Here is a 288,358-nt window from a genome sequence, read left to right as displayed (position 1 = left end):
GCTATACAATATTGAAAACGCAATCCAAATTCATCCCATAGTTTTTGTGTGATGCCAGAATGAACAGACAGACAGACAGACAAACAAATATTCCGTAAAACATATATTTTGTCTCCATAGCTCATACACAATCCCAAAGAGTACAATTCTCCAAATAAATTCTGTGTACAGTCACAACCATTACAACTTTATTATAAATATAGATCTATTAATACTTACCCACCACTGTTTCTTCCTGCTATAGTGCCATCCTCCAGCTGGTTCAGTCTGGAGCTTTTTATTGGAAAATAGGGGTAACCCCATGACATTTTTCCTCCAATACCAGCCCAGGCTGATATGTCCAGGGCTGGTTAAGGATTTGGGGGGGTGACCTCATGCATTTTTTCATTAACTTTAACTACTAAGCTGCTCCTAGCCTGGCAGCTTTCACAGATGTCTGAGCCACCAGCTTCTAACAGCAGCTGTGTTATTTTATTATGACTGTTGACAGTTTTGCCTTTGACATTTTGAACCTGTCGACATTTGGCGTCTACCTTTTAACTTGTCTATATTTCAATTGTTGACATTTTGGACCCTGTCAACATTCAAACTGTCTATATAATGAATGTCTTATTTATACCCATGTATAAATTGTTTACTTGTCTACATATTGATTGTAGACGTATAGCTCATGTCGAAATTTTACATAACATTATTTTCACATCAATGGTGACATTAACAATGCTAACTTTTTTAGATTTTTACAAAGTAAACAAGCACTACTTAATACAGGCACATCTCTCATGGGAAACCAATCCCATTTCCAGTAATTTTACTGAAGACAATTACATCAGCTGGGAAACAGAAACATCCAATTTTTTAATTTAGCAAATGACTCTCTTATGAAATTTCAGGCACTAATTGTTTGTCTTTATTTTTAGTGCAGATAACAAACATATATAGTAATGTAGTTATATGTACAATCATAGGCACATTTTGCGATTCAGGATGGCTATGTAGCTGACAGGTAAGTTATGTATTTATGGTCACCAGCTTATTCATAAGTTAGCTGGTCCATTATTGCACTGTACTGTGTGTGTCATACATGTATTCATGTATTGATATGGTGCAAACTGTAACCATACTAACTACCCGATCAGATGATTGATCAGTATGTGACTAAACACTAGTAGTTTAATTACAGAATATTCTTTTTACATGCTACAGACTGTTACATATTCACCAAGTTACATATTTCATTGATATCATTGGCAAAAAATTAATTTTGATGGACACATTAAAATATATTATCATAATATCTATGATAAAGGCAGTGACGTGTACAGACTTGCAGATCTTTCTCATTCACACTCAGTGAGTAATTTATTACCTTGACAGAAAATAGTTGTCTAGGTTTGAAGGCTTACAATGTACAATCCAAAATCTTGGTTGAGATATTCTGTCTATTCATGAAAATAAAGAGGGATTTTTTACCCTAAAAGTTGAAAATTAAAAGTGGCCAATGACAGGAGCATGGCTCAGGGTATTTTTAACCCACTACTAATGACACTCATTTTAAGCTAAATGTAAGTTACAGAACATATACAGTATATGTTGATTTCATGTAATTGTTATTGCAGTGAAGCAAATAACACAAGTCAGTCAACTGAGATTCAAAACTAATGCTTATAATTTCTTTCAGGGAAATACAAGTGTAAATGTGATGGTAAATAGTGAACTCCTCTACTAACCTGAAAATTATTTTATTCACTTCTCAAATTATTTTTGGATCATTAGCCAACCTTCTCATCTGGCTTGTAAATATTTATTCAGTGGCTAAAAACAGGGCTTTAAAGCCAGTAAACATGATTGTTTCCAACATTGCTTTTGCCAATATGTTGACCTTGTTATCGAGAGAACTCCCACGTGTAATGATGATGTTTGAGGTTTCAGATATTTTGAATAAATATATTTGTACGGCAATTATTTATATCTACAGAGTAACACGAGCTCATTCCATCACTACAACCTGCACTCTGACTGCTTATCAGCTAGTGACAATATCCCCATTAACACCCTTATGGATCAATCTGAAGGCAACAATTCCTTGTATTAAACATATCATTGCAATGTGTTGGCTTATTCAAATGGTGATATATTTTCCAATCTTCCTACATCCTAAACACACCAATGCTACAATGTCCTTTGTAGCATTTAACATTGGTTTTTGCCAGACTCTACCAAAAAGTAAAATGAGTACAACAAACTATTTACTTATCTCAAGCATATGTGATTTCCTTGTTGTTATCATAATGGTTTTTATTAGTGGCTATATATTATTGATACTAAAAAAACATAGCGAGAAAATGAAATACTTTCGCTACTCAAGTATACGAATTGTAGCAGAAGCTAGGGCAGCCAAGTCAGTTATCGAACTTGTGGTCCTCTATGTGTTGTTCTATGTAGGTGATATTTCATGTATGATTTATGGTGTGTCATCTAATGATTTTTCTCTTGATTTAATTGATACCCGAATTTTCATTTCTTCATGTTATGCTTCATTAAGTCCAATCATAATGGTGCGCTATAACAAGAATAATTTTCTACAGTTATTCCATGTTTTTCTGAAATGGTCACAATCTGGAGAGGTGGCAAAACAGAGCTGTGTCATAAACTGAATGATGTAAATATTATATACAGTATATTTCTATTAAAAGTAGGGTAGAATATTTGAATACTTTACTCTTAATTGGTGCAAAAATATTTGGTCATACATTTATTATGTGAATATATAATTTAAAGTACAGAGACTACATGTAGTTGCAGGACTGTCATAAAAAAAACTAAAATTTCTAAGTAAATGTAATGCTAAAAGTTTTACTTATGAATTAACTTAAAAAATGTCCAAGCACTAAGTTTTACTACAATTCCATTATATATGAGTGTTCTCCTAGACACTTAGGGGTAAATTTAAGAAAGGTAATTTTTGTTTTTTTATTAATTTTTTCTGTGTTTTCAATCCACCAATTTACTAATGTAAATTCCAAACCGACAAAAAACCCACTTTAGAACATTGAACCAACTATCGATTGTTTTACATAGGCAAGTATACAAACCTCAGATTTAATAAGCATTGCATTGCAAAACCTACCGAAACAGACCAAATAATAGACCTGCATGTGGCAGATGAGTTTATGTGAAGCATTGCATGGATCACTATTATCTGTGCAGGCTTTGTTTGATTAATATGTTTAAAAAGGGTTACAAAGTGTATCAAAATGGTGTGGGGTCCCCCAAAATCAATAACCAACCCTGGGCCTCTGAGCCTAGCATGAAATAGCTGACGCTACTGCAGGGTTCCCCCTGCTATAACAGCAATCAGCCCCAAGCTGCTCAGCCCAGATAATAGTTAAATGAAAAAGTTAAATAAGAATAATAATAATCAGCAAATTTCCTACAAAATTTCTGGCAGTTTCCAAAAATAAAGAGATTTTGGTAGAAAGTGCATAATTTTATCAACCAAATCTTTAATTATAGGTTAACATTTTCATGAAAAAATATCCTAAAGATAACCTGTATTGGTGCTTATCACTATCGTTATAGCAGCTGTAAATGAAGGGCTTGAACCTTCTTATAAAAAAGGAAAAAACATAAGAAAACTGTTACAGCGCTATCAATAAAAAGTCAACAATATTGTAATTTAATAAATATAAAATTAAAACATATGTAAATAAATCATACACATATAATTAAATATATTCCACTTATAAAATTAGCAGCAAAAGTCGTAATGATCATTGGATGAGGGTGGATTCCAAGGATGTAGCCCCAAAAGTCAATGATTGCAATTGATTCCATTTCACCTTAAAAAAGTGGCATTCATTGACTTTTTTAAAAAATGTTTCCTAACAAGAAAGGACATTATAATCTGCAGTTCAATATTTGGGGCTACATCCTTGGAAACCACCCTCATCTAATGATCATTTACTACTTTTGCTGCTAATTTTATAAGTGGAATATATGGTATATGTGAATGATTTATTTACATATGTTTTTATTTTATATTTATTAAATTACAATATTATTAACTCTTTCAAGCCGCATGAATACTTTTTATTGATAGCGCTTTAACAGTTTTCTTATAACATTTTCATGGAAAATATTCCTTCACGCTGATTTTACTTCCTGGCCTCCGACATAGATTTCCTCTAATATGCTACCCTTTCTGGCAGTGATGATCACTCTAGCTAGGAAAATCATTTTACAAAAGTGGATTTCCAAGGAAGCTCCCTAATTGGAAATGCTTAAATTAGAATTACTCAATACTGCATACTTTACTATGATAGATGTACAGCGTTTATGACATTGAAAAAAGTGTAAATCAATTCTATAGCAAATGGGGTATGCACCTACTGTAGATTATCTGCATGATAAAAATCTGATCAGATTACGAAGTATTTGACAATACTACGCTGTCTCTGTTCAGAAATATTACTTAGTTACATCTCATTGCTACTGGATGCATCTACTGTTTAGATTTATGTCACACGTAATAACATGTCACTCATAATGTTGATACCCTTTATCCCCCTTTTCCTTTACCCATTCTTACCCCTACCCTATCCTTCCTCACAAATTTTCTTTTCTTATTTTCTATTTTTTCTACTTTGTCTCCATATATTTGAATTTATTTTTTCTAATTACTGATATCAAAAGCTAAAATAAAAAATAATTATTAAGAGATATTTGGACAATATGGTTCACAAATAATGTATAAATGTATACAGGTTGAGTCTCCCATATCCAAAATGCTTGGGACCAGGGGTATTTTGTATAACGGAATATTCTGTGTTTTGGAATATTTGCATACCATAATTAAATATCTTGGGAATGGGACCCAAATATACACACAGAATGCATTTATGTGTTTTATACACCTTATACACACAGCCTGCATGTAATTTAATACAATATTTTCAATAATTTTGTGGCTCAAGCAAAGTTTGTGTGCAGAAATGAAATTCATTTATGTTTCATATATACCTTATACACACAGCCTGCAGGTAATTTAATACAATATTTTCAATAATTTTGTGGCTCAAGCAAAGTTTGTGTGCAGAAATGAAATTAATTTATGTTTCATATATACCTTATACACACAGCCTGCAGGTAATTTTATACAATATTTTTGATAATTTGTGCCTTAGACAAAGTTTGTGTACATTGAACCATCAAAAATCAAAGGTTTCATTTTCTCAGTCATGCCAAAATTATTCCGTATACCGGAATATTCCATATTTCGTAATATTTGGATATGGGAGACACAACCTGTACTAGAATAACTGCAATATGCTACTACAATACACATTTCTTGCATGTAGATTTCTACAGAATTTATACTAGAGGCTATGGGCCTGATTCATTACCGTACACAATTGCGAATACAATAGCGATTACGCACGCATTTCAACTGTGATAGTATGCTAATCCATTGCGATCGCAATGCCCTTGCAGTATAACATAAGGACACCCACTTTACTTACCACACATCCATAATCTCTAGCAAGACTGCAAAATCATCTGTACAACTGAGTACCATCGCAGCCTCAGGCACAGTTGCACTTTCCCTGACCTTACTCATAAATTGCTAACTTCCACGCGTTCTATCAGGCCTCAGGCTGCGTAGGCCATCGCAGTGGATAATTTATGCATGCCCCTGCAACGGCGTTGAAACGCACTGGCACGCCTGAGTTCACCAGACCAACCCCCGTCACCACCCACAAATGGCACTTCCTTTCAATAATTCTGCGCTGGGTCTGCGTAGTCATTGTGATCAGGCCCTGAATCAGTCATTGAATCAGGCCCTATGTGCACATACTTTCTGATAAGTATTGTATCTCTATGTAAACAAAATGTATTTTATTCTGTCTGCATATTCTTGCATTCAATACAAAAATACCCACCCAAAAGCATAACTAGCCCCAGACCTCTGAGCCCAGTCTGGTACTGGAAAAAAATGTAAGTAACCAGTACCAGGCTGGGGGGTTTACTATATAGCAGGGAGACCGACAACATAGATTCCCCTTGCCATAATGTAAAACCAGCCACAAACTGGTCAGCTAAGGGCTGGAAATCCTGGAAGTCAAGAACCCCAAAAACAAAATGGGTTTTCCCCCCTCGAGGATCAACCAGCACTGGCCAGTGGGTGTAGGGGTAATGTGTAAAAAATAGAAAATAATATTGTTCTTTACAGTGAGACTACAGGTCCCAGCAAGCCAGCCCCATTCAGGGCCCGCTAGCACCAGTAGTGTCCCACTGTAAAGAACAACATTATTTTCTATTTTTTACACATTGTCCCCGCACCCACCAGCCAGGTTCTTTACTGTGAGACTACAGGTCCCAGCAAACCTGCCCCATTCAGGGCCCGCTGGCACCAGTAGTGTCCCACTGTAAAGAACAAAATTATTTTCTATTTTTTACACATTGCCTCCGCATCCACCAGCCAGGGTTGTAGGGAATAGCCCTGGGTGCTTGTTGATGCTTGGGATAGGGGACTCAGTTTTATTTTTGTGGTCCCAGTACCCCCCAGATCCATTATACAGGTGCCAGGACTGTCTCCTCAGGCTCTGAGTCCAAACTGCAGCACAAACAGCACCCCTATGTGTAGATGATAGGAGCTGCCTCTGTTCATGTTTAAATTTTGAACCCCTGAGGGTTTTCCCAGTTCTATGCTGATCCAATTTTTGATATGTTTGCACTTATCACATTCCAACATCAATAAATTACCCATTTTTATTAGTACCTTATTTTTGGACAGTAATTTCAAAAAATCTGATTAGACTTTTTGCTACTTCTAACATGTCAAATAAAATGCAACCACAATGATCAAAAAAGTGTTTTCTCATTAAAAATTAAAAGTTAACCGGAAGCAAATTTTACTTTTTTTAAAATATATTAAGGGGCATAATTATTAAATATTCTGATACCTCTCCTGTAAAACCTTGCAACATGTAGCCCATATGCTGCAATGGCTAATGGTGTGTGGTGTACAGTGCTCCATACAGTAGCCACATAGAGCCCTGCTAGTCGCGCTATGCTGTGGCGTATGAAGTCTCATAGTACTGTGCATGCCCAGTGGAGCCAGTCGGGAGTGACAGTGTATCAGCACTAGGCTGATGCACTGTGTGCTGTACACAACAGGTGTAGCTTTTGACATGGCTGGCGTGTGTGGGCTAAAGGTTGGGTGAACGCCTTGTAGAGTGGGCATCTCGGGTTTGAAACAACCTGGTAAGGGACTTTTTTTTCTTTCTAAATCTTCACTACAGGACTTGGTGGTGTGTGAGTTCTGTCATTTATACAGGTATCTCTGTTGACCAAAAAGACACACTCCCAGCATTGTATAAAGACCGAGCAATTGAAGTTTAGTATTCTTATCAAAGCCTCCTAAACTCAATACATTGTCCACAACTTCATACAACCTGGCATTTCTGTGCTACTTTATGCCACTGTAATGCTAATACACAACAGGTGTAGCTTTCGACATGACTGGTGTGTGTGGGTTAGAGGTTTGGATGAGCGCCTTGTAGAGTGGGTGCCCTGGGTTTGAAACCTTGTAATTTTCGCTACAGGATTAAAAATAAATCACTTGGTGGTGTGTGAGTTCTGTCATTTATACAAATACATATAGGTATCTATCTGTGTTCACAAAAGACACACACACAGCATTGCATAAATACCGAGCAATGCTACTCTATGCCACCCAGCTGTATTTTACATGAAACCGCCATGCACTAGACATTGTATTGCACACATTACAGGGATGTCCTGCGTCATGCCGCCGTGATGCTTACCTATTCCTGACAATATGGCGGCTCGCTATAGGCCTTATAGCAGGGGCGAGCTGCAGATTATGGTCCGTTGGCGGGACAGGTTGCTTGGCAACAATCGGGAGAAACGGCGAGTATATATGAATGCCCGCTGTGACATCCTATACAAATATGGGTGGCAACGGATGCTCCACTCCCTGCAAAGGAAGTGGAGTGATCTAGTTAGAAGGGGTCCCCGGCAGCTGCAGTGTCTCAGGGCCCAAGTGCAGCGTAGTATGTACTGTACAGTATGCACATTACTCTCATTATATACAGTAGCCAATCAGTATCTGTATTTAAAAGTAAAAATTAAAAAAAGTATTTGACTTTTCTTTTAAAAACGGCATGCCCCCCTTCCAGTACCGAGCTTTGGGGACCCAGTCCTGCTTGTGCTAAATTCAGAGCCAGTCCCGGTTACCAAAATACAGGGGTCAAAAAAACATAGGGTTCCCCTGTATTTACCAGAACAGCACTGACGTTTTTCTACTGGGAGCTGGGGGGGGGGGAGTGCAACAGCCAGGGGAGCCCTTTCAACATGTCCCCCAGCTGAAGCATTACACATAACTGCTAGTCAGCCCAGGCCAGGGATCCATGGGGAGCTGAGGACCCCCCAATAAAGGGGTCCCTCTCTCTAAGACACCACAGGCCTAGGCTGATAGCCCGTGATACTCCTGGAGCAGTTGGTGCTGCGTTGATTATGTATAGTGTGGTGAATTTTAAAGAGTTAAAAATATTGTCTTGCTGTGGAACTACAGGTCCCAGCAAGCCTCCTCCTCATGCTGGTACTTCAAGAATTACAGGCACCAGCATGTGGGACATTAAGGGCCCGCTAGTACCTGTAGTTACACAGCAAAAGAAATATTCAAATAAGCACAAGACACACACACTGTAGAAAGCAAAAGTTTTGTAGAATATACAGTACATGCGCACACACATGTACACACACTATCTCCCGTACTGTACTCACCTATGTATTCCTGAAGCCATCACGTCCTCTTCTCCATGTAGAATCCATAGGGTACCTATAAAAAAAAACATACTCACCTCCTCCTACTGAATGCGTAGATTATGACATACCTCTCACATGCACTGTAGCAGTACATGTCCACTTTAACACTGTGCTCATACTGTACTGTACAGTAGGTGGTGCTTCCACAATCTCCCTGAAATGCTTTTTCCCACCTTAATGTACAGTAGTGTTCATTCTGACACTCTTGGCCTAGTCAGTTCCTGTATGTGGACATGACTGTATTGTTTTTCTGAAAGGCAAAATTGTACACGAGATGTTTCGCTACAGCTACTGTACTGTATTTTTAAAATAATAAGTACACTATGCCCTACTCAATGATTAGGTGCAGGGTACTACATTAGAATGAAAACTACAGTGTAATGGCTCTACTAGTGTGTCTTGTGTCTAAGGACATTACAGTAATGTGTGGCATACTGTACTGTAATGTGTATAAATGCACTGCTAATGCGTGGCATAATGTCTATAAGGGCACTATAAGGTTACTGTAAATTACTGTACAGTACATTAGTGTTTTTTTTGTTAACAGGAATTCAGCAAAGAGAGGACCGACAGGTGCAGGTCCATTTGAGAAGGCGCCACACCCACCTAGCGTGTAAGTTCTGTACAGTCTTTCAGTATACTGTCTTTGTTTCTGGTGTTATGTGGTGTTCTGGCAAAGATTTGTACTGTACAGTAGGGGTTTATTTGTTTCCGAACTGTTTAGAGGGAAACTGACAGTGTTATTTTTCTACAGTGCAGACACCACCATCACCACCACCATCATCACCACCACCACCACAGGAGAAGGAGGAAGTTGATAGTTATAATGATTACAACAGTTATGGACACACTAGTGTACTGCTACTGCCTTATTAATCTTTTCGTATAATATTTTTTTTTCTTATATGCGCAGATGTCCTGGTCATTGACCTGGAGGAGGAGAAGGAGGAGGAGGAGGAAGTTGATAGTGGTAATGATTACAACAGTTATGGACACACCAGTGTACTGCTACTGCCTTTTTTATTTTTTTTGTATAATATTTTTTTTCTTATACACACAGATGCCCTGGTCATTGACCTCGAAGAGGAGGAGGAGCCTGTCAGTCCTCAAGGAGACAGTATTCTTGTACAGTACAATACTTCTCTTCATTTTAATAATGCCCCCCACCCTCCCTAGTTTTATCCATTCGGGGCCAATCTGATATTTTTTTTTAAATGCGAAAAGATACTGTACAGAATCCAGAACAACCAAGCATCTAACAGTACTTTCCTTTCTCATTGCTTTGTTGCCTTTCTTCCCTGCCTTTTAACTCACTTGAAGTCATCTTGTTGTACTCTACAAATATGGCCACATTGCTTCCAAGTACTGCCCAGTAACTACAGTTACAGTACTGTTCCACTTGCACAAGCCACAATTTATTTTTTGTACTGTATTACTGTGCCTTTCACTCGTGCATATACTATGTATAGTCTTTCAGTAGACTGTGTTTGTTTTTGGTGTTATGGAGGGTCTGGTCAAGAATTGTACAGTATTTATTTCCAAATTGTTTTGAGGGAAACTGATGGTACAGGGTTATTTTTCCACAGTCCAGACACCACCATCACCACCACCACCATCACCACAAAATTACAAGGTTTTCTTTTCACAGTTCCAGAAACGCAAGAGGAGGAGGAGGATCCCAAGGCCCATGAGACCACAGCCGGCCCCAGCCACCTCTCTAGGCCCCTTGCTCACGATATCGGCTCATACACACATCGTCTAGTGTCCATGAGCCATACTGTACAGTAAGTGGATACTGTGAATAAAGTGTAACAATAACTGTAGTAATACTAGTATTGTCCTCTATCTATTGGTAAAATACAGTCTATTCTGATTTTTTTTTCCCACAGTAACACCAACGCAAGGGGTCCATCCCCCATCCCCCCCCCGGCCCAAGATGCCGCAGCCGGCCCCAGCCGCCTCTCTAGGCTTTGTAGGTAGTGTACACTACATTGTCTTCTATCTCTCTTTTTTTCCTTTTCACAGTGTCTCTCTCCGTCCTGTACTCCAAAGACCCATCTCCAACCTCTTCTCCTTACACACTAATTCTTTCTGTTCTTGTGTTTTTTTTTCCAGCACTGTACTGTACAGTACTAATACCTGTAGTAATACTACTGTTGTAATAGTAATAGTACTGTTGTGCAGTACTGTAGGGGTCTTTTTTTTCAGAATCAAACTGACTGTGCAAATTTTTTTTTCACAGTTACTCAGTCACCCGAGTTCCGGGACCCCCTTTAGATAAGAAAGAAGTGACAGTTAAGCTGGCTAAACATTGTACTTTGGTGGGTCTGTACCAGCTACAATATACTCTATATCTCTGAACAACATTGTTCACAGACATACTGCATTGCGTCAGCTGTACAGCACAGTGAATGTCTGATGTACAGTACTGCACAGATTCTGCAGAAACACTTCATTCTGGGTGGTCTGCTATAATTTTGCAGTCCACCCATACTGTACACTTGCTGCATACGAGTTGTGAAATCTATGGGCCTGATACAATTACAGTATGTAGTGCTCCCCAGTAATGGTCCCCCTATGCAGTACATCCAGTACTGAGCCCCCTGTAGTTGCCCCCAGTAGTGAGGCCCCTTGTAGTTGCCCCCAGTAGTGAGGCCCCTTGTAGTTGCCCCCAGTAGTGAGGCCCCTGTAGTTGCTCCCAGTAGTGAGGCCCCTGTAGTTACCTCCAGTAGTAGGCCCCTGTAGTTGCCCCCAGTAGTAGGCCCCTGTAGTTACCCCCAGTAGTGAGCCCCTGTAGTTACCCCCAGTAGTGAGGCCCCTGTAGTTACCCCCAGTAGTGAGGCCCCTGTAGTTGCCCCCAGTAGTAGGCCCCTGTTGTTGCCCCCAGTATTGAGCCCCTGTAGTTACCCCCAGTAGTGAGCCCCTGTAGTTACCCCCAGTAGTGAGCCCCTGTAGTTACCCCCAGTAGTGAGGCCCCTGTAGTTACCCCCAGTAGTAGGCCCCTGTTGTTGCCCCCTGTAGTTACCACCAGTAGTGAGCCCCTGTAGTTACCCCCAGTAGTGGGGCCCCTGTAGTTACCCCCAGTAGTAGGCCCCTGTAGTTACCCCCAGTAGTGAGCCCCTGTAGTTGCCCCCAGTAGTAGGCCCTTGTAGTTGCCCCCGGTAGTGAGCCCCTGTAGTTGCCCCCGGTAGTGAGCCCCTGTAGTTGCCCCCGGTAGTAGGCCCCTGTAGTTGCCCCCAGTAGTGATGGCCCCCACCGCGCGCGCGCACACACACAAAAAAAAACAACAAACACTTACCTTATCCCCGCTCCAGTGCTGCTGCCGTCCATCCGTGGCGTCCGCTCCTCGGCACTATGGGAGTGACGTCATTACGTCACTCCCATAGTGCACTGCGGGACCCGGAAGACGGAGTGAGCTCCGTCCTCTGGCTACCGCCAGGAGGAGAGGAGCCGGGCGCCCGCTGGTAACACACTCAGCGGGCGCCCGGCAAATGGAGGGTGCAGGGGTGCGACAGCACCCCTTGCACCCTCCGTAGTTACGCCAATGGAGGTGGAGCGCCGATCAGCGGCGCTCCTTCTCCATGCAGCTCCCGGGGGAAAGGTAAGTGCAGTAGAGGGGTTTGAGGAGGGTCGGAGGGAAGGGCAGCGGACAGAGGCCTGGCACCGTAGGTGCAGGGGGAAGGCCGGGTCCCGGGTTGGTCCGGGCCCCATAGCAGCCGCACCCCCTGCACCCACGGTAGTTACGCCACTGGTAAGGAGGGTTACTGTGGGTTTAGGCACCTCCAGGGGCAGGTTAGGGTTAGACAATAGAGGGGGAGGTTAGGGTTAGGCACCACTAACGGAGGGTTAGGGGGGGAGAGGGGTAGGGATAGGGTACTTACCTTCTCCATTCTGGCTGTCAGCATCGGAATACTTCATACCCATTCCGTGTGTGCATGTATGTTTTAATAAACTTTAACTTTCTATGGTGTGTGTGTCTTGTGTTTATTTTTATATTTCTTTTGCTGTGGATCTACAGATACCAGTGGGCCCGTAATGCCCTGCATGCTGGTACTTGTGGTTCTCCAAGTACCAGCATGTGAGGGAAACTTGCTGGGACCTGTAGTTCCACATAAGACAATATTTTTAACTGTTAAAAAAATAATTTATAAAAAAAATACAAAACACTCTGCAAGTCACACACCCAAACCTCTAGCCCACACATGCCAGCAATACTGAGAGCTGCACCTGTCATGTATGTGATGTGACGAATTACATCAGACAATGGCCCTCATTCAGACCCACTCACAGGCACTATGCACTCGCAAGCGGGCCGATGGTGAGGGCCTGTGCATGCGCAGCGCTCGCAGTGTGCGTGTGCAAGCCCCGGAGTATGGGTCAATTTCACTTGGTCTAGGGCTCGCTACAAAAGGAGCGGCTGTCGATGTTGATCGACAGCTCACTCCATTTTGTAGGCGGGGTGGAGGGGGCTGGACAAATGTAGGCATTCCTGAAGGAACGCCTGCCACTTGTAGGCAGCACTACTGACATCACCAGTAATGTCAGTAGGGTGCTTCCTGCTCTGTTAGAGCAGGAAGCTACCTGAGGCTTGCGGTAGATGAGACCCTACCGCAAGGGTCTCATCGCAAGCCCCGATGGTCTCGACCATCGTGACCATCACCTGGTCACTCGCTAAAGCTGTGGGTGGTAACCCACAGCTTAGCAAGCGGCCAGGAGGCCACCTTTCTAAACAAAAGCGGCCGCCCTCATTCAGAGCGAGCGCTCACTTTTTGCGAGCGGCTCTGAATGAGGGCCAATGTGTACAATGGTAGCATTGAGTAGATGCAAATGATGGTGGGGATGGTGGGGATCCATAATATTAGCTCAGTGAAGTGGAATAGTAATGCATCATGGTGGAGGGAGGTGGTGAAGGGACTTGGGTGGCCATATACACAGAGAGATGACTCTGTAATATGTACAATACAATGTCTAATGCATGGTGGTTTAGCATACAATGTTGCTGGGTGACACAAAGTAGCATAGAAATGCCAGGTGGTGAGAAGCTGTGGACAATGTGTTGAGTTCAGTAGGGCTGGATAAGAATACTGAGCTTCAATTGCTCGGTCTTTATGCAATGCTGGGAGTGCGTCTTTTTGGTCAACAGAGATACCTGTATAAATGACAGAACTCACACACCACCAAGTGATATCTTTTTAATCCTGTAGTGAAGATTTTAAAAACAATGGGGGTCATTCAGACCCACTCGCAAGCGGCAGTACGCTCGCAAGTGGGTCGATGTTCCCCACTGCGCATGCGCACGATGGAGGGAGCTCCATCGTGCGCATGCGCGAGACCCGTACTGCGACAGCCAAGCTGTCGCTCCGGGTCTCGCACCAAAGGGGGCGTGCCGTCGATGGTGAGTGACAGCACGTCCCCTTTGGTGGGCGTGCCGGGGGCGTGCCTGCCAGACGGAGGCGTTCCCATGGGAACGCCTACCGTCTGAAGCCGGCCCCACTGACATCACTAGTGATGTCAGTGGGAGTGATTTTGGCTCTGATAGAGCCAAAATCACTCCAGGACTTGTGGCTGGGAAACCCTACCGCAGGGTTTCCGTCGCAAGTCCGATGGTCGCGATGGTCAAGACCATTGCGACCATCTTTTTGGATGCTCGTATATGCTGTGGGTGGTCACCCACAGCTATACGAGCGTCCAGGGGGACGCTACATTTTAATGGAGGAGGGCCCTGATTCAGAGCGAGCACTCTGGTCAGAGTGTCCGGCTCTGAATCAGGCCCAATGTCCCTTACCAGGTCTCAAACCCGGGATGCCCACTCTGCAAGGCGCTCACCCAAACCACTAGCCCACGTACGTCAGCCGTGTTGAAATCCACACCTGTTGTTTACAGCACACAGTGCATCAGCCTACCGCTGATGCACTGTGTGTCACTCCCAACCAGCTCCACTGGGCATGCGCAGTACTATGAGACTCCATAAACCACAGCATAGCGCGACTAGCAGGGTGCTATGTGGTGTACTGTACCACTTTCTTGAGCACACAGTGCATCAGCAGTACAGTGGCATAAAGTAGCATAGAAATGCCAGGTGTGGGAAGCTGTGCACAATGTATTGAGTTCAGTAGGGTTGGATAAGAATACTAAACTTCACTTGCTTGGTCTTTATGCAATGCTGGGAGTGCAACTTTTTGGTCAACACAGATACCAGTATAAATGACAGAACTCACACACCACCAAGTGATTTATTTTTAACACTGTAGTGAAGATTAAAAATAAATAAATAAAATGTCCCTTACCAGGTCTCAAACCCAGGACGCCCACTGTGCAACATGCTCACCCAAACCTGTAGCCCACACACACCAGCCATAACAAGAGCTGCACCTGTCATGTACAGTATGCGGAGGTTTTCACAACAAAATCTTCAATTGAAAATTATGTATTATTTTGTGCGCTCGTTTTTTCTTATTTTCGTGGTCTTGGTTTACATGCTTATTATTTGTAGAAAAAATATGGCAGGGAGTCCACTGGGTATCCAGAAGATTTGTGGTCCTCCAGCATCCCACCCACTTTCTAGTGAAGTGGGCAGGATAGAGAGAATAATACCGGAAATCTCACATCCTTTGGGAGGGGCTGGGCCAATATGACATTATTCTATGATAATTGCATCAACTGGTGCAGCCTCCTCTTAATAGATGAGCTATCCACTGCATTTGGATGTGAGACGTGGGGCCTAATGGTGCAAATAGTCCAGCGCCGCCCCCATCATCTGCCACCTGGGATTCTCCCAGAGAGGAGATTATTGAAGTCGGTAAGTATGACTATACTCCCTTTATTATATGGCACAAGATGGGGTCTAGCGTCTAGCAGTGGTATCATGAGGGGTGCGGGCATCACCCGGGTGTCACCCGAGTGCTGCAATGTGACATTCTCCTGCAGCACCTGGCTCCTGTAATAGAATAGGAGCCGACAGTGTAGACAGCCCAGTCTCTGGGGACAGCACAGCCTCTGGAGTGATGTTATCGGGATCCCCCACGAGGCCATGTCCTTTTATTTAGGTCACACCCCTTTTTGATTGGGCATGCCTCCGATGTGCAGAGGGTGTCCAGAGTGCGCACCGGGTGTCACCAGAGCCTGTGATGCCTCTGCCTTTAGATCCATCACAATATAGGGAAAATATTATTTTCTGTTTTCTGTTTTAGTTATTGTCTGGTGATCACACACCTACATTCACAAAGGCAAGCATAAGTTTATTTCCAAACCTCTAAATTTGTGATGTTGCAGTGTAAAATTTTATAAACCAGAGGGGTCAGGCATTGTGTGTGCTTGTATTGTTGAGCAATCAAGCATGCAATCAGCTTGCATGAAGGGAAACAAAGTTTAAGGTGAGTGGAAAGAAAATGTAACATTTTGGAGGGAAAATAAAATAATCCTTCTGATCAGGTGGAGAAACGTTTGAGGTGGTGTGGTTTGGCGAGTGGTTTCATAACAGTTTACACAGGATGTAGTCAGGATGCCGGCCATCGGAATCCCGACAGGGGAAGCCCGACCTGTGACTAAAGATAGGAGTCGAAATCCTGGCGCCTCTATCTTTAGCCCCATGACGAAATCCCATTGGATAGCATCCCGAACGAAGGTAAGCCGGGTTTCTTAGCTCGTAGCCGCGGGAGGGGAAGAGGGGGAGGTTAGGTTTAGGGACCCCTGAGGGAGATTAGGGTTAGGCACACCCCCATGGAGGGTTAGGCACCGCACCCGGGTTAGGTTTAGGGTGCGGAAAGCCCGCAGGGTTAGAGTTAGGTACAATCGGGAAGAATTAGGGTTTGGCACCACCCCGGGAGTTCTAAGGTTCGGCACCACTAAGGGAGGGTTAGAGGAAGGAGAGGGGAGGGTTAGGGTACTTACCTGCCCCAGTTGGGATTTCCATCCTTCGGTCTATCAGCGTCAGTATTTCATCCTGCAGCTATTTAGTCGCCAGCATTACATACCGATTCCATTTACACAGCCTTACTGTATATATTACAATACATATGTGTTATGGAAGATATTTCCATTATTTAATTTGGATGGACTTACTGTATCTTATTCAAGGTATGTATGCTACAATAGACTAAATGTATTCATTCTTGCTGCAAGTCATGTTAGAATCGCAATCTGCAGATTGTGTCATTGAATGAATTGGTGATGTCATGTGGAATTACTTCACTACATTTTATCAATGGGTTTACTATGAATCACTGTGAATATGGATACACTATATTCATGCAATACCATACCATCTAGTGTGTTTTATATTTATATGCTGCTTCTTAGTAGTATTAAACAAACACTGGACATCACACCAGTGTATTATCAATTTGTTAACATGTATAAATCATATTGGTGCAGTATGCCTATTAATGGCACGGCACATCACCACAATTGTCCTTTGTTATTGAATGTAGCCTATAATTTGAAAGACTTTAAGCGTAGTTTGCAAACTGTGAGAATTATTAAAGGCCAAATTATTAAAGGCCAAATCCACACGGTTTGATACAGCATGTCATTTTTTTCAAATGGCAGATATACAAACTGTATGATTTATTAATCTGCTCTAAATAATAAATTGTGTACCCATTGATATAAGTAATAATTATCCTGTTTGCAGAGCAATGCAGATGCCCAATTTCTTGAAATGAGATAACGGGTTAGAGAGGACTTGTTTTGAGGTTTTTTACTCAGCTCAGGAGATGTTATCCTCGGTCTCGTCCCATATTCTAGTAGGACCCATTGTGCGCCATCATGTTATACATCATTGAAGAAATGAATTTTCTAGTGCAATCAATGTAAAGCAGCATACACACTACATGATGTGTGTATGCGCCGATATCGTCATAGGCAGGCCAGGCGAGGGTGCCGGCATCAGCAAGTGTATACACACTTGCCAATGCTGAAAAGCGATGGACGACGGCGTGGGGGGAAGCGGGGCCATGCTGCATTCAGCAGCATGGCATCACTCACGATATCCCCAGATTGGGCTACTTGTACAGCCAACTGGGGATATCGTAAACGACCAGCGGGAGCGCACATTGCTGGTCGTTTTTTGCATACACATTGACCGATATCGTGAATGATTGAACGATAACGATATAGTTATTATTCAATCGTTCCAAATATCGGCAAGTGTGTACGCGGCTTAAGATAATAGAAAACACCACATATACAGAAACATCATTTGTATTAGATGCAGTGCCCATGTCCTCTCGCTCTGATATCTTTTTTAAACCAAACAAAGGCTAAAGTAAGTATTTTATGAAAAATATTCAGAAGTTTGTTTAATTGAAAGCATAAATCCCACCATTTACATGCCGTCAGTTTCATCAAAACCACCCTGAGCAGTGGGTGTTGAGGTACCTATAGTGAAATGCAAATAAAAATTATCATATAAATGGTCCCAGCAATCCTAGACGATATAATATGGGTATGAATATGCTGCTACCTAACTATGGCTGTCATAATATACTAGCACTTGAAGAACTACAAGTACTGCAGGGACTAGTAAATACAAATCTTAAAAGTCTTTAGTTGAAATAAGCACAGATGCCCTTCAGAAACTATTTCAACTGAAGGTAAAAATAATTTAGGGCTCGTCCGGGATTTGAACCCGGGACCTCTCGCACCCTAAGCGAGAATCATACCCCTAGACCAACGAGCCAGCTGTTTGCAGATGTTTGCAGATGTAATTCTAAATGTCACATAAGCAGTAGAACAGCTGTGGTGTTGGGTTACATTTGCAACACAGTCGTTACTCTATAGAGAAATGTGTAAAGGAAGGAATGCTAGAATTTACTGATGGCTAGGGAAATCTACAAACATAACCAATGAAAAAAATATATTTACAATTTCTATATATTTAATTTACAACACTACTTATGTATGCCCTGGAGATTAAGATTTTAATTTAAAACACAAAGATCAAATCAACTATTGAGACTAAACCAAGTGTAGAACTAAATCAAAAACACTACAATGTGCAATATACAATCTGAGGTGATTTGTAGCAATTCAACACAATATACTAATAGTGCTTTAATAAAGCAACTTTAGATATGGTTTTCAAACTTATTCCTTATTCAAACTTATGTTCCAGCTAAAACATTGTACTTCACAGCTGCTTACCTGCATTAAAGCACTATCAGCTGCTAAACAACCATTCTCAGACATTTATATCTGGTTTCCTAACAATACATATCCCCAGCTCATGGATGTCTATATGCAGTTTGAGTACACAGGGCATATGCTCCACATGACACTATCATCTACAGTGATCTGCAGTCTTCTTCATGATGTCAGGATGTCACACAAAAATCATCATGGAAGCACTAGGTACTGTAAGATGGGTACAGGGCACATCCTTTTCAGGCAGCCGTGAAGTGGAAAAGTTAGGTTGGTTGCCTCTCCAGGGTGCAACAGCCATGCCGCCCCCTTGACCTTGATCCCTGGCTGGTGGCACTGATTGCAAACCCCTCACTACAGCCCCACATTTACCTATAATCACATATTCTGGAGTTTGAGGAGTTTGAAACATGGAGACACTTCTGTTCCTTTAACAGTGTAAATAGGACAATTATTTAGGCCTCCCAAGGATCTACCCACCCAAGAACCACTCTTCCATATAGACGACTAAATTCATAATATTCCCTGCCTTGCTGTACACTTCTATATAGAAATAGTGTGGACTGTAGATACACAATAGAAATTGGAGTTCTGTTTGCACTAGAGATGAGCAGTTAGAATTCAGAGAAACCTGACAGAGACAAATTTGGGGTTTCTGAGTAGATCCGATTCCAAATCGGTTCTGAAAATGAGATAAATTTCATTTTCCTGGAAATTTTGGATCTCGCATGTTTTGCATTGCATATAGGTCCTCCATCATAATTTCAGGTGCCATTACTCAAAAGAGAGTATATGGAGAGGGTTATGAGCTGTAGCTGAGCTGCAATAGTCACTATTAGAGTTGTAGGTGGTGGTTGGAGTGGGTGGAAATGATGGAAAAAAAAGCTAGCATCTTTAATCTGTGTGTCTCAGACACTAGAAACCAATCTGCAATACAGATTGCTGTGTATGTTATGTTTATCAAACACTAGCAACTGCAATTTGCAAAATAGTCTCCTACTGTATGTTTTTTTAACTTGAAGTGAGTGGCACTGACTTCAATTAATAGAAAATAGTGGTTGCTCATATCAACTTAATGGTATTTCACAGGTGCTTGTAAGGAGAGGGGTTTACTCTGGAAAAAAAGGAAAAAAAATATTTCCCACCAGCTCACTGCAGAAAAAAACAGCAGAAAAACTTGAATACTACATGATAATAGAAATTCAGAGGTATTTGTTGCAAACATTTGCAAATATATGGTAAAGCGCTGGGCCAGCGTCAAGGCTCCTCTATAACGGTGACCCTAATGCTACATGATAATAGCACCCACTCTGGGTCATATAATTGCATACTGTTGTGCTACATGATAACAGCATATACATAAATATATATATATAAGAGTCAACTCACCTAGGAGGTACCCCAGAAACCTCCAAACAGCACTACAGGAACCTGCATACCCTTCCAATGCTGGTCTCACCCATGCCTCTCAGAACAGCAATACAAAACAGTGGCTGCTCATATCCACTTAATGATATTTTACAGGTGCTTGTAAGGGCAGGGATTTACTGTGAACTACAAGGGAATAAAAGAAAAAAGTTTCCCTGCAGCTCACTGCAAAAAAACTGCAAAAAAACTTGAATACTACATGATAAAATTAATTCAGAGGTATGTGTTGCATACATTTGGAAATATATGGTTGTACCATAGCACAGCAGTATGCAATTATATGACCAAGAGTGGGTGCTATTATCATGTAGCGTTAGGGACGCCGGTATAGAGGAGCCTTGATGCTGGCCAGGTGCTTAACCATATGTTTGCAAAAAATACCTCTGAATTTCTATTATCATGTAGTATCCAAGTTTTTCTGCTGGTTTTTTGCAGTGAGCTGCTGGGAAACTTTTTTCTTTTTTTTTCCTTGTAGTTAAATTACTTTTTCACAAGGGTATCTATCTACATGTAACCCCCCTTTACCCTCTAAAGGGACACCAGGTTACTAACTCCTATGTAATCTCTTTTTCCCACCCTTAAACTCATTGTTAAGTGGTGTACCTCCTATTACTATTAAATCAGTGCCTCCACCCAAGTATTGGTAGTAGACTGGGCCTACTTGGGAAAACCCATATGAGGATAAACTCACACTTAAACTATATCACTGCATGTTTATAATTTTACTTAAGCTCACAACTGACGCTCGCAAATAATAACATCTTGTATAGACATTATGCAATCACATAATCGAATTACAATATGAGTAGTAAAATTTAACTGGACAGAGTAACACTCAATCCTTGTATATAAATGAATAACTTAGATGTATATAGTGGTAATACAAGTCATATTTTACTGTAACACCTGTGGTCATAAAGTAGTTGATACATTGCAAGTCCTTAACTTGTTTAATACGGGGTAAGTACTTTACACCACTGTAAGTTTGTAGTCCCTTTGACACTTGTCGATAATATGCCGTTCCTAACTTTTAGTTTATAAAAGTTCTGTTGTCAGAATATCCTTTGACGGTAACTTTTCCTGTATGCTGCTGTCTATATCCACTGAAGGATAAATAAAGTTGATACCTCTGTTGCAAATGTTTCTAAGAGAATAGCATTTAGTTATAATCCACCTCCTGAGTTTTGAAATATTTCCTGAGTTGGTAGTTTGCCTTATACCTTCAAATGTATTATTATCCATATATATATACAGTATATGCATTTCTCCCTCCCCAGCTATTTGTTAAGGCTAGTATTTTAGGGAAGTCTATCCAGCTCAATGGCTGGTAGTACAAATGTCAGCCATCATTACTCAGGGCCGGATTACTAATGGGGCGGGTGGAGCTACAGCTCCAGGCCCACCTTGAAAATAGGCCCACAGGATCCATTGCAGTGCAGGCAGTTTTGAAAGGGAATTTAAAAAAAAAAATCCCTGTCACCGCTGTCTGCACTGCAGTGGAGGGAAGCCCCAGGCCCCGGCCAGTCACCCCCTCTCTACCCCCGGCCAGTCACCCCCTCTCTACCCACCTCACATCGGCAATCCGAAGCTCCGTCATTCGAGGCTCCACCCCCAGACTGTCTGAAGCCCCGCCCCTGTGTTATCCGAGTATCCTCTCCTTACAGGGTCTCCTTGCAGTGTTAAGCTCCGCCCCCATACCGGCCGAAGCTCCGCCCCCATACCGGCCGAAGCTCCGCCCCCAATTCGTGCTAGGGGTCCCATCTGCATCTGCAGTTATGTCCCCTTTCATCTGAAGCACGGTCCATTCATCCCCACCCACCTCCATTGATTGAGCTGACTGCTGGCATAGAAATTATGAGATGTCAGCCCTGCACAGGAGGGAGGGAGCTGTCACCAGCCATTAGGAGCAAGCAACCCACAGGTAGGTATACTGGCTGGCACCTATGTATGTGTGTATATATAATTATGTGTATATATAATTATATATATATATATATATATATATAATTATTTTTTTTTTCCCATTGTCTGGCACTACCAACAATAAAGAACCTAGGCCCTGATTCAGAGCCGGACGCTCTGACCAGAGCGCTCGCTCTGAATCAAGGCCCTCCTCCATTAAAATGGAGCGTCCTCCTGGACGCTCGTATAGCTGTGGGTCACCGCCCACAGCATATACGAGTGTTCAAAAAGATGGTCGCGATGGTCTTGACCATCGCGACCATCGGACTTGCGACGGAAACCCTGCTGTAGGGTTTCCCAGCCACAAGCCCTGGAGTGATTTTGGCTCTATCAGAGCCAAAATCACTCCCACTGACATCACTAGTGATGTCAGTGGGGCCGGCTTCAGACTGTAGGCGTTCCCATGGGAACGCCTCTGTCTGGCAGGCATGCCCACCAAAGGGGGCGTGCTGTCAGTCACCATCGACAGCACGCCCCCTTTGGTGCGAGACCCGGAGCGACAGCTTGGCTGTCGCAGTCCGGGTCTTGCGCATGCGCACGACGGAGCTCCCTCCGTCATGCGCATGCGCAGTGGGGAACATCGACCCACTTGCGAGCGTACTGACGCTTGCGAGTGGGTCTGAATGACCCCCCTAGTCCTCACAGTCAGAAAAATCTACATAGCAGAGTTGGGGCACTCTAATGCCGGGTGCACACTAGACGATATTTTGCCCGATCCGGCGGATCGGGCCAACATATCGTCCGCATCAACCAGCGTGTACCAGCTATGTCGTTGATGACGTGCGCTCCCGTGCGTTGTCAGCGACATTGCTTGTCGGAACTGCATGCAGGTCCGACAGGCTATATTGTTAGCGGGGCCCATGCTGTCGAATGCTCCTGGCATCGTCTAGTATGTACCAGCCTTTAGGTTAAATAAACATTTTCTGAGACTGAATGCATTATCAACATTTCAGTCATTGAGTCACACTGATACTGCATCCAGTCTCAGAAAATGTTTAAGCTAAAGGCCCCCATAAACGGTGCAATATGCACCTTGCGATGCGATGGGGGATCCGACGTCCGACATATTGGATGGTCCCCACACACGCTGTGATCGGGTTGCTGACCGCCCCATATGCCGGCACCCCCCTCCCCCACCTGCATAGCGCTGTGTGGGATCGTACATCGCATCTCCAGATCAATTGAACTTGCAGTAAGATCTGGGGGTGCGATGTACGACCCCACGAGAGCGCGCTCTGGCCGATATCATACCCACACATGGTACGATATAGCAGCGATATCAAACCAATCATTCGGGTCGGCTGCTATATCGCACCGTGTATGGGCACCTTAAGAGTGCCACACCTCTGCTCTGTATAGAGAGAGAAAGAGAGATAATGTGTATATATAGAGTAATTATATGCCTCTCTCTCTCTCTCTCTGTATATATATATATATATATATATATATATTATATATTCGGTTAGTATGCAGAGCCACGGTATGTGGCAGAACACAGTGCGTCACTCCAGGATTTGGTACAAAGTAATATTTCTGTTTCAATGTTTCAAGGCCCCTGCGGCCCCTTCGTCAGGATAACAAAAGTGTGAGCACCCATGTCATTGTCACAATTGAGAAGTATTGAGTGCTGGTCCGAGTGGTTTGTGTGTGTGTTTATATAGATACATATATTTATATATATATTCTCTCGGGGCCGTAACTAGGGTAGTACAACACAGGGTACAGGGCACTGCAGGGCAGGGGGCGCTGTTTGGGCCTGTCAATTTTCCTGTTTATTATAATTCTTACTTTTAGCCTCCTCTTCTTTTACCCCCAGCATCTGCTGGCCTCCCCTATCTCTTCCCTGGCCTTTCCCCATGAGGCCATGGCCCTTTTTCAGGGGCATTATCTTACGTCCCTATTTGAAAAATTAGGGGGTGTGGGCGGCACTGCTCCTTTTGGCACAGGGCTCCAAAATGTCTAGTTACGGCTCTGATATATATATATATATATATATATATAATATATATATGTGTGTTTGTATGTGTATCTATGTCGGCCTCCTGCCTTGGCTCTGCTTTACTACAGCACAGCCGCAGGCTCAGTGTGTCTGTGTTGACACACTAGCTGCGGTGCACACAGTATAAAGGGCGGCAGTAGTGACGGATGGAGGCGTTAGGCAGCTGTGGGGCTGTGCTGTATTATAGACCTCTATCTGCCAAAAACTTGTTATCTGGTTTATCCCATATTTCAGGGGCCATAGTCTGTGGCTGTGGTGTCCTCTGTATTTTGTGGTGGCCTTTGGAGTTCTCTGTATTATATGGCACTCACTGCAATGGTTTTTTTTGTAAAGTGTATGGTGGTCACTTATGCTTAGTGTAGTATATCTATCATGATGCCCTGTATTGGAACAAGTATGTATGACCGCCGGACGTGAGCCCGGCGGTTCAAATCCCGACACCGGCAGCCCGATGGGTGAAGATCCCAACAGTGCAGGTAAGTATACTATCTCTACCCCTCTCCCTCCCCTAACCCTCCCTTAGGGGTGCCTAACCCTAACCTCCCTCCCAGTGCCTAAACCTAGCCCCCCTCCCTGCACCCTAACCCTCACTTGGGGGTGTCTAACCCTAACCTTCCCCCAGTGCCTAAACCTGACCCTCCCTTCCCCTGGCCCCTAGCCTTCCCCGGGGGGGGGTGCCTAGCCCTAAGTTCCCCCGGGAGTCCCTAAACCTAACCCCCCCATCCCCGGCTACGTGTATACTTACCCCCGGCAGAGAACGATCGGTCCAGCGTCCTCTCGGCGTTCCGGCATTGGGACTAACATAGGCGTTGGTAATTTGATGCCCTATGTTAAATCCCTTACCGGGATTACAGTGTTAGGGTTGAGACATCCCCCTGTATTATATGGCACTTACTGCGGTGCTCTCTGTATAATATGACGTCACTGTAATGATCTCTGTATTATCTGTTGGTCACTGAGACGCTCTCTGTTTCATATGGCACTCATTGCAATGTTCTCTGTATTATATGGCACTCACTGCAATGTTCTCTGTATTATATGGAACTCACTGCAATGTTCTCTGTATTATATGGCACTCACTGCAATGTTCTCTGTATTATATGGCACTCACTGCAATGTTCTCTGTATTATATGGCACTCACTGCAATGTTCACTGTATTATATGGCACTCACTGCAATGCTCTTTATGTTATATTGTGGTCACTGCTATGTTCTTTGTAGTGGTCACTTGAATGCTTGGTGTATTATGGCAGGCACCGATGCTCTGTATTGTATGGCAGTCACGATCTTATATGTCAGTCACTGCAATGCTCTATGTATTATATGGCAGTCACGACAATGTTTTCTACATATTATGTTGGTCACTGCAATGCTTTCTATATTATATGGCAGTCACTGTGATGTTCTCTGCATTATATGGAGGTCACTGTGATGTTCTCTGTACTCTATGAGAGTCACTGTCGTGTCCTCTGCATTATATGGAGGTCAATGTGATGTCCTCTGTACTATATGGCAGTCTCTGCAATGTTCTCTGTATTATATGTCAGTAACTGAGATGTTCTCAGTATTATCTGTGACCACTGCGATGCTCTCTATATTATATGGCAGTCACTGCACTGTTATTTGCATTATCTATCTAACTATATATATATATATATATATATATATATATATATATATATATTCTCTGTATATTTACACACACCGATGTAGAGGAATCCTTTTGGATAGCTAATAAAATAGATCATGTAACTACTACTGCAGATAAGGATGTAATTGATTTAAGTTTCTTGCCAGAGTGGGGATGCACCAAATCGTCCTCTGTGAAAGTTAACCCTTACTGTCCTGGTCCAGTATTGCCATTGTTTTTTTTTTATTAAAAGGCAACACCTAAGAAGGCAGTTCACTAATTATTTTACTACAGTGGTTACGAATGTGGGATGAAAACGTACATAAATATGGTAATTTGCAGTGAACAATTTTAAGAATTTTTTGTTCTTTTCTTATTAATCTAAATCAGGGCTTGACAAATTTTTCTAAAATCTAGGAGCCAGGATGAAAGTGTAGGAGCCAGACCACAGTCCCCTCAAAAAAAATTACAGGAGTGAGGAGCACAGCTCTGTGTGCTATGCAATTGTTATACACACTATACTAGTCCACAAAATGGTCACAGTTGAATGGATGCAGTAAAATGGAGGCCCCCTCATTGCTCTGCACAGCTCCCCTGCTCCACCCCCCCCCCACCCTCCAGTAATAACACACCACATTTCACATAAAATAATGGTGCCAGAAAGTACAACAAAACCCCCTTCCCATCGTGGTCACACCGTAGACCCTACTACCGGAGAGCTCTATGCAGCCGGAGATAGGAGACAGTAGACAGCCGGGACGTACAGGAAGATCAGCATAGACTGGGACAGACCGCAGGGATCAGAGCAGGCCAAGATGGAGAGGAGTCATCAGCGCAGGCCGGGACGGACAGAGGCACAGCAGTCACCGCAGGCGACACTCAGCACATGCACTCCTGTGCATGATATGAACACCGCAATACTATAGGCACGAATCTCCGCCAGAGTTGATGAGGATCTGCTTTCTCCCTCACTGCAAAATCTAGTAGCCAGGCAGCAAAATCTGGTAGCCATGGCGACATGGCCCCCGGGATTTGTCGAGCCCTGATCTAAACTATTCTAGGGGGTTAAGAAAAAGCATACCATACAGTTTTCACCATTTTACAAAAAAACCTCCATCAATTTATTTAGGAGCTCCACTATAAAGTGGTTCAAGACAGTTGCCAATGCTGGTCATACCTGCAGCGGCACACAATAGGCCCTTCATGAAGTTCAGCTCCAGGCCCATGCAGACCTTAATCTGGCACTGTCATTACTAGTGTTATTTCTCACACCTGCACTCCTGTGCTACTAATGTACAGTAGCTATGTATGTGCAGAGCCTGGAGTCTACTCTCTGATCAGCATTAGTATTCATACCACCACCTTTATGGAACTGATTTCTCTACCGGGGCTCTGCTGCCATCACTATCCCAGCTGCCGATTAAAGAGCATATGGTGAGGCTTCAATACACTAACAGCGTAACCCCAGCCTTGTCCGACAGTAGCCTGCCTCCTTCCTATAGCTGCCACCTCTCATGTCTGGTTCCACACCTCCGCTGGCCGCTACTGCTGCTATTCTGCCTCTGCCTCAATTTTATGACCATACGTGCCGACCTTCTGGAATGCAGCCACTCAGCTGCAGTAATGGGCCATGTCTCCGGCCCCTCACAGCCTCTGCTCACCGCCGATCCCACCGTGCAGCTCCCCTATTGGGACCACTGCTGCTGCTCCATCCCCATGACCTCTGCCTCTGACCCGGCTCCTGGGACCAACACTACCGGTCACTCCACTAAAGTGCCGCACGGTGAGCTGCTTACTGGGATGCCGCTGTCAACCTGCTTCCCCAGTTCCAGCTGGGCTCACTCTCCAAATCCACCCCCCTGTGCCCAGGAGCCTATCTACCACTCAGCTGCCACCTGGGACACAGGGGGGTGAGAACTCCAGCCCTCTCAGTCTGCTAGCAGCTCCTCCTCTCTGTCTCTGTCACTGCCCTTCTTTTTCTGACAGGAACCAAACCACACCCATCTAAATCACTCCGCCCTTTTTCTAGTGTGTGTGTATCCCATACAATGAGACACATCCCCACCAAAGAAAGAAGTACCATATAAATTTACATGTAACTACATGAATTAGATATACTGTACCTGTATACATAAATTATAGAAGGGCCATGTACATGAATACAATAAATACATCTATATACTTATACTTTACCTCACAAATTGTACATTTATAAATATTACAATCATTTATGAGTACAGTACTTATTTTAACCCTTAACCAGGGTTACATACACACTACTGCAGTATATATTATGTATGAGGGCAGTGACAGTACTGTGATGACAAGATTAGCTGACCAAAAAATACTGTGCTGTGTATGAGTGAGCTGTAGCCCAAAAAAGACATATTTTTCTGGTTTAAAAAAAATCTCAAGTCTTTTCCAATTCAAAAGGGTAGATTGCATGTTTTTTGAGAGGCAGTGTATATTACTGTACTTACTGGGTGTTGTGTCCCCAATAAAAGTTGAAAAAATATATATATTTTCTGTTTTAAAAAATTCTTGTCTTTTATAGTTTAGTTTAAATATGTCAAGGTAAATTGTGTGTTTGCACCCCAAAATAATTAAAGTTTACATTTTTTCTACTGTTAAAAAAAACTTTTTACAAATTTTTTTAATAAAAAGTGCAGATTCACATTAAAAAACAATCAAGAGCCTATTTTTTTTTCTTGGGACCACACAAAGTAGCAATTTTGTTTGCAGCAGCTTGTGCGACAAAGAAACATACACACATTGATGCCTGTAGTCATCTTTCCCACAACCACTGCATCTACCTACTACAACTCTTTCTGCCCTTGTTTCTAGCATCTTGATGGCATCCTAAAGGACTCTTTATGGTATTTATTAAGGTTTTTTAGTTACACAGTCCATAGTCCCACACACTCTCCCTCCACTCTACTGTGTGAAATGGTGCCTGATCACAAGGAAGGGACTTTTATATGCGATCCAAAACATGCAAGATCCAATTCTGGGTAGATGGCATTTTGCCTCATTTTAGGACCTAAACTTGGGGGGGGAAGACCCAAGCCAGGATTCAGATACACTCATAACCCCTACGTTTGGGTGTGTTCGGTTTTCACAAAAATCAACCACTAGAGAGTTACAATTAGGTGGTAAATATTGAAGATTTTTTCAGACCAATACTATATTAAAAGGAATATTTATTATTTTACATTTTACATAAATATTTTTTTTAGCTGGCTCTATCTGTTAGATACTGAGGAGGGAGAGAGGGTGGAGTGGGGATAGGGGCAGGACAGAGAATGGAGGTGGGACAGAGGATGAGGTGGTGTTGGATGGATACTGGAATAGGCATCCAAAGTAAAAGTAATTCAATTTCAAGTTGGATACCAAAGTTGGGTGAGTCAAATATTAATAGTTAATTCAGAAGAAGAGGTCGGCACTTCAAACATATTATTTGTATAAACACAATAATTCATTAGCAATACTATCAATGTTTCAGACTCTTGGCTTGAGAAAAGACCTCATGGGACCCTAAGTAAGATACTGGTTTGGGGCACCCACCCTGAGCCATTCATACAATGAATTCCCTTTCTAGACAAACTGCAGCTGAATGAAAATCTTAAAAATAATCCCCCTCTCACTACAGAAACAAATTACAAAGCAAAGTAATCCATAAAGTAATAAACATATAGGGTTCTATTTAATGATAAGCGGTGATAGGTAAAATTTTCAGTCAGCAGTGCCTGCAATTCCGTCAGCACATCATGGCAAACCTATCCTATGTGAAAGCGCCCTGTTGCACCCAATTACACTCAGCCAGTCACAAGTGGAGATAAAACTGAGACATATAAGACTCTGATAGGATACACACCACCTCCTGTCTATTTTTGTGATCACAATACAATATTAAAAGCATTTTTTGTGACTACCATACAATCTTGAGAGCATTTTCATGACCACCACACACTGCAGAGAGCATTTTTGTGAGCAGCGTTCACTACAGAGGGCATTTTTGTGACCGCCATACACTACAGAGGGTAGTTTTGTGACTGACATACACTGCAAAGAGGATTTTTGTGACCACTATACAATATAGAGAGCATTTTTTTAATGCCATACAATAGTGAAAGCATTTTTGTGACCACCATACAATACTGAGAGCATTTTTGTGACTGCCATATAATACTGAGAGTATTTTTTGTGACTGCCATACAACGCTGAGAGCCTTATTTTTACCACCATTGACTGCAGAGACCATTTTTGTGACCACCATACACTGCAGAGACCATTCTTGTGACTGCCATACAATAGATTGCATTTTTGCAACTACCATTAACTACTAGAGTTGCTTGCATTTGTCCCACCCCCCAGCTAAAAGTTGTAAGCACTTCCTACATTGTGCCTTTGACTGGTAGAACATGCTGAGACTTAAAGTCCAGCAGATAAAGACACCTACCTTTGGTATTTGGCTGTTAGGAAATGCTGGGACTTGCAGCATAAGTACCAAATTCATCTAGCATGCTCTACTATAAAGAAGCATGAGGTTGATACATTTTCCACAAGTTTAGCTTGCACCAATTAGCTAAATAGCTGTATAACACTATAATAGATGACTGCAGCTTCACTCACCTTGCTTGCTGGGTCACCTCTGGCTGCAGGGCAATGGTGAAGTACAGGTTGAAGCTGAGTCCCTCATTCTCTGCTTCTCTGGGTTTGGGACCTGCACAATGGACACCACCACACTGACACCCACTGCAACTTCGCCATCTGCCTATCTTCCAATTGTCAGCTCATGAGAAGGTCAGGTGATGCCACCACAGTCACCCTGGTGGACAATTTACCTCAGCATCCACAGAGTCTAGTTAACATTGCTTAACAAAAAGCAAAGTTCTAGCTATTTCACCTGACATCTCACCCTCATCTCATACCTGCTGCTGAGATCTCTGATTGGCCACTCGCTGATAGGCAGCGCTGCAGTGACAGAGCTTCAGGTGAGTGAAAACGGGTCCAAGGCTGGGTTGTGGTGTATTCAAATGCATCTGGGGCATCTCTGAGCCATCCCAGCAGGAACTTCCACCAGCTGCAGGCAGGCACAGAGCAACCTAGGACCAGCGGCTTTTTGATAACCTGGGTATGGGTAGGGGGCCTTCTCAGAGAGGGGATCCCATGTGTATTTGCCCATAGTGTCTTTCCCCTTAATCCAGCTCTGCTAATGTCTGTTTAGACTGTGCAGTGGTAACAGGCCTAGTGCTCAAGTTACCAGTGGTCATGGGCCTAGTGCCAAATATTATAATGTGACACAAGTCTAGTGGACAAAATCAACCAACCCTAATGGCTTTGTGCCCAAAATCAATCAATAACATAGGCCTAATCTCAAAAACTAACTGCAGCCTAGTGCCTAGTGACCAATGACAAATCTCCTGGTGGCCTAGTGGCTACTTACACGGTACCTCACTGATGCTTTGCTTTTCTGTTGAATCTTGGTGGGCATAGAGGAGAACCGAGAGGGAGCTATGTTGTTTTGGGTGCCCTTATGCTGGTCCTTGCTCACAGGATTCAGCATCGTACAGCCTGAATCATCAACTTGACTCTCGTCGGGCCTTCATCCAATTGCTTCATTCCTGTCTTCACTCCTGGCATCTCCATATGATGAGCAAAGGTGCAAAGGTATCCTCTTTTATGCAAAGTCCTCTAACTACACCAGGACTTCTGGCTTCTCCAGTTACCACATATCTTTTAGTCTTTTTCCAGTGATAGTGCCTCTGTCTGATGCTTCTCCTTTTATTCATGAGCTCTTGCAGGCTCCTTCTCTACTGATCAACTACTTTGCTTCCACTTATGCTGGATAAAATAAGCCAGAGTGCGGGGATGGAGCCATGACACAATGAGCTGTGATTGGCTCTGTGTGGTGCCAGATTCAAAGAGCTGCCTGCTGATTGGCTTAGCTTGAATCTTTATTTTATTCCTCATGAGGCTGGTCTTTCAGCCATCAAGAAGACACTAAAACTTGATGCAGTGATCTCTGAGAAATAACAAAATCTTCTATTAGATGCGATAACATTTATTTTGACCCATAATCATTTGCTGTTTGTCTCCACCCATTTTTACAGGTGTATGGGATAGCCATGGGCAATAGTTTTGCCCCAAATGATGCTAATCTTTATATGGGGTCCTTTGAAGATCAATACATACGGAATGGAGTTTTAAATCACAATGATATGAATTTAAAATTCATTCCACAATTTAGTCATGATCTGGTTAATTTTTTAAATATAACCCTCTCTGTGGAAAATGACAGAATTATCTTGTCTTCTTATGTTAAACCAATAGACTGTTGTCCGATCTACACTTTAATAGTGGACATTATCACCCATAACAACATGCTCAAAAGTCACATGGGGTGAATTAGACACAATTATACAAAAGATGAGGATTTTGTAATTCATGTACGAAAAATGTTGAGAAATTTTATAGAAAGGTGCTATCCTGAGAAGTTGGTAGATGAAGCTAAAGAACATGCTACCTTAGTGCATAAAAATAGTTAAGATAAATTAGAACTATCCTTAATAGATTCGGCTAACTCAACACTTGATATTTTAAATCATATTATTAAAGACCTTATTCTTAGAGAGGTAGAAAAAAGAGAGAAATTCCTTTGAAATTTATATCCCAATGTAATAATTGCTCAAAACGTGTGAGATCTATTATTAACTAAAAATTATAAAATATTAGCGATTGACCCGATCCTTTCAAAAGTGATTTACGAAACCCCACGAATAATGTTTAAAAATAATCATAATTTATTAAGTTTTTGGCCCCAAATGTGTTTGAAAATAGTAAGAGAACACTGAATGAAACTAAGAGCAAAACATGGCTACCAAATAAACCTATAGGACGTTTCCAGTGTAATCACTCTAGGTGTTTGTCATGTGATTAAAAACAAAACAAACTTAGTATGTGCGAGTAATGGGGTAGATGTGTTTGACATTAAGTTTATTAACTGTCAATCGAGTTTTGTTGTATATGTATTGAGTTGTACTTGCCATAAAATATATGTAGATCACACAAAGAGAGGTTTAAAATAAAGAATTAGGGAACATCAACTTAATATCCTTAAGGGTCCGGAGACAAATAGTGTTTCTAGGCACTTTAAGGAATGGTTGTGACCCTCAGAGACTAACGGTGATGGGTGTTGAAATCATCAGACACACCACTAGGGATGGGGATAGATTTTTCAAATTATGGAGAGCTGAGTCTAAATGGATTTTTAGATTACAGAGATTAGATTACCAGAGTGTCTGAATGAGACTTTAGAATTTACTGATTAGGTTGGTGCAGACAGGGTCTGCTGTCTCTGTCTCCATATGTACTGTCCGGTCAATGAGGAGACACTGCACCCCCCCTGCTCACCTATAGAACTTTCTTGTCTCATATTCAATATGATGGTTCTTATTGGCTCTTGCTCCTACCTCTTCTCTTTCTTTCTTATATATGTCTGTGTATATGGGTGTATGGGTATATTTATGACACCATTATGGTGTTTTTGTGGGTGTGTATACATACACATATGTGTAAGCATGTGTGCATATATAAAATTATTGTTGATTCTGAAATGCCCACTTTCTCTGTCTGAAGTAAAATTTATAATATTATTAATGGATATTTTTAGCGATCTAGGGGTGGTAAAAATCTATATAAATAAATTAGCAATATATTGTAATAGGTTTATTACCCCATGGTTGTAACTGTCCTTCATTTTTGCCTCCTTCCTCTAATTTTTTTTATATATATATTTAATTAGTATTATTGTTATAATAATTGTAGGCAAATAATAAAATAACATGATAAAAACATTTTTAATAGTTATTAAAACCAACATTTTTCAAGTTAATAAAGGTGATTTTTGAAAGTTGTATGTTTTTTGTAAATGTATTTGTACAGTGGTATATGTTGTATACATATGGTCATAATGAGCTCCATAGACATCAGTTAAGCTGCTATCCTGACTTGCAAAGTGAATAAAGTGTAAAGAGATATACTCGGTTGTGATTCAAGAATTAGGCTGTGGATGTTGTGCTATAAAAGGCTTCTATGGTGCAGAAGAAAAACAAACCAGCTTGAAAAAGGCCACAGCAGTCGCTGTTCTCCAATTAAGCATATTACTGGAGGGCACTTGCTGACTGAATTCCTAAGGCTGACCGGGACCTCAGTTAACGTGCCCTCCCTATACATCAATCCCAACTGAGGAGAGACGGGATAGATGTGTGGTCACCGGCCTCTACTGACTAATACGACACCTGGCAAACACTTATCATAAGGAACACAGGGTTCCTAATTAGCGACCGCTGCATGTGGAGCCTGTGACCAACTGTCCTACGTCTCCCATGGAGCCAGTGTTTGGGCAGGGAGAGAGTGTCTCTACCTGGACGTGACCTGTGGACTTAAGCTGGCCACACATCTAAAGATAATCTGTCCAACCAGCCAACTAGTTGATTGGTTGGAATGAAAATCTGGTAACCTACGGGGGTAAATGATGATCAGCAATTTGCTCCTAAATGCCAGAAAACAGATGAAAATGGTCGTCAGACAAGTTTGTTAAATGTTTAATCTAAACAATTTGTCCAAACAGTTTCTGTCCATTTTCCGGCGTTTGGGAGCAAATTGCTGATTGTCATTTCATACCTTACCAGATTTTCATTCCATCCAATCAACTAGTTGGCTGGTTGGACAGATAATCTTTAGATGTGTGGCCAGCTTTAGCCTATAAAGGAAACACAAAGGAGTGTCCGGGACCACGGATAATTACAAGCGAGGTAACCACTTTTTAAACTACATATTAAATTGTATTTCAGCCTGTTACATTGGACTACTTACACTAATAACATTTATACTGGCTGGAATGTAGGGCTGGAAAACTGCTACAGCAATTGATGATATTTATTTACTGCCCTCCTTTACTAGCAATGTTCTTCAGTTACGGGACTCTGAAAAGAAAGTAATACCTTACTCAAACCAATAGGCATTTTTATCTCTGTATATATAAATGTTATATTATTATTTTTATTGTATCTGAATTGTTAATTATTGACTTTCTTTCTGAATAGTTATTAAACTGGGATATAAGTGTAATACAACAATGTTACTGAATTTGATTTGTTATTATATGACGTTGCATCCAATTGAGGGCTGTTGCACTACAAATACTTTTCAATGGTTGAATCTATAGGAAGTTAGGGCATATAATGTGCTAAGTCTATACCTACATGAGTATGTTTTATTAAATACTCAATTTTAATACAATTTATTTTTATCACACCAGTCCAGTGTTTTATTTAGTTTAGCTTGAATCTTTGCAGATCCAAGCTCAACACGGACAAACAATATCTGTAACTCACAGGTGCCTTTAGCAATGGGTTCCAGGGTTTTCATGAACCGGTAAGAGTCCTGGGTGGAGCTCCTCAGTGACAGGCATTTCCTGGTCCAATGCTGGGCACTGTTCATCAGCACCAGTGCTGCAATCCTGCATCAATCTTGCTGTTACACCTCTGTAGATGTTTTTGTCTCTATGGGCTCTATTTACTACAATCCGCATTTAGAATGCACATTGTAGTGTGATATTTCCGAATGAATTCGCATTGCAAATTCAGGCAATATCACAGGGATTTATTAAAAACCCCTTGCAGGGACAGAGCTTGCGATAAAGCTCTGTCCTTGCATATGCCCTCTGCAGCCTTATCACTGTATTTTTCCGCTACACCCCCCCCACGATCATGACCTTCCCCCCGTGCAACCCCCCCTTACTTTCCCTTAACTTCAGTAATCACTTCTCCGGTGATGTTATCCCTCCGGTGCTCCGGTCTCCTGGTCTCCCTTCCTGCACTGTGAACCGGTCAGCTGTTCTATGCAGCAGCTGACCAGGCTCACAGTGCAGGAGCTTGCAAACTAGCTGACCGGAGCCCCGGAGGCCATCAATGGAGCACTGATCACCGGTCCTGTACTCAGGTAAGTTTTTTTTTTTACTTTTTTTGTTTTTGCAGTGAACAGCTTGTGCTCTGTTTAGACCATACAGCTAATCACTGGAGCTTGACTCCCAGCTCTGCTCTGCCTGTTAGAGCAGAGCAGGAGTCTGGGAACCGGGGAAGAACCTGGATAACGCCATCTCCAGGTGGCATTATTATCACAGGGCTTTCCCCGGTATTTTTTCACATTTTATTTTTAGTAAATCTCATCAGATCGCATTTCCCATTACAATTATGGGAAATGCGACCTGCTTACTAAAAATAGGAATTTTACGAATTCTACTCCAATTGCCCTTTAGTAAATTTAGGTGAAACTGAAATAATGTGAAAAGGGTATAAAAACACCCCTTTTCACTTTATTTTAGTAAAAATAATGTTAAATGTTAATAAATAGAGCCTTATGCACACTGAGAAGACATCACTTTAGAGATGGATGCTTTTGCACAACAGCTGCGTCTTTGGATGCAGCTGCTGTGCAAAAATATGCTAATGTCTGCAGTAGGGGTGTGCACCGGCCACTTTTCGTGTTTTGTGTTTTGGTTTTGGATCTGGATCTTTCTTCGTGTTTTGGATCTGGATTGGTTTTGCCAAAACCACCCTTCCGTGTTTTGGGTTCTGGGTTTTGTATCTGTATTTTTTTTTAAAAAAGCATAAAAACAGGTAAAATTACAGAATTTGTGTGTTTTTCTGCTCCTATGCTATTATTAACTTCAATAACCTTAATTTCCACTCATTTCCAGTCTATTCTGAACACCTCACACCTCACAATAGTGTTTTTATGTCCAAAAGGTTGCACCGAGGTAGCTGGATGACTATGCTAAGAGATACGAGTGGGCGGCACAAACACGTGGTCCATCTAGGCGTGATACTGCAGTGGCAGACAGGATAGCAGTTTGAAAAACTAGGCCCCAAACAGTAGATAATTCAAAGAAAAAAAAGAGGTGCAAGATGGAATTGTCCTTGGGCCCTCCCACCCACCCTTATGTTGTATAAACAGGACATGCACACTTTAACAAACCAAATATTTCAGCGCCAGGGTCTGCCACACGACTGTGGCTGAAATGATTGGTTCGTTTGGGCCCCCACAAAACAAGCTGGCAATTAATCTGTCCCTGCACAAACTGGCTCTACGGAGGCAAGATGTCATCCTCATCCTCCTCATCCACCGATTCCTCACCCTCTTCAGTGTTGTGTACATCCTCATCCTCACAGAGTATTAATTCTTCCCCGCTGGAATCCACAACCACAGGTCCCTCTGTACGTTCTGGAGGCTGGTCTCCCTGGAAGAGTTGATAATTCATTTTATGAACATCATCTTCTCCACATTTTGTGGAGGCAACCTCCTACGCCTTTCGCTGACAAGGTTCCCGGCTGCACTAAACACTCTTTCGGAGTACACACTGGAGGAGGGGGCAACTCAGGTAAAATAGAGCCAGTTTGTACAGGGACCTCCAAATTGCTTCTTTTTTCTGCCAGTACAGGTACAGACTGTCTGACATGCCTACTTGGATGCTGTCACCGATGTAATCCTTTAACAGACAGACGCATGCTTGTCACTGCTGCTTTGAGGATGCAGGTGCGGCTACAGCCCACACAATTCACAAAGACAGAAAAAAAAGAAGAATTTTTTATTTTTTGTGGAGCGCACTTTGAGGGTTACACCACCCTTTAACAGACAGACGCACGCTTGTCGCTGCTGCTTTGAGGATGCAGGTGCGGCTACTGCGCATACATTTCACACACAAACAGACAAAAAGAAGATTATTTTATTTTGTTGGAGCGCACTTTGGGGGTAACACCACCCTTTAACAGACAGATGCATGCTTGTCGCTGCTGCTTTGAGGATGCAGGTGCGGCTACAGCGCACACAATTCACAAAGACAGGAAAAAAAAGAAGAATTTTTTATTTTTTGTGGAGCGCACTTTGAGGGTTACACTACCCTTTAACAGACAGACGCATGCTTGTCGCTGCTGCTTTATGGATGCAGGTGCGGCTACAGCCCACACATTTCACAAAGACAGGGAAAAAAAAGAAGAATTTTTTTATTGTTTGTGTAGCGCACTTTGAGGGTTATACCACCCTTTAACAGACAGACGCACGCTTGTCGCTGCTGCTTTGAGGATGCAGGTGGAATCTAGACGGGATTTGGAACCGGGGACACACTACCTCCATCAATTGTCTAAATCCCACTGCACTAATGGCGGATACCGGACGCACGTCTAACACCAACATAGCAGTCAAGGCCTCAGTTATACGTTTTGCTTCAGGATGACTGCTGTCGTACTTCATCCTCCTCGCTAGGGACTGTTGGAGGGTCAATTGTTTAGTAAAAGTAGTGGTGTTCCTACTTCCTCTCTGGGATGATGAACAACTCACAGCAGCAGCAACAGCACTAGGAGGAAGTGGTTCTTGATCTTTCCCTATTTTATTTTTATCGAAGAAAGTTTGGTCCTCCATTTATGTTATATTGATATATACGTGCGGCTAAGGTGCACACAAACGCAGAAAATATTTTTTTATTTTTGCTGGAGAGTAGTGCACTTTGTGGGTTACACCACCCTTTAAGAAATGAGCCAGCCGGCCCTTTACTTATGGGACACAGGCGCACACTTGGCGCTGCTCCTTTGTTGATGCACGTGCAGCCACAGTGCACACAATTCACAAACACAGGAAAAAAAAAATTATTTTGTTTGCAGTGCCCTTTGGGGGTTACAGCACCCTTTAGCGGTCAATCCAGCCGGCCCTTTATTTATGGGACACAGGCGCACGCTTGGCACTACTTTGTTGATGCACATGAAGCTACTGCGCACACAATTCAAAAACACAGAAAATATTTTTTTATTTTGTTTGGAGTGTACTTTGGGGGTTACAGCACCCTTTAACGGTCAAGCCAGCCGGCCCTTTATTTATGGGACACAGCCGCACGCTTGGCACTACTTTGTTGATGCACGTGCGGCTACTGCGCACACAATTCACAAACACAGAAAATATTTTTTTATTTTGTTTGGAGTGTACTTTGGGGGTTACAGCACCCTTTAATGGTCAAGCCAGCCGGCCCTTTACTTATGACACAGGCGCACGCTTGGCACTACTTTGTTGATGCACGTGCGGCTACTGCGCACACAATTCACAAACACAGAAAATATTTTTTTTTTTTTGCACTTGGGGGGAGCACCCCTGATGGACAGAGCACCCCCTGGACAACAATACAGCACCCCCTTAGGACTGGGACTCTGCACAGGACTTTGGAGTGGACACAGCCCCTATGGAGAACTGACTGCACAACACAGTCCAGCCAGCCCCTATGGACTTTGGAGGAGTGGACACAGCCCCTATGGACAACAGCAGCACAGCACAACACAGCCAGCCCCTATGGACTTTGGAGGAGTGGACACAGCCCCTATGGACAACAGCAGCACAGCACAACACAGCCAGCCCCTATGGACTTTGGAGGAGTGGACACAGCCCTTATGGACAACAGCAGCACAGCACAGCACAGCACAACACTACACTGCACTACACTACACTACACTACACAGCCCAGCCAGCCCTAACTCCCACCCTCCCTCTTCACTGTCCACAGCCGAGTGAGAAAATGGCGCCGACACGGGTACCTTATATAGGATCAAAAACCTGCGAGACCCGGAAGGCGGGATGATGATGTTTTGCCTCGATTTCAGATCCGAGTCAGGCGGGAAAAGTCGAGCCTGACTCGGATCTGCCTCGGATCGGGGGGGCTCGGGGGGGTTTGGATTTCAGAAATCCGAACCCGCTCACCCCTAGTGCAGGGTAATACGTGCAGTATTATAATTAGTGTGTAAAGAGACGCTGAAGCTACTTTCACTGCGTACGGGATCGCAGACGCAGGCTGTCACACGCCCTGGAAACGGTCACGTTGCGTCTGCGTTCTTTGATGCCACTCTCCGTTACCTCTCTCAAACGCTCTCTGACTGTCAATCACACTGCGAGTAATTTGTCGCTGCGAGTGACTAAGATAATGTACCTTGATGCATGTGGAGTGCGACTTAGACGCATGCCTGATTACTGATAATCACCCAACTGTGTAAACATCGGAATAGTGTAGAATTCTAAGGCCCTGAGAAAGAGGATAATGCTTATATTTTAGAGCATAGCTGCCTGCATTAGATGATGGATGATAGTAATAATGTTTATATAATCTAAGGGCCTGATTCCTAAGGTTCACATCCAATCATTCATAAATCATTTGAAAATCGTTAAGAAAAATGTCTAAAACGACCAGCGATGTGAACGATAACGTTAGGTTTAGCATGTTAGCAGATGACTGATGTGCTCACTGCTCGCTCACTGTAGGCACATCACAGACTGACAAACGACTACACGATTACAATGTCGTAATCGTGCAGTCATTTTCATGTCTTTAAGTGGATGGGCACCATGAGCCGTACTAAATTCTGAATCCATTCAGATTGAGCGATTTTTTATATTTCTGTCACTTCTCACTTGCAGCCAGATGGTGTTACTAGGTGGCGATGGGGTGGTAACTGGGCGTTTACAGGGGTTTATGTGTGAAAGGGGTATAAGAATCAGGTCCACAGTAAGAATGAATATATGTGAGTATATTTACTATAGTGCAAGTTTTTAGAAGTGGAGATGTTGCCCATAACAACCAATCAGATTCTAGCTATTATCTTCCAGGTGGTGCTAGATAAATGTTAAGTAGAATCTCATTGGTTGCTATGGGCAACAACAACATCTCCACTTCTAAAAAATCCACACTTTAGTAAATATACCCCATATTGTGTTAAATATAGCGCTGTATTCATATTTGTGAGACTTTATATTGCATTCAAAGCCAAAGAACTTGCCAGAATTGAGCGCAGGCCTTCTGTGCAAATATAGATAGGTACCGTATAGAAAATGTTTACACACTATTAATTGCAACAAACTAAATTACCGTTATTACATTTAAGACCCTAGTGTATTATACAATGTTGTTTAATGTTTTATAATGGTGTTCCAATAGAAGTTGGTGCTAATAAAATAAAAATATGCAAAGCTACGGCAGCCTATTACATAAAGCCCAGGCAAGATTGTGTATACAATACAGGCAAACATGCCGTCTGCCTATGCAGCGATGTTCAGGAGTGCTGCATACAAATTGTGTTATGCTCATTGTAGTATTTTCCTTTTATGCTTCTTTTTATTTGTTTTTTTTGTTTTTTTTTTGCTTTTTACTGCTCAGTCTTTGGCGGGGATGGAATAAGGGATGTGAGCATATGGAGTGCACAATGACTAATTTAGGATGCATTTATTTACACTGCCTAATGCATTGTCACATCTAAATGCAGCCCTGCACACAGGAGTTAAAACCTCAGTCCTCCAATTACAATGTTCCCACTGGCTGATATGGACAGTGGGAGCAAATTTAGCTCTTGTGCCTAAAGTGCCCTTTTTTTTTTTTTTTTTTCCATTTGCTCGTCCAGCATCAGAAGCTGAGTACTGCAGGCGGCCTCCTCGTCTCTGATAATAGTACAAGTGCACTGGCAGGACTGTGCTATGAAGTTAGGGGTGTGTCGGCTCCCAAGCTGGAGGGATGATAAACTCAATGGGGCTATCTATTTTTAACCTCCTGTTCTTTCCTTCTGCTGGTGTAATCAGGGCTGGCTGAGCTTTCTCTTCAATGATTTCAAATATCCCTGGTCACACTTTTACAGGCGATGAGTGCAGACTAGGAAAACTCCTTGAAACTCATATACACATTTAATACATTTTTTGTATACTTGATCTCTGGGACATCATGTCTGATGAAAGAATATCTGCTGGACACCGATCAACCACCACAGTGAGTTCTGTCGCTGTCCAGGCTGGAGATTCCAGAATCGTAACTGCTATTCTCAAGGTAAGACGGGCGCAATTGTCACTTCCTCCCATGGGAATCAGCTCTGTGGGTGCTAGAGAACTCCCCAATATTTGTGCTGCTCACAGCCATATCTATGTATAGCATCTCTGAGTCATATGGTGGGTGTAATGTGAGCACCCCCATTCATTTCAAAAACTTGTGTTGGGATCATATATATATATATATATTAGGGGTGTGCACCGGCCACTTTTCGTGTTTTGTGTTCTGGGTTTTGGATCTGTATTTTTTTGAAAAAAAGCATAAAAACGGCTAAAATCACAGAATTTGTAGGTTTTTCTGCTCCTATGCTATTATTAACCTCAATAACCTTAATTTCCACTAATTTCCAGTCTATTCTGAACACCTCACACCTCACAATAGTGTTTTTATGTCCAAAAGGTTGCACCGAGGTAGCTGGATGACTATGCTAAGCGACACGAGTGGGAGGCACAAACACGTGACCCATCTAGGCGTGATATTGCAGTGGCAGACAGGATGGCAGTTTGAAAAACTAGGCCCCAAACTGTACATAATGCAAAGAAAAAAAAGAGGTGCAAGATGGAATTGTCCTTGGGCCCTCCCACCCACCTTTATGTTGTATAAACAGGACATGCACACTTTAACAAACCAATCATTTCAGCGCCAGGGTCTGCCACACAACTGTGGCTGAAATGATTGGTTCGTTTGGGCCCCCACAAAACAAGCTGGCAATTAATGTGTCCCTGCACAAACTGGCTCTACGGAGGCAAGATGTCATCCTCATCCTCCTCATCCACCGATTCCTCACCCTCTTAAGTGTGTACATCCTCATCCTCACAAAGTATTAACTCGTCCCCACGTGAATCCACCACCACAAGTCCCTCTGTACGTTCTGGAGGCTGGTCTCCCTGGAAGAGCTGATAATTCATTTTGATGAACATCATCTTCTCCACATTCTGTGGAAGCAACCTCCTACGCCTTTCGCTGACAAGGTTCCCGGCTGCACTAAACACTCTTTCGGAGTACACACTGGAGGGGGGGCAACTCAGGTAAAATAGAGCCAGTTTGTACAGGGGCCTCCAAATTGCCTCTTTTTCCTGCCAGTACAGGTATGGACTGTCTGACATGCCTACTTGGATGCTGTCACCGATGTAATCCTCCACCATTCTGTCAATGGTGACAGTATCATATGCAGTGACAGTAGACATGTCAGAAATTGTTGCCAGGTCCTTCAGTCCGGACCAGATGTCCAAACTTGGTCCTGCCTGCCCTGCATCACTGCCAGCGGGTTGTTTAGGATACCTAAGTTTTTTCCTGGCAGCCCCAGTTGCGGGAGAAAATGAAGGAGCTGTTGACGTGTCACGTTCCGCTTCAGCTGACAGTGTGTTCACCAGCAGGTCTTTGCACCTCTGCAGGCTTGTGTCGGCCGGAAAGAGAGACACCACATAGGCTTTAAACCTAGGATCGAGAACGGTGGCCAAAATGTAGTGGTCTGATTTCAACAGAATGACCACCCTGGAATCCTGGCAAAGCGAATGAAGGGCTTCATCCACAAGTCCCACATGTAGAGCGGAATCGCTCCGTCTTAGCTCCTCCTTCACTTTCTCCAGCTGCTTCTGCAAAAGCCTGATGAGGGGAATGACCTGACTCAAGCTGGCAGTGTCTGAACTGACTTCACGTGTGGCAAGTTCGAAGGGCTGGAGAACCTTGCACAACACGGAAATCATTCTCCACTGCGCTTGAGTCAGGTGCACTGCATACCCACTCCTTTGCCTATGTCATAGGTGGGTGTATAGGCTTGAATGGCCTTTTGCTGCTCCTCCATCCTCTGAAGCATATAGAGGGTTGAGTTCCACCGCGTCACAACCTCTTGCTTCAGGTGATGGCAGGGCAGGTTCAAGAGTGTTTGCTGGAGCTCCAGTCTTCGGCACGCAGTCGCTGAATGGCGAAAGTGGCCTGAAATTTTTCGGGCCACCCAAAACGTCTCCTGCACGCCCCTGTCGCTTTTCAGAAAATTCTGCACCACCAAGTTTATTGTGTGAGCAAAACATGGGACGTGCTGGAATTTGCCCAGATGTAATGCCCGCACAATATTGGTGGCGTTGTCAGATATCACAAATCCCCAGGAGAGTCTAAGTGGGGTAAGCCACTGGGCGATGATTTCCCTCAGTTTCTCTAAGAGGTTGTCGGCGGTGTGCCTCTTACTGAAACCGGTGATACACAGCGTAGCCTGCCTTGGAATGAGCTGGCGTTTCTGAGATGCTGCGACTGGTGACGCTGCTGCTGTTGCTGCGTAAGGTGATACATCTACCCATTGGTCTGTCACAGTCATATAGTCCTTAGTCTGCCCTGTTCCACTTGTCCACATGTCCGTGGTTAAGTGGACATTGGGTACAACGGCATTTTTCAGGATACTGAGGACACTTTTTCTGACGTTTCTGTACAGTCTCGGTATCGCCTGCCTAGTGAAGTGGAATCTAGACGGGATTTGGAACCGGGGACACACTACCTCCAGCAATTGTCTAAATCCCACTGCACTAATGGCGGATACCGGACGCACGTCTAACACCAACATAGCAGTCAAGGCCTCAGTTATACGTTTTGCTTCAGGATGACTGCTGTCGTACTTCATCCTCCTCGCTAAGGACTGTTGGAGGGTCAATTGTTTAGTAAAAGTAGTGGTGTTCCTACTTCCTCTCTGGGATGATGAACGACTCCCAGCAGCAGCAAAAGCGGCAGCAGGAGGCGTAGCAATGCAGGATCCGGAGGAGGAATCCGGGATAGGAGAGTCAGTCATGCCTGTGACATGGCCTGCAGGACTACTTCCGATCCTGACTAAGGAGGAAATTGACGAGGAGGGAGTTGACGGTGTGGTTTGTAGGCGCTTGGATACAACAGGACAACGGGATTTAGGTGTCCCTGGACTGCTTACGGTCTTAGCCAAAGTTTCTGAACTTGACAGTAACTTATTATGAACGCGCTGCAGGTGCCGTATAAGGGAGGATGTTCCTAGGTGGTTAACGTCCCTACCCCTACTTATTCCACCTTTACATAAGGTACATATGGCAAGACAGTTGTTGTCCGGATTTGGATAGAAATATTGCCAGACCAAAGAGGTGGAATGTTTGGTCTTCTGCCCAGGCATGACCGTGAAGGGCTTTATCATCCCACGGACAACAACTGTCTCCCCCGGAGCCTGATTTAAACAAACCACATCACCATCAGAATCCTCCTCGCCAACTTCCTCCTCAGCGCCAGCTACACCAGTATCCTCATCCTGTTGTACTTCAACAGTGACATCTTCAATTTGCATATCAGCAAGTGGACTGTGGGTGCTCCTTTCAGCAGTTGCAGGGGGCGTGCAAATGGTGGAAAGAGCCACCTCTTCCCGTCCAGTGCTGGGAAGGTCAGGCATCGCAACCACCACCACACTTGGACTCTCCTTGGGGATTTGTGATATCTTCTTAGAAAGCACAGTTCTTCGCTGTGCTTTTGCCAGCTTAACTCTTTTGATTTTTTTAGTGGGAGGAGGGCTTCCATCGTCATGTGAAGCTGAACCACTAGTCATGAACATACTAGGGATCGACCTTAGCCGTTCCTTGCCACTCCGTGTCGTAAATGGCATATTGGCAAATTTACGTTTCTCTTCAGCTGATTTAAATGTTTTTTTCAAGGTCATTTTCCTGAACTTTGTCATTTGGGATTGTATGTGCCCTCTATTATGACATTGGGCATCGGCCTTGGCAGACGACGTTGATGGCATGTTATCGTCTATGTCATGACTAGTGGCAGCAGCTTCAGCACTAGGAGGAAGTGGTTCTTGATCTTTCTCTATTTTATTTTTATCGGAGAAAGTTTGGTCCTCCATTTATGTTATATCGATTTGATATATACGTGCGGCTAAACACAGAAAATATTTCTTTATTTTTGCTGGAGAGTAGTGCACTTTGTGGGTTACACCAGCCTTTAAGAAATGAGCCAGCCGGCTCTTTACTTATGGGACACAGGCGCACGCTTGGCGCTGCTCCTTTGTTGATGCACGTGCGGCTACTGCGCACACAATTCACAAACACAGAAAATAATTTTTTTTTTGGTTTGGGCTGGAGTGTACTTTGGGGGTTACAGCACCCTTTAATGGTCAAGCCAGCCGGCCCTTTACTTATGACACAGGCGCACGCTTGGCACTACTTTGTTGATGCATGTGCGGCTACTGCGCACACAATTCACAAACACAGAAAATATTTTTTTTTTTGGTTTGGACTGGAGTGTACTTTGGGGGTTACAGCACCCTTTAACGGTCAAGCCAGCCGGCCCTTTACTTATGACACAGGCGCACGCTTGGCACTACTTTGTTGATGCACGTGCGGCTACTGCGCACACAATTCACAAACACAGAAAATATATATTTTTTTGGTTTGGACTGGAGTGTACTTTGGGGGTTACAGCACCCTTTAATGGTCAAGCCAGCCGGCCCTTTACTTATGACACAGGCGCACGCTTGGCACTACTTTGTTGATGCACGTGCAGCTACTGCGCACACAATTCACAAACACAGAAAATAATTTTTTTTTTGGTTTGCACTGGAGTGTACTTTGGGGGTTACAGCACCCTTTAATGGTCAAGCCAGCCGGCCCTTTACTTATGACACAGGCGCACGCTTGGCACTACTTTGTTGATGCACGTGCGGCTACTGCGCACACAATTCACAAACACACAAAAAATATTATTTTTTTAGCTCTTGGGGGGAGCACCCCTGATGGACAGTTCATCCCCTGGACAACACTACAGCACCCCTTTAGGACTGGGACACTGCACAGGACTTTGGAGTGGACACAGCCCCTATGGAGAACTGACTGCACAACACAGTCCAGCCAGCCCCTATGGACTTTGAAGTAGTGGACACAGCCCCTATTAACAACAACAGCACAGCACAACACAGCCAGCCCCTATGGACTTTGAAGTAGTGGACAACAGCAGCACAGCGCAGCACAGCACAGCACAACACTACTCTGCACTACACTACACTACACTACACAGCCCAGCCAGCCCTAACTCCCACCCTCCCTCTTCACTGTCCACAGCCGAGTGAGAAAATGGCGCCGACGCGGGTACCTTATATAGGTTCCAAAACCCGCGAGACTCGGAAGGCGGGATGATGACGTTTTGCCTCGATTTCAGATCCGAGTCAGGCGGGAAAAGTCGAGCCTGACTCGGATCTGCCTCGGATCGAGGGGGGGTTAGGATTTCAGAAATCAGAACCCACTCACCCCTAGTCTGCAGGAGTGTCTGAAGGAAAAACACGCAGGGTCGGATCAACATCACTACCATCGGTCGCAATGTTTGCAGCATTGGCCATCTGTGTAAGCTTACATTTGCTAAGAATGGCTTCCTCCTGCTCGCTTGTGAGTCCATTAACATGCAGAAAGACACAGACCCTTTCCTCGGCACTCCCAGAAAACTGGGCTGACACCTGCTTTATAGAAACACCGGTTGCGCCGGCCTGTTCCCACTCCCAAATGCCCACCGCATGTCAATCATGCTGTGACTTGTGGGCACTGCGTGTGATCTCGCAGAACTCGTTCTACACATGTGCAGTCCACCCACCATTGGGTTTGCGTACAGCTCTGAATCAGGCATCAGGCGCTAAGCTCACATCTTGGAAAGCACTGAGTTGGAGCAGTCAGGTACAATTCTGCAAAACAAATTGCAGAACTGCAACTGTACACTTTAGCTCCACATTTTAATAAAGCAATAAAAGAGGGCTTGTCCGGGATTTGAACCCGGGACCTCTCGCACCCTAAGCGAGAATCATACCCCTAGACCAACAAGCCAGCTGTTAACAGATGTTTTCAAATGCAATGTTAAACACATCAGTAGAGAAGCTGACGTGTTCGGTTACATTTCCAACACAGTGTGTACACTGCAATATATCAATGAAGGAATGCAAGAAGCTACTGATGCCTAGGGAGAATTACAGACACATAAGAACCAATGACAACATACACATAATGTATATTATTTGCTGATTTTATTCAAAACTCTGAAAATCACTGAACTGATAGTATTGGAATGAGCATGATTGCCCAGTGTAGAGCTTCATTTTATTCTAAGCTACATTTCAGAAGTGCTACAAAAATGTCTATAAATATTACTATTTGCAGTATTTAACTCATGATTATTTCCTGCTGATTGAAACATAATAGAGCAATAGTTAATGAGGAAAGAGATCAGATAGGGAAATTATGCAGTGCACAGTGTGCAACATACAGTCTGTGGTGTATTCCATCTTTTCTAGGCCATTTTTGTGATATCCAGTGCTCGTGTTAAACTTTGCTCGTATTAAAGTTTAACAATCATTTTAAAAAAGTCATCAAAAATGTTGACTTTTTATTATTTAAGTGAAGTACATCTTTTAACAAATTCATTTAACTATTTTCGTAAACAAAAATGTAATAAAAAAAGTGCCCCACCTCCCAGTACTGTCTGGATTAAGCTGCGCCTCCAAGTGATATCAGCTGGTGCAGTGATTTGCACTACCCACATCTCTGCAAGGTGACTTGACCACATGATTTGCGCTATAGCGTTGCATCCACCGCTGCAATCATGATGTCTTTATAGACTCAGTTCTTCCACATCAGAGGAAAGACATATCAGAACAAACTATCGAGTGCATGGGAGCCATTTTAGGATTCACTATTTTTTTTTTATTTGTTAGTTATTACAAATAGTACTTTCTTCATCGTTATTTTGCATTGAATTTATAAACAGAAATGTTATTGCTTTAGAACAGGCTTATCTCCATTATAATATTTATTCTAATCCAAGGTTAGTGAATGTTTCTATAAAGAATATATATAATTTTTTCTTGTTCTCATGAAAAGTGCTGTATTCTTACTGTATTTCTCATTATTTTGCTGTCACAGTCTATGGGCCTCATTCAGACCCACTCGCAAGCGGCTGTCCGCTCGCAAGTGGGTCGATGGTGTGCACTGCGCATGCGCACGACGGAGGGAGCTCCTTCGTGCGCATGCGCGAGACGCGACGAGCGAAGGACTTTCCTTCGCTCGTTGTGTCTGATCAAAGGGGGCGTGCTGTCGATGTTGATTGACAGCACGCCCCCTTTGGTGGGCGTGCCGGGGGCGTGCCAGCCAGACGGAGGCGTTCCCAAGGGAACGCCTACCGTCAGAAGCCGGCCCCACTGACATCACTAGTGATGTCAGTGGGAGTGATTTTGGCTCTGATAGAGCCAAAATCACTCCTGGCCTTGCGGTTGAGAAACTCAACCGCAGGCTTCTGTTCGCACTGGCGATGGTCACGATGGTCAAGACCATCGCGACCATCATCCAGCACGCTCGTATAGGCTGTGGGTGGTGACCCACAGCTATACGAGCGTCCAGGAGGACGCTCCATATTTATGGAGGTGGGCTATGATTCAGAGCGAGCGCTCTGGTCAGAGCGTTCGGCTCTGAATCAGGGCCTATGTCTGTAGCAGCCATTTTAAATCACAGCTTTCTAAAAACTCTTAATTCCTTTATTTCTATATTTATCCAATACCTATTATTTTATTAACACATTCCTAACCATAATTACATTACTGTAATTATAATTATTATTATTAATCACGCAAACATATCTCAGTAAAACATTTTAGATTTAACAACAATCTTTTAAAGCACAGTATTTTAGATATGTTATCAAGTATTAAACTAATAAAAGGACTAGAAAGAAACTATTATATTGCACTGACAATTTTATTAGAAAATAAATACTACTGGTAAATTTATAAATCTTATATATACAGGTTGATTCTCCCATAACCACATATTCCAAAATATGGAATATTTTTAGCATGTCTCAGATAGGAAACCTTAGCTTTTTGATGGTTCATTGTACACAAACTTTGTTAGAGCCACAAAATTATTAAAAATATTGTATAAAATTAACTTCAGGCGCTGTGTATATAAAGCATAAATGCATTCTGTATATAGATTTGGGTCCCATTCCCAGGATATTTCATTATGTTATGCAATTATTCCAAAATACAGGAATATTACGATATCCAAAATACCCCTGGTCCCAAGCATTTTGGATATGGGAGACTCAACCTGTATATACAAGGTCAATTAATACTTAAAGTTTATTTGTTTCACTTGTATAACTAAGCAAGGAATATTTATGCTTTATCACTAGACCCGCTCGCTAGATGCGTTCACTTGCTAGATGCATATGCAAATTCGGCAAGGCAGACAATCGCACAGCAAGGCATTAGCACGCCCACTATGTCTTGGTGTGCGATCCCTCTGTGTATGTAGAGGCCCACCAGCCAGTCTAAAGACGCCCACTTGCATCATCTCCAGGAAGTGTATGCAACCATCGGTACCATCAGATACATACGCAGCGCTTATGGTTGACCAAGCCCTACCGCAAGCACTGTGAGCACTTCAGTGTAAAATTCAACCAAGTGACATGTACAATAACGCTGCCTCTTAATTATGCACGCCTCTGAAATGGCATTAAGACGCTCAGGCATGCCTGCGTTCGCACCACCACTCCTCCGTTTCCATCAACCAACTCCTGTCACCACCCACAAATGGTTTCTCCTGTCACTCATTCTGCCGGGCTGTCTATGGGTGGCGAGCGTACGCTTCCCAATCGCTTGCACTGGTTCGAACGCATGCGCACAATGCAAACATCAGCAGCCTGTATGTGAACGCTTCTTAGCGAGCGGGTCTGAATCAGGCCCACTGTGTGATAATCCCCAACCACACCAAGCCTATACTGTGCCAAAGAGAAAGAGTGTTTATAGATCAGCCTTAATAGCATTGATCAACTGTACCCCTTACATGTATTCAAGTCATCCCGACCCATTCCTCCCAGAGATGGTCCAGTAGGTCACTCCAAGGCATACCTCTTGTCCCTAACCATCTAATATCCTAGTACCTAGTAGCTGGGGAGTCCTCTCCACTAAACTAGAGCTATATGAATGTTCCACAAATCATACACAACAGAACTTCCTGGGAACACCTGGGACAAAAGTTTCCATAGTCAGTAAATTCAACAGACAGACCAAATCTAGCCAAGGCATGGGGAAGCTTTTGGGTGACCCAGGTGAAGGTGAAAATGACAAAACCTTTGGGAGAGCAAAATTTGGAAAGGATTTAATTCCCCTTAAAGCAAGAGCTTGACTTTTCCAAAGACCCGCAGGAAACATGCTTAACCTTCGAACGTATCCCTCCTATTATACAGCTTATAAGCAGAAGATTACCAATTATAGTATCTAATCTTTTAATGCAGTCACTGGAGGAATGCCACTGCTACAAGGAAAGAAGCCACCCCATAATCTGCAACTGACAAGCCCAACCTAATTAAACATTTCTGAAAAACCCTACAAAATTAAAACTTGTACACAGGATGTGCAAGCCACTGAACCCTCCACTCAGCCTCAATTTACCGAATTGTTGAGCTAAAACTACTGGGTATATAACGCCATCAGAATATGCAGGGACCAAGACCCAACGATCCTTAGCCAACTGATCTGTTTTTGATTTATCAATATGACATAAAACAAAATGCTTTTGAAGTACCACATTTGAACAAAGCAAACCAGTAGAAACTGAAGGTTTATTAACTCCAACTAACTCTCCTACCCTAACAGTCCCAAAAAATGTCAGTGAGAATGCAAACCTCATCCAACATCACAGTGGGAGCCACTATGATAAGATCCTTTAGCAGACAAGATTCAGATTTGGAAATAGAGTAAGATAGAGCAAGTAACTGTGTACCTGGACAAACCATGTTGCAATGCAAGAGATACAAATACATACATAGGGCCTGATTCAGCAGAGTACGCTACTGCGATCACAGCTGCTGTTTCTCACGGAATGCAGCTACAAAAATATGCTAATGCCTGCCAAAGTTCAGCCGGCATAAAGACTCCCTCTGCTGCTTTCTCATATCCATCCAATGTCGCTCTTCTGCGTAAAAATCGGTACCATTGTCGCACATCGGCCTGTAACGCAGCATTTACAACAACTCTGACCAGCCGCAAACACTGCAAGTCTCAAAGCATGTAGAGAGCTCTCATGCTGTATATGCAATCGCAGTGGCTGATTTATGCATGCCTATGAATTGGCGTACGGACAGACACGACTGCGTTTTTCCGACCACCCCCACATCACCACTCCAAAATGCGGTCAGCCTGTCACTCACTTTGGAATGGAGTCCTCAGTGGTTTCGAAATCTCAATGCGATCGCTGCACACATGCAGTGCTACTTATACGCATGCGCAATGGGAAACAATCTGCTTCCGTAATCGCAATTGTGTCTGTTGCTGAATCAGGCCCATTGTTTTTACAAGTGGGGTAAATACTGCCTGCTTTTGCATGTAGCCCACAAATGCTGGACAGCTTTATTGTTACACTCTAATTTAGATTTGAGTTTGGACATTGCCTCCCAAATCTAAATCGCTTTGCAGTTGCACATGTTATATCTGCCCCACCTGCAGTGCAGAATGGTTTTACTAAGATTCCCAATTACTTGCTTTTTTTTTTACTCTATTCCCAAATCTGAATGAGGCGCTAAGATCAATGGGTTTCCGTGCTTCCCTCGCACCAGCCTGCTCCTTATTTCACCCTTTTAACACTATTAACACAGACGGTGTAATGGTTAGCATTACTGCCTCACAGCACTAAGGTCATGGCTTCAATTCCCTCCACGGCCCTACCTGTGTGGAGTTTGTATATTCTCCCTGTGTTTGCGTGGGTTTCCTCCGGGTACTCTGGTTTCCTCCCACTGTCCAAAAATATATACTGGTAGGTTAATTGGCTCCCAACCCAAAATTAACCCTAGTGTGCATGTGATATGGAACATAGAGTGTAAGCTCCACTGGGGCAGGGTCTGATGTGAATGGCCAAATATTCTCTGTAAAGCGCTGCGGAATATGTGTGCGCTATACAAATAACTGGTAATAATAATAATATTAAATGTAGGAATGAGATGGTAGAATCAAACAAACCATGCAGATTGGAAAAATAAGAGATACTGACCCAAGCAACCAACATGGCTGCTTTAGAACAGCCATGCTCATGCCAATCTAGCATAGAGTCTTAAACCATCTTACCTTCCGAGCTACCAGACATGAGGAAACCCTGCAGTCACTCCAAACTGCTTCATAAGTATTCAACATACCTGAAATAAATGCCTTCATTGTGATCCCTGCTATGGTGGCCTGATAATCTGCTAGACAGAGTCAGGACATGATCAACCATTCAAGTTGGCAGATGGTGCTAGCAACCTGAACCTACTGTAGCCCATTGAAAACATGATTAAGTGTCCACAATATCTTTCTCAATAACAGGAATCTGAAGAAACGAAGACAAGAGCTGAACCCATTATTTGTTTATTAAGCAAGCATTGGCACATTTTGATGCTTAGTGCACATTTGAGATCCACACTAGACCCACATGCATCCTTTAGGTGGCAGAGGTCCAGCATCCTATGTGACAACTTGGTTAAGAGCCACTTTGAACACCAAGGAAGGATCTAAGATCAAAGGAACCTACCAATGCGACAGTTGCATAGCCTATACTTACATGACCAAGAGGGATAAAATTATGGATAGATTTGGGAATGTGGTCCAAATCTGTCACTTTTTAAACTGCAACACCATGGGGGTCATTTACTGTTTGGAGTGTAAGTGTGGGTTCAGATATGTTGGAATGACTTCACAAACACTCTAATAAAGGACACTCAAACATGCCGGCAATATTAGGAACGTAGCCATGAAGTAGAATGAAGAAGACCACGTCTGTTGTCAGACATTTCCTAGATGCATACAACAGCTCAGCAAAATACCTAAATGTTTTCGGTCTAGAACATGTGAAACTGGGAATAAGAGGTGGTGACCTGACCAATATTACAAAGAGAAAACCAGTGGATCTTCAAATTAAATACTGTTACTCCACATGGCTTGAATGATATGATCAATTTATGGCTCTTTTCTATGAATCCCTCTTCAACGTATCTCTAATACTTCCCTTCCATACTGTGATTGTTCAATAGGTGGGACTGGATATTGTTCCACATCTTTGAACTACAGGAAAAGCCACTATTTTTCAACTTTCTGGAATAATGACTGCACACTTCCTATTTTTATCAGCTATGTATAGGTTTATGATCAACCATTATGCAACATTTTCTAAGTAGCAACCCCCTGGGTACCAGCCAATCATGACTAGAATTTATCATGATTTATATACAAATAATTATAGAAAGGTTCAATACACCAGTGAACCTATAGAGTGGTTCCTGGATCTCACTTAATTACGTGTACTACTAGTACGGACACCTTAGATGACATTGCAGAACACACTGGATTATGTCACATACACATATATCCTTATTTTTCACAGGGCATTACTATGGCCTTCACCCCAACCCCGCTTTTTTTCCCACCAAATAGCACTATATAGCTTATATGAGTTTAACATCTTATTGGGGTTTTTTCTGGGGCTGTAATTTAAGTACGATATATTACCTTTTGGCCGGGTTGGGTACGGGATTGATTTATGCTAACTCTGCATACTTCCTGTGTTGTATACCCGATTAATAATTTCCAATCTTTATTTTTCACCTTTTAGAGCCTTATAATTGGCTCCAGGTCCATATATGTTTTGTTATTATTTTTTATTTCTGTTAACATAATTTTTTTACATGGGGGATTATGCACCTTTTTTAGGGTTTCCTTTTTAGAAACCAAGGACAGCACTATGGATTTCCATATAGATTTGTTTATGCCCCCATTATACACAGTATATATGCACTGATGTCATGATAGTCTCCCCACAGCAGGGGTTTATGGGCCTGATTCAGCAAGGAACGCACGGATGCAGATGCACGCAATCGGTCGATGTTTTTGCTCTACGCATGTGTATGCATTGCAGTGCACGAACTAGCTATTGCAAAGGGAATTGCGTTGGCAGAGGGTACGCAGACCCAGAGCACAGTGATTGAACGGAAGTGCCATTTGTGGGTAGTGATGGGGGTGTTCGGGCACACGCAGGCATGCCTGTGCATTTGGACGGCGTTTCAGGGGCGTGCATAATTAAGCTCTTGTGGCGACGGATGCAGCCTGAGGTGTAGTTGCACGTAGGAAGTCTCGCTATGTCTGTGGAAGGCTCAGGTCAACCACTCCAATGGGTCCGATGGTTCTCTTTGTTACCGATGTTTACGCTGTCTTGCTACTGTAGGTATAGAGGACGCAAGTAAAGGAAAAGTGGGTGATATTATGTAGTGCTGGGCGTCTGCTTATTCTGCTGCGAAAGGCATGCATATGCATTCATTAGCATATTCTCACAGCGGCCGGGTGCATGCATCTGCATCCATGCGTTCCTTGCTAAATCAGGCCCAATGTGCTCATTAAGGCTCTCCCTTCACAGAACTGCAAGAACACTAGGGATGTCCGTGGACAAACATGCCCACTGACTTATTATTGGACCCAGGGATTGATTGACACTCTGGACACATGTTTCCTGGAGTGTCATAGTATTTTGGCCAGGTGACTTGCACTAAGCAATTTGATTGGATGGACCCAGGGATATACTCTGCTGGGCTCCATCTTTGCAAGAAAGCCTCACCTACAAAACGATTGTTTCCCCCATCCCCCGTAGGCACCGAGGGACGGGGAAAACTATTGTTTCGCAGGTGAGTGGTGTCTCCACTATAGCAGGAACACTAGGATAAGCTGCGGTCCTCCTGTGATGACTATCACACTGTTGCCAGCATACACTCTCTCTCCCTGCGCTACGTTGTAACCGGGGGAGTGCAAGTGACATGTGTGACATTTCAGGCCTTCCCCTCTTTACTTTGGGTTGGAACTCTGGCCAGGACCGCTCACCAGTAGTTCACTGTGGGTCACCACACACTACCAGCAGTAGCATCACAGCCGGTCCTATTCCCCTGCCCCTGCACTGTCCCTTCCTCAGGCTCTCTCATTGTGGGTATTAGCAGCCTGCAATTATATCAGAATGCATCCCACACCAGGTGAGGGTGAGAGATCAGCTCACACACTATTCACTGCTAACATATGGTGTGTAGCAGCAACCTACACCCCTATAATACTGGGGAGACCCTGCTATTTATTGTCTATCTACTGGGCCACGCACCACTCATTGATATGAAGAATTTGCCAGTTATATGCTAACTACAATTATACTCTAGGGTTAGACTTTTTTGGTCATATATACTTGTGTGTGACAAAACAGGCAGTGCTGTGCCATATATGTTATATTTCTCCTGCACCCCAACCCAGGTCAATATTGCATGTACAGTACTTGCCTTTATACAGTATATTGGTAATAGAACTTGGGTGCACTTCATATGTGCTAAAAAAATTTTGTGGGATACTTTCTCTAAATTCTGTGTGTATTCTTGATGTCCCCACTGCCAATGTCATTCAATTGTTATAATAATTAACACACATGCATATGCACTTTGCAGAGATTTTAACACAATGATATCTCTCTAGTAATCACCTTTTGCATACACATGTGTTGCTCTTTTTCTAATTCTGTGTGGATTCTTGATGTACCCACTTTGTATGCATACGTGTTCATTTGTTTAAAATTTTGTGTGGATTCTTTATGTACCAATGGGCAATAACATTTAATTGATACAAGAATTACTGAAAATACCAAAACATTTGTGCTCATTGGGGGATAGTGTTTGTCTCACAAATTAACCACCAATACATGTGTAATATACCAGGGCCAAAACTAGGATTTTTGTCACCCGGGGCAAGACATCATTTGGCGACCCCCCTGGTAATTCCCCCATAGTAATGTCCCCTTCAGCAGTGCACCTTTAGTAATGCCCCTGAGGTAATGCCCCTATAGTAGTACCCATATAGTAATGCCCCTGTAGTGCCCCTATAGTATTGCCCCTGTAGTGCCCTTATAGTAATGTCCTTGTAGTGCCCTTATAGTACTGCCCCTGTAATGCCCTTATAGTAATGCCCCTGTAATGCCCTTATAGTAATGCCCCTGTAGTGCCCTTATAGTAATGCCCCTGTAGTGCCGGTTTTTACACACACACAAAAAGAAAAAAAAAACAATACTTACTTTAAACCCCGCTCCTGCGTCCAATGCCGTCCGGTCCGCCCGGCTGCTCCTCGGAACTATGGGAGAGTTGTCATGACGTCTCTCCCATAGTGCCCGGGCTGTGGGTAGAGCGGGAAGCTGAAGTTCAGGAGAGAACTCCAGCCTCCGGCTACAGCGGCGCTGCAGGGAAGGAGCCGGGCGCCCGCTGGTAATAACATCTCAGCGGGCGTCGAGCTTGGAGCATCCCTGCGACACCGGGCTGGAGGAGACTGGCGCTGGGTGCAGTGGTGCACCCGGTGCACGTGCACCTCCAGCGGCCCTGAATATACAGCTGCAGTGACATGTAAATGGGTGGTTAGATGAAAGCTTTGGGACCGCAACTTCACATTGTAAATTATCCTATGCACTAAACCTATGCCCACAGATATTCTTTTGGAACATTAGCCCACATAGGCAAATAGGGATACTTTGATTTACTCCCAATTTAGTCATATATTTTACATGAGATGGGTGATTTACTTTTTACATTTTTGTCTGAGTTGTGCTCTGCATCAACTTTATTTTGGGATTTGTCTCCTACTTACATTGAATAATTGTTTGGTGTTGTCTCAATCACAAAAGCACGGCGAAAATATATCCAAAGATTTCATATGATTGCTTTGGATCTGAGACAATTACATCTCAGATGTCTCTAACAGACTGCTGATACCCACTCTCTATGTCAGGGGTGGGGAACCTTTTTTCTGCCGAGGGCCATTTGGATGTTTATAAAATAATTTGCCGGCCATACAAAATTATCAACGTGCCTGCTATATAGAGCCCAGCCCCACAGGAGAATTAAAATACTCACCCAGGCCAGTATTGCACGCAGAGCCGGCCCTAGGCATTATAAGCAAATGCCTAGGGGCAACTGGAATCCCAGGGGCATCCGATGGCTCTGCTGCATCATACCCGCACTGCCCGCTCTCCGCTCCCCCCCCCCCCCCGCACCGGAACCATTGCTCCCTGACCGATGAGAATACTTGTGAGTGTACATGACTTGAGCAGCCTGCTAGTGCTGGGGCTGACTGTAGGGGGAGCTGCAGCAAAAGCACGCAGCCCCTCCAAGGTAGTCTTCTTATCATTCTGCATGCTGCTGATCCTGAGGGCTTGCTGCCGGTGCCGGATTACGCCTGTCAGAAAGCGAGTTCTGCTCCTTCCCCAGCGCTCTGGAGCCTCACTGCAAGTGAGTACCAGTGTGTAGTGCCAGCGGGGGTGGAAGGTGCCTGCGGGGGCGGGAGATGACTTTTGCATCTGTTGTATTTATTTGGCTCAGGCTGGCTGTGTTTGAAAGAGGTGTATGTGTGTGTCTGTGTAGGCTTTGTCAGGGTGTGTGCATCTGAGTCAGCGTGGGTGCGTCTGTGTCAGCTTGGGTGCGTCTGTGTCAGCGTGGGAGCATATCTGTCAGCGTGTGTTCGTCTGTGTCAGCGTGTGCTCATCTGTGTCAGTGTGGGTGCATCTGTGTCAGCGTGGGTGCATCTGTCTCAGTGTGGGTGCATCTGTCTCAGCATGGGAGCATATCTGTCAGCGTATGTTCATCTGTGTCAGCGTGGGTGCATATGTGTCAGCGTGGGTGCATCTGTGTCAGTGTGGATGTATATGTGTCAGCGTGGGTGCGCCTGTGTCAGCGTGGGTGCGCCTGTGTCAATGTGTGTGCGTATATGTCAGCGTGGGTGCATATGTGTCAGCGTGGGTGCATCTGTGTCAGTGTGGATGTATATGTGTCAGCGTGGGTGCGCCTGTGTCAGCGTGGGTGCGCCTGTGTCAGCGTGGGTGCGCCTGTGTCAGCGTGGGTGTTTACAGTATGTGTCAATGTGTGTGCATATATGTCAGCGTCGGTGCATATGTGTCAGCGTGGGTGCATCTGTATTCAGTGTGGATTTATATGTGTCAGCGTGGGTGCGCCTGTGTCAGCGTGAGTGTATATGTGTCAATGTGTGTGCGTATATGTCAGCGTGGGTGCATATGTGTCAGCATGGGTGCATCTGTGTCAGTGTGGATGTATATGTGTCAGCGTGGGTGCGCCTGTGTCAGCGTGGGTGTATATGTGTCAATGTGTGTGCGTCTGTCTCAGCGTGGGTGTATATGTGTCAGCGTGGGAGCGTATATGTCAGCTTGGGTGCATCTGTGTCAGCGTGGGTGCGTCTGTCTCGGAGTGAGTGCATCTGTGTCAGTGTGTGTGCGTATATGTCAGCGTGGGTGTATCTGTGTCAGCGTGTGTATCTCTGTCAGTGTGTGTATGTGTCTATGTGCATGTCTGTGCCCATCAAATACACAGGGTATTGTATAGATCCCCTTCAGTATTTGTACCTGGGAGTGAAGTGCAGTGACGGTGGAAGTACAGTACCATGCCTATACAGTCCACAAATAGAAGAAATTTGTTTGCTCGCCACAGGTTTTTATTCCCCCTCTGTGGCCACGTGGATATTAGGGAATGATGTTGGACAGCAATTGATGACGTCAGGGTACAAGTACCGAGAGATGACGTGCGGGGGGGGGGGGGGGCAGATGATGGCGTGACTGAGAGACGATGCAGGAGGGGGAAGCGATGGTGTTCTAACAGACGACTCAGGGGGCGATGGTGTGGCTGAGAGACACAGGGGGCAGGAAGTTACACAAGGGGCACACATCTGGGTGAACCGCTGTTGTATGATGATGACCTTATTAATATTCCTACACACACAGGCATCTTCTGGACGATGTGACCTACATGAATAGTGAATACCGACTGAAGACGCCATCTTCTGAGGGAAGATACATTTCCACATTGTGAGAAACCACCATATAGGTAAGGTGCATATGTAAAGGAATTAGGGGTGTGCACCGGCCACTTTTCGTGTTTTGTGTTTTGGTTTTGGATCTGGATCTTTCTTCGTGTTTTGGATCTGGATTGGTTTTGCCAAAACCACCCTTCCGTGTTTTGGGTTCTGGGTTTTGTGTTTTGGATCTGTATTTTTTTGAAAAAAAGCATAAAAACAGCTAAAATCACAGAATTTGTAGATTTTTCTGCTCCTATGCTATTATTAACCTCAATAACCTTAATTTCCACTCATTTCCAGTCTATTCTGAACACCTCACACCCCACAATAGTGTTTTTATGTCCAAAAGGTTGCACCGAGGTAGCTGGATGACTATGCTAAGCGACACGAGTGGGCGGCACAAACACGTGACCCATCTAGGCGTGATACTGCAGTGGCAGACAGGATGGCAGTTTGAAAAACTAGGCCCCAAACTGTACATAATGCAAAGAAAAAAAAGAGGTGCAAGATGGAATTGTCCTTCGGCCCTCCCACCCACCCTTATGTTGTATAAACAGGACATGCACACTTTAACAAACCAATAATTTCAGCGCCAGGGTCTGCCACACAACTGTGGCTGAAATGATTGGTTCGTTTTGGCCCCCACAAAACAAGCTGGCAATTAATGTGTCCTTGCCCAAACTGGCTCTACGGAGGCAAGATGTCATCCTCATCCTCCTCATCCACCGATTCCTCACCCTCTTCAGTGTGTACATCCTCATCCTCACAAAGTATTAACTCATCCCCACTTGAATCCACCACCACAGGTCCCTCTGTACGTTCTGGAGGCTGGTCTCCCTGGAAGAGCTGATAATTCATTTTGATGAACATCATCTTCTCCACATTCTGTGGAAGCAACCTCCTACGCCTTTCGCTGACAAGGTTCCCGGCTGCACTAAACACTCTTTCGGAGTACACACTGGAGGGGGGGCAACTCAGGTAAAATAGAGCCAGTTTGTACAGGGGCCTCCAAATTGCCTCTTTTTCCTGCCAGTACAGGTATGGACTGTCTGACATGCCTACTTGGATGCTGTCACCGATGTAATCCTCCACCATTCTGTCAATGGTGACAGTATCATATGCAGTGACAGTAGACATGTCAGAAATTGTTGCCAGGTCCTTCAGTCCGGACCAGATGTCCAAACTTGGTCCTGCCTGCCCTGCATCACCGCCAGCGGGTTGCTTAGGATACCTACGTTTTTTCCTGGCAGCCCCAGTTGCGGGAGAAAATGAAGAAGGAGCTGTTGACGTGTCACGTTCCGCTTCAGCTGACAGTGTGTTCACCAGCAGGTCTTTGCACCTCTGCAGGCTTGTGTTGGCCGGAAAGAGAGACACCACATAGGCTTTAAACCTAGGATCGAGCACGGTGGCCAAAATGTAGTGGTCTGATTTCAACATATTGACCACCCTGGAATCCTGGCAAAGTGAATGAAGGGCTTCATCCACAAGTCCCACATGCCGAGCGGAATCGCTCCGTCTTAGCTCCTCCTTCACTTTCTCCAGCTGCTTCTGCAAAAGCCTGATGAGGGGAATGACCTGACTCAAGCTGGCAGTGTCTGAACTGACTTCACGTGTGGCAAGTTCGAAGGGCTGGAGAACCTTGCACAACACGGAAATCATTCTACACTGCGCTTGAGTCAGGTGCATACCCCCTCCTTTGCCTATGTCATAGGTGGATGTATAGGTTTGAATGGCCTTTTGCTGCTCCTTCATCCTCTGAAGCATATAGAGGGTTGAGTTCCACCGCGTCACAACCTCTTGCTTCAGGTGATGGCGGGGCAGGTTCAAGAGTGTTTGCTGGTGCTCCAGTCTTTGGCACGCAGTCGATGAATGGCGAAAGTGGCCTGAAATTTTTCGGGCCACCCAAAGCGTCTCCTGCACGCCCCTGTCGCTTTTCAGAAAATTCTGCACCACCAAGTTTATTGTGTGAGCAAAACATGGGACGTGCTGGAATTTGCCCAGATGTAATGCCCGCACAATATTGGTGGCGTTGTCAGATATCACAAATCCCCAGGAGAGTCTAAGTGGGGTAAGCCACTGGGCGATGATTTCCCTCAGTTTCTCTCAGAGGTTGTCGCCGGTTTGCCTCTTACTGAAACCGGTGATACACAGCGTAGCCTGCCTTGGAACGAGCTGGCGTTTCTGAGATGCTGCGACTGGTGACGCTGCTGCTGTTGCTGCGTAAGGTGATACATCTACCCAGTGGGCTGTCACAGTCATATAGTCCTTAGTCTGCCCTGTTCCACTTGTCCACATGTCCGTGGTTAAGTGGACATTGGGTACAACAGCATTTTTCAGGACACTGAGGACACTTTTTCTGACGTTTCTGTACAGTCTCGGTATCGCCTGCCTAGTGAAGTGGAATCTAGACGGGATTTGGAACCGGGGACACACTACCTCCAGCAATTGTCTAAATCCCACTGCACTAATGGCGGATACCGGACGCACGTCTAACACCAACATAGCAGTCAAGGCCTCAGTTATACGTTTTGCTTCAGGATGACTGCTGTCGTACTTCATCCTTCTCGCTAAGGACTGTTGGAGGGTCAATTGTTTAGTAAAAGTAGTGGTGTTCCTACTTCCTCTCTGGGATGATGACTCCCAGCAGCAGCAACAGCAGCAGCGGCAGCAGGAGGCGTAGCAATGCAGGATCCTCCGGAGGAATCCCGGATAGGAGAGTCAGTCATGCCAGTGACATGGCCTGCAGGACTACTTCCGATCCTGACTAAGGAGGAAATTGACGAGGAGGGAGTTGATGGTGTGGTTTGCAGGCGCTTGGATACAACAGGACAACGGGATTTAGGTGTCCCTGGACTGCTTACGGTCTTAGCCAAAGTTTCTGAACTTGACAGTAACTTACTATGAACGCGCTGCAGGTGCCGTATAAGGGAGGATGTTCCTAGGTGGTTAACGTCCCTACCCCTACTTATTCCACCTTTACATAAGGTACATATGGCAAGACAGTTGTTGTCCGGATTTGGATAGAAATATTGCCAGTCCAAAGAGGTGGAATGTTTGGTCTCTTGCCCAGGCATGACCGTGATGGGCTTTTTCATCCCACGGACAACAACTGTCTCCCCCGGAGCCTGATTTAAACAAACCACATCACCATCAGAATCCTCCTCGCCAACTTCCTCCTCAGCGCCAGCTACACCAGTATCCTCATCCTGTTGTACTTCAACAGTGACATCTTCAATGTGCATATCAGCAAGTGGACTGTGGGTGCTCCTTTCAGCACTTGCAGGGGGCGTGCAAATGGTGGAAAGAGCCACCTCTTCCCGTCCAGTGCTGGGAAGGTCAGGCATCGCAACCACCACCACACTTGGACTCTCCTTGGGGATTTGTGATATCTTCTTAGAAAGCACAGTTCTTCGCTGTGCTTTTGCCAGCTTAACTCTTTTGATTTTTTTAGTGGGAGGAGGGCTTCCATCATCATGTGAAGCTGAACCACTAGTCATGAACATACTAGGGATCGACCTTAGCCGTTCCTTGCCACTCCGTGTCGTAAATGGCATATTGGCAAGTTTACGTTTCTCTTCAGCTGATTTAAATGTCTTTTTCAAGGTCATTTTCCTGAACTTTGTCATTTGGGATTGTATGTGCCCTCTATTATGACATTGGGCATCGGCCTTGGCAGACGACGTTGATGGCATATTATCGTCTATGTCATGACTAGTGGCAGCAGCTTCAGCACTAGGAGGAAGTGGTTCTTGATTATTTTATCTCTTATTATCTCTATTTTATTTTTATCGGAGAAAGTTTGGTCCTCCATTTATGTTATATCGATTTGATATATACGTGCGGCTAAACACAGAAAATATTTTTTTATTTTTGCTGGAGAGTAGTGCACTTTGTGGGTTACACCAGCCTTTAAGAAATGAGCCAGCCGGCTCTTTACTTATGGGACACAGGCGCACGCTTGGCGCTGCTCCTTTGTTGATGCACGTGCGGCTACTGCGCACACAATTCACAAACACAGAAAATAATTTTTTTTTTGGTTTGGACTGGAGTGTACTTTGGGGGTTACAGCACCCTTTAACGGTCAAGCCAGCCGGCCCTTTACTTATGACACAGGCGCACGCTTGGCACTACTTTGTTGATGCATGTGCGGCTACTGCGCACACAATTCACAAACACAGAAAATATATTTTTTTTTGGTTTGGACTGGAGTGTACTTTGGGGGTTACAGCACCCTTTAACGGTCAAGCCAGCCGGCCCTTTACTTATGACACAGGCGCACGCTTGGCACTACTTTGTTGATGCACGTGCGGCTACTGCGCACACAATTCACAAACACAGAAAATATTTTTTTTTTTGGTTTGGACTGGAGTGTACTTTGGGGGTTACAGCACCCTTTAACGGTCAAGCCAGCCGGCCCTTTACTTATGACACAGGCGCACGCTTGGCACTACTTTGTTGATGCATGTGCGGCTACTGCGCACACAATTCAAAAACACAGAAAATATTTTTTTTTTTGGTTTGGACTGGAGTGTACTTTGGGGGTTACAGCACCCTTAAATGGTCAAGCCAGCCGGCCCTTTACTTATGACACAGGCGCACGCTTGGCACTACTTTGTTGATGCACGTGCGGCTACTGCGCACACAATTCACAAACACAGCAAATATATAATTTTTTTAGCACTTGGGGGGAGCACCCCTGATGGACAGAGCACCCCCTGGACAACACTACAGCACCCCTTTAGGACTGGGACACTGCACAGGACTTTGGAGTGGACACAGCCCCTATGGAGAACTGACTGCACAACACAGTCCAGCCAGCCCCTATGGACTTTGAAGTAGTGGACACAGCCCCTATTAACAACAGCAGCACTGCACAACACAGCCAGCCCCTATGGACTTTGAAGTAGTGGACAACAGCAGCACTACACTACACTACACTACACTACACTACACAGCCCAGCCAGCCCTAACTCCCACCCTCCCTCTTCACTGTCCACAGCCGAGTGAGAAAATGGCGCCGACGCGGGTACCTTATATAGGTTCCAAAACCCGCGAGACTCGGAAGGCGGGATGATGACATTTTGCCTCGATTTCAGATCCGAGTCAGGCGGGAAAAGTCGAGCCTGACTCGGATCGGACTCGGATCGGGGGGGCTCGGGGGGGTTCGGATTTCAGAAATCCGAACCCGCTCACCCCTAAAAGGAATGTTCACAGAGTGACGAGAAATGGGTGGCATGTCATGTTTGCACGCCCCATTTCAAGTGACCACGCCCCTTCTGTTATTTGACCGTGCCCATTCTTTTGACGTGCGCCTTTGGCGCGCAAATATTTTTGTCTTGTCTATGTGTGTGTGTTTGTGTGGTGGGGGGGCTGGGGAGGGCACCGTTCTTTTTCTTGCCCTGTGCTCCGAAGACCCTAGCTACGCCACTGCTAGGGGAGGAATTACTACTGTATATGAGCACTACTACAGGGGCTTTACTATGGGTGTACTGCTATAGGAGCATAGGAGATCCGAGTAAATCTGAGTAAATCCGAGCCTGCACATCCCTAATTACTATTATATATGGGCACTACTACAGGGGCATTACTATGTACGTATATATGTGCATATATTATATATATATATATATGTATATAGTGTGTGTGTGTGTGTATATATATATATATATATATATATATATATATATAAAATGTATGTATATGTAGGGGGCACCAGTCAAAACTTTGCCTAGGGCCCCAAATTGGCTAGGGCCGGCTCTGATTGCATGACTCCAGTTAAGTCTCCTCTCCTCCAAAATAGCTACAGCAGCCAGACGGCAATGGGTGCTCCAGCAGGCACAGACACCCACTGTCTCACACAGTCATCAGTCACTAGGTGTGGGGGTGCAGCACCAAAGCTCCCTGGGAGTGCATCAGCAGGGCTCACTCCCTCCTTCTTCCATCCTTCTAATATTCAGCAGCACTGTATTATTATTAATTGTAGACAGTCTGAGGGCTGCCTGACTCTGGGCCTGATTCAGAGCCGCTCGTAAGTGGCCGCTCGTTCGCTCCGAGCGATGTTCACACAACTGCGCATGCGTATGGGTTGTAATACGCATGCGCGAACCAGTCATTGCGGTCGGAAATTGTGTGCTCGCAAAATAGCGAATGCCTGCTAATTTGAGTAACAGAATGAGACGTTTGTGTGTGGTAACAGGGGAAGGTGTTTGAAAACGGGGAGTGGAGATCCGAACGCAGGCGTGACAAACGGTCAAAACGGGCGTTTTAAGGGTGTGCATAATTAACAAAGCAGCATCATCGACCACGTCACTTGGTTGTCTTTTAGCCTGAACTGTTCGCATGATTGCGGTTGGAAAATCCTACCACAAGCACTGCGAGCAGTTCATACGCCTTTCGATGTACTCGATCAATCTAATAAATAGCGGAGATGACGTAGGATGCGAGCGGCCAGGGGGCGTTTTTTACAACATAGCGAGCGCATGTTTCGTGCGCTCGTTCAGACTTAGAGGCGTCAACAGACCGCAAAGAGCGAGCGCTCTATTTAAATATCCGGCCCCTTTTTCTGAACGAGCGAGCGCAAATAGCGTCTGGCTCTGAATCAGTCCCTCTGTGTCCCACTGCTCTGCGCTGCACCTCTCCATCCTCCTCCACTTAAGATGTCTGTGGGCGGCCTGAAGGAGGACAGGCGGAATGGGGCTGGACGTTGCTGCGTGACTTCTGATGTCACACTGCGGTGCCACGCACAGCCGGGCAGCGTCTGAGTCGAGTGCTCAGGGCTCAGAAAAAACAGAGAGAGGGAAGAGAGCCACAGCTGGCCGGGCCTGATAAAATGGTCTTGCGGGCCGTAACCCCATCCCTGCTCTATGTGGATAAGTAGCGGGATCAATGTCTGCCATTCATTATTTAATAAATTTTTAATCTTTCTATTGCTGGATTCGTATTTTTGAATCTTAACTTCTTGCTACAGCATTCTACTATGGATGTGTGTTAAAAGCTAAGTTTTAGTTTCATTTGGGTCGGGTGAGTGCAGTGGCGCCACGAGGGGGGTGTGGGTCGCACCCGGGTGTCACCTGCCAAGGGGCGACACCAAAGTGCTGACACCTCCTTAGTGACAGAAGCTGGGTGCTGCACTGTAGCATTACGTGCAGCACTCGGCTCCAGACACAGAGACTCAGCACTGCACGCAGACTGTTCCCCGGGGGCAGTCCACATCTTCGGTACCCCCAGAGTGACTAAAACAGGGGTTCAGGCTGCGAGGTCATGCCCACTACATGTGAGGCCACACCCCCTACATGCAAGGTCACGCCCCCTACACACGAGACCACATCCCATTTTGCCGGCGTGTGGCTTAGGTTGTCACCACGGGGAGGGTCGCCACTGAGTGAGTGCTCCAACTAAGAAAGTACTTTTCTCTTTTATTTCTACATACTATTTTCCTCTCATGGGTGCACCTCCAATATTGAATTGTCTTACCTGTATAGGATGCTAATTTTTATACATCTTGTATTAGACCTATCCCCTCCGACATTAACCCTTCCTGTGCCTTGGGCAATTCCATCCCTCCCCTTGGGACACAAGTAAGATAAGAGACGTAAGGAAGGCAAAAGCTGCATCAAGGTTAGACCTGACCGAATGCTAGTACATGTGTAGTGGTTTAACTTACCCACAACTGGCCAGCATGGCACTCCAATGCAGATATAATAATGCTGCGGTGCCCTCCAAGGGTGATGACACCCAAAGACAGAAATGCAGTAATGGCGGCACTCAGCAGGCTGGATATTAGTGAATTTAAAAGTCCTTTATTCCAACACCGTTTCGAGGTTAATCCCCGTCTTCAGGGACAGACAATACAAATGTGATGATAAAACCAAACATATACTGTATATATAGCATAGATCACATTACAAGAAAGCACAACCATTAGACTCACCTGGACAACGCTGTCCAACAGCAGAACAGCTCCACGCGCCGAGGACACCTCAGCGCGTTCGCGATTACGTCACCGGATGGCGCCGTCCAGGGAGACGACCAATGAAAGGCCTAAGTGGGTTGCTATGACAACACAGCAACAACTGTGGAATAACAAGAAAACAATTAAAATAAAGGCATGGAAAATATAACATGCCTGTAGAAAACAAACTATGAGACAAACAACATAAACACATATTGAAAGTGTAACTTGATCGCATCCATCATGTAAGGAAAATTTAAGATACCCAGAAGATTACTGAAGGCAGTTCCTAACAGGAATACCTATCAAAAAAAAAAAAAATTATATATTTATATATATATATATATATATATATATATATATATATATATATATAGTGCCGGCTAAGATATATCACAAAATGCTTTGTAGTCCTAAAGACTCATCAAGGCCCCTGGGTGTCAGAGTGTTCAAAGTATGAATCCAGGCCAGTGCTGAACGAATGGCACTACGGTGCAGTGCCATGCGTTCACGGAATTGCCTCTGTGTTTTCCCAACGTAAGACAAGAGTTTTACATAAAACATCACATAAAAATCATATAATAAAATTAATTTAAGTAACATATACTGTATGTCTATGAGTGTGAAACAATGGCTGTGAAGCCTCATGGTCACCTTCAACATGGTAATCATATACACATTGTATTGATGAATATTAACATATTGCAACACCAAAAAGACAGTGTAACATGCAGTATATTTATGATTGTCACACAGTATAAAGGTTGCAGCAATAATGTCAGAGAAGGGAGACAACCAATGCACTGGGTTGAGGTGATGTTCTGTTCTGTTCTGGACTGAATAGGAAATGATTAGTGTCAGAGGCGTAAGTTCATAAGAAGTGGCTGGAGGCAAAATAGTGGCTGGTGCCCATGCCCCTTACCTACATGCACGCACGCATGCATGCATTCATTCATCTCAACACCCTAGCAGCACCCAGAAACTCCCCTCACTCACCAATGACTCCCCTCCTCCCTCATTCACCAACCCCAGCAGTACCCAATTACCCTCCCTCAATCACCACCAACACACAGCCCTCCTCATCCACTACCAACACCCCTGCAGTGACCATCATCATACACTACTAATACCTCTGCTGCACCCAGACAACCCTTATTCACTAGCAACACCATACACCCCCTTAATTTACTATGAACACCCCAGAAGCACTCAGATATCCCACTCATACACTACCAACACCTAGACACCCCCTTCCTACACTACCAACACCCCTGCAGTGACTATCATCATACACTACTAATACCTCTGCTGCACCCAGACAATCCTTATTCACTAGCAACACCATACACCCCCTTAATTTACTATGAACACCCCAGAAGCACTCAGATATCCCACTCATACACTACCAACACCCAGACACCCCCTTCCTACACTACCAACACCCAAACACTCCCTTCCTAGACTACCAACAGCCAGACACCTCCTCCTACACTCCCAGCACCCAGAAGTTAGAACACCCACCCTCCCATACTACCTACAGAAAGACACCCCACTCATACACTAGCACCACTCAGACACCCCCCTCCTATACTAGCAACACCAAGACACTCCCCTCCTACAATACCAACAGCCAGACATCCCCCTCCCTCACTCCCAGCACACCCACCCTCCTATATTACCTACACACAGACACCCCACTCATACACTACGAAGTACTAACACTCAGACACCCCCTCCAACACTACCAACACACCTGCCCCATTTACCCCTGCAGTTTGTTCGCCTGGTCAGTGTGTGTAAGAACACTTGGGCAGACTACATGTCACTGATTGGCCGCGGCGCAGGCATGACCACTTATGTGTTGATTTCTTTATAAGTGCAGTGAGGTTGTGACGCTGCCCAGTGTGACCTGCCATGTGTGTGCCGTTTGCAGCTCTTTTCTCCTGCGGCTCTGCGTGTTTATGCCTTCTCCGGTCAGCGGGATGGGCGCCCGCCGTTGGGGTAACCAGGTTTCTCTCTCCCTCTCCAAGGTGACCTCTGCAAGCCGCCCCTCTGGTCCCGGTGCCCATAGGCAGCTACCTAAAGCTGCCTAATGGAAGCGCTAGCCCTGGATACATCTCACCAGCCGCTGAGTGTATAGTTCTACTGCGTAGTGGTGCAGGATCCTGGAACAGCGTTATAGTGGATATTGCAGGTCTCTGTTTGGAGCTAAGTGGGAGACATCCATCTACCACTGTGTCACTCTAAACACAGTGGCTAGGTAGCACTGCGCATGCACAGTACTAATCTTGGCAGCCATCATGGAACAGGATATTGAAGCCTCATAATGGAGTCTGTGCAATAGCACAATCCCTTATCAAAAGCTCATACCCAGCTCTGTCTCCAAGTGAAATGGTCTCTGTGCAATAATGAAGAGACTCTTACTGCTGGAATTCTGGGGGGTCATTCAGACCCGCTCGCGAGCGCAGGACGCTCGCAAGCGGGTCGATGGTGCCCCACTGCGCATGCGCACGATGGAGGGAGCTCCGTCGTGCGCGTGCGCGAGACCCGGATAGCGACAGGCTCTCCATCGCTCCAGGTCTCGCACCAAAGGGGGCGTGCTGTCGATGTTGATTGACAGCACGCCCCCTTTGGTGGGCGTGCTGGGGGCGTGGCTGCCAGACGGAGGCGTTCCCATGGGAACGCCTACCGTCTGAAGCCGGCCCCAGTGACATTACTAGTGATGTCAGTGGGAGTGATTTTTGCTCTGATAGAGCCAAAATCACTACAGGGCTTGCGGCAGCGAGACTCTACCGCAGGGTCTCCGTCGCTAGCCCGATGGTCGCGATGGTCTTGACCATCGCGACCATCATCATGGACACTCGCATAAGCTGTGGGTGGTCACCCACAGCTATGCGAGCGTCCGGGAGGACGCTTCATTTTCATGGAGGAGGGCCCTGATTCAGAGCGAGCGCTCTGGTCAGAGCGTTCGGCTCTGAATCAGGCCCTCTGTTTCCTCTGTTATCTGCTTGCTATGTATGAGGGCATCTGACAATTGGGCTAAACAACTCATTACTCCTGCTGGGGACTATCATGATACTATGGAATGAAATATGAATTTGTTTTTACACTATTTGTTCTGCGCTTCAAAAGATTTTTAATAGGCAAAAATAACCCTCATTTTTATTTTCAGTTTTTTTCCTGGGGGGACATATAAGTTTGTTTAGAAAATATAACTGACACTCTACAATCTTTAAGAGCTCCATTGGTTTATTGCTAATTAACCATCTAAAACACACCTTATCTTAACTTAACACTAAACGTAAACTAAGAAATAAAGACACGGACACAATAACAGCTTAGCTAAAAGGTCACACCTTTTATTAATTAATTAACTAACCTAAATGAGGTGGCCATGAGACGCTGCAATCTCAGATCTAGGGGTCTATTTACTAAGCAGTGTTACGAGACAGAGTGAAAAGTGATAAGTAAGTGATAAGGTGCCAGCCAATCAGCTCCCAACTGCCATCTCACAGGCTGTGTTTGCAAAATGACAGTTGGGCTGGCACCTTATCACTTACTTATCACTTTTCACTCTGTCTCCTAACACTGCTTAGTAAATAGACCCCCTAGCCTTCTAGATGTGAAACACTCAGAAGATGACTGAAATGTCCCTCCTATAGACGCACTTTTGGTGCAAAAGGACTCGCTTACCTCATGAGCACAGTCCGAACACTTATGCACAAGAAGCGCCCAGGTCCCCACTCACTGAGTAGGATAAACTTGATATGTAAAGAGAGGGCCCAATGCTTTCTTGCGCCACATTAAGCCACTGAGATGCAGTATTCTCCTGCCAAAGCCAGTTACCAAAGGAAAACTGTCCTGCCACCCATGAAAGGAAAGAAAACTAGTCCAAAAAAGACAAAAAATCCTTAATAAACAGCCCTAAATCCAGAGTATTAAGATTCACCCCATCAGGACGAAAAAAAATCTAGTGAGGTCTAGCCCTAGTTAGTTATGCCTGACTACCAAGCCTCCAAACAAAAAAACGTACTTGGCCAAAGCCACGTTAACCTTGCCCTATCCAAAGCTTTATGATTATGGACACCTCCTCACACCAAACGGGGATCTATTTCTGACCAAACAATGTGCACACTCGGCCACATCAACCTGACCTCTTTCAAAATCACATGCAGTCGCACAATCAGCTTCAAGTCTTTCATATGACCAATGTCATTGCCACCAACATGTAACACCAACCAAGCAGGCGACCCCCACTGAGCTGCAGATGAAACCAACAACTTTTTCAATGACTCATACCGTAGGCCACGCACACCTATCCAGTGTGCCTACCGTCCGCTTAGTAACAAACTGGCATGCCTTGCCAACCCAAGCTTCTGGGCCAGAAAAATTTAGGAATGTCCCACCAGCCACCCTTGCCCGTCTTCTGCCTCTGACCATCAGCACCACACCAAAACCAAACCACAGTAACATTTCAACATGTGAAATAGACATAGCAACTAACTAGCAGGGATGCAAAAGGGGAAAACAAGTAATCCAAGTGAAGGGAAAAACCAAAAAATCCACAAAGTGGGCCAGATCTCGGTACACGGGCGAAAAATTAGAAAATTCCTTCACACCCCCACTTACGGTAGGGTCATGCAAACCTTTTATCTTGCAAAAAAAAGAGATTCCCACCAGTGCTGTGACCATAGAAGGCTTAGAGTGGCCTTGGTGATAATGGGCCTGATTCAGGTTGGTTCGCAAGGCTGCGTTTGCATTCAGCCAGCCGATGTTTGCATTCTGCGCATGTGTATAAGATGCAGTGCGCAAACCATCCACAGCGATCGGGAAGCGATTGCATTGAGCACGCAGAGTCTTCACACAGTGATTGACAGGAAGTGACCGTTTGAGGGTGGTGACTGAGGGTGGTCAGAGAAACGTAGGTGTGTCTGGGTATTTAAACGCCATTACAGGACGTCCATAATTAAGCCCCTGCGATAGCATACGCTAGCAGAAGTCTCGATGGCGACAGGAAGTTTAGCAGTTTCTGCGGTAGGGTCAGATCAACCACAACTGTGTGGATGGTTCCGATGTTACTCGATGTTACCGGTGGGCAGGCTTTATACATTGATGGGCATCTTGGTATAGTGCTGCAGTTGCCACGCAATTGCATTCATTAGCATATTTTCGCAACGAGCGGGGTGCGTGCGGACGCACCCTTGTGAACCAACCTGAATCAGGCCCAATGTCCCCAAACAAATGACAACAACATATCCATGGAAGACTTGCCCCTCTAAGAGCCCTGCATGCAGAAAGCCTGCCATGCCACTGAAAAAGTCTTCAGAGTTGCTGGAGCCAGCGACTGCCACGCTAGTCCCTCTGTGCCGGCCTGATAATCTGCCATATAAATGAGGAGTAAGGTAATCCCCTGCAGAAGCCGCTGGAGCCAGCATCCAAAAACGAGCAAAATTAAAGCGAGACAAAGCATCTGCAATCTCGTTAAAAACGCTGGGTACATGACGCGCTTGTAATCGAATGTTTGCATCTAAACAGTGTAAAACTAAATGTTGCAACAGCCACAAAGCTGGAGGAGAGGACGTGCCGATTACTTAAACAACCAATGGCAGTTCAACTGTCACAACAATCGGAAACAATTCCACTAACAACAACTAGAACGGTAAGACCCTCAGCATGCCATTCTAAAGGCCAGGATGCAGCACACCATTCTCTGTCAAAAAAGGCCCCGAAACCTGACGAACCAGTCGCATCAGTAAAAAGCTGTAATGTAGCATTAGCCACAGGGAGTGAAGGCCAAATGCGCTCCCCATTAAAATGGACCAGATACCAGACCTAACCGCAGAGATCGTCCTTAATTTCAGAAGATAACCTCAAATGGTGATGAGTCTGGCTCGGCCCGGTCGTAGCCCTTTCCAACTTCCCACAAAAGACCCTCCTAATAGGAATGATATATAACAAGCAAAATTAAATGAACCCAATAATGACTGCATAACGTGTAACTTAGCACTGTCAGCAGCCAAACAACTGGCTATTTGATCAAGCAACTAGACAACCTTCTCCCGTGGCAAACGACAACAACCAGATGTCTATCTTGGTTTCCGAATAAGACAAGCACAAGGCAGGACCCTCTGTCTTGTCATGTGCTACAGGAACACCTAAAGCTTGAAACAAAGCTTGAGCAGAAAAAAGGAGGTCCGCACAGACATCACTCCCCCCCAGTCCTATAAAGAGAATATTGTCCAAATAATGTGCAACATCAACCTGGCTGGTGCCAGCGTGAATATACCAGTGTAAAAAAGAATTGAATTTCTCAAAATAGGAGCAGGAGACTGCACAGACCATGGGCAAGCATTTATCAACAAATAAACCACTCTCGAAATACAAAAACATATATTGCAAGGCATCTGGATGCAAAGGCAACAATCGGAATGCTGATTAAATATCGAGCTTAACCAAAAAAGCACCTGAATCAAAACTAAGAATCAGCCCCATCATTAACCAAACTTCCATTGGGATAAGATAAATGCTGAATAAGGTGATATTTCCCAAGGGCCTTCTTGGGGACCACCCCCAAAGGAGAAATACACAAATCCTGCAAAGGAAGACCAGGGAAAGGGCCCTGCATCCTACCCAACAAGACCTCAGGATCCACCTTAGCTCGCAACACTTCCGGAAACTCCCTGGCTAAACGTAAATTACGGGGCACCCAAACTTTCAGCAGCCCATTCAGGTAAACTAAAGACAACCAGAAAACCTTGTAACAATAAGGCAGCATCTTCCCTTGCGTGATACCACTCTAACCTTTGGAAATCTCGTTGATACAAATAGGCGAACTCACCTTAACTAGCAACTGTCCCACTCCCAGAGCCACGTCGGCAATCCTTGGCTGGATGCTCACCCTCACAGATGCGACAGGAGTGGAAAAAAATTACAGGCTGCCCCTCGCAGCACAGAGAGTTGTTGAAAGCAAATCACTTCCCCTTTGCCACTTCTGACCCACCTGGTTTTGACAAGGGGGGGGCCCTATGAGTCTGCACCAAATCCAAGGTTGGTTGACGCTGTTGCGAAACTTCAAGCCACACCTCAACAACTTTAACCCCTAGCAGCATAACCAGTTTGCCATCCTGTTTGCACCTAAACTGCAAAATATACACTTTCCATGCAAGCCCCTTAGAGCAGGTGAACATATCATGCACCAAGTTATGAGGGCATGGTCGAGGACGCGGTGGCGGGTGTTAGCAGCAGCGGCAATCCATCACCACGGTGGGCGTTAGCAGCGGCGGGACCTGGAAACGGTGTGGGACCTGGCAGTGGCAGGACCCGGCAGAGGTAGCTGTCATGGCGGCAGGCCTGGATCCGAGAGGATCCAGTCCCTGCTAGCCATTCTGCAGTGTTCGGCAGCAGTGACAATTTAAAAAATTGCACCTTAGCAGCATTTTTAAAATTCAAGATGGCCACCGCGAGCCAATCACGACTCGCAACATCATCGCCCCACCCCCTCGGCTGGCTTTTATAAGCCATCGCGAGGCAGCGGCATATCAATCCCCTGGGGGGGCCGAGCATGTAAGAGCCCTTGAAAAAAGAAGATGCCAAAGTTCTAGTTGGCAAAGGCCATGCAAAAGAGCTCAAAGGCAATTAATGTTCTCCAACTATGAGCATGTGGGGGAGGCTTGCTGGGACCTGTAGTTTACCTGCAAAAGACAATATTTTTACTTCTTTCTGTGCACTACACTTTTACATAATCAACACGGCACCCACCACCCAGGGGTGCCGGTGATATCCCCGGGCTATCAGCCCAGGCCTGAGGTGCCCTGGAGGGGGGAACCTTTTATTGGAGGGAGTCCCCACATCCCAAGGGATCCCCAGCCTGGGCTGACTAGTGGTCAGTGGTAATGCTTTTGGCTGGGGGACCCGGTGAAAGAGATCCCCTGGCTGTGGCATTACTCCTCCACTAGAAAGGGTCTGGTGCTGGTTATGGATAATACAGGGGACCCCTATGCTTTTTGACCCTTGTATTTCCAAAACCAGGACCGGCTCAGCTGAGCCCAGTGCTGGTTGTGCTAAATATAGGGGACCCCTATGTCATTTGTCCCCTGTATTTTCACAACCAGGACCAGCTGTGAAAAAAACAGGGTTGGTTGTGCTTTAGAAAGGGGGGACATGCCATTTCTTTAAAAAAAAAAATCACTTGTTTTCATTTTTTAACACAGATGCATGGACAGAACTTACTGATCCATCCATGCATCTGTGTCTCAAGCACCTGCCAGGCGAAGACGCCGGAAGCCGTGGTGAGTTGGCGAGCGTGTAAAAGAGCCAATTGCCCGTCACCCTCCAGGTGAAGACTCCGGAAGCCCTGGGGAGGCGGCAGCCCTCCAGGTAAAGTCCTGGCGGAGACGGCCATGTAAAAGAGCTTAAAGCCTGCCACACCCCCAGGTGAAGGTGCAGCAAAATAAAGTATTAAAACATTCGGTGTTATGTTTCTATTTTAATATTTCTTTTACAGGGGTACTATAGGTTCCAGCGGGCCCTTAATAGCCCGCTTGCTGGTATCTGTGGTTCTCCAAGTACCAGCATGTGGGGAGGCTTGCTGGGGCCTGTAGTTTACCTGCAAAACACAATATTTTTACTTCCTTCTTTGCACTACACTTTTACATAATTAACCCGGTACCCACCGCACAGGGGCATACCATATCTGTATTGTGCAAGGAACACGTTCATTAAGACATCAGCCTTAATGATCAGAATTTCATAGCTTTTTTGAGTTTGAGTTGCAGAAATTCAGGTGGTTTTTTGTGAAATTTCAGATCATGTCTAAGAAGTCTTAATGGGAAATGATATATTCAATCACATTGGCATGTTCCCCAGATAACAAGCTGTAAATACAAGCATGCCTTTCAACCATATATGGTGAAAACCACAGGGAGACCGTGTAGAGGGGGGAAAGAACATTTTTTAGGGGAATGGGGGGCAACAGAGACCGAGGGATGAATGGGGGGGCCACATCAGAGCTCCAGGAAGCCTGAGGCCAGCAGGGGTTGGAGAAAGAGGTAACCTGGGCAGAGCTGTAAAAAGAGTCAGGGGGAATGATGCCTGCATCATGGGGATTTGAGGGGCAGATGGAGAAGCCAAACCCCTTGAAGCTCCCACATTTGGAGCACAAACAATGGGGCCACCAGTAGCAGGGAGTTTTGTAATAAAGTCAGCAGTCTGGCTGAACTGGCTGGATCCCATTATAGGAGTTTATAAACTAGCCCACAATGTGGTTGGGGACCCAGCTGCAGCACTGGCCGCTGCGGAGGCATGGCTAGAGCCACCCACCGTGGCCGTACTTTGTGTCACAGCAGAGTGTCCTGTGGGAGTAGCGCACAACGGAGGGAGCAAGGGATGCAGGGCTAGGCAGAAATGCCAGGCCATGCACTGTGGGAAGGGGGGTGGAGGTGCTGGGTGGGGCATGGTGGGGGGGGTCTTCCACCCGTGCTCATGAGCAGCTGTGGCTCCGAGTGGGCAAGTGAAGTCAGTCAGCTGGCATGGGGGGGAGGACAGATCTGCGGGTACGGGGCATTGTAGAGGAAAGGGGAAAAGAAAAAGCAGAGAAGACAGGTACAAGAGAGGAAAATGTGAAGACAGTAAGACATACTTGCCTACCCTCCCAATTTGGTTGGGAGCCTCCCGATAATCGGGTGCCGCTCCCAGCCTCCCGGGAAGGCAGGCAAGCCTCCCGGCAGCTGCCGACCCCTCTTGCCACCCCCACAATTACATGAGAATTCCCGGCAGTGGGAGGGGCCTGTGACACAATTCACGCTGAATCGCGTCATTTTGGCCATGCCCCCTGCTTCACAATGCCGGGATTATGGCACTGTGTAGCAGGGGCAGGGCCAAAATGTTGCAATTGCATGGCCACACCCCCGTTCCTCCCACACCCGCCGGCCATGCCCCCCAATTTTGCCTATCCGGTCGCCCCCTCCCGGAAGGGGCAGCCAGAAAATCGCTATCTCTGCAGTAAGGGTAAAGTGAAAGCTGAAAGATACAGAAATAGGAAGAGACATAGCAAATTGTAAGGTTTAAAAGAAAGAGAGGGCCAAATAGCCAGACTACTTATCCATATGGAGACTCCAGAATGAAAAAAGAGAAAGACCCACCTTATATACCAGCAAACAAGAAACACACTCCTAAGCAACCTATTGGCTGAACAACATTCCTGCATACCCATAATACTAAACTAATCTGCCTAGCTACAAGGCTGTCATACCAGCCAATCAGCAAAAAACCTAGGATTCTTACTACTCTCAAGCCTATTCAGCTTTCGCCTACCATAAAACTTCAAGCATATGTTATCCATTAGCAGCATGCGTTGTGTATAGTTCTCTCATCTCCCTGACTGCCATGTGTAAGAATTCCTCTCTCCTGGAGCCAGGACACAAACCTGAGAAGCTCATGTACAGAAAGAAGGGGAGGGGTGAATTCTGGAAATAACAGACAATAACTGCCTATGTATAGATGTACTGTTTTTTTCTTCCCTATTTGATTGACTGGGATAAAAAAATCACAATGCTCATTACAACTGAGTTTTTCAGAAAAATAAAAATTACTGTTTAGGTTATGTACCAGATTTCTCCACCCTTACCAGAGGCAATGACAGGGGAAAAATGCCTATAGTATTCAGATGACTACTCCCATTAGTTTCAATATTTTTAGCAGTTTTTTATTATTATTATTATTATTATTATTATTATTATTATTATTATTATTATTATTATTATTATTATTGTAATATGCGTATGGCTATAATTTATATATGAAAATGCAGTCACTACAGGTTGTATCTGCCCCAGCAGTAACTTCTACCTGTACATGTGCTACCTAGTCACTGCATCTAAAAGTATAACAATATAGTCTAATTACAGTATAATTAATTAAAATAAGAAAAAATAAAACTGTACAGGTATCTTATTTTTAAACTAATTATAATGTAACACCTCCATCAGCCCTTCTGTAAAACAGTTGGGAAAACTGGGGCAGAACTGCAGGAGACAATTTTGCTAACACCACATAACGCTATTGATCATTCATATCACAAAGAACATAATATCAGTATTATCATATTTGTCTATATATGAATATATAATCTTATTGAAGGATACAGCATTTTGGGGTCTATTCATGAAGAGCTGCGGTAAAGAATTGTTACTTATCACTATAGATCGCATCTGTTGCGATATATGCAGGTTCAGCTATCAGGTCTTCTCTGTGTTTTCGTGGGTTTTTTTTTCATTGCAAGCTTTGCACATTCGCTGTTGTCATCTGGCGGCTCTTGTGACTTTTCAGTGTGCTGGCCAGGACCGTAGAGAGCCATCCTGGGTTCCATTACTATTGGGGGGCATGGCCTAATCGCTTGAGGTGTTGCCATGCCCCTGAGAAAAAATAAATAAAACCACAGCGCTGCACACTGGGGAGGTGGTGCTGTGAGCTGTGTGATCGCTCCCCTCCACAGGCAGAGGAGACTGATGCTGTTGCTCAGCAGTAGCGAGCAGTCTCCCTGGTCTCCCATGGCAGCCCAGCACACAACAGCTTGTGCTGGGCTGCTGACAGGTAAGAGGGAGGTTAGGGGCGGCATCACTCCCTGGCCCACACCAGGCCCCGTGCAGTATTTGTTCATGTTTATGTTTAGATAATGGGCAACTGTTAGATCAAACAGGACATTAAGGGACCTAGGTGCAGTGAGCTCATAAGAAACAGTCAGTAATAAAAGTACCTTATATGGAGTGAGTAAACCACATGCCAAGAATGGTCAGTGTGAGATAGACACAGAGTAGTGTGGTCAGCAAGAAAGAGAGTATATGAAGAGTGTGGTCTGGGCAGGGGCACAGAGAGGGTGGGGAGCGGGTACTAATTACCCTGGCCTGGGATAGTTGGAGGGGCCCAGGTCCACCAGCCCCCTCTCCCGGGTCCACCTGCCCTCACAGTGTCCCTCCATGCCACACACTTACCTTATTCTATGTCTTCCTGCCTCGGTGTCTCTGCTTGGGTGTCTATTCTTTGGGTCAGCGACACCCCTCAGCTCACCATGCCTCTCGGGGCTGGCTTGACTCCGCTGGCTACTTGATTCTTGGTGGATTTAACCTAAGCAGCATGGTGGCTGGTAGCTCCTGTGCATATATATATATATATATATATATATTACACACACACATAAACTCCCCATCCCACACTGTGTGTCCATAGCCCACTGTGCTTTCCCATCTAACACTATACTCTCTCATACCTCATCCCACAATGTTCTCTCCTATCCCACATTGTGCTCCCCCATCTCACATTGTGCCCTCCCATCCCCCATATCACACTATGCTCTCGCATCCCACCCTGTGCTCACCCATCCCCCAACCCACACTGTGCTCTCCCATCCCCCAACCCACACTGTGCTCTCCCATCCCTTATCCTACACGGTGCTCTACCATCCCCTATCCCACACTGTGCTCTCCCATCCCTCATCCCACACTGTGCTCCCCCATCCTACACTGTGCCATCAGACTCCTCGGATCACTGGCTGAGAGATCAAGGAGTCATCAGGCAGTAAACCCACCACCAACACAGTGCTGAGCAGCTTCTCCAAGCCATGGAGTGCAGCAGTTAGTGACAGACCAGGCCAGCCCTGCCGCTATGTGTATATGCAGCATGTGGGCTAACTGCAGTTAATTTCTTCTGGCCGGGAGGCAGATGGTCCCCCGGACCAGCCCGCCACTTGACTTGCTGCTGCAGTGTTCAGCAGGGGCCCCATACATGCCCTCACCCTGCTGATCACTGCAGCAGCAGCGCAGGTAGCGGTTATAGTCCAGGGGCCCCTAGGACCTCAGGGCCCAGTACAATTGCACCCTTAGGCACCCCCTGTCATTGTGCCTGACCATCCATTATTGATATGAAGGAAACCTTCCATGAATGAACATATGAAGGACATATTTGACCACATGTAAGTTGAGTATTGATGCACCAATAGCCTGTATTTCTACCTGTTATGTTCTTTGATTATAAACTGCTGTTTGTTTATATAACCTTATAAATCTGGTTATGCATTTCTTTACTCAATTACGTGATATTTCCTCACCAATAACCATGTGTTATAAACATCCCACTGGGAACAATATCGCTGGTACACACAGGTTGATGGGCACAAGATATATTGGCCAATCAATTGATCTACCAATATATCTGCCAGTGTGTGCCCATCAAAAGTAAGAGGAATCAGAGGAGCATGAGCTGAGCTTGGATTGGAGGAGTTCATCACATGCTCTTCTGCATCTGTTGCGCTGTAGCCTATAGGAAAGATCTCATCATATGCTACTGCTGTCTGCTAGAAATTAGTACCTAGGGGACCCATGGACCTTCTGCTAACCTTGCCAGAAAAACATGAATATTGAGATATTAATGCAGTCATATGCTTTACTTGTGGAGAATAACAGATGGCATGTGTTGGGGGCTTGATTTCATACATGGGGAGGTCTGATAGGCATGTGAGGGGTCTGTTGTGCATGTCAGAGGGCTGATGACATGTGAGGGGTCTGATGGCACGAAAGGGGCGTGTAGAGATGACTGATAGCATATCTGATGACATGTATCTTGGGACAGGACATGACGACTCCCTGGAGGGACAGAAGAACTAGAGCATACGCAGTAATGCACTCTTTCAACAACCACGACTCATCCCTGATCATCATTTTGGATTATCACATTCAGAATTTCTGGAGCTGCTCATAACCACTGGCATGCCCTCCCCGATCCAATACAATTCAATCCGGCCTCCCAGACTTCAAGCGTGACCTTAATACTATTTTTTTTTTCATTTTAGCTTACCACCCTGTCTCCTAGCTCTGCAGACTCTGCATTCTTCTTCCATTGTGACCATCCATATACCCTATGGATTGTAATTTGGTATGAGCAGGGCCTCTCCCCTTTATCTTTTGTACAGAATTATGCCGTACACTGTATCTATGTGAATTTATATGCTGTCTGTATGTTTCGTGTTGTCAATTTTATCCCATTGTGTGAAGCTAGTTGTGCTTTATAAATAAAAGATAATAATATTAATAGCAAGTTAATTAAAGATAAGGCACATTTGCAAATTTTTTTTATGTTATATGTTTAAATTCTAAAACTTAGCAGTGAATGAATAAGGCAGCATCATTTTTATAGGTGCAGTAAAATTTAATGAAAATATTATACCTACAATTCCGGCCAAAGGAATCAAAAGATGGGCTCGTCCGGGATTTGAACCCGGGACCTCTCGCACCCTAAGCGAGAATCATACCCCTAGACCAACGAGCCAACTGTCTTTTAGACTTTGCAGATGTTGAGATGTCTGCCACATCAGCAGGAAAATTGTGCCTGTAGCATATTACATTTTTTAGCACAGACTGAACTCTATGTAAAGTGAAAAGACACTGTATTACTATAGTACAAAAAATTTATTTGCATAGAAGATGTACCAAAGTTGTACGTACAACTTACACTTGTTTAATTAATGTCTGACAGTTTAGGATGTAGAATGTTAGGAAAAAAGAAAAGTTAAATACTTTTAGGGACAAAATATTTTTAAAAATCCATATTTTTTTTACTGCAGTGATGTATGATATTACTATTCACCCATAACTCACTTAGGGGTCTATTTACTAAGCAGAGTTAGGAGACAGAGTGAAAAGTGATAAGAAAGTGATAAGGTGCCAGCCAATCAGCTCCCAACTGTCATCTCATAGGCTGTGTTTGAAAAATGACAGTTGGGAGCTGATTGGCTGGCACCTTATCACTTTCTTATCACTTTTCACTCTGTCTCCTAACACTGCTTAGTAAATAGACCCCTAAAATCTCTAATGGTCAATTTATAGAAATTCTGAAAAAAATATATTTTTTTTTTAAATCATTTACATATTGATCTGCTAATTTATTCTAGGCAAGCTGACCTATAAATCACCAGCTTTTGGGCCTGATTCTGAGATTTCTGCAATACCGATATTTGCACAAATCGACCCATTGTTTGCCATTACGCTCACACAGAGGATTCTTCTGCAAAGTGAGTGACAGGTAGTCATCGTTTGGTGGAGGCAACGGGGTGTGGCTAGGCAAACACAGGCGTGTCGGGACCATTTAAACTCAGTTTCTTGAGAGTGCATAAACTAGATATTGCTATTCCCTTCGCAACATAAGAGATCTCTCTGCATGTTAAGAGAGACACATTGTTTGAGGCAGGTCAAACTTGCTTTGTGGCTGCCCGATCTGCCTCAATGTTACTGATTTTTATGCTATTGTACATCGTCTGATGCATATGAGAAGGCAGCAGTGGGTGCGCCTCAGCTTTGGAAAGCATTAGAATATTTAACCGTGATCCATAAGAGATTGCAATTGCATTAGCGTAAATTTCAGCATCAGGCCCAGAGTCAGTGCAGTCTTTGTGGAGTGTTGATAACATTGGGCATTGAGAGATAAGATGGTAATCTCTGAGATGGTTTGGGTCAGAGTTATTATTATTTAATTTTTTTTGTTTATTTTTTTTAATTAGAGTAATAACCACAGAGGGTTAAGGAAAGAAATTTAAGAGGTTGTTGTTTGGGAAAGACTATATTATTATCTTAAAATGGCACCTGTCAAGGGGTGGGATATATTAGGCAGCAAGTGAACACTTAATTCTTGAAATTAATGTGCTGGAAAAAGGAAAAATGGGCAAGACTAAGGATCTGAGTGACTTTGGCAATGGCCAAATTGTGATTGCTAGATGACTGGGTCAGAGCATCTCCAAAATGGCAGGTCTTGTGGGGTGTTAGAGGTATGCAGTGGTTAGTACCTACCAAAAGTAGTCCAAGGAAGGACAACTGGTGAATCAGCGACAGGATCATGGGCACCCAAGGCTTATTGATGGAAACGGGAAGCAGACTAGCCCATCTGGTCCAATCACACAGAAGAGCTACTGTAGCACAAATTGCTGGAAAAGTTAATGCTGGCTATGATAGAAAGGTGTAAGAAAACACAGTGCATTGTAGCTTGCTGTGCATGAGGCTGTGTAGCCGCAGACCGGTCAGAGTGCCCATGCTGACCCCTGTCCACCACTGAAAGCACTTACAATGAGCATGTAAGCGTCAGAACTGGACCATAGACCAAAGAAAAAACCTGGTCTGATTAATGATATTTTCTTTTACATCATGTGGACGGCCGGATGTGTGTGCATCACTTACCTGGGAAAGAGAGTTCACCAGAATGCACTATGGAAAGAAGACAAGCCAGCTGAGGCAGTGTAATACTCTGTGAAATCTGCTGCAGGATCTAGTCTATAGATCGACAGTAAAAAGATCGACAATGTCTAGATAGACACCAGATGTTAAAGGTTGAAATGTAAGAAGGTTGACAGGTACAAATGTTCAACAGGGTCAAAATGCAGACACAAAAATGGTCTGCACATTATTTTTTTGCGGGGGTTAGGGTTAGGCACTTGCCAGAGGGATAGGGTTAGGCACTTACCCTGATTATTAGGGTTAGGCACCAGAAGGGAGGGTTAAGTTTAGGCATGAGAAGGGACAGTTAGGGTCAGGCACCTACCCCGAGAACCAGGAGGGAGGGTTAGGCACAAAGGGGAGGGTTAGGGTAAGGGTGAAGATTAGGGTTAGAAAAAAAAATGTGTCAACCATTTTTGTGTTGACCATTTTGTGCTGACCTTTTGACCATGTCAACCATTTGTATCTGTTGACCTTCTTATATGTTGACATTTTGTTCCTGTCAACCTTTTGTCCTTGTTGACTTATTGACTGTCTAACATCTGGTGTCTACCTTTTTACTATCTATATTTCAATCCACACCCATGTTCTGCTGGGAAACTTTGAGTCATAGCATTTAAGTGGATATTACTTTGACATGTATCACGTACCTAAACATTGTTGCAGGACAAGTTTTCTGTCCTGATAACAGTTTTCCCTGATGGCAGTGGCTTCTTTCAGCAGGATAATGTGCCCTGCCACACTGCAAAAATTGTTCAGGAATGGTTTAAGGAACATGACAAAGAGTTCAAGGTGTTGACTTGGCCTCCAATTTCCCCAGATCTCAATCTGATTAAGCATCTTTGGGATATGTTAGAAAAACAAGTAAGAGCCATGGAGGACCCAACTCGCAACTTAGAGGACAAAGAATCTACTGCTTACGTCTTGTTGCCAGATACCACAGGACACTTTCAGAGGTCTTGTGGAGTCCATGCGGTCAATCCTATTAGCCATGATGATCTCGCTGGTGCGCGTCATCGCGGCAGTGACCGCACTTTACGGCAGCCCAATTTCACCAAATTTTGCTTGCAGCTCCATAGGCCAGTGAGCAAAGTTTAGCGAGCTCAGGGTCGAGTCGGTCTGCGAAGGGTCCGATGAGCCACTTCGTTGCCAGCGTTTTAATGCCATTGCAATGGCACATCACACCCTTCGCATGGAATAGGATTGACCCCCATATCTCAATAGGTCAGATCTGCTTTGCTGGCACAAGAAGGACCTACAGAATATTAGGCAGGTGGTTTTACTGTTGTGGCTTATATACTCTTTCCACCAGTCAGAAGGCAAGTCCTACACAGTCATGGCCACTGAGAAAGTCCATGCTTGATACCCTATATACACTGCACCTAGACAAACCTTACCCCAAATGTTAAGTGCAATAAGGACAGAAACATCCTTTATTTTAGTGCTAGGCAGTCTCATCGGTGTCCACCAGGTTCCAGTGACCTTTGCAGTTGCTTAAAGCTACCTAACAGTGCTGGGATTTCATCAGCAACTAAAGATAAATGTACAGTAACTGAGGTCAAATGATTACTTGTGAACAAATAAAATTGTATGGAAAGTGAGGATGACAAAATGAATACCAAAACTAATAAATGTCCCACTTTGGCACAAGTTCATGTATTATATAATGATAATCCACTTTTACTCCAAAATTGAAGTCCTTACTTTCTATATAAAGAATCTCTGTGAAGTGGAAGTTGATTGGTTGGTGATTTATATCACACAATTTTATCTCTCATCAAGTTTTGATACATATGCCCCTAAAAACATATAATTACATCTCAGTGGATTGGAGTTCAGTCTCACTCAGGAATCCTGGACTTCCATCTTTTTTTCCTCTGAAGAAATGCCCAGCTTTTGAGGTCAAGAAACGCATCAGGAGTATAGGAACATTGCTTAGTTTTTCCCCCCAAACCACTGCTGATTCTGTGGATATCCACCTCCCAGATGACCACAGGTTTTTGTTAGCGGTATATCACCAGGATATTACAGCCGCAATACACATGCATCACTACAGGAGTCGAGAACGGAGGTCTGTGCAGTAAGAACTTTAGAAAATAAGGCAGCTGCCATTATAGTTTCCTGCTGGTTTCAGCTGATAGAGGCAGCTCACACCCGCTCGCCCAACCAACAGCAGGAATTAGTAGCAATTTATCTGAGGAATTGCTCCCGGACAGAACACACCATTCAGGTCTGTACGGTCTCAATACAAATATGTTTTCTATTGCCTACAGCAGCAGCATATAAAGGCTTTATCCTACTGGAAATCAATTAACTATACTGCTCATGTTGTTAAAAAAAAAACAGTTATTTATTCTGGCAATAGGTGAAATATATAATATGGTGTTGTGTCTTTTATTCCTGATGTGAGAACACCGCATTCACTGTTATTACTGAAAATGATATCCTGTGAAAGAAGAGAGAGCGATCTCTCTTACAAAGTAACTACTGCATTGTGACAGTCTCTGATTGAGAACAAGAGGTTACAAAGTTATCTTTGGTTTGACAACAAACAGACCACAAACAGTAATACATGTACAGTGTATTGTGATCCATCTGGACTGGACAGTGTATGATATTTTAACTTTAATTTTTCCAGCTGCAAAACCTTTTTCCATATGCACATACTGTATGTTAACTATTTTTTTCAACAGTGGTACCAGGGGTTTTATATATTTTTATATATCTGTATATTCATTACTGTGTTTTATTATTAGTAATATGAGTATGTATTATTATGATTCAAAATATCTAGATGTGCAATACTAATTAAAATGTATTTATTATATATATATATTGTATATATAAACCTTTTTACAAGTCTTTCCGCGCTCCCTCTATCTATTCTTCCTTCACTCAGGAATCATCCCAGATGCATTTGGGGCAGTGGTCCTAGAAGACACTCCTCCTCCACTCCCAGGTATACGGTGGTCCCAAAAGCGATCCCCACAAGAACGTTGTCTCTGGCTTGGCTTACCGCATTTCGGACTGGCGTCCTTCCTCAGAAGCATGAATGCCGTGGTCATTCTGGGAAGCTGCATTCCTGAAACATAAAGCTTTACTGTTATGCTATTTCTGTTTACTGTGCTGGGATTGGGGACCATCTGTCTCTCTGCTGTAGGTGTGGAAAGTCCAGAAGACAACAGATACATGTAAGACAGCACATGAACTAACAGTTGGCGATTGGACAGTGTCTGTCTTTATGCTTAATATGACAGCTCTCTCCTCTGCTATCTGCACTGCTAGTGATGTGAATGTCTTGGGGTACAGGCGTGTTGGTTTGCCTCAGGTATGTATTGTGTTACCTCATGAGCTTCAGTAGTCACTATGCTGGGCTCACTGCTTCTTTAGCTCTCATCTATTCTCCTTTATGCACTGATGGACTGAAGTAATTAGAGGCAGCTTTCCCTGGTGTCTGTAGCTGGCTCTCCAAGGACTCCCCAACCTGTCTCTGTTGTCAGTCACTGAATACAGCCTTGATGGTGGGAAGAGGATCTCCCCTCAGTCAGCGCCACCTCTCCTGTTGTGACACAGGTCTTTATTTTGGCTGTAAGGTCAGCAGCGACCCTGCTCCATCCTCAGGTACCACAGCGCACTCCCCGACCAACTGCTGCTCACCTCCAAATGTCACTTCCCTATCACCAGACACTGCCCATGTGACCTGCTTCTGACCTCATGAGCAGCTGCAGAGGTCACCGGCATGACATGCACATGCAGGGTAGAAGTACTGCGCAGTGTGAGACGTAATACATTGCATAGTGAGGTATTACATATGTGTATCCAATATAGTAATTACCTCACTGCTTCTGTTTATTACAGGGGCTCAATTCTTCCTCAGCATTCATGAAAGTTTACAAAGATCCAGTTGGTGCTGCCTGGCTCTGATGTATCCTCCCATTAGGCTGCTGCTGATCTCCTTCATGGGTCAGAGAATCATGTAATGAGCTATATCAATCAGAGCTCAGCACATGACTCTCTGACCTTTTGTGGTCTCTCATGGGACTTAGGGGTCGATTTACTAAGCAGTGTTAGGAGACAGAGTGAAAAGTGATAAGAAATTGATAAGGTGCCAGCCAATCAGCTCCCAACTGTTCTCTCACAGGCTGTGTTTGAAAAATGACAGTTGGGAGCTGATTAGCTGGCACCTTATCACTTTTTTATAACTTTTCACTCTGTCTCCTAACACTGCTTAGTAAATAGACCCCTTAGTCAGCTCCCAGTAATGCACTGCACTTCACTCAGTGTGGCGGCAAAATGTAGCAATGCCCTGCCCCAGGCCACCAATGCCTCTCCATTCCAGCAGTACTATAGTCAGCACTCAGCCATTCCAACAACGCAGCACCACCTGGTCAGGCTGGCTGTGACCTCTATGCAGGCCACAGCCAACCTTACCAGGGGTGCTGTGTTTCTACTTTCCCAATCCCAGGCCAGCAGTTCATAGTCACTAAGCAGCACCACATTTTAGACTCAGTCAGATCCATCCAGCAGGCAGCACCTCTCTCTGCCCAGTGCCCATGCCCATCAGCACCCCAGGCCTCTCAAAGTCAGACTCAGATCTGAGCTGTGATCGTGGTAGCAGCAGGTGGTGAGCCGATAGGTACCATGCCCTTCCGGTGGTGCTATCACTATGGCGTAGAGTCATGGAATGCCCTGCAGAAAAGTTGAAGACATCATTATTTAACATGTCAAACCATATGTAATGGTGACATATTTTAAAAGTGACCATCATTTGTGCTTATCATGGAAAACTACACAAAAAAACAAAAAACAAATACAGTGTTTGCAAATTGTGTGTTATTCACCAGGTTGTGGCTGAAAGGACCACCCATGAGAACTTCAGGAGGCCTGACCTGTTTGAGTTACTCCTCATATGAGTGAGAGTTAACATGGAGTGAAAGCCCTCACCAGTGCCTCTGACTGCATGCAGCTCCTCCAGCAGCCTCTTCTTAAGCCATCTCTTCACATCAGAAAAGCTCTTTCGGCAGTTGTCAATACGTTGTGTCATTGATTTCACCACTTTCACCGCATCATGCCCTGCCATAAGGCTTTTTTGTGTGGCAGGGATGCGTGGTGTGCCTGACTCCCTTGCAGCCTTTCAAACACAGGCACAATTGCATGTACAAGTGCGCATTTTCTTCTTTCTTGCGGCTAGTTTGGTCTTACCTGAGGCACACTCTGCTGCTGCCTCTTCCTCTGCCTCCTCCTACCTTCCACCCTCCTCCTCTAACTCAGATGGGACACCTACTCACTCCTCCCCACTAAACTCAGCCTCCACCCTCCTACCACTCGCTATCATGCAACAGATAAAGGCAAACTATAGTAAACCAAAGAAATAGTACAAACAGACACTAGCACACAGCAGTCACACACAAAGAACACCAGACAAACAAACTGACAGAAAATATAAGGACAAAAAAAAATAAATATATAATAGACCAGACAGACAAATACACAAATATAATCAGTTAGTAATTGTATTATCCTCTAACCAAACTCCAACAAAAGTACCAACTACGTCTGCTATCTCCACCTAGCTCCTTCTAAACCTTCACTGTATAATGGGGAATAACAGGCTTATATACTTTAGGGCTATTGATGTCAAACTCAAGCGACTTGTTATATCCAATACTTGCTACAGTATAGAGAGTTCTTAAACCCGCCCAATGTATTGAAACTTGATGGTTGACTTGCAAGATTTTCGTGGGCTATCGTAGCAGCCAACACAATTGAAGCCGTAGGTGAGTCACGTAGGTATCTCACTCGCTAGCTAATATATCCGACGAGTTGCTATGCACTCTCACACCAAACTCGCAGTGTACCTAGGCGAGAATAAACTTGTACCAAACTCACATCCTATTACATTTACATACTGGACTTTATTACCGGACGTCATTGGGTAGAATGTTCACTGAACAGGAGGCATCAATCATAGCATTTGAGTCGGTGTGATACAGGAGATCTCAGGACATTACTTTAATGTAATTGTGGGTCTCGCTGTCAGTCAGGGTGGTGAAGTTTTCACCCTTCTCAGCTTTCATATCTATATTTTCACAGTGGAAGTGCTGAATGGAGGAGGAGACTGGTGTGGACTCAGGGCCTGATTCAGACCCGCTCGCGAGCCTGTGTTTTTATATTCCTGCACATTCTTATTTGATTGTTCATGCAGCCTACAGATATGTATGGAAGATCCCTTTTTTCCTTAGAAGATGAGTGCCTTTGGTATTGTTGCATGTGCCACAAACTAGTCTGTCCCTTCTCAACTCATCAGTGAGTGCACCATAGTCACATCTTATTGATAACAGCTTCAACCATACCACATATACCTGAATACTTTCAGCAGGGTCCTGCAATGCTGTATTAAATGCATGTCTGTCTATAATCATATTCTTTACAGGTAGAAAGATTTCATTGATTTTTGAAATCAGCACTTCAGGATCCTCTCTGTCCTCCCCAACACCAAACACAAAACTTCCAGTCTTTTCCACGTCTTCAACTCCAGCCAGGTTCAACAGGGTGCATGTCTGTACCTTCTAATACTTGTCCACCAATCCCATGTAGCAGTACTGTATATGCGCCACATCTTGCAGTGTCTGATATGTGCTCATCAAAGACCGGAGGATTGATCCAGCAGACACCCTACACCGTCACTGCACCTCTTCTAACACCATGTAGATGAAACTGAATCACCAAGGGATGACAGGATGCGGAACTGCAGAAAACACATCTTAACTAGTGAATACCGACACCAGACTAACAAAATGGCTGCGTTATTAACATCTACAAGAACCATAGGGAAAGTATGTCATGAGAGATGGAGATGATTCTCCAAGTAGGAGGCAAAGTCGTGTAATAAGGGATGGAGGATGAGGAAGAGACAAGCAAAGAAGAGAGTTGATGGTTTCAAATTGTTGGACTGGGAAGAGTTGAAGATTTTGAAAAAGGTCAGTTTAGCAAGAATAGGGCAGTAATGGAGAAAGACAGGGTAAATTTGAAGTTATGAAATAATTCATTAATCAGTGACTTTTAGTGTATTTGCCTCAATATTAGTTCATCTGTGCTTTTAGCAAATCATTCTATAATGGGCACCTAAGTGGAATTTTACTTTAAACGAGTGAACGAAGGTGTGAGTGGTGGCCCATATGCAAGAAACAGTACAGCTTGTAAGAAGACTGTAGAAACTAGTAAGGAACAGTGAGTGCATTGTTTGGAGGACAATATGAAAGTGCATTGCTCCTAAAAAGTAACATATTAATTAGTGGCTGTGCAATATATAAACAGGTGGTATATTTCTTGGAGAAAGTGAAGTGGTATAGGAGTGCGGTATATACCGTAGGTACTCCTCTACGATGTGGGTGCCTCTACACTGGATTATTGCATATGCTCTACTCAGCCCTCCTTTAGCCGCCCAGTACAAAAGAGATTCATATACAATACTAGAAATCAGGTTACAAAATAAACAGAAGTTGCATTGATCAAGATCATGCCTTAGCACACTGCAGAATGTAATGTACAGAACTACATCTTTGCCCATGGGATTAGGACAATGTCAGTCAGTAAGGATAGGAGGCCTGTGGACAAGATTAGTGGTTGTGTGAAGAATGTTATTTCTCCTTCTGGGACCTTCCAGGAAATTTTTACTAATGTGAGATCTGATCTTAGGTTCCTCAGCAGCTGAACATGCAACAACCATGTCCTGTTTAGTTGTGGTTTCTACAAATTATATTGGAGCAGTGGTGGAATTTGTGAGTGACTGGTCCAGGTGCCAAATATGCTTTGTGTCCCTCCCTTTTAAATCCCACGTCAAGTTCATAATAAGACACATGGCAGTGCTCCATATGACTGTCAAACAATGCAGACAGCATCCCAGTGTCTAATAATAATCTGTGCCCCGTTTAATAAAATAAATAATAATAATTATTAAAATAATAATTATTATTTAATAATAAAATAAATAATCTGTGCCCCCTTTAAACTCACCAGTGTCTGATGTCAACAGTATTGCTCAGAGGCTCCACAGAGGGGTCTGCTGGCAGAGGGTGATGGGGAGAGGGACAGGGTGACAGGGAGAGATAGAGGGTGATGGGCAGATGGTGACTTGGAGAAAAAGGGTGATGCCTGGGTAGAAGGTGACAGGGAGAGGGTGACCTTCAGTAGGTAGGGTGGCAAGTCAATAATCAGAGGACTTTAAGAGGTCTCCTTATACCACCAGCTGCACTCGGAAGATCACCTCTGAGGATCTCCAATCTTCAGCTCCCCAGGGGCAAACTTGAAGACAGAATTTCTGGTGGGATGAGGATTCAAGGATTTGCAGGCATTACCTGCATCATCCCGCCTCCCTCCTCACTCTGCCTTCCTCTGTTCTGTGACTCTGGAGAAGCATGACTGAACCGGCAGTGACTAGCACCTGTAGCCACGGCAGCTGGACTGGGAGCCATGGCCAGAGTGACAGTTTGTTTCTGTGTCTCACACCCTGACAGTGGAAGGGAGGTGCCCCCTCCTCCTCCTCTCCCCCAAGCTAGACCGCCTTTTGCCTCTTTGTGATGGCCCGCGGGGGGCTGACGGTGTACTATTACTAGTCTGACTCTGTATTAATACCTAGCTAGCCTGCATAGCACCGCTGTCCCACTTAAATTTGGAGCTGTGAGCATTAGAGAGAAAGCACCTTAGTCACAAACCAGCTTCACGGAAATAAAAGCCAGCAATTGAGAAGCCAGAAGAGACTATAGTGAAAGCTTGTATGGACCAGCTATATTTTTTTGCTCTTGTTACCTGCTGGCCTTATGGAAGCCTCGCTGAAAGCAGGATGCCCATGAAGCAGAACCATTGACTTCCCAGCAGCAAAAGGGAAAGAAGCCACAACGACCAGACTGTGGACCTGATTTAGACCTGCTCGGTAGGATGCGTTCGCACACAGCCAGCCGATTGTTTGCATTCTGCATATGAGTACGCATCGCAATGCGCGTACGCGAACCAGTGCAACCAATTGGGAACAGTACGCTCGCCGCCCATAGACAGCCCTGAAGAATGAGTGACAGGGGAAGCTGTTTGTGGGTGGTGACAGGGGCTGGCTACTAGAAACGGGGGAGTGGAGGTGCGAACGCAGGTGTGCCTGAGCATCTTAATGCCGTTTCAGAGGTGGGCACAATTAAGAGGCATCGTCATAGTACACGTCACCTGGCTGAATTTTACACTGAAATGCTCGCAGTGCTTGCAGTAGGGTATGGTTAACCACAAGCGCTGCGTTCGCTTCCGATGGTACCGATGGATGCAAACACATCCTGGATATGATGTGCACAAGACAAGCTGGTGGGCATCTGCATACACAGAGAGATCGCATGCCAAGATATAGTGGACGTGCTAATGCCTTGCCATGTGATCGCTTGCCATGCCAAAATTTACATATGCATCTAGCGTGCGAACGCATCTAGCGAGCGGGTCTGAATCGAGCCCTGTGTTCAATGCTGATATCCCACAGATTTGTACACTAGTCTGTTACTTGTATTGTTCTTTGCCTGTCATTTATACTTATTGATAACTGACTTGTATAGTGCAAAAACTTGCCCTGGTATCGTGACACTGTTGTTCATAACTGTATCCATGAAGCGGTTCTATTTCAGGTCCAAGGCAAAAAAGATAAAGGTTTGGTTGATATGCAGGCCCTGCTGCAAAGCAAATAAAACTAAGATAGGGTTGCAAATTTATAGAAAATGTTATATTAACTGAAAATACACATGTAATTCCCCCCAAAGGTCTATAAATCCATAGCATTCTATTATATGACTCTGTATTGTACTATGAATGCAGACTTTTGTGGGGAAAACTCTAGGTGACCTCTCATCACAAGCTGCCGCCAGGCCCGCCAAAAGCCGTGGCGGGCTCGGCTAACAGGGGGCGTGGCCTAATCATGGGAGGTGTGGCCATGCCCCCTTCCCGAAAAAATAAATAAAAAAGCTTTGCAGTGCCGCGAAGCGGCGCCGCGCGCTGGGTAGGGGGGGCGCTCTGAGCCCTCTCAGCCCTGCTCAAAGCCAGGTGGGGTGCGAACAGTGTGATCACTCCCCCCCACAGGCATAGGAGACTGCTGTGGCTGCTGCTCAGAAGCCACGAGCAGTCTCCCACTGCAGCTCAGCACACGCTGTGTGCTGGGCTGCTGTGAGGGAGGGGGGGCGCGGCGCTGGACCCGGGCCCCCGCCGGGCCCCTTAGGAAGCCCGGGTAATCTGTACCCGCTCCCCCCCTCTCGGCGCCCCTGGTTGCTGCCACATCTTGTTGGACAACGGTGCTCTCGACAGTTCCCTTAGGCCTGTTGATGGAAGACGGAGTCGTCGTAATGTCAATTCATGAAAGTGTTTCCTCTAGCTGTACCATCTCTGCCGAGACCAGCTTGGTTACTCCGTCTATTTCTTTCCTGTTGATGCGTTGCTTGGATGCCGGCAATAGCGTTTCATGTGTTTCCGGTTCTGGTGTTTGCAGCCTATCAAGTCGAGTGTCTTGTACCTTAGTCTGTTTCGAGTGTCTCCTGCCGTTTATGTCATCTCGGCGGAACAAGCCGCACTCCAGTGTCTCCTGCCACTTGTGTCATCTCGGCGGCACAGGTCAATCCAGCGTCTCCCGCCTACACAATGCAGCGTCCTGTTGCTTGTGTCATCTCGGTGGCACTAGCCGCACTCCAGTGTCTCCTGCCACTTGTGACATCCCGGCAGCACAGGCCACAATCTAGCGTCTCCTGCCTAAGCAATCCAGCGTCGTGCCGTTTGTGTCATCTCAGCGGCACAGGCCATAATTCAGTGTCTCCTGACACTTGTGTCATCTCGGTGGCACAAGTCGCACTCCAGTGCCACCTGCCACTTGTGTCATCTCGGCGGCACAAGCCACACTCCAGTGTCTCCTGTCACTTGTGTCATCTTGGCGGCACAAGTCGCACTTATGCGTCTTTTTGCTGATGCAACTCTGCGTCCTGTTACACGGCCCAAAGACCGCACTTTGTCAAGCACTACCAGCCCTCAAGTCTGCTACATGGCCCAAAGGCCGCACCTTGCCAAGCACTATCAGCCCTCAAGGCTGCTACATGGCCCAAAGGCCGCACCTTGCCAAGCGCTACTAGCTCTCAAGGCTGCTATTCGGCCAAAGCCAAATCATGTTTACATTACTAGCCATCAAGGCTGTTGCGAGACTTCATTCTTAGGGGTACCCTGACATTCATAACTGCACAATGTCACGGCCAGGGTATTTCAGTATGGCGCTAGGCGGGTGTTACCTGTGAGGTCGTTGTGGTGCGGGCTGTCTGGTGGTGGAGCTGGTGTCTGGCGGGGGGCTTTGGCTGCGCGCGTTGTTGTGCGGGCCTGTTGTCACTCTGCGCTGGTAAGGCCTGGCGGCGTCTCCGTTCCATTTGGCATGGGCGCCACCATCTTGCCATCTGGCCATGTGATGCGGCTGGCCAATCCTGGTGAGTCACATGTTCCCTCCGGCCAGTAACAGCACAGCATGGGGTATTTAGGAAGGGTCAGTGCCTTCCTTTGCCAGTGCAACGTGTATCTCAGCCTAGCTGAGAGGGAGTTCTCTGTGCTTATCCTGTTCCTGTGAATTCGCTGTCTGCCAGTCTGCCTGTCAGCTCCTAGCTTCCGCTGGACTACCCTGCTTCCTCCATCACCCTTGCCCATACCTGAGTGCCTGAGCCTGCTGACATCCTGCTCATTGCCTTAGTTCACTACCTGCATACCTGGCTATTATTTTCCTGCATCACTACCTGCATACCTGGTTGATTATTTTCAGTCTCACTACCTGCACACCTGGACAGCTCTAATTGTTTCTACTTGGACATTAACCCATTACTCCCACCACAGAACTCTTGTGCACATTTATATATTTATGGACTTTTATTTACTGCCATATTTTATGTCTTCTCAAGCACTTATTAAAAAACCTAGTTTTTTATTCAAATCCGCTTCTGTGATCGCTCCTGCTACCACCCCGGGTCCACAAACAACCCAGAACATAACAGTTTGCACTGGCCCCATGGAGCCGGCCACGGATCAGGAGTCAGGAGTGGATTTATTCCGGTGCATTTCTGGTCGTTTAGAAAATCTGGAAAACATGCAGCATCAGATGGCTCAATTTCTGCAAGAGATGTCCAAGCAACAGGATAGTTTGCAAACTTCCTTTTCTACCCCTGGAGTACCAGCATCTACATCCGCATCAGCATCTGGGAATACCGGAGGCAGATCATCTCCCCGCTTACATCTTCCTTTACCAAGTAAATTTGACGGCAACCCTAAACTCTGCCGAGGATTCCTAAATCAGTGTGACATACATTTTACCCTGCAGCCTGACAACTTTCTAACTGCAAGAACTAAAGTGGCTTATATAGTTTCTCTGTTATCCGGCCAGGCCTTGGAATGGGCTTCCCCACTCTGGGAGCGCTCAGATCCGCTGCTGGATAATTACGCAGGCTTTGTGTCATCCTTCAGGAGGATTTTCGATGAACCTGGGCGTACTGTATCAGCATCATCAAACATCATAACACTGAGACAAGGGGTCCATCCTGTCAGTCAATATGCCGTGCAATTTCAAATTTTAGCATCAGAGCTCAAATGGAATGAGGAAGACCTCACCTCGGCCTTCTGGCATGGGTTGTCAGACCGACTAAAGGATGATCTAGTCACTCGAGAGCTTCCTACTAATCTGAACTACATGATTTCGTTGTGTATCAAAGTTGACCTACGCTTCAGGGAACGTCAAGCTGAAAAACACAGAACTGATCGGCAAAGGTCATTAGCCCCCTCCATTTCTACCCATCCCATTCCTTCTCCTACTGAAGAGGAGCCTATGCAGGTGAATAATACACACCTCTCCAAAGAAGAACGTCAGAGAAGAATGCAAAAGAACCTCTGTCTGTACTGCGGAGAGTCAGGTCACCTGCTGATCTCCTGTCCCCGTAAACCGGGAAATGCCCAAATCCTAACTGACCCTGGAGACATCAAGTTAGGAGTTATGTGCCCATCTCCAAAAATTAAAGATTTCACGATTACCCTAGCTTTGGATCTTAAACCCAAACCTGTCTTTGCTACTGCTCTACTTGACTCAGGAGCAGCCGGAAATTTCATAACGTCTAGTTTCATAGATAAATTTCAGATTCCTTGTTTGTCTCTCAACCATGCCATCTCTCTGACCTCTATAGACGGACGCCCTCTAACTAACGGGATAGTCACCAAGGAGACTCAACCAGTATTGGTCCGAATTGGGGCACTTCATTCTGAGTCCTTAAAATTCCTGGTGATATCAGAGACCTCTCAAGAAATTGTTCTTGGTCTACCCTGGTTGCGTCAACATAATCCCAGGATAGATTGGACTTCTATGCAGATTCTGTCATGGGGTATGGACTGTCAGAAATCCTCTTCCAAAAATTTGACCAGTAAGAAAGACAGTTCCATTAGTTTCTTCTGCCATTCCCAAGGAATATCAGATGTTCGCCGACGTGTTCTCTGAGCAGCAAGCAAATATCTTACCTCCTCATAGGGATTGGGACTGTCCAATTGAATTGATATCTGATAAGACACCACCTCATGGTCGTACCTATCCACTGTCCTTGCCTGAGACTCAAGCCATGACCGAGTACATCCGGGACAACCTGGCAAAGGGGTTCATTCGCCCCTCTACCTCACCTGCCGGAGCTGGGTTTTTCTTCGTTGGCAAGAAGGACGGTGGTCTAAGACCATGTATCGATTATCGAGGCCTTAATGACATTACTGTAAAAAATCGATATCCTCTTCCCGATTACTGAGTTGTTTGATAGGGTCAAGGGCTCTGTCATTTTTTCTAAATTAGATCTGAGAGGGGCTTACAACCTCATTCGTATCCGAGCTGGCGATGAATGGAAGACCGCTTTTAATACCAGAGATGGACATTTAGAATATTTAGTAATGCCTTTTGGATTGTGCAACGCCCCTGCTGTCTTTCAGAGTTTCGTTTATGAGATTTTCCGGGATCTGTTATATGTTTCGGTTGTTGTCTATCTGGATGACATACTGATTTTTTCACCCTCCGTGGCTAAACATCAAGAACATGTTAAAGAAGTTTTGACCCATTTGAGAGAAAACCACCTTTACTGCAAACTGGAGAAGTGCGTCTTTGGCGTGCCCAGTGTACCTTTTCTCGGCTACGTTATTTCTGGCTCCAGTTTGGAAATGGACCCCAAGAAGGTACAAGCAATTCTGGATTGGACCCGACCTCAGACACTGAAAGCCATCCAGAGATTGTTGGGCTTCGCCAATTATTATAGACGCTTCATCAAGGGATTTTCTACATTGCTGGCCCCCATTACAGCCTTGACCCGCAAAGGTGCTAATCCTTCCCAATGGTCACCTGAGGCTGCCTTTCATCTTCTAAAACAGGCCTTTATCACAGCACCAGTTCTTCGACAACCAGATCTGGACAGGCCTTTTTTGTTGGAAGTAGACGCATCATCTGAAGCTGTGGGAGCAGTCTTGTCTCAACGTTATGAGGACAACCGAGTCCATCCTTGTGGGTTCTTTTCTAAAAAATTCTCACCTGCCAAAAGGAACTACGCCATAGGTGAGCAAGACCTACTAGCTGTTAAGTTGGCGATGAAGGAATGGAGATATTTACAAGAAGGTGCTAAGTTCCCATTTACTGTATTTATGGACCATAGAAATCTCCTATTTCTCAAAAACCTTCAATGTGTGAGTCCTCGTTTAGCCCGCTGGGCAATTTTCTTTGCCAGGTTTCAGTTCACCCTGACCTTCCGGTCTGGAGCACTTAATCAAAAGGCTGATGCCCTATCGAGATCTCTCCTCTGTGATGATCAATCTGAAAATCAAAGCAATACCCCTGTCTTGGAATCAAGAGTCTTTGCCGCATTACAGCTTCAGCCTCCTACGGGAAAATCATTTGTGGCCCCGTAATTAAGGAAGCGGCTTCTCACTTGGGCACATTCCTCTCGCTTCGCAGGGCACTCAGGCACTCGGAAGACCTTAGAGTTCCTGAAAAGACACTATTGGTGGCCTTCTATGAAGGCAGATATAATGGAGTTCATCTCTTCCTGCTCCTCCTGTGCCCAGCATAAATCATCACGACAAGCTCCAGCTGGGGAATTGCTTCCACTACCTACTCCATCACGTCCATGGACGCATCTCTCCATGGATTTCGTCACAGACCTGCCAGTCTCTCAAGGCTTCAGCACTATTTGGGTTGTAGTAGACCGATTCTCTAAGATGGTCCACTCTATATACCATTGAAGAAGTTACCTTCTGCATGTGACCTGGCACAGTTGTTTGTCCAACACATATTTCGTCTACATGGCCTTCCTGCTGAAATTGTCTCTGACCGTGGTGTGCAGTTTACTGCAAAATTCTGGAGGGCTTTGTGTTCTGTTCTTCAAGTGAAGTTAAACTTTTCCACGGCCTACCATCCGCAAAGCAACGGCTCCAACGAGAGAGTTAATCAAGATCTAGAGACTTTCTTAAGAATTTTTATGTAATTTTCCCAGGACAATTGGGCTGTCTTGCTGCCGTGGGCCGAGTTTGCACACAATGCTTCCTACCACTCGTCAACTAACCAAACGCCATTTCAGGTTGTTTATGGCCTTCATCCTCGTGTTCCCGAATTCCGAAGCCTGCCTGTTTTTGATGTTCCGGCCGTAGAGGACACGGTGCGGAATTTTGCTACCATCTGGACTCAAGTACGGTCTGATTTGTTGAAGGCATCCTCTCGCTATAAGACCCAGGCCGATAAGAAGCGTAGAATAGTTCCACGCATGCAAGTAGGAAACCAGGTCTGGTTGTCTACCCGGAACCTTCGTCTAAGAGTTCCTTCAATTAAATTTGCACCCTGCTTCATCGGTCCCTTCACCATAACAGAAGTCATTAATCCAGTGGCTTACCGTTTACAGTTACCTCCATACATAAAAATTCCTAATTCCTTCCATGTTTCCTTATTAAAGCCCCTGGTCCTGAATAAGTTCCATAATGCTCTACCTGCTTCTCCTCGAGTCCAGACGGAGAGAGGAGTTGAGTTTGAAGTCGCCCAGGTCTTGGACTCTCGTCTGCGCAGAGGTCATCTACAGTATTTGCTGGACTGGAAAGGTTACGGTCCAGAGGAACGTTGCTGGACCGATGCTCATGATGTCCACGCTCCCACGCTCATCAGGAGATTCCATTCTGCCCATCCGGAGAAGCCTGGTGAGTTTCCTGAGGCCACCCCAAAAGGGGGGAGTACTGTCACGGCCAGTGTATTTCAGCATGGCGCTAGGCGGGTGTTACCTGTGAGGTCTTTGTGGCGCGGGCTGTCTGGTGGCGGAGCTGGTGTCTGGCGGGGGGCTTTGGCTGCGTGCGTTGTTGTGCGGGCCTGTTGTCACTCTGCGCTGGTAAGGCCGTTCCGTTTGGCATGGGCGCCACCATCTTGCCTTCTGGCCATGTGATGCGGGTGGCCAATCCTGGTGAGTCACATGTTCCCTCTGGCCAGTAACAGCACGGCATGGGGTATTTAGGAAGGGTCAGTGCCTTCCTTCTTTGCCAGTGCAACGTGTATCTCAGCCTAGCTGAGAGGGAGTTCTCTGTGCTTATCCTGTTCCTGTGAATTTGCTGTCTGCCAGTCTGCCTGTCAGCTCCTAGCTTCCGCTGGACTACCCTGCTTCCTCCATCACCCTTGCCCATACCTGAGCCTGCTGACATCCTGCTCATTGCCTTAGTTCACTACCTGCATACCTGGCTATTATTTTCCTGCATCACTACCTGCATACCTGATTGATTATTTTCAGTCTCACTACCTGCACACCTGGACAGCTCTAATTGTTTCTACTTGGACATTAACCCATTACTCCCACCACAGAACTCTTGTGCACATTTATATATTCCTGGACTTTTATTTACTGCCATATTTTATATCTTCTCAAGCACTTATTAAAAAACCTAGTTTTTTATTCAAATCCGCTTCTGTGATCGCTCCTGCTACCACCCCGGGTCCACAAACAACCCAGAACATAACACACAATCCTCAGCACTAATGCAACTCAGTGGTGAATCTAATCCTAGATTCATAACACCTTTATCAGGGGTCCCCTGTCTCTATGAATAGCACCTGGGAATAAAATAAGTATGTTTCTTCCACAGTCAATGTGACAACATGGGGGTTAATCCTTTTGCACGCAATGATCTTGCGGGTGCTAGTCATCGTGGTAATGGCTGCACCTTATGGCAGCCCGGATTTGCATAAAAGTGCTCACAGCCCCATAAGGCTCTGAGTAATATTATGCAAATCCGAGCTCAGGTCAGGCCGCGAAGGGTGCGAGGTACTGGTCCCTTGCCGGCAATTAAACGCCATTGCAGCTGCAGCTCATACCCTTCGCATGGAATAGGACTGACCCCATGGTTTAACAATCGGGATACTACTGCTGGCATTCTGGTGTCAATGTAGTCTTTGTCAACATAGCGATAGTCGACATCATAAGTACATCCTGCTACTACATGAGCTCAGTAATGTCAGTGATGCATTTCAAAATATTGTCTATTATTATTAATATTATTATTAGTAGTAGTAATAATAATAATTCTCCTAACAGGGGGAAATATTACATATTTAATTTATAGTGACACACAGATCCACATTATCACCCTAGCAAAGTATACATAATTAAGTACATGTTTACTTATTTCTGTGTTTTGACTCATAAATAACAAAAAGTGAAAGAAAGAAATATTCTCTTTCCCTGGAGAAATAAATCCCAACCTGCCCTGGAGTTCTAATTTCCTTAGGTATATGAAGAAAATAAACATTGTGTTTTTTTCTGTTCACATGTGTATTAACGATCTCCAGTTATTAAGGTGCTAAGCAATGTTGTAACATTGGACATATTAGTCAAATAGTGAAAAGGACTGAGGGGTCTATTTACTAAGCGGTGTTAGGAGACAGAGTGAAAAGTGATAAGTAAGTGATAAAGTGCCAGCCAATCAGCTCCCGTCATTTTTCAAACACAGCCTGTGAGATGACAGTTGGGAACTGATTGGCTGGCACGTTATCACTTTTCACTCTGTCTCCAACACTGCTTAGTAAATAGACCCCTGAATGTCTCAGTTAACATATATTATACTGATTAATAAATACATACAAGTTCATAATTATGCATTATGTATACATTAAATTGTAAAGTTGCAAAAGGAGTGAGAAACATCAATTTCAACCCATAGAACAGATATCATATTACACCACTAGAGGGCATAGTTTATCTAGAATTTAACAACAGCGGTAGAGCTTCTCTTTATGGGAACCACGGATGCACTAAAAATACAGCTCCTTAGGAAACAATGGAGTTAATTTACAGAGCACAAAACACCAGCTCCACAACCAGTTTATACTGTTTGGACCCACTGTACATATAGATTTAAACAAGTACGCTTAAATTAACATTGCAGTGCATCGCTTCTGGTCTCCCAATTATAGTGGAAAAAAGCCCAGGCTACCTAGCATTGGAACTGATTGAAGATTTTAGAGGCACATGCTGCACTTTTGTTTTGGTTTTTAATTCTATTTTAGTAGTGAACTTTGCACTGTGACAATTTTATGTGGTGTTATACTTTACTCGGAGTGGCGTTGAAATTGCAAATATACCTCTCTGCTGATGTAATACCCCGCTATGCAAGATATTATGTCTGACACAGTGCAGCGCACTACAGTGCATGTGGACACCAAACAGGCAGATCACAATTTTCAGCAGCCTCCGCAGATGCTCAAGAGGTCAGGAGCAGGTCACATGGGCAGTGTCAGGTGGTGAGACATGTGACAGGGGGAAGCGAGCGGCAGTTGTTTGGAAAGAGTCTGAGGTAATGGTCAGAGAGGAAGATGGATGTGGTGCAGCTCTGCCTACCTGAGGAAGCCAGGACTATGTGAAATGGAGCCGCAGGGCCCGGAGAGGCAGCGGGACAGGGCAGGTGCAGAGTGAGGAGGCGGTTCTCAATGCCGGGGCAGGCTGACAGAAGGTGGAGAACACTGAGGCAGCCTGTAACACACCGGAGGCAGACCCCAGAGGCGGGGAAGAGGGCAGACTGGTCTGAAGCTGATGTGACCGGTATCCTGGGAGCTGACTATAGTACTACATCACCTATGTTTAGCATATAGAGCATATGCACAGAGCAATATATGAAACACACTGAGGAGATCCTATATTCAATTACAGACGCAAACTTGTTTTTTTCGCAATCAGCGAAATCTGTCAATTGTCGCCAAAAAAATGGCGACAATTGGAGGGGCGAAATAAACAGCAAAGATAGGATAAAATCTCTGGAAATTGCGTCTGAACCCGAAAAAATTGCTGACGTGCATCTGAAATTATTTTAGAAATGCACGATTGGCCATAAAAAAGAAAGTATTTTGGGTACTTAAATTGCGTATACGGATTGAACATTAACAAAATTATAGAAAGCGATTTACTTTCCAGGAAATTACTGTTCCACATAAATTGGGGGTACGTTAAAATTGGTGCAAGTATATTTTCGTGTTGTAAAAGCACAATTTTAAAAAATTTAAAAAACTGCCTGCTGTGACCGCATGCGATGTTTAAAACACTTAACGCATCCATACCGCCCCCGAAAAACCACACCCAATACGTTAAACCCATTTTCCACCGTTTTTGTTTTTTTCACCCAAAATTTGCATGATTGTTTTTCGCCACACTACGCAACTCATGAAAACATTTTAGGGCAATTTATCATAAGGGGGTGCGTCCAAAAGGTTCTGAAAGAAATCCCCACATTTTAACCCAAAATAGAGATTTTGCATTTTTTTTCTCCTGGTCTGAGATGGAGAAAACTTTTTTCCTGTTTTTTTTTTGCTGTTTTGGCCTGTTTCCCATTTCGCCTGTTTCTTTATACATATTATACCCATAACGTGCCCTGGTACCACTCCTCCCCCTTATCGCCGGGTCATACATCTCTCCCACTGTCTTGTTGATCTGGTGCATATTTAAATCATTTTGCAATACACCTCGATTGTGTTTCATAAAGGAACTTCATATCTGGAAAAACGTACAGTATGTGAAAAGAACGAAACATACAAAGGACACATTTTATAATGCTTCATTCAATAGTTATTTTAAATAAAAAGAAGAATAAAAATAATAATACTTTAAAATAATACTTTATAGGCATACCTGCCTACTATCCTGGAACATCTGAGAGACTCTGGAATCTCATTGGGCTCTCTCATTGGGCTCCTGGATAGGTAGGATCCGGGAGCTGTAGAGTATCCTCACACATGCACTTAAACATGAGGAGGTGCAGCTGAATGGAGCGCCTTCCACGCACCATAAGTTATTTGTAGGTAAAATGGCAATAGGAATAAACGGTAAACAAACCAGGTTTAACACACAGAATGATGGATGCACAAATTAATCTATAACAAGCTTGGTTTTTCATTTATTTCGATTGTTTTAAAACTATAGGTCAAAGGTAGCGATGATCAGCGTCTTTGACAACCCGCTCCTTAGAAAATCTGCTCCTTATCCCAGCACTTGTCAGTTTCTCTGTATTCTTGCTGTGGTAATCTAAGCAGGAGCTAACAATGGGGAATTGATACATATATGGGAGAACTAACTATTCAAACTGATTTTTTTTTTCTTTTAAGTGCCTTATTCATACTTCACATTGGATGTGTGCAGATCAGGACAGGGGAGTGGTCATGTAACAGAGGGGGCATGTCTGTAACATGGAGTGTGTTTGACCACTACCTTGGGGCGTGCCTACTGCTGAAAATTGTTGCTTTCCAGTTGCCCTTATATCTCCCTTTCACTGCCACACACAGGAGCAGTAGTGAACAGAAATACCTGCGAACTATCTGGCAATTAGGGCAATTCAGTCTCAACTAGTTCATAGGTTCATTAAACCAAGTAGAACAACAAGTAGCATAAGACACATAGACATGACAGGTATAACTATAGCATATTGAAGCAGCCGCTGGAGCTTTAGGGTATCACTTGGCGTTGCAGTACACCGGGAGTCTGAGCGGTAACTGCACCAGCGGATGTTAGTAATATACCCAAATACTACAGCAGTTGTGATATAGTGGAGATAGAGTTTACTTGCGGTGTTTGTATGGGCTCTGTACGGCTAGAATGTTGAAGAGTCTTGGAGTCACGTCTAGTCACGTCGAGGAGTCGCATCTAGTTGATATGAATACCAGGGGGAAAGACACGCGGAGACAACGCACACATGCAGTGTCATGTGCCAGAGATTAGACTTCTCATTGAGCTCTAGCAGGTCCTAGAGCCTGCCTGCTCAGCTTACAAGTCTGCACTGATGATGAAGGCAGCACCAGATTGCTCCTTATCCAACAGTGTGCTCCAACAAAATGGTTAAGTGGATAGTGAGGTAAACCTATATGCTGGATCCAGTTTTCTGGGGAATGGAGGGCCAGTTCAGGAATTCATCTACATCCTGGTTTATTATTGATATGTACTGTATGTGCCTTTACACCTCTGCAGTCCCTATGAGTACAGTATTGTATTTATATTCCAAAAACTATTAGTCTTGAAATGATCAATGGTTAACAATGTCTTAGCTCTATTCGGGCAGAGTGAATAGGGCTGTTGAGACATACACAGAGGCAAAAAAATGTTTTTAAATTGTTGCAAAGGGAGTCATTTGTCACCCCCCCAGCAGCTGGCCCGCTCCCCCACTGGGACCCTCCAACAGACTTCGGTTCGTGCAATTAGCATCCACTCCTCTCATCCTTTCTGCGCCTCTTAGAATGACAATAGACCCTCAAGAGAATATAAATAAAGGTCCTCAGCATAGAAATAGAACACTATTGCATAGTATTAAAATGGCCAAGGTGAGTAGAACAGTCAGCAGCCACTGATTGCTGTCAAATACCTAGCATGAGCCAAGTCTGAAGATCCCATGAAGGTCAAATAATCAGATGCAGACCCTGATTTTATGTCAATATGCTGTTTAACAGCTCTAAAATTAAATTATCTTGTTAGAATTGATATGTGGGTAATAAAATTATGTATTTTTTACCCAAAGACTTTTAGTTTTAATTGATTGCAGTCTCCTTGGCTCAGTGGGGGATCTGTGGCTTTGTAGCTTCAGATTTTAAGTCTCTGTGTCCGTGTTTAGAGAAGCAATTAGTTGATTCTCAGTAGATGTTGATTACCTATAAATACCGCGATCTCTAATTACAGGTAAAGAGGTGCACCTGTGGGTCTATTTGACAATACATTGTGTATTACATGAAAATAAAATAAATACACAATGTATTTTCATGTAATACACAATGTATTGTCAAACAGAGCCACAGGTGCACCTCTTTACCTGTAATTAGAGATTGGGGTATTTATAGGTGCCAATTGGGACCACAAACATACTGCCTTTGAGAAAGCTGTCTGTGACAGGGAAACGCGTCAGCCCTACCACCAGAGGATTTTTTATACCAGGCTATTTCACTGGACTTCATTTGGACTTCACTTTTCTCCATTAAAGAACCCAAATTATCAACCACTACCGTTTTGGGCTTATCCATCTGTGGGAGTTTATCACAAGCCAAGGGACTACACAAGCTGCAGGATATTAAAAACCTTGTCGGATATTGCCATTCTCTCCCCAAATTACCAAGTGGTACCAGTAACTATGTATGCTAAATGGATTTCCTATACAAATATCTTCTAAGTGAATAAACTATATGGATTTCCTATACAAATATCTGCTAAGTGATTAAGCTTGTCCATGGGACTTATTTTACAATTATCCTCTGGTGGAACAGATTCATTTTATATGTGTGATATACAAATACTGCTAGCAATCACATGATTATAATGTTTTAGTGTGTATGTCCCATTGACATTTTATGATTATAGATTTCTATTAAAACATATCTTATTCTTAAACTCCCACGGCACGCTTAATAGTCTGTTGGTTATGATTTACAAAGATATTCTATATGGTATATTATACACAACCTGTGCGCCGTTTTGTGGAATGTTATGCAATGGCCAAGTCAATCCCCTGACCTGAATCCGATTGAGCATGCATTTCACTTGATAAAGACAAAACTGAAGGGAAAATGCCCCAAGAACAAGCAGGAACTGAAGACATTTGCAGTAGAGGCCTGGCAGAGCATCACCAGGGATGAAACCCAGCGTCTGGTGATGTCTATGCATTCCAGACTTCAGGCTGTAATTGCCTGCAAGTGTTTTGCAACAAAGTATTAAAAAGTGAAAGTTAGTTTTAGGATTGTTTAGTATGTCCCATTACTTTTGGCCCCTTAAAAAGTGGGAGGCACATATAGAAACCATTGTAATTCCTTCACCGTTCACTTGATTTGGATGTAATTACCCTCAAATTAAATCTGAAAGTCTGCAGGTAAAGGACATCTTGTTTGTTTCATTTCAAAGCCCTTGTGGTGGTGAATAGAGGCCAAAATATGAGAATTCTGTCAATGTCCCAATATTTATGGACCTGACTGTATATCTGTTTGAGGTGACTCTGTAAAAGTGCCTTATTCTGTTAGGTATTTCAGAATTTGCAGTGTTTACAGTACTCTTTCTAACGTATAAATTTTAAGCATGACCAGTGAATTGTAAATGTACAGTAGCTGCAAATTAATGGGTAGGGCAGTTCCAAAAACTGCATGTACCTCTACAAATGCATGAACTGGCTAAATAAATGCATTTACACAAATTGAAATGTCTTATTTACAATAGGCATATTTTTGCACTAACATCTTTAACATGTTAATTATTGGCAGAACCAAAACTTTGTAATTTCTTGGTAAAGCTGCAACACATCTCAAAAATGTACAGTGTAAATATGATATTGTGGGGTCGATTCAATTACGGGTGATGTTCCATTGAACAGCACATTGATGCCTAGCTGTGCTAATATATGCCTATTTTGGTACCCATAACATGTGCATGGAAAAACTAACTATGTTGCTGGTCGTGATATGTCGTTCTGGAATGATAGAATATAGGTATATTTACTAAAGTTGATTTTTATTTGATTTTGATCAATTTAAAATTGATAAAAATCGATCAACATCATTGTAGTGTTTCGGTGCTAAACCACACATTTACTAATACTTAAAACAAAATGTCCATTAGTATATGTGTGATTTAGCCCCAGAAACACAACTTCGATGGTGATTGATTTAGATTGATTTTTATCAATTTTAAATCGATCAAAATCAATTAAAATCGACCTTTAGTAAATATACCCCTAGAGCTATTGACTTTAAAGGGTGCAATCAGTGCAAGTCAATATATTAGTGTACATATTTATTGGTTATGACATCTAACAATTCCTTTCACACACTTTCAGAATGAGCTACGATGTATCACTGAATCATTATTCTTAGACACTGCACTGTGAGTCACATTGTCTAGAATATGTTGGCAAAAATATTTTGCATGTGAATACACAAGATACTTTACAGTGCAATATAAGCTAAATAAGCTGGTTTAGAAATACTGAATGAAAAAAAATCTGCCTACATTTACAATATATGTTCTTGTTTTCTGTCCCTTTTTGCTGAATCTTATGGGACACATCAAAACACAAACCTTGACTGGTAAATGGTAGGGAATGAAGTTTATTCATATCTGGATTTTGACTTTCTGCATTATGACAAATTGTCCCTGGACATATGATGCATGCAAAGACAGAATGACATGTATAGAGTGGATGCAAAAATGCATCAAGTATCAGTTGTCTACAAATACAATTGGCTAAGACAACAGCACCAACATTCTACTTAGGTACATGGATTTATTTTGAACATATATACAGATTTCCACCCTAAGCCTTGGCTTTCTCAGTCAATAGCCCTCTTGCATACAAATAGAGACACATAGAACAACTCCAGTCAAGATCCTGTATGTTTTGTGGCTCATTCCATCCTCCTCTGTAAAGGCTGCTTAGTAACCATCCAGTGGAGAGAAAAACAGCCCTCCTCCCCTCTAATCCCTGCTTCTCGCTAACAGAGTACCAGGTCTGTATTGATAGACACAGCCGAGCAGTATCATCCTATCTACAGATCTCTAGGTAAGGACACTTAAACTCATATTTTATTTACATCCCATATACAGCATATGTACCTTTCCCTACCATTATCATATATTTGCAAAGCTACAATATATGCATAGCCAAGTGATTTCAGTGTTGCTTTCTCTGTAATTCTAAGTTTGCTGCAGGGGAATGTTGTCCTTGTATTACTTAATAGCTGACTGTATCCCTATTCCCTGAACCACTGTAGCTAAAACATTTTTTAGAGGACTTGCTGTTCCACTAACAATGGTGTTATAAGCTTGACCAATAATGTAGCTGTCAGTGGATTGCAGGACTTGATCTTCCAGTCACATAACAATGCTCAGTCTCGTTGCTTGACTGCAGTGACCAGAAGAGTGACAGTTTATCTATTGTATGAAAGAGTTAACAGTAGTGAAACAAGCATGTATGATACTGGCAAATGGCAGAATATTCTGGTGCAGAGTCCAAAACAGCTGCAGTGAAGTTCGATATCACCATCTCGGATGGAGTGGGGAGGATATATTGTTTTTTTAGGCAATACCAGGACTGGTCTGCCAATGTATACAGGATAGTTTATAAATTATTGATATGGCACACTTTATAAATGCAAGTATTTATAGAACATACATACAAAATAATTAGAGATGAGTGATTTGGTTTTGATGAAAACCAAACACACCTGAACTTTGGGGTTCTGAATCGTACCAAGTCCCGGCTCGGACCACTTTATTGTTTCCGAGTAGAACCGAGTCCCAGCTCCGGTCTTCTCACAAGTTCGGGATCTTGTGTATTTTGGATTGAATTTAAGTCCCTCCCTCATGATTTCAGGTGCTGTGAGGTGGTCATAATTTACAGTACTTGAAATGACTGGAAATGAATGTTATTGATGTTAATAATACTATAGGAACAAAAACAGATTTTTAGAAATTTTTAAAGAAATCCAAACCAAAACCAAATCAAAACACTTGAGGGTGGTTTTGACAAAACCAAAACATGATGATGATTTAGAACCAAAACCAAAACATGGGATCTGCACACATCTCTAAAAATAATGCACACTATAATCCATAGATTTTATTGGCAGTTTCATGCTTATGTCCACCCCATTTTGAAGTCTTCCATTTCCACAGCACAGATTGAAAACAATGCAAAAATCACTGCTAAATTAGATTAAGTACTATAATTGTGTCTATTATTCATTTCACTAGTTAAAAGGATCTAGCATATTATAGGTCAACCTCGCACTCTCCCCATCCTCTTATATTTATCCCCCTTGCTGGCACAATGGCCTCCTCTTCTCTTCTGATCTACCCATCTCCGTCACTACACATGACAGAAATGGCACAGATCACCGTCAATTATTATATAGATTTCCAAATACAATGGTCATGCTTAAGGGGCCTAGCACAAATATATTTCCTAGAAGGATTAGCTATATGCTCACAACTCTTCCCTTTGTACTTAACTGTACTAGTACTGGGGACCTCTTCTGGAGAGAGAGAAATGTGGTAGAAGGGCCAGGGAACTAACTTCTTGATAACTAGTGATTAAATATATTCCTCTACCATCCAATAAAATCCCAGATCTTACTACAGTGAGGCAGATACCTCTACCTCTCTTGTGCCTTTCCTCTATCACTTGTTGTGCTCTCAAATATTAGAGGGTAGCTAAAATTACTTCCCAATGGAGAAGCCCAAATAAATTAACTAGCAGATGATTTCTGATGCTCATTCACTCATTTGTCACAATGCCGAAACTTCATAAAGTACACCTACTGCATAAAGAGATGGCAGAGATGTGCATTGGTTAAAAGTGAGTTAGGGTCTATCAAAATCTTTAATTGATAGTGGCAAATGCATCTGGCTCTGCCAACCAATACCTACTGTACACCAGAATTATGTTAATCCCTTCCCAGCTAAGGGTTTGGCCTACATCCTACATACTGTATGTGTCACCAATGCTCTTTTGATAACATCTATTGAATAAAACACATGCACAACATTTTTTTAAACTCTCTACTTTTAGATCCCTGCTTCTGCTGCCTGGGACAGCTGTTCTAGTTTCCAAAAGTCAGCCGGCTTCCAAACCCAGTCCATTTATATAATAAAGCTAGCACCACAAGCCGTTCACATAAAGTTCATTTGATCACATTTGACAAAGTCATACATTTGTGTGTGCTTCACAGACACATCTTATAATAATTAGGAACACTTGTTTACTTTCATTATTCTGGGATACAACGCAGAGCTGTTTTCTGGATACAATTATATCCAATGAAGACAGCACTGTAGAAATGTGGATAATTAGAGAATACTGTCATTCTACGTGATTATATAAAAGTATGGCTAAAAAGTACAGAAGGAAGGTTGGACTCCAGTTATTCAAAAATAGAGGTTATCCCATACATAATTCTTCTTATTTTATTGCTGATTACTTACAGTAAGCTCTTATGTAGACAATATCATTTAAATATTTAATGTATTTACTAGGCATTCTCTTGCCTAAGCAACTTGTACACACAATGTAATAGCTATGCATATATATTTGTAATCTGATTGTAAATCAAGAACTGTCTTTGTTTGTTTCTTTCTTTATGATTGTTTGTCAATGTGGTAGCGTAGAGTTGCAAAATGTATTAAAACAAATATACAGAATATGAGACACTGTTGTGTAATTGGTCACTAATCGATAACACAGTTGATTTATCTTACATGTTCCAGAGAACCTATTGTACTAAGGGGTTCATCTACGTACTTTGCAAATGTGCACATGTAGCGTGTACTAAAAGCACAGTATTATGTACTACACTTAGATGAACTAGAACAAGCAGTGCTTAGCCATTTGTTGCTCTGTATAACTCTGTATAGACTTAGCATGTGGAGCCACGTGGTTAGGGATTTACTAATGCTTGAAGAGGTACAATATGATAAAGGATTCATCACAGAGGGTAAAGGAGGTGAGATGAAATAGACATAGTAGGAAAGATGAATATACATCAAAAATATAACAAATATAAAAATATAAATAAAGCAGTGCATTCAAAATAAAATAGTGGGTTTTACAGATATAAGAAATTAGTTAAAAGTTCAGTAATAAAGAGAAACTAAAAAATAGTATGAAAGGCCATTTATCAAAAATATTAACAACTAATAAAAAAAATTATTAAGAGCAATTTAAAGAAAACAATTAAATAAAATTAAAAAACTCAACAAATAAAGTTGAGGTAATAAAAACAGAAGAGGTAACAAAAGCACAGATAACATTAGCGCAAATCAAAACAAAATGTAATATGTTGCCCGGGTTCAAATCTTAAAGTTATTAAGTTTTATTATGCGATGTCATCCAAATCCTTCCAGTGAGAGGCCTAGAACATGCTTCCTGGGTTAATGTTCAGCCTGGCGCACTCCACTATGAGATCCGACTGAGACCCCAATCACTCAATTAGGCATCTCAGACCAATTGCCACCCCTCTGTGAAGTTTTCATTCAAATCCATCCAGTGGAAGGCCCAGAACAGGCTCCCCAGGTCAAAGTTCTGCCCAGTGTACACCAACAGGAGGTCCAACCGGGTCCTCAACCCAGGGGCGTTTCTAGAGAGGAGGGGGCCCATGTGCAGTCTCCGACACTGGTTCCCTCCTCTCTGTCCAGCGGCCGGCAGCGCACTGAGCTGTGTGCGGCCAGCGCCAGAGTTATAGACTCTGGGCACTAGAGTGCGCCCAGAGACTATAGAGGATGCGCTGGTCACCAGGAAAATGGTCGCGGCTGCCATATTCCCTGTACTGCGCATGCGCAAACAATGGGAAAATGGCCATGGTGGCCATTTTCCTGTCATTTTTACAGCGCCGGACCCCCGCACTGACGTGGGACTCCGGAGAGATAAGCAATTCTATGGATACAGGGTGTGCGGTGCAGGGCCCCCCTGGACATAGGGGCCCATGTTCCCCACACACCCTGCACCCATTATAGATACGCCCCTGCCTCAACCCCCTAGTATGTCTTATGGGATCCAATGCTACCCGTCTGTGAAGTTGTCATCCACATACATCCATGTAGCAAATTTTTGCTTTCAAAAAAGCAACAAAGAGACCAGCACACCACCTTAGACTATATCTATTTCTTTAGTAGAGTAAAACATCAAAACAGAGCCATATCATCTTGCACAGCAATTAACGCATGTCACAAATGTATTCATAGGCATAATGCTCATCATAAGCCCTGTGACGCTAATACATCCATTAGCAATGCTTAAAGAGGTCCTAGAGAAGTGGTGGAACTCACCACTCCCCCTCTGTGCTTTTTCAATAAAGGAACAGCACGGTCCTGTCGAAAAAGGGGTGTAATCTCAATAGAAAGGGGCGAGGTCACACAATAGTATTTGCCATACAGTAGCACAATCTTGATTCACATTACACCACATAGTGTCACTTATTCATGAATGACACAAAGCAGTGCCCCTTTTACACAATGCCCACATTTGTGCTCCTTATACACAATGCCCACGGTAATACTGCCCCTTATACAATGCTCACAGCAGTAGTGCCCCTTACACATAATGCCCACTTATGCAGTGCCCCACAGTAGTAGTAGTGCCACCTATGCAGTGCCCTCAGTAGTGGTGCCCCTTATGCAGTACCCCCAGTAGTGGTAGTGCCCCTTATGCAGTGCCCACAATGGTAGTTCCCCTTATACAGAGCCCACAGTAGTGGTGTCCCTTATGCAGTGCCCCCAGGAGTGGTGCCTCTTATGCAGTGCCCCCTATGCAATGCCCCATTAATAATCCCCCTGTAATAGTAGTGCTCCTAGTAGTAATGCCCCCAGTAGTAGTGCCCCCAATAGTAATGCCCCAAGTATTAGTGCCCCCTTAGTAATGCCCCCAGTAGTAGTGCCCACTGAGTAATGCCCTCAGTAGTAGTGCCACCTCAGTAATTCCCCCATTAGTAGTGCCCCCAATAGTAATGCCCCCAGTAGTAGTGTGCCCTGAGTAATGACCCCAATAGTAATGTCCCCTGAGTAAATGCCCCCAGTAGTAGTACCCCCTGAGTAATGCCCCCAGTACTAGTGCCCCCTGAGTAATGCCCCCAATAGTAATACCTCCTATAGTAGTGCCCCCAATAGTAATGCCCCCAGTAGTAGTGCCCCCTGAGTAGTCCCCAGTCGTAGTGTGCCCAAAGAAATGCCCCCAATAGTAATGCCCCCTATAGTAGTGTCCCCTATAGTGAAGCCGTTTACACACAAAAAAAAACTAATACTTACCTTAAGCCCACTCCCCTTGCCATCTGGTCCGCCTAGCTGCTGCTCTGAACTATGGGAGAGACGTCAAGACGTCTCTCCCATAGTGCACTGCATGCTGCGGGAGCCGGAATTCAGGAGTGAGCTCCAGCTTCTGGCTGCTGCTGGCGCTGCGGGGAGTGAGCCGGGCTCCCGCTGGTAAAAAATCTCAGCAGGCGCCCGGCAAATGGAACCTTCCTGCGGTGCCGGGCTGAGGTGGGTCAGAGGAGGAGTAACTGGTTCCCTCAATATTTATTTCTTATCTGTTTTTATTTTTTATTTTGAACTGGCTAATTTATTGATGAAATTTCCTTGCTTAGTAGTTCTATTGTATTTATGAGGTTTTTTTTAAATCCCTGAATTAAATTGTGTTTTAAAATTTTTATTCGTATATATATTTTATTTTCACGAATTTATGTCTTTTAAATGGTGGTAAATTATTACTTTGCACTTTATCTTATAAGCACTTTGCACATTTATGCTTATCCCATATGACTTGGTATGGGATTTATAATCACATAAAACTATATATAAACCAGCGGACTTGTCGCCCACAGTCAATCCCCCTGTCTTGTTTTAGCTATTTAGTAGTATATCACCAATACTACACCTATTGACACGGAGCTGATGCCCACTTATAGTATTGGACTTATCCGCAAACACTTATTGAAGTTTGGTATTATTCACTGTCACTTGGTATTGTGAAATATTTACTGGCGCTGAATCCACATATCTATATCTCTCTCTCTCTCTCTCTCTATATATATATATATATATAAATAACATAGAAAAAAGGGCACTCACCAGGTAGTTGAAAGATAAAATCACATCTCTATTGAAAACTCACTAAAAAATTGTAATAATAGTCAACGTTTCGGTTCTCTCAGGAGCCGTCATCAGGACAGCAGCATAGATGCAAACAGGACAATGCTTCACCACTTATATATATATATATATATATATATACTCCAATGCAGCCTGGCACTGCAGACAAACTGATCAGCAGCAGGGTGCCTTCCTAAAAAGCAATGTACTATCCAAGGTACCCATAACAAAGAACGAGGCGACACCCCCAAACAATGTGAAAAAAGCTGTAGTCACATTTATGATGAATACAGTTTTTTTCACATTGTTTGGGAGTGCCGCCTCATTCTTTGTTATGGGTACCTTTGATAATATATATATATATGCAGCAATGGGCGTCACTCCCGGCGACTACACAAAACACACAAACGCTAGTGATATTTAATTAACGTTTCAGAACTCTATTAAAGGTTATTTCCTCAGGTTACAATAAAGGAAAGAACCTTTAATAGAGTTCTGAAATGTTGATTTAATATCACGACCGTTTGTGTGCTTTGTGAAGTCGCCAGGAGTGCCGCCCATTGCTGCATATATTTTTTCCTTCCCAACACAGGGATAGGTAATCTAGGAAGGCACCAGGCTCCTTTGGAGTGCCGGCCGTAATCGCTGTGTATATATATATATATATATATATATATATATATATATACAGTCAGGTCCATAAATATTGGGACATTGACAGAATTCTCATAATTTGGCCTCTATTCACCACCACAAGGGCTTTGAAATGAAACAAACAAGATGTGCTTTAACTGCAGACTTTCAGTTTTAATTTGAGGGTAATTACATCCAAATCAGGTGAACGGTGTAGGAATTACAATGGTTTCTATATGTGCCTCCCACTTTTTAAGGGGCCAAAAGTAATGGGACTATCAACTCAAAAGCTATTTCATGGACAGGTGTGGGCTATTCCCTCATTATTTCATTATCAATTAAGCAGGTAAAAGGTCTGGAGTTGATTCTAGGTGTGACATTTGCATTTGGAATCAGTTGCTGTCGACTCTCAATATGAGATCCAAAGAGCTGTCACTATCAGTGAAGCAAGCCATCATTAGGCTGAAAAATCATAACAAACCCATCAGAGAGATAGCAAAAGCATTAGGTGTGACCAAATCAACTGTTTGGAACATTCTTAAAAAGAAAGAACGCACCAGAGAGCTCAGCAACACCTAAAGAGCCGGATGACCACGGAAAACAACTGTGGTGGATGACAGAAGAATTATTTCAGTTATATTTCATTATAACAGTTGGCCAAATCAAGAACACTCTCCAGGAGGTAGGTGTATATGTGTCAAAGTCAACAATCAAGAGAAGACTTCACAAGAGTGAATATAGAGGGTTCACCACAAGATGTAAACCATTGGTGAGCCTCAAAAACAGGAAGACCATCTAAAAAAGCCATTACAGTTCTGGAACAACATCCTATGGACAGATGAGACAAAGATCAACTTGTACCAGAGTGATGGGAAGAGAAGAGTATGGAGAAGGAAGGGAACTACTCATGATCCAAAACATACCACCTCATCAGTGAAGCATGGTGGTGGTAGTGTCATGGCGTGGGCATGTATGGCTGCCAATGGAACTGGTCCCCTGTCTTTATTGATGATGTGACTGCTGACAAAAGCAGCAGAATGAATTCTGAAGTATTTTGGGCAATATTATATGCTCATATTCAGTCAAATGCTTCAGAACTCATTGGACGGTGCTTCACAGTGCAGATGGACAATGACCCGAAGCATACTGCAAAAGCAACCTAAGAGTTTTTTAAGGCTATAAAAGTGGAATGTTATGCAATGGCCAAGTCAATCCCCTGACCTGAATCCGATTGAGCATGCATTTCACTTGATAAAGACAAAACTGAAGGGAAAATGCCCCAAGAACAAGCAGGAACTGAAGACATTTGCAGTAGAGGCCTGGCAGAGCATCACCAGGGATGAAACCCAGCGTCTGGTGATGTCTATGCATTCCAGACTTCAGGCTGTAATTGCCTGCAAAGGTTTTGCAACAAAGTATTAAAAAGTGAAAGTTAGATTTAGGATTGTTTAGTTTGGCCCATTACTTTTGGCCCCTTAAAAAGTGGGAGGCACATATAGAAACCGTTGTAATTCCTTCACCGTTCACTTGATTTGGATGTAATTACCCTCAAATTAAATCTGAAAGTCTGCAGGTAAAGGACATCTTGTTTGTTTCATTTCAAAGCCATTGTGGTGGTGAATAGAGGCCAAAATATGAAAATTCTGTCAATGTCCCAATATTTATGAACCTGACTGTATACATATATATATATATATATATATATATATATGTATATATATATATATATATTATATATATATATTTATATGCATGTGTGTACAGTATGTTTGTATGTATGTCTGTGTATATATATATATATATATATATATATATATATATAAATATATATACTGTATATATATATATATATATACTGTATATATGTACAGTATATGTATTATACACACGTATATATTGTAGATGGCAGCCCCCCAACCGAAGTTAAGGAAACATTGGCAGCTGTGGTCTCAATTGATGTTGCCAACGATGGTTTCTATCGATGGCCATCACTACTATATATCTAAAAAAAATGTAATGGTATACAGTGTTTAAAGTTTTTGTCTTTTTTGTTGGATAAGTTTTAAAAAGCTGTTCTTTACCTTATTCAATCATAAAAAACTACAATTTCGGTTAGTGGTTAGGGATTTTCCAGACATAGGTATTTAAAAACATTTGTTTGTGCCACATTCCAATCTGTAACTAGCATTTTCTGAAAATGAAAATAGTGCAGGCAATGGAATTAATTGATTTTAGCATCTGGTGTTCAAAAAGCAGCAGTAGAGGTCACAAGTCACAGAAAACACCAATGTTTGCTTTCAACTACTGGACTACACTGCTGCCTATATAAAAACATTAATGATCCATATGCCTGCACTATTTTTTATAACATGGAATGTGTCAAAAGCACAATATTAGCAGATATGGAACTAGTGCTCAATGTAATTTATGGTGGTCACTGAGATGCTTTTGGTACTGTATGGTGGCCTTGGGGATGCTGTGTGTACAGTATGGCAGTCACTGGGATTCTGTGTGTACTGCATGGCAGTCATTTAGATTTTGTGTGTACTGTATTGCGGCCACTGGGGTTCTCAATGTACTTTATAGAGGTCAATAGGATGCTCTGTGCACTGTATGGTGTTCAATTGAATGCTTTGTGCACTGTATGGTGGTCACTTTGATGCTTTGAGTACTGTATGGCAGTGACTGGGATGATCTGTGTACTGTATGGTGGTCATTAGGATGTTCAGTGTACTTTACTGTTGATGAAAATATGGGGGAACCCTACGTCTGTTTCCCCTCCATATTTTCACAACCAGGGCTGGCTCAGAAAAGCCTGGTTCTGGTTGTGCATATAGTTATATTTATAGTATATTTTTTTTTAATTTACACTTTCATACATATAACACACCACATGCATGAAGCAGGTCTATTATTTAGGGGATTTTGTGTTTGATTTTATGTTCAATTTTGACATGGGCATCTATAACCAAACAAGAAATCACTAGTCAAAATTGGACAATATCGAATTTGATTTAAAAAAGGCTTACAAAATGGAATTTTTGTAAATGTGGGATTTAACAGTGATATCTACATTCGATTTGATTCAATTTCAGGTGAGCTAAATCGAACAATGGGCCTGATTCAGCAAGGATCGCTATTCTGCTAGAACGCAGTTGCTAATATTAGCAGTGAAATTGCGAATATTTGCAATCGCAATGCGATCACAGCTTACCATAAGGACGCCCACTTCCCCTTACATACATCTGTATATTTGGTCAACATAGCAAAATAATCGGTAACATCGGACCCATACGCACAGTTAAGGTAGGTAAGAATTCACTCAGGAATTGCTTACTTGAGGTCACGCTATGAGGCTGCGTATGGTGTTGCAGTGGATAATTTATGCACGCACCTGCAACGCCGTCCCAATGCACTGACACGCCTGCGTTCCCCCGACCCCCCCTCCCCGTCACCATCCACAAACGGGACTTCCTGTCAATCACTGTGCTCGGGGTCTGCGTGGCCTCTGCAAATGCATTTCCCATCGCAATTGCTACACATGCGATGCATACACATAAGCAAGGAGAATTAATCGACCGATTGCGTGCGCCTTTGCAACTGCGATCCTTGCTGAATCAGGCCCATAAAATCTAATGCAAAATCGAACTTTGTCAAATATACCCCTAAGGGGTCTATTTACTAAGCAGTTTTAGGAGACAGAGTGAAAAGTGATAAGGAAGTGATAAGGTGCCAGCCAATCAGCTCCCAACTGTCATTTTGCAAACACAGCCTGTGAGATGACAGTTGGGAGCTGATTGGCTGGCACCTTATCACTTTCTTATCACTTTTCACTCTGTCTCCTAACACTGCTTAGTAAATAGACCCCTAAACCTCAGGCTCTGTCACTGTTGGTGTCATCTCAGTCAACAATAAACCCTTCAGGCTCACATTGTAAGTCGTACATTCAGGACATAGAAATATTTACTGGTCTCTTTAGAAACTTCAAAATAATTGAAGTAACTGTATATTTAAGAGGTGCTTTCATATCTTAGTAACAAAATAAATAAAATAAAACAAAAGCTAGTAAATCAAGTACCTCTTACCCAGATAATATGGAATGTGCAGCACAAATAGGAAAGAATTCAAATATGTAACACTGCCTATAATATTCTCCATATTTGTTTAATTTTCTGAAGTGTCTTAGTAAGTCACGGTTATTTTAAATCCTCTTCAGTTGTAATGATATATACACTTGGGATTTCTCAGTAATGCTATGCATAGTGCATACTTTACAACTCTCCCTGAATGTCAGAGAGACTCCCTGAAATAGTATCAATCTCCCTGACTCCCTGAAGAGTCTAGAAAGCTCCCTGATTGCACCTTACCTCCATTATGTAGCTGTTATATACTTGGAAAAAAACGAATAAGATATATATATATACTTTCAAGTGGGATCATCAGTGCCAATTCCCTGCATTAGTTATAAGGTACAATGATGTATCAGTGGGGGTTATTCAGACCCGCTCGCGAGCGGCAGGACGCTCGCAAGCGGGTCGATGTTCCCCACTGCGCATGCGCACGACGGAGGGAGCTCCGTCGTGCGCATGCGCGAGACCTGGCGAGCAACGGGCTCACCATCGCTCTGGGTCTCGCACCAAAGGGGCCGTGCTGTCGATGTTGATTCACAGCGCGCCCCCTTTGGTGGGCGTGCCGGGGGCGTGCCTGCCAGACGGAGGCGTTCCCATGGGAACGCCTACCGTCTCAAGCCGGCCCCACTGACATCACTAGTGATGTCAGTGGGAGTGATTTTGGCTCTGATAGAGCCAAAATCACTCCAGGGCTTGCGGCAGCGAGACCCTACCGCAGGGTCTCCGTCGCAAGCCCGATGGTCACGATGGTCAAGACCATCGCGACCATCATCATGGACGCTCGCTATAGCTGTGGGTGGTAACCCACAGCTATGCGAGCGTCCATGAGGACGCTCCAAAAAAAGGTAGGAGGGCCCTGATTCAGAGCGAGCGCTCTGGTCAGAGCGTTCAGCTCTGAATCAGGCCCTGTGTGTTTTCATAAAGTAGATCTTAGTGAGCAACAACTGTTGCCTTGCAGCTCGTTTACATTTGGATGTAAGTCAACTTTATGACACGCTTCTGGGGCTGAACATCACATGTCCATTTTAACACTGTGCTCATAGGTGCTGCTTTCACAATCTCCCTGAAATGCTTTTTCAAAAGTTGGCAAGTATGATGTAGTGGTGTTTCTTCAGCACTTGTGCTATAGCTGTATTTGGTCCAACACTTTATAAGTGACAGCAGGGTAGTTTCTGATTTGTAACAGTGTGAACCTGCAGCAGAAATGTTCTTCCCTACTGTCAAGTGCCTACTTTTGCAGAACTGCATTCATTATACTATGAAAGGGCATGGACTGCTGGGGTACAGAAGCTTGCATAGGCTGATGGAGGAGATAGGCAGAATGAAGCAGAACTTTCCTAGGAAGTGGGTCTAGGTTTTCATCTAAGTGGTGAAAGGTGATTTTCTGTGACATATTATTTAAATGAAATATCAAGGTGGAGAGGATACACATTTTATACCCTGAAGTTGTACTTTAGCTGGAAAACGCGTTTTAGGCTTTGTCCAGTATAACAGTAAAAAACTTTCAAGGCTTTGGAGCCAATCTCATATTAAACCCAGGGCTGGCGTAATGTTTCTCAGCACCGTATACAGACCTTCAGATTATTGCTCCCCTCATGTATGTTGTGTGTCCGTAAGTGTAATGGTGCTCTAGACACACATACAACATATATTTGTTGTTAATATATAATATTATATACTGTCTACAGCAACGCCACTTCATTTACTATGAAGACTCGAGACTGACTGAGTCCCTAAGTTCTCAGGCTCTCAGCCCGGTTGGAATCCCTGCTCCTCAGCTCTGAGAGGAAGAAGAAAAGTGAATTATAGAGGAGGCTAGGGGGCGGGTGCCATAGGGGTCATCGATTCAATCACCTGTAAACAACAAGTGAAAGCAATCGCACGTCAGCGCTGACACTGACAAGCAGATGCTGTGGCTGTGGGGAGTGAGGAGACCAGGGTACAGCACTGTGGGTGCACACTGTCTTAGTGAATGACAGAGGTGGCTGCAGCCGGCTAGACCAGCGCCGCAGCCACCACTAGAGCATTATCACAGACATTGTCAGCGTGTTGCGCCCTCCAGTGACCGGTGCTCCTAGGCAGCTGTCTAAAGTTGTCTAAAGTCAGCTCTGGCCCTGATTAAACCACTGCCTGTGACTGTTAGTTAAAGATAAATCACAGGGGTGATTCAGTGGATGCAGTAGCAGCAGTGGCTGCGACTTATGACGCAGCCAGTATTGCATCTTTATGGTAATGCCAACTTATGGCGCAGCCACCATTGCATCTTTATGGTATGGTCGATGGGTGTCTTATTGAGATGCCCAGTGGCCACAGTGTGAGTCCGGTGATCTGTGTACAAAGGCGTACCATGGGTCAAATATCAGACATTCGAGCAACCCTATGGTTGCTCAGAATGTTCATTGGTACTTGGCTGCCGGTGCCAGGACCGCCAAGAGCTGCGCCGGGCCCGGGTGACTGGAGGCGTGGCCTAATTGCGGGAGGTGTGGCCACGCCCCCTTAAGAAAATATCCCTTAAAAAAAAAACATTTTAGTAGTGCTGCGCGCTGGGAGGGGGGCGCTGTGTACCCCTAAGGCTGGTGCACAGCCAATGGGGGGCATGATCAGCATGATCACTCCCCCCATAGGCATAGGATGCAGCTGCGAGCAGTCTCCCACTTCAGCCCAACACACAGCAGCATGTGCTGGGCTGCTGTGATGTAGAAGGAAGATAGGGGCGGTCATCTCCAAGCGCCTACTGTACCCTCCAATCAGCCTCTTTTAGGCATGACCCGGGTCATGCCTTTCACACAGAAGCATAGTCGGGTCGGACCCAGAAATAACCCTGGTAGCGACCAGGGTCAAAGTTCCAGAAATATTGACCCGGGTTGATCCTTTCAGACAGAAAAAAGGTTGACCCAGTTTGCCTCTGCAAATTACCTTGACTATTTATGAGAAACTGACCTCTCTTTTTTTTTATATTCTTGGCATTGTTGCTTACATCTAATTATACCGGCCCTTTGTTCAATGTAATAAAAACTTAATAAGTTAATTACAGCTTTAATTCTAGATGTGACATTTTTACAGTTTTTAGCCCTAGCATTATCCAGGGCATTTGCCAGGCGATAAAACCAGCTGTAGATTGATTTTTATAAGGGCTTGTCTAAAGACTGCAAAGTATGTACCTTAAAAGTCGTCTGGCAGACAAGTTGAAACATTTGCAAGCATAGGAGCTGATGCAATGTTGAACATACACCGGTTGGTGGAGCTTATGTTGTGTATTTACACACTGTGCACACTATGGAATAGAAGAGGCCTAAGTTGGCTATAACCAGTTCTCAGGTAGGCAAAGTCCTGTAAGGGTCTGTTGATGTAACTTCCAACTATGCAGTACTGGAACAGGGTGATTTTCCTCCATGTGACAACCACACCCTTAAACATGTGGCATCATGTTGTCACACTGAGGGGGCAGGCCCACCGCCACCAGGGAGTAGAGAACTGCCCGGATTATCCTTAGGACATTTCTCTCAGCTCTGTAGACGCTCCAGTGACTGCAGGGTGCCATTCCAGGTACCCTGCATACCAAGCACAGGTGCTGTGGGCATATACGGTGCCACCCCTAGTTACTGCCCTGTTACTATGCATACCTGGCTGTAAGTGTAAAAACACCTGTTTCAGGTTTATTTTTTGCACCAAATAGTAGTGTAGGAGCAAGTGAGTACTAATGATGATAACTAATAGCAAACCAAGCATACACAGAAGGAGCAGGCACACCGGAAGATGCATGTGGGCTAATATACTCATTTTGTTTCTGTGCCCCCAACATTAGCCTTATTTCCGTCCAACTGTGCATCAGACCCATAAGGAAGCATCATCACATCAACTTTTGTGGTTTGTAAATGATTCTTCATGTGTACTGAGGTTGTGATTTCCATAGAAATCAAAGGTTTTAATGTTCACAACTGACTATTCAGAGCTAGACGCTGAAGGAAGGCGAACGTATAGGAATGCCAATGTGAACCTTAAGGCTATGTCGCATTCAAGACATTTATCAACATTTTTGTGCCTGGAAAATTGCTGGAGCTTACAAATAAGAATGATTTCCTCCCTTCAAAATCTTAGCTTGAGAAAGCTGTCAGTTTAATCGCTCACTCTGATATGCTGTGAGTGGTTTTCATTGATTTTGATGGGGCATTTTTCTCTGCTACACAGAGTGTGTTACTAGACATATCAGCTACTAAATCGCTGGTGTGACAGCCTGACACATGAAATCATTCATTTCAACTGAACGTTATTTGGCTAGACAATGACTGTAATTAAAATGCTCAGAGAATAAAGCCAGTACAAAATGGTTAATGTGACAGTGCATTGCTGGGAATCTACGGTACAGGAAATTTTAAAAAGTTGTATCTGTTTTGAAAACGCTGTAGTTCATATAGTTGCATTAATTTCTATTGGTGACTATATTAAACTGCTGTGCAGCTGTTATCATTGCTTATAATATAGAATTAGTTTTATTCTACAATGCATACTTATACTGTCTGGCCCCAGGAGAAATGATATATTCTTAAATATCTACAGTATCTGCATATATCTTAATTTTCAAAAGTATTCTGCAAATATTTGTCTTATTCTGCATATGGATGCAAAATTGTGCATATTTTACTAGCAGAGGTTGGCTTAAGGTTTCTAGTTCTAACCTAAACACACTGCACTGCAGAATTAATTGATCATGGTCATCCAAACTCTAATCATAACCTAATCAAATTTGCCTGATCTCTAAAGGTGCGTACACACACGATTTAACTATAACGGCGTCGTTATCGTTCAATCGTTTTAAAAAAATCGTTGTATATTTTTAGCCTAAATGTTGAATGATTATCGTTCATGCGCGTTCACGTTTGTAGTTTGTTGTTCATCGTCCATTCTAACTGAACAACTTAATGATTTTCATTAAGGGAAAGTTACAAAAATCGTTTGTAGTTCAAAAAAATCGTTCATTACATTTTGTAAAATTTTTCCCTTGAAAAAATGAACGAAAATCGTTTACTAAAATCGTTCATTTAGAAAATCGTTGTGTGTGTATGCAGCTATATAGATACAATGTTGTCTATTTAGCAGGCTCCCTAAGCAAGGAGCAGTAAAAATACTACTTCAGAGCCTCACCTCTCTCTCAAATACAATATTCCATAATTCTCAGATCTCATATGTTGTGGATCTTATATAATGTGCTCTCTCCCATTATTATGTGCCATATGAACATTAGCCAACGTTGTCAGTGACTACCTGCTGAAGGACTGTTGGCAGCCAGGTTACAATGCCAGTCTTGGTGATAAGGGTGCATTGTTGTCTATACTCTCAGGCTTTCTGTGTGCAATACCAAGCATGGGTAGAACTGCAATTTTGTTTTGCTAACTGTCTGTTTACACTTTATAGTCACTGTGATGGCTGTAAGCTTGCACTCTGAGGTTACATTGAAAGGACACTTCAGGGGACTGTGGGTGTATTTTGACTGCAGTGCCAATTATGCTACCAAAAAAATGTGTGTACTATTTTGTAGTATACACAACTATTAAATAGTAGATACCAGCTGAAAGTATTGTAGTGCACACCAGCCAGATAGACTGAGGGCCTGATTCAGAGCTGAACGCTCTGACCAGAGTGCTCGCTCTGAATCAGGGCCCTCCTACCTGTTTTAGGAGCGTCCTCATGGACGCTCGCATAGCTGTGGGTTACCACCCACAGCTTATGCAAGTGTCCATGATGATGGTCGCGATGGTCAAGACCATCGCCACCATCGGGCTTGCGACGGTGACCCTGCGGTAGGGTCTCGCTGCCGCAAGCCCTGGAGTGATTTTGGCTCTATCAGAGCCAAAATCACTCCCATTGACATCACTAGTGATGTCAGTGGGGCCGGCTTCAGACGGTAGGCGTTCCCATGGGAACGCCTCCGTCTGGCAGGCACGCCCACCAAAGGGGACGTGCTGTCAATCAACATCGACAGCACGCCCCCTTTGGTGCGAGACCCGGAGCGATGGAGAGCCCATCGCTCGCCGGGTCTCGCGCATGCGCACGACGGAGCTCCCTCCGTCGTGCGCATGCGAAGTGGGGGAACATCGACCCGCTTGCGAGCGTACTGCCGCTCACGAGCGGGTCTGAATGACCCCCTGAATCAGGAGCTTGAGTTTACTGTTGTAAATCAGTGTTGTACAGCTGTACTTACATTTATGAATACATATGCAGTGGAGATGGAGTGGAGCATACAGCGCACAGTCCTATAATAGCAGATCCCCCATGGAGTTGAGTACTACACTTTCCATGTAGTACTGTATTTGTTAAAACACTATAGTTCAAAATGGCAGCACGCATGTGCAGACTATCTAATGGCAGCCATCTTGGTAAAGGTACAGATGTTTTATTTATGGAGCATCATGGAGATAGCATATTAGAGAATACCAGTATACCAACACCCCCTCACTGCAAGCTCTCTTCATGTTAAAAAAAAAACAGACTCCCTCTTGGAACATGTTCTCGCAGTAATACTCTGAAGGCTTCATGTATAACTCTTCTGTTAATCTCCATTCAAGAAATCTGAGTCAAATTGATATATTAGCATACAAAGCAGGTATAGCAATGACCAAACATGTGTACTGTACCTTACTACAGGAGAGTAAGCTTCACCGTAGTCAACTCTAGATTTCTGTGTATGGCCCTTTGCAATAAGGCAAGCTTTCCCATCTGCCTTCATCTATTTGCAGAAAATCCACTTGCTCTTGACTGTTGCGGTGGCTTGGCCTTTCAACTACAGTCTTGTATTGTTGTCATTGAGTGACGTCATCTTTTTGTCTATTGTTGATTTCCACTCACGCAAGTCGTTACTTGACTTTGCATCTTGGATATTTTGGGTTCACAGAATGTGATATTTGCAAACTCCTCCTTTTAAGATGTTTTTCCTTTATTTGGTCTTGCAGAAGTTCTTTTTTGTAGTTCAATGTCCACACTGGTAGTTTCTGGATCAGGCATGCCTCTGGCTGCTGGCATATGCGATGCGAGATACTTATTCTGCAACTCCAATTCCAACTTTGTTTTAAGTGGTGCTGTAAGTACTTTATCTCCTATTCCTATGACTGTTTAAGTATTACACATGCTCAGTGTAGTGAATCACTCTTGATTGCAACTAGAATGTCTTGTGCACCTGAGTCAATGTACCAGCAATCTCTGCTGCGACTATCTGTGACACTTAAAGCTTACTTATTTTTACTGTTACACTTCTTTTTCTGTATAGCATTCACATTTTTAATTTGCATTCAGACGCTGTGTGTCCTGTCTTTTGACATAGTTAGCACTTGTACTTGAATTTTCTGGGATTTTCATCTTTAGTGTGTAATACAGTTGTCACGACTCTAGGGAAATTAGCCTCCTGTGAAGGAACAGGCTTAACTGACTAAGACACTGGCAGCACAAACTGAGACGGTCTGAAATATGTTTTCCTCATAGGAGAGCACAAAGCTAGGAGAACTGGTTATAGGAACGACAAACAAATACAGGCTGTATAAAAGCTGAAACTTGACACGAGATGATCAGAATGAATAATAGGACTTTAAAGATGACAACAAATGATAGGAGTTACTGGAGGTATTGGTAATAACTGAGTACTAGTCCCGGAGATAGAACTGAACACCAGGAAGAACAGTAGGTATCCGTAGTCAGGAGTACTGCAAGTATTCCAGTGTGTAAATGTAGGAGACGTAGATCTGTATATGATAGCAGAGGCTGAAGACTGCATGCTGGAACACTGGGCTGAGCCCAGATAATAGTCCTACTGAGTTTGACTCAGTCAGAAGATAGCAAAAGTACTTGGAACACGGTGCTGAGCTATGCTCAGTTTAACGATGACTTTTAAGTGGGTAAAGCAGTACTGAACTGAGGTCCTCATTCAGAGCCACTCGCTAGCGGCAGTACGCTCGTTCCGAGCGATGTTCACACATCTGCGCATGCGTACGGATCGTTATACGCCTGCGCGAACCAGTCAGTGCGGCCGAAATTCATGTGCTCGCAATATAGCGAATGCCTGCTATTTTGAGTGACAGAATGAGGCATATGTGGGTGGTAACAGGGGAAGGTGCTTGAAAATGGGGAGTGGAGATCCGAACGCAGGCGTGCTTAAAGGTCAAAACGGGCGTTTTATGGGTGTGCATAATTAATACAGCAGCGTCATTGACCACGTCACTGGGTTATTTTATAGCCAGAACTGCTCGCAAGATTGTGGTAGCAAAAACCAACCACAAGAATAGCGAGCAGTTCATACGCTGGTCGATGTACTCGATTAATCTAATAAATAGCGGACATGACGTATGGTGCGAGAGGCCAGGGGGGCGTTTTTAACAAATAAACGAGCGTATGTTTTGCTCGCTCGTTCAGACTTAGAGGTGTGAACAGACTGCAATTTGCGAACGGATCATTTGAATAGCCACCCCTTGTTTTTGAACGAACGACCGCAAATAGCGAACGGCTCTGAATCAGGCCCTGAGTCCAGTAAATAGTCAACAAAGGAGTACTTAGACTGGGATAAACATGGATCTGGCAGAAGCCAAAAGATAAACCTTAGGAGATGTTGCACAGACACAGACTGAGAGTCCAGGAAGGATTTATATACCTAGTGCCTGTTGCTGGTTGGACAGTTCACTCAGCTGACCCCCAGAGCTGAGCAGGATTGACAGGTGCAGGAACAGGTGACCAAAGCAAGATGGCGATGCCCATTGACGGAGAAGCCAGCACTGACAATGTGGAGAAGAGGCATGCAGTGAGGACAAGTGCAGGTAAGTAAGGCAGAGTGCGGACTAAGCACTGATCTCAGACCTTAGAGGATCCCATGAAACGGATGCCACTCATGGCTGCGGGGACAGCAGGCACGGCGCACCGTGCACCAGGACTTAGTCAGGCAGAGCAAGGCTGTCCGGACCCTCTGTGGTGAACCGGCAGCCCGATTCCTGACAACAGTATTGTCAGCATTTCATTCAACTGGTACACACTCTTGGAACTCTAGTAATTTAGTCATAATGATCTCTGTTGATAGCCTGTCTGTATTAGCTTCTAAAGCTACCACTAAAAAAACTAATTCAAATGTAAAGTTGTGTAGTATTGCCATAGTGATCTCTTTGTCATTGACTTGGACTACAGACATTAATTGCTAAGATATAGACATAATTTTATCAATAAAGTCGCTCATACTTGTGCATTCACTCATCTTAGTATTACACAGTATGGCCTTAGATTCATTATTTTCATGAGACCCTTATCCTCATATGCCACCTGAAGGGTTGCCCACATATCATGTGCTGACACTTTCTGATAAAATAAACATGTTGTTCAACACTTAAGCCTATGGTTCCCATGGCTTTATCTATATCATCTGGGTTTGGATTGTCACTTGGGTTAATAGTAACCTTCATTAGCTTTTCATGCTTACGTTGCATTGTGAACTTCCATGTGGCATACTTCTCTGAGCCTCAAAGCTTTTTGAAACTCATTATGGATGCACCCTTTGTATGTATGATGTGCACTGAGATATTCTGCAGCTCATTGTTTGACTTTTCTGACATGCAGTGATCTATGGCATATGAGGAGCCTGGTGCCTGGGCCCATAATCTGTTGATATGTGTATACTATTTTGGGGTATACAGAGTTATTAAATAGTAGATACCAGCAGAAAGTATTGTAGTAGACACACCAGCTGAATAGACTTAATGAGGAGCATAAGTGTTGTACAGCCATACTTACATTTATGTATACATATGCTGCAGAGATGGAGTAGAGCATATAGCAGATCATCCAGTCATGTATGTAGGTGGTGTAGTGGGTAATAGCAGGTCCCCACATAGCTGAGAACTACACTTTCTGTGTAGTGCTGTGGTGCTCAAACACTGTAGTCCAAGATGGTACCGCACATGCGCAGACTACCTAATGGTAGCCATCTCGGTAAAGGTACAGATGCTTAATTTATGGAGCATCATGGGATTAGTGCAGTAGCACACTCCATATACCAACAAAATTCAAGTGTTCCTACTGTTCCAAAGACAATTGTTTATTAATTCTATCTTGTACAAAAATAATAATCATAATAAATACATTATTTCATTTGTGGGGTATTGTGTGTTAGTAGCAATAAAGGGAGCTTTGTATGTCTGACTGCGCAGGAACACCCACAAAAATAAATGTCAAAATATATGATGACAGGTTGAAATAAACCAGAAACGTTGATAAGCATGGACTTTGTGTAGACATCTTTATTTATAAGACCGGAGAGTGCCACTTACATTTTTATATATATACATATATATTTTAAGAGGTTAGTTTTAAGCTCTCTCTGAGAACTGGAGATGGAGGACAGTTACAAATGGATCCCTCTTTGCATTCCAGGCCCTCCTTTCATAGGTGGGAGCTTAAGTAAGTACCCACAGTCAAGCTCCTAAAATTTCAAATTTCTATACTCGATAAATAGCACAACTGCAACTTCCCCATATATTGTGTGAGGACTGCGGTGTGCTTCATTTCCGGAAAGCAAGAGCTATTTGGGATATCCCTGCAATTGAGGATTCATTTAGTGGTAATCATATGGCGACTGCCTTTTCTGCATGATTACCAGGCTAAATATGGTTGAAAAAAGGGGTAGAGTTTAGGTTTATTCAGCTGAGGGAGACAGATTAGTTATAGGCTGTAAATGGGGGTTCAGAAATAAGATAGTATAGGCTTTAGGTAGCTGAGAATTTGAAATAATAGTGGAGAAGAGAAGCTGAAATAACAATGAGAGAATGGCTAGACATGTTGGAAATCATGTGTGTGCAGGTGTTGTTATTGCATTGCACAGTTATAAAGGCACATACCAACTATGAACAGCCCAGTTACTTAACCAGTGGTGTTGGTTTATTAAAAGATAGCAGGCACAGCCGTACTGATATATGCACCCTGGTGATGGAGCAGAGCTTGAGAGGAGCAGGGTTCAATACAGCTCACCAGCCAGTGAGTGTATGCTGCAAACTGGTAGTGGTGCATGGATGCTGGAATAGGAGCCAAGCAGAAGACTTTTGTCTCCCACCATGTCTTTAGTACACAGTACTAACTAAAGATGGCTGCAATCACATGTGCAGGGGCACAGTAGGTTGGTAGTCGGACCACCCTGCATACTCTGGTTCCTAGTACCCAGCAATATATGCACAGTAAGTAGACAGTTAAGGAGAGCACCACTTCTATAACCTTCCCTCCCTTCCTTGCTACAAGCTTCTCCATGTTACACAATTTTTTTATTTAATCTTTTCTGTAGCAACTTGTAAAATAAATTGGGCTAAACACTTAAAAATGCATCAATATATCATGTGACTTCAACTTGGCCTATTCGGAAGAAACTTTAGCAAAAGTTCCTTTACTGATAGCATGGGCCATAACAACAGTCTCTCGACACACGAACTTGGGACTGCTGCAACTATTCGGATTTGTGATGCTTTTCACACTTGTGGTTTTTAAATTTTGCAAAGTTTATTTCCCTATCTTTGGTTTCCATTCACACCAATCAGACTTTGGCTTTGGTTTCTGGAACCTTTGAGACTCACTGAATGCAAGGATTGCAAATTCCTCATCATACCTCTAAGGTGGTTTGCCAGAATTTGATCTCGTAGAAGACCTCCTCTGAGGTTAAACTTCCACTCTGATAGTCTCTGATATATCTTCAGCTGCTGGCATGTCCAGTGATATATACTTGCTTTGCATATCAGCTTTTAAAATGTTTTCAGTTTGTGTTGTTTCTTTAAAGATAACATCTTGTAGCTCAGGGCTTGACAAATGTATGTAAAATCTAGGAGCCAGCTTAAATGTTTAGGAGCCAAACCATTGCTTCTGTCCACAATATATATGAAAACTTGTATAGACCACCACACATGCCCCTTCAATGCCCCTCAACCTCCCCACATGCCATCAGACATCCACACATGTCCCCTCAATGGTCATCAGATTCTGCTACATACCCATATCTGCCCCATATCAAAATGTGCCACACAGTAGAGCCCAAATTCATATTATTACAAAACATAGGACCCAAATTCATATTATCCCATACAGTAGGGCCAAAATTCATATCCCACACAGTAGGGCCAAAATTCATATTATGCCAGTGAGTAAGACCCAGATTCATATTATGCTACACAGTAGGACCCAAATTCATATTATGCCACATGTGGGATAATGAATAATATAAGTAAATAGGATGAGACGTGTAATTTGAGGAGGGAGCAGGTGAAGAAGCACATTTGGGAGGGGCGATCAGAGGCTCACTTAGGGCCGCATGGTGGCAGAGGCACACTTGGGGAGCAGGATCAAGGCACACTTGGGGAGGGTTGGGGCAGAGGCACACTAGTAGAGGCTACCGTGACTAGCTGATATTTGCACACAGGGACCCTGGTCCACAGTGTGATGATCACAGGTCACTAAGCAGCCTTCAAGGGCAAACTTTCTAGGACTTTGCTTTAATCAGTGCACACATTTAAGAAAACACACATGTTGTAAATGGGTAAATACTTTATATGCAAGCCATGCTAATAAAGAATAACCTCTAAGATTTGCCAATTCTTCTTATATATAAATCCCAAGTGATTGTGCATTTGCCCAGGTGTATCCCAGCTCATAAAATTACATTAAAACTATATAGCACATCAGTCAGGAGTACATCAACATCCATAATAGCTCAGAAAGTGATTCTATTTACTGAATACGTGGTCCCCACACCACCCCTGGCCGCTTAACTTGTATCCAGCAGCAGCAAGCCATCCCACCTGTTAGAGTTCAGCAACACCTAATTACCCCATCCGGACTCCACAATCCATGTCCTTCATGCCATAGTAGAGGTCTCTCCTCCCTGCTGGCGCTGCTTTTTATCCAGAGCTCAGAGTCTCCCTTATCGCCTCCACTGTGTTTGCAGGGCATGGCATCTCTGGTGTAGGCTAAGACTGCAGAGCCCTGGGCACATGCAGGCAACAGCATATCGAAGGGAAGGAGGCTATGGAGCGAGCTGTACCTCACACCTAGACCCCTGCTGCTTCCGATGCCAATCTGTGCATGGTCACCATCTCCACTTTACACTTCCCGCGGACAGAATAGAGGAGGCAGAGCCACACTGATTGAATGGGGTGGGAACACGCTACTCCACATATAACAGGCATATAATGAAATGCCCATGCCTGCAACCACCTCCAGGGGAGTGTTTTTGTAAAAATTTGCTTTATTAGAAGTACCAGGCCCTTGTAAAAATTAGACGCCAGGACTAAAACCTTGGTCGCCATAGTGGCCCGGTGGGATTTGTCGTGCACTGTTGTAGCTTATCAATCTTTCTGATATTTGGATTCCACGATCAGTAACCTTTGCTCACGTAGCAATAGCCAAGCATAATGCACTTCTCTGACTTTGAATTCAGTTTGAGTCTTTTCTCCTTTGGTATATGCTTCCAAAAGTTCTGAGATGTCTTACATTTGGTTTTCTCTTTTACCACACTTCAGTAGGTGTTATGTCCTTTAGGGTAACTGTAGGAGAACAGTCCTTGAAATAAACTGCTGTGGACAGCAGCTCCAGCCCAATATTACTCATCTAGGCCTGTGTCCTTTAGCATGCATCTTGCTCTCTCTATTAGTGTATGGTTTGCTTATTCACTGACAACATTTTGCTCAGGAGTATAGGCAATGATCAATTTATGCTCGATTCCATATTTTCATAAGCATTGTTTCACCTCTCTATTGAGATATTCTCCACCATTATCAGATCTTAGAGTCTTGAGTCTGTAACCTGTTCCATGTTCCTCAAGTCTCTTGAAATCTGCAATCTTTTTGCCACATCAGATTTTCCATGTGTCAACCTTGAAAAGTCCTCTATAAACATCACACAATATCAGTATCCACTCACAGACTTTATTTCCATTGGACCATACACATTTGAATGTACTTTTTCAAGTGGTTTTGTAGTTTGGCTTATTAATATTGGAAACGGCTGACCACTTTGTTTCCCCACAACACAGCTCTCACATACAGGTTTCTCTATGTTAGTCACCGACATTCCTGTGACCATCCCACTCTGTAGCTTCTTAACATTGTCATATCCAAGGTTACCAAATCTTCTATACCAGAGTTCTAATGACTGCGACTCAGTTGCCATTATTGCATACATGTGTTGTGTGTCAAGGACATACAATTGCTGACACCTTGTGTCTGTAGCTATTACTGTCCATCTTCTGTTTCGCACACTGCACTTTTTATTTAGTGAAGTGAACTCTGTTGCCTCTCTGTTCTAGGACACTGATAGTGATAAGATTTATTCCCATTTCTGGCACATAATGCACATCTTGGATCTCTGTGATTTTTGTTCTTGTCCCAATTTTTAAGCAAGCTTTAAATTGTCCCAACTTAGGTAGCTGTAAGGATTTGATTGCCAATTCCTTTGATAGTGATAGGGTCACATGTTGTTAACCATTCTTCTTTGCAGCTGAAATGTTTTGTTGTACCTGAATCAATGTACACGTGATCCTTTCTGTGGCTATCTGTAACACTCAGGGCTGACTTATCTCTGTCCTGCATACGCTGGGTCCTAGTGCCCAGCATGTATGCTCAGTGAGGAAACAGTGCAGCAGTGAACTGCTTTCTAAAAAGAAATAGGAATCAGCCAAATAACTGTTATATTTCATATGAGTCACTTTTTGGGTGGAACAGACCAGGTACAAAGCTCTGTTATTACTATCTTTGAGTTCCATGTTTGCTTTCACATTTTGCAGAAAGCCATTGTGTATTGTATTGGTAAATCTGCATTCCCCAGAATGCTTAGAGCTTGGATGGTTGTGGTAGAACTGGTACCACTGAAGACCAAATACCTCAAGCAAAATGTGTGAAATTCCACAGGCAGAAGCAAAACAGGGAAAACATTTAGCTGATCATTTTTGAAATTCTATAGCTATATTCTATTAGACCTATTGTGAATACATCAATTACTTGTCATGAGAAAATCCTCTCAACAATTTACCACAAACTTTTTCTTTTCATATGAAGTAACATTTCAATACAGGAAAGGTGATACACAAAATCCCATTTTGTGCAAATGCATCTGATTTTATGAAGTGCAAATAGATTTTGGCCTTATAAAAGGTGGTGTATGCATTATCTGTGAGAAGCTTGGGCATGTCAATGTGTTATATGCTGATTGCAGGTTAGTTTTGCTTCTGCATGCAAAAAAATAAATAAATAAATAAAGGTTTTGTTTCCAGGCCGAAATTATTTAAATAAGAATTGGAGGTGGGGGTATTTGCCTTTAGCATGTAATGTTTTATGTTTAGTGAGGGACTGCAGATCATTGTTGCCTATACTTTCAAAGGGTTTCGATTTTAGCTATTTCATAAAATCAAAATGAGGGATTACATGAGGCAAGTCTTAGGGGTAAATGTAATAGCCTGTGACTTACAGGCATCAGCGAGTTCTCGGCGAGTCTACCTGATGTTGTAAAGGGACAATCATTTAAAAGGCAAAACCAGGTTGGTTTTGCTTTTTAAATGATTGCCCCTTTACAACATAGGGCAGACTCGCCGAGAACTCAGCGATGCCTGCAATTCGCAGACAAATATATTTACTCCAAGCCCTTCTTTATTAAATTACTTTTAATATCCCTAAAATCATAATCAAAAGCATCTAAAATAGGAGTAAAAAATAGTCATATAAAATTTACAATTAAAAATGTAAAGTGACTACAAAAATATGATAAAGTGATTCATATAGAATGCAAGAACCTATTCCAACTGGGCGAGCATCTATTTTCAGAACAACTATATTTCTCTGAGATTATGGAGATTGTTTAATTAGCTGAGATTTGTTGATAAATTGAAAAATGATAAAAGAAGCATATGAGTTGCTATGCAAATGAAAAAGTCATTAAAAATAAATTAGTATTTTAGTCATGGTGCTTTATACATTCATGATACAAGGAGAAAGATGAAACTGCTACCGGTACGCTCTAGTGATTGTGCAATAATGCAGATTGCTGAGAATTGTGTGGGCGGACAAAGTATTGTGAGTTTTTATTGTAGGTGCATGAAAACAATCCTTTCTATTAAATAAAGCGTATTATTAAAGTGTTTTTCTGTCTTGGCTCCAGAAAGAACATGGCACTTTTCTTAGATCATCATAGTACAAGTCATTTTATTGTATGAACTTTTAAAACTGCAATCTTGTTCTCATGTTTAAAGGAACACTATTAATATTGTGTGTTGTCATCACCATTATCATTTATTTTTAAGTCGCAACAAACCCACAGTTACAATTTGTATATTCATAGTAACATAACAAGTCATACAAATTCAATTGCACATAAGAAAAAACAAGAACAAATGACATTCAAGTAGGAGGTGTAGATGTGAGATAAACTGTAGAGTGGACCCTGGTAATGAGAGTGTACAGTCTAGACGGTAAGGTCAATGCTAAGACAATAGAATGTAATGGAACATGGAGTGGACTTAGGGCCTGATTCAGAGCCGGACGCTATTTGCGCTCGCTCGTTCAGAAAAAAGGGGTGGCTATTCAAATGAACCGTTCGCTCTTTGCAGTCTGTTCACGCCTCTATGTCTGAACGAGCGAACAAAACTTGCGGTCTTTTTTTGGGAAACTACGCCCCCTGGCCGCTCGCATCCTACGTCATGTCCGCTATTTATTAGATTAATCGAGTACATCGACCAGCGTATGAACTGCTCGCTATTCTTGTGGTTGGTTTTTCCTACCGCAATCACGCAAGCAGTTCTGACTATAAAATAACCCAGTGACGTGGTCAATGACGCTGCTGTATTAATTCTGCACACCCATAAAACGCCCGTATTGACCTTTAAGCACGCCTGCATTCGGATCTCCACTCCCCGTTTTCAAGCACCTTCCCCTGTTACCACCCACATACGCATTCTCATGTCACTCAAAATAGCAGGCATTCGCTATTTAGCGAACAAACGATTTTCGGCCGCACTGACTGGTTCGCGCATGCGTATTACGATCCGTACGCATGCGCAGTTGTGCAAACATCACTCGGAACGAACGAGCGGCCGCTTACGAGCGGCTCTGAATCAGGCCCTTAGGTCTTGAGTTGGTTGAATAAGCAGAGCAAGTAGTATCAGGTGGGGTCAGAATAGACTATAGTGAAGAGGTGGGTTTTGAGAGATTATTTGTAGTTTTGGAACTAGTTTAGTCAGGCAATATAGTCCCATATGTGGGCAGCAGCTCTAGAGAAATTTTGAGACAACAGAGGTACTAGTAACTAGAAAAGAGTGGAAGCATAGAACATAGGCAAATCAAAGAGGATGAGAGGGAGTGAACATCACAATGATGACAGATTTGTATTAAGGGAAGTAGTCAGTCAGGGCTTTGAAACTGTTGGTGAGAAGCATGAATTGAATTCTAGAGAAAATTGATAACCATTGACCTTTGCACAGTTACTCTGCACAGTGTTTGAACTCCTGACAGGAAACAGGCTATGAGCACTCTGCAAGGAACAAAGGGCCTGATTCAGAGCCGGACGCTATTTGCGCTCGCTCGTTCAGAAAAAGGGGCCGGCTATTTAAATTGAGCGCTCGCTCTTTGCGGTCTGTTGACGCCTCTATGTCTGAGCAAGCGAACGAAACATGCGCTCGCTATTTTGTAAAGACGCCCCCTGGCCGCTCGCATCCTACGTCATCTCCACTATTTATTTGATTAATCGAGTACATCGAAAGGTGTCTGAACTGCTCGCAGTGCTTGTGGTAGGATTTTCCTACCGCAATCATGCGAACAGTTCAGGCTAAGAAACAACCAAGTGACGTGGCCGATGACGCTGCTTTGTTAATTATGCACACCCTTAAAACGCCCGTTTTGACCGTTTGGCACGCCTGCGTTTGGCTCTCCACTCCCCGTTTTCAAGCACCTTCCCCTGTTACCACCCACAAACGCCTCATCCTGTCACTCAAATTAGCAAGCTCTCGCTATTTTGCGAGCGCTCGATTTCCGACTGCACTGACTGGTTGGCGCATGCGCATTACGACCCATACGCATGCGCAGATGTGCGAACATTGCTCAGAGCGAACGAGCGGCCGCTTACGAGCGGCTCTGAATCAGGCCCAAAGTGTGCTATTTTTACCCCAAGATTTGGGCTTTTAATCATTAGAAATTTTTTTGCCATAAACTGTCTAAAGAAGCAGGCAACTGTCCTATGAAACAAGTAACAAAAGCAGAATTGATGAATGCTGTTTCTGATTGTCACCTTTTACGACATAGATATGATTGAATTCATGATCGATGATGAATCCTTAATAAATACAGTTTTTTAAGAAATATCATAGACTCTTCAATTGGTGAAACCTGTGCCAGAAAGGACTTTGTCTACATTTGATCCTGTTGAAGAGGATCTGGATTCCTCTTCTCCTTTCAAAGCAGCAAACAACACCAATTGGCTAGATTTAATTCCCCAAATAGTTAGGACGCTGGTCCTTAACCCCAAGAATTGTAGAATAGCCTTGCTGCAATTTTTAGGATGGATTGCAGATGTTGAAGAGGGGGGATAGTAGGAGTTTGCAGTAGTCAAGACAGGAGTAAATGAGAAAATGGATAAGTTAATGTCCTGAATGGGAAAGGTCATATTTTGTATGTCTTGTGTAAACCAGAAGGCTGAGTTAAGAATGACACCAAGGCAGGAAACACGGGAAATAAGACAGGCCGTGAGTTTATCAATAATGAGAGATTCTAAGGGAAGATTATGAGCTACATTTTGGATATATTCAATGTGACATTTAGGTGAAAACAGTAGAGACTGGCAGTTGGATACACAAAATAAAAGAGTAGGGAGTAATCTAGGAAAGATATGTAGATTTATTTGTCATCTGCATAACATGGTATCGGGGTACTGAGAGGAGGGTGGGGTGTGTCAGTGCGAAGATGAACATAGTGGCCAACTGTATCAAAAATGCCAATGATGTCAAGAAGGATAAGTAGGAAGAAGTAACCCACTGACTTAGTCATAGGTTGACCATCAGTCAGGGCAGTCTCAGTGGAGTGAAGAGGGAAGGTGTCTGACAGAAAAATGTCAACAAATTAATGGGAGAGAAAGTGGGACAGGCATTTGGACATAAATTGGGGAGAGAAATGGAGAAAGGGGTAGGGAAATAAAAATTAATTGCCAGTGCCGAGAGGTTTAAGTGGTGAGCTGGGGGGAGGGGGGTTGCGGAACAGTTGGGAGAGAACAAGAAGGGTGAGAGGAATAAGAAGAGAATAATATAAACTCATCTTCAGTAACAGAAGAAAAAGAACTGAGGGTGGATAGATGAGTGGAGGAAAAGGTGGGTGTAGGGTGGTCCATAGAAAGCCAGAGGTTGAAAAGCTGGAGATGAGGCAGAAATAAGAGAACATGAGGTGCAAATGGTGTTCATCATGAAATTGGATGATGATGTTCACTGAAAGAGAACACAGGAAAAAGTAAACATAATGAGTTTAAAGGCAGCATTGCCAATTTGGTTAAAAATCTCTAATACATAAGCAAAGTTGTCTAGGACCTGGGAAACAAGCTGTGGTGTAATAGATGACAGCAACACAAAGGTGGGGCTCAGGGGTTTATTTAACACATGGTACAACTAGGTGATAATAAGATGCCTACTCCATCACTTTGTTGATCATCTGATCAATTAGAGTGGCTGAAGGAAATATTCTCAGAAGAGAGAACTGCAGGGAAAGTGGTGTCAGAGTGAAGGAGCCAGGTTTTAGTAATGGCAGGACTGAAGGAGTAAAAAAGAAATAGGTTGTGGATGAAGTTTGAAGGTTTGGAGGTATATGTGTTGCAAAATTAGGTATGTGGACAAATAGTGGGGATTGAGCAGTGTTGAGGCAAATGTCACCAGCAGGAGGAGGCGCTGACAGACTGGTGCTTGGATGGAAATATATGGTTGAGAGGAAAGATGCAGTTCATGTAGCATAGGCATTGATGAAGATGTAGGGAGCCAAGCATTGAAAGCAATGAAAGGAATCGCAGAGCTGAGAGGGGGCAGCCAAGTGACCGGTGTGTGGGGAGTGGTGCAGCCACGTGGGTGGAAGAGGGGTGATTCGCTGGTATTATAAATAAGGGGTGGAGCCGCAATGACATGATTCAGTGCAAATCGCATCATCACGCCGCATGGACCACTTACTTCACAGCTACCGGGGCAATGATTCATAGAGCCTTACCTAGGATAGCCAGCTGAGCTTCAGGAGTGCCCTGGATGTTCTGTGTTAGAGACAGGTGAAGATGAAGGAAAGTAGGTAAAGCTAGGTTATGCATAGAGAAATGTGTGTACAAAACAAGTAGGGGCTGTTTTAAATAAGGTAAGTTAGGGATGTTTTAAACAAGGGGATCATTAATCATATTTTAGAGAAGGAGTAAGTGGTATCTTACAGCATGCATGAGAAAGTGTAAAATTTACCAGTAAGCTGTGTAAAGGAACACAGGGCCTGATTCAGAGCTGAACGCTCTGACCAGAGCGCTCGCTCTGAATCAGGGCCCTCCTACCTGTTTTAGGAGCGTCCTCATGGACGCTCGCATAGCTGTGGGTTACCACCCACAGCTATAGCGACCGTCCATGATGATGGTCGCGATGGTCTTGACCATCGCGACCATCGGGCTTGCGACGGAGACCCTGCGGTAGGGTCTCCTTGCCGCAAGCCCTGGAGTGATTTTGGCTCTATCAGAGCCAAAATCACTCCCACTGACATCACTAGTGATGTCAGTGGGGCCGGTTTCAGACGGTAGGCGTTCCCATGGGAACGCCTCCGTCTGGCCGCCACGCCCCCGGCACGCCCACCAAAGGGGGTGTGCTGTCAATCAACATCGACTGCACGCCCCCTTTGGTGCAAGACCCGGAGCGACAGCTTGGCTGTCGCAGTCCAGGTCTCGCGCATGCGCACGACGGAGCTCCCTCCGTCGTGCGCATGCGCAGTGGGGAACATCGACCCGCTTGCGAGCGTACTGCCGCTCCCGAGCGGGTCTGAATGACCCCAACAGGCAGGGACGTATCTATAATTGGTGCAGGGTGTGCGGTGCATACGAGCCTCCTTCAACGCACACCGTGCACCCATACTTTGTATTACTTACCTCTCCGAAGTCCCACGACGGGTCACCCAGCACTGTTTAAATGCTGTAAAATGGCCATCGTGACCATTTTTCTGGTGTTTTAGACCCTGGGCACACTCTAGTGCCCAGAGTGTATTAATTCTGCGGTGGCCGGCCAGCCGCGCCAGTCGGCTCCTGGCCACAGGAGTGCGAGGAGGGGGCCCGTGTCGGGGGATGCACATGGGCCTCCTCCTCTCTAAAGACACCCCTGAGCACAGGTGAGAGGGGTTAAGCAATCTGTGCAAAACCAGCATACAGTAGAATCTATATTGACATACATAAAGTATAAATACATAACAGCTTTCTTAAAATAAAACAAAAGCAAAATTGGTAACTGTCTCAGAACTATATGGTCTGGACATTTCATCATTAGGGAAACTCAATCCCTACAACTATGCTGTAGTTATAGTTAAAAAGGACATCTATCCCCTAGAGGTCCACTACTGTCTTGAAGCTTATTTAAATATTTCATCCTGAAACAATAAATAATTTTGCATAGGGGCACAATGCATCACTGCATCTATCTTCATTGAGCAAGGAGTGCCCCAAGCCATCATAAGGATCAAAAATGTTAAATCCCTGCAGTCCCCGCCATCTTATGCAGTACCCCTAATACATTCACAGAAATAAGTCTCTATGACCTCATAAAACACAACATCCGCACACAGCTTCATAAGTGACAATTTCATGATAAAAAAAAGTGTTCCTTTTAATCAGAAAAACTTAAACGCAAAATGCATTTTTTTTTAGTAAACAGCAGTCTTTTGTCTTGCACCTAATTTATACAATACAGGTTGAGTCTCCCATATCCAAATATTCCGAAATACAGATTTTTTTTAGCATGGCTCAGATAATAAAACCTTTGATTTTTGATGGTTCAATGTACACAAACTTTGTCAAAGACACAAATTATTAAAAATATTGTATAAAATTACATTTAGGTTGTGTTTATAAGGTGTATATGAAACATAAATTAATTTAATTTCTGTGCACAAACTTTGTTTGAGCCACAGAATTATTGAAAATATTGTATAAAATGACCTGTAGGCTGTGTCTATAAGGTGTATATAACACATAAATGCATGCTGTGTGTATATTTGGGTCCTATTCCCAAGATATTTCATTATGATATGCAATTATTCCAAAATACGGAATATTTCGCTATCCAAAATACCTCTGGTCCCAAGCATTTTGGATATGGGAGACTCAACCTGTATGTATTAACGCTTTCAAGTGTTTAAAATAAATAAAACCATGAAGCAAGTCTTTGTTTAGTAAATCTGCTTCATAGTTTCCAAATGGAAATATTTTTATATAAAATTTAATATCACATTGTTTTGTTTTGTTTTTTACCGTCATGAAAATTGTTTTGGTTGGAATAGAGAAAACAGCTCTCCACTGTCCTTTGAGGCAGCTAGAGTAAATACTCTGTATAATTGTATTGTATGTTTCCAGCAAGAAAGGATGACACAGGTTCAAAGAGAAGCTGTTGATAACCAGATAGAGGGCTGGGATCTTGAGATGAAGGTGTTCAATGGGTAGAGGCATTTAAGTACATAGAGACCAAGATGAATGAGCTTCCGGCAACACAAAAATTGATATCTCACAACAGCAGCTCTGCAAAGATATATCTATAATATATTGTGGCCAGACAAAATGACAGGGCATCGTATTTGTAGACTCGATAATGTCTGCCCTTGTTAAAGATGTTCTTGTACTTTATGTAAATCCAGAAGCATGATTTTAAATGATATAAAATGACCAGCCAACACACTTTGTTGCTAAAGTGGTACATATATATCACAGCAATATCCATTGTGATGTTTTCTGAATTTCAATTGAATCCCCTTTTTTGTATGATAAATAGACCTCTATTATTATCATTGGGCCTGATTCAGAGCCGCTCGTAAGCGGCAGTACGCTCGTTCCGAGCGATGTTCGCACATCTGCGCATGCGTACGGTTTTTAATACGCATGCGCGAACCAGTCAGTGTGGCCGAAAATCGTTTGTTCGCTATATAGCGAATGCCTGCTATTTTGAGTGACAGGAGGAGGCGTATGTGGGTGGTAACAGGGGAAGGTGCTTGACAACGGGGAGTGGAGATCAGAACGCAGGCGTGCTTAAAGGTCAAAACGGGCGTTTTATGGGTGTGCATAATTAATACAGCAGCGTCATTCTCCACGTCACTGGGTTATTTTATAGTCAGAACTGCTCGCAATATAGTGGTAGGAAAAACCAACCACAAGAATAGCGAGCAGTTCATACCCTGTTCGATGTACTCGATTAATCTAATAAATAGCGGACATGACGTATGATGCGAGCGGCCAGGGGGCGTATTTTTCAAATAAACGTCCGCATGTTTTGTTCGCTCGTTCAGACATGGAGGCGTCAACAGACCGCAAGGAGCGAACGGCTCATTTTAATAGCCACCCCCTTTTTCTGAACGAGCGAGCGCTAATTGCGTCCGGCTCTGAATCAGGGCCTTTATTCTTATTATTCTTATTCTTATTATTCTTATTATTATTATTATTATTATTATCATTAGTTTGTAAGGCACTATAGTGCACCGACATTGCCGGACAAGTGGAAAAAAGAAGCATATAAGGTAGACGTGAAAATTCATTACTGGGTTTACAATCTAGTGGGAAAAATACACAACTGAGACAAAAGTACAGACTGACACAGATTAAATAATATGGATTACTTGGGGTAAGTAGTGATAGAGTGTGTTGAGCAATTAATTCAGGTAATTTGGAGTAGAGAAGGCGATAGAGGCACCTTTGTTACCCCATGTAGAGTGGACAATTGCACCCTGTGCCAGACCCGCTCCCTGAGCATACAACGACATGACATTGCACGCATGACGTCATTAAGTCACACAGAAGGGGACGTGACTGGCAGCTCTGGATACGTGTAGTGCTGATCAGGTGTTCTGAGTCACTCAAGCAGATCATCCCCCTGGTTCACTCCAGCCCCCTTTTACCTTCTTTGTCTTCCACACAGTGCAGGCTCCTCTATGCATATACACTTCACAGTTGTGATGTCAAATACTACTCACTGCATAATAGAAAAATCCAAGGAACTGCCAGTATCTGAGGATGGGGAAGTGGCCGGGTGCCAATAGATACTAGCACCACTCATATCATCTATTGTGCTGGTCAGGGGCAGGTTTTCTGTGGGACTCCTCTACCTTGCATAGAGCAGGCAGTTACTATGCAGGGCCGTGGTAGAGGCTGAACTAGTTCCACCTACGAATACAGGTGACAGAACACAGCTCCACCCCTTTCCATTCCAGCTTACATTACAGTGCATCTGGAAAGTATTCACAATCCTTCACTTTTTCCACATTTTGTTATGTTACAGCCTTATTCCAAAATGGAATAAATTCATTGTTGTCCTCAAAATTCTACACAGAATACCGCATAATAACAATGTGTAAAAAGTTTTTTTGAGATTTTTGCAAATGTAATAAAAAGAAAAAAAAACTAAGAAATCACATGTACATAAGTATTCACAACCTTTGCTCAATACTTTGTTGATGCACCTTTGGGAGCAATTACAGCCTCAAGTCTTTTTGAATATGACGCCACAACTTGGCACACCTATCTTTGTGCAGTTTCGCACATTCCTCTTTGCAGCTCCTCTCAAGCTCCATCAGGGTGGATGGGAAGCGTCGGTGCACAGCCATTTTCAGATCTCTCCAAATATGTTCAATTGGATTCAAGTCTGGGCTCTAGCTGGGCCACTCAAGGACATTCACAGAGATGTCCTGAAGCCACTCCTTTGATATCTTGGCTGTATGATTAGGGTCGTTGTCCTGCTGAAAGATGAACCCTCGCCCCAGTCTGAGTTCAAGAGCGATCTGGAGCAGGTTTTCATCAAGGACGTCTCTCTATACATTGCTGCATTCATCTTTCCCTCTATCCTGACTAGTCTCCCAGTTCCTGCCGCTGAAAAACATTCCCACAGCATGATGCTGCCACCATCATGCTTCACTGTAGGGATGGTATTGGCCTGGTGATGAGTGGTGCCTGGTTTACTCCAAACATAATGCCTGGCATTCATGCCAAAGAGTTCAATCTTTGGGCCTGATTCAGACCCACTCGCGAGCGGCTGTCCGCTCGCAAGTGGGTCGATGTTCTGGACTGAGCATGCGCACGAAGGAGGGAGCTCCGTCGTGCGCATGCGCCAGACGTGACGAGCGAAGGAAAGTCCTTCGCTTGTTGTGTCTGATCAAAGGGGGCGTGCTGTCGATGTTGATTGACAGCATGCCCCCTTTGGTAGGCGTGCCAGGGCCGTGCCTCCCTGACGGGGGCGTTCCCACGGGAACGCCTCCCGTCAGAAGCTGGCCCACTGACATCACTAGTGATGTCAGTGGGAGTGATTTTGGCTCTGATAGAGCCAAAATCACTCCGGAGCTTGCGGTTGAAAACCTCAACCGCAGGCTCCAGCTCACAGTTTCGATGGTCGCGATGGTCAAGACCATCGCGGCCATCAAACTGCACGCTCGTATAGCCTGTGGGTGGTGACCCACAGCTATACGAGCGTCCAGGAGGATGCTCCATTTTCATGGAGGCCGGCCCTCATTCAGAGCGTGCGCTCTGCTCAGAGCGTACGGCTCTGAATGAGGGCCATTGTCTCATCATGGTCTGAGAGTCCATCAGGGGCCAACTCTAGGAAGAGTCCTGGTGGTTCCAAACTTCTTCCATTTAAGCATGATGGAGGTCACTGTGCTCCTTGGGACCTTCAAAGCAGCAGATATTTTTTTGTACCCTTCCCCAGATTTGTGCCTTGAGACAATCCTGTCTCGGAGGTCTACAGACAATTCCTTGGACTTCATGCTTGGTTTGTGCTCTGACATGCACTGTCAAGTGTGGGACCTTATATAGACAGGTGTATGCCTTTCAAAATCATGTCCAATCAACTGAAGTTACCACAGGTGGACTCCAGGTAAGCTGTAGTAACATCTCAAGGATGATCACCAGAAACAGGATGCACCTGAGCTCAATTTTGAGCTTCATGGCAAAGGCCGTGAATACTTATGTACATGTGATTTCTTAGTGTTTTGTTTTTTTTAATTAAATTTGCAAAAATCTCAAAAAAACTTTCTACACGTTGTCATTATGGGGTATTGTGTGTAGAATTTTGAGGAGAAAAATTAATTTATTCCATTTTGGAATAAGGCTGTAACATAACAAAATGTGGATGTAATTCTTGCTCTTACTGCACAAGGTTACAATTAAATGTAACAAACACACACACATTGGTACCTAACATTCTTTTTGTACTCCTATGTCCTCTCCATTATAGCAGCTTTCTCTTCCCCCTATAAAGTTTCTTACACTTCTCTTCATGTCCAATGCACCTCACTACCTGTATACCAGGTCTGGACAACCAGCATTCCCTGCCACCTTGTAACTGACATAGCATGTTTGACCTTGTAGTTTCACAGCACCTGGAAAGCCACAGGTTGTCTGTGCTTGCTCTATACAGTCATCAATCCATACTTGCTTTCTCTCCATGAATGTTTTGGAGACTCCCAGATCTCAAGTAGTTCTCTCTGACTCCAGGGAGAGTAGCAATGGCATCACAAGGGGGGTGCGGGCCGCACCTGGGTGTCAGCCGCTGAGGGGTGACACCAAGGTGCAGACTCCCCCTTAGTGCTACAGTGCACCACCCAGCTCCTGTCACTCAGCTCCTGTCACAGTTAGGGAGCCTGCACTCCGCACCTCCAGCACCCCCACCACCCCAGTGATAACCACCATGGGCCGGGGTTCAGGTGGCGAGGCCACGCCCCTGGTGGCGAGGCAACGCCCCCTTTTCAGCACCACACGGTCACACGGCATCCCTTCCCGCATCGGGTGTCACTGCGGGTAGGGACACCACTGGAAAGTAGTCCAACCTCTTTGGTCCTGCCCACTTCCCCAGTGAAGTGGCAGATCTGGTTGCTTGATGCCAAACAGATTAATTGTAGTCCCAACCCCATTGTACTATTCTGCAAAGCAAATCTTGGCACAAACGCAAGGACGCAATTCATGGTGCACCTGAACCTCATTATCTGCTATCTCCCGTAGGGCACTGGTAAAGAGTCAACAAGCAGGATCCTCTGTTAATTTACTTACTGCTGAGGCTAAATTACCAATTTCTCAAGCTTCCAATCCTGCTAATCAGTCCAGATCTCCTTACACAATTATAATAATATTATATTTAATGCCATATTGGACATATAATACACTATTGTTTAGCCTAAATGTCTGTTACACTAGTGACACAATATGAAAGTGTAATCAGCAGCAGCCTAAACGAAAGGTACTAAATGTACATGTACAGGTTACTGCATACCTAATCCTTATTTACAGACAGAAAGCAAGACACTCCAAAATTCCATCAATTAAAATCACATACTATATGTCATGAACATTATAAACCAAAAAGGTGTTTTACTTAGAGATTAGTGGTTCAGTTTCCCTGGAAACTGAACACGCCGAAATGTAGGGGTTACGACTTATTAAACATGTCTATTACAAGTGGAATTTAAAAATGTTTATTTTTTTTCCTGTAGTGTTCTCTTGAGAAAATATGGTACTCTCTACACTAAACTTTTTGGATATAGCTGCAAGTTTGAAGGCCTGCTAATTAGGTATTTCTTCTGGGCACATCAATGTGTTAAAGCAGCCTGTGGAGATGATAAAGCAGAAATAACTTTTACATTATTTCTAAGAGACTGGTTCCTTTACTAAGGTTACACTCAAATGCAAAATATGCAGTGAAACACAGAAATCAAACACTTGCTTCCATTTCCTAATTTGCTTTAGACAAGAAAGAGCTAATTGCTGTGTTTCCCATACTGTGAGGTGAAGCTTGACTTCATTTTAGTGATGCACTCATGCAAAATAAAATAGAAGTGTATTGGATAAATAAGAGGATTTTGCTTTTCTTCTTGAAGATATGATTGGGAAATTAAAGTTATTTTTTTCCCTATATTTATATAAAATTGAATAAGACCAACAGAACAATTTATTTTACAAGAAGTATACTATATACAGTGCAGAGCATAGTTGCCTACCCTCCCGAATCCTGCAGGAGATTCCCGGTTCCCAGTAGAGTCTCCCGCTGCCCCGGAAAATTAAAAAAATCCCCCGGATAAACAGACCAATGAGAACAAGGCAATGTACAGCCTATCCCAAAACTGCTTTCAGCAGCAGTGTAGCACAATGACCTGCCCCCTGGGTGCTGCTGCTGCCTCCCCTGTGAGCGATGCTCCCCCGTGTAGTCAGCTGCTCTGCCCACCAGGGAACTTCAACTGCCTGCCATGGCTTTCAGTATCTGGAAGACACCAAGCTCTGCAGCATTCCGAGGTGAGTGACTTCCTCCTGGTGCTCATTGTGCAGTCATGGGGACGGGTGGTGATTAGTTACAATGTTTACAGCAGCAGGGTTCCTTCCTTGTCATGTAAAGGTAGCACAGGTCCAGCACCACTTGCTCATATGCCCTGGGCCTGCTTGCTCAGTGAAACTCCCTTACAGTCTGCTTCACAGCAGGAGGGAATGCCCATTCCATTGGTGCTTGTACAGTACCTACTGTGGGAGGCAGAAAGATACTCGGCATACTATTACTCTGATATCCATTCATGGGACCTGTTAGATGTATGACACTCTGTATTTCTCAAATGATGGCTGCTGTTGGAACATACAGTACATGACTTGTGATATGATTTATTGGTGTCATATAAAGCATGCTGTAAAATCTATTTTTTTTAAACAGGTTACCTAAAGTATCTCCTAAGTTGCTATAATATGGTTGATTTCAAATTCTTTTGTAGCCTATTAGCATATATGGTATGTTCCCACCTACACCTTTTTTGTCAGTTTTTTTTTATTTTAATGAATCAGTATTTTATATATTTTTTAGTTCCTTTCCTTTCTCAGAATACTTTTGTACTCCAGTGGTGGGGGAACTCTGTGTGTATATGTATGTGTATGTACGAGTATATGTATGTGTGTGTAAAAAACCTGATTGGCAACAGAAACGTTCATGGGAGAATCTAGATATGCCCTTTGGGTAGAACATGGCACACCCGCTCGCATGACGCATACTACTGCTGACTATGATCTCCCTGAAACTCATTTTCAAATGTAGGCAAGTATGGTGCAAAGTGATGTCCTACATTTCACAAAGAGATTCCTTCACCATTTGAGGGCTAATAACAACTCTTTATAAATGTTTTTTACATGCAACAACACTTGTAAAAGCCATGTACTGTAAACATGTCTAATACTTGAAACCATTGTTTCTGGTGTTACAATGTCGATCAGCATTTTAATTTGCATTCCATTCATTGTGGTATAGTTTTTTCAGACTGCTACTTTTTTTTTTTTTTAAAGAGGGAGGGGTTAGTGCTTTTAAGGGCGCCAGAAAGCCTGAAGCGATCTAAAAAAAACAATCAACAGAAATGGTATATTAAACACAATTGTGTAAAATGCCAGTGCAGATGTTCAATCAGGGGGGAAAGGACAAATTATCTAGTTAGTCTCTGTCTTGTCATAGTTGATGCTCATGCCTAGGAGGGGAAGGGGCTTAATTATATCCTCATTGGAGTGACAAGGAGGTCATTAGGCAGCACACTTTCCACAACTTATAGTGCAAACATTTAAAAAACAGAAAATGAGGAGAGAGCATTAAAAGTTCTCACTTTCCCTTGCAACCATATACTGATGATGATGTAATAAAGCACATTGAAACGTTGATATTTACCTGCCGGAGTTGTCATTACCTGTGCACAAAGTCATGGATTTTGTAGGAGTATAGTCAGGTGTACGATTAACCAATCATACCAAACAGATGATAATTATCATAATTTTCATATGTAGGTTAAAACAGTCATTAACTGAAACAGAAATAGTTGTGTAGGAGGCTTAAAACTAGGTGAGGAACAGCCAAACTCTGCTACAAAGGTGAGGTGGTGGAAGACAGTTTCATGTTATAGGTCACCACCATGGCAAGACTAAGCACAGCAACAAGGCACAAGGTAGTTATACTGCATAAGCAAGGTCTCTCCCAGGCAAAGATTTCAAAGTAGACTGGGGTTTCAAGATGTGCTGTTCAAGCTCTTTTGAAGAAGCACAAAGAAACATGCAACGCTGAGGACCGGAGACGCAGTGGTTGGCCAAGGAAACTTAGTGCATCAGATGAAAGACACATCATGCTTACTTCCCTTCGAAATAGGAAGATGTCCAACAGTGCCATCAGCTTAGAACTGGCAGAAACCAGTGGGACCCAGGTGCACCCATCTACTGTTTTTAGAAGTCTGGCCAGAAGTAAGAATTGCTGCCAAAAAGCCATACCTTTGACTTGGAAACAAGGCCAAGTGACTCAACTATGCATGAAAACATTGAAACTGGGGTGCAGTAAAATGGCAGCAGGTGCTCTGGACTGATGAGTATAAATTTTAAATATTTGGCTGTAAAAGGCAGCAGTTTGTTTGCCAGAGGGCTGGAGAGCGGTACAATAATGAGTGTCTACACACAACAGTGAAGTATGGTGGAGTTTCCTTGGAAGTTTGGAGCTGCATTTCAGCAAATGGAGTTGGGGATTTGGTCAGGATTAATGGTGTCCTCAATGCTGAGAAATACAGGCAGGTACTTAACCAATATGCAATACCATCAGAGAGGCATCTGATTGGCTCCAAATTTATTCTGCAGCAGGACAACGACTTGAAACATACAGCCAATGTGATTAAGAAGAACAAGGAGTCCTGGAAGTGATGATATGGCCCCCCACAGAGCTCTGATCTCAACATCATTGAGTCTGTCAGGGATTACATGAAGAGACAGAAGGATTTGAGCAAGCCTACATCCACAGAAGATCTGTGGTTAGTTCTCCAAGATATTTGGAACAATCTCCCTTCCTTCAAAAACTGTGTGCAAGTGTACCTAGAAGAATTGATGCTGTTTTGAGGGCAAAGGGTGGTCACACCAAACATTGATTTGATTTTCTCTTCTGTTCATTTACTTTGCAGTTTATTAATTGATAAAAATAAACTATTAACACATCTATTTTTTCAAGCATTCTTACTTTGTGCCATTTTTCCACACCTGCCTGAAACTTTTGCATAGTACTATAAATATATATATATATATATATATATATATATACACAGTATATATAATATATATATATATATATATATATAGTGTGTATATATCATATACAGTATATATTATGTATATGTCATGATCTGCTCAGGGGAATCTCCTTCTGAGGAGCTGAAAGCTGAGGTCCCGGATTGAGGAAGGAATCGAAAGTGAGGGGCCTGGATGTATGTCCTCCTTATCCACAAGTACCGGATGTTGATGAGACCTGACCACAGGCACGGAGTCTAACTTGCTGAGAGGTGACCCTTCCAAGTGGGATATGGGTTTAAGCTGCATGCAGCAAGCAGGTCGCCACCCTTTGGTTAGGTATCCGATACAAGTGGGAAGTGGAGGAACGTAACACAGAGGAGGTCCAGGAGAATGAACTTGAGTGTGAAGCACTAGTGAGAACCTGGTACCCTGCTGGCACTGTATTGGTACAATAGAATAACTTCCAGGAATAGTACAGAATACTGGAAGGAAATGGATAAGGCCCAATGCGGACCTAGATGCACCACTGGCACAGGAGAGTGAAACTTAGGGAAGTACTTGATTGGTGTATTGAGTACAGATGCTGAGGCCCCAGATGCACTGCTGGCACAGGAGAGCGACACTTGTGTTGTACTCGGATGGTGTACTGAGTACACGTGCTGAGAACCCAGATGCACCCCTGGCACAGGAGAGTGACACTTGGGCAGTACTCGAATGTTGTATTGTGTATGTCATGATTGGTGTCTGCGAGTTACCTGTCTCAGGTGATCGGGTTTCAACGGAGGCCGGCATGACTGGAATCACAGAGAATGTAAATAGCTCTATTTACAAGACTTGGGTAGCAGTGAAAACTGCCTTTGATGATAAATGACAGGAACTGGAGGGACCGGAGTGGGACCGGCAGGAAGACTTGTTGAATTGAACTGATGAACTGAGAACTTGACTCTGGACTGGAGCAACGTGGACTGAACTGATGAGCTTGGAACTTGACTCAGGACTGGAACAACGTCGACTGAACTGATGAGCTTGGAACTTGACTCTGGACTGGAGCAACATGGACTGAACTGATGAGCTTGGAACTTGACTCTGGACTGGAACAACGTGGACTGAACTGATGAGCTTGGAACTTGACTCAGGACTGGAACAACGTGGACTGAACTGATGAGCTTGGAACTTGACTCAGGACTGGAATGTAACAATGGCTGAAGGGAAGTCAGGTAATGCTGAGACGAGGGCTAAACAGGGTAATCTGGAATTACTATGACAAGGGCTAGAACTCTGGTGCAGGCTGAATTGGATAATAGGGAATAACAGGTTTCAGGAAGGAATGGGTAGGTTTGGGGATTTGCAGGCTGGACAGGATAATTGGAAATAACAGGTTTCAGGAAGGAATGGTTAGGTTTGGGAATTTGCAGGCTGGACAGGATAATTGGAAATAACAGGTTTCAGGAAGGAATGGGTAGGTTTGGGAATTTTAGGTTCAGGGAGGGAATAGGTAGGTAACAGGGGCAGGAGTTCATCCACAGCAGGAAGCAAGGCAGGGTGACACGATGCAGGTTTACAGAGTGCCAGGGACCAACCAGGAGTAGGACTAACAGCAGAGCACAGGCCAGGTATGCTGTAACAGGACGTCTGGATGCCAGGAATTACTGTAGCAGGTTTTCGGGATGCACCAGGGGTTGCTGTCAGCAGGCTTACTGGATTGCCAGGTTTGGCTGTAACAGGTTTTCTGGAAGCATCTGGGGTTGCTGCCAGCAGATTTACTGGATTGCCAGGTACAGTTGAAACAGGTTTTCTGGATAGCGCTAGGGATTGCTGTAACAGGATACAGGGATAGACTTGAATGCAGGAACAGCATGAACCATACACCACGGGAAGACGAGATGTTCAGGCCCAGAATGCTATCAGGAGAGGATATATATACCATGGGTCTGGCAGCAATTGGTGGATACGGACAGGTGGTCTGGTAGTAGCATTCTGAGTGGTGGAAGGCACAACATGCAGAGAGAGTATTCATCTCTGCAGCTCTGAGAATCAGAACCACACCTGTGATTCCAATCAGGGCTAGCAGTGCTCACAGACAGAGGAGAGGCCAGGTGCAATAATCAGAGCAAATCCTCCAGGCAAATTACACACACAGCTCCATGGGGAAGCTGACAGGGGTAAGTCCCAAGACAACTAGACAGGGTCGTGACAGTGTACACGTGCTGAGAATCCAGACGCACCGCTGGCTCAGGAGAGTGACACTTGTGTTGTACTCGGGACTGTGTACATGGGCCGAGAACCCAGATGCACCACTTGCACAGGAGAGTGACACTTGTGTTGTCCTCGGGAGTTGTATTGAGTACACGGGTTGAGAACCCAGACGTACAGCTGGCACAGGAGAATCACTTTGAGGTGTAGAGACATAACACTAGTGATGACTCGTGAGAGGAAAGGAGCAAGGAACCTGGAACGAAGTAATGGCAAGCATACACCAGTAGTAATGACGTTGTACAGGCAACTTCCTGTTGTCCAGAGCCCAGTTAAATACCCTAAGGTAGCGGTCCATTGGAGGACAGTGTCAGCTGACAACAACTAAGCTACCATTGGGTAGAGGCTAATCAGATGATGAACTGTCATGGCTCCGTCCATGACAGCACCCGCAGGAACCAAGTCACGGAGCAACACATGAATGTCCACCCAGTTCTTAGGCATAATCCTCAGCGCGTCACCCACCACTGCACCAGACATCTGACCGCTTGAGAAGTCAGGGGATGCTGGCGCTGGGGTGAGTAATGGCCGATCCTAGGCTGCAACCTGACAGTACACCCCCTTTCAGGGTGGACTCCGGACAGCCATGAGGCTTATCAGGAAATCTCTTGTGAAAAGCTCGAACAAGTTGAGAAGCATGGACGTCAGAGGCCTTGATCCATGCCCGTTCTTCAGGTCCGTACCCCTACCAATAAATAAGGTATTGAAGATGATTTAACCATTGCCGAGAATCAAGGATTTTCTCAACCTCAAATTCAGGGCCTAAATCAGACCTGTTCGCACAGTATGCTAATGATCCCATATGCAATGTAACCGAAGCACAATAAGTAGACACCCAACACTACATAATGCCGCCTACTTCCCTTTACTTACGTTCTTGCAAAACAGCGAAAACATTGGTAACATCGAGAACCATCAGACCCACACGCACCTGACCCTACCACAGACATTGCTAATGTTTGTGTGTGTAACTAGACATTAGGATGCATATGCCATTAATTATGTATGCCCCTGAAATGGCGTTTAAATGCCCAGACACGCCTGCATTTCTCTGACCACCCCCCCGTCACCACCCTCAAATGGTCAGGTCCTGTCACTCACCATATGGAGGCTCTGTGTGCTGGTTGCGGTCAATTCCCGATTGCAGCAGCGGGTTTGCACACATGCACTGCAATGCACACTCATTCGCAGAATGCAAATATCGACAGACTGCGTGCGAACGCAGCCATGCGATCAGGTCTGAATCAGGCCCTCAATCCCTTGATGAGTTTGAATTTATGGAGTCTTGAGTGGAGAATGTTGAAATCGGTTAAGAATTAACAGTCATAACAAAGAAACGTGGAATGTGTTGGAGATTTTCAATTGAGGAGGAAGTTTCAATTTATATACCACTGGATTAATAACTTTAAGAATGCGGTATGGTCCAATTAGAACTTTAAAACAAATGTTCTTAGATGACAGCCATACCCTATCTCCGGCTTGTAGAAGAGGAACGGTGATACGTTTCTGATCTGCAAACTTCTAGTTACCAGCAGCTTTTTTCAGAGAGCAATGAATATTTTTCCATATAGTCGAGAATGAACCCACAAGATTTGTGTCGGCTTGAACTTCCATGGAGGGTAAATCTTGAAAATCCGGGACCCGTGGATGTATACCATACACCACAAAAATGGAGTAGAATTGGCAGAAGAATAATATCTGAAATTGTGGGCAAACTCTGCCCAAGGCTATAAATCGATCCAATCATCCTGAGACGAGGACACAAAGAGTCTGATAAACGTTTCCAGCTCCTGATTCACCCTTTCTGTTTGGCCGTTCGTTTGAGCGTGATAAGCAGATGAAAATTTTAATTTAATTCCGCAAGAAGCACACAAAACCTTCCAAAAATTTGCCACAACTTGCATCCCCCGATCAGACACTATTTCTTTTGGCAGACCATGACGTCGGAAGATATTATGGATGAACACTTTAGCCAATTGTGGTACAGATGGGAGACTAGTTAGAGGAATAAAGTGGGCCATCTTTGAGAATCGGTCTACTACCACCCAGATAGTATTATGCCCTTTGGACGGAGGTAGTTCAGAAATAAAATCCATTGACAGATGGATCCAAGAAGCTACTGGCACCGGGAGAGGACGCAATGGGCCAATTACCTTATTGCAGATGGATTTATGCTGAGCACATTTGGCGCAAGACACAATGAAGTTCCGAACATCTTCCTTCATAGTGGGCCTACAGTAAGATCATTGTAGAAACTTGAGAGTCTTCAGAATGCCCGAGTGACCAGCAACTAAAGAAGCATGAGCCCATGTCAATACGTTTTTACGTAGCTGAGGTGCCACAAAAATCCTGCCAAGGGGAGGTGACAGGAGTGGGAGCAAATACAAGAGGATCCAAAATCGTACAGACGTGAGGTTGGTCTTCCTCTTCTTGTGGAGGCAGGAAGGAGCGGGAGAGAGCATCAGATTTTTTGTTATGGACTCCAGGTTGAATTGAAGTTTGAAATCAAACCTAGAAAAGAAAAGAGGCCAGCGAGCTTGTCTGGCATTTAATCGATGAGCTGTTTTGAGATATAACAGATTTTTATGGTCTGTGATGATTGTAACAGGGAATTTTGAGTCTTCCAAAAAGTATTTCCACTCCTCCAGAGCCAATAACATAGCCAACAATTCCTGGTCCCCAATGGCATAATTTTTTTCAACTGGAGAAAATTTGCAAGAAAAGTATCCACACGGATGACTCTTCCCATCCTCAATTACTTGAGAAAGTACAGCCTCCACTCCCACAGAGGAGGCATCAACTTCTAATAAGAAAGGTTTTTCAAGCTGTGGTTGGCAAAGGATTGGAGCTGTGGAGAAAGCTGTTTTGAGAGCTTGAAAAGCAGCTACCACCAAAGGAGGCCAATGAGATGGATTAGCTAATTTCTTAGTGAGAGCTGTAATAAAGGCTACAAGAGTAGAGAAATGTAAAATAAATATTCAATAATAGTTTGAGAAACCCAAGAATCGCTGGGTGGCTTTTAAGGAGTTTGGTTGAGGCCAGTCCAGGATGGCGCTTAGTTTGTCTGGATCCATCTGCAGAGAATTCCCTGAAATTATATTTCCCAGAAATGGTACAGAAGACTGTTCAAAGAGATATTTGGAGATCTTCCCATACAGATGGTGATCACGCAGACAGAACAGGACCTCCCTGACATGAAGTCGATGGGACTGTAAGTTCTCAGGGAAAATTAAAATATCATCTAAATAGACCACAACATATTTGTGGAGGACATCCCTGTTACACAGGCCAAACGGCATCACCAAGTATTCATAATGACTGTCCTGGGTGTTGAACAAATGCTTCCATTCATCTCCAATTTTAATACCAATCAAATTGTAGGCCCCACGGAGGTCCAATTTTGTGAAAAGATATGCTCCATGCACTTTGTCAAAAATTTCCGAGATGAGTGGCAGGGGGTACTGGTTTTTAATGGTGATTTGATTGAGTCTGCAATAATCAATACACAGTCTGAGACTTCTGTCTTTTTTTTCAATTAAGAAAAGTCCAGGCCCTGCAGGAGAAGAAGATGGTCTTACAAAACCCTTGGCAAAATTCTCTTTTATGCAATCAAACATAGCAGCTGTTTCCGGAACCGAAAGAGGATAAATACGGCCACCGGGAGGCATCTTCCCAGGAATGAGATTAATGCCACATTCCCAAGGGCGATGGAGAGGCAACTTGTCTGCAGCTTGTTCATTAAAAACATCAGAAAAATCTTGATATGATTCCAGCAAACTGGGGTCCATTTATTTTTCAATTAAACAGATGTAAGAGACTTAATAGAGGATCCGGTTGAAATTGGATGGGTCAGAAAAGGAAGAATATGAGGCAGACATTGATGAAAACAATTAGAACCCCAAGCCAGGTAATGCATGATAGACCAGTTCAATGTGGGGTTATGATTTTAAGCCAAGGCAGACCCAAGACATTATAAGAAGTTTTTGGAAGAACAAAGAATTCCAACACCTCTTGATGAAGACATCCTACTCGGAGTGTAACAGAATGAGTAACTGAGGAAATAGCATCTCCCAGGATAACATTGCCATCCACTCCTGAAAGAGCCAACTTATTAGGGAGAGGAGTAACCGGTATTCCCAGTTCAAATGTTAAGCACTCAGATATAAAATTTCTAGTGGCTCCGGAGACCACCAAGGCTTTCAAATCTTTGGTTCTGGTCTCATAAAGAATAGACACTGGTAAAAGACTGTCCATAGAATGGGAAGGCTTGATTAACACCCCCAACCGGATTCTCCCAGAACCAGTTAGGGTCTCTCATTTCCCGAAAGATGAGGACAACTCTTAAGAATATGGTCTGGGGCAGCACAGTAAAGGCAGAGCTTGTTTTGGAACCGGCGGGTCCGCTCAGCCAGAGTTAGATGAGATTTTATTGACCTGCATAGGTTCTTATTTATTTGTTACAGGAGAACAAGGGCGGGAATTTGGCGGGAACCGGTCCTTGAAATTATCCCCTCGTCTACTACTAGCCAGCCGCTCTCTGTGGTGCAAGTCAATTTTAATACCCAAAGAGATCACTTCAGAAAAAGATGCCGGTACATCCCGAGAGGCCATTTCATCTTTCATTCTCTCAGACAACCCATGCAGAATGGTGGCCTTGAGTGTCTCCTCATTTTAACTCGGAAGCGAAGGTTTGGAATTTGACCATGTACTGGCCCACAGAACGGGTTCCTTGTCAGACTAGAAGGAAGTCAGAGGAAGCCGAGGCAGTCCGGCCCGGCTCATCAAAAATCCTTTTGAAGGAGCATATCAAATTTTTCATAATTAGAAACTGAAGGATCTGCTCGTTCCCATAAGGGAGATACCCAATCCAAAGCGGTTCCAGTCAATAATAAATGATATAAGCCTTTGACCTAGGTATGGGAAAGTTCTGTGGCAAACACTCAAATTGGATCTCGCACTGATTCTAGGGTTTCCATCAAAGCGCTGTAAGCGAGATTTCTGATTAACTACTGCTGGAGGATTGGCAGGAACAGGTGCAGAAGAAGGAGGTAGAATATTTGGCCAGGGCTGACTGTATGGAAAGTAGTTGACCAGAGAGCTCTTGGAAGAATTTAACCACTTGATGTTGTGCTGCCTCCTGATTATCCATGTGAGAGCCGAGATCTTGCAGTACCCCAGCACCCTGGGATCCTGTGGATTCCATGGGGCCTGTTCAAACTGTCATGATCTGCTCAGGAGGATCTCCTTCTGAGGAGCTTAGAGCTGAGATCCCGGATTGAGGAAGGAATCGGAGGTGAGGGGCCTGGATGTATGTCCTCCTCATCCACAAATACCGGATGTTGATGAGATCTGACCAAAGGTGCAGAGTCTAACTTGCTGAGAGGCCAGCATGCAGGTCGCGGCCCTTTGGTCAGGTATCCGATACAAGTGGGAAATGGAGGAACGTAACACAGAGGAGGTCCAGGAGAATGTACTTCAGGATAAAGCACTAGTGAGAACCCTGTACCCTGCTGGTACTGTATTGGCACAATAGAATAACTTCCAGGAATAGTATACTGAAGGAAAATGGATAAGGCCCACTGCGGACCTAGACGCACCACTGGCACAGGGGAGTGAAACTTAGGGTAGTACTTGATTGGTGTACTGAGTACACATGCTGAGGCCCCAGATGCACTGCTGGCACAGTAGGGCGACACTTGTGTTGTACTTGGATGGTGTACTGAGTACACGTGCTGAGAACCCAGATGCACCGCTGGCACAGTAGAGTGACACTTGGGCAGTACTCGGGACTGAGTACACAGGCTGAGAACCCAGATGCACCACTGGCACAGGAGAGTGACACTTTGGCAATACTCAGGAGTTGTATTGAGTACACGTGCTGATAACCCAGATGCACTGCTGGCACAGGAGAGTGACACTCGGACAGTACTCAAATGTTGTACTGAGTACATGTGCTGAGAACCCAGACGCACCGCTGGCTCAGGAGAGTGACATTTGTGTTGTACTTGGGACTGAGTACATGGGCTGAGAACCCAGATGCACTGCTGGCACAGGAGAGTGACACTTTGGCAATACTCAAGAGTTGTACTGAGTACACGTGCTGAGAACCCAGATGCACTGCTGGCACAGGAGAGTGACACTTGGGCAGTACTCAGATGTTGAACTGAGTACACGTGCTGAGAACCCAGACACACCACTGGCACAGGATAGTGACACTCGTGTTGTACTCGGAAGTTGTACTGAGTACACAGGCTGAGAACCCAGACACACCACCGGCACAGGAGAATCACTTTGAGGAGTAGAGACGTAACACTAGAGATGACTCATGAGAGGAAAGGAGCAAGGAACCTGGAACAAAGTAACGGCAAGAATACACCAGTAGTAACAATGTTGTACTGGCAACTTCCTGTTGTCCAGAGCTCAGGTAAATACCCTAAGGTGTGGAGGACAGTGTCAGCTGACAACAACTAGGCCACCATTGGGTAGAGGCCAGTCAGATGATGAAGACTGTCATGGCTGCGTCCATGATGGCACCCGCAGGAACCAAGTCACAGAGCAACACATGAATGTCCACGCATATTTATATTTCTATATATTGTGTGCTTATAATGTATAAATGTGTGTATATATATATATGTATATATATATTGTGATAGGATCACTGGTAAAGTGGTCTGTGACAGGGACATTTATCCCAGATTCCTGTCTTATGTGCTTAAAAATCCCCACGAGAAAGTCTGCAGTGTAGCAGGCTTGAGTTTCGGCTTTTTGAAAAACTGGTTTGGGACCTGGGGGTTGTGGGTGAGAGGAGAGGGAGGGCTCCACCCACGGCCACTCCAGGTTTTGGTTCTCGCAGCCTGGTAACAGGCTTGTTAGTTTTCCACCTGAGAGTGGCCAATATAAGCCTAGTGTGTTTAGGGCTGATTGTCTCACCTGGGAGAGCAGACAGGGAGTTTGCTCAGAGACACTTGAAAACCTAACTGTAAGTGTTGTGCTGTGCTTTTGTTGCTGGTGAGGGCATTAGGCCCTGCCAGGTTCTGGTAGTGAGGGAACTACCTGTGAAGTTAGTGCCCCGACAGGGCTAGGATTTACGTTTATGTTTTCTTTGTGTTATTTCTGATATTGCACAATAAAGACTGGCGCCGACCAGCTTGTACTTGCATCCAGTCTGGCGTACTGTTTCCCAGCTGCTGTATGTGAAAGGAAGGAGTCCTCTACCCAGGAGAGGGACCCCCTAACCTAACTGTGTCACAATATGGTGGAGAATGCGGGCAACCACACACACTGAAGTTGCAGCGAGAGGAAAACTTTCCGTTTAAAAATTAAAGGGACAGACACCCAATTGGTGAGTGTGGAAATAACACTGTGTCCTTGGAGTCCCATAGAGGAGGCGTCAGCCAATGCTCAGAGAGGCAAGGTTCAGCTTCCAACCTACACCCCAGGACAAAATGGAGGACATTATTAAGGCCTTGCTCCAAGCTACAGCAGCTCAGCAGGAGACAAACAAACTTCAGCAGGAATCTACCAGAGCTCAGCAGGAGACAAACAAACTTCAGCAGGAATCTACCAGAGCTCAGCAGGAGACGAACAAACTTCAGCAGGAAGCTACCTGGGCTCAGCAGGAATCTACCAGGGCTCAGCAGGAATCCGCCAGGGTGCAACTGTTGGCCTTGGAGACAGCCCAGAGGCAACAACAGGTCGCCATCGCGGAAAACAGCCAGGCCATAAAAGAGGTGGTACAGCACCTGGTTGCCCGGCCCAGAGAAGTTAATATGGGTCCTCCCACCACCACTCACTCTGTACGAGCCAGTCACTTCCTCCAAAAGATGACTTCGGGCGATGATGTGGAGGCCTATCTCGCCGCATTTGAAAGAACGGCCGAAAGGGAGAGTTGGCCCCAGGAGCAGTGGGCAAGTCTGGTGGCACCTTTTTTGTCTGGGGAGCCACAAAAGGATTATTTCGACTTATGCCTGGCTGATGCCAAGGACTATAAAAAACTAAAACAGGAGATCCTAACTCGCTTGGGAGTCACCACCTTTGTTCGTGCCCAACGGGTCCACCACTGGGAGTTCCATATGGACAAGCCTCCACGTTCACAGATGCATGACCTCGTCCATCTGTCCTCAAAATGGCTACAGCCCGAGACGCAGACGGGACCACAGATCGTGGAAAGGGTCGTGATGGACCGGTACCTGCGATCATTACCCGCGACTCTGCGCAAGTGGGTGAGCCATGCAGACCCTAAGACCGCGGACCAGTTGGTCGAGCTAGTGGAGGGGTACGTGGCGGCTGAGGAGTATGCCCCACCAAGCCCCGATGGCGCACCGGCGAACTCCCACAGACACTGGTAAGACTGTTCCAGGGGAGAAGGGTGCTGGGCGGTGGGATGTACCTAAGACTGAGGGTGTAGAACCTGGAGACAGGCCTGCCTGGCCAGGAAGGTTCTTGACCCATAAACAACTAGACATTAATATGATTCAGTGTTTCCGGTGTGGTGACTTCGGCCATATTTCCGCTAATTGTTCACTTACAACTGACCCTATGCAATGTGATACTGCTCATGTCTACCGCAGGGGTTCTTTCTTTGCACAGACAGCCTGTACGGCTGACCGGCAGGCTCAGTCTGATAAGCACATGTGTGTACTCACTGTAGATGGCAACCGAGTAGAGGCACTGTAAGACTCTGGTAGCTTGGTGACGCTTATAAAAGCTGAGCTGGTGAACCCCTTGAGGCATAAGGGGAAAACTGTTGGTGTGACCTGCATACATGGGGAAAATCGATATTATGTTACTGCCGAGGTGAACATCGAAACACCATGTGGCTCTGTTATAGTTTCTGTGGGTTTGGTGCCTGGTCTGATGTACGATGCAATATTGGGGAGAGACTTTGCTCACTTTTGGAAGTTGTGGGAAAGCCATTTTGTTCCAGAAGTGAACAACCCCGGTCCACTTGAGAAGGTTGTCGATATAGTGGAGGAGGGAGTTTCTTCTGAGTCAGAGTTATTCCCTTTTTCTACTATGATTGGCGAACTAGAGAATGCGGAGCGTGACGGTGGCCCGCCAACTGATGTGCCTCCCATTGAGCTGGGAAGTGTTGTTGGGCCAGTTGATCGTCTGCCTGATTTAGAGGTCAGAAGAGAGGTCTTTGCCGTGGAGCAGTTGAAAGACCCTACTTTGGTAAAAGCCAGGAAGAATGTAAAGGTAGTTGATGGTAAACCCGTAGACCCTGATAGTCCTTTGTCCTATCCCCACATGGCAATGTGTCAGCATTTATCCTGCCCTGAGTGTCAGTATCATGCTCCCAGACCACGTTTTAAGGGTCCACTAGTTCCATTGCCTATTGTAGAGGTGCCAATAGTGAGAGAGCACCTGAAACAGGCTCAACAGGCACAGCAGAGGGTATACAACCTCAATGCTCGGTTACACAGCTTTGCTCCTGGGGACAGAGTGTTTGTGTTGGTTCCCACTGTGGAAAATAAACTTTTGGCTAAATGGCAAGGGCCCTTTGAAATCTTAGACAGAGTGGGACAGGTCAATTACAAAGTTTACCAGCCGGGGAAAAGAAAGCCGGAACAGATATACCATATAAATCTGTTAAAGCCCTGGAAAGATAGAACGGTACTGTCGGCCGTCCAAGCCCCTCCAGTAAGTCCAGGGCCCTTAGTTCCCGAAGTGACAGTGGCAAAAATCTTGTCAGCAATTCAACAACGAGATGTCAAAGAGTTTCTGGTTAGAAATAGGGTGCTGTTCTCTGACGTACCTGGGAAAACCTCGGTCGTTAAACATGACATCATCACTGACCCAGGGGTTAAAGTTAATCTAAAGCCCTATAGGTTACCAGAAGCACCAAGAGCATCGGTGTCGAAAGAAATTAAAAATATGCTAGAGTTAGGGGTTATTGAAGTATCACATAGTGAATGGTCAAATCCCATTGTGTTGATTCCAAAGCCCGATGGGAGTGTGCGTTTCTGCAATGACTTCCGAAAGTTGAACAGTGTTTCAAAAGTCGATGCCTACCCGGTGCCACAGTGGAGAAGGAGGCGTTGGCCATAAAGTGGGCGTTACAAACTTTTAAATTTTCAGTGGAACACAGGCCAGGGGGCCTGTTGTTTAAAGCAGACGCGTTGTCACGCGTTCATTGTTTGGGGGCTTCAGTTGTTCCGCCCCATAGGTCGAAACAAAGGGGGGGATATGTGATAGGATCACTGGAAAAGTGGTCTGTGACAGGGACATTTATCCCAGATTCCTGTCTTATGTGTTTTAAAATCCCCAGGAGAAAATCTGCAGTGTAGCAGGCTTGAGTTTCGGCTTTTTGAAAAACCGGTTTGGGACCTGGGGGTTGTGGGTGAGAGGAGAGGGAGGGCTCCACCCACGGCCACTCCAGGTTTTGATTCTCGCAGCCTGGTAACAGGCTTGTTAGTTTTCCACCTGAGAGTGGCCAATATAAGCCTAGTGTGTTTAGGGCTGATTGTCTCACCTGGGAGAGCAGACAGGGAGTTTGCTCAGAGACACTTGAAAACCTAACTGTAAGTGTTGTGCTGTGCTTTTGTTGCTGGTGAGGGCATTAGGCCCTGCCAGGTTCTGGTAGTGAGGGAACTACCTGTGAAGTTAGTGCCCCGACAGGGCTAGGATTTACGTTTATGTTTTCTTTGTGTTATTTCTGATATTGCACAATAAAGACTGGCGCCGACCAGCTTGTACTTGCATCCAGTCTGGCGTACTGTTTCCCAGCTGCTGTGTGTGACAGGAAGGAGTCCTCTACCCAGGAGAGGGACCCCCTAACCTAACTGTGTCACAAAATATATATATATATATATATATATATATATATATATACAGACAGGGGCTTCAGTAAGTCACACAATACCAATTTTTCCTGGGGTCAACGTTTCAATGACTGTGCAGGACCTGATGAAAATTTTTTTGCAGGAAGTGCCAGATCCACGGACATTATATATATGTATATATATATATATATATATATATATATATATATATATATACAGTCAGGTGCATAAATATTGGGACATTGACAGAATTTTCATATTTTGGCCTCTATACACCACCACAATGGCTTTGAAATGAAACAAACAAGATGTGTTTTAACTGCAGACTTTAAGATTTAATTTGAGGGTAATTACATCCAAATCAGGTGAACGGTGTAGGAATTACAACAGTTTCTATATGTGCCTCCCACTTTTTAAGGGGCCAAAAGTAATGGGACTATCAACTCAAAAGCTATTTCATGGACAGGTGTGGGCTATTCCCTCGTTATTTCATTATCAATTAAGCAGGTAAAAGATCTGGAGTTGATTCTAGGTGTGACATTTGCATTTGGAATCAGTTGCTGTCGACTCTCAATATGAGTTCCAAAGAGCTGTCACTATCAGTGAAGCAAGCCATCATTAGGCTGAAAAATCAAAACAAACCCATCAGAGAGATAGCAAAAACATTAGGTGTGGCCAAATCAACTGTTTGGAACATTCTAAAAAAGAAAGAATGCACCGGAGAGCTCAGCAACACCAAAAGACCTGGAAGACCACGGAAAACAACTGTGGTGGATGACAGAAGAATTATTTCCCTGGTGAAGAAAAACCCCTTCACAACAGTTAGCCAAATTAAGAACACTCTCCAGGAGGTAGATGTATATGTGTCAAAGTCAACAATCAAGAGAAGACTTCACAAGAGTGAATATAGAGGGTTCACCACAAGATGTAAACCATTGGTGAGCCACAAAAACAGGAAGACCAGATTAGAGTTTGCCAAACAACATCTGGTACAACAGTTCTGGAACAACATCCTATGGACAGATGAGACAAAGATCAACTTGTACCAGAGTGATGGGAAGAGAAGAGTATGGAGAAGGAAAGGAACTGCTAATGATCCAAAACATACCACCTCATCAGTGAAGCATGGTGGTGGTAGTGTCATGGCGTGGGCATGTATGGCTGCCAATGGAACTGGTTCCCTTGTATTTATTGATGAGGTGACTGCTGACAAAAGCAGCAGAATGAATTCTGAAGTGTTTCAGGCAATATTATATGCTCATATTCAGTCAAATGCTTCAGAACTCATTGGACGGCGCTTCACAGTGCAGATGGACAATGACCCGAAGCATACTGCAAAAGCAACCAAAGAGTTTTTTAAGGTTAAAAAGTGGAATGTTATGCAATGGCCAAGTCAATCCCCTGACCTGAATCCGATTGAGCATGCATTTCACTTGATGAAGACAAAACTGAAGGGAAAATGCCCCAAGAACAAGCAGGAACTAAAGACATTTGCAGTAGAGGCCTGGCAGAGCATCATCAGGGATGAAACCCAGCGTCTGGTGATGTCTATGCGTTCCAGACGTCAGGCTGTAATTGCCTGCAAAGAATTTGCAACAAAGTATTAAAAAGTGAAAGTTAGATTTAGGATTGTTTAGTTTGTCTCATTACTTTTGGCCCCTTAAAAAGTGGGAGGCACATATAGAAACTGTTGTAATTCCTACACAGTTCACCTGATTTGGATGCAATTACCCTCAAATTAAATCTGAAAGTCTGCAGTTAAAGCACATCTTGTTTGTTTCATTTCAAAGCCATTGTGGTGGTGAATAGAGGCCAAAATATGAAAATTCTGTCAATGTCCCAATATTTATGCACCTGACTGTATATCATATATATGGGATTATCGTGCCTAGTTCCGGCTCTGATTTTTAGGATCAACTAAATACTAGCAGATACAAATGTCAAGTAATGCTGCCTCTAGTCACAGTATCATGCCCCTCCTGATTAATAAAGAATTTTGATGGAACAGTCTATTCTTCTCAACATGGATCAGACTGGATCTGAATTAGATAGAATTATCTATAGATATATCTAAGCATCACATTGAAATGCCAATCCTGAATCAGCAAAAGAATGAGCTTACAGTGTCATCATGACTTCAAATAAGCAGCTTTCCATTTTGCTTTTGAGTGCACGTGTACAGAAATAGTTCTAGGAGTCATTCAGGGCAAATATAAAACCTGTGAAATAACGTAAGAGTTTACTTGCATGCAGCGCAAAAATATTTCTAATTATAAAAATATTAAAGCTCTAACTGATGATTTTTTTATCTTAATAAACTGTAAACTTTGCAGTTAAGTAACCACTTCAATTTCATAGTAAAATTTAGTTTTTTTTTATTTTCAAAATCTGCAATAGAAAAGTTCTAAGGGACAGCCAAGAAAATATTTACAGTTTTAGAATGTAAAAACTAAATGGGTGACTGAAAGTTGCATAAAAAAAACACTCTCTTCAATCAAGAGGTGATGTAGCAATAAATCATCAGGTTTCTCTAACTACAGTATATAACGTCGACTAGCTAATATTCCATGTTTCTTCACTTTTAACCCCAACAAGAGATAATCCTTTTCTTGAGTGAAAACTGAAATGAAGGTGAATTTCATGGCCAAGATTGTCTGTGAAAACACATGATAAATAGTTCAGAATTCTGACTTTTCTGTGTTGTAATTCTGTGGCTGTGGATGATGTATTACAGGTTGAGTCTCCCATATCTAAAATGCTTGGGACCAGGGGTATTTTGGATAACTGAATATTCTGTATTTTGGAATATTTGCATATCGTAATGAAATATCTTGGGAATGGGATCCAAATATACATACACAATGCATTTATGTGTTATATACACCTTATACACACAGCCTGCAGGTAATTTTATACAATATTTTCAATAATTTTGTTGCTCAAGCAAAGTTTGTGTACAGAAATGAAATTCATTTATGTTTCATCTACACCTTATACACACATGAAGATGGGCGGTAGAACTGCGCTCTCGTTGACCAGGGGGTGGTGTGTTGTGGTTTCGGGGTGCTGCACCTTTGTGTGGGAGTACCTTTCCCGCACTGAAAACGTATGGGGGTAGGGGGGGTAAGGTGCGCTCTTCCTGCTAGTAATGGTGATGACTTGTGTGTGTTTGTGAGTGGTGTTAATTAGAATGTTTCTTCTGGTGGTGGTGATGTTTTGGGAGTGAGGAGGGTGTGATTGGGTATGGAGTGTAGTTTGGAGTAATGTGAAAAGGGGAATGGAATAGGATCAAAATGATGCCAGCGAGACACAGTAATTTTGGGCAAAATCTTTTATTGAGTAGTCACAATGCTGCTCTCTTAAGATCCCGGGCAGGTGGGTGGGGTTCAGTGATGAGTGGTGATGAGACTGGGGAGGTAGGTGGACCCTTTTAGGGGGCTCCTTCCCGTGCGGTTCAGTGACCTTGCACGTCACCCCTGCTGGACCTATGGTCAACAGTCTAGGAAGTCTCGGGGGCTGGGGGGATTTGCAGAGTGGGTTGGAACACCTGTGCGGCGTCCCGCGTGTTGGTGTGAGTCTTGGCAGTGCTTACCTACCGGTAGGTTTTTTGTTATGGTGATGTAGGTCGACGTTGCGGCCGTTGCAGATAGGTTGGAAGCTGCAGGTTTGTTGGTGAGCTGGATCAGCGTGTTGCTGGTGTGCTGCAAGTGCACGGCTGTTCTGTTTGGTCTGCGGAGGTCAGCGACCGTAGTATGCAGCTGAAATTGGCTCTTGGTCGTGCCGCTGGTGGTGCGGAGCCAGAGGTGTGGATGGGTGAGCTGCTGGGAGGCTGGGTTGCAGCGTGTGTGCTGGGACCACCCCTGGGGGGTGGTCTGCCCGGGATACTGATTCAAAAAAAGCCAGGGAGGAGGGGGGATGTGGAAAGTGTGACCGGGATGGAGCTGGTCACTGGCGATGTTGGCTGGGTCTCCTCACATCAAACCCGACACCGATCCAGGCTGACCTCCACTAAAGATCACCATCCCCACCAGGGAGCACCAGTGCAGAAAGCTCTCAGCCCACCCGCCTGATGGTCCGCACCGCTCACACCTCCAGTGACCGGCTCCACCCCAGACCAGCCCCTCTCCCCCCCTGCTCCCAGGCGTGCTCAGCAACTCACTCCTGGCCAGGGGTGTCTCCACCGTCGATCCCTATTTCCACGAGGGACCGTCAGTGATAAGAGCATCCCGCACATCCGGCCGCAAGTCCGCCCAACCAACATCGCCAGTGACCAGCTCCATCCCGGTCACACTTTCCACATCCCCCCTCCTCCCTGGCTTTTTTTTAATCAGTATCCCGGGCAGACCACCCCCCAGGGGTGGTCCCAGCACACAGGCTGCAACCCAGCCTCCCAGCAGCTCACCCATCCACACCTCTGGCTCCGCACCACCAGCGGCACGACCAAGAGCCAATTTCAGCTGCATACTACGGTCGCTGACCTCCGCAGACCAATCAGAACAGCCGTGCAATTGCAGCACACCAGCAACACGCTGATCCAGCTCACCAACAAACCTGCAGCTTCCAACCTATCTGCAACGGCCGCAACGTCGACCTACATCACCATAACAAAAAACCTACCGTTAGGTAAGTACTGCCAAGACTCACACCAACACGCGGGACGCCGCACAGGTGTTCCAACCCACTCTGCAAATCCCCCCACCCCCCGAGACTTCCTAGACTGTCGACCATAGGTCCAGCAGGGGTGACGTGCAAGGTCACTGAACCGCATGGGAAGGAGCCCCCTAAAAGGGTCCACCTACCTCCCCAATCTCATCACCACTCATCACTGAACCCCACCCACCTGCCCGGGATCTTAACAGAGCAGCATGCGAGGGGAGGATGCGGCCGTAAGACTAAAAATACACCCCCTTCTCGTTCGCATTACACGTCATCTCCGGGCATATAAGGATTAATCGAGACCATCGGGAACCATCGGAGCTGCTCGTAGAGCTTAAGGTTGACCATACCCTCTCTTAAGCACTACGATCTAGTCAGTGTAAAAGCCTCCCATGTCACATGTGCCATGACACTACTTAGTTAATTATGCACTCCCATAAAACGCCGTTTGCATAGCCAGGCATAGCCTGCGTTCGGATCTCCACCCCCCTGTTCACAAGCACCTTCCCCTGTTACCACCCACAAACGCCTCATCCTGTCACTCAAACTAACGACCTGGCTGTGTTCAAGGAGAGAGCAATTTCTGATCGTAATAGCTAGTTTGCGCACACACATTGCGAATTTTACGTATGCGCAGTTTAGCGAACATCGGTGGCGTACGACCAAGCGGCCGCAACGACCGACTCTGAATGAGGTCCTTAAACTCTTAAGGTGCGTATCCACTTACAGACTGCGAAACGAGAGCACGATTACGACATTGTAATCGTGCAGTTGTTTCACAGTCTGTGACGTGCCTACACTGAACGTTCAGTCGTTCAGTGTAGGCATATCAATCATCCCCAAACATGGTCAACCTGACGACATCGTCAGGTTGACCAGCATGTTCGGGCGATGATAGTTGTCAAAAATGACCAGCGAGCGCGCACATCACTGGTCGTTTTTGACTTTTAACTTCCCGATTTGTGGACCATTACTGAGCGATTGCACGATTACGATGTCGTAATCGTGTAATTGATCAGTACTGCCGCGTAGTGGATACGCGGCATTAGAGTAATTGATTTCTTAGCTCTTTATCTTCAAACTCTGACTTTAAAAGTTGCATTGTGAGTTTTTACCTCAAATTTGTATGTATAATTTATGTTTGTCTTTTTCATATTAAGCAAAAGAAAAATGAGAAAAATAAAATATGTAACCCCCAACGCTTTATTTGAATGAAGAATTGGCAGTGGAAGGGTTAAAGCTATGCTGGAGGTGCAAGGAGCAGAGTTAGGAGGTTGCCATGGAGACTGTGCATGAGCTGGGAAGTTTAAAACTCAACTGTGGACAGTGACAGTTGGGGTTGTTGGAGTTGGTTCCTGTGAAGGAGGTGGGGACCAGCATGGACAGCGGAGATTGTTAAGTGGCACCATTGGAAACAAGAGAGTCTCCAGTGACCTAAAATAGAGGGTCCTGTGGAGTCTGCCTTGTAGGTGAGCTGCCTGCTGGTACTGCCCTTTTCTGTCTACACTGATCGAAACGATAGATCGTGTGGATTGCATAGTGTGTACAGACTATCTGCGCGTTCCCGGGGTCGCATGCGATATCGTCCGTTGGTCAACCGGACGATATCCCAAGCAGCACCGTTGCAGGTAATGAAGGACGGAATGAGGGCTCATTCCGTAATTTATTACATTGCTCAATGTGTACCTGCGGTATGATATATTGACCCGTCGGGTTGACATATCGTCAGAGTACACATCGGCAAGTGTGTACCCAGCATAATGCCGGGTAGACACTAGACGACATTGTAATACAAATTTGCCGATAACAAGCAATCGTAATGACAAATTCTTTAAATCGTTCAGTGTGTATGCACTATGTCACTGACGATGCACACTCCCGCACGTCTTCAGTGACCGACGGGGGCCATGCTGCATTCGTTCCATCGCTGTCACCATCAGCAAGTGTGTATGCACTTGCCGATGACGGCACCCCACCGGGTCCAGTCGCGAGTGAGGTTGCTACACAATAGGTATCATCTAGTATGTAAGTAAAAAAGGTAGAGTTTATTGGGGATTAACACTATAAAAGTCTGTGGCTCTAGAGTTACAACTCAAATTAAAGCAGTCAACCTGTTATATATAAAATAAGAAATCAAAGACACTTAAATGTTAATGATGATATTAACTTTAATGATTCTAATGTATACAGGTGTTACTAACCTCCTCCCAATATTTGGATAGGAAAAAAAATAGAGTACAATGAGCCAACATCTGACTAACAGGCACATTTATTAAAAAGTGGTGATACTGATAATCTTCTACTGCAACTTATCACAGCAATAGAAATTCTGTTATTGCTGTCATTCATTTACAAAATAGCTATGCTGGCCAGGAGCAGTAGGACTTAAATTACCTCTTTGCCAAGCCATTTTTGGGAAATATGCACAAAAAGGGTGTAGGGACTAGAGACTAGGAGGTAAATTTACTAAGAATCGTGTGTGCTCCGAGAGAGCCCGAGTTTAAACACACACAGCATCGCTGAAACACAGGAGACTTTTGACAGCTGAAACACTCATATTTACCAAAGAATTGTGTTTTGCTGAATCGCGTTTTTTGATTGTGTATGTGATTATGTTTTATCCCTATGTTGCCTGTGTTCCCCGTAGCCAAATGGCATGTTGTCAAGTGGGATGCCGGCACTTAGACTACCAGCACCAGAATCCCAACACCTTTCAGAATCCCGGCACTGGCATCCTGACCGCCACCATCCCGAAAGTAAGTAGTGCGGTTAGGGAGAAGGTTAGGGGTTAGAGACAGGCACTAAGGGGAGGGTTAGTGTTAGGCACTAGGGGGAGGTTTCAGTTTATGGTGCGGGGAGTTAGGTTTAGGCACTAAGGGCAGTGGCGTAACTACAGCCCACGCAGACCCCGCGTTGGATTGGGGGCGCGGGGGCTTGTGGGGCGAGGTGGCCGCAGATTCCATGCGGACTAGCCGTCCGCATGGAATCTGCAGAAAACGGCCCTCCAAAAATGGCCGCCGCATAGGAGGAGACAGATGCTAGAGGTCCTACTGGACCTCTAGCATCTGTTAGTCACGCAGGCAGGGCGGTAGTGCGGACCGCACATAAGTGCTGTCCGCACTACACTAGTATAACAAACACACAGTCGCCGGCGCCGGCAGCTGTGTGTTTGTTTTAGCAGCCGATGAGTCAGACAGACTCATCGGCTGCTTGTCTTGCGCCCACTGCCGGAGCCGGGCTCTTCCGGCTCCTGCAGTGGGTGATGATGGGAGAGATGTCATGACGTCTCTCCCATCATGCAGAGCGGGCCTGCCTGGGAGGACGCCGGACGGAGGAGCCGATGCCGGAGCGTTGATCAAGGTAAGTGGATTTTGTGTGTCTGTCTGTCTGGTGGGGGGTGGGGGTTGTTTACTACTACTGGGTGCATTGCTGGGGGGGTTGTTTACTACTAGATCTGGGGGCATTGCTGGGGGTGTTATTTACTACTACTACTTACTTTTGCACTGGGGGCCAAATTGCGTATAAATGGCCCTGTAATTATTTTACCAAAATGCCGAGGGGGGGATTATATGGGGGGGGGGCAACAGAAAAAATATTGGCAGGGGAGCAAAATTTATAGTTACGCCACTGACTAAGGGGGAGGGTTTGGTTTAGGCAGCAGGGAAGGAGGATTAGGGGTAGGGGTAGGAGAAGGGTTAGGATACCTACCGACAGGTGTTGGCATCCTAACCCTGTCAGGATGCCGGCGCCGGGATTTTTACTGCCGGGATCCCGAGTGCCATCATCCCATACCCAACCCAGCCAAACCCATTCGAACATGCAGCCTGCACATAACAGTGAGATATGTACAGGCTGCATGTGTGTATTGTGTGTAGCTACAAAACTGTAAAAATTAAAAGCATTACCAGCCCTGGGCTCTGTGAGCCAGTCCTGGTTCAATAAATAAAGGAGGAAAAAATGTCTAGGGGTCCCCCGTATTTAATGAACCAGGACCGGGCTTTGTGAGCCTGTCCTGGTTTTAAAAATACAGGGATAAAATGGCGTGGGGTTCCCCCATATTTTTAAAACCAACACAAGGCTCCACTAGCCAGGGTGTAATGCCACAGCCAGGGGACCCTTTCACCTGGTCCCCCACCCAAAGTATTAACACCTCAAACTAGTTAGTCCAAGCCGAGGATCCCTGGGGAGGTGGGGACCCCTCAAAAAAGGGGTGCCTCCTTTCCTGAGCACCCCATGCTTTGTTTTTTACAAAAAAAATATTAAAATAAACACAGGACACAAAGGAAGTATTTTTTTATTACACATACACACACTCATTCACTCATGTAGTCACTATGCCGACAGTGGCTATGTTGACATGAGAATGCTGGCAAACGTGTCTGTTTACCTTAAAGTAAATTGACAAAATATCCCTTATTAAATGTTGATCACATAGGCATGTTTTCCATCTATATTTGCAGGATAGTTTCATGCTCAGGTGAGTAAAAGTGTCAAAATGTCATTGAAATTCATAAAAAAAGACATACTTGTAAACTATGATTGTTAAATAGTAGATTAATTACAAGAAAACAGAAATAATTCCTATGAATTGTTACTGTTTCTGTATATATTCAGCCAGGCTTCATGTACAGTACATGCCAAAGATGCCAGACACCAGAGGAATTATTGGCACAGCGGACGTTAGAGAACATGTGAATCCGTTTCTCAAATCAGAGACGGTCAAATTCATTGACCTTCTCTCTCTCCCAGCACATAATGCTTTACACCTAAGGAGATTTTAATTGTACAGCTTTGTGTTTTAACACATGTTGCTAGTCCCTGCTCCCTCGCATAATCTGGTAGGACACTCCCCTCATCTGCTGCTCCAGCAGATCTTGTCTTAGGCTACGTTAGTTCAGTATTGTCTTTGCCGGGCATTCTGGAGCAGCTTGTCTCTCAGGACATCAGGTAGGAATAGTTCTCTTACCAGATTTGCTGTCAGCTTGCATCTCGTTCAGATACATTGTTTTAAAAACATATTTATACAACTACAGTATGTTATTCACCAGAGACTGACAAACTAATATAACCATGCAGATAATATTGAATGTAAATCTTCAAACCGGTTCCGTAAACTACTATTCTTCAATTGGCCTTAAATGTTACCAGTAATACCTCAATTACAACACACAGCATAATAATGTGTCCATTCTCATCCCAGTTCTATTCAGTCCATTAAATGCGTATTTATAAATGTAGCACAGAATTGCATTGAGTGGAAAATCGTAAAAGGGAAACGTGAAGATTGAATCGCTGGCACTTTAAACTTATGCAAAAGTGCATGTTCCGCTGGGCTGCAATATTAGATTTATGCAACATTTGATAATACGGAGCCCCAAGTGTAGACTGATAAATAACCAAGGAACAAATCGCTCAGCAATGCTACTGAAGTAAGGTGACATAAATAAGGAGTATATGGATTGATTATTAAAACACCATAACTGTCCACATATGAAAGTATAGAGTAATTCGTACTAGGCTACAGTAAGCTGAATTATTATCTATGCTTGCATATGATACAATTCACATACTACTTTATTTTCTTTTACTTGCTTCTTCTTTATCAATTTTATGCTCTAGTAAAGCATATATTATATAGGGTGAAAGTTATATATGTTTATTGAACTATGTTATATACAGTACATCATGTATTAGTGTTTTGAAAAAGTGGTCACAAAGATGTATGAGATGTTATTGCCGGATAACATACAAAACCATTTTTCTCCATCTTAAAATATCATATTTAAATTTCATGAATCAGTTTTTGAATTTTAGAGTGCTTTTTTGGCGGAGAACACTTAGGAACATATGTAGTGAAAATCATGGCAGTGCAGCATTTTTTTCCATTGTACCATGTTTACATGATTATCCCTGCTATGTACTAAATGTAACTTACCGCAAGAGCAGTAGCACTAACCGCTGGTCCTGCGAGTTACATTCCTGGGGGTATCGGAGGAGTCTTTCACATTGTGCACAGTGTCAAATTTGGAAGACGAACGGAGCAAGATCCCTCTCCTGCGAGAATGGTACATAGGGTTGAAACTGTGATCCCCATTGACATTAATGAGAACTGCAGTCAGCAGTGGTAGTTAGCCTTCACAGAAATTGCCTGGATTAGGATGTTGTTACATAGTAGGAACACTTGAATTATGCATATATTTATGAATTGCTGACTTAATAAATAGGCCCATTATACTTAGATATATAATGTATATTACAATTATTATTATTTCTATAAAATAATTTTCGAAGTGGCTTAATTGGCTTTATAAATGTACTTTTACATCTTTAATATGTTATAATATGCTATATTGTATTACATCTTATAACACATTAATGCATCATAATTTTCTGTTTAGTTTGTACTATTATTTTTAAGGGGAAATGTGTGTGAAGAGTCAGAATCCATTTTGCAATGTGCAGGGTAAACCTTTGTAAGGAACTTTTTTGAAGTGTATGAAGAGCTGAACCAATTATTTGGATATTTAGGGGCCGATATAGAGACTTGAATGCTAAATGGCCGTAATTGTTCTGGCATTGTATGCACAGAACTAAATACATATACTCACATATATTCACACGTGTGCAGAGTTGGCTGGACTGCACCTACATGTACAGGGTCGGGCATGATAGCTGCCTGTTCACATCCAGACACTGGAATCCCGATCAGTGAAGATCTCGACTGGGGCGGTAATTACCCTAATTCTCTCCCACTCCCCCTCACGTTAACCCTCTCTTGGTGGTGCCTAAACTTAAACTCCCCTGGTGGTGCCAAACCCTAACCTTCCCCCTTTGGTGCCCACACCCTAAACCTAACTCTCTCGTGGGGGTGCCTAACCCTAACCTCCTCCCCGGAGGTGCCTAACCCTAACCCCCCCTCCCCTTAGCCTAACCCTCCCCCGGCTGTGCCTAAACCTAACCCCTCATCCCTGGGGAAACTCAAATACTTACCCGGGTCCTAGCATTCGTGATACTGACGCCGGTATCCTGATCTCCTTTAGGATAGTGGCATTGCCATTTTGCTGGGTGGCAGGATTCCATCATCGGTATATCGGCGGTCGGCACAACATAGAGCAATAAAATAACAATCTAGGTAAGGCACAGACAAGGGGTGAGGCATAGCCGTATTAATAATGGATGCAGGGTGTGGTTGCAGGGTGTGGTTCAGGGAAGCCCTGCACTGCACACCCTGCACGCAAAGTATACTCACCTTGTGCTGGCAAGCGGGTCTCTCCTCCTCTCTGGCTCCATCTTCCTAGTGACATCTTCGGGAAGATGGCGTTGTGCAGTAAAAGCAAAGACTTGTACACTGTACCAGAGCCTTTGCTCTCTTGAGCGCATGTGCCATCTTCTTGAATATCACTGGGAATATGGTGCTGCAGAGGAGGAGGGACACTAACCGGAGCAAGGTAAGATGCGGGGCTGGGGAGTCCTGCTGCTCAGAGGAGGGAGTCCATTACACATGGCCCCCCTTGGCTGTTAGTAACTCACTGTTATCTTGATGGGCAAGTGAAGGTGAGACACAGGGAGGGAAAGGCAGTTCAGCACTCAGTGAGCATGTCCAATAAAGGACAAGCACAGGGTATCTCCAGGGGCATATCTGTAATGGGCATATCTAAAATGGGTGCAGGGTCTGCGGGGCACACAGGCCCCTGGATCCAGAGGGGCCCACACCACACACTACGCATCCATACTTTTAATACTTACCTCTCCGGAGTCCCACGTCAGCGGTATCAGCGCTGTAAAACTTGCCTGAAAAATGGCTGCCCCGGACATTTTCCCTGCATTTTGCACATGTGTAGTAGGGAAATCACTGGGAAGATGGGTTCTGTGCCACTTTCCCGGTGACCTGCGCATGTGCAGTAGACTTTGGGCATAGACTAGTACCCAGAGTCTACTGCTGCGGCGCTGCACTCAGGGCCTGATTCAGACTTTTGTCCAGGAATGATGATGTTCGTCCGTGCAAGATGACGTTTTGCCTCTTTCTGAGTTCCGTTTTTTTGGAGGGAAAAATCCGAACTCCACGAGCAAACTCGAACCTATCCGAGCCTGCACATCCCTAGTACTAACTAACCTAACCTAACCCTAACCCTGCCTTAAGGGTGCCTAACCCTAACCTCCACCCCAAGTGCCTAACCCTAATCCCCCTCTAAGTGCCTAAACTTAACCCCCCCTTCCCCGATGCCTAAACCTAAGTCCCCGGGGGGGTGCCTAACCCTAACCTCCCCCCGGGGGTGCCTAACCCTAACCCTCCCTCCGCCTAGCCTAACCCTAACCTCCCAGGGGGTGCCTAACCCTAAGTCCCCCACGGGAGCCCTAAACCTAACCCTCCCCTCCACGGCTATCCACTCGCGGCGCCAGGAATCCCTTAGATCGGGATGCCGGGCGCCGGTCTCCCGGCGTCTGTAAGATGAGCGGCGTCTGCATCTAGACGCCGGTCATTTCATCCTCGCCGGTTTAAGACGGTCGGGAAGCCGGCTGTCGGTATAATGTCGGCCGGCTTCCTGATTGCAACCCGGTGGTTGTAGGTATGCTAATGCAGTTTAGCTTGTCTGAGAAATATGTCTGAGAAATATGTTTATTGATTGGAATAGGCAACCTAATATATGTCTGATATCACTTGGATAACATCAAATTAAATCCTGTTTCTGTTTCTACATGAATGCTTGTTGAAAATAACATCTTTGATTGCATTGCTTGGCACATGCATTTGTAATTATTTTGGAATTTTTACTGTTGCAATGAGCATTTTTTTCTATATACACGTGTTGTGCACATGTGCAAGGTCTCTGAGGCCTAAAAGTGTAATCCTTGACAACTGAAATCTTCCTTTCCAAGCTTAGTACTGCCTCAGATGTCACTCAGAGCCTCAAGGTAATGGCAAGAGGCTATTGTAAAGTTTTTCTAGACTGAAAGGAAACTCAATTTCAAACATATGTGATTAAAAAAAAAGTTTATTTCAGTACCATTCCGTCCTTGACATCCCAAACCACATTGGACACACTTTACATCAAAAGTCTCAGTCTCCTTTAAATTAAACCCAGCCAGATTATTCAAAGACACTGCTGCTCCCAAGCACCTTGAGCCTATTCTAAATTATTATTATTATTATTATTATTATTAATATTAATATTATTATTATCTACGCCCTTGTCAGGACACCTGCATGAAAACAAAAATGTATACTAGTCTGGCCTGGGTGAACTGCACAATCCAGCTATTCCGTAGCCATAGCAGTAATAATGCATGACTATGAAGCGCAGACCTTTGTGTCTCATCAGATGTAAACATGTTATCTAAGAGAACAAATGCACTAAAAAATTACCATTTTAATCTGGGCTGACATTTTTTATCAAAAAGTTGTGGCTTCACCATTATATGAGGTGTTCTATATTATGTCCATATGTAATGAAAACGCTAAATCCTTAAGAATTAATTCTGGAAGTGTAGAATTACCTGAATCAGTAGGTACAGTGAAGGCTATAAAAGCATTTTCAGAGATATGTTATAATTTATGGAATGGGTATGAAGTCCCGGCAGCTGAAGCCCGAATGGAGAAGATGCCGTCAAGGGAGGTAAGTACCCTAACCCTACCCCTCTCCCCCCTGCTCACACCCCAAACCTAATTCTCTCGGGGGGTGCCTAACCCTATCCTCCCTTGGTGGTGCCTAACCTTAACCTCCCCCCGGTGGTACCTAACCCTAACCCTCCCTTTCCCGTACCCAAAACCTAACCCTCCCATGGGGTGCTTAGCCCTAATCTCCCCCCAGGGGTTCCTAACCCTCTTCCCCTACCTTAGCCCTAACCCTCCCAGGGATGCCTAACCCTAAGCCCCCCCAGGGGTACCTAAACCTAACCCTCCCCCCCACGCGGCTAACAGCTAGAAAGCCTTGCTTACCTTCCATTGGGATGCCGGCTGTCAGGATTCCGTCGTCGGGCAAAAGATAGGCATCGGTATTTCGACGCCTATCTTTAGTCCCAGGTTGGGATTTTAACTTCGGGATTCCTAAGCGCTATAAGAGACAGCATATAGAAAACGATCAGTATAAAAATTAAAAAAAATGTTTAAAAGCCCTTTTTCTGGACTTAGTAAGAGTGAGCGGTATCACCTAGTATCCCATTGGGTAACGTTCGTGGCGTAAGATTACTAGTACTTGCCCTACCTTTGTCTTGCAAGTGGTGCCCTCGGTAAGTGTGCTAGACTCTTGAGATCTGGTATCAGGTATCTTCCTGGTATCCATGAGTGTTTTTATACTGATCGTTTTCTATACACTTTCTCTTATAGCGCTTAGTTTTAAATCCATGCTTGTTATGTAATTAGTAGATTTGAAATTGCGCAGGTGATTGCAACTTGCAGGCTATTACATTTGGGCTGTAGGATTGTATTAGATACATTGATACAGTTAAGCATATCTGGTGAACCTGTTTCTTGATTTCATCAGGACACCTTAATAGGTGTCTTTTTGCAATACAAACAAATACAAAATTTGAATAAACACACCTGACTTAATAAAATAAATCTAATACTGCTTTTTCAAGAACAACACATCCTCGGGTGCATTGCATTGGGAATTTTTACTGTTACAATTCACCATTTTTCTAAATACACGTGTTAGTGCACATGTACCTGATAGTGTAATCCTTGGCAGCTGGATCATCATCTCCTGGCTTAGCAGTGTCACTCAATACCTCAAGGTAATCTCAAGAGGCTACTGTAGAGTTCTTCTAGCCTCCATTTCAAACATATCTGATTTTTAAAAAAGTATATTTCCTGAAGACCCTGGTCCTTGACATCTCTATCCACTTTTACAGTACATCAGCCTTGAATATCATGTCCTCTTCTAAATTAGACAATACTTGCCAGATTAGCCGAAGCCCCTGCAGATACCACATACCTCAGAACTTTGTAAGGACACATGCGTGGTAATAAAATTATATACCAGTCTGGCTGATTGCAGCACCCATGATTATGCATTGACTATGAAACACAGTCACTTGTCTTTCAGATATATAGTACTGCACTGCATTCAGGTGTGCCTAGCCATTTAGTGTTGGGCATAGCTACTACTATGACACCGATTACTAATATGACAAAAGGTATATCATGTCGTTTGAGCCCCTTGGAAGAGTAATCATTTGGTCAGTTCTGTGAATTATAAAAGTGATAACTGTGATCCTCCTCAAGCACTTGTGAAACACCTTTTTCATTAAAACATATGGCACCCATGTGATCCCTAATTAATGTATGGTATAAAACATAAATATTATCTTTTGCATTTCAGATTTTGAAACATACCAGACAGTGCTGTCAATGCAAATAAATCTAGTTACATATTTATATATCCAAATCAATTTATACTTATAGACTGTCATAAATTGTAAAGAGGGACCTCAGAGCTCCCCGTCTGATAGACTAGACAAACCCTGGGCATGAGTACAGTGTGGAGCTGCTGGAGAGACAAATATCACTGTCGAAGTTAACGTTTCATATCGGAGTTTTTACCTGCGTTAAAGTATCGGCCGCGCTCCCGCTTATCCTTGTATTCAATATAAAATTAACGAAAACGGGAAACTCCGAAGTTGGATTTGCGTAAAGTTAAAAAATGTTCCTTAAAAAAATTGTAAGACCCCCCTAAAGTTGTAAAAACATGGGGGAACACTATGGGTACCCCCGTTTTAGCCTTTAATTGAAAGTCGGGGATTTAAATAGCCGCAGCAGGTGTTTTTTTCCCGACATTGAAGAAGTGATGCAGAAGAGCACTTAGGTTATTTTTTTAATTTTTTAAGTGGTCCCATCAAATTTGGGGTACATGAAAATGGGTACTAGCATATTTTTAAGTCCCTAAAGTAAGTTTTTAAAAATTCTGCATTTGTGCACCTGCCGCTATAATTCTATTCTAGAAAACACCTGCCGCATACTTGCAGAATGGCCCTGAACCTATTTCCCTATTTTTAAACAATTTTTTCCCATTTTTTTTTCACCCCAATTTTTAAATTAATTTTTTGGGGTGTCCCTATTTTTTTAAAAACTTTTTTTGACACAGTTCTTTTTTAAATGTCATTCCCAGGGGTGCATGCTATTTTTTTTAAGCCCGCACCCCTAAACCCCAATTCTGCACTTTTTTCGACACCTATTCAATGGTGAAAGTTATCCCCGTTTTTTATCAAAGACTTTTCAAAACTGCGATAAGTCTTTGAAATTGAATACGGTGTAAAAGTAAAACCTGCGATAATGACATCATACCTCCGATATTAACGCAAAAACCATGTTATCGCTCCCATATTGAATACCCCTGAAAGTTGCGAGAGAGAGTATATGGCAGGTTTTAATAGGGAGCATTTGAAGGGAGCTAAGTCAGGAAAGAGTCTGGTATGGAGGGGTTATGCTCCACAACATGATTCCTTCCACCAGGCACAAAAGCTCTGTCAGGGGCATGACTCCCAGAGCCAATGGAGGCACCTGCCTTCGGGTGCCAAGTCCTGAAGGGGTTCCTCCAACTATAGCATGTACAGCAGCAATAGTGTGGTTCACAAAGGAAAATGAGTGTGACCACTGATCTTCCACTGCAGCTCTGCAACGGTGCAGTCGCTGCAGAATTGATTGGCTCCGTCTCGGTAGTCCCGCTAACACCTGCAAAAGGGGACAGAAAGACTCCTGCATGATACCCCTCAGCCTGTGCTGCAGCAAGCGACGGTGTACCCGCCACTGTTGCTGGACAGTGAGCTATGACCCAAGAAACCTGTCTGATCTCCTAACCCAGGGACCACCAGGGGTGCCGAGAGGGGAGGAGCGGGTACTAATTACCCAGGCCCAGGTTTGCTAGAGGGGCCCCCCTCTTATCTCACAGCAGCCCAGCACATGCTGCTGTGTGCTGGGCTGCAGTGGGAGACTGCTCGCGTCTGCTAAGCAGCAGCCGCAGCAGTCTCCTATCTATGCTTGTGGGGGGAGAGCGATCACACTGATCTCACCCCCCCGGCCTTCGCGCCGGGCTGCGAGGAGGGGCTCACATCACCCCCCTTCCCAGCGCGTTTCTCATTTATTTTATCCTAAGGGGGTGTGGCCACGCCTCCCGTGATTAGGCCATACCCCCTTCCTCCGGGCCCAGTGCAACTCTTGATGCCCCTGGGGACCACCGGTACAGAGAGCCACCCACCAGTAACCAATGAATCTGTATCACAATAAATGGCATATGCTGCTGCAGAGTCGGCTGAAACTTGATAAGTCTGTCTGACTCTGACCCATCGTCCGTTGTCACACAGCGTACCTGGAGCCGTGGAACAAAGTTTACATGTCTGGCATAATTGCGTCTGTGCCTGATTCAGTGCTGCCAAGGCTAACCTTGTATGAGCCACAGCAAAATGCATGCCTGTGTCCTGCTATGTGTCCAATGCCTCATGTACAAATTGTGAATACTTCATATATATGTTTGTACCTATGCACTAACTTTAGGAGAACTATCCGTGGGTCTCGATACTGCAAGACCCTGGGGCTTGGTAACGCTGAATCAGGCATAGACACTAATATACTATTATATCTGATATGTAAATTATCATACATCTCTAGACCCCATAAATCACATTCATATATTCTATATTGGTGTGATTGTGTAGGTGTATTTTTGTTTTGGAAGAAGGGGCACCAAATTCTAACTTGCCTCAAGGCGACTGGGAGGAACTGACGCCCCTGGCTCTGCTCCTGTGCTTCCTGCTTATTTCCCAAATGTAGCTACCTGAGATGAATGAATAAATGAATGAATCTAAATTGTTGCTTTATAAAATTAATTTCTCTCAGTCCTGGTAACTGCAGTACGAAAATATGTGTTATGTTTGGTATCAGAACTTGCTGCTCCAAATTAAATACAGAAGGTCTTTTTGTAGAGTTTGAATTAGACAAAAGACATATAGCACATTCATAATTTATATGAAATCCATTGCCATATGTCTACAAAACAGCACAAAATTAAATTTTTCAGCTAACTTTGCTGTCAAAGATTGAGTCCGAGAGGTAAAATATCAGCCGTCTACTGAATACATATATGTTTATAATCAAGTTGTTCACTTGCTATATTTTTACCAGTGTCTATTAAATATTACCATAAAAATGGAATTGTAATTTTATTTTAAACATTTTATAATTAGCAGCTTCCTAGCTATTGTACTTCATAATACCGCTCACTAAACCGTTTTCCTTATGCTAGAAAACAATTATGTAACCTCATTTTTCAACAAGTAGCTGTACGTTATACATGCGTCTATCATTTGTACACTATTCCCAATCCTACTTGCTCAAATTGGAACATTACAATCAAGTCTGTGTTTCCATTTTTAATCAATATGATTTCTTCTATTTATTTCAGGTTGGCTCTTACAGCAGCTGATATGCCAAGTGCCAAGCTGGCTGCATTTTCCCCAGTTGGTGAGACAATTTTGTTTTAAGTAGATGTTAATAAACCTACTGAATGCTAATTCCCACAGCCTGAAGACAATAAAGATTCGGCAGTTAGCACACCAGATGAAGTTTAGAAGCCGTGAACCTATTGAGAAAGACATGGGTTTAATCATTCAGTGAGTGGAGTGATGACGTCATGTTAAATATCACATCCAATGTCTCCACCCACCCATTCAGTGCTAGAAAGTAAGCAATTTTCTGTCATTTCTACATAAACTCAGATGATTCATGTCAGCTATTAACAATGACAATAAGTATGCAAATTGTTTTTAAATATTATGGTGACATGACTTGACAGGTATTTTGCAATATGCATTTGCCATTCACAAGGTTTTCATTGACTAAAGACATGACCTTGATATAGTGTAGAACTTATATAGCAATGATTGCTGCAGTGCTACAGCTGTTCACTAGAAATCAATGTTAATAATGTTGAAAAATAGTGTGTGTACTGTACTATCGGCAGTGGTATGGCAGAGTAATATAGTACAAACAAGCGGATCATCTGATCACAAGTCAGCACAATACCTAACCAGTGTGGTGGATAACTCAGCAGTTATCTGGATTTACAACCATACTCACTCTCAGCATGGAGCGGGGCTTGAGCGGAATGTACAGGTACCAGCCGGTGACTTACTGGGATAGCAGTGCAGGATACGAGCGGTGACAACCAGTATGTGATGCAATAATGGCAGGGTCTCATAAAACAAAATGGAATACGTCTGTGTTCAAATGTGGTACTCTAACAGAGTGGCAAGATGGGCCTGAGCCTCACGCAAGTCCAAATGTAGCTGCATATTTTAATTTTTATGAAACTGCACATCAGCAAGAGCCGACAGAGCAGAAGTGATTCTGAGTCTTGTACATATAATTTTCTTCTCGCCAATGGCTGAATGGGTGTAACTGGGAGCAGAGCCGGTGCTAGGGTATTCGGCGCCCCCCTGCAAACTATAAATTTGCCCCTCATATAGTTAGCATTCACACATTTCTAATGCAAGAGCAATGGCTCCATTGGTAAAGTGACTGACTACATAGTGTAGGCTGATAGGTTCACATCCCATATGCAGCAGTTGTGCACAAATATGCAAATATTGCAGCTGCTGGTATTTGTATTGAGACGCCCACTAGCAGCGTACACAGACGCTGCAGTTGTGCACAAATATGCAAATATTGCAGCTGCTGGTATTTGTATTGAGACGCCCACCCTTGCATACACAGACGCACTATCGATCACGCATCAGTTGCAGCATCGGGGAGTAAGCCACTGGAGCCTAACCCACTACATACGAATTTGCAGATACAGACATGCCCCCGAAATGGTCGCAACAACCCTCCATTACCTACCACAAACACTCCATCACTCTCAATCACTTTGTCTTCTCACCGCAACTGCTGTGCATGCGCACAGTACACAAATAAGCGCTCAACACCGCAAACATCGGCATTGCTTCCACTTCTGAATTAGGCTCTATTTATTGAATACTTGCCATTGTTGCCAACTCTCTTGGAAAGTCTGGGAGAGTCATCAATATAGGGGGACTCTCCCAGGCTCCTAATAGAGGTGCCCGGGCTGCTAATACTGCCCACTTCCCGTCTGAAGTGAGTGGCCGGAGTGGGGGGCAGAACCATGATGACATTGAGCCCAGACTCCACTGTAAAATACAGGTCATTGCGGCTTTATAATGATAATGCAAACGCAGCACTATTCTCCTCGCCCATCGGAGAGGGTTGCGTCCCTGAGTATCTTTTACAGAAGTCACCAAGTACTGTATGCTGTATTTGCATATGGTATTTGAATTAACAAAGGTGCTCTGCCTGTGCTATTGCAGGGGAGAAAGTGAGTAACTGAGTAATGAAAAGCAGGATTATATATTTCTAGATGTAATCTATGGGGAAGCTTTACCCATAACTGTTTTGTTGAAACACAAATGAAATATTAGTGGTTTTAAACCTTTATTCTTGTCTTGTTGTATATGTAGAAATAGTTATATGTAAATAGTTATCTAAATATATACATTCAATTTGAGAAGAGCTGTTTAACTGGAACGGGTGGTAAGACTTAAATCCAATATGCAGAAATTTAGGAAATTGATAATGCATTTGGTCAATCCAGGAAAAATGGGGATATTTCTAGGGGCATACATTGCCTGGAAGAAATCAGGGACTTAGAGGAGTTATAAAATGTAAATACAACAAGTATATCTTTAAATGAATTGTAGGAAAGTGAGATAGTTCATAAAGTTTGCGTATACGTGAGTGTGTTCTGTGTGTGTGTATCGGTGTGTGTGCCATAAATCTTACTTAAACCAGAATTTTCCTATTGTGTTTAATACATTTTAATACAACTTATCTTACTTCTACAGAATTCACTGTGTCCACCATTGATAAGATGGGTCGTAAGGCAGAGGAAGATGGTTGTATTTGGAAGAAGCAAACAAACAATATACGCGACACCTTTGTATTCATGGAGGTTCTAGGATCGTAAGTTGAACTGTTTATTGTTATTATTAAAGCAGAGAACATTTGTGATTGAAATGTATTGTGGGTGCATTGTATTGCTGTATGGTTTCTGCAATGCAGTTATGCATACATTCTAGTTCTAGGCAGTTTTATGCTGCCCATTGTTAGTAAATACAATACAATGTAGCTACTGGTCTGTGATTCACTCTGAGAATCAAAATCTATTATTAGCTAAGAAAAAAAGAAAACATATATATATATATATATATATATATATATATATATATATATATATATATATATACATAATTACTAATACAAAGATGTGCTATTCCACAAGAAAATACATATAAAACAGTGTTTAGATATCTTGCATACTGCAATGCAAGTAGTGATATCAGCAAGCAGTATCAGAAGACTGTGATATTCAATCCAGACTCTTGAAAACCTCAGCTATAAAAATATAAACCCAACACAGACTAATACTTCTACCAGAAGACGGATTATACCATATCAGAGTCATCTGAATCAAATATTTCACCTTGAGAGTTGCAGTTTTCACACGTTCAGGTAACAAATGGACTTCATTCGAAAGTGGGAGACCTCAGAGCAGGGACGTATTAATGCCCAAGTGGGCCAGTATGCAGCGGATACCCTCCTCTGAGCAGTGTCCCTCCTCCACGGCGCCATCTTCCCTATGATAGTCGGTGAGATGGCACATGCACACAAGAGAGCAAAGGCTCTGGTACAGTGCCAGAGTCTTTGCTTTCACTGCACAGCACCATCTTCTGGAAGATGTCATTGGGAAGATGAGGTGGGGAGGAGAAGGGATCTGCTTGCCAGCACAAGGTAAGTATACTATGGGTGCAGGGTGTGCAGTGTGGGACGCACCCTGCACCCATTATAAATACACCTATGCTTCAGATAGTAGAATCAGGTGCAATAGTGTAGTATGCTCAAATAATTATATTAGAAGCTCTATAATCAGGCTACAGTATGTACCTTAATAAAACACATATTAGGCCCATCTGTAAAGTCTTTTTAAGCCCCCAAATGTAACCGTCTGTCCAATCCAATGTAATTTGCTATAGGCGTGTGAAGGGTCACCTTTAGGTGTTTGCGGGAGGTAGCCACTCCCCAAATTCAGCACACTCGCCTCTTCCTGGGGTCGGCTGATGATGTGGTGGCACTGGATTGGAGCACCCGCCAATGTCACTGACTCACGCCCAGGTACAAGGCAGACACCGATTCTGGTCTATTCACTGATTAATCGGGTTAGTGCTGCATAAGGAGTGTGCAGACTCACACCCTGTGCTCACACCTATGTCATCCACGCAGACAACATTAAATTCACAAATAGAAAAGATCAAAAGCACCTGAGTGGCACTATTAGGCTTAATGTCTAGCAATCTCTAGCCAAGAAACAAGTCCAACAGTGAGTGGAGACTTAAGTAATGGATGTCTTCTTCAGGTAAACATCATGCTGCAAAATTAAATGAGGCCTATTTCCATCACATCTGACAGTGGAAAATCAGTTTATTATTCAGGGAGAAGAATTTGTCCCATCAGCAAGTGCTAATGTTCCCTTGCCCATGGAAGCTACCATGTTAGCCTACATTTCCATTTGTCATAAAATCCAATCCTAAAATAGTTGACTGATGTAAAAAAATAAATATGAATTTTCCATTTTCTACATTGTAATTGAGCCTTAAAGTCATTACTTTTACTGACCACATATTAAAGATCTTGATGTAATGTAAGCTGCTTTCCAAGTCTGTATGAGCTGTTTACATGTTTCCATTAATATGTTTTATCTGCGCAATGGAAATGCTTATTAAGGATTTGCTGTTATGGCTTTAGGAAACTAAATGGGTTATGACACTAATTCTCAGTTATTCCGCAGTGATCAAATTTGAAGTCAACTTAAATATGAGCTTAGTAGGGACTATACATATAAAACAATTTAAAGATTATGTCGAAATAAAGGATTCTATATATTTTATTATTTCTGAGTACTTTTAGTTATCATAAATGTATTTATGTATGTACTATACTACATTAGATTCAGCTTACAGTTTTATTTATGGGAAACATTTTCCACATTTGTTGGAAACCCCTGTAACCACCAATGGTCTGCAGTCTGCTCTTAGTTACTGCTTGCCTAGTTACATCATACAGCACTGTTTTCAACTGTTTCCTTGTAATTTTCCTATTCATGAGATTAGGAAGTATAAGAAACACAGGCATGAAAACGCTGTTGTTAATTTGAAAAAGATCAGCTTTAGTAGGTGACCCCCTGGGAAATTTACTAAGCATCAGTTTTGCGTTAGTTCCAAAATGGACACACACCGACAAGTATCAATGTCATGTTTGTGTCTAAAAAATTTGTTTTTACTTACCATTGGTTTTCATTGTCAATTGAAAATTGAGGGCGATTTTGGTTGGGTTTTGCTGGCATTAAGTTTGTCGGTTTTGTCAATTCCAATAGAATCCAATGGCAACAGAAAACTGACCAAAACTGTCCCCCAAAAAATGAACTCTTCCTAGTGCTTTTCTATTGTCCAAAACATACCACTTGCTATTTCTACATCACAAACCCCTTATAATAATGACCAAATCCACCCAAGCACACTGTGAGGGTCTAGTGATGTGGTTTGAGTGAATTGGTAGTAGGAGAGTTGATCTGGGAGAGCAGTTTGGTGTAGTGAATACTATAGCGATTTGCAAAAGTTGTCTTGTGTTTTTGTGTGTAGTTTGTCTTATTTTGTTATATATTTGTGTGCTGTGCATTTTTCTTTTTCTATCTTGTCAGTGTTTATTTGTGTGCCTGTGGTGTGTTTGTGAGGAGTGTATTGTTAGCGTAGGTTTTCTTTCTCAGTGTTTGTCTAGTCTGTCTTGTTTGAATTATTTGTTGCTTTTTTAAATAGAGGGGAAACGGAAAAGGAGCAGAGAGGACACACATACATGCACACAAACCCATCTCCAGCCTCACTTCAATTATTTGCTGACGTTAAGTTTACATTTTTAGCATACTGACCATTAAAATGTTTATTTGTTTGTTCTGTATATTTTGGAAAATTAGACCACATGTGGTATACTGGTTTTGTGCAATGCTTCACACAATGGGACAGGGCCATCTCTTCCGTTGGGCAGTTGCCCAAGGGCCCAAAGTTTGTAGGGGCCCCCCAACCCGCCCCCCTGCAGCCACAGCCAGTTGGTAAATTTGTGATATTTTTATAAGCCGTCCGCTGATTCACTGTATTCTGATCTAACCTCCTCCACCCCATCCCTAGCCCCCCCCCTGCCCCCCCAATTTGAGGAGTACTCACCTCAATTCCAGTTTCACTTCATCCGCTGGCTTCAGACCAGTCAGAGTCTCTCTGCATGTGTTGGAGGTCTGATGGGCATGCAGGAGGGTTTAATTTAATTGACCATTTACATTTTTTCCCTGTGAATGGGTGGGTAGGGGCCCCTGTGCATTGCTTTGCCCAGGGCCCACACTACTGTTAAGACAACCCTGCAATGGGTGGGATGTACTTCACAATTCCCTCTGCACCCCTGCGGCATGCTTGGCCTTCTGCATAAACCCGGAAGTCCCCCTATCGCAAAGACCACCTCTAATCAGAATAGCTGTCCTTTTATGATTTTCTAGTTACATAATGGTGATATTCTCACCAGTATGTACCCAATAAGTGGCAAAATGTACAACGCCGATGTAATGTTTAGTACATCACGCCCAATATGCTTCAAAGTTTATTTTGACAAATGCCAATTGTATTTTTTATTTTTAAACAATTGCCAATGTAGATATCCATCAAGCATCTATCCTATATTTTGCAAAAACAAAACACTCTGGGCCTGATTCAGACCCGCTCGCAAGCGCGCATACGCGAGATACATCCAGCAGCGGCAGCTCCGTCGCTACGGGTCTCGCTACAAAAAACCACAGCAAGGCAGATGTTATTTTAAATTCCTTCCTGAAAACATACCGTAATGATATTTTTATTGGATTAATCTGTGTGATTAACTTATTATTCTAACTACTGATACTATTAATTATAAAATAAAAATGCATTTAAAGCAATTTTAAATCCATCCTCCAGCCTGACTACCCTCACATTGGAAAAACACTTTCTATCATGATGGTTTTTCTCTAGTTATAGTTTGTGTTCCTGTCACCTGCATGCTTTTTTTTATACAATCCTGAATATATTATAAAGAATCAGGGTATGGATTGAAAGATCTACAGTATATAGATAGACGGTCAATAGGACAACAACAAGTGGTCGACAGGGTCAAAGAGTTGACAGGGCCAAAATGTTGGCTGTTAAATGGTCAATATGGATTAAGGTCGACATGGTCAAAAAGTTGCCATACAAATGGTTGACACAGAAAAGGTTGACACTTTTTTGTTATTTTAACCCTAATCCTTACCCTAAAGCTGGCCACACATCTAAAGATTATCTGTCCAACCAGCCAACTAGTTGATTGGTTGGAATGAAAATCTGGTAAGGTATGAAAGCAAATGACAATCAGCGATTTGCTCCTAAATGCTGGATAATGGGCCAAAATTGTTGTTTGAACAAATAGTTTGGATCAAACATTTAACAAACTTGTCTGAACGACCATTTTCATCTGTTTTCTGGCATTAAGGAGCAAATTGCTGATCATCATTTACTCCCATACGTTACCAGATTTTCATTCCAACCAATTAACAAGTTGGCCGGTTTATGTAAGTTGGTCTAGTGTGTGGCCATCTTAACCCTCCCCATAATGCCTAACCCCAACCATCCTCTTCCACAGCATAACCCTAACACTCTGTCAAGTGCTTAACCCTAAAACTAACCTTAAACCTCATCCTAGCTTTAAAAACCATGAAAAAACATGTGTTGATAGTTTTTGAGTCAACCGTTTCTGTGTCGACAATTTGGTCACATTAACATTTTGATCCTGTTGACCATTTGCATGTCAACCATCTGGTGTCGACCTATTGACTGTCTATCTAGACACTGTAGATATTCCATCCCTATACCAAAGAATCATTATTCCATGGCTTCCAGCCATCAGTAAAATTGCTTGCAGTTGAAAGTGTGCCAGTCCTATAAGTAACAAAAAGTAAGATATGAGGGTATCAAACTACTTAGTTTTAAGTTTTGTTTTCTAGATGTTACCACTTTTACACTTGTCAGTAAAAGTTATGGTCCATTAGTACATTTTAAATTGCTGGTAAAAAAATATTAGTAGAAGCTCTGCACTAGACTAACATCAACTACCCTTGAATCCACGGAAAAGGAAGAAAAACGTCATGACTCCTTAGAGCTAAAAGCTATAAATGAGTTTCCTGCAGCCAGGGCTGTTAGAAGGCGGGCAGTGAGTACATGGAATAGCCTGATACTGTTAGAGCCGTGATCATTGCTATGCTTAGATCGCACTACCTTGGATACACAGTTACTGAAGCTTTAACGATGGTCGCTTCATAACACCCAGAGAGAATGACTCTGGTATCCAAGCAACACAAGCACTATTATGATTACTGGGGAAACTGTGCTGCACAATTCAGAGCAATGTGATTTAAAAGGGGGGGGTCAGTTGGTGGACATTGTAATTATCAGCTTTGCTAGCTCTCATCTGCTGTGTACCCGCTACTTAACATCCACCACCAGGAAAACAAACCTTGAGCAAATTATCATTTGAATAGACGTTTCTTATCTAGACTTCTACTTGGAAACAAGCTCAATTATTCCTTTATTTTTAAGTCATGCTTGTTAATTTCATCCCTTTTCCTTGAAATGATATTCACTTTATAGCTGCTCATGTCCAGATTTCAGGTTTGGGTCCAATCACGTCTGCCCTTTAAAATTATTATTACAGTTACTTCACCTAGTTTAGCCAACAGCCCCTGCTTATGGTCTCTGCACACACATAGGGTCATGCATTAAAGTTTAATAAACTTGATTATTTTTGGTATTCATTGTGCTTTTACATTTTAGAATAGTGAAGTGAAAGCTCTCCAACATTTTTATTTAAATGTACTTTAACTATTATTGTATGAGGATATGTCCTTTCCTATTTTGAAGCACATAGGGGTCTATTCAGCATTGATTTTTTTTTTACATAAAAAATACGGAAACTATGATTTCCGTATTTTTTATGTAAATCCCCTATTCAGCAAGGGGATAATGAAGAAGATAACGCAATTATCTTCTCCACTGATTCCCATCTCACTGAATACCGCACTGTAGGGATCAGCCATTGATCATTGATCAGCTATTCAGCAAAGCAAAAAGCGTTAAATCACTCGAAAAATATTTCCTTTATATAACGCCATTTGAGAATGGCGTTATATGAGGAAAATACTTAAATATCCCGAAAACTGCAGGGACAGAGGGAAAGTTTCCCATAAGTCCCTGCAGCATTTTGTAAGCCCGACCAGTCTCCGTCCCTGCCTCCCGGTAATCGCCGACATGTAAGTCCCTTTAGAGCCTGTTAAACTTGCCGAATTTGATTGACATGTGTATACAGGCTTTATACTAGCCTGTATACATGTATATTTATGTGCTATTATATTTAACATTTATATATAAAAATTAAATATAAAAGCACAAAAATATACATGTATACAGGCTAGTATAAAGCCTGTATACACATGTCAATCAGTTTGGACAGGCTGGAGATGTACTTACCCATCGGCGGTCACCACAAGCAGGGACGGAGCTTGTTCCCGAGAGCATGACTGAGCATGCGCAGAGGAACAAACAGAAGGGATTGTTTTCGGAATCCCCAAAACAATCCCTTCTGTGACATTGCAGGGACAGCGTGTTACCGCAACTGCTGTCGATGCACAAAATATTTCTGAATAGCAGCAATAAATTGTCATAGTTAATAAAAACACGTGACGATGTTGCCTGATAATATTCTGGGCAACATCGTCACTGTTGCTGAATAGACCCCTGAGCCATTTCCATTTTTTTTAAAAAGGCATAAAACAGTCACATGAAGTCGAAAAAGAGGAAATCTCTTACATTGTTGCACTATTATTGAATATTGCAACTTATTGCTGAATTAGAGTTTATAGGAGGCAAAAGGTAGTTCCACATTTTTGAGCTGACTCTTGGTTACAACTGGTGCGAAGTGGTTTAGGTGAGAGGGTAATAAAATTAGGAGAATGCAGAATGCAGAGCATTCTAAATATTAAAATATAATAAATATATTTTGAGATAACAATTCCCTTTTGTAAATAAAATGATGATGATTTGATATGTATCTGTATTGTTATAATTTTTTTCTACTCTAAAAACACAACCTTGAATTCTCAGGCTGAATGACAATATATTTATATAATAATATTTTATAAACAATGTCCAAAGAAAAACGGCTATTGTGTAGCAAATATTACTTTTCTTAATGACCTAATCGATTATAATAGGATATTCCTAGATAGAGAATGCTTATTTAAATCAATTATGCTACTGTTAAGCTAATAACAGATCATATATTAAACCCTTCAAGTTGTAACAGACTGTTTAATAAGCAAAATGAGCTAACTAGAATAATCTTTATTTATGCTTATTTAAGAAAATATATGATGAGGAATTCTAAAAATATATGCAGTAGTTAGGAGCAAAGCAAAAAAATAAAAAGCAAGTACCTTTGAATCTGGAACAAACCATGTTGTACTGCAAGAGGTGCAAATACATTTATTGCTTTGCATGCAGGGTAAATACTGGTTGCTTTTGCATGTAGCCCACCAATATTGGACAGCTGTATTTTTACTAGAGAATTGCAGTTCATTTTCCCGAAAAACAAATACACCCGAACGTATAGGTTACGAGTCAAATTGAGTCCCAGTTCAGAATCACTTTGGGGTTCTGAGTGGAACCGAGTCCTGGCTCGGGTTTGCTGTAAATTTGGAACTTGGATTTAAAAACCAAACTCTGGTTTTAGATTGCATGTAAACAAGTCCAAATTACATGATTTTAGCAGTTTTTATAATTTTTTATCGATTTTAAAGGAATCCAAAACAGAACCAAAACCGAATCCAAACCAAAACACTTCGGGGTGGTTTTTCAAAAATACGATGATTAATTAAATCTAAAATGAGGGTCCACACACATCTCTAATTTTTACACTGCTATTTAGATTTGATCTAGGATACACCCCTCTCACATCTAAATCTCTCTGCACATTTTAAATCTGCCCCACCTGTAATGCATCATGGTTTTGCCAACACAGAATCAGACCTTTACTATCAATATCTGGACAGCTCATAAGGAAAGAATGTGATTGTAAAAGCATAACATAAGGAAATGGAAACAGGAATTTGTACTGGTTGTGCTTTGTTACAATTGCGTCTGTCAGTGCAAGAATTTATCCCACAACCCCATTTGATAATGTTAGGTTAAAACCTCTGCCTTTAAGATATTTATTTCCCAGGACCTATTCATTTATTATACAATACTTAACTTGTGAAGTAAGTATAGGAATCTACAGCATGGGCAAAGAAATGGCTGGCAAGAAGTAGGGCAGAAGAATGAAGTTAATTTGTTGATGAGGCTTTACTTGGGCAATCCAGCTTTGTAGATGCTAAAGGTCTCTTACATAACTCTTCCTAGTATAATTAGGATTTCAGCTTTAACTTCTGCTACACTGAAGTACTTTACTGCAAATCACCTTTAAATCCAGGGCTTAGAATATGGTACTGTACATTAGACACATTTAGTTTTCTTTGACCTTCTCATAATGTTAGTGCTAGATAACAGTGTTGAAAACAGTTACATGAAGCCTTTTAAATGTTAACCAACTTCAGCTCAAATAACAAGTAACTTAGAAAAGTACTCAGTGTTTCACTGGTAAATTGTGGATCTTTAACGTGCTATTAAAATTGGGCAGTGATGTAATAGTGCCGCGAATAATACATTTATTTTCCTTGGTAAAAAAAATCAAGTTCCATAGATTATGCACTTTGTGTTGTATTTATAGATAAATACTTGTGTAGTGGTAGCGAAGATGTGAGCCTAACTTGTAATAGTAGCAAACTTGTGATCCGTGGCTAATTATAGTACAATTTTAGGTTGTTTGTATTACATATTTAATTAAAGAATAACCTGTAAGAATGTTTGGTGGGCTGGCACATAATAAGCATACAATAATAATTTTGTGGAGTCTGGCATAAGAGCACATTGTATGGAAAACAACATAAACTTTTAAAAAAATCCAATAACATAACAGCTTTAGTGCAGATCCTTTAGAACACTGTTTGCCAGTCTTATTTATGTTGAATCCTCTTTATCCTAATTAATTTATCTGCTTGTCCAATGGCAGCTAGGAAAATTCATAATAACTCCAATGTGGCTGTATTTTAGAAAAATCCTTATATTTGCAGCCAGGAAAAGAGACGTTTACCAAACCAGTTGTTGCAATAGTTACTGTATTTCAGGTAATGAAAATAACCATTATGCATTATCCCCTTCAGAATTGGTGATTCATATTCTTCCTTTTGTGTTCTTGTCTTTGTCAATGTGGAGATCACCGCTAGGAAATATAATCTCTCTTTCCTTTCCGATCATCATCACATACGGATCCCAGGGATATACAAGTAACTATACTCTGTATACTAATACTGTAATAAATCAAAAGTGAGGGCTAATTGCTCACTTGACATTGGTGAACTTATAGCATGTAATAAACTATCTCATATTCACTTCTTGTTTTACAATATGTTTACTAGAAAGAATAAAATCGCATAGCTTCTACAAATGTACATCACACATCTAAAAACAGAAAAAAAACCATATATGGATAAAAACCATATAAAAATGTAAAGAATTATAAAAGCTAAAGTCTCGATAAAACAACTTGTTTCCTCACTTATCTATCAGCTTATCTGCTACATGTTTCACAGAGCTGCATCCACTTTCTGCCATACATAAAAAATGTATAACTACAGAAATATTCCTAATTTTTAAACATTAAATATTATTTAAAATATATAACTATGTCAAAGACTTATTAGAACAATTCAATGTTCTTCAGCTTTCTGGGAAGGATAAAAAATTATGAATTTACAGAATGTTACTGGAGGTGACTTTAAAAAAGTAACTTTGTTGGATGGGATCATTTTTATATTATATATATAATTTTATACATTAACATCTTCTGTCCCTTTATGGGAAAAATACTTCCTGCTCTCATCTGTGCAACCCTGTTGTGTAGTGGTCACCAATGTATGCATGACTGGTACCAGGAATGCCCTTTTCTGAAGTAGTGAATAGAATTGTTTCTGCCTCAATTAATCTCCTTTCTTATATAGTCGGTGTTTTGGTGCTGCATTAGATTGCTTTTCCACAGCTTTCCACGGTTTCAATTACAAATATCCATAGGGAAATCACTCTTGTGTTATGAAATACGTCTATACCAGAGCAGACGCACTGCACTAACAGGCATTGCAGAGAAAGGTTTTCTGAGACGATATATCATTTTTGTCAATGCAGTCACAATGCTTCCTTAATACAGTTATCACCTTTTTAGCTGTACTCCAAAGTCTACATGAGACACTCTATGTGTAATCTGTGATAAATTATCACAGATTACACATAGAGGGCAAAATTTTGAGTAAGCTGCGGGTTCTAAACCCCGGCGGTTTGGTGGCGGTTTGACGGCGGGTTCTATTCTGTTCTAAACCCCGGGGGTTTGGTGGCGGTTTTGCAGCGGCTTCTAAATGACAGCCCTGTTCTATTCTATTCTAAAATGTGTTTTGACGACAGTTTTGCAGCGGCCTTGGCCTTAGTAAATATGCAAACAGCAAAACCACCGCCAAACCGCAGTTATACCATCAATATAAGTAGCTAGCCACTAGGAGAAACAAGACAATGAACAATCAATAGATGGCGCTGCGCTGGTGTAAAACAGATAGTATACTCCGTTTTATAAATGATCAGTGCACTGCCCAATGCAAAAATCCATAATCATATTGTAGAGTCCTCTGGAACGGAGGCTTTATGAAAGAGTTACCAGGATTTTCCATGCATGCAAAAAATAAAATAAATGCATTTGCACCCCTTTCATTGCAATGTTGTTAGTCCAGGAGCAAATTTGTTCTCTTTTCAAAATCAATCTAAATGGCAAACAAATAAAACAGTGGTATGGTATATTTAAAAACCCACACTTTAGTAAATATACCCTGTTTCTCCACAGGTTGTTCTATAGCAGTTGTTTCCCCCCAACATCCCCTGCACTGCTGCGTGAATAGGTATTTCATGGGCCTCTAAATATCCCTTTCTGAATCTCCAGTAGCATGCACTTGGTGTTTCAGATGCTTAGGCCAATGGGGTAATCTGCAGAAACCTTGTGAAATTACTTTTTTAGAACAACAGATATTAGGGACATGGGGGTCATTCAGACCCACTCGCGAGCGGCAGTACGCTCGCAAGTGGGTCGATGTTCCCCACTGCGCATGCGCACGACGGAGGGAGCTCCGTCGTGCGCATGCGCGAGACCCAGCAAGCGAAGGACTTTCCATCGCTCCGGGTCTCGCACCAAAGGGGGCGTGCTGTCGATGTTGATTGACAGCACGCCCCCTTTGGTGGGCGTTCCGGGGGCGTGCCTGCCAGACGGAGGCGTTCCTATGGGAACGCCTACCGTCTGAAGCCGGCCCCACTGACATCACTAGTGATGTCAGTGGGAGTGATTTTGGCTCTGATAGAGCCAAAATCACTCCTGGCCTTGCGGTTGAGAAACCCGACCACAGGGTTTCACTCGCAAGTCCATCTTGTTGGACGCTCGTATATGCTGTGGGTGGTGACCCACAGCTATACGAGCGTCCAGGAGGACGCTCCATTTTAATGGAGGTGGGCCCTGATTCAGAGCGAGCGCTCTGGTCAGAGCGTCCGGCTCTGAATCAGGGCCATGGTGTACTGACAATTGGGTGAGAATACACTTACTAACTTATTTTAATGCATATTTTACTATGTACATGAAATAAGCAATTCAAATTGTCTTCATAAGCTTTCAATGAAAACATATAACGTATATAACAGGTTGAAAATCTAAAAGATGACACACAATTATTTAATCATGCCAGTGAGAAAAGCAGCTGGACAATTCTCTATCCATAGACAATTTATATCTCATTAACATGCAGAGTATATTTTGTATTGTTATGAGGTCTAACACAAACTAATTTAAAAAAATAAGTGAGAGTTACCATGCCTAATGCTAAGCAAAATCTACATGATTGCTTATATGAAAAGAAATATGCAGATAATGAGGGAAGTTTTTGAAAACAGTCACAAAGGAAAAATGGGGTGTTGCACAATGCAACTAGTCAGATATTTGGATTAATTCTAAACTACTATGACATTTTCCAGATTGCTTGTTTAGCATTACCTAGCAATACTTTAAAAAAAAATCCATATCTGTACAATGTATTATCAATCATATCATACATTTCCAATTCTGCATTGTAGAAAAAACTATTTTGTCTTAAAATATATTTCACTCTGTTGTTATATTAGCTTACTTAGAAAATAAAGGTTGCCCACCCATTATCATAACAGTAGGTGACTGAATAAAGCAACAAGCCACATCCTTGGTTGATAATGCTGGACAAGTTCTTGATTCTGTTAATGGTCAGTTTTGTAGCCAATGTCCCCATTTGAAATAACCAGAAGTTAAGGCATTCAGGGACTTAGAAGGAATTAGTGGTTACTTATTATGGCCATACACGCTACAATTATCGGCGGATCGCCCCAATAATTGTAGCGTGTGCGCGGGCGACCGAGGGTTAAATATTGCTCAGTCGGGCATGCAGGATTGTCCAGCATGCCCGTCCGATGCGATATTTACCCGGTAAACTGTCGGCCGCATCGGGCAGTGTATGCCCAGCGCGGCTGACAGACAGACATTTCTTGTGTTCCTTCCTACGGAAGGAACAGGGAAATGTCTCCTCCCCCGGGGGCGGAGCGCAGATGTCGGGCTATACACTGTGAGATTTCTCTCACAGTGTATGCCGGCGACATCTGCGGTTGGAAGCCGGCCAGATAAAATGTCTGTCGGTCTGACAGACATTTTATCTGGCTGTGTATGCCCAGCATAAGGAGTGGTTGATACTAATTAAATAACCAAGATTAACTAGTAGGGGACTAGAAGGTGCTTAAATGCTTACATAATACTACAAATTTAATTTGTTCCTTGAAATAGACCATGAAAAACATTTGCAATATATATATATAAATACAATACAAATAAAAACTGTAACATGATTGGGGGTGGGACGCATCCCGACACTGATAGCAAGCATAGCGGCTTTTAGTAATGCCATATGCTTGTACAATTGTGGCTAAAATGGCAAAGGACAACTCTCCTGATACGAGCTGTCCTTTGCGATATAAGGACCTCCGGGTTTATGAGCCGGGAGTTCTTCTGCGCATGCACTGCCATCGGCCAGCGCATGTGCAAGCCGCGGGAAACCCTTGAAGATCTTTCTCAGTGAACTATGCAGAAAGAATTCCATAAGCTTTTATTAGGCAACGTCATCTATAGATGGCTTTGCCAATCAGATCCAAGCTCCAGAAAGATTTGCTTTTCGGAGTTTGGTGCATATAGGGAATGCGGTCAAACTTCCTATAACGGCATTTTGAAGGTTTGAGTGCATTTTTGGTGTTGGTGCATCCCGCCTCTTGTGTCTTTGAAGTGAAAACGGCCCTGTTCCCCCACACATGTGACGTTGCAATGTCACAAAGATCGGGCCAAGACCTGGAAACTGAGAGTAGGGGGCGTCCTTAGGACGTGTCAGCGGCCTTCAGGCAAATCTCCAGGTTGCAGGGTTACTTTCCAAATACAGGTAGCGATGGTGTTGCTCCCTCGGCCTTGCACTCTGGGCAGTGGCACTGCTCTCATACTACTAGGTTTGTAAGGGACCCTATGTACCATCCAATGGTGAAAAATATATATATAACACATGTAATTTTGACAAGGAAGATGGGCCCCCCTCAGCTCTGGGCCCCATAGCAGCTGCACCCCTTGCACCTATGGTAGTTACGTCCATGTAGAAAAGTGAAGGGACTTGTCTCTATGTAAAATGCTATTTAAGACCAATTTAAGAAGATATTGCAAGAAAAGGTGCTAATGCAAAGGTCTTATGAGTAAATCACATGGCGACAAAGGTTCAATAGACAAAGGTTGGATATAATGTATGGGGAACTGGAGACCCCAGCGAGAGTTAAGGCAGCCCTAGAATGAATAAGTAAAAATAAGGCAAAAGCTAAAAGAAATGTTGATGATGTTACTGATGTAAATGTGGGGGCGTCAGTATCAAATGCTGGAAATAATGTTCGGAATGTTGATAAAGATGTTGGAAATGTGAGTAATGAAGCAAATGTGAGAACTGTGCCGGGTCAAATATACTATGCAGGGGCGGTGGTAGGGGACAGGCTTGAAGCAAGGGGGCCACAGAAAAGGGTGGAAAGCGGCTGAAAGAAGATACGTCATACAGTGTAAATGGGAAGGGGAGGGAGAGGCACCGAGTAAGAGAAATTTCTAGAGATGCTGTTTTCTTTGGACATTAAAGCAAAAGATCTATATGCATGCACAGTGCCGCCAAGAGCCACCCCGGGCCCAGGTAAAGGGTCGTGGTCTAATTGTTGGAGGCATGGCCAGACCCCCTTAGGAGAAAAAAAAGAAAATGTATTCGCAGCGCCTCTGCCCGGCGCAAATCCAGGTTGGGCGCGATCAGGATGATCAATCCCCCCACAGGCTCTGCAGCAGCGAGCAGTTTCCCTTTACAGCCCAGCACAGAGCAGTGTGTGCTGGGCTGCTCAGCTGGCAGGGAAGGGATGATGACGTCAGACCCGGGCCCCTGCTGGGTCCCTCCAGCAAGCCCGGGTAACTAATACCTGACCCTCTCGGCGCCCCTGTGCCCCAGACCCGCTCGTGAGCGGCAGTACGCTCGCAAGCGGGTCGATGTTCCCCCACTGCGGATGCGCACAACGGAGGGACAACGGGCTCTCCATCGCTCCAGGTCTTGCACCAAAGGGGGCGTGCTGTCGATGTTGATTGACAGCACACCCCCTTTGGTGGGCATGCCGGGGGCGTGCCTGCCAGATGGAGGCGTTTCCATGGGAATGCCTACCATCTGAAGCCGGCCCAACTGACATCACTAGTGATGTCAGTGGGAGTGATTTTGGCTCTGAAAGAGCCAAAATCACTCCAGGGCTTGCGGCAGCGAGACCCTACCGCAGGGTCTCGTCGCAAGCCCGATGGTCGCGATGGTCAAGACCATCGCGACCATCATCATGGATGCTTGCTATAGCTGTGGGTGGTCACCCACAGCTATACGAGCGTCCAGGAGGACGCTCCATTTTCATGGAGGAGGGCCCTGATTCAGAGCGAGCGCTCTGGTCAGAGCGTTCAGCTCTGAATCAAGCCCTAAGTTCATTGTCATGGCAAAGAGGGACTTTGCAATTGATTGCAATTCATCTGATCACTCTTCATGACATTCTGGAGTATATATATGCAAATTGCCATCATAAAAACTGAAGCAGCAGACTTTGTGAAAACCAATACTTCTGTCATTCTCAAAACTTTTGGCCATGGCTGTAGATATTACATAACCAGAGATAGGTGATGTTATAGCAAAATTTTGTGGCATTTAAATTTTGGAACAGGCCATTTTTCCATAGCTGCTAATTTCTATAATCTTCAAGCTCTTGAAAAAGAATTAGAGGGTTGATGGTATCAATGGAGTCAATTCTTCAGGGTTGAGGCTTGAGTTCTGGGTCAAATAAAATCATGTGGAACAATTCCAAATGGGAATGATGGAAACATTATGCACATTTCTAGATACAGCCATTATCATCCAGACAATAGTTTGCTTTAGTCCATGTTAGTATTCCTCTAATGCATGCTCTTTACTACAGAAAAGTAATTGATTAAGCTACAAAATATTTGCCTGGCTTGAATGGCAATGTGTTCCCCTGTCACATTTCATAGAAATATTATGAATGGATCTCTATTATTTCTAAATGAAAAGACATTGAACATTGAATGTATACGTATCACATGTTCTTTGTACTCTGGGGTGTATTGTGCGATAAACAAATACTCCACACGTGTCCTTACAGCTCTTATCTTTCCTTCTCACATGCAGATAAAAAAATCTGTTATACAATTTGTAGCTAACGATCTATGTAATGTTGAATACCTAAGACATTGTGTGAATACCACTGAAACCTAGAAACTTCTTCAGTATCGACACCTTTTGCAGCTGAGCTCTGCATCAGGTGTATAGCTATAATGAAGGAACAGCAGTATACCCAGTCCTGTCTTTAGTCCCTTCAATGTACTGTATATGTGTGGGTGTGTTAAAAATATAAAAGTTTCAACTTTAAAAGAGAAAGCAAAATATTACAGTTTCGAGTGAAGACAAATACTGTGAACCTTTCCTGGACTCTGTCATTTATTTAAAATAAAATAGTGACATTAATAGATTGCTAAGTAAATAATACATTCTCTATATAAATGATAATTGATGCAGTGATCTTGTGTTTAGTACTTGTCACTATCACTCAGACACTTGTGTATTGTAAGGGATTGTATAAACATTTTAAGTTCACATAACTCCTAACATCTAACATTTACAGGGAACTACATTTTACAGGTATACACACTTATTTGTATTCAATGTATTTTTTTATTTTTTTATTTATGTATGTATACAGCACACATATTCTGCAGTGCTTTATAGAGAATATTTAGTCATTCACATCAGTCAGTCATTTTAAACTCACCCATTATAGCAGTGTTTTTGAAATGGGTCATGGTAGAGCAACTTTCAGCCAATCAGTTTACCAGAATCCTCACAACAGCTCAATGTAGTCCAGGAGATGGGTGAGTCAATCATGAGGGGACAGCAGTGACCCATCCACTCATGTGGTTATATTAGTGAGGATAAGGGTGCAAGTGATAGAGACAGTTTCATGTGTGAGGATGAGAATGGAGGAAAGCTTAAAGACAATGGGCGAGATGCACTAAACTTGAGGAGTACATCCCGCCACTGACCGCATCTCTACTGATCGCATATGCACTAACATATACAATCAGTACCGCAAAAGACAGCTGTTCCTATAAGAGCTGTCCTTTGCGATCAGCGCTGCGCCCTGGACTTCTGGGTTCATGACCCGAGAGTCCATCTGCGCATGCGCAAAGTGACGTGGTGGCCGCTGGGCATGCTGGGAGGGATCCGATTGGATCCCTCATACCTGTGTGATGCGGTACATGGATCCCTCATACCTGTGTGATGCGGTACAAGCCCACAGGCTTCTATAGGGTAACGCCAGCAAAAGCTGGCGTTACCCTCTGCGTCGGAGCCCTGGCGGCCAACCAATAATACATATGGAAAATTCGGTAAAACTCCGAAAACTGGGTTTTTATCGCATGTTCCATTTAGTACATCCCGCCCACAGACTGATAGAAGACAGTTACAATGAGCAGGGTCCCCAACAGCTCAAAGCAGTTATGTAATTGTCTTCTCAAGATGATGTGGAAAGGCTTTGGTATACATTGTGCTTGTATATGATATTAAGTTCATACATCTAACTTGTTCTTTACTTCTTGCAGTGGGGCCTTTTCAGAGGTTTTCCTAGTGAAGCACAGATCCACTGGACAACACTTTGCCCTGAAGTGTATCAAGAAAGTAAACAGTTCAAGAGATCGGAGCTTGGAGAATGAAATTGCAGTGCTAAAAAAGTAAGGCTTTCCTCCATTCATAATTATGTATTATACATATTTTATGCTTGTGTAGCTGATTGACAATGATCTTTAGCCATCTGTGTTTAGCAACTGAAAGCAGCCAGCAAAGGGGCTAATTCAGGATTGCATGCAGAACGGGCCCTGTGTGATCGCACGCAGCCCCTTCTATGCTTCTGCCTGATTGACAGGCAGAGGCATTTAAGGGGCGGTGCGGGGGCGGGGGCAGCTGGTGTTCCCTTGAAATGGGGGGGTGTATGCCCCGTTTTCCGGAAGTGGCAAGGCCAGGGGCTACGTCCACAGACGCAGTTTCCTGGCCTCGCGACCCATGGTCGCTATTGTTATCCCAGCCTGTGACCTCGGTCGCAGTGCTGGGATCGCAAATGCAGCAGGGGGTGTCATACACCTCCTGCTGCACTTGCATATTTACAAGGACATAATTGCAAAGCTGCTCGCGTGCAGCTTTGCAATTCTGTCCCAAGCTGAACCACCCCCAAAGCTTGAAAATGTAATCAGAAAAATGCACTAGTCCCAAAAATGTGCTGGGTATTATAGTTAAAAGCCAAGTTACCCTAAAATATTCTGTGGCTAATGTAGAGTACTATACCAGTTTGCACAGAGCATTTTCCGTAATTTCTTATATAGATATAAAACATCCAGATTTTATTTGCAGTTTTCAGAACATGAGACAAGCTCTTGCAATTATGCATTAGGGCTGAAACTGAGTTGGACACAATGGCATACACGCACTTACAGTTCGGCCTATGTTAAAGCACTGCATCTGTCCCACGTCCCACCTCTGCAAGCATATGTGTCAGAAATTCACAAATCTACATAGCTGAGTGTGTTTTCTGTGAATGGACAGAGCAAATTTTTGTATATTACATTGCGAAAACTGGCACACAGTAGGTATCATTCTACATTAGACTTGCTGTGCACACAATTTTATGATAAGAATAATGGAAGGCTAAAGTATGCAGGTAGTGTGCTAACTGACATTTTGATTTGGGGTCCCCCTATAGGGGGTTGGAGCTTGGGGTGTGTCTTGTTCGTTTATAGTGAGTGGATGACTGTAGATCAGTCTCTTTGTTTCCTGGCTTTCCCCTTCTCTCCCCTTTTTGCTGTTTGTCATTTTGTTGGTGGGAAAGAATGGCAGTGCAGTAGCCATCTTGCTGCAGTGGTGAGGTGAGCTCAATTTCATTACACTGGGTAGGTTGATTTCAACCTACTGGGGTCAGCACACCACCCAGCCTGGTGAGCCTTGCATGTGTTATTACTATTAGTATAGGAGTTGGAGACCTTTCACTTCTTTGTCATTGTTATTAGGGCAATTGGCCCATGCAGAGGTGGTTTGGAGTGAACTTACATAAATCAAATGCTAGCTCAGGGGTGGCCAACCAGTCAGAGGCAAAGAGCCAAAAAATATCTGTATTCAAGTTAAAGAGCCGATAGCATGCGCGCACGGAAGGCTGTAACAAGGCCTCACCGCATTTTTGTGCGCCCGCCTTTGGCACGACATTTGCAGGAGCATGACCTTATGCAGGGCCCCCTGCAGTTGTGCCCCATATGCAATACCCCCTGTAGTTGTGCCCCATATGCAGGGCCCCCTGTAGTTGTGCCCCATATGCAGTGCTCCCTGTAGTTGTGCCCCAGTCCAGTACTTACCTCATTGGGTCCATGCTGTCAGGGCTCCTGCTCCTGCTGTCACGCTGACTGGATCTAACTAGATCCAGCAGGCGTTCAGGCTCCTCACATCGCGGGTGACACCATGACATCACCCGTACACTGAATCACCGGGAACGCTGGCCTCTGACGTGATCAGAGGCTTCCTTAGCCTCATTTCGCCTTCAGAGGCCAGCGTTCACAGTTCCAGCGGGGTCTGCCGAGCTGCGAGCCGCATCACAAAAACAAAAGAGCTGCAGGTGGCCACCCCTGAGCTATCTGTTCTTTCTGTTTTCCACCACCATACTTTTTCATTTAAATAATAAAGCTGACCAATTTGTATACCACCTAGTATGTCTAGTGTCTTTATATAGAGTGCTTAGTTTTTATGGTTATTGATTATGCATTTGGGACAGGAACTAGAATAAGCAGCTATAATTTTGCACAGAATTTTATCTCTAGTTGTATATTACTTGACAAATTCATACCCAAAATTAAAATTCCCTCATGTGTACAGTGCACTCCCCTCTTCTTTTCTACCTTTTTTAAGATCAAATGTTTTGTCCTGTTCTCCTCAGGATTAAACATGATAACATTGTGACACTTGAAGATGTCTACGAGAGCTCTTCACACTTCTACCTCGTCATGCAGCTGTAAGTAGTGTGCTGACATGTACTGGGGAATAATTGTTCTATTTTACAGAATTCACAGTTACTGCATAAAAAAAATTGTGTACAAGGGAAGCTATCATTTATATAATGCTATATTCTAACAATTGACTGCCCATCACAGAAATGAAAGCAGGACATTTTGGGTGCTTATTGAAATGTTTCCTGAATCACAGCTTAATTGTACTATACATAGTTTAATCCACAAATATGACTGTATGCAGGAATACGGGGTACTCTAAAATTGATGTGTGCTACCAGAACCATAACTGGACTCAAATGCGCCCAGTGCCGACCTGCCCCCTGAGCGCCCAATGTCATGACTTCATGTGCATGACATCATTACGTTGTGCGGGCCAGCAGCACCGGTCAGCACATCGCTGACTGGAGCGTTGCATCTTGAGGATGCTCCAATCGGCTGCACAGACTGCAAGATGCCTGTATGGAACATCTAAAGGACGCTCCGGAAGCACTGCAGAAGTGACCGTGGCTACAGGGTGCTGCCCAAGGATTCCCGCGCTTTCTGCAGCAGCACCAGTCACACACACCTAGCTATGGCCCTGTTTGCTACTTCTAGAAATAATCCCTTAATTGTCTTTCAAAAAGTGAAAATTCTTCATCAGATCTAAAGCTGAGGGTATTTAAGATGCTTATAGCAACAATCCCACATATATTTTTTTACTTTATATAGCAAGTTAAGTACCTTTTAAGCATGCATCTAAAGGTCATTTTTCTTTGCTGAACTATAAATAATGATCTCCTGTTATCACCTCATGTGATGGCAGAAGGTGGAGAAGAAGGTAGAGGATATCACAGTGTAAAGAGCAGACCCAAAACACATTGATCCTCAACAAGACATGGGGCCTGTATCAGAGGTTCCCACATTTTTGATTCTTTCGCAACTGGATGATGTTTTGTCTACTGTGCATGTGTCTCAGGCTCACTGTGCATGTGCCACGATGGTGTTGTGATAGCGGTCGCAGTGTGGATTAAGGTGTAGTTTGATTGAAAGCCAGAAACCATTTGTGGGAGAGAACAAGGAGTGGTGACTAAAACGCAGGTGTGTCACGACCATTTTGGGGGCATGTCACAGCCAGCGACTGCGCCTTCAGACACAGTGGATATAGCCCAGGAGTCTCAGGTGCGATAGACATTCTGAGCAACCATAGGGTTGTTCAGAGGTCTGATTGTGTGACTGATGTTGCCGATGTTCATCTGATGCTATGTCTTCAGGCGCAATTGTCATATCTGAGAAGCCACCAGTGGGTGTCTCTTTACAAAAGATGGCTCCTGACCAGCCGAAGATGCAGCACAGAGCTGATTTGAGTCCACCTTTGAATCAGGCCCATAGACACAGTCAGCCTGATACACACACAGATTCATAGCTCTCTGGATGTCATGTAAAGACAAATGGGAGACAAGGAGAGGGAGGATGTTACAGTGAAAACAGAGCTCAGAGAGGTGTTCCATAGTCTCTTTACTCTCTACCAGTGCCATCAGACTGTGGTTGCCATGGTAGCTGCATAACATTTTGAACAATATTAAGAATTATTAATCAATAATAGCAGCATAAAGTGATTATGTTTACAGATTGGATGTTTGCATACCTGCTTTCCAAAAGCACATTGGACCTCATTCAGACCTGCTCGCAAGCGCTGAGTGCTCGCAAGCGGGTCAATGTTTAGGCCCTGCGCACACGCAGCGGCCGCACTGCGCATGCGCAAGCCCCGGAGCGAGAGAGAAATTCTCTCGCTCCGTGGCTCGCTACCAACGGGGCGGCTGTCGATGTTGATCGACAGCTCGCCCCGTTTAGTAGGCTCCCCGTTTAGATGGAGGCATTCCTTAAGGAGCGCATGCCGTTTTGTGGGCTGCCGCACTGACATCAGCAGTAATGTCAGTGGGGAGCTTCCTGCTCGATCAGAGCAGGAAGCTCCCTGGGGCTTGCGGTTGCCGAGACCCAACCTCAAGGGTCTCACCGCAAGCCCCGATGGTAGCGATAGTCTTGACCATTGCGACCATTAACCTGGTAGGTCGCTAAAGCTGTGGGTGGTAACCCACAGCTTAGCTAGTGACCAGGAGGCCGCACTTCAAAAGACAAGCAGCTGCCCACATTCAGAGCGATCGCTCGCATTTTGCGAGCGCCTCTGAATGAGGGCCATAGTCCTTCTAATCACTGAAAATTGGGACTGTCCCAGGATATTCTGGACTTTTAGCATGTATGCCTTGTTCTCTACATTACATACAACAATATACTGATGCATTAATAATCATAGATTGATGTTGTCGGCATAGATTCCTTGGGATTAATGGTGACAGAGAATTGTTTGCTGGTGGGAAAATATTGAGACTATAGAATGCTTTTCTCTTACCCTTTGTAGTTTAGGAAAGTGTTGTGTTACTAAAGAAGCGAATGTGATATACCCATCATAACATAGTATTACAGTCTGTACAATTGTATACTCTAGGGTTTCTGGAGGAGAGCTCTTTGATCGTATATTAGAACGTGGAGTATACACTGAGAAGGATGCCAGCAATGTAATACGTCAGGTGCTATCAGCTGTCCAATATCTTCATGACAATGGAATTGTCCATAGGGATTTAAAGGTAAAGAAATATAAAAGTGATCATTAAAGTCACCAGTCTATATGCCAGGGGTAGTGAATGTGTGGCTCTCCAGCTGTTGTGATACTACACATCCCAACATGCCCTACAACAGTTTTTGCATGCCCTAATAGCAAAATTGTGACAAGGCATGCTGAGATGTGAATACCCGTTATATACTACTGAAGACAGCTACATCCCTGTAGGAGTGAGGACAGTTTCAATTAAGGGCGGACTGTCCAAAATAGGACAACCTATTTAAATAAAAAGTTGCAGCTTTATCAAGCTATATATTTAAAATGGTGTGTTAAAATTACAGATATCCCACTGACATGATTGGACACACTAAACCACATGATCGTGTATTACTTCCCAATGACTGCACACCTCCCAGCATGATCGCACTCCTGAACTACTTCCCAATGTGACCAAAATCTAATCTCAAAGCCACAGCAGTATCAGTCCACAAGTGTAAACAATACCATCACTCACAGAGAGACTACTCAAAGAAAAGAAGCAAATCACTGCTTCACTATGACAGAAATACAAATATCTGACAGAATGTTTTTAAAATATCAGAATTATCACATACCTCAAATGACTAAACATCAATCCTCACCAAAGATGACTGGTAAAATTATGATCTCTTCAAAGAACTTGAACTTGACCATTTCTTAAGACAGCTATACACACACACACAAATATATATACATATTAGGGGTGTGCACCGGCCACTTTTCGTGTTTTGTGTTTTGGTTTTGGATCTGGATCTTTCTTCGTGTTTTGGATCTGGATTGGTTTTGCCAAAACCACCCTTCCGTGTTTTGGGTTCTGGGTTTTGTGTTTTGGATCTGTATTTTTTTGAAAAAAAGCATAAAAACAGCTAAAATCACAGAATTTGTAGGTTTTTCTGCTCCTATGCTATTATTAACCTCAATAACCTTAATTTCCACTCATTTCCAGTCTATTCTGAACACCTCACACCTCACAATAGTGTTTTTATGTCCAAAAGGTTGCACCGAGGTAGCTGGATGACTATGCTAAGCGACACGAGTGGGCGGCACAAACACGTGACCCATCTAGGAGTGACACTGCAGTGGCAGACAGGATGGCAGTTAGAAAAACTAGGCCCCAAACTGTACATAATGCAAAGAAAAAAAGAGGTGCAAGATGGAATTGTCCTTGGGCTCTCCCACCCACCCTTATGTTGTATAAACAGGACATGCACACTTTAACAAATCAATCATTTCAGCGCCAGGGTCTGCCACACAACTGTGGCTGAAATGATTGGTTCGTTTGGGCCCCCACAAAACAAGCTGGCAATTAATGTGTCCCTGCACAAACTGGCTCTACGGAGGCAAGATGTCATCCTCATCCTCCTCATCCACCGATTCCTCACCCTCTTCAGTGTGTACATCCTCATCCTCACAAAGTATTAACTCGTCCCCACTTGAATCCACCACCACAGGTCCCTCTGTACCTTCTGGAGGCTGGTCTCCCTGGAAGAGCTGATCTTCTCCACATTCTGTGGAAGCAACCTCCTACGCCTTTCGCTGACAAGGTTCCCGGCTGCACTAAACACTCTTTCGGAGTACACACTGGAGGGGGGGCAACTCAGGTAAAATAGAGCAAGTTTGTACAGGGGCCTCCAAATTGCCTATTTTTCCTGCCAGTACAGGTATGGACTGTCTGACATGCCTACTTGGATGCTGTCACCGATGTAATCCTCCACCATTCTGTCAATGGTGACAGTATCATATGCAGTGACAGTAGACATGTCAGAAATTGTTGCCAGGTCCTTCAGTCCGGACCAGATGTCCAAACTTGGTCCTGCCTGCCCTGCATCACCGCCAGCGGGTTGCTTAGGATACCTAAGTTTTTTCCTGGCAGCCCCAGTTGCAGGAGAAAATGAAGAAGGAGCCGTTGACGTGTCACGTTCCGCTTCAGCTGACAGTGTGTTCACCAGCAGGTCTTTGCACCTCTGCAGGCTTGTGTCGGCCGGAAAGAGAGACACCACATAGGCTTTAAACCTAGGATCGAGCACGGTGGCCAAAATGTAGTGGTCTGATTTCAACAGATTGACCACCCTGGAATCCTGGCAAAGCGAATGAAGGGCTTCATCCACAAGTCCCACATGCCGAGCGGAATCGCTCCGTCTTAGCTCCTCCTTCACTTTCTCCAGCTGCTTCTGCAAAAGCCTGATGAGGGGAATGACCTGACTCAAGCTGGCAGTGTCTGAACTGACTTCACGTGTGGCAAGTTCGAAGGGCTGAAGAACCTTGCACAACACGGAAATCATTCTCCACTGCGCTTGAGTCAGGTGCATACCCCCTCCTTTGCCTATGTCATAGGTGGATGTATAGGCTTGTATGGCCTTTTGCTGCTCCTCCATCCTCTGAAGCATATAGAGGGTTGAGTTCCACCGCGTCACAACCTCTTGCTTCAGGTGATGGCGGGGCAGGTTCAAGAGTGTTTGCTGGCGCTCCAGTCTTCGGCACGCAGTCGCTGAATGGCGAAAGTGGCCAGAAATTTTTCGGGCCACCCAAAGCGTCTCCTGCACGCCCCTGTCGCTTTTCAGAAAATTCTGCACCACCAAGTTTATTGTGTGAGCAAAACATGGGACGTGCTGGAATTTGCCCAGATGTAATGCCCGCACAATATTGGTGGCGTTGTCAGATATCACAAATCCCCAGGAGAGTCTAAGTGGGGTAAGCCACTGGGCGATGATTTCCCTCAGTTTCTCTAAGAGGTTGTCGGCGGTGTGCCTCTTACTGAAACCGGTGATACACAGCGTAGCCTGCCTTGTAACGAGCTGGCGTTTCTGAGATGCTGCTACTGGTGACGCTGCTGCTGTTGCTGCGTAAGGTGATACATCTACCCAGTGGGCTGTCACAGTCATATAGTCCTTAGTCTGCCCTGTTCCACTTGTCCACATGTCCGTGGTTAAGTGGACATTGGGTACAACGGCATTTTTCAGGACACTGAGGACACTTTTTCTGACGTTTCTGTACAGTCTCTGTATCGCCTGCCTAGTGAAGTGGAATCTAGACGGGATTTGGAACCGGGGACACACTACCTCCATCAATTGTCTAAATCCCACTGCACTAATGGCGGATACCGGACGCACGTCTAACACCAACATAGCAGTCAAGGCCTCAGTTATACGTTTTGCTTCAGGATGACTGCTGTCGTACTTCATCCTCCTCGCTAAGGACTGTTGGAGGGTCAATTGTTTAGTAAAAGTAGTGGTGTTCCTACTTCCTCTCTGGGATGATGAACGACTCCCAGCAGCAGCAACAGCAGCAGCGGCAGCAGTAGGCGTAGCAATGCAGGATCCTCCGGAGGAATCCCGGATAGGAGAGTCAGTCATGCCAGTGATATGGCCTGCAGGACTACTTCCGATCCTGACTAAGGAGGAAATTGACGAGGAGGGAGTTGACGGTGTGGTTTGCAGGCGCTTGAATACAACAGGACAACGGGATTTAGGTGTCCCTGGACTGCTTACGGTCTGAGCCAAAGTTTCTGAACTTGACAGTAACTTTTTATGAACGCGCTGCAGGTGCCGTATAAGGGAGGATGTTCCTAGGTGGTTGACGTCCCTACCCCTACTTATTTCACCTTTACATATGGTACATATGGCAAGACAGTTGTTGTCCGGATTTGGATAGAAATATTGCCAGACCAAAGAGGTGGAATGTTTGGTCTTCTGCCCAGGCATGACCGTGATGGGCTTTTTCATCCCACGGACAACAACTGTCTCCCCCGGAGCCTGATTTAAACAAACCACATCACCATCAGAATCCTCCTCGCCAACTTCCTCCTCAGCGCCAGCTACACCAGTATCCTCATCCTGTTGTACTTCAACAGTGACATCTTCAATTTGCATATCAGCAAGTGGACTGTGGGTGCTCCTTTCAGCACTTGCAGGGGGCGTGCAAATGGTGGAAAGAGCCACCTCTTCCCGTCCAGTGCTGGGAAGGTCAGGCATCGCAACCACCACCACACTTGGACTCTCCTTGGGGATTTGTGATATCTTCTTAGAAAGCACAGTTCTTCGCTGTGCTTTTGCCAGCTTAACTCTTTTGATTTTTTTAGTGGGAGGAGTGCTTCCATCGTCATGTGAAGCTGAACCACTAGTCATGAACATACTAGGGATCGACCTTAGCCGTTCCTTGCCACTCCGTGTCGTAAATGGCATATTGGCAAGTTTACGTTTCTCTTCAGCTGATTTAAATGTCTTTTTCAAGGTCATTTTCCTGAACTTTGCCATTTGGGATTGTATGTGCCCTCTACTATGACATTGGGCATCGGCCTTGGCAGACGACGTTGATGGCATGTTATCGTCTATGTCATGACTAGTGGCAGCAGCTTCAGCACTAGGAGGAAGTGGTTCTTGATCTTTCTCTATTTTATTTTTATCGGAGAAAGTTTGGTCCTCCATTTATGTTATATCGATTTGATATATACGTGCGGCTAAACACAGAAAATAATTTTTTTTTTGGTTTGGACTGGAGTGTACTTTGTGGGTTACAGCACCCTTTAACGGTCAAGCCAGCCGGCCCTTTACTTATGACACAGGCGCACGCTTGGCACTACTTTGTTGATGCACGTGCGGCTACTGCGCACACAATTCACAAACACAGAAAATAATTTTTTTTTTGGTTTGGACTGGAGTGTACTTTCGGGGGTTACAGCACCCTTTAACGGTCAAGCCAGCCAGCCCTTTACTTATGACACAGGCGCACGCTTGGCACTACTTTGTTGATGCACGTGCGGCTACTGCGCACACAATTCACAAACACAGAAAATAATTTTTTTTTGGTTTGGACTGGAGTGTACTTTGGGGGTTACAGCACCCTTTAACGGTCAAGCCAGCCGGCCCTTTACTTATGACACAGGCGCATGCTTGGCACTACTTTGTTGATGCACGTGCGGCTACTGCGCACACAATTCACAAACACAGAAAATAATTTTTTTTGGTTTGGACTGGAGTGTACTTTCGGGGGTTACAGCACCCTTTAACGGTCAAGCCAGCCGGCCCTTTACTTATGACACAGGCGCACGCTTGGCACTACTTTGTTGATGCACGTGCGGCTACTGCGCACACAATTCACAAACACAGAAAATAATTTTTTTTTGTTTGGACTGGAGTGTACTTTCGGGGGTTACAGCACCCTTTAACGGTCAAGCCAGCCGGCCCTTTACTTATGACACAGGCGCACTCTTGGCACTACTTTGTTGATGCACGTGCGGCTACTGCGCACACAATTCACAAACACAGAAAATAATTTTTTTTTAGGTTTGGACTGGAGTGTACTTTCGGGGGTTACAGCACCCTTTAACGGACAAGCCAGCCGGCCCTTTACTTATGACACAGGCGCACGCTTGGCACTACTTTGTTGATGCACGTGCGGCTACTGCGCACACAATTCACAAACACAGAAAATAATTTTTTTTTGGTTTGGACTGGAGTGTACTTTCGGGGGTTACAGCACCCTTTAACGGTCAAGCCAGCCGGCCCTTTACTTATGACACAAGCGCACTCTTGGCACTACTTTGTTGATGCACGTGCGGCTACTGCGCACACAATTCACAAACACAGAAAATAATTTTTTTTTAGGTTTGGACTGGAGTGTACTTTCGGGGGTTACAGCACCCTTAACGGTCAAGCCAGCCGGCCCTTTACTTATGATACAGGCGCACGCTTGGCAATACTTTGTTGATGCACGTGCGGCTACTGCGCACACAATTCACAAACACAGAAAATAATTTTTTTTTGGTTTGGACTGGAGTGTACTTTCGGGGGTTACAGCACCCTTTAACGGTCAAGCCAGCCGGCCCTTTACTTATGACACAGGCGCACGCTTGGCACTACTTTGTTGATGCACGTGCGGCTACTGCGCACACAATTCACAAACACAGAAAATAATTTTTTTTTAGGTTTGGACTGGAGTGTACTTTCGGGGGTTACAGCACCCTTAACGGTCAAGCCAGCCGGCCCTTTACTTATGACACAGGCGCACGCTTGGCACTACTTTGTTGATGCACGTGCGGCTACTGCGCACACAATTCACAAACACAGAAAATAATTTTTTTTTTGGTTTGGACTGGAGTGTACTTTCGGGGGTTACAGCACCCTTAACGGTCAAGCCAGCCGGCCCTTTACTTATGACACAGGCGCACGCTTGGCACTACTTTGTTGATGCACGTGCGGCTACTGCGCACACAATTCACAAACACAGAAAATAATTTTTTTTTTGGTTTGGACTGGAGTGTACTTTCGGGGGTTACAGCACCCTTAACGGTCAAGCCAGCCGGCCCTTTACTTATGACACAGGCGCACGTTTGGCACTACTTTGTTGATGCACGTGCGGCTACTGCGCACACAATTCACAAACACAGAAAATATTTTTTTTTTTGGTTTGGACTGGAGTGTACTTTGGGGGTTACAGCACCCTTTAACGGTCAAGCCAGCCGGCCCTTTACTTATGACACAGGCGCACGCTTGGCACTACTTTGTTGATGCACGTGCGGCTACTGCGCACACAATTCACAAACACAGAAAATAATTTTTTTTTTGGTTTGGACTGGAGTGTACTTTCGGGGGTTACAGCACCCTTAACGGTCAAGCCAGCCGGCCCTTTACTTATGACACAGGCGCACGCTTGGCACTACTTTGTTGATGCACGTGCGGCTACTGCGCACACAATTCACAAACACAGAAAATAATTTTTTTTTTGGTTTGGACTGGAGTGTACTTTCGGGGGTTACAGCACCCTTAACGGTCAAGCCAGCCGGCCCTTTACTTATGACACAGGCGCACGCTTGGCACTACTTTGTTGATGCACGTGCGGCTACTGCGCACACAATTCACAAACACAGAAAATAATTTTTTTTTTGGTTTGGACTGGAGTGTACTTTCGGGGGTTACAGCACCCTTAACGGTCAAGCCAGCCGGCCCTTTACTTATGACACAGGCGCACGCTTGGCACTACTTTGTTGATGCACGTGCGGCTACTGCGCACACAATTCACAAACACAGAAAATAATTTTTTTTTGGTTTGGACTGGAGTGTACTTTCGGGGGTTACAGCACCCTTTAACGGTCAAGCCAGCCGGCCCTTTACTTATGACACAGGCGCACGCTTGGCACTACTTTGTTGATGCACGTGCGGCTACTGCGCACACAATTCACAAACACAGAAAATATATTATTTTTTTAGCACTTGGGGGGAGCACCCCTGATGGACAGAGCACCCCCTGGACAACACTACAGCACTCCTTTAGGACTGGGACACTGCACAGGACTTTGGAGTGGACACAGCCCCTATGGAGAACTGACTGCACAACACAGTCCAGCCAGCCCCTATGGACTTTGAAGTAGTGGACACAGCCCCTATTAACAACAGCAGCACAGCACAACACAGCCAGCCCCTATGGACTTTGAAGTAGTGGACAACAGCAGCACTACACTACACTACACTACACAGCCCTAACTCCCACCCTCCCTCTTCACTGTCCACAGCCGAGTGAGAAAATGGCGCCGACGCGGGTACCTTATATAGGATCCAAAACCCGCGAGACTCGGAAGGCGGGATGATGACGTTTTGCCTCGATTTCAGATCCGAGTCAGGCGGGAAAAGTCGAGCCTGACTCGGATCGGACTCGGATCGGGGGGGTTCGGATTTCAGAAATCCGAACCCGCTCACCCCTAATACATATATATATATAATGACATTCTGGGGTATTTTGCACAGTAGAGTGGTCAGGGGTGCAGTATTTGGGTGCTCAAATAGGAGGCATCATAATATTGTCAGCATACAACTAAACTATCAAGGGCAGCTAGTCTGCGCATAACTTCACACAAAGGGCCTGATTCAGCAAGGAACGCAAGTGAGAGAACGCACGCACTCGCCCGCTGCGTTTATAGGTTAATCAATGCATACGCATGGCAACCGCAGCACAAGATGCAGACACCCAGCACTACACAATGCCGCTCACTTCCCTTTACTCAAAGCCTGAGTAGTCCGCAAGACAGCGGAAACATTGGTAACATCAAGAACCATCGGAACCATACGCACAATAGAGGTTGAGCTGATGTTGTGCAGGATTTTGCCCACTTCCTGTATGCATCGAGTTGTCTGGCTACGTATGCGGCTTCACTGCCTTAATTATGCATGCCCCTATAATGGCGTCCCAACGCACAGGCACGCCTGTGTTCTCCTGACCACCCCCGTCACCACCCAGAAATGGCACTTCCTGTCAATCAATATCAGAAGGGTCTGCTTACATACTGTGTGTAGTCTGCATACCCTTACCCGATCGCACTGGCAAGTTTGCGCAAGCGCAGTGCGATGCATACGCATGCGCAGTACGAAAATATCACCCGAGTGCGTACATTCTCTCACTTGCGTTCCTTGCTAAATCAGGCCCAAAGTCACTGAGTCATGCCTACTTCATGCAGGTATGGCCACAGGCCTCTAGCCCTCCTGGTCTCCATGCCCGCTGGCATGGAGACCAGTTGACATCTCCACCATAAAAGTATGCATGAGTTTGTTTTTTATCAAATGTGACAAATTTATAGAGTGAAATTATATTACAATAACACAAACACAACCCAAGCAGTTTTTATCTAATATCACAGTTATGATTTTTGTTTTGTTACCTGCCTTAGGGCCTGATTCAGCATGGATCGCAATTCTGCTTATATGCACGCAATGCAGTTTCTAATATCAGCAGGGATATGCAAATGTTTGCATTCACAATGCGATCGCAGCCTAACATGGGGATGCCCACTTCCAGGGCCGGCTCCAGGGGACTGAGCACCCTGTGTCGGCCCGATACATAGCGCCCTGCGATTACAGGGTGGAATAGGGGATGTGGCCTCATTTCCATAAGCTACGCCCGTGCTTGACGTTATTTGGAGGCGTGCCCGCATGGCACGCCTCCAAATAACGTCAGGCTGGGAGTAAAGCCCAGCCCTCCGTCACTGGCTGGGCTTCCCCCAGTCCTCTGCAATCAGTGAATGAATGCCGCACGCATGGCATCCATTCACACTCCGGGGGTCCGGCACCACCGCACAGCTGCGGCGGTGGGGGTCCCCAACCTTCCGATTTGACCACCCACGGGCCTCTTCGGCCCATGGGTTCAACAGCGGGACAGTACTGTCCCGCTGAAATCAGGATGTAGGGGAGGGGTGTGCCCTCTATGGGTGGCACCCCTGTGTGACCGCACTGGTCAAACACTCCTAGAGCCGGCACTGCCCACTTTCCCTTACTCACATCCGTACACTTGGGCAACATAGTGAAACAATTGATAACATCGAGTAACATTGGACCCATACACACAGATAAGGCAGGTCAGACCTCACTCAGGAATTGCTAACTTCAGTGAACGCTATGAGGCCTCAGGCTGCATATTGTATTGCAGTGACTAATTTATGCATGCCTTTGCAACGCCATCCCAACACGCTGACACACCTATGTTCGCCCGGCCACCCCCCGTCACCACCCACAAACGGCACTTCCTGTCAATCGCTCTGCCGTGGGTCTGCACACACACTGCAAATTCATTCCCATTCGCAGTGGCTAGTTTACACACGCGCACTGCTCTGCTTACAGTACACCTGCGCAGATTGTGAAAGTCGGACGACTGCGTGCGTCTTAGCACTTGCGATCCTTGCTGAATCAGGCCCTTAGTTTTTTATACATACACATTGATATGGTTCTAGGTTTATTACTTGTGAGTGATAGAGATACATACTTCAAAGGAGAATGTGAGAAAAACACCATAATAGTTGGTATAATCGTCTACATCTTTATGGATGCAAAGTGTGACATGTGATGAGTTTAACAATAACATTTCACATTAATATAGTTTACACCATAGGGATTACAATTTCTGAACATTTGTAAATTGCAGCCAGAAAACCTCCTTTACCTCACCCCTGATGAAAACTCCAAGATCATGATAACGGATTTTGGCCTTTCCAAAATGGAGGAAAGCGGGATCATGTCCACTGCCTGCGGAACTCCAGGATATGTTGGTGAGCATAATATTTATATTTTGTCAGATGTTTTAAAGAAAACTTTGTCATTTATCTGTTACTTGTATCATTTTATATGGAAAGGAATACAAAATCTAGACAACATTGCTACTACACCTTATGTCAAACAGGTTAAACTGTCTAACCTGTATTATCAATATTCAACATTTTTAGCATCAGCACATTTACACAGTTGCTTTGTTAGGATGGACTTTGTCTCTGATCAGGGCCAGCATGGGCTTTGGGATTGTCCTAGGCTAAAACGCACCCAATTTTTCTCCCTCAGGTATTGAACCCCCATCTCTTTGGTGGCACTATTCTCTTCTCCTCAGACTGGAAGTGTGGTGCTTAGGTGTGACATAACCAATCACCACACTTCACAACCGTCATGGAGAAGATATAGTTTACAGCTCTTCTTGATGTCAGAAACTGGCATTCCATGTGGGGGCATTACAAACACTGGGGGAGTGACATTAATTCACTCATTATGTGTTTTAGGTGCTTACTAACCATTAGCGTTCTAGGTACTGTGTCTGATTGCATTTTCTGTTCCTGCCTGTGAGTTTGCATCTGTTTCTGATGAAGTGCTGGTCATCTGATCTATGGTCTAATATAAGGTTGTTACCATGGTTTCCAGCTCCAGAAGTCCTTGCACAAAAGCCATATAGTAAAGCAGTGGACTGCTGGTCTATTGGAGTCATAACCTACATTCTGTAAGTAGTCTATTGACATTTTTGTGTTTTTATATCAATTATGTGGCTTAGTCATTTTGTTTTGCTTTTTCAGGTGAAATTAGTATAACAAGCAAGTTTAAGAACTCTCTAGAGCAGTGGCTCCTAAACTGGGGACCGATAGGCAAAATCAGTGCTGGTGGCTTTCATTTATAAAATACGTGGACAAACAGAAGAGCAACCCTGACCATCACCACATAATACAACCTAAGTATGACAGATACTTAATTTAATAATTTGTACCAAATTTCTCAACTAGATACTCTTGGCATAGAGATGCCATGGAGAAAATGCTGATACTCTAGGGCACCATGATTCAAGAAAGTTTGGGAACCACTGCTCTTTAGTTTTGACAGAGTTTGGCAGAGTTTATCAATAAGAGGCTAAAGCTGGCCACAATCATGTTGGTCCAGTGACACAACATAATTACTGAATTACAAGATCTGTGGCCGAATTGCAAAATTGTACAGTTATTCATTTTTGTATATAAACAAATATACAAAAGAAAAATAGCAAAAAATAGCAAAAACATATAAAGTACAGTGTATAGCAACATTGATGGTACAGTATTTACCCATACATGGCTTAGAGAAAAATCAGTATAGAGTGCATACAGAAAACAATGTCCACATTCACAGTCAACTTTGACAGAATGTTGAGATTGTCAATGTTGATAACAGAATGTTGTTTTTATTAATGATTTTTTTAGTTAGGGTTAGGCTGAGGATTAGCATGCAGTTACAAACGGGATGCGTTCAATATCCCAACCGCGGGGATTCCGGCACTCAGAATGCCGGCACCAGAATCCCTACACCTGTCAGAATCCCGACGCCGGCATCCCGACCTCCAGAATCCTGAAGGTAAGTAGCGGGGTTAGGGTTCGGCACTAGGGAGAGGGTTATGGTTAGACACTAGGGAGAGGGTTATGGTTAGGCACTAGGGGGAGGGTTAGGCACTAAGGGGGAGGGTTAGGTTTAGGGTGCGGGGAGGGGGAGGTTAGGTTTAGGCACTAGGGGCAGGTTAGGTTCAGGCACCGGGGAGGGAGGGATAGGGAGAGGGTTAGGATACCTGCCGACAGGTGTCGGTATCCTAACCCTGTCGGGATGCTGGCGTAGGGATTCTGACCGCCTGGATCCCGAGCGCCGGCATCCCACACCTATCCCATTATAAACTACCACATTGCTAGATTGACATCTGCCTTGTACAGTATGGCCAAATTAAGAATTCCAGAGAACATAGCGTATATTATAAAAGTAGTAGATTAAACTAGCAGGTGTGGTCCACTTTGTAGATGCTACAAATTTACCTGTAAAGCAGTTGGTCAAATATAAATATTTCTATTCAACCCATGTGAAGTACAGTAATGTTCTCAAAAATCTATCTTTTTGCTTCCATGTCTTACCATGAATTCTGCTTATTATCTTGATCATAAGCATGTTCTCTACTGTGTGTGGATTAGTAGTTTTTGCTTTTATCCTCTACAATGCTCATGTGTAAGCACTAAGCAGGTTAGTAGGGGGAGGGGCCAGAGACATTTGAGTGCTAAAATATCCATGACAAACTTTAATAGGGACCAAATTCAAGTTTATAAACACCAGACTACTTTGGGAAGGGATAAACTGAGGATGAGAAGGAATGTCACTGGTTACACGGAGTGTAATTACGGAGGAGTTCATGAATCTGAGAGGGATGTGTGCCTGTATCTGATACAAAGTTCATAAACTAATTTTTATTGCTATATATTATTTACCACTATAGGCTTTGCGGGTATCCTCCATTCTATGAGGAAACTGAATCTAGACTTTTTGAGAAAATCAGAGAAGGCACATATGAGTTTGAATCACCATTTTGGGATGATATTTCCAAATCTGGTATGTATATATTTTATTATATCTACTGTCCTGTAACTTTTAAGGTTGTATAATTATATTCACAGAGCAGTTCTAATCCACTTATGAAAAGAGTACATTTTAATGCCTAATTTGTGATATATACAACATCTGGTACACAACTAACCAATTACATTTATTGGGCAGATTAGTAAATTAAAATAATCCCCATAGAAACAGCTCTAATTCTCCACTGACGTTCCATCTGGTTTTCTGGGAGTGATATTTCTGTCTGTCTGTAAAGTAAACTGGGTTCAATCTTCATAATCTTAACCATAGTTTTTTATCACACTCTGCAGCAAAAGATTTCATAAACCGTCTGCTGGAAAAAGATCCCAAGAAACGATATGACTGTGAAAACGCCCTCCAGCATCCGTGGTAAGATGTTGAATGTGAGATACCGCTTGCAGAGCAACAGGATTTTACTGTGAAACTGCATTAACAACATGAACAGCTGTTAGCAGAGAACCAAGAGGCACTTCACATATCAATGCTACACATCTATCCTAAGTGCCATATTAAAAAGTACTGCTCTGCCAGATCAGAAATAAATTAGTCTATAAACGCAGTCTAGCAATTTGGAAACATCTCAGTATTATAGTCGTGCCTAATAATTATGATCATCTAATTAGCTTGTGCCTGGCAGTGGAAATTAAAAACAGTTAATAAATGGTTTTCTTGTAAACTGCTTTCCAAAAGCAGCAAATGTTTTGCATGTTAATTTGTCTGCTGACAAAGACAGCGCTGAGCGAGCAAGTACACACATAAAATCATTCTTATGACTTATCAACTTCATTTAAGTGAATATATCTTTCCATTATCTATGCTGTTATCAATTGGCTATTGACTGCCTTGTGCTTTTTTTATTCTACACTCTTCAAGCATACGCTAGTGTCTGAGGGCCTGATTCAGCAGTGAAATACTGATCGCAGATTATCAGGAATCTGCGTGTGCGCAGGACCCATTCTGCAAGTGTTGGTGGTTGCGATGGTGATCCCAGCCTGCAACCTCTGTCGCAGTGCTGGGATCGCAAATGCAGCAAGGGGTGTCATACATCTTCTACTGCATTTGCATAATAGCAAGGATGGAATTGCAAAGCTGCCTGAGATCCTTGCTGATTCACCCCGAGACTGGTATAGTGGGGTAGGATCCTGTAGAGATGTATCAATTTCTTTAAACCATGACTCATTTCCTATTCAGCAAATAAGGTTTGCTATGGAACACAGGTAACAGTAATGTAAATAATAGGAATGCAGAAGAGAAAGAAGGGTTATGTTATCTTAACCAGTCTGGAGCACTTGAACATTAGCACCATTCAGTCAATTAACACTAAGGTAGTGGTCAGGGAACAGGGGTAAATTACCCCAAATGGGGTAAAAATTAAATTCCTGGGGGTAATGGACAGACAGCCGGGCATGCATATGAATCATTCTATAATATAGAATGATTCATATGCATGCCCAGCTGTGCCACAGGGAGGCTCTAAGCCGGACGCCTGCTGAGATGTTATTACCAGCGGGCGCCCGGCTCCTTCCCTGCAGTGCCGCGTTAGCCGGAGTTCTCTTCTGAACTCCAGCTTCCGGCTCTCTCCATGCGCACTATGGGAGAGACGTCATGACGTCTCCCATAGTTCCGAGGAGCAGCCAGGCGGACAGGACAGCGGCAGATGCAGAAGCGGGGATTAAGGTAAGTGGGTTTTTTTGTACAAGCTTCACGACAGGGGCATTATATGGGGGCACTACTAGAGGGCATTATATTGGGGCACTACTACAGGGGCACTAAATGGGGGCACTACTACAGGGGTATAACTATGGGGGCACTACTACAGGGGCATTATATGGAGGCACTACTACAGGGGCATAACTATGGGATCACTACTACAGGAGCATTATATGGGGGCACTACTATATGATTTCCTTCCTTTCAAATGAAGGGGGTAACGTCACGTATCTAAATATATTTTGGGGTAAAAGGTAAAAAAGTTCCCTGACCCATGCACTAAGGGGTCTACAGTAGGGATGCAGTCAGTAGGGATGCAGCCACAAGGCCGCCGGTCACAATCCCGGCAGTGTAATCCCGGCAAGGGAACTAACATAGACATCAAAATACCGTCGCATATGTTAATCCCGACGCCGGAACCCTGACAGGACGCTGGACCGTTCGTCCAACGTCGGGGGTAAGTACCCACATAGCCGGGGATGAGGGGGGTTAGGTTTAGGGACCTGAGGGGGGATTTAGGGTTAGGCACCCCCCCGGGGAGGGTTAGGTTAGTGGAAGGGGGGGTTAGGCACCCCTGGGGGGAGGTCAGGGTTAGGCACCACCCCAAGGGAGGGTTAGGTTTAAGTGCGGGGAATTGGGGTTAGGTTTAGGGGGGGAAGGTTGGGGGGGAGGTTAGGGTTAGGAATTAGGGGGGGAAGGTTGGGTTAGGCACCCCTAAAGGAGGGCTGGTTGGGAAAGGGGAGGGTTATGTACTTTACTTACCTCCGTCGGGATTTGCGCTGTTCGGCCTGCCGGTGTCGGGATTTCGACCGCCTGGCTCTCGTCCGGCGGTCATTCATACCGATTCCCTACAGTATATATCAAACTAAATCTGACATCAAAATGTGCAGAAATGGCTGTTTCCACATATTTAAGGCAGAATTAAGATTCACACAGATTTATTTGCAACAGCTGGTACTCATAGTTTTCTATAGTGACATCTATTTAACAATCTCCGAAAAGCTTAACTTTTTGGAACTTGCCAACAACCATTTTTACCTATGGTGAAAGCTAAGTAGGTGCAGGATCTTGCGATCCCTCTCCAAAGGGCTTGAGTGCCCGCAATGCCCATTGTAAGTTTTCCACTCTGCACATGTGCAGAAAAATAGCCTGTCATGTGCAGTTTACAGCCAGGTCTGACCTCCTGCAGTAAAGTGATAGCATAAGTGTAAACTATCACTTACAGATCTCCGTGGCAGGCTCTTATTGGAGCCCATGTCCTGGCGTCTTCACATTGGTGAATACCCCCAAAAGAATATTCCTAATTGTTGTAAAATGCAGCAATAAGGAATGTTTTCAAGGGCATATCAGATGTTTTAATAGATAAGCACCTATATATTACAGGTTGAGTCTCCCAAATCCAAATATTCCGAAATACGGAATATTCCGAAATACGGAATTTTTTTGGCATGACTAAGATAATAAAACCTTTGATTTTTGATGGTTCAATGTACACAAACTTTGTCTAAGGCACAAATTATTAAAAATATTGTATAAAATTACCTTCAGGCTCTGTATATAAGGTATATATGAAACATAAATGAATTTAATGTATGTACACAAACTTTGTTTGAGCCACAAAATTATTGAAAATATTGTATAAAGCTACCTGCAGGCTGTGCGTATAAGGTGTATATAACACATAAATGCATTCTGTGTGTATATTCGGGTCCCAGTCCCAAGATATTTCATTATGATATCAGGGCCCCAACTAGGGGGGGGCTAGAGGTGCACGTGCACCTTGAGGGGATTGCGGGGGGGTGAAAAAGAAGACTCTGCCATCTGAAAATGGCCGCCGCCGAAAAGGAGACTAATGCTAGAGGTCCTTACTGGACCTCTAGTGTCAGTCTCTTTGTTGGCGGTGGCCATTTTTGGATGGCCGTTTTCAGCAGATTCCATGCGGACTAGCCGTCCGCATGGACTCTGCTGAAAACGGCCATCAAAAAATGGCCACCGCCAAGGAAGAGACAGATGCTAGAGGTCCTACTGGACCTCTAGTGTCTGTTAGCAGAGCGCAATGCACACAGCATTCCCGGAAGTGCCGGGAACGCTGGCGCTGCAGGGAGAGGATGCTGAGAGCTGCATCTTCTCCCTTCAAACCCCCCTGGCAACGAGCATAAACCCCCCTGGCTGAGCATAAATACCCATGGCAATGAGCATGGAACCCCATGGCAACGAGCATGGAACCCCTGACAGCAAGCATGAAACCCCCTGGCAATGAGCATAAATCCCCTGACAACAAGCATGAAACCCCCTGGCAATGAGCATGTAACCTCTGGCAACGAGCATGAAACTCCATGGCAACGAGCAGGTAATTTTAAAGTAATTAGAAGCATTACTGTGGGGCATAAAATGGTGTCGGGCAAATATGTAAGTGGCACTTTGGTAATAGGCATTACAGTGTGTGGCATAATGTGTAATGGGCATTATGGTGTATGGAATAATGTAAGTCACTATACCAGGGACGTCTGAGTAATGCATTGCCTTATGGAGGAGCAAGGACAAAATCCAGGTACGGGAAGGGAGGGGGGCGCAAAATTGCTGCCTTGCACCAGGTGACAGATATCCTAGTTTCGGCCCTGATGATATGCAAATATTCCAAAATACGGAATATTCCGTTATCCAAAATACCCCTGGTCCCAAGCATTTTGGATATCGGAGACTCAACCTGTATATAATTACACTGAGACCTGTTGGGAATACACCAGTTTAAATGCCTACATTAGGAAATAGACATAACTCTATATTTAAACTAGTAGAAAAATATTTTTTTCATATTTTTGCATGCTATAGGATAGCTGGAAATACGGCTCTTCATAGAGACATCTACCACTCTGTGAGCATCCAAATAAAGAAGAACTTTGCTAAAAGCAAATGGAAGGTGAGTTCATACTTTGTTTTCCTTTTCCTTAGCAAACGTTTTTTGCAGTAACTACATGTTTGCATACCTTAAGCTATTAAATACACAATACCATAAGGCACAGTCTATGCAGGTTATTGTGAGTGCAATGATGACATAGGAACATCTTTAAGTCATGTGCTGTCACTTGAAGGATAGTAGAAAATAAGAGTAAAGGAACAACATGTAGGCTGGCCGTTCCTTATATCCTAAGGATACATAGCCCTCAGTAGTAACTATTTATTGTATCAAATATAGCCTGCAATAGCATCTTCATTCTTGCCTAAAGTTGGATGTTTTTCCGTAGCATTAATGACTCATTAGTGAATAGGAATTGGTGGGTCCAGCCCATTCTGTTGCCTGTTGTTGAAAGTATTGCTCAATGATATGTAGATTGATTTCTCAGTTAGTATTACCTGGTTGTTACCAAACTTTGGTAGTGGTTTTGAATAAACTGATTTATATAAAATATGAATCTTGTGTTTTTAGTGCACTTAAAATGTGTGCACTTTAATCATGTTGCACACATCATATGTCTTACTCAGGAAAAAGTGTAGTATGTACAGTATAGTATAAATTATTATTATTATTATTATTATTATTATTATTATTATTATTAATAATCATAAAAAATAATACAATTTATAAAATACATTTATTTCTCTTGCAGCAAGCATTTAATGCAGCAACAGTGGTTTATCACATGAAGAAAATGCACATGCATAGCAATCAGAACAGTTCTGGTACTTCATCTGAGGTGAAGAATCGAATACCTACCATCAAAGTGTCTGATACCACAAATGAAAAGGATAACATGCAGCCACAAATACCCAACAAAGTGTCTGATGTCAACATAGTGACAACTATACCTGGTGACACAGCTGACAATGCCACAATGAAGGAACCCTGTGCTAATATGCTGAAAGATGCCACTCCAATGAATCAAAGTCACCATCAACCTGAGCAAAGGAATGAGTCTTATAGGAATTCATCTGAACAAAAATTAGCTGAAGGGCAACTTATTCCTAGTCCAAATCAAGTAGCCCAGTATGATAATTCAAACTCTAGTAAATCACTGAAGAGCGTAACTCAGAATATTGCTACACAAACCAGCCCATTCCACCACATGTCTGCTGATGTAAATCAAACATGCACCATGAAGGATGGACACTCGCAAACAAAGCCTAAGACACAGGCCAACCATGCTTCCCAGGCTACCACTGTGAGCAAACCAACGCAAGTTGACATGAATCCAAAAGAGGTTCGGCAACATAATCTGAATATTTCTCAATCGCTTGATCTTCCCTTACCACCAGTACACAAAAGTGAAGTACACAGAAATTCATTACAGAAAACACCTTCCACCAGTACTTCTTCCAAAAAATCAGGTTCACCCACTACTGTTAAAGCTAACACCACACAAAAGCCTCTTCCACAAGTAAGTCTAAGTCCACCTTCTCATAAAACTTCTGTACAAGAAGCCACTTCTCCAAAGACCCCTTCCAAGAAGGTCAATACCCAATCCACTGACCAAACAAATACAGTCAAGAACAGCAATCCGGAGAGGTTGAACTTGGATTACAATATCTTGTGCATGGAGCTCCCTCAGTGCAAACCCTTGGACTTATCAAATGGTACTACTAAGACAGATAAGATTGCAGTCACAACTAACCTTTATGTGACTACTGGAAACTCAGGTGAAACTTATGAGAAGGGAAAACCAATTTCCTGCCCTGAAAGTAGCCTGGTAAAGAAAGGTCACAAGAAACAGTAAGTTATTTATAAACACCCACACTAAATAAAATGTAATAGTAACATTCTCCCTTGCTCCCTTGTCTAGCAGAGTTGTTGGGTTTATGAAAAAATTACCCCTTAAGCCTAGTAATAGTTCATTCTCCTGCGGCGACCGGCAATAGAATTTTAAACTTTTCACTGCTGCTCTGGTGCTATCCATTGAGTACTCTCAATCCAATATACATCAGCAGCAGTTAATTAAAAATGCTTTTTTTGAATTGTCAACAAGTCATTGGGCCTAATTTATGCTGTGCTAATTGGTAATGGGGGCGTTCTCACTTAAGGTCAGTAAGTGCATGTCAATGGAACTGCAAGCTATGCAGAGCTGGACAAGAGCTAATAAGCCTGTTTCTAGGTGTGTCTTTTGCACATAGAATAGGGAAGGTGCGAGAGCACACAAATCATTATAACTAGTACCAGAGCAAGCATACACATTGGGGCATACATCTGATATACAGTACTGACAACTCTCTATCAGGACCTATGTGAACATGTCCAATAGAGAAGGACAGAATGTTACAATAAGATAAAGTGGGTGGGATTGAACATATTCAAGGACTTACTGATAGAGTGTGTCATAGTTTCTGAGCTGCAATAATCTCCCACATGTGACCACCAGTGCCAGATTAAGGTAACACGGGCCTGGAGCTGAAATTTCTGAAGGGCCTATTGTAAGCCGCTGCAGGGGTGTGACCAGCCGTGTGGCGGTGTGACTAGTGATGTGGGAGCATGGCCGGCGCTGTGTGGGTTTGGTCAGCACAGGGTGTGTGGCCTGGGTTGCTGCTAGATCCTAGTTGGAGAAAGGACCTCTCTGATGTTGCAACCACGTGACCGCTTTGGCAGCGCCGGACTGCTCCAGTGTTACCATCCATGTGGGCAAAGGGGGGGAATATATTTTTGTAGCGAGACACTGTGCCGATTTCGTCAGGTTGTACCACATTTTTGTGCAATGACTGATGTCAGAAACAACCAGCGGGCGCACGCATCGCTCGTCGTTTCCGACAAAAAAGTGCACGATTTGTGAGCAATTGCACAATAACGATGTTGTTATCGTACAATCGCTCAGAAATATCAGCTAGTGGATGTGTGCCTTATGTGAATGGAGATTGTGTATGTACATATATAGATAGATAGCTGCTATTCCAATAAGTGTAAACAACCACACCAGGTGCCCTTCAAAATATTTGATAATATAACACAGTCTAGGGAAGGAATTCCAGAATATTTGCATAAAGTACTCCAATATTTTTGTATATACATTATATACAGTATATATATGTATATATATATATTCTCAGCAGTGCCAGGCATGATTACACTGACCTCTGGGAGGTGCATTACAGTTGGCCTGTGTTCCTGAGCTCTGTATTTCCTTCCTTCCACAATTCTTATAATTACAGTGATCCAACTGCCAACTGCCGACTGCAGCAGCCAGCTCAATTGCTGAGGGAGGAGAACTAGTGGGTAAATGGGTGAGTGGGGCTTTGGCTGCCCGCTGGTGGGCGGAGCTTCAGATGGTCGTGGGTGGGCGGAGCTTAGGACGGTCACGGGTGAACGGAGCTTCGGCTGCTGTGGGTGGGCGGAGCTTCATTTGACGTGGTAAATGGGCAGGGCTTTGGTCGGCAGGGGGCTGAAATGAGTGAGCAGGCAGGACAACCACTGGGTTGAATGAGCGGGGGTTCGCATTGCCACAGATTGTGACAGGATTTTTTTTTGTCACCACCAGACTACAGACAGTAAACTCCTGTGGGCCTATTTTCATTGGGGGCCTGGAGCTGGAGCTCCACCAGCCCCATTGTTAATGCGGCCCTGGTGACCACCACTTTGGAATTGTCAGCAATGGGAATTCAGCCATGTATGTCAATTTCAGAGTACAGTAAATTAGTAAGTGTTTACACCTGGCGTTTTATAGGCATTTTAGAATCCATTCAATTAAATGACGGAGGAGGAGGAGTATTCAAACACGTCATATACACTCTCAAGTTAATCTATCTATATCCAAATTGACATATAAATTTGAGTGTGTTTTCCAAACTTTCACAGGACCCTCCCCCCGAAAAAAATAAATAAAAACTATACAAAATCTGAACAAAGCTACTTTTCACACAGAATTTCAGGGACATGTAGTGGATAACAGTTATATGACAATGATTAAATTCGTACAGTAAAGAAGATCAAAATCATGTCAATGGGCATAGCAATACTTATATCCACACAAACATGGATGAGACATGGGTAGAATGGGGTGTAGTCGGCATCCCGACCGTCAGAATGCCGCTGGTCATCAGAATACCTTCTCCAGAATCCCGAAATCACAACGGTGAATATCATGGTGTCACGATCCGTACGGGAGGGGGGTTAGGGTAGCTAGGCAACAACTAGGGGAGTGACAGTGACTAGGTCTTCCTATTGTGGCCAAACCCAGGTTTGGCTAGACCTGCCCAGAGGCACAGAGTCTAACTCACTTGGTGGTTTTCACCAGTGACCCCTCCAGTTGGGATATGGGTTTTGCTTCACCAAGTGAGCAGGTCACGGCCCTCTGGACAGGTACCTATATTTATGAGAGTTAGCACTGGAAACCCTAGGAATGTAATAACACAAAAGAAACACTAGAATTGAAATGGTTACTGGAGATGATCCAGATGCCGACTTGCTCCGAGAAACACAAAGAATGTAACACAGGGGTGTACAGAGGATTGTAGAGATCCAGTCGCTTGACTTGCACTGAGAAACACAGGGAAATGTAACACAGGAATGCACTGAGAATTGTAAAGGAACCAGTTGCTGACCTCCACTTAGAAAACAGGGAAATGCAACACTGGGCTACACTGAGAATTGTAAAGGAACCAGTCGCTGACTTGCACTGAGAACACAGGGAAATGTAACACAGAGATGCACTGAGAATTGTAAGGAACCAGTCGCTGACTTGCACTGAGAACACAGGGAAATGTAACACAGTGATGCACTGAGATTTGTAAAGGATCCAGTTGAGAGCTAACTAGTAATTAGCATGAAAGCTGACACCAGTAACACAAGGAAGCAGATGGGGAACTGAACAGCACAATAATAACAACACAGGAGCTGTTATGTAAAAACCTGGAGTTCAGTGAGAGAACTGAAATAACACACTGAAAGTCAGCCTGGGAGCTGATGCAAATAACACTGGAGAACAGCGAGAAGGCTGAAGCAACACACTGAGGAATTAACACGGAGAAACACTGGTGAGTATCACGATCACTGGAACAGCGAAGTTGAACAACAATTTCCTGTTCCTGGAGTCAGACTATATACCCCTGGGTAGCTGGTCATTGGTTCAGAAAAACAGCTGAGTGACCACAGGACTACCATTGGGAGATACTAGTTAGTTGATATGGACCAACATGGCTGCGCCCATGCCTGGCACCCCGGGAACCAGGACGCATGCACGGAAGCCCTAGCAGACCCCGGGGAGATTACTCAGTCACCACTCACCTCCACTCCCAGCGACTGAACATCTAAGCCCAAGGACGCCGTCATGGAGGTGAGTAATGGCCGATCCCAGGCTGTATCCTGACACACGGTTAGGGGTTAGGTTTAGTTAGGGTTAGGCACTAGGTGGAGGGGAGGGTTAGGGTGCAGGACGGAAGGTTTAGGGTTAGGCTGTGGGATGGGAGGGTTAGAATTAGGCTGTGGGAGGGGAGGGTTAGGGTTAGGGGCTGAGTTAGGGTAAAGGTTAGAAGACTTACCTAACTCTGTTGGGATTCTGAATGTGGGGATGCCGATGTCAGTATTCTGACCATTGGCATCCTGACCGTCGGGATACCATACCCAACCCGGTAGAATATGATGATGGAATTTACAGTAGACTAATATGCTGAAACTTACAGTACTAAACACCAAAATACGTGGTACACTCTTCCCCACACCAGTCCTAATGTTAAATTAATAGTAATCACACATAAGAAATAGAACTATATCCCCACAGCCAGCTCAGACAATAAATACTATTCACATATAATAAATAGACCTATCCCCCCTACACAGCTGACCATTAAATAGAAGATATATTTCCCAAATTGTAACAAGGTACGCATAAATATATAACCTCTATTCTGTAGGTATGTTATTCACATTTAAAAAGAAAAAAAAAATGCTCTCTAATAATATAGGGATTTTGAAGCTTGATCATGTTTGGTTTTTGCTTATATTACTGTAAATCATGTACTTAAATCATTCTATTTGCAGTAAGCTAAGTTTTAAATGAATTAGTGAGGCATACAGTACCATGTAAACACGGTCTCTGATCAGGCCAATTCACAATGCCATTACACAAATAAACTATGCTGCATTTAATTAAATCCCTCCATGACATAAGATGTAAACATTACACATTACCTTCAGAGTCCATCCCCCAGCCCTGCCCACAATTACCTTTTTCAGAAGTCTGCCTTTCTTGCTGGCTGCTCACAAGAATTGTACCCATGACATGAGCTGTGCACCCCATGTGATATGACATCAGCAGAAGAGAGAGAAGGTTGAAAGAATCAGTATAATCCAGGGCTATAAGCATTATGATGGCTGGTTCCGGGAGAGGGTCCACCCTACCAATCAATCAACCATACTGTACTGGGGAAAGGGGGAGTCCTGTCACCTTTAAACTCCTCATACAAAAAGCTAACCTAGAACATAATGGGGGGTATTCAAATAGGCTCCGAAAAGCCATTATCGGCGATAATTTATCGGCGATGACGTCATTTTGATTTATCCCCGTATTCAATTACAAAGACTTTTCGCCTGTGCGAAAAGTCTTTGTAAAAAAGCGGGGATAACTTTTCACCACTGCAGCGGTGGTGAAAAAAAGTGCAGAATTGGGGTTTAGGGGTGCAGGCTTAAAAAAAATAGCCTGCACCCCTTAAAAAAAATAGCTTGCACCCCTGGGAATGGCCCCTAAAAGTAATCTGTGTCAACATTTTTTTTTTTTAGATGGGGACATCCCAAAAAATTTAATTGATTTTTGCGGAAAAATAAATAAATAGGGGAACAAAGTTTTAAAGTAGCGCAATTGAGTCAGGGGGGGGTTCCAAGTATGCGGCAGGTGTTTTGCAGAATGCGGGTAGTAGCGGCAGGTGCATTTTTTAAGAATTTTAAAAATGCACTTTAGGGACGTAAAAATATGAATGCACCCATTTTCATGTACCCAAAATTTGATGGGCATATTTATTTTTTGCAAAAAAAAAACCTAAGTGCTATTCTTCATCACTTGTTCCGAGCCGCAAAAAACACCTGAGGCGGCTATTTAAAAACCCTGATTACCTTCAGCAGGGAAAAACGGGGGTACCCACAGTGATCCCCCATGTCTGGACATCATTAGGGGGGTCCCAGGATGAATTCCCGAAAATTCCCCAATTTTTTTCGATACTCTCCTTTCCGCCAGGTCACGTTTCCGCTGGTTCCTAATTGAATGCGGGGATAAAGTGGGCCATCGCCCGATACTTTTTCCCTGCAAAACCTCTGATGTGGAGCGAAAAGTCCAGCACAGACTTTTCGCTCCCAAATTGAATATGGCCCAATATGCTTTGTTTAACACATGATCTCATGTAAATAAATCTAAATATATCATGCTTGTCTCTCTGCAGGCCTTTCATGACCGGTGTTACAGCTCCAATGAAAGCCACAAACTACACGCACTGCGGCAGTGGACAGACAGGGGTCTGCTCAGTCATGTGACCAGCATGATTGTACTTTGACTCGCAACATTTCATTGTAAGTTAATGTATTGTACTTGCATAATCAGTGTTAATCACAACCATATGTTCTACAGTACTTGACAGTTTGTTGCATTGCTCTTTATTTTCTTTTAATTCCAACCTAATACAAAGAAGTGCTGTTTTAAACAAATGTTTTGACAGATTATTATATTTAAAGATAACCGGTGCTCAAGCAGAGACGTTTCAGCCAGCTATTTTTCCCACAGTAAGGCATGTACTGAGTCTAAAGCTTAAGCGTTTTCTTAGTTTTTATTAAAGGAATGAATCCTAGACTACCAGCTGCACAGAGCCAAAGAATGAATTTGAACTTGAAATAAAAATTAAAAAAAATGAATTTAAGCTAATGTTACTGATTTGATTGTAAATACATTATTAATTAGCATAGGCGTCACTAGGGTTGGTGTCACCCGGTGCTGTAACGCATGGTGACACCCTCCCCTACCCCCCCAAAAAAAAAATCGAGATCAAGGTGCACAGCTCCACAAACTCTCCCCCTTACCAGTCCAGCAAGTCACACTGTGCTTCTTCCAGCGTGTCAGGCTCACCCGGCGGGCGTGATCGCCCGGCATTTTGCTTAAAGTGGTCCTAGAGACGTGGTGGAACCCCCTTCCTTTTTAAATAAAAGCATAGCGAGCGCCGCAGAAAAAAGGCGAGGTCTCAAAAGTAAGGAGCGTGGTCACACAATAGTATCCCCAATTCAAACTACACCACACATTAGCACAATCTTATTCACATTACACCGCACATAGGGCCCGATTCAGCAAGGATCGCAAGTGTGCGTTCGTATGCAGTCGGCCGATGTTTGCTTTCTGCGCATGCGTCTGAGTGGCAGTGCGCGAGCGGCTCACATTGATCGGTAATGTAATCGCAGAGCGCACGCAGAGACACTGGAAAGTGATTGACAGGAAGTGACGTTTGTGGGTGGTGAAAGGGGGGTGGTCGGCCAAACGCAGGCGTGCCAGTGAGTCTGAACGCCGTTGCATGGGCGTGCATAAATTAGCCACTGCTATTGTATATGTAGCCTGGCGTCCCTCTGCGTGCATGAAGTTTAGAAACTTCTGCGGCAGGGTCATGTCAACCACTGTTCTGCGTATGGGTAGATGGTTCTCGATGTTACCGATGTTTTTCACAGATTTGCTAAGTATTACGTATGTAAGTGAAGGTAAGGGGCGGTTATATGTAGCGATGGGCGTCTGCTTCTTGTGCTGCGACGGCAGTGCGAAAGCATTCAGTAGCATATTCTCATTTCGGCCATTTTTGTGCGATCCTTGCTGAATGGGCCCATAGTGCCCGATTCACATTACACTACATAGTAGTCTCCCTTATTTATGTTCTGATACACAGTAGTGAGCCTTTTACACAATGCCCACATTAGTGCCCCATATACACAATGCCAGTGTCGGACTGGGACATGAAGGGTCCAACCAGGGGAATGCAATATTCACTTCCCCCATAGCCTCACTTATTATACTCACTGCACCCCATAGCCTCACACACATTGCCCTCCAGACCTCACACATACTCACTTTCCTCCATAGCCTCACTCATACTAACTGCACCCTATAGCCTTACACACACGCTGCCCCCATAGTCTTTCGTACATACTGTCCCCAGAGCCTCACAGACACACATGCTGCCCACTGCCTCACACACACTGCCCTCCAGACCTTACACATACTCACTTCCCCCATAACCTTACTCATATTCACTGCACCCCATAGCCTTGCACACACACGCTGCCTCCCATAGCCTCACGTACATACTGCCCCCATAGCCTCACATACACACACACTGCCCCCATTGCCTCACGCACATGCTGCTCCCCTCACAGATCACACAGCATCCGCTTACAGATCACACTGTCTCCTTACACAGCACCCCCCTCACAGATCACACTGGCCCCTCACACAGTACCCCCCTCACAGATTACACTGTCCCCTCACACAGCAACCCCCCCTCACAGATTACACTGGCCCCTCACACAACAGCCCCCCCACAAATCACTGTCCCCCCACACAGATCACACTGTCACCTCACACAGCAGCCCCACCCTCACAGATTACACTGTCCTCTCACAGCAGCCTCCCTAACAGATTACCCTTGCCCCTCACACAGCAGCCCCACCCACAAATCACTGTCCCCTCACACAACAGCCCCCCCTCACAGATCACAATTGCCCCTCACACAGCAGCCGCCTCACAGATTACACTGGCCCCTCACACAGCAGCCCCCCCACAAATCACTGTCTCCTCACACAACAGCCCCCCCTCACAGATCACACTATCCCCTCACACAGCAGCCCCCCCTCACAGATTACACTGTCCTTTCACAGCAGCCCCCCTAACAGATCACCCTTGCCCCTCACTCAGCAGCCCCACTCACAGATCACTGTCCCCTCACACAACAGCCACCCCCTCACACCGCAGCCCCCCTCACAGATCACACTAGGTCCTCACACACCAGCACTCCCCCCCCCTCCTTTAAACACTGGCTCCTCACACATCAGCCCACCCCTCACAGATCACACTGGCTCTTCACACATCAGCCCCCCTCCTCACAGATCACTCGGGCACCTCATACAGCGTAACAGCCCCCTCACACAGCCACACTGAAACTCCCTGACACCTCTAGCACCACTGTTGCCAACTCTGAAATGAGAAACAAGCAACTAGTGAGTGAAAAACAAGCCCAAAACAAGCCCAACCCAATCCTATAAAGCCCAAAACATATGCCCAACGTAATATGGTGGTACGGGGGTGGTGATAATTTAATGAAAACCACAAACGTTATTGTCCATTTTATTAAAATACATATAAATATTTGCAAAACACGGCTTTTCCCTGCTCTACGAATAGACTCCACTGTGCGAAGTAAAGCGCAGGGCACTTGGGGCCTGATTCGGCATAGGACGGAATTGCAAAGCCGTCCACAAGCAGCTTTGTAATTCTGTCCTTCCTAAAATGTAAATGCAGCAGAAGGTGCCTGAAATCACCTTGCTGCATCTGCGATCCCAGGCTGTGACCAACGTTGCAGTCTGGGATCACCATTGCAAACGTTGATCGCGATGGTTGCACCTTTGGTCAGGCTGTGGTAGCTGAAGCTGGCCGTGTTCTGTCATCCTGCAAGGCCAGGAATTCTGCGTCCATGGATGCAGATCCTAGCCTTGCCACTCCCGGAAAATGGGAGCTACATACCCCCGTATCCAGGAATGCAGAACACAGAGGCAACATGCCCCTGTTTCCAGGAACGCAGGCCGTCTTGACCACGCAAACTCCTCTGCCTGTCAATCAGGTAAATGCATACAGGTGCCTGTGCGATATAGCAGGACCCGTTCTGCACATGCGCAGAATGGGTCCTGTGCAGATTCCCAAGCAACTAGTGTGCACTGTTGAATCAGGCCCTCTGTGCGTGGTAAAGTACAGGACAAAAGAGTAATTTAAACAAACACATCAAAATAAAATAACTGACATGTGGGAAAATTTAACTTCTATTGATCGTTTAAACGAGTCATTCTAGTTAACCAAATCTATATAACTACATATACAGAGAGATATAAATACAGACAGAGAGCTAAACATAAATGGATTGGTGAAGGAGTTATATAACATTTGCTCACCTTAGTAGTGTGACCTGGCTAACAAGCCCAAAAACAAGCTACCTAAAAAAAATAAGCCCAAAAACAAGCAACAAGCAACCATCCAAAAAAACAAGCAACTGGGGAAAAAAACAAGCCCAATTCTGCTTGTTATAAGCAGACTTGGCAACTATGTCTAGCACTAACAGCACTGACCTGCTTTCCTCAGGTCTTCCCCACACAGAGCAGTGACTCCGCCCCTTCTGGTGGCCCCGCCCCCTGTCCACCAAGTCGTCAGAACTCAGGCAAGGCCAGGGGATCTTTTCTTTTTTCAGCAACAGTCGGCGGCTGGGGCCCCAGGAGACAGCCCTGTCAGTCCGTACCTGCAGCTGCCCCTGGCTGGGAAGCAGCCTGCCTCCCCCCATCCCCCGAACGTGTGCCGCCCCACCCCTTATAGAAATGATTGCACACACACTAAAAAAACAAACACAATACTCACCTCCAGCATCCGCTGCCTTCTGCCGCTCCTCGGAACTGACGTCTCTCCCATAGTCCCTGTGGGGGGAGAGGGAAGGCAGAGCTCAGGAGTGAGCTCCAACCCCCGGCTGCCGCTGCGGGGAGGGAGCCGGGCGCCCGCTGGTAATAAAATATCAGCGGGCGCCCGACAAATGGAGCCTCCTTGCGGTGGCCGGGGAGGGAGGAGTGGGGGGTGCGGGAAGGAGTGTGCGGCTTTTGGGGTCACCCCCTTGGAGGGTGACACCCGGTGCGGGCCGCACCCCCCTTGTGACGCCACTGTTAATTAGTTAAGTAATTACAATAGGTTTGAGAGTCACAGAAAAGAAACAAAGAATTGATCTATCCACAGCTTTTACTAAATATGTATCAATAGATATACTGTATTCATTACACTGGCAAATATTGACTCAATTGGCCATGTAGTTGGAGAGTGACTGCAATCACTATGGGCCTGATTCAGAGGTTAATGCAATGACGATGTTTGCTGTGTTGAGTGATGATTTTTGTTCTGCACATGAGTATGAGTCGCACTATGCAAGTTTCATTACCGCAATGCTGAACACAGTCTCATGATTATCGAAAATCTGCGTGCGCAGGGGGAGGTACTTGTGCAAGTCTACTCCATTTTCCTGGAGTGGCAAAGCCAGGGGCTGTGTCCACGGATGCGGTTACCTAGCCTCGCGACCCATGGTCGCTATTGTTATCCCAGCCTGTGACCTCGGTTGCAGTGCTGGGATCGCAAATGCAGAAGAGGAGGTCATACACCTTTACAAGGATGAAATTGCAAAGCTGCCTGCAAGCTGAATCACCCCCAAAGCTTGAAAATGTAATCAGAAAAATGCACTAGTCCCAGAAATGTGTTAAGGCTGGCTATTAATGTTACATGTTTGATCATTCTAAGCCAAGTTACCCTAAAATACTCTGTGGCTAATGCAGACTACTACACCAGTTTGCGCAGAGCATTTTCCGTGATTTTTTATACAGTATATATATATATATAATATTATATATATACACACACTTCCAGAGAGGTCCACACTTACGTTTTTATAATCCAGTTTGCTGGGGTAGCTACCCGTATAGTATGCTCAAAGGGGTCCTTGCAAAGATAAAATAAAAATAACAGTATTCAACAGTATGTAAACTGCACTTTTGTATGGAATAAAAAATTATGGGCCTGATTCAGAGCCGGACGCAAGTGGCTGCTCGTTCGCTTCGAGCGATGTTTGGCCAACTGCGCATGCGTACGGATCGTTATACGCATGCGCGAACCAGTCAGTGCGGCCGAAATTCATGTGCTCGCAAAATAGCGAATGCCTGGTAATTTGAGTGACAGGATGAGGCGTATGTGGGTGGTAACAGGGGAAGGTGCTTGAAAACGGGGAGTGGAGATCCGAACGCAGGCGTGCTTAAAGGTCAAAACGGGCGTTTTATGGGTGTGCATAATTAAAACAGCAGCGTCATTGACCACGTCACTGGGTTTATTTTAAGCCAGAACTGCTCGCAAAATTGTGGTAGCAAAAACCAACCACAAGAATAGTGAGCAGCTCATACCCTGTTCTATGTACTCGATTAATCTAATAAATAGCGGACATGACGTAGGATGCGAGCAGCCAGGGGGCGTAGTTTCCCAAAAAACGACCGCAAGTTTTGTTCGCTCGTTCAGACATAGAGGCGTGAACAGACCGCAAACAGCGAACGGTTCATTTGAATAGCCACCCCTATTTTCTGGACGAGCGAGCGCAAATAGCGACCGGCTCTGAATCAGGCCCTATGTTTCTATGAAGACTGTGGAGTGCACCCCTGTTATTTTAATTTATATATATATATATATATATATATATATATATATAAAATAAATAGTGATGGTATAAAATGGCGCTCTTGTTGTTAAGATCCAAAAGAAATGTCAACAGTTTCTTTTCCTCTAACAATCCGTATTCTGATGTGAGGTAACACACATCCTCTTGTGGAATGGAAGCTACAAATGTCTCCAAACAGGACCACGGCTCACGAAAGTCCACAGTATGAACTGTTCAAAAACTGTGAGACGTCAGCACCAACTAGTGTAGTTTTTCCAGAATGTCCCAAAGATAAATTCAATATTTTATAACTCCAAGGTGGCTATATACAAAGAAAAAATATAAAAAAAGTATTAATATAATTTCAAACTGTAGTTTAGCTTTAATTCACAGCAATCAAAAAAAGGTGCACAGTGCATGTGCAAAATTCCACAAGAAACGTGATAATAATACCCACATATAAATACCACAACCATAAATAAGAATTTTCCTAAAGCGCAATGTGCTCGTACCAATGGACTATTCAGACTTGGTCATAGTATCCAGAATAATGCTCGCACAGGTTTATGGCATTAAGTAAGGCAAAAAACATGGAAGGTACCAATGAGTAGTAAAGTAAAATATCACATTGCATAAAAATCCATAAAACAAACATCTAAGAATCAGGATTAAACGTTTATCTGATTTGGACCATCAAGAATGTAATAAGGACCACCAGCACCAACAAATTCCTCAACACATTTAGTCTGATTGCCCATTAGCCAGACTTCTTCAGGAGGATATCTGTTGTCCCCCATAGTTTTCTTATATACCACTAACAAGTACCTCAATCACCTTGGATTAGGGGAGGATCCGGAAGTTGCTACCTCATGTGTCTCATAACAAAGCCTCATGGGAAGAAGGTCATGTATTTACAATTGAGCGCTTGTGTTAACCCATAAACCCACAGGGAACTGTGGCTAATTATTGGGCCGCTGTGTTCATGTGATAACAGCGCTCACATGTTTTTAGGACATCCGAAACTGGCGTCCGTATGTTCCAATTGTGCAGTGGTGTGCACGTGACTACACTGCGCCCACGTGATCTCCGGCGTCAGTGTGCGTCACTGAATACATTGTGCATCAATGTGCACGTGACCACACTGCGCCCACGTGATCTCTGGCATAATCAATTACCGTCCCTAGCTCCGTAACCAGACAACATTAAACAATTCAATGAGCGGAGCTTTATTCTTGTCCTAAAAAATATAGATATTAAATTGCATATAGGACAACCACCTGTTGACCTATTGTACCTAATAAATTTACAGTTAATCTAGGTAGTTAAAATTCATTAATGTAGTTCATCACAAATAGAAACTGAAGGGGGGCCATTTTTTAGAAGTATTATACTTATAACATTGTCGGCCATTTTGTGCATTTATTAAGCAAATTGGTAGTAAGCTGTCAAAGAAGGCTATGATGACCAACAGTTAAAAAAAAAAAATGGTGCTACATATCATTCATAACAATATAGGACAATTATAGAAAAATATATAAATTATTAGATAAATAAAACATATTTTCTTTCTAAAGATGAATCCCTAAACATACACATAACTAAAAAGACACAGTGAAGAAAATTACACTAAAGAAAAGGGGCAATCTCATAATTCTCATTTAAGCCACGGGGGACCAATGTATTCAAATAATGTATCCAGAACATTTCCCTCCTAGAAAGTTTACAATCAAGGTCACCCGCCCTTAATCTTAAGACTACTAGGATCTGCATTAAGACATGTTAAAAAATGCCTAGGTACTGAATGGGAAATCTAGTTTGTTTTTATACTCCTAACGTGTTCCTGGATGCGTAACTTAAGAGGACGTTTTGTTTTTCCTACATACCTAAGTCCGCATCCACCTTCTAAAAGATAAACTACATAGATGTTATAATTGATAAAATCTTTCATTTTAAATGTTTTTTTTTATTCTATTACCCCCTATCCCCACTTTCTCTTTATTAATAGGAGGCAAAGTACTAGGGGCTAGTGTATCCTTCAAATTTTGTGTTCTTCTAAATACAATTTTGCGGCTTTTCTGGTAAAATTTGAGATAACAAGGGGTCACTCGTCTTCAGTATTAATCTACTATGTTGAAAATAGTTCAAATAAACAAAAACCATTGAATGAGAAGGTGTGTCCAAACTTTTGACGAGAGAGAGAGAGAGAGAGAGAGAGAGAGAGAGAGAAAAAAAAATAGGCAAGGTCTGGCACTCCCTTGATAGATAAACTTGGCCGGGTGCGCGCAGGTAATTAGAGACAGTCTTAATTGGAAAGCAGCACTCCTGGCACAAACAGAACTTCAGATAGCGTGTATTTACTATATAGTCAACATTTCAAAGCTTTAATTAAGCTTTTTCATCAGGACATCATTGTCTGTCTGAAGTTCTGTTTGTGCGAAGAGTGCTGCTTTTCAAGTAAGAATGCATATATATATATATATATATATATATATATATATAATATATTTTTTAAAACTACCTCATCTGTTTCGTACACTCCTGCTGCATTTGCATATTTTCAAGGACAGAATTACAAAGCTGCTTGCATGCAGTTTTGCAATTCCGTCCAGTACTGAATCACCCCCTGAGAACACAGAGTGATTGACACTCAGGGAGCTTTTGTAAGAAGTAATGGGGGTAGCAACTCAAAAGCAGGAGTGTTATGACTGTTTTGTGGGCATGTCCGTGCCTGCACTGCAAATTCTTACGCGGTGGTTAGGGCTCTGATGGTTTACTTCAGATCAGTGGTGTCACAATGGGGTGCAGGTCGCACCGGGTGTCACCCTCGGAGGGGGTGACATCAAAATGCAGGCTCCTCCTCAGTAACAAGAATCGGGTACTGCAGTGTGACATTCTCCTGCAGCACTGGGCTCCTGTCATAGAGGAGGAGCCGGCAGTGCAGGCACAGTCTCCGGGGACAACCCAGCATGTCCGGGGATGCTGGGCACGCCCCTGGAATGATGCTATTGGAAGTTCTATGAAGGCACGCCCCTTTATGGTAGGCCGCTAGTGGGCGTCTCAATACAAATCCCAGCCAGTAGCGCACACAGGGGGGAGGGTTCTGAGTACCTAGAAAACTCCTCAGCTAGGCCATTCCATTGATGCAGGACACCGATTTATTCCTTTTTTTTAAGTGAGACGGAGAGCTTTGTCTCTGTCTTATTGGGTCAGTCTTGGAGCTTCAAATGGGCTGTGATATGAGCTGCCGCGCATGTGCAGCAGCTTCCTCATAGCCATGGAGATGGCCGAGCAGTACAGGGGAGCTACTGCGGCATGCAGCTCCTCCCTGACAGCTCCCATGGGCATTTGAGTGCCAGTGATGTCACTCACTGCACTCCTCATTGGCTCAAGTACCTGCCAGCTTCTTTTTATACCATGGGTGTGGGGGGAGATGGTCTGTAGTCCACGTGTGTGTGGGGGGGAGGGGGCAGTCTGTATTCTGTGTTTGTGTGTGTGGGGGGTCACAGTCTCAAATCTGAGTGTCTGTGCGTGTAATCTGCAGTCTGTGTGTGTGATCTGCAGTACAAGTGTCTGTAGGCCTGATTCAGCAGCGGATGCAATGGCGATTGCCTATGCAGATCGAGCGATTTTTTGCCATAGTGCACGCATATAAAACGCACTGCGCATGTGAAGCGATTATGGATGCACACAGGAATCCATTGCAAAGTGAGAAAAAGGCTGTCAGCGATTGGGGGTGGTGACGGGGTGATCGGAAAAACGCAGGCTTGTTTGTCTGTTTGAACTCCATTGGGCGTGCATAAATTAGCCACTGCGATTGCATACGCAGCATGAGAATTCTCTGCATGCGAGGAAACTTACAGTGTTTGCAATTGAACAAAAAATCAAACAAAAAGTGGCAGCTGCTCAATCAATCTAGCAGCACTAATCAGGTGCATGAAAGGGAGGGGCCATACTAAGTAGAAAAAGGAGGGGGGTTTAACCCCCTATTGTCCCTCAGCACACTGAATAGTACCTGCAACAATATATGAAGACTATATGGTCATAGAATTCAGAGATATTTGTTGCATGCATTTGCAAATACATGGGAAGCTGCTAGGCCACATCACGGCTTCTCTGTCTCTAGCAGTCCCTAACACTAAGGGGTTCACATCCGGGGCGCAGTGCACCCCGAAAAACGTCCAGCCCTGGACGCCCCCAGGGTATCACACGAAAAATGGAAAGAGAGTGACAGTGCAGTGTAAAGTATAGCTGTGTAAGACTAATTAATGAGTGTTGGAAAAAGGGGTTAAAATATGATGTGAACCCCTTAGTGTTAGGGACTGCTAGAGACAGAGAAGCCGTGACGTGGCCTAGCAGCTTCCCATGTATTTGCAAATGCATGCAACTAATATCTCTGATTTCTATGACCATATAGGGGTATATTTATCAAGCAGTGAAAAGTGTGGAGAAGTGGACCAGTGGAGAAGTTGCCCATAGCAACCAATCGGCTCCTACCTATTATTTTATAGACTGTGCTTGATCAATGCTATTTGAAAGCTGATTGGTTACTGTGGGCAACTTCTCCACTGGTCCACTTCACCATACTTTTCACTGCTTGATAAATAGACCCCATAGTCTTCATATATTGTTGCAGGTACTATTCAGTGTTTGCAATTGGTCAGACTTATTGTAAATGCTAGATGACTGTCCGATGTATGTCGATGGTACTGATGTATACACAGAAGAGCGACATTGGATGGATATGAGAAGCCAGCAGTGGGCATCTTTATGTTGGCTGTGCTTTGGCAAGCATTAGCATATTTTAACAACTACATACCATAGGTGATTTCAGTTGTGATGCATTTGCGTCCACTTCTGAATCAAGCCCTTGCAACCTTGCGATCCTTGCAATCATACAAATGCAGCAGGAGATGTATGACACCCCCTGCTGCATTTGCGATCCCAGCAGTACGACGGAGGTCGCAGTACTGGGATCACCATCACAATCATTGGTGGTCGATGGTCAGCGGATGGCGCCGGGCAGCCGGCCAGCTGAGTAAGCCTCAGCTTACTCAGGCTGGCCGGCTTGAGAGCACAGTAGAATGTGGGGCGGACAATGGAAAACGGAAAACGGGATGGACACGCCGACCGCCCCCGCTCCAACCCCTAAAGAGTCATTCAAGGGCTAGTTCGCTTGTTAGTGGGACCCATTCTGCACACTCACTCACTTGTGTGCACTGCTGATTTAGCCCCTGAGTGTCTGTGTGTGTAATCTGCAGTCTGAGTGTCTCTGTGTGTAATCTGCAGTCCGCGTGTCTGTGTGTGTAATATGAGTGTCATGTGTGTAATCTGAGTGTCCCAACAGTGGAACCTCGAGGTTTTGCCTCAAATAGGGATCCTGGACAGGCAGGGAGATTCGAACTGTGTCTTGCATCTCCCCGGAACCCTGAAATTTGGGTGGGCTCAGTTCTCTGAGAACCGGGCTCGCTCATCTCTAATACATACACATACATACATAAATATGGAAGCCCCCCTTACAAATTCTGCGTTTAGCGGCTACGACATAACTGCGGCTTATGGGATCACAGCCGCAACAGGATTTGCATCCACCTCTGAATCAGGCCCTATGTATGTAAGGGTTGGGTATGATATCCCAGCTGTCGGGATGCCGCTAGTCAGAATACCGACAGCAGCATCCTGACAGGCAGAATCCTGACACACATTGGAATGAATGGTAAGTATTTTCCCTACCCCTACCCTAACCCCTAGCCTCCCCCTCCTTGCACCCTAAACCTAACACCCCCTCCTCGGTGCCTAAACCTAACCTTCCCCGCTAGTGACTAAACCTAACCTCCCCCTCCCCGCACCCTAATCCTAACCCTCCCTCCCCATTACCTAACCCTCCCCCTAGTGCCTAACCCCGCTAAGTAACGCTACCCTCCCCGTGCACCCTGATACTTACCTTCAGGATGCCGATGGTTAGGATGCTAGTGTCGGGATCATGACCTGTTGGGATTTCGGGGCCAGTATTGGGACCGTCGGCCTCCCGCATGCCGGGATGCCAACTACATCCCGTGTGTACAACCATTTGCTGAAGCCAAGTCACTGGACTGATTGGTGTGGCCAGCCACTGGTGGAATGGTCTGTACTCATGGCCACAATATTTTTTTCACGTTATGGAAACTTTGCATTCTTACTTTGTGCATTTATTAGTGTTTTGCCTAAATGCAGTGGTTTTATTTCATTGGAATTAAAAGCATTTATTAGCGTTTTGCCTAAATGCAGTGGTTTTATTTCATTGGAATTAAAAATATATCTTATTTCTTGGCATTTTGTAAGAAGTCTTTAAGGATCACAATCACTCCGAGCATTAGTAATGCAAAATTATTTTTCTTATCCACAGAAGGGCTACGCAGTTACTTGTGTATTAAAGCCACAATTTGCTCACTAAGGGAAGCAGGAGAATCTTGCTCTCATTTCCTCTTTGGGAACATCACCTGGATAATGAGGGCATTTGCTGAGGAACACAGCAGTGGTTTTTGTCAAGCAGGGGCTGATCACACGTTAGGGAGATATCAGGACCTCTGCAATATCTCCATGAATAGGCTTGAAATCCATCTACAAGCAATCATGGAAACCACAGGGAGGAGAAAACTATGCGTGTGATCAAGAATCTTCCTTGTAAAACATATTGATGACTGTAAATCTTACGGGCAACATTGCCTTGTATACTATGTGTTTGAAGGTGTAGCATTTTATCTCTTTTCTTACATATTTTTGTTTGGGTTGGTTGAGTTACAGTGACCATCATGAGACAATAACAGCTTCACATTTTGATGGAATTTGAAACATTAATAAATCTGAATTATGAAAAGAACTGGTTTATACATTAAAGTGTAACTTTCATTGTAGGTTATGTTTTGCAAAAAGACAAATACAATCTATTGTGCGTGTCCAATTTTTTTTGTAACATTTTTCATCCTATAATTTAGATCTTTGTTTATAATCATATGCACAACTGTCAATAAAGGTAAACTCACTAAGAACAGTGGAAGATGCAGCTACTATGTATGAACCCAGGCAGTGTGGATGGCCCTGTAGTGCTGTTCCATTTGCTCCAGAACTGGAAGGCCGAACAAGGATTCACTGTACATACTATGCTTCCTTGTATGCTCAGAAGACAAGAGCGGTGGCCACTGGATCAGATAGTTTGGCATCACTGGACTCATTGGCTCTTCAAAATTGTTCTATGTGGCCACTGCCTAGAGATGAGGATCACTTTATCTCTTTAACTTTACTAGCACTTTCATTCGGGAACTGCAATCCCCATTTTTTATCCATAGTCAAGGGCAAAGAACATTTAAAAATATGTGTTGAAAGTATGTGAATGTAATAAAGATTGTATCATGTTTTTACAACTTATTTTAAAGTATAATATTTTAATTACTGTAGTGCTTCTGAAATTGTACTGTACATGCAAACATGTACCAGCAAATGTTTTGTTAGCATGGGTCACAACATTTCGATGTACATACCTTATTCTAACAGTCAACATAGCAGTGTTATCAATAGTAATGGCAGCTTAGCGCCAACATGTGCCAAGAGATAAGCATCTCTTTTGTAGTACTATAGCTCAGACTTGGAAGCATAAAAAAATAAAGTACACCAGATAAAATTGAGCTGGACAGCTCATCAGCAAATAGACTGACCAGCTGCTTTAAAACCTCTATTTTGTTTATAGCTATTTAATCCATTTATTTTATTAACCATTGTTATCTATGCCTTTGTAAATATAAATGCAGTGACTGGTTCTGCTTCTGTAAAATGAAATCATTAATAAATATTACTTTTTATGTGGAACACCTGTGTTATGTTTTATTATTTTTTAGTGCAAAATTTATTTTATTATTATTAATAAAATTGTCAGAAACAATAAAATAACAGTACAAATATTTAGAAACAATGTCAAGGTCATCGTCAAAAGACATAGGACCTCATTCAGACCCACTCGCTAGATGCATACGCTCGCTCGATGCATATGCAAATTCATCTAAGGGACGGCAAGGTAGGCGATCGCATGGCAGAGCATAAGCACGCCCACTATTTATTGGCGTGCAATCGCCCTGTGTATGCAGACGCCCACCAGCCTGTCCTAAGACACCCACTTGCGCACATCATCTCCAGGAACGCAGCGATTGTAGTTGACCATAACCTACCGCAAGCACTGCTGAGAGAACTTCAGTGTAAAATTCAGCCAGGTGCACACCCTGAATATATATAGTGGGAGGTGCTACTTGTTGAGACTATTATTGTAGACAAAAAAAGACAAATTACAAGTGAACAACTCCAACATTACTAATTATATACAATACATTTTGTAATAAAATTTTGCAATAAATAGAGGTTTTAGCATAATCATGGCCAAAGTTATGGGGCTACCCATCACTTCACGGTAACCTCTTAGGGCAGGTCCCTAACATACTGAGATTCAAATCCAGAGCACAGGACACCCCCAAACCAGCCCAGCTGAGCCACCCCAGGGCATCACTCTAATAAGAAAAGTGAAGTGTAAAATTGGAGAAATAAGAGCAGCTACTTCTGCATATAAAAGAATAGAGATGTGAAAATACATATATAATAAACAAACAATGGAAGTGTTAAAAAGTGCAAAAAAAGGAAAAGTGTTATAATGCGATGCCCTGAAGCACACCCATGCCCCAAAAATCAACCCAAAGCTGCACTACAGTATATAAGTTTGTAGGACTTACCTAAATTGTGCCTTTTACTAATGTGCAGTCACAATGCCAGACTCCCTGCTTAAAACTTCAATCTACCCTGTCGAATGCCTTCTCAGCATCAGTGGACAACAAATTAGCTGGGGTGCCCGTAGACGCAATATAGTGGATGAGTGCTATAGTTTTGGAGGTATTGTCCTTAGCTTCACGACCCAGAACAAGCCCTACATGGTCGCTATGAATCACAGAAGGTAGGAAATGTTTTAATCTATTTGAGAGAAGTTTCGCATACAGTTTAACGTTTATGTTGAGAAGGGAGATTGGATGGTAGCTGGGACAGAGAGAGGGATCTTTGCCTTCCTTGGGAATGACCGTTATATGGACTTCAAGGGATTGTCAGGAGAAGGGGGTCTCGTCGGAAACCGAATGAAAGGCCTCCAAGAGTAGAGTAGCCAGTTTGTCCCTGAAGGCTTTGTAATATATAATAGTGAAGCCGTCAGGGCCAGGACTTTTCCCGGAAGGGGTGGATTTAATGGCTTCCTCTATTTCGGGTAAAGTAAAGGGTCTTTTTAAGTCCTCACTGGAAAGGTCATGAAGCTTGGGGAACCCGATTCTAGAGAGGTAGGCCTCAATGGCCTGTTGTTTCCCAAAAGCGTCAGGGAAGACTGAAGGAGCAGGTAGATTATACAGTGCAGAAGCTTTTTGTTCCTGTTATTCCTCAATCTTACGAGTGTCATGGAAGACCTGACCCCTCCCATCTTTAATAGAGGGGATACAGGAATGAGCTCTTTGAGTTCGCAGAGCCCTAGCTAGCATTTTTGCGGGTTTGTTACCCCAGCAATAATATCGACTACGACATTTCCTAAAAGAATGTTTGACCTTTTCCAGAAATAACTTATTTAAGGCTGATCGGTCCACATAAACAGTGGAAAGGGAAGCTTTATGGGTAGTCTCCAAAACCTGTATTTTCCAAAGTAAGGGCTCTATTTACAACAATCCGCATATTGAATGCAGATTGTAGTGTGATATTATTGACTGAATTCTCATTGCGAATTCAGGCAATATCACAGGGATTTACTACAAATCCTTGCAAGGACAGAGCTTGCGATAAAGCTTTGTCCCTGCGAATCCCCTCCACACACTAGTCACTAGCCCGGCCCCGAGATCGCGGACCCCCCGCAACCCCCCATCTCCCCCCGTGACCCCCTCCCTTAATTACACTTACCTGCATGATCCGGGCCTCCGGTGATGTCCTCCATGTCCTCCGGTCAGGTGATATCCCATACTGCACTGGGATACGATCACCTGATGAACTGGCTGCAGTGCACTATGGGAGACCAGCTGACCGGAGGGAGGACATCACCTGGAGCACCGATCACCGGTCCATGGACTCACTTAAGTTTGTTTTGTTTTTTTTACTTTTTTTTTTTTTTTTTTACAGTAATCAGCTTGCGGTCTGTTTAGACCACACAGCTGATTACTGGGACCGACTCTCGGCTCTGCTCTGCCTTTTAGAGTGGAGCAGGAGTCCGGTAACCAGGGGAGACCCGTCCAGGTGGCGTTATTATCACAGGGCTTTCCCCGGTATTTTTTCACAATTTATTTTTAGTAACTCTGCTCGGATCACATTTCCCATTACAATTATGGGAAATGTGATCTGCTTTACTAAAAATAAATGATACTTAGAGGTTGAAGTATAGCCTCTTCCACCTGAGTTCTACAATAAAGATCGGAGAAAAGGTGTCATGACCCAGGTTTCGCGGCATGGAGGTTTGTGGTATTTACCGGTGAGGGCGCTGTGGTGCGGTCCTTCTGGCGCTGAGCTGGCGTGTGGAGACTGGCATTGCATGTACGCAGAGGTCTGCCAGCATTGGACAATCCTGGCAAGGGTGCGTCTAGTGGCATCTCCGCGTCACGGCTGTCTGGGCACCACCTTGTTGTCTTTGGCCATGTGACATAGCAGGCCAATCGTCTGTGGGTCACCTGCTTTCTCTGGCCTATCACGCTCTGTTACTGGGTACTTAAGGGTGTTTGGAGAGCCCTGTAGTTGCCAGTGCAACGTGTTCACAGCATCATCTGTGAGACAGTTCTCTGCGTTCCTGAACCTTAGACTTGTGCTCCGGTGTTTGCCCTAGCTCCTTTACAGCATCCAGGCTCCCTGCATAGCCTGCACCGCTCTGTCTTGCCTTGCACTCCGCTGGGATCAGCCTGCACCTTCCACCAGACCCACTCCTGCCTGAACCTGTCTCCTCAGTTAACCCATTCCTACACAGCCCTCATCACAGCATTACCAGATTCCCCTTTCAGCCATCATCACAGCATTACCGGATTCCCCTTTCAGCCACCCTCACAGCATTACCGGATTCTCCTTTCAGCCATCATCACAGCATTACCAGATTTCCCTTTCAGCCATCATTATAGCATTACCGGATATCCCTCTCAGCCACTATTCAGCATACCAGGATATCCACTTCACTCTTACAGTCTATCTGGATTCACCTAATTCATCTTTGTCACTGATCTGGACATTTGTTTATTCCCACTCACTACAGTTCCCTCTGCCAAATATATTAGTTTGTTTATTATTAGACTAGTTTATCTTATTGTTCATGTATACCAACATTCATATTAAACAACCCACCTTTCAGTTTAAACCTGTTCCGGTGTCTACTCCTGTTACCACCCCGGGTCCACAACAAACACAGACCTAACAAAAGGGACTCATTAAAATGACAGGATCTACAAACTGGGTCAGTAAACCAGAGGGAGATGTCTACACTTACTGGGGCATGATCAGACCAGGTTGTCACTCCTATAGAAGTTGCCTGTACCAGGTGGAGAAATCTATGGCTAATTAGTATGTAATCAATCCTGGAATAGGACTGGTGAGAACTACAATAGTATGAGTAATCTCTTTCTGAGGAATGAGATATACGCCAGATGTCGTACAGCTGATGAGTGTAAAGCAACCACCTTACCTTTTGACGTACGGCAAGGGACCGTTGAAGAGCCCAATCAGGTATCTAAAAGGTGATCTAGAGCCCAGCTGAAGGCTCCACCTACTATCAAGATCCCCTGTTGGAGCATGTCAATTTTATCCAGAACCTTCTAAAAAAGTCGGTTGACCCTGGTTTGGGGCATAAATATTAACAAACGTGAAAAGTTGATTAAAAATAGAACATTTGACAAGCAGGCATCTCCCCTCCACTAAAATATGCACTGCAGATCTCTGAACCGGCAGATGTTTAGCAAATAAAATAGCAACTACCTTAGATTTCGATTGGGAATAGTTACTATAATATGCTATGAGGTAAAATTGACTACAAAGCCGAGGGGCATAAGGGGAATGGCGAAAATTAGTTTCCTGTATGAGGACAATATCTGCTCTATCTGCGTGGAAAGAGTGGAGGACCTGGTCTCTCTTCTCAGGGACGTTCAGCCCCCTAGCATTAATAGAGACTATACGGAGTGGAGCAGCCATGGATGAAGGGGAGAGACAAAGCTACATAGTAATCTTAAAATGGAACTGGAGGGGCAGTAAAAATAGTAGAAGCACTAAGCAGAGGGAAAAAGAGTGAAAAGGGGAGAAGGGAAAAACAAGAGGAGAGGGGGGAGAGACACAAACAACAAAAAATATATTAATACAACAAAATGAACCGCCAGGGTAAAATTATGGGAAAAATTAGCTTTAGGAGGCACATAGGGGTGTAATGACCCCGCCATCCTGTAAAAGATAACAATATAATAGAAAACACAAAATATTATCAATATAAATTGTAGTAAACAGAATCATATTCATACGACTCCTCAGGAAAAATTAAACATAATTTAAGTTTCTATATAGGCAGACAATGAGAGAAATAGCATATAATAATTTAGACAGCAAGAATTTATAATAAGAGCAACTTGTTTTTTCCAATATGTCTGTCCATACATTAACCTTGAAAAAATAGACAACAAAAACAAATCTCTGGTAACGGTACTGAAAATGAAAGAGGCCAAAAAGACCCAACTCCAATGATTTCTGGCATCAGTCAGGAGTAACAGCAAATAGTGAAAACCCCAAAATAAACTGGTCATATATCAAGTGAGGTCAGGTGTTAATGGAGAGTCAGCTCCCCTAGACTTATTTTTATGGTGCTGTACTTGTTGCAATTGATCTCTCCTCGGATGGTCAGGAGACACAGACAGTGGGAGTGAAAAGGCCTGCCAATGAGGAAATGTAATAAGCTCTAAGCCTAGTGTAGAACAGAAGTCAGGTAAATCCGCAGGAGACTGGAGCACCAGATGTTTATCGGCATGGGTGACCTGAAGAGAGAATTGGAAACCCCATCTACAGTATATTTAATTTCTAGTTTGCGTAAGGTATCTGTTAAGGGTTTCAATAACCTTTGCTATTGGAGAGTCTGCCAAGAGAGTTCTTGGAAGATCTGCAGATGAGTACCATTGAACTCCACACACTTTGAGTTGTGAACTTTATGGAGAAGCGTCTCTTTCTGCGAGAGGTAATGGACCCAGCAAACAACATCCATTGGACGATCAGTTGCTAGACCCTTCGGATGAAGAGCTCTATGGGCGTGGTAAAATTCAATAGGATCATTGAGGTCTAGTCCCAGGATTTCTCCAAAGATTTTATTAACGGCATCAATCAGGCCAGATGGAGGGACATCTTCTGGAAGCCCCCGAACACGAATGTTGTTCCTGCGGCCTCTGTTGTCCAGGTCATCCAATCCATTTTGCATGGCCCTCATGTCCAAGGATTGTTGAGAGATGAACTCATGAAGTTAGGATAACTGGTCATCAACAGACTCTTTCTCCTCCTCAAGGGTAACAATGTGGGAAACCAGGTGTTTAACAACAGCTTGTACCAGAGAAATCTGCATCTGCATAGAGTTCTGGATCCGCAACTCCAGGGCTTGCATGTCTTGTTTGGAGGGGAGAGATCGAACATGAGTCAGGACTTCCATAATTTTACCCCACAATTGAGACAATTGAGCATGAAGATCTCCAAACAAGGGAGAGAGGGCCATGGTGGAAGAGATGATTGGAAAAGTCTCAGATATAGTTACAGGGGAGTCTGCAGCATGGGAGTTGGATAGGTATGAACAAAGGTTTGGTTGAGAAGAATTGGCCTTTGGCATCCGAGGATCCTTTTTCTGTGTATCTCTCTTGCCCATTAGGAATAGACGTGGACAGGAATCATATGGTTAGGTAGCGTAGTAAATGAGCCTACAGCTTCACTTTATGAGCACACTTATAAGGGGGGGTGTAGGGGGTCACTGCTTGTCTTAAATGGACAGGTAGAATCAGGGAGAAGCAGCGCAGCAAGGAGAAACAATATATGTATGAGAAGCAATTCCCTCTACTATATAGTAATGTTACAATATGTAGTTAGAGAAAATTGCCACAGGAGGAAGCCAAACCCACACAGAAATGGGTTTAATATTTTTTAATTTAAGGCCTGTGATGCAGCTATAGAAAATAGCTATTTACAAACACCACGACCCCTAAACACTACACAAAAGGGCAAAGTGTGGCAACCCGCAATCAGAGTAAGGAAATGGGCAGTGTGACATCGCCCAATATATGCAGGCTGAGGTTAGAGGGAAGGGAGATGGAGTAAAGGGGAGCTGTGGAGTCAAATAAGCTCACCACCTCTAGGCTAGATGACAAAGGAGCAGGAATGGCACCACTGGGTCCAAGCAGAGCTGCAGCCATGACAGCCAGGTCAGGAGGCAGCAGATATAGATCAGCCAACGTCTGCAACACCGGGCGCAGAGTGGGTGTCTTTGGCCGCACAGCCGTGGGAGTAAAGTATGGTGTCCCCACCAGGAGCCGAGATCACAGCCAGAGATGGGAGCGGGTAAGTCCCCTGGGTGGTAAAAGACAGAGGGAAGCTCGGCAATTGTCGGGTGGAGCAAGAGAACCGGGCATCCTGGCATGGAGGTGCAACGCTGAGTGTGTCCAGAAATCCAGCCCCAACTTGGGAAGGGTGGACAGGCAGCAACCAGCAAAGGCATATAGGTTGCCTCCCGATTCCGTGGACCATGCCCCCTGGTGTGTACTGGCAGAGTGCCGATGGTAGAAAAGGCAGGTGGGACAGCTGTGCTGCAGGGAGTGCAAAACGGCAGCCAGGCAGGAGCTCCCTGAAAACACATCCTCTTCCAATGCTTGCCACGCCACACCTCCTGTTTTATTATTTTTTAAACACACTCAAAATCAAGTACAAAACAGCAATCTATCTTCCAAGAATTTTTGTAAAAAAGTTTGACATCAAATTTTGACCCTTGCTCCTACAACCCCTCAATAAGAACCTTCTTACTTCTTCTAGTTAAATCAGTGTTTAAATTTGTCAAAGCACCTACTAAAATCTATAATTTATCCATACACAAATAGAAGGCTTTGAAACAATAATAATTTGCCTAGCGGACAAAATGGGAGCGCTGGTCATCCAAAACTTAGACAATTATAGGAAAGAGATTGATATGCAGTTGATAGATTCAAATACATACCAGAGAGTGGTAGTCCTACTGATTTTTCAAACCAGAACTTGATACTATATTGCAAATATGCCATGACAGAGGTCAAATTACCCAAAAAAGTAGTGGAATCATTAACTCCTAGGGGTAAATTTACTAAGATTCGATTTAGTCCCGATTTGTCCCGATTTTCAACTCGATAGGATCGATCAAAATGGCTGTTTTTTTCACTTAAAAAATCAGGAATTTACCAAGGTCCCGGCTTTGACAGGATCGTTTTTAGTAATGGTGTATTTGGTCGATCCTGTCCGTTTTGAAGTCCCGATTAAAGCAGACGAATTTGTCTCATGAACACGCAGGCTGCACATATCAGTGAAATATGTGCAGACAGCTTGTTTATTTTTTAATATTTTTAGGGTTCATTTTTTGGGAAAAATTTACGTTGGCCCCCCCCAAAAGCCTTACCGGCCCCGGACTTGTCAGCCTGTCATGGGGGAAAAAAATTGCATATGGGTCCCCCTATAATCAGGGTTGTCTTAACAGCAGTGCAGTGTGGGCCCTAGGCAAAGAAATGCATTGGGGCCCCTACCCTTTCATTCACGGGAAAAAAATTTAAATGGTCAATAAAATTAAACCCTCCTACACTGAATATGCTGCGCTATATAAAAAAACTGTAAATAAATAAATGCCCATCAGACCTCCCACACATGCAGGCAGACTGTCTGAAGCCGGCGGATGAAGTGAAACCGGGAGGTGAGTACTCGTCACCGGGGGTATGTGGTCGGGGAGGTTAGATCAGAATACAGTGCATCGGGGGCTGGCTTATAAAAATATACATTTTTTACCGACTGGCCAGGCTGCAGAGGGGCGAGTTGGTGGGCCCCTACAAGCTTCGGGCTCTTGGGCAACTGCCCAACAAACCCAATGGAAGAGATGGCCCTGCCTATAATTAAGACCAGCACCAGACCCTTTTTAGCGAGGGGCTGATGCCACAGCCAGGGGAGCCCTTTCACCAGGCCCCCAGCCGCAGCATCAGTCCTGACCGCTAGTCAGCCCAGGCCAGGGACCCTGGGGAGATGGGTATCCCCCCAATAAGCTTAAAGAGCCACCGCCCTCCAGGTGAAGATGTTGTAAAAGTCCTGGGGGAGTGGCAGCCATATAAAAAAGCTTAAGGGCTGCCACCCTCCAGGTGAAGGTCCGGCTAAATAAATTACTTTAAAAAACGGTGTCTGTTTGTTTATTTTAATATTTATTTTGGTACCAACAGGCCCTTAATGCCCTGCCTGCTGATACTTGTGGTTCTCCAAGTGCCAGTATGCAGGAATGCCTGCTGGGACCTGGAGTACTACTGCAAAATACAGTATTTATATTTTCATATGCACCACACAACACAATAAACCCAGCACCCACCGCCCAGGGGTGTTGGGGATAGCCCCAGGCTATCAGCCTGGGCCTGGGGTGCCCTGGAGAGGGGGACCCCTTTATTGGGCTGATTAGCAGCCAGGAGTGATGCTTTGGCTGGGCGGCCCAGCGAAAGGGCTCCCCTGGCTGTGGCATCACCCCCCTGCTAGAAAGAGTCCAGTGCTGATTCTGGTAAATACAGGGGGACCCTACACATTTTTTCCCCCTGTATTTTCAGAACCAGGACCAGCTCAGAGCCCAGTGCTGATTGCGCTAAATACGGGGGACCCCTACATCATTTGCCCCACGTATTTTGGCAACCAGGACTGGTTCTGAAAAGCCTGGTGCTGGTTGTGCTTCATACAGGGGACCCCTACATCATTTTTCCCCTGTATTTAATTTAACCAGTACTGGCTTTCCAAAGCCCGGTGCTGGTTGTTGTTTTTGGCAAGGGGGCCATGCCATTTTTTTTTTTTTGCTTTACACAGGTTTTTTTTTTTTTAAATTAAACACAGAAGCACAGATGGGTCTCACTGACCCGTCCCTGCTCCTGTGTTTGTTTTTTTTAAACACAGATGTAGGTATTACGGATATTCCAGATCCAAGCCTGGATCTGTGTGCTGCTACCTCTCCTGGGTCCTAACACTTGCTACACCGCCACCCGCACTGCCGCCGCACCCGCTTCTATCCCCAGTTCCCAGCTGCAGCTAACGTCCACTAACCCCTACCTCCTCTCCCCCGCATCCCGGCCACAGCAAACGCCGGCTTCCTTCCCCCCGGCCCCCACTGCCGCCCACAAAAGGCAGCCATCTTGCTGCACCCAAGTGAAGCCACAGTGATTACACCTGCTGAAGGCTCCTACTGCGGCTGTGCAAGGAATTGAAACTTCCTATCTGTATAATGGAGGATTTGTGAGGTAATAGTTTTTAAGCTGTAACTTTCTCAATTACCTGAACCCCAAAAGGCCCTGGAACAATAGCTACCTAGTAAAACAAACCTCAAGTCTAAATTTGCCCGCTACCCTGAGTTATGCCTTTCCAAAAATCCCCCATAGAGAACAGCAGAAAAGTTGTCCTAATTGAGCATGTCAGAAAAAAGGGACAGTTGGAGCTTTAGATTACTCCCAAATCCTAATTTTTTATGTTTTTGCCCTGAAATTTTGCACGCAGCACTGAGGGACAGTTCTACCCGTCCGTGCCAAATTTCAGCCCAGTACCTCCAATATCTTTTGAGGTGTAGCCCCTTAAATACCCTGCCCCCCCTCCTTTGGAATTCTCTATGGAGACTTCCGTTTTTTCTATTCAGCCTTAATATAAAGGCACGGCCGTACCCTTATAATATATCACAATCTAACCACACTCACACACAGAAACACACACACATGACTAAAAATGAAACCCAGAGACTTTATGGAAAACCCACCTCAAATAAACTTTAAATAGAAGAAGAAACAAGACAAATTTTTAATTAAACTCACCACAATTAGCAATCACCATATATTTATCTTACTACTTTTCTGTAACTTTCTCCTCCACTTAAACTCCTCACAAACCTACAAATTGAAAGTAGGCAGCTGTCTGTTTCTATGATATTCATTGAATGGTGATTTCGATAGCAAGTAGAGTAGCACAAGTGAATGAAAATTAATAGAACAGTTTCTAATCCACAGTGGTCTGTTTCTATGATGAGGTCAATTGAATGTTGTTTCTATAAAAGCACCATTAAATACATCATAATAGAAAAGCTATTAACCCACAGTGGTTTCAATAGAAACAGCGGCCATATTGAACACGCCACATTGGGTTGACCTTTCTAATATGACGGGGATCAACAGTGCATTATGTTAAGACATCAAAACTGATATTTGTAAATGGCAATTTGGCATCAAAACCGCCATCAATCTTAGTGACAACAAACCCGCCGCTTAGTAAATTTAGCCCAGACTCTACTTTGTAAGTTTCAGTAATAGTGTAGTAATAGTTAAAAAAAAGGCCCCACCAATGCTAAGTCAGAGGTAAGTAACACGCATATACTAAGGACCTCATTCAGAGCCGCTCGCAAAATGCGAGCGCTCGCTCTGAATGAGGGCGGCTGCTTCCTCTTTAAAATCTGGCCTCCTGGTCTCTCGCTAAACTGTGGGTGACCACACACAGCTTTAGCGAGTGACCAGGTGATGGTCACGATGGTCGAGACCATCGCGACCATTGGGGCTTGCGACAAGACCCTTGGGGTCGGGTCTCGTCTCCCGCAAGCCCCAGGTAGCTTCCTGCTCAAACAGAGGAGGAAGCTACCTACTGACATCACTGCTAATGTCAGTAGGGCCGCCTACAAATGGCAGGCATAACTTCAGGAACGCCTCCGTTTGTTCGGCCACCCCCCCGCCATGCCTACAAAACGGGGCAAGCTGTCGATCAACATCGACAGCTGCCCCTTTTGTAGCGAGCCCCGGAGCAAGTGAATTTGCCACTCGCTCTGGAGCTAGCGCACGTGCACTGCGGCCGCTGCGTGTGCGCAGGGCCTCACCATCGAGTCTGAATGAGGTCCACAGTCCTTTTTCCCTGTATGTGTATTGAATAATCCTGACGTGAAATGAATAATGCTGTGATTAGCAAAACACGCTTGGCAAATGTAATGTACAAAATTATGCAGTTTAAAGGTTCATTTCAATTCAATAGTACTTAAGCAGGGGCATTACGGCTGCATGAAGCTATTAAGTGAAACTATTACGTATGTATTAAAACACTGACTATAATGATACTAACAGAAAGCTTTTAAAGCTCGTTGAAAATTAGACTTACACTACCTTTAGCAACAACCAAATCCATAAAGCATCAAATTCAATGGCATCAAAATACAGTGTATATGCTTTTACAGGCTATTTTTATGCTAGTAAAAGCATTAGAAATGGTGTGAGAATGGATCCCACTGGTTCCAATGTCCCATACCCATTAGCACTAGCACTTGTGGTCAGGAGAATTTGTATTTATTTTTGGATGTTGCAAATTCCATTTACTTGCTTCCACTACAATCAGGGAGCATGAGCTCCGGGTGCCAAAATGGACAGAGGGCGCCAGAGTTCTGGAATTCATGGGGTGCTACATAGTATGACGGCCTCCTGTTAGTTTTATCTCGGTTAGCTTGCTCTATATCCTAAATAAGTTACAGATTTTTTTTAAATATTAGGAGACCTGTAATAATAATAATGGTGGTAGTCAGAACATGACATGGTTAGTAGTACTCACATTAATATAGGTGCAATGTATATTTGCTAAGTAGGAACATAGCTGAGAAGGGAGCTTCCCATAGGTGTCCCCACTCCAGTGATAGCTGCTTGGGGCAGTAATTGTAGTAATAATCTGTGCACCCTGTGGAATTTCACTGTAGCACATGTATTCTGTCAATTGAAGTTAAATGCTCAGAATATATAATACAATCTCCTCTATTGACTGATAACAATGATTCAAAGGAGATAAAAGTGAGATCCTAGGTGCTATACATAAATAAAGCCCTTAATGTCAGATAGCGCATCACTAAAGCATTTCATTCCCCCAATGGGACCTCAATGCCCAGCATAATACTGCCACTGTTTGCTGTTTTTCTCTTCACTTCAGTATTCCCCCCTGCAGGCTGGACATACCCCACTAGCACAGTTCAGTACAGGGAGGGGGGGGCGCTATGACATGCACTTATTCTGGGCGCCATAGTTCCACCGTACTCCTCTGACTACGATCAGATGCAGTGTGGTACAAGCACTCATTACCACCATCAAGCATTGCATTAACTCTATGCATGAAGATTTCAGTAAAAGAGAGCTCTCCCAATAAGAACTGTCCTTTGCAGTGTGGGGACATCCAGGTTTATGGCCTGGGAGTCCTTCTGTGCATGCGTAGCCGTCACCCAGAGCATGTGTGAGCCACCGGGGACCCTGGGAGGGATCCCATTGGATCACTCTTAAACTCTGATACAAAGCTCATAGGTTTCTATTAGGCCAATGGCATTGCCTAACACAACACTTTCTGGAGCTTGGCGCATATTGGAAATGCAGTCAAACCTCTGAAAACAGTATTTTAGGAGGGTTGACCTCATTTTTTGTATCGATGCATCCCACACCACTTGTCAAATGCGATTGTGTCTGTCATGCTAAGCCACTGACACCTAATGCAATGAAAACAGGTAATTAACCTAAGGCATGCCACTTTAGTAATGACTGTATCTATGCCCTTAATGTGCAGTACAGTGACATCTAAGGATATTTTCTTATTCTTTAGGCTTCACCATGTAAAGTAAAAGTATAGTAGTGGTGCGCTCTGGGTTATGCTGACTCAATGGTATGTGGTGAAGATGGTGCCTTACTAGTAAGCTTTAAAGTCAATGTTCCTTAGTGATCAATCAACTATAGATGTCACAGAATGGTTTTCCTTGTCCCTGACCATAAAATGTCTGATTTGTCCACAATGTTTTAATGGATCCCCATGGGAATCCAAAATGAAAAGTCTTGGAAAAATGTCTCAAAAATCTGTGGGATGTGTGTTCTTTATGAAGTAAAGTCTTTACAATAAATGTCTGTTAAATGCTGTAGGATGGGTGTTCTGCTGCAGCATGCCCTCTTCTCTCTCCTCTCCACCTCGAATGCAATGTATAGGCACAGTATCAGGGACAGGGTACACACAATGATGCAGGTAGGTAAGTAATGGATGTACTTACCAAACTTGTCGGTTCCTGCTGGTATCCTTTGTCCCGGTGCTAGGAGGGGTCCGCGGTAGAGATAGGGGTGATGTGATATATTAATGCAGGGAGGCTACGCATTGTAATGAAATCAAATCTTATTTATTCTATTAAAAATCAAATGAAGACTCACATGAGTCTAAGCAGTAATGAGTAGGTTAAGTCCCAAAATAGTTAGGCATAAATAAAGTCACCAAATGTCATGTGTAAAGGGACGTGGCCCAACGCGTTTCATCCAGGTAGTGGACTTTTTCAAGGTGCCTGCCTTACCTTCTGGCTCTCTTAAATAGGCTTGCCAATTAGGCTGTGTGTGTTTCCGCTGTCCGCGCTCCCCGCACTTCCGGGTTTGTGGTTGTGACATCATTGGCATAGAGAGACCTGAATACCAGTCACTAGAGTGTGTATTGTGGTCTCCGTTATTGTCCTGCACATGCGCGGACTCCAGCGGCCATTTTGGTGAAGATATTTTGCTGCTGTTAGTGAATGTGGCTATTGCGGCGGCCATTTTGTTGGTTTGATATAGTGAGATTCAACCATATGGGTGTCGCGACGGCCATTACTGATATGGGATGTGCCTAAAATTGTATAGGATCCAAGTATAATTAACTCTCCTCACTATGCATGGTTATAATATAAAATGTTGTATGTTCTGTTAGCCTCCTATCATCTTTCACTGATTGACCTGGATATATAACAGGTGTCAGGGTATATAACATCTACTGGGTTTTGTTTCCAGAACTACACAGATGTATTCTGTTCTCTGTCTTGTATGTTTCATTATGCTCACTCCAGTGGCTGTTTTAGTGAGGTCTTTACTATTATCTGGGAGCATAAATCTTGCTGCGGCCATTTTAATGGTTATATGTGCTTAATCCAGTGATAGATGTAGTCATACATACTGTATGTCTCCTCACTGAGCGCGGCCATCTTTTTACATACTTAATTCCTAGATGACCTATCTTTCATTGTATAAAGAACAGACTAGATCTGTGGTAGTCTGTATTGTTAGACCTATGTGATGTTCATATATCCTAAGCACTGTTAATACATACAAGGTAGTACCATCCTCATCATTTCAGTTGCATAATATGTGTGTTGCACCTATTTGTTAGGCGTAAACACAGACAGAATTACAATTTCTCATAGATTAAAGAAAAGAGAGGATGACATCGTTGACACCAAGAAATCCAAAATTTTGAGGGACAAGTTTGGGGTAAGGAAACCACCACGGAAAACCCTAGGACTCAAACACAACCATATGAAAAAGCAGAACATAAAACCAATCAATTACTATCAAAGGAGAAGGACGGCACTCCAATTTATAAAAAAAAAAAATTAAGATTGACATATCAACAGTACATGACCAAAATACATGCTCAACACAGTAAGACCATCCACGATAAAGATTTGCTGAACCTCACCACTCACAGTGAGGAAGAAGTGGACAGTTTTTCAATCTATACACTAGAAGAACCACATGACAACATTGATGAATATACCAATCTAGCAAGACGGTCATTTGAGCAAGGTTGGAATGATCTAATCCTAACTAACACCATATTAGAGACAGCACCTCAGAAAGAGGATGTAGTGACAGCTTCCTGTGACACCCCAGAAATAACTTCTAAGAACATGACACACACCCTATTTGCATCTGTACAGGAAGATCTCAACATAGCAACAAAATGAGCAGATCATTTTTTAGAGCTAGGAACGGACACACAGGGTCTGGGACAGAGGACACTAGCAACAACCAAAAGGAAACTGGAAAACACAGAAGGGGATGTAGGGGAGGGAAAGAAAAGCAAAATAGAAATAAGGAACGAATAGGTTCACAGCAACCAAAAGGGATCTTCAATCTTAGTGATAAGATACTAACATCTGCACAGACTTCGTTACTTAACAAGGGACTTAAATTTGCCCCTAACAACCAACTAGACAAATTTGAGTCATATTTGGATGTCAAAAAATTCACAAGGAAATTAACTTTGAAAAAATACTTTTTGGACCAACACAAAGCGGTCATGAACACCTATCAAACAAATAAATACCAACACTCAAATCTTAAACCAAAATCAAAATTCAATCCGAGTCATCTTAAGGGTAACTTTATACAAACATTCGAAAAAGCCGTCATACAAGACATATACAAACTTAGGAATGACCAACAAAGAGGGACACATAACAATTTGTCAAGGGCGGAAAAAATTGCATTGCAGAAATTGGAGAAAGACACCTCCATAATAATCAAACCCGCAGATAAGGGAGGTGGGATAGTTATATTGAACAAGGATGATTATATGAGAGAAGCCTATAACATTCTATCCGACAGAAGTACGTACCTCAAACTTAAGGGAGACCCCACCAGTAAATTCCAGAAAGAATTAGACATCTTACTACAGGAAGGCAAGTCGACAGGGATACTAGACAAACAGGAATTTGACTTTATTAGCAATAAGCATCCAGTGATCCCTGTCTTTTATTACCTGCCGAAAATCCACAAGAACAACACTCACCCGCCAGGCAGACCCATCACTTCAGGGATAGATTCCATGACATCATCACTTTCCCAATATATCGATTACTTTTTGCAAAAATATGTGAAACAACAGCAATCCTATATTAGGGATACGACACAATGTCTAAACATACTGCAAGATTTAGAGTGGAAGGCTAATTATTGGCTTGCCACTAGTGACGTGACATCATTGTATATGGTGATTGACCATACGCAAGGTATGGAGAGTGTTAGATATTTTTTGGAGCAAGATCCGGATATCGATAAAACACAAATCGACTTCATAATCCAAGGTATCGAATTTATATTAATGCACAACTACATGTGGTTCCAAGAGGAATTTTACCTTCAACAACGGGGCACTGCGATGGGGACCAAGTTTGCACCGAGCTACGCAAACCTGTTCATGAGTCTCTGGGAGATCAGGAACATATGGGGTAGGTGTGAGCTCGATGCAAGCTTGGACCTCTGGAGACGATACATTGATGATGTGCTATTCATATGGCAGGGAGATGAAAATTCTCTACAAGAATTCACACATTATATAAATCAAAATGACCAAAATTTGGTATTCACTACCAAATATGACAAAGAGATGGTCGAATTCCTCGATTTAGAAATATTTATACATAACTCAAGTGTACAGACCAGAACACACTACAAAAAGGTTGACGTTAACAGCTATATCCTTACAGAGAGCAACCATCACCCCAGCTGGATTAAGAGCATCCCACACAGTCAGTTCACACGCATACGTAGGAATTGTTCAAATCTGGAAGACTATGATGCACAAGGAAAAAATTTATTTAACCAATTAAAAGAAAAACATTATGACAAAAGAGAGATAAAGCGAGCGTATGATGAAATCAGAGTAAAACCAAGAGAACAACTACTTATATATAAAGATAAAAAGAAACAAGAGGAGAAAGATAATAATAAGATTTATTTCATCACAAATTACACAGATTTAGCCCCTAAAGTTAAGAAAATTTTAAATAAACACTGGTCCACTCTACATCTAGACAACCAACTGAAGGACATCTTACCAGACAAACCAGATGTAGTTTACAGGAAAGTGCAAGATCTGAAACGTAAACTAGTTAAAAACCATATAAGAGCCAATACATCTGGGAAACAAACCACAATAGATGGGAAGAAATGAAGGACAGGTTTCTATCATTGTGGACGTTGCCAACAATGTATCAGTTTAGGCTATAGAAGTACCTCCCCTATAGAGAGTATCACTAGCAAACGCACCCAGGAGGAGTACAGGATACATCACACACTTACGTGTGATAGTAAAAACTTAATCTACCTATTAGAATGTCCATGTAATTTACAGTACGTGGGACGTACCACGAGAAGTTTGAAAAAAAGAATAGCAGAACATATTCGAAATATTAAAAGAAGTTTCGAACAACACAGCGTATCAGATCATTTCAGGCAAAAACATCACAGTGACCCTAGAGGTTTGAAATTCTTAGCAATAGACCAGGTCATGCCATATTGGAGGGGAGGTGATCACATCGAAAAGATTGATAAAAGAGAAAGCAGATGGATATTCAACTTACACACTTTGATCCCAGAAGGACTTAATATAGACCCCTGATTGAGCAGTAGCATCCACCATGTTACATCAGACATGGTGGTTATGCAGATAATTTATTTACATTCTTTATTAAATACTGATCATCATCATGACCATAATCTTATGAGAAATTGTAATTCTGTCTGTGTTTACGCCTAACAAATAGGTGCAACACACATATTATGCGACTGAAATGATGAGGATGGTACTACCTTTACATACCTTAAGTATGTAAAAAGATGGCCACGCTCAGTGAGGAGACATATGTATGACTACATCTATCACTGGATTAAGCACATATAACCATTAAAATGGCCGCAGCAAGATTTATGCTCCCAGATAATAGTAAAGACCTCACTAAAACAGCCACTGGAGTGAGCATAATGAAACATACAAGACAGAGAACAGAATACATCTGTGCAGTTCTGGAAACAAAACCCAGTAGATGTTATATACCCTGACACCTGTTATATATCCAGGTCAATCAGTGAAAGATGATAGGAGGCTAACAGAACATACAACATTTTATATTATAACCATGCATAGTGAGGAGAGTTAATTATACTTGGATCCTATACAATTTTAGGCACATCCCATATCAGTAATGACCGTCGCGACACCCATATGGTTGAATCTCACTATATCAAACCAACAAAATGGCCGCCGCAATAGCCACATTCACTAACAGCAGCAAAATATCTTCACCAAAATGGCCGCCGGAGTCCGCGCATGTGCAGGACAATAACGGAGACCACAATACACACTCTAGTGACTGGTATTCAGGTCTCTCTATGCCGATGATGTCACAACCACAAACCCGGAAGTGCAGGGAGCGCGGACAGCGGCAACACACACAGCCTAATTGGCAAGCCTATTTAAGAGAGCCAGAAGGTAAGGCAGGCACATTGAAAAAGTCCACTACCTGGATGAAACGCGTTGGGCCACGCCCCTTTACACATAACATTTGGTGACTCTTTTTATGCCTAAATATTTTGTGACTTAACCTACTCATTACTGCTTAGACTCATGTGAGTCTTCATTTGATTTTTAATAGAATAAATAAGATTTGATTTCATTACAATGCGTAGCCTCCCTGCATTAATATATCACATCACCCCTATCTCTACCGCAGACCCCTCCTAGCACCGGGACAAAGGATACCAGCAGGAACCGACAAGTTTGGTAAGTACATCCATTACTTACCTACCTGCATCATTGTGTATACCCTGTCCCTGATACTGTGCCTATACATTGCATTCAAGGTGGAGAGGAGAGAGAAGAGGGCATGCTGCAGCAGAACACCCATCCTACAGCATTTAACAGACATTTAATGTAAAGACTTTACTTCATAAAGAACACACATCCCACAGATTTTTGAGGCATTTTTCCTAGACTTTTCATTTTGGATTCCCATGGGGATCCATTAAAACATTTTGGACAAATCAGACATTTTATGGTCAGGGACAAGGAAAACCATTCTGTGACATCTATAGCTGATTGATCACTAAGGAATATTGACTTTAAAGCTTACTAGTAAGGCACCATCTTCACCACATACCATTGAGTCAGCATAACCCAGAGCGCACCACTACTATACTTTTATTTATGTTACATAGAGGTGGGATACCTCTAATGAAGTGGAGCTGCTAGGGTTATCATAATAGGCTACTGACAAGAGATCCAGAGCGCTGTTTTATTCTTACCTTCATACTGTTAATATCCCATTTTCTGAAACAGCTGCCTGATCGCTAAGCAACTGACTACATATGGGCCTAACAGATATTAGGAACAAATGAGATGATAGGGTGAACACATTGTTTAAAGAAGTAACAGACAAGGACCATCCAATACCACGGAATGACACTTTCTGTCATACCTTTTTACAGCTAGAGAAACTTCTTACAAAAGAAACAAGGCTGTGGTGGGATCTTAACACACTCAAATGGTATAAGGAGCAGAATATCATACCCAAAGGTCTAAAACTGAAGAAAAAACCCACACATAACCGAGATAACAAAGTATTCACAGATAAATGGGATAGTATATTAAAGGAGTGTTCAGGCAAACTATTAGATTTAATCATTCTAACCAGACAAACAGAATTAGAAACATTAGACCTGGAAATTAACAGATTAGATCAACAATTAGAACCACATAAGATTGATGATGAATATAAAACATTAGAGACATTGATTTCCAATAGATTAAAGAAAAGAGAGGATGACATCGTTGACACCAAGAAATCCAAAATTTTGAGGGACAAGTTTGGGGTAAGGAAACCACCACGGAAAACCCTAGGACTCAAACACAACCATATGAAAAAGCAGAACATAAAACCAATCAATTACTATCACACGAGAAAGGAGAAGGACGGCACTCCTATTTATAAAAAATTAAGATTGACATATCAACAGTACATGACCAAAATACATGCTCAACACAGTAAGACCATCCATGATATTGATTTGCTGAACCTCACCACTCACAGTGAGGAAGAAGTGGACAGTTTTTCAATCTATACACTAGAAGAACCACAGGACAACATTGATGAATATACCAATCTAGCAAGACGGTCATTTGAGCAAGGTTGGAATGATCTAATCCTAACTAACACCATATTAGAGACAGCACCTCAGAAAGAGGATGTAGTGACAGCTTCCTGTGACACCCCAGAAATAACTTCTAAGAACACGACACACACCCTATTTGCATCTGTACAGGAAGATCTCAACATAGCAACAAAATGGGCAGATCATTTTTTAGAGCTAGGAACAGACACACAGGGTCTGGGACAGAGGACACTAGCAACAAACAAAAGGAAACTGGAAAACACAGAAGGGGATGTAGGGGAGGGAAAGAAAAGCAAAATAGAAATAAGGAACGAATAGGTTCACAGCAACCAATAGGGATCTTCAATCTTAGTGATAAGATACTAACATCTGCACAGACTTCGTTACTTAACAAGGGACTTAAATTTGCCCCTAAAAACCAACTAGACAAATTTGAGACATATTTGGATGTCAAAAAATTCACAAGGAAATTAACTTTGAAAAAATACTTTTTGGACCAACACAAAGCGGTCATGAACACCTATCAAACAAATAAATACCAACACTCAAATCTTAAACCAAAATCAAAATTCAATCCGAGTCATCTTAAGGGTAACTTTATACAAACATTCGAAAAAGCCGTCATACAAGACATATACAAACTTAGGAATGACCAACAAAGAGGGACACATAACAATTTGTCAAGGGCAGAAAAAATTGCATTGCAGAAATTGGAGAAAGACACCTCCATAATAATCAAACCCGCAGATAAGGGAGGTGGGATAGTAATATTGAACAAGGATGATTATATGAGAGAAGCCTATAACATTCTATCCGACAGAAGTACGTACCTCAAACTTAAGGGAGACCCCACCAGTAAATTCCAGAAAGAATTAGACATCTTACTACAGGAAGGCAAGTCGACAGGGATACTAGACAAACAGGAATTTGACTTTATTAGCAATAAGCATCCAGTGATCCCTGTCTTTTATTACCTGCCGAAAATCCACAAGAACAACACTCACCCGCCAGGCAGACCCATCACTTCAGGGATAGATTCCATGACATCATCACTTTCCCAATATATCGATTACTTTTTGCAAAAATATGTGAAACAACAGCAATCCTATATTAGGGATACGACACAATGTCTAAACATACTGCAAGATTTAGAGTGGAAGGCTAATTATTGGCTTGCCACTAGTGACGTGACATCATTGTATACGGTGATTGACCATACGCAAGGTATGGAGAGTGTTAGATATTTTTTGGAGCAAGATCCGGATATCGATAAAACACAAATCGACTTCATAATCCAAGGTATCGAATTTATATTAACGCACAACTACATGTGGTTCCAAGAGGAATTTTACCTTCAACAACGGGGCACTGCAATGGGGACCAATTTTGCACCGAGCTACGCAAACCTGTTCATGAGTCTCTGGGAGATCAGGAACATATGGGGTAGGTGTGAGCTCGATGCAAGCTTGGACCTCTGGAGACGATACATTGACGATGTGCTATTCATATGGCAGGGAGATGAAAATTCTCTACAAGAATTCACACATTATATAAATCAAAATGACCAAAATTTTGTATTCACTACCAAATATGACAAAGAGATGGTCGAATTCCTCGATTTAGAAATATTTATACATAACTCAAGTGTACAGACCAGAAAACACTACAAAAAGGTTGACGTTAACAGCTATATCCTTACAGAGAGCAACCATCACCCCAGCTGGATTAAGAGCATCCCACACAGTCAGTTCACACGCATACGTAGGAATTGTTCAAATCTGGAAGACTATGATGCACAAGGAAAAAAATTATTTAACCAATTAAAAGAAAAACATTATGACGAAAGAGAGATAAAAAGAGCGTATGATGAAATCAGAGTAAAACCAAGAGAACAACTACTTATTTATAAAGATAAAAAGAAACAAGAGGAGAAAGACAATAATAAGATTTATTTCATCACAAATTACACAGATTTAGCCCCTAAAGTTAAGAAAATTTTAAATAAACACTGGTCCACTCTACATCTAGACAACCAACTGAAGGACATCTTACCAGACAAACCAGATGTAGTTTACAGGAAAGCGCAAGATCTGAAACGTAAACTAGTTAAAAACCATATAAGAGCCAATACATCTGGGAAACAAACCACAATAGATGGGAAGAAAAGAAGGAAAGGTTTCTATCATTGTGGACGTTGCCAACAATGTATCAGTTTAGGCTATAGAAGTACCTCCCCTATAGAGAGTATCACTAGCAAACGCACCCAGGAGGAGTACAGGATACATCACACACTTACGTGTGATAGTAAAAACGTAATCTACCTATTAGAATGTCCGTGTAATTTACAGTACGTGGGACGTACCACGAGAAGTTTGAAAAAAAGAATAGCAGAACATATTCGAAATATTAAAAGAAGTTTCGAACAACACAGCGTATCAGATCATTTCAGGCAAAAACATCACAGTGACCCTAGAGGTTTGAAATTCTTAGCAATAGACCAGGTCATGCCATATTGGAGGGGAGGTGATCACATCGAAAAGATTGATAAAAGAGAAAGCAGATGGATATTCAACTTACACACTTTGATCCCAGAAGGACTTAATATAGACCCCTGATTGAGCAGTAGCATCCACCATGTTACATCAGACATGGTGGTTATGCAGATAATTTATTTGCATTCTTTATTAAATACAGATCATCATCATGACCATAATCTTATGAGAAATTGTAATTCTGTCTGTGTTTACGCCTAACAAATAGGTGCAACACACATATTATGCAACTGAAATGATGAGGATGGTACTACCTTGTATGTATTAACAGTGCTTAGGATATATGAACATCACATAGGTCTAACAATACAGACTACCACAGATCTAGTCTGGTCTTTATACAATGAAAGATAGGTCATCTAGGAATTAAGTATGTAAAAAGATGGCCACGCTCAGTGAGGAGACATATGTATGACTACATCTATCACTGGATTAAGCACATATAACCATTAAAATGGCCGCAGCAAGATTTATGCTCCCAGATAATAGTAAAGACCTCACTAAAACAGCCACTGGAGTGAGCATAATGAAACATACAAGACAGAGAACAGAATACATCTGTGCAGTTCTGGAAACAAAACCCAATAGATGTTATATACCCTGACACCTGTTATATATCCAGGTCAATCAGTGAAAGATGATAGGAGGCTAACAGAACATACAACATTTTATATTATAACCATGCATAGTGAGGAGAGTTAATTATACTTGGATCCTATACAATTTTAGGCACATCCCATATCAGTAATGGCCGTCGCGACACCCATATGGTTGAATCTCACTATATCAAACCAACAAAATGGCCGCCGCAATAGCCACATTCACAAACAGCAGCAAAATATCTTCACCAAAATGGCCGCTGGAGTCCGCGCATGAGCAGGACAATAACGGAGACCACAATACACACTCTAGTGACTGGTATTCAGGTCTCTCTATGCCGATGATGTCACAACCACAAACCCGGAAGTGCGGGGAGCGCGGACAGCGGCAACACACACAGCCTAATTGGCAAGCCTATTTAAGAGAGCCAGAAGGTAAGGCAGGCACCTTGAAAAAGTCCACTACCTGGATGAAACGCGTTGGGCCACGCCCCTTTACACATGACATTTGGTGACTTTTTTTATGCCTAAATATTTTGGGACTTAACCTACTCATTACTGCTTAGATCATGTGAGTCTTCATTTGATTTTTAATAGAATAAATAAGATTTGATTTCATTAGAATGCGTAGCCTCCCTGCATTAATATATCACATCACCCCTATCTCTACCGCGGACCCCTCCTAGCACCGGGACAAAGGATACCAGCAGGAACCGACAAGTTTGGTAAGTACATCCATTACTTACCTACCTGCATCATTGTGTATACCCTGTCCCTGATACTGTGCCTATACATTGCATTCAAGGTGGAGAGGAGAGAGAAGAGGGCATGCTGCAGCAGAACACCCATCCTACAGCATTTAACAGACATTTATTGTAAAGACTTTACTTCATAAAGAACACACATCCCACAGATTTTTGAGACATTTTTCCAAGACTTTTCATTTTGGATTCCCATGGGGATCCATTAAAACATTGTGGACAAATCAGACATTTTATGGTCAGGGACAAGGAAAACCATTCTGTGACATCTATAGCTGATTGATCACTAAGGAACCTTGACTTTAAAGCTTACTAGTAAGGCACCATCTTCACCACATACCATTGAGTCAGCATAACCCAGAGCGCACCACTACTATACTTTTATTTATGTTACATAGAGGTGGGATACCTCTAATGAAGTGGAGCTGCTAGGGTTATCATAATAGGCTACTGACAAGAGATCCAGAGCGCTGTTTTATTCTTACCTTCATACTGTTAATATCCCATTTTCTGAAACAGCTGCCTGATCGCTAAGCAACTGACTACATATGGGCCTAACAGATATTAGGAACAAACGAGATGATAGGGCGAACACATTGTTTAAAGAAGTAACAGACAAGGACCATCCAATACCACGGAACGACACTTTCTGTCATACCTTTTTACAGCTAGAGAAACTTCTTACAAAAGAAACAAGACTGTGGTGGGATCTTAACACACTCAAATGGTATAAGGAGCAGAATATCATACCCAAAGGTCTAAAACTGAAGAAAAAACCCACACATAACCGAGATAACAAAGTATTCACAGATAAATGGGATAGTATATTAAAGGAGTGTTCAGGCAAACTAGTAGATTTAATCATTCTAACCAGACAAACAGAATTAGAAACATTAGACCTCGAAATTAACAAATTAGATAAACAATTAGAACCACATAAGATTGATGATGAATATAAAACATTAGAGACATTGATTTCCAATAGATTAAAGAAAAGAGAGGATGACATCGTTGACACCAAGAAATCCAAGTTTGGGGTAAGGAAACCACCACGGAAAACCCTAGGACTCAAACACAACCATATGAAAAAGCAGAACATAAAACCAATCAATTACTATCACACGAGAAAGGAGAAGGACGGCACTCCTATTTATAAAAAATTAAGATTGACATATCAACAGTACATGACCAAAATACATGCTCAACACAGTAAGACCATCCACGATATAGATTTGCTGAACCTCACCACTCACAGTGAGGAAGAAGTGGACAGTTTTTCAATCTATACACTAGAAGAACCACATGACAACATTGATGAATATACAAATCTAGCAAGATGGTCATTTGAGCAAGGTTGGAATGATCTAATCCTAACTAACACCATATTAGAGACAGCACCTCTGAAAGAGGATGTAGTGACAGCTTCCTTGAACACCCCAGAAATAACTTCTAAGAACACGACACACACCCTATTTGCATCTGTACAGGAAGATCTCAACATAGCAACAAAATGGGCAGATCATTTTTTAGAGCTAGGAACGGACACACAGGGTCTGGGACAGAGGACACTAGCAACAAACAAAAGGAAACTGGAAAACACAGAAGGGGATGTAGGGGAGGGAAAGAAAAGCAAAATAGAAATAAGGAACGAATAGGTTCACAGCAACCAATAGGGATCTTCAATCTTAGTGATAAGATACTAACATCTGCACAGACTTCGTTACTTAACAAGGGACTTAAATTTGCCCCTAACAACCAACTAGACAAATTTGAGTCATATTTGGATGTCAAAAAATTCACAAGGAAATTAACTTTGAAAAAATACTTTTTGGACCAACACAAAGCGGTCATGAACACCTATCAAACAAATAAATACCAACACTCAAATCTTAAACCAAAATCAAAATTCAATCCGAGTCATCTTAAGGGTAACTTTATACAAACATTCGAAAAAGCCATCATACAAGACATATACAAACTTAGGAATGACCAACAAAGAGGGACACATGACAATTTGTCAAGGGCGGAAAAGATTGCATTGCAGAAATTGGAGAAAGACACCTCCATAATAATCAAACCCGCAGATAAGGGAGGTGGGATAGTAATATTGAACAAGGATGATTATATGAGAGAAGCCTATAACATTCTATCCGACAGAAGTACGTACCTCAAACTTAAGGGAGACCCCACCAGTAAATTCCAGAAATAATTAGACATCTTACTACAGGAAGGCAAGTCGACAGGGATACTAGATAAACAGGAATTTGACTTTATTAGCAATAACCATCCAGTGATCCCTGTCTTTTATTACCTGCCGAAAATCCACAAGAACAACACTCACCCGCCAGGCAGACCCATCACTTCAGGGATAGATTCCATGACATCATCACTTTCCCAATATATCGATTACTTTTTGCAAAAATATGTGAAACAACAGCAATCCTATATTAGGGATACGACACAATGTCTAAACATACTGCAAGATTTAGAGTGGAAGGCTAATTATTGGCTTGCCACTAGTGACGTGACATCATTGTATATGGTGATTGACCATACGCAAGGTATGGAGAGTGTTAGATATTTTTTGGAGCAAGATCCAGATATCGATAAAACACAAATCGACTTCATAATCCAAGGTATCGAATTTATATTAACGCACAACTACATGTGGTTCCAAGAGGAATTTTACCTTCAACAACGGGGCACTGCAAAGGGGACCAAGTTTGCACCGAGCTACGCAAACCTGTTCATGAGTCTCTGGGAGATCAGGAACATATGGGGTAAGCGTGAGCTCGATGCAAGCTTGGTCCTCTGGAGACGATACATTGACGATGTGCTATTCATATGGCAGGGAGATGAAAATTCTCTACAAGAATTCACACATTATATAAATCAAAATGACCAAAATTTGGTATTCACTACCAAATATGACAAAGAGATGGTCGAATTCCTCGATTTAGAAATATTTATACATAACTCAAGTGTACAGACCAGAACACACTACAAAAAGGTTGACGTTAACAGCTATATCCTTACAGAGAGCAACCATCACCCCAGCTGGATTAAGAGCATCCCACACAGTCAGTTCACACGCATACGTAGGAATTGTTCAAATCTGGAAGACTATGATGCACAAGGAAAAAATTTATTTAACCAATTAAAAGAAAAACATTATGACGAAAGAGAGATAAAAAGAGCGTATGATGAAATCAGAGTAAAACCAAGAGAACAACTACTTATATATAAAGATAAAAAGAAACAAGAGGAGAAAGATAATAATAAGATTTATTTCATCACAAATTACACAGATTTAGCCCCTAAAGTTAAGAAAATTTTAAATAAACACTGGTCCACTCTACATCTAGACAACCAACTGAAGGACATCTTACCAGACAAACCAGATGTAGTTTACAGGAAAGCGCAAGATCTGAAACGTAAACTAGTTAAAAACCATATAAGAGCCAATACATCTGGGAAACAAACCACAATAGATGGGAAGAAAAGAAGGACAGGTTTCTATCATTGTGGACGTTGCCAACAATGTATCAGTTTAGGCTATAGAAGTACCTCCCCTATAGAGAGTATCACTAGCAAATGCACCCAGGAGGAATACAGGATACATCACACACTTACGTGTGATAGTAAAAACGTAATCTACCTATTAGAATGTCCGTGTAATTTACAGTACGTGGAACGTACCACGAGAAGTTTGAAAAAAAGAATAGCAGAACATATTCGAAATATTAAAAGAAGTTTCGAACAACACAGCGTATCAGATCATTTCAGGCAAAAACATCACAGTGACCCTAGAGGTTTGAAATTCTTAGCAATAGACCAGGTCATGCCATATTGGAGGGGAGGTGATCACATCGAAAAGATTGATAAAAGAGAAAGCAGATGGATATTCAACTTACACACTTTGATCCCAGAAGGACTTAATATAGACCCCTGATTGAGCAGTAGCATCCACCATGTTACATCAGACATGGTGGTTATGCAGATAATTTATTTACATTCTTTATTAAATACTGATCATCATCATGACCATAATCTTATGAGAAATTGTAATTCTGTCTGTGTTTACGCCTAACAAATAGGTGCAACACACATATTATGCGACTGAAATGATGAGGATGGTACTACCTTGTATGTATTAACAGTGCTTAGGATATATGAACATCACATAGGTCTAACAATACAGACTACCACAGATCTAGTCTGGTCTTTATACAATGAAAGATAGGTCATCTAGGAATTAAGTATGTAAAAAGATGGCCACGCTCAGTGAGGAGACATATGTATGACTACATCTATCACTGGATTAAGCACATATAACCATTAAAATGGCCGCAGCAAGATTTATGCTCCCAGATAATAGTAAAGACCTCACTAAAACAGCCACTGGAGTGAGCATAATGAAACATACAAGACAGAGAACAGAATACATCTGTGCTGTTCTGGAAACAAAACCCAGTAGATGTTATATACCCTGACACCTGTTATATATCCAGGTCAATCAGTGAAAGATGATAGGAGGCTAACAGAACATACAACATTTTATATTATAACCATGCATAGTGAGGAGAGTTAATTATACTTGGATCCTATACAATTTTAGGCACATCCCATATCAGTAATGGCCGTCGCGACACCCATATGGTTGAATCTCACTATATCAAACCAACAAAATGGCCGCCGCAATAGCCACATTCACAAACAGCAGCAAAATATCTTCACCAAAATGGCCGCCGGAGTCCGCGCATGTGCAGGACAATAACGGAGACCACAATACACACTCTAGTGACTGGTATTCAGGTCTCTCTATGCCGATGATGTCACAACCACAAACCCGGAAGTGCGGGGAGCGCGGACAGCGGCAACACACACAGCCTAATTGGCAAGCCTATTTAAGAGAGCCAGAAGGTAAGGCAGGCACCTTGAAAAAGTCCACTACCTGGATGAAACGCGTTGGGCCACGCCCCTTTACACATGACATTTGGTGACTTTTTTTATGCCTAAATATTTTGGGACTTAACCTACTCATTACTGCTTAGATCATGTGAGTCTTCATTTGATTTTTAATAGAATAAATAAGATTTGATTTCATTAGAATGCGTAGCCTCCCTGCATTAATATATCACATCACCCCTATCTCTACCGCGGACCCCTCCTAGCACCGGGACAAAGGATACCAGCAGGAACCGACAAGTTTGGTAAGTACATCCATTACTTACCTACCTGCATCATTGTGTATACCCTGTCCCTGATACTGTGCCTATACATTGCATTCGAGGTGGAGAGGAGAGAGAAGAGGGCATGCTGCAGCAGAACACCCATCCTACAGCATTTAACAGACATTTATTGTAAAGACTTTACTTCATAAAGAACACACATCCCACAGATTTTTGAGACATTTTTCCAAGACTTTTCATTTTGGATTCCCATGGGGATCCATTAAAACATTGTGGACAAATCAGACATTTTATGGTCAGGGACAAGGAAAACCATTCTGTGACATCTATAGCTGATTGATCACTAAGGAACCTTGACTTTAAAGCTTACTAGTAAGGCACCATCTTCACCACATACCATTGAGTCAGCATAACCCAGAGCGCACCACTACTATACTTTTATTTATGTTACATAGAGGTGGGATACCTCTAATGAAGTGGAGCTGCTAGGGTTATCATAATAGGCTACTGACAAGAGATCCAGAGCGCTGTTTTATTCTTACCTTCACCATGTAAAGTGTAGCATCACACTAAGGGGGAGATGTATTAAACCTTTTAAAGAGAGGAGAAGTGGACAATTGGAGAAATTTACCATCGTAACCAATCAGATTCTAGCTAGCATTTCTCAAATACATTCAGGGAGGAGATGCAGGGAAGAGATAAGAGTATCCAGAAATCCCTCCCTGACAAACCAATTTCTGTTATGCTAAGACGGAGACAGCTGTGTCTATGATTGGTAGAGCTCTCAGCATACAGAATGCCTCCAGATGTGGTGTGCTGGTGCTGGTACAAAGAAGGGTCTATAAGCTGTGTCTGGTACACAAATGGATTTCAGAAACGCAAATCAAGACAAGCCCTCAGATGCATCAGCGGGTCTGGTGGTGACAACCGGTGTCACTTCGCATCCCTTGCGCTCATCTGAATAGGGGCGTGTTGTAAAATGGGCGTGGCATTATGGGAAATCCCTAGGGATGCGCGCCCAACACCCCCGGTGATGCTCGGCTGCCCCCAGAGACTAGTTCCTGCACTGTCGGCTCCTCATCTGTGACAGGAGCCAAGTGCTGCACGAGAATGTCACACACCCGGTGCGGCCCGCACCCACATAGTGACGCCACTGCAAGCCCCATACAGAGAATACTGGATTCTCAAAGAGAAGTGGCATAGACAGAAAAAAAGCAGAGTACCTAGAACAGAGCCTTGTGTTACTCCAAATGATAGAGGAAGCAGAGGGGTGATGGATCAAGTGAAGCGACCTCTGAAAGAGCGATATGAAATGTAGGATGATAATAAGTACAGTATAAGACAGTGTACTGAAGAACTAGGGGTTATAGCTTTTGTATGAGAAGAGAGTGGTCAACAGTTTAAAACTATCAGTTTTATGTACAACTCTGAATCAGGCCCTAAAGACTGAAAATGAGATACATTATGACAGGACTTTTTCCCTATTAATGTGATATTGCAATCAACAAAAGTTATGTAAAAATAAAACATTTTTTAAAAGAAAATGAAAATAAAAAACTACAAATAACTTTATGAACACATATGCAACCAGTGTATTGTAGGTTTATGTAGTTTGCTTATTTTTCTTAAATGTCTATTTGTCTGTTTTTTTTATAAATTTACATGATTTATCTTGAATTCAGGCTTTAAATCACATATTGAAAGAGTTTGTATGGTGACCCAATCCTTTTAGCAGATCATTTCAGCAGTGCATATCTGAGATCTACTGCAAAATTGGAGAGGTGTGGAGGCATATATTGGGTGTTGAATTTGTGCCCAGGTCTCCAGTAGAATCGTGTCAACAGTCTGGTCTGGAGTTGGTTCCCTGGAAGATTGGACAAGTGTGTACCCATCTTAAGTCATGCAGTGTAATATCAGATGAATCATTTGCTTTATCCATTGTTTCTAAATTAAAAACTGCACAAAAAATGGAGGGAGGTGTCGGAAAGGGTGAGGGTGACATACCAACATTTGTTATATAGTCCTTACTTGAAGATGTTATTCAGATTCTTTTCCTGAGGATCTTGCTATACAGGGCCTTTTTGGAAGAAGTAATCCAAGGTCCTTATAAGTAGTCGTTATCCAAAGTCACTTGAATAAAGCAGGAACTACTCAGAGAGTATCAATGTTGGACAAAATGTCACCACAAAATGGCTGCCAGCAGCTGGGCATCCTTTATATAGGGCTGTGACCTGCATTATGACATCACAATGCATGCAGGCAGCAGCTAGAGATGGCTGTAGATCAGTCCTGGGCCCTACTTGCCACAATTATAGAACATCAGTAAATGTTTGTAAAGGTTAGTGCTTCCTTGGTGAATCTTTGATCTTCAACTGTAAACTCTGCATGGGCAGTGGCAAAAGCAGGATTTCTAGAGGGGGGTTTTCAAATGCTTGATTTTAAAGTGAGTGTGGCCAGTCCATGAAGTGGGCTTAATTAGCACTTATCCAGCTTTAATATGCATCATACAAAGTGTATTGTGTGTCATAATTCCAGCATATACAGGACTGGTGATCACATTAAGTCATTAAGGGCCTCATTTATCCACAAGTTTTAAATGGTGCTCAACCCAATCAGCCCCCAACTGTTATTTTTCAACCAGATGACAGTTGGGAGCTGATTGGCTGGAACACCATTATTATTATGCGCAACAAGTTTAACACTCATTGCTTATGATAAAACTCATTGATAAATGAGGCTCTTAATGCGGCTGTAGGGCCATCCTGCCTGAGCTGTATGTTTTTATTTCAGATGTGGGCACCATTCTAGAGTCTGGGGGAGCAGCAGAAGAACCTAGCACTGCCCTGGACAAATATGTATATATTGGTCTCTAGCAGTGCACCCCTAACAGGGCATGTTTTCCAGATCTCCAAGTTGGTGCACAGGTGTATTTATTATTAGCTGACACTTGTTAAAAGATCCACAGGTGGTGCTAATTATTTTATTTGTGATACTGAGACGAACATGTGTCACTAGTAAAATTCTATTATATTACTATTTCTATTGTGGTCATGGTGTGTGCTGGGGAAGGGGTTCCAGGCAAAGTCCTTCCCCCTTGTGTTTGCCTTTGACCTCTGGGAACCGGGTATGGACTTACACCCCTGGCACTCACTTACTAGTAATCAGCACAATTAACCAGTAACCATCCAGCACCCATTTTTCTAGTAGCTAGCAAACATTTCACCAGTTATCAAAATTATTATTCAGATTCTTCTATATTACAGTAGGCCACATTCCTTTTCACAGTACCTACAATATAGAATTACTACATGTATGAAGCAGTAGATTGCCCAGTAGGCAGCATACATTTGTGTGTTGTGATTTTTGGAAAGTGCATTTAATTGCAGGCAAAGAGAATGGTCTAAAAACTTGCATTCCAAAGTAATTACAGTTATATTATAATCTATGGTACAGTAATGAAATGCAATAGCAGATTCTAAAGCTGCATTTGGATACAATGCCCCCTAATGACTAAGGCAGTGATTCCCAATCTGGGTGCCAGTGCTGAAGGCTGTCAGTCATAAAATACGTTGACAAACCTGCACCAGAAGTGCAAACCTGTCCACAACCACATAACAGAACCTAAGGATGACAGGTAGGCACAATGTACATAATTTAATGATTTGTGACAAATTTCTCAATAAGAAACTTTTGGCATAGGGGTGCCATAAAGGAAATGCTGATACTCTAGGGCACCATGATTTAAAAAGCTGGGAACCACTGGTTTATTTGCCATTGGTGGCAGTGGACCAGCAGTAATTATCATTATATCTAGCTCCTTTGGTCTCCATTGCCAGTTACAACTAATACCATTCTGTGATAACACTAGTTTGCAGCGAAAAGCTTCTTTTTTTTTGCTGCTGATTAAATTGACTAAGGCGACAGCCGCCATAGACCTCTATGTGATGGGAAATGAGGAACCGCGGGAGAAAGCAGTTATTTCTCAGTGGTTATCCTGGTGTTAAATTTTGAAAACTCTCCAACAATTTTGCTTTAGATTTTAACTATATCTGCTTCATATATAGACATTTTAGAGTTGTTCCAAGACAAGGCAAGATTCCAGGTACTTACTTTCATGATGCAAATACTGAATGCCTCACTACAGTAACTGGTAATTACAATTTGAAGGACATGGTAGTGCTGCATTATCATGAGTCAGACCACTAGGCTGGGACTTCTTCAGATTAGATAACTGTGCATCCAGTGTTCTGTGCATTCTAAGGGGTGGATTCTGAGTTACATGGATCTCGCAAATGACGACTTTGTGCATATTCTGAATCAAACGCAACTTGGCTGGATCTGTCTTTCCATGATATAAAGTATTTTATGGCATGAAATGGGCGGTGACAATGCGATCGCATGTGACCACTCTGACTTGTGGGAGTGTCGTAGCCCTGTATCAAAGGCTCTGTGCAATACTAAATTGTGCGTATGGTGTAGGGAAGCCTGCTTCTTATGGATGTCTTGCACCTAGCATGGGCTGGTGCAAGTGCAGATACTAATAAAGACAGTTGCACCAACCTGTGTAAAATCAATGGGTGGCATAGGTTTCCACTTGCATGTGCACAAACCCTACATTAGGTGATTAGGTACTCCCAGTAGATTACAGTAGTAACTTAGGCTATCACAACTGCCTATGTGCGACTCAGAATCAGCCCCTGTATTTTTGTGTTTAGCACAGAGTGTAACAACAGTTTTTAGTTATGTTTAGAGATGTGCAGGTCCGCTTCTCAGAGAACCGACAATAACCGAATTTAGGGGTTCCGAGTCAAATCGAGTCCGAGTTCGGAATCACATTGGGGCACCGAGCCAAACCGAGTCACAGTCCGGATCTTCTTGTGGTTCAGAACTCTCATTTAAAAACCGAACTCAGGTTTTGCATGTAAACAGGTCAAAATGATGTCATTTTAGCTGGGTTCTTTTTTTCATGCAGATTCAAAACCAAAGCACGTGAGGGTGGTTTTGCAAAACCAAAACCAAAACACGAAGATGAATCCAGATCCAAAACACGGGGGTTGGTGGTGCACATCTCCAGTTATGTTTAGAGATATGCGCCGACCCCCGTTTTTTGGTTTTGGTTTTGGACCTGGATCTCCCCTGGTTTTGGATCTGAATCTGGTTTTGGATTTTTATCCTTGGTATTTTGTTTTTAGGTTTTGGTTTTGATTTTGGATCTGTATTTTTTCCAGAAAGTGATATAAATAGCAAAAACCACATAACTTGGGCCTGTTTTTGTTCCTACAGTATTATTAACCTTAATAACAATTATTTGCAGGCATTTCTAGGCATTTTTAACCACCTCACAGCATACAATATTGATTTCACTATTTTTCACCAATACAGGCCAAAGGCTGCAGCGAGCTGACTGGCTAAAGTAAGCAACAGAGCAGCAGCACAAACGCATGGCACTTTAAAAAAATATAGGACATCTATGAAACATTGCCACACAGCAGTGGCAGACAGGATGGCAGTTTAATAAACTATAATAATTTCAGTCAGCAATGCCCCAAATTGTGCCAAATGTAAAGGAAAGAGGAGCAAGATGGAATTGTCCCTCCCACCCACTCTTATGTGGGATATTAAAAAGGACATGCACAGTTTAACAAACCAAGCACTTTAGCCACTAGGACTGACACTTTCGTGGCTGAACTCCTTGGTTTGTTTGGGCTCCTACAAAACATTTTTTGGAAGGACTACCTTCAATTATTAAGGAGGAGATTGCATGTGCTGGTCCAAACTGCTGGTAGCTGATACTGGACTGCTTGTTATTAATTTACAAATTATAATTTTGTTAAACAAATTGCATGAACTCGCTGCAAATGACGTAACAGGGAGGAGGTGCCTAGATGGTTAACGTCCCTTCCTCTGCGAACTTTGGATTTACAAATGGAACAGATGCCTTCACAACTGTTGTTAGAATTTAGATTAAAATAATTCCACACCCAAGACGTTGCTTTTCTGGCTTTCTTTTTATCATTAGCAAGAACTGCTGCCACTGGTGGCTGATTTACTCAAACCACATCCTTGTCATCAACATCCACATTAGCGTCAGATAGGACACAAATTTCCCCCTCATCCTCCTTTTGCACTTCCTCCACACTATCATCCACATTTTTTATTATTTCACCATCTAATACTAGCACAGCCATCATGGCGTCAGTGATCTGCTGTGAAACTGGGTGACAGCTGTTATACTTACTTCCTCTGTCAAAGGACTGTTTAACAGTTAATTGTTTTTTTAAATTACTTCCGATCATGAATGAGGATGTTGATGAAGATGCAGGTGTTGGTGTTGGAGATCAAAGGCGCTTGGATCCCACAGAGAGGGAGCAGGTAGGTGACACTGGACTTGTTACATTTTGAGTTTTGGAACTTGGCGACATACACTTATATTTGATGAATGCGCTCCAAGTGATGTAACAAGGAGGAGGTTCCTAGGTGGTTTAGGTCCCTCCCTCTACTCACTCTTGCTTTGCAATGGTTACATATGGCTTGACAACTGTTGTCCGGATTGGGGTGGAAATAATTCCACACGTGAGAAGTGGATTTTTTTGTCCTTTGCCCTGGCATGACAACAGTGGGTTTTGGCTTTTTCAATCCATGGGCAATAGCTCTTGCCTTACGTACACAAAGGACATCCTCGGCATCAACATCCTCATCACTAACATCTTCATCATCAACATCCTCATCATCCTTAGCACCTTCAACTACCAAAATATCCTCCTCCTCCATGTGCAATTCCACAGAAGCATCCTCACTGACTACGTCTGCAAGATGTTGACTGCCCTTCCCCACATTTACAGAGGGCACACAAATGTTGGAACTAGGAGGATCCTCCAGTACACTAGTATTTAGGTCTGGCTCACACATGGCAACCACTGACACACTTGCACTCTCCTTGGGGATTTGTGATTTCAATTTCTCAGGGCATACAGTTGTTTTTTCTGAAGGGCTATCAGAATCAGAACCAGCAGTCTTCATAAAGAAAGGCCAAGGCCTTATCCTTTCCTTGCCACTTTGTATAGTGAATGGCATATTGCCAATTTTTTGTTTATCTAAAGGCAAATTTCCTTTCATTTTTTTTCTTAACTTCAGTAAAAGTAGCTTTACCATATTGATGGCATGACTTAAGCCCTGGGGCATGGGCCTTCATAGAGGATGAGGGAGTTGATGGCCTTGCACTGCTGGTGGCAGCTACGACATGTGGTTCTTGGCCTTGCTCTCCTGTCATGTGACAGCCCTCCATATTTGCTACGGTCTTGAAGCAGTGTCACAAGCACCAATAGTGTAGCCAAGGTGCGGTTACAAAATTCACACATGTGCAGTCGTGCGCACACAGAAAAAAATTGTCAAAAAAATACACAATTTTTTTTTTTTGCCAGTCCGCAACTTGGGCCCAGAGCACAGATTGATGACGACTGGAGGCGGGCAGCACTAGGTTGCATTGCCAACTTGCTAGATCTTGTGCGGCTAAGCCTAACACGCACAGACACACAGACAATTATTAGAAAAAAAGACAATTGATTTTCATTTTTTTTATGCTGCAGAACTTGGGCCCAGAGCACATATTGATCATGACTGGAGTCGGGCAGCACTAGCTTGCAACTTGCGTTGCTGGCTGGATCTTGTGCAGTACTGCGGTTAAGCCTAACACGCACACACACACAGAAAAATATAAAAGACACTTGTGTTGATGGTTTATTTATTTTTTGCACACCTGGACTAGGGCAGCACTAGGTTGTGCAACAAGTTGCGTTACAGGCTGGATCTTGTGCTGTATTGCGGCTAAGCCTAACACAAATGTACGTACACACAGAAAAATATTACACTAAAACTTTTAAAGAGGCTTTTTTTTTTTCTTACAATTACAATATTTTTTTGGGGGGGCAGTCCAGAACTTGGGCCCAGATGGACGCAGCACCAGCCCAGATTTATTCTTCTGCACCAGCTCAGATGTACTCTGCACCAGTCCAGATGGACACAGCAGACAGCAGAGCACCAGCCCAGAATGGATCAGCACTCAGCAGCATGGATCAGCAGTGCACCAGCCCAGGACACAGCAGACAGCACAGGACCACTCTCCCAGCCCTACACTACCCACCCTCCTTGATCAGTCTCCACAGCCGGAGTGAAATGGCGTCCACCGCGTGGTCCCTTATATACTACATTGATCATAGAGACATAAGCTCGCGAACCGCGTCAGGCGCGAAAAATCGAGCCTGCTTGGATCCGACTCGTATCTGCAAATTCGGGTGGGCTCGGTTTTCTTAGATCCAAACCCACTCATCTCTAGTTACAGTGTGTGCTTAAGTGCAGCTAAGTACAGCTGCTCTACTTGCTGGTGGCTGAAAGGTCAGAGTTTCCCCAGAAGTAACTCACAAATGTGCATATTTAGAGAAGACCATGCAGATTGAAGTCTTTGAAATACTATTGCTTGCCTAAATCATAGCTGCTGAACAAAGAAGGCTTCATTGTAAAGAACCAGAGTTACAAGGACAACCCAGCCCAACCACACTAATTTAATAATGGTAACTGTGACGGTAAGAATGCAACAAGGGAAAATGTTAACACCACATAGGTGTTATATATAAAAGAGTGAAATGATTCCATCTACTTAGATTTACAACTAACCTAAATAATATCCATAATCATGGGATCTGTTACATGGCAAAATGTGGACAATGCAGTAATTTGAGCTGCTGGGACATCTCTGTCCTCAGTGGTGGATCATTGTTTCTAGCGTTCGGAGGCAAGGTATCCCATACACCACCCCATTTCTCATAGCATTGGGAATAAAGGCCCTCATTCAGACCCACTCGCAAGCGGGCGCACGTACGTTAGGCGTACGTACAAAAATATTTAAATTCAATGTCTCGCTCGTATTTTCGTTCGCATCTAAAATTCCTCCCTAAACTCTGACGACCCCTCCTCTAACTAACGAGCGTACGAAATAGCGAGCGTACATCCCCGAAATGGCTTGAAAGGAACGCACGCACAAGTATAAACAGGAAGTGGCCTTGTCAGATGTCGATTACCTGCTCCTTTATTCTGCCTACCTCCATCAATCGTATCATGCCAATCAATGTATCAATTAGCTTAATTGTTTGTTTTTTTCAACACAATGCAAGAAACTTTACTCTTGTCCGTGTTTGTGTTTACCCGCAGAATACGTACGGATGAAACATTCGCTTTTATTGTTCAAAAAACATGTGAACCACAATTAAACAATTGTACTATTGCTGTGGATCCCCGCATATTTCCCTGGGTTCATTTCTTTATTTAAATTTGCTTACGCATGTCACTGCATCAAGCCTATCATAACTCTCCAGAGATTTCTGGCCCTGTCGAACACATGACTCATACACTAACCAATAAAATTGCTCCTGTTAATTTCCAAAATACATTAGCCAATCAGAAAATTTTTACACACTTTATCAAAAATGATTTTTAAGAAAAACACCATTGCCATCATGAGAGCCTCCGCATTCACCAGGCGCGAGCTGCTGGTGCTTACGGAGGTCATGGATCGCCGGATCACCAGCCAACCTCAACCCATGACCAACCGGCAGAAGCGCTCCGCGTATGCGGAGGCACGGTCCCGCCTGCGGTCCTTCGGCTCACGCCGCAACATCGGGCAGCTGGAGCGCAGGTGGTCCGACCTGCAACGGCGAACGCCCCGCTTGCTGGCATGCTTTCGCATGCAGATCCTGGCAAGTAAGTGTTATGTATTGTGGTTTTAATGTTTGTGTTTGTGGGGCAAACTGCGTGTGCATGTTTTCCTGTCTGTTCTATTTATTATTTGTACTCATATCTGCGTGTGCATGATTTTTTTGCCAGTCCGCAACTTGGGCCCAGAGCACAGATTGATGACGACTGGAGGCGGGCAGCACTAGGTTGCATTGCCAACTTGCTAGATCTTGTGCGGCTAAGCCTAACACGCACAGACACACAGACAATTCTTAGAAAAAAAGACAATTGATTTTCATTTTTTTTATGCTGCAGAACTTGGGCCCAGAGCACATATTGATCATGACTGGAGTCGGGCAGCACTAGCTTGCAACTTGCGTTGCTGGCTGGATCTTGTGCAGTACTGCGGTTAAGCCTAACACGCACACACACACAGAAAAATATAAAAGACACTTGTGTTGATGGTTTATTTATTTTTTGCACACCTGGACTAGGGCAGCACTAGGTTGTGCAACAAGTTGCGTTACAGGCTGGATCTTGTGCTGTATTGCGGCTAAGCCTAACACAAATGTACGTACACACAGAAAAATATTACACTAAAACTTTTAAAGAGGCTTTTTTTTTTTACGGAGGTCATGGATCGCCGGATCACCAGCCAACCTCAACCCATGACCAACCGGCAGAAGCGCTCCGCGTATGCGGAGGCACGGTCCCGCCTGCGGTCCTTCGGCTCACGCCGCAACATCGGGCAGCTGGAGCGCAGGTGGTCCGACCTGCAACGGCGAACGCCCCGCTTGCTGGCATGCTTTCGCATGCAGATCCTGGCAAGTAAGTGTTATGTATTGTGGTTTTAATGTTTGTGTTTGTGGGGCAAACTGCGTGTGCATGTTTTCCTGTCTGTTCTATTTATTATTTGTACTCATATCTGCGTGTGCATGTTTTCCTGTCTGTTCTATTTATTATTTGTACTCATATCTGCGTGTGCATGTTTTCCTGTCTGTTCTATTTATTATTTGTACTCATATCTGCGTGTGCATGTTTTCCTGTCTGTTCTATTTATTATTTGTACTCATATCTGCGTGTGCATGTTTTCCTGTCTGTTCTATTTATTATTTGTACTCATATCTGCGTGTGCATGTTTTCCTGTCTGTTCTATTTATTATTTGTACTCATATCTGCGTGTGCATGTTTTCCTGTCTGTTCTATTTATTATTTGTACTCATATCTGCGTGTGCATGTTTTCCTGTCTGTTCTATTTATTATTTGTACTCATATCTGCGTGTGCATGTTTCCCCTCTATTTCTGATTTATTCATTCTACTGCTATTTGGCTTATTTGTTTTTTTTTTTTGTTTTTTTAGTTTTGTTGCCCGGATTTGTCCATAAACTAACCGCAATTTCTTTGTCATATTTTAGGGGGACAGCCAAGACTCCGCCGTCACCGTCCGTCCAGACGGCGTTCCCGGCCACTATCCCCAACCCCCAGCCAACACTCCACCCCAAATCTTTCCCCTATTCCCCACTCCTCCCCATCCTTCCCAGACCCTCTCCCGGAAATGTCGGGCCTCCTTCCCCTCCGTCCCACTTCCCCCTCTCCTCCACCCACCCCTCTTCCAATTACCCCCTCCCCGGAGTCCATCATAACTCCTCCCCATTCTTTGGGTAATGACGGATCCTCCGAGGAGGATCATGGAGGTATTTCCGGAGCTCCCGTTTTGTCTCCCGGTATGTTTTTTTTTTTTTTTAAACCACAAACTGTTTGTATGTAATCATGTGTCGTGCCTTTCTTCGTGTTTTTGTGGCTTGACTTTTGGTGATTTTGAAGGTTTGCCTTTACCTCTTCCTGGTGATTTCAACATACACATATCATACCTGTGGGAATTTGTACCTAGGCCTTGTATTTTTGCCAGCCCCCCCTTTATTTTTTTTGGTTTGGGTTTAGGAGTGATTTGGTTGTGTATTTTTTTTTTAATGTGGATTCCCTATTGTTGTATTAACCCACACACTTTTCTCACCCACAGAGGAACAGAGGCGTCGGCAAGAGGTGGCGGATTGTCATCGGCATTCTGGTGGCCCTCGACCGGCTGTCTGGCCTCCTTCGGCAGTAGTTTTTTTATTTTTGTTATATTTTCAAAATAAATTTATTAAGACAAATATACGTTGTGGCTCATTTTTAAAAACCAAAACCAAGATAGTTTAGCATGACATAAGTAGACTGTTCCTGCAAGGATTTCCCTTTTTTAAAAGTTCGATTGTGTTTTGTCTTTGTATGTCAAACAGACACAAGAAAC

At 43.6% G+C, this 288,358-nt stretch overlaps 1 protein-coding gene and 3 non-coding genes across 5 annotated transcripts; 1 reads left to right on the top strand and 3 right to left on the bottom strand.

Annotated features, from left to right (window-relative positions):
• Positions 1-18,460: 18,460 nt before the first annotated feature.
• On the bottom strand, positions 18,461-18,532 carry TRNAP-AGG (transfer RNA proline (anticodon AGG)). Its single transcript has one exon. It is a non-coding gene; the product is annotated as a tRNA-Pro (tRNA).
• Positions 18,533-47,654: 29,122 nt separating this feature from the next.
• Positions 47,655-47,726, bottom strand: TRNAP-AGG (transfer RNA proline (anticodon AGG)). Its single transcript has one exon. It is a non-coding gene; the product is annotated as a tRNA-Pro (tRNA).
• Positions 47,727-81,983: 34,257 nt separating this feature from the next.
• TRNAP-AGG (transfer RNA proline (anticodon AGG)) lies at positions 81,984-82,055 on the bottom strand. The gene has a single exon. It is a non-coding gene; the product is annotated as a tRNA-Pro (tRNA).
• A 26,940-nt stretch (positions 82,056-108,995) lies between these two features.
• CAMK1G (calcium/calmodulin dependent protein kinase IG) lies at positions 108,996-247,073 on the top strand. Of its 2 annotated transcripts, none has more exons than XM_088475463.1 (14): positions 108,996-109,069; positions 183,265-183,323; positions 185,720-185,837; positions 203,430-203,558; positions 205,799-205,873; positions 208,354-208,492; positions 218,410-218,533; positions 219,171-219,246; positions 221,023-221,135; positions 221,453-221,531; positions 225,705-225,792; positions 226,481-227,580; positions 233,220-233,346; positions 245,626-247,073. In XM_088475463.1, exons 2-13 carry the CDS (start codon positions 183,287-183,289, stop codon positions 233,308-233,310), a joined length of 2,169 nt encoding a protein of 722 aa, XP_088331589.1. In that variant the 5' UTR covers positions 108,996-109,069; positions 183,265-183,286; the 3' UTR covers positions 233,311-233,346; positions 245,626-247,073. The 2 variants fall into 2 exon arrangements, with proteins under 2 accessions (XP_088331589.1, XP_088331590.1); XM_088475464.1 differs by having other exon boundaries at positions 109,034-109,069; positions 183,265-183,542.
• Positions 247,074-288,358: the final 41,285 nt, after the last annotated feature.

This window comes from Taudactylus pleione, unplaced genomic scaffold, assembly GCF_031769625.1.
Source record: "Taudactylus pleione unplaced genomic scaffold, aTauple2 ptg000172l, whole genome shotgun sequence".
Lineage (NCBI taxonomy): Eukaryota > Metazoa > Chordata > Amphibia > Anura > Myobatrachidae > Taudactylus > Taudactylus pleione.
Note: the sequence above shows the minus strand (reverse complement) of the source record. Positions and strands in the feature narration are given on the sequence as shown.

What these genes read in the sequence shown, in the direction of transcription:
- CAMK1G (XM_088475463.1), top strand. Translation starts at nt 183,287, where the DNA reads ATGCCAAGTGCCAAGCTGGCTGCATTTTCCCCAGTTG. An exon ending in GGCTGCATTTTCCCCAGTTG is followed by an intron (nt 183,324 to 185,719) that starts GTGAGACAATTT and finishes TTACTTCTACAG; the next exon opens with AATTCACTGTGTCCACCATT. An exon ending in TTCATGGAGGTTCTAGGATC is followed by an intron (nt 185,838 to 203,429) that starts GTAAGTTGAACT and finishes TACTTCTTGCAG; the next exon opens with TGGGGCCTTTTCAGAGGTTT.